This window comes from Papio anubis, chromosome 7 (genome assembly GCF_008728515.1).
Source record: "Papio anubis isolate 15944 chromosome 7, Panubis1.0, whole genome shotgun sequence".
Lineage (NCBI taxonomy): Eukaryota > Metazoa > Chordata > Mammalia > Primates > Cercopithecidae > Papio > Papio anubis.
Window position 1 is genome coordinate 61,658,828 of NC_044982.1, and position 208,262 is coordinate 61,867,089.

The 208,262-nt window shown below is 37.3% G+C and overlaps 1 protein-coding gene, 2 long non-coding RNA genes and 2 other non-coding genes across 10 annotated transcripts; 3 read left to right on the top strand and 2 right to left on the bottom strand.

Moving 5' to 3' along the window:
• The first annotated feature begins 46,474 nt into the window (after window positions 1-46,474).
• LOC110743777 lies at window positions 46,475-155,522 on the top strand. 2 transcript variants are annotated; one of them, XR_002523351.1, is made up of 9 exons: window positions 46,475-46,665; window positions 47,383-47,478; window positions 52,067-52,161; window positions 52,465-52,505; window positions 53,520-53,646; window positions 93,386-93,461; window positions 100,177-100,281; window positions 154,536-154,678; window positions 154,811-155,522. It is a non-coding gene; the product is annotated as an uncharacterized LOC110743777 (long non-coding RNA). The 2 variants fall into 2 exon arrangements; XR_002523352.1 differs by lacking the exon at window positions 47,383-47,478.
• Window positions 108,608-108,714, bottom strand: LOC116275975. The gene has a single exon (XR_004185441.1). It is a non-coding gene; the product is annotated as a U6 spliceosomal RNA (small nuclear RNA).
• On the top strand, window positions 129,521-129,620 carry LOC116276274. Its single transcript, XR_004185696.1, has one exon. It is a non-coding gene; the product is annotated as a small nucleolar RNA U13 (small nucleolar RNA).
• On the bottom strand, window positions 141,839-182,405 carry LOC116275728. 5 transcript variants are annotated; one of them, XR_004184927.1, is made up of 4 exons: window positions 182,317-182,405; window positions 181,059-181,135; window positions 153,265-153,331; window positions 151,513-151,618 (listed from the first exon to the last, which is right to left on the bottom strand). It is a non-coding gene; the product is annotated as an uncharacterized LOC116275728 (long non-coding RNA). The 5 variants fall into 5 exon arrangements; XR_004184929.1 differs by lacking the exons at window positions 151,513-151,618; window positions 153,265-153,331 and adding an exon at window positions 141,839-141,928; XR_004184928.1 differs by lacking the exon at window positions 151,513-151,618 and having other exon boundaries at window positions 153,197-153,331.
• A 66-nt stretch (window positions 182,406-182,471) lies between these two features.
• Window positions 182,472-185,336, top strand: FSCB (fibrous sheath CABYR binding protein). Its single transcript, XM_031668146.1, has one exon. It carries the CDS (start codon window positions 182,723-182,725, stop codon window positions 185,162-185,164), a length of 2,442 nt encoding a protein of 813 aa, XP_031524006.1. The 5' UTR covers window positions 182,472-182,722; the 3' UTR covers window positions 185,165-185,336.
• The last annotated feature ends 22,926 nt before the right edge of the window (window positions 185,337-208,262 follow it).

Sequence of the window (208,262 nt, forward strand, 5' to 3'; positions counted from 1 at the left end):
AGCCTGAATGAAACTGGGATACATTATAGGAACTATATATTGGTGAAGAGGAACTAAAACAGCTCAAAATTCCAGCTTCTTTCTCCATCTTTTTCAGGGTCTCTCCCATAGCATCTCTGAATTGGTTCTGTGTTTGAGCCATTCTTTCTCTGCCAATTTCCCTTGCTTATTCAGATCTTTAATTCCTTTATAGTTCTGGCTAGCATAGAGCTCATTGATGTCGTCCTGCCTGACTGCTTTTAGCTTCAGCTCTTACAAATTGCTCCTTGTGTTTCTGCATTCTTCAGATTCCTGAGAGTAAGAATCTTATTGTCTTAGCCCACCTTTGTGTTCCACATCATGCCATAAGTCACTGACGTTCCAGTTCATGGTATGGTAGATTGCAAAGAGTCACAATTCCCCATCCCTCCCTGTAGCCACACCTTTGCAGTGTAACTTTGCAGCTCCTCTCACCAAGAGATGGAGTCTATTTCTCTATCCTTGAATCTGGGCCAGCTTAATGACTCGTTTTGGCCAATCTAATGGAGCAGAGGTGATGTGCAGTTGTTGCTTGGTCCTCTGGGGGCTTTGAGCACTTGGAAACAGGCTGTGTGAATATGCCTGGGCTAGGCTTCTTGGCGAGACCGGATGGACAGAGATAAGCAGTCCCTGCTGAGTCATCTTAGACTAGGCAGCCCCCAGACACCTGGCAGCTGACTGCAAAATGCATGAGTGGGTCCAACCAAGATCAACTAACCCTGGTCCCTATCAGTTAGGTCAACCTGTTAGTCGAGCACAAATAATTGCTGCCCCATATAATCATGAGCTAAATTAATGGCTGTTGTTTTAAACCACTAAGTTTTAAGGTGCTAATCTACTACTTTTGGTCAAATCAGCCACGCTAAGTATTTTGCTGGCATTATGGTACAAAATATGGTTGCCTGCCTCTTTCTCAGTGGTTTTGGGCAAGGCCATTTTATTTAGAAGTCCATGTTTGCTTTTGTTTATTTAACAAATACTGAGTGCCTAAAAAGTGCCAGGAACTAGGCAACAGAAATCAAGGGTGATCAAAACTATACATCGCCCTTGCTGTCAAGGAGTTAATAGTGTCAAATAAATGGAACTTTTGCTTAGCACAGGAGGTAGACATTAATCACACAACCACTCCAAAAAGTATTTAATTATAAACTGAGTTGGGCTTTTAAGTGAAGATACATATTTTTATTAGCGCAACAACAGACCTAGACTGTCTTGAAGGCTTACTGAGTATGTGGTGCTTAAGCCAAGATCTCAAAATGAGAAGGATTAATTAGGGAAATAAGTTCGGAGAGGGGACTGTGGATGAAAGACTCCAGATCTGTGAGAAAATAATGTCTATTGTTTAAGCCAACCAGACTGTGATATTTTGTTACAATAGCCTCCGCAAACAAATATAGCCCCCAAACAGCCATAGTAGATGAACATAAACATGGATGGGAGGAAGTCATGGTGAGCGATAGAGACATTTGATTTGATTATAGAAGTAGTGCAGTTTCTGTGATGACAAGATATAAGGTGTGACTTTGGGGAGGATTGGTTTTATTAATATCCTTAATTTTAGTAGAATAAAATATCTGGCTATTTTTTTTTTTTTTTTTTTTTGAGACGGAGTCTCGCTCTGTCACCCAGGCTGGAGTGCAGTGGCCGGATCTCAGCTCACTGCAAGCTCCGCCTCCCGGGTTCACGCCATTCTCCTGCCTCAGCCTCCAGAGTAGCTGGGACTACAGGCGCCTGCCACCTCGCCTGGCTAAGTTTTTGTATTTTTAGTAGAGACGGGGTTTCACTGTGTTAGCCAGGATGGTCTCGATCTCCTGACCTCGTGATCCGCCCATCTCGGCCTCCCAAAGTGCTGGGATTACAGGCTTGAGCCACCGCGCCCGGCCGCTCTGGCTATTATTAAAGGCTTTCCCCCTCTGGTTCTTCATTTTCATGTCTTGGCTACATTTTTCTTGGACTTTGTGGTCTGAGGCAGTAGTTCCCAAACCTGGCTATCCATTATAATCATTTAAACAAAGGTAAATTTCTCATGTCCCAGCTCTGAAGAAATCTGATTTATTAAATCTCTGAGTACAGGAACTTGTATGTTTAATTGCTATATATGAGACCATGATTCCACAGTGGTTGTTTATTTACATTGTGGAATTAGAGTTTATGTGAGTATAGATTTATTGAGGGTGACTTTGCTCAGAAATTCCAGGCATGCTTCGATCTTTAGATCATCTGCAATATGCCTCTTAACCATGTCTCCAATCTTAGCTCACACTTCCCTCATGAGACAATCGTAGTTAATACTTATTGAGAACGCATTTTATTCAAGGCATTTTGCTAAGTGATCTGGTTTAATATTCATTATACTTTGATGAAAGCACAGATAAGAATTCTGAGGCTCAGTAAGGTTAGAAATCGCCTAAGATGGCAGAGATTGAGCTGAACTCAAACCAGTGAAATCATGCCCTGAAACATCATTGTATGAAATCTCAGCTGTAAATGCACTGGTATAACTGTTGCTATTTCTGGACATGCCACATGAAATTTTTCCTTTGCTCATACTATTCATGCAGTTTGGAATTCATTCCCCAATTTTTTCCATTTATTTAAGACTTAACCACCAAAGACCACCTCTTCCACAAAGTACTTCAATCATCACAGATAAGAATGATCTTTATTTATTTATTTACTTATTTATTCATTTTTAATGAAGAAAAGAGGTTTATTTAGCTCATAATTCTGCTGGTTGAGAAGTTCAAGGCCATGGGCCTGGCTTCTGGTGAGGGCTTTTGTGCCATGTCACAACATGGCGGAGAAGGTCAAAGGGAAGCGGACATGAGGAAGAGGGGGAAAGCTGAGGAGTCTCCTGGCTTTATAGCAACCCACTCTGATGGGAACTATCCATTCCCATGGGAACTAATTCAGTCTCAGAGAGCCGGAACTCACTACCCTGAGAGCAACACCAAGCCATTCCTGAGGGATCTGGAGCCCGAACACCTCCCACAAGGCCCCCCACCTCCCAAAAGCTACCACACTGGGGATCCAATTTCAACATGAGCTTTGGTTGGGACAAAGAAACCAAATCCAGACTGTGGCACCAGCCACCCCTGCCCAACCCAGCTCGTAGGTGGCATAAGGACAGGGGATCTTTGGAGTCTGTGGTCTTTCTCCCTGTGAGTTTCCAGATAAACACTATTCTTCATGTATACCTCATGGCCTCAGTAATGGGTGAATCTATGACCCTTTTCCACGAAGGACTCACAGAGAGAGGTTCATGAACTTACCCAAGGTCTCACAGTTAGCAAATGGGATTTGAATGTGGGTTCCAAATGTCAAATTTCCTCATTCTTTTTTTTTTTTTTCTTTTTTAAGACAGAATCTCGTTCTGTTGCCAGGCTGGAGTGCAGTGGCGTGATCTCAGCTCACTGCAACCTCAGCTCACTGCAACCTCTGCTTCCCGGGTTCAAGTGATTCTCTTGCCTCAGCCTCCCGAGTGGCTGGGACTGCAGGTGTGCACCACCACGCCCAGCTAATTTTTTTTTATGATACTTTAAATTCTGGGTTACATATGCAGAACGTGCAGGTTTGTTACATAGTGCCCTGGTGGTTTGTTGCACCCATCAACCCGTCACCTACATAGGTATTTCTGGTAATGTTATCCCTCCCCTAGTCCCCCAGCCCTCAACAGGCCCTGGTATGTGATGTTCTCCTCCCTGTGTCCATGTGTTTTCATTGTTCAACTCCCACTTATGAGTGAGAACTTGCAGTGTTTGGTTTTCTGATCTTGTGACAGTTTGCTGAGAATGATGGTTTCCAGCTTCATCCATGTCCCTGTAAAGGACATGAACTCATCGTTTTTTATGGTTGCATAGTATTCCATGGTGTATATGTGCCACATTTTCTTAATCCAGTCTATCATTGGTGGGCATTTCAGTTGGTTCCAAGTCTTTGCTATTGTGAGTAGTGCCACAAGAAACATACATGTCCATATGTTTTTATCATAGAACAATTTATAATCCTTTGGGTATATGCCCAATAATGGGATTGCTGGGTCAAATGGTATTTTCAGTTCTAGATCCTTGAGGAATGGCTACACTGTTGTGTTCAACAATGGTTGAACTAATTTACACTGCTGCTACAGTGTAAAAGCGTTCTTATTTTTCCACAACCTCTGCAGCATCTGTTGTTTCCTGACTTTTTAATGATTGCCATTGTAACTGGTGTGAGATGGTATCTCACTGAGGTTTTGATTTGCATTTCTCTGATGACCAGTGATGATGAGCTTTTTTTTTTCATATGTCTGTTTGCTGCATAAATGTCTTCTTTTGAGAAGTGTCTGTTCATATCCTTTGCCCATTTTTTGATGGAGTTGTTTTTTTTTTCTTGTAAATTTTTTTAAGTTCTTTGTAGATTCTGGATATTAGCCCTTTGTCAGATGGATAGATTGCAAAAATTTTCTCCTGTTCTGTAGGTTGCCTGTTCAGTCTGATGATTTTTGTAAAAGGTGTAAGGAAGGGGTCCAGTTTCAGTTTTCTGCATATGGCTAGTCAGTTTTCCCAACACCATTTATTAAATAGATAATCTTTTCCCCATTGCTTGTGTGTGTCAGGTTTGTCAAAGATCAGATGGTTGTAGCTGTCTGGTGTTATTTCTGAGGCATCCTTTCTGCTCCATTGGTCTATAAATCTGTTCTGGTACCAGTAACATGCTGTTTTGGTTACTGTAGCCTTGTAGTCTAGTTTGAAGTCAGGTAGCATGATGCCTCCAGCTTTGTTCTTCTTGCCTAGAATTGTCTTGAATATGCAGGCTGTTTTTTTTTTTCTGGTTCCATATGAAATTTAAAATAGTTTTTTTTCCAATTCTGTGAAGAAAGTCAGTGGCAGCTTGATGGGTATAGCATTGAATCTATAAATTACTTTGGGCAGTATGGCCATTTTCATGATATTGATTCTTCCTATCCATGAGCATGGGATGTTTTTACATTTGTTTGTGTCCTCTCTTATTTCCTTGAGCAGTGGTTTGTAGTTCTCCTTGAAGAGGTCCTTCATATCCCTTGTAAGTTGGATTTCTAGGTATTTTATTCTCTTAGTAGCAATTGTGAATGGGAGTTCACTCATGATATGGCTCTCTGTTTGTCTGTTATGGGTATATAGGAATGCTTGCGATTTTTGCACGCTGATTTTATATCCTGAGACTTTGCTGAAGTTGCTTATCAGTTTAAGGAGGTTTCAGGCTGAGACGATGGGGTTTTCTAAATATACAGTCATGTCACCTGCAAACAGACAATTTGACTTCCTCACTTCCTATTTGAATACCCTTTATTTCTTTCTCTTGCCTGTTTGTCCTGGCCAGAACTTCCAATACTATGTTGACTAGGAGTGGTGAGAGAGGGCATCCTTGTCTTGTGCTGGTTTTCAAAAGGAATGCTTCTAGTTTTTGCCCTATCAGAATGATATTGGCTGTGGGTTTGTCACAAACAGCTCTTATTATTTTGAGATGTGTTCCATTGATACCTAGTTTATGAGAGTTTTTAGCATGAAGGGGTGTTGAATTTTATCGAAGGCCTTTTCTGCATCTATTGAGATAATCATGTGTTTTTTGTCGTTAGTTCTGTTTATGTGATGGATTACATTTATTGATTTGCATATGTTGAACCAGCCTTGCATCCCAGGGACGAAGCCAACTTGATGGTGGTGGATGAGCTTTTTGATGTGCTACTGCAGTCGGTTAGCCAGTATTTTATTGAGGATTTTTGCATCAATGTTCATCAGGGATATTGGCCTGAAATTTTGTTTTTTTGTTGTGTCTCTACCATCAGTATGATGCGGTCCTCGTAAAATGAGTTAGGGAGGATTTCCTCTTTTTCTATCGATTCAGATAGTTTCAGAAGGAGTGGTGCCAGCTCCCCTTTGTACCTCTGGTAGAATACAGCTGTGAATCTGTCTGGTCCTGGACTTTTTTTGGTTGGTAGGCTGTTAATTACTGCCTCAATTTCAGGACCTGTTATTGGTCTCTTCAGGGATTCAACTTCTTCCTGGCTTAGACTTGGGAGGGTGTATGTATCCAGGAATTTATCCATTTCTTCTAGATTTTCAGTTTATTTGCATAGAGATGTTCGTAGTATTCTCTGATGGTAGTTTGTATTTCTGTGGGGTCGGTGGTGATATCCCCTATATCATTTTTTATTGCATCTATTTGTTTCTTCTCTCTTTTCTTCTTTATTAGTCTGGCTAGTGGTCTATGTATTTTGTTAATCTTTTCAAAAAACCAGCTCCTGGATTCATTGATTTTTTTGAAGAATTTTTCATATCTCTATCTCCTTCAGTTCTGCTTTGATCTTAGTTATTTCTTGTTTTCTGCTAGCATTTGAATTTGTTTGCTGATGCTTCTCTAGTTCTTCTAATCGTGATGTTAGGGTGTCAATTTTAGATATTTCCAGCTTTCTCTTGTGGGCATTTAGTGCTATAAATTTCCCTCTACACATTGCTTTAAATGTGTGCCAGAGATTCTGGTACGTTGTGTCTTCGTTCTCATTGATTTCAAAGAACATCTTTATTTCTGCCTTCATTCCGTTATTTACCCAGTAGTCATTGAGAAGCAAGTTGTTCAGTTTCCATGTGGTTATGTGGCTTTGAGTGAGTTTCTGAATCCTGAGTTCTAGTTTGATTGCACTGTGGTCTGAGAGACTGTTTGTTATGATTTCTATTCTTTTGCATTTGCTGAGGATTGTGCTGAGAAGAATGTATATTCTGTTGATTTGGGGTGGAGGGTTCTGTAGAGGTCTATTAGGTCCTCTTGATCCAGAGCTGAGTTCAAGTCCTAAATATCCTTGTCAATTTTCTGCCTTGTTGATTTATCTAATATTGACATTGGGATGTTAAAGTCTCCCACTATTATTGTGTGGGAGTCTAAGTCTCTTTGTAGGTCTCTAAGGACTTGCTTTATGAATCTGGGTGTTCCTGTATTGGGTCCATATATATTTCGGATAGCTCTTCTTGTGGTGTTGTTCCCTTTACCGTTATGTAACACCCTTCTTTGTCTCTTTTGATATTTGTTGGTTTAAAGTCTGTTTTAATAGAGATTAGAATTGCAACTCCTGCTGCTTCTTCTTTTTTTTTTTTTTTTTTGCTTTCCATTTGCTTGGTAAATATTCCTCCATCCCTTTATTTTGAGCCTATTTGTGTCTTTGCATGTGAGATGGGTCTCCTGAATACAGCACACTGATGGGTGTTGCCTCTTTATCCAATTTGCCAGTCTGTGTCTTTTAATTGGGGCATTTAGCCCATTTATATTTAAGGTTAATATTGTTATGTGTAAATTTGATCCTGTCATTATGCTGCTAGCTGGTTGTTTTGGCCGTTAGTTAATGCAGTTTCATCATAGTGTCTATGTTCTTTACAATTTGGTATGTTTTGGCAGTGGCTGGTACTGGTTGTTCCTCTCCACTTTTAGTGCTTCTTTCAGGAGCTCTTGTAAGGCAGGTCTGGTGGTGACAAAATCCCTCAGCATTTGCTTGTCTGTAAAGGATTTTATTTCTCCTTCGCTTATGGAGCTTAGTTTGGCTGGATATGAAATTCTGGGTTGAAAATTCTTTTCTTTAAGAATGTTGAATATTGGCCCCCACTCCCTTCTGGCTTGTAGGGTTTCTACAGATAAAACCATTGTTAGTCTGATGGACTTCCCTTTGTGAGTAACCCAACCTTTCTCTCTGACTGCTCTTAATATTTTTTCCTTCCTTTCAACCTTGGTGAGTCTGACGATTATGTGTCTTGGGGTTGCTCTTCTTGAGGAATATCTTTGTGGTGTTCTCTGTATTTCCTGAATTTGAATGTTGGCCTGTCTTTCTAGGTTGGGGAAGTTCTCCTGGATAATATCCTGCAGAGTGTTTTCCAGCTTGGTTTAATTCTCCCCGTCACTTTCAGGTACACCAATCAAATGTAGATTTGGTCTTTTCACATAGTCCCATATTTCTTGGAGGTTTTGTTCATTCCTTGTTATTCTTTTTTCTCTAATCTTGTCTTGTGTCTTTATTTCATTAAGTTGATCTTCAATTACCTGTATCCTTTCTTCCGCTTGATCGATTTGGCTATTGAAACTTGTGTATGTTTCATGAAGTTCTTGTTCTGGTGTTTTTCAGCACCATCAGGTCATTTATGTTCTTTTCTACATTGGTTATTCTATTTAGCAATTCGACTAACTTTTTTTGAAGGTTCTTAGCTTCCTTGCATTGGGTTAGAACATGCTCCTTTAGCTCAGAGAAGTTTGTTATTACCCACCTTCTGAAGTCTACTTTTGTCAGTTCATCAATCTCATTCTCCATCCAGTTTTGTTCCCTTGCTTGCGAGGAGTTGTGATCTTTTGGAGGAGGAGAGGTATTCCAATTTTTGGAACTTTCAGCCTTTTTGCGCTGTTCTTTTCCCCCCGTATTTGTGGATTTATCTACCTTCGGTCTTTGATGTTGGTGATCTTCGGATGAGGTCTTTGAGTGGATATGCTAATCCTTTCTGCTTGTTTCTTTTCCTTCTAACAGTCAGGCCCCTCTGCTGCCAGTGTGCTAGAGTTTGCTGGAGGTCCACTCCTGACCCTGTTTGCCTGGGTGTCACCAGCAGGGGCTACAGAGCAGCAAAGATTGCTGCCTGTTCTTTCCTCTGGAAGCTTCGACCCAGTGGGGCACCTGCCAGATGCCAGCCAGAGCTCTCCTGCGTGAGGCTCTGTTGGCCCCAACTGGGAGGTGTCTCCCAGTCAGTATACAAGGGGGTCAGGGACCCATTTAAGGAAGCAGACTGTCCCTTAGCAGATCTCGAAGGCTGTGATGAGAGGTCCCCTGCTCTCCTCAGAGAATAATAATCTTTAATAATTATTGTGTATGCCATGAATTAGAGCTTTCTGGGAAGCAATATCATCCTCTCAGATTCAAAAGTAAGATTTTGAATTATTTTTTGAATCTGAAAACCTAGTCAGCTTTTTGAATAGTGTTTCTCTGGAAATGTTGAAATGTGAATAGTGAGTGATAAGGATTATAAGAATGAAAACTTATTAGAGAATGTAAAATCTGGGGTGTCTGGCCAGTTATTCATTTTCACTCTCTTATTTTCTTTTGCTTTTTTTTTTTGGTGTGTAAACATCACATAAATTCTACAGAATCAAGAACAATAGCATATGAAGATCTTAAATTATTAGGACATATTTAAATAAATGTTAAAAAATATTTTAGTTAACATTTCCCTCACATTACCTTCCAGTCTTTAAGAATATGCTTAGACTGTAAACAATAAAACTGGAGAAGTTCCACGTTTGTTTAATGAAAATATCAATACAGATGACGTGTTCATGATATTCCCCCCCAAAAATGAATTTAAAATCCATTGTGTATTAAGGAAAAGTAGTTCATGTCTTTTATTTTGTGTCAAAATGTCACTAAATTTGTGACCTCTGTTGTGGAAATCTCTTGAAATTTACTTAGCAAACTGCAGTTTTACTTCCAAGGTTATATTGATTTCATAGCATTTTGTAGTTGTCACATCTTGACATGAACCGTAAAGTGTATTTTGAATTCTCAGTGCGTTTTATTAGATCTTTAAATCAATTACTACTAATATGATGAGAAATTCAGAGTTTTCAACCACAAGTACTATACTCAGAACTTCAACTTGACAGTATATGAGATTGGAAAATAAATGAATTGAATTGAACCCAAGTTTTCTGACTCCTAAATCAGGTTTCATTCCAGCGAACAGTTCTGCTTAATAGGTGATAATTTACTTTGATCCCCATAAGTTAAGTGAAATGGAGATTATAACAGTAGCACTTGAGCTCATATTTACATGCTTATGTTAGAAGGAAATTTGAGATGAGAAAGAGGGTTGATGTGGTTAGTGTAAGAGTGTCTTAATGGGAGATAAGATTCAGAAAAAGTGGAGAGAATTTTGATTGTTTACACATTAATGCAAATTTGTATATGGGTCCAAGTCCATTTTTATTTTTTATTTTTTTGCCTATCAAATTGTTTTTCTTGTTCTTCCTCTCTGTTATTTCTTGCTCTGTTCTTCCTTCTCGATTTTCTCCTTACCTCTTTATCCTATTACTTACAAACGAAAGCATTTTTTGCTTGTTGGATTTAATGGATAAACTGCCTCACTTGAATTACAGTTAAACAGCAAATTCATGAAGACCTAGTTGCCTCTCTCAAAAGAGAAAGGTAATTTCTCTTTTTTTTTTTTTTTTTTTTTTAAATTTATTTATTATTATTATACTTTAAGTTGTAGGGTACATGTGCATAACATGCAGGTTTGTTACATATGTATACTTGTGCCATGTTGGTCTGCTGCACCCATCAACTCGTCATTTACATCAGGTATAACTCCCAATGCAATCCCTCCCCCCTCCCCCCTCCCCATGATAGGCCCCGGTGTGTGATGTTCCCCTTCCTGAGTCCAAGTGATCTCATTGTTCAGTTCCTACCTATGAGTGAGAACATGCGGTGTTTGGTTTTCTGTTCTTGTGATAGTTTGCTAAGAATGATGGTTTCCAGCTGCATCCATGTCCCTACAAAGGACGCAAACTCGTCCTTTTTGATGGCTGCATAGTATTCCATGGTGTATATGTGCCACATTTTCTTAATCCACTCTGTCACTGATGGACATTTGGGTTGATTCCAAGTCTTTGCTATTGTGAATAGTGCTGCGATAAACATACGTGTGCATGTGTCTTTATAGCAGCATAATTTATAATCCTTTGGGTATATACCCAGTAATGGGATGGCTGGGTCATATGGTACATCTAGTTCTAGATCCTTGAGGAATCGCCATACTGTTTTCCATAATGGTTGAACTAGTTTACAATCCCACCAACAGTGTAAAAGTGTTCCTATTTCTCCACATCCTCTCCAGCACCTGTTGTTTCCTGACTTTTTAATGATCGCCATTCTAACTGGTGTGAGATGGTATCTCATTGTGGTTTTGATTTGCATTTCTCTGATGGCCAGTGATGATGAGCATTTTTTCATATGTCTGTTGGCTGTATGAATGTCTTCTTTTGAGAAATGTCTGTTCATATCCTTTGCCCACTTTTTGATGGGGTTGTTTGTTTTTTTCTTGTAAATTTGTTTGAGTTCTTTGTAGGTTCTGGATATTAGCCCTTTGTCAGATGAGTAGATTGCAAAAATTTTCTCCCATTCTGTAGGTTGTCTGTTCACTCTGATGGCAGTTTCTTTTGCTGTGCAGAAGCTCTTTAGTTTAATGAGATCCCATTTGTCAATTTTAGCTTTTGCTGCCGTTGCTTTTGGTGTTTTAGACATGAAGTCTTTGCCCATGCCTATGTCCTGAATGGTACTACCTAGGTTTTCCTCTAGGATTTTTATGGTATTAGGTCTAACATTTAAGTCTCTAATCCATCTTGAATTAATTTTCGTATAAGGAGTAAGGAAAGGATCCAGTTTCAGCTTTCTACTTATGGCTAGCCAATTTTCCCAGCACCATTTATTAAATAGGGAATCCTTTCCCCATTTCTTGTTTCTCTCAGGTTTGTCAAAGATCAGATGGCTGTAGATGTGTGGTATTATTTCTGAGGACTCTGTTCTGTTCCATTGGTCTATATCTCTGTTTTGGTACCAGTACCATGCTGTTTTGGTTACTGTAGCCTTGTAGTATAGTTTGAAGTCAGGTAGCGTGATGCCTCCAGCTTTGTTCTTTTGACTTAGGATTGTCTTGGAGATGCGGGCTCTTTTTTGGTTCCATATGAACTTTAAAGCAGTTTTTTCCAATTCTGTGAAGAAACTCATTGGTAGCTTGATGGGGATGGCATTGAATCTATAAATTACCTTGGGCAGTATGGCCATTTTCACGATATTGATTCTTCCTATCCATGAGCATGGTATGTTCTTCCATTTGTTTGTGTCGTCTTTTATTTCACTGAGCAGTGGTTTGTAGTTCTCCTTGAAGAGGTCCTTTACATCCCTTGTAAGTTGGATTCCTAGGTATTTTATTCTCTTTGAAGCAATTGTGAATGGAAGTTCATTCCTGATTTGGCTCTGTGTTTGTCTGTTATTGGTGTATAAGAATGCTTGTGATTTTTGCACATTAATTTTGTATCCTGAGACTTTGCTGAAGTTGCTTATCAGCTTAAGGAGATTTTGGGCTGAGACAATGGGGTTTTCTAAATATACAATCATGTCATCTGCAAACAGGGACAATTTGACTTCTTCTTTTCCTAACTGAATACCCCTGATTTCTTTCTCTTGCCTAATTGCCCTAGCCAGAACTTCCAACACTATGTTGAATAGGAGTGGTGAGAGAGGGCATCCCTGTCTTGTGCCAGTTTTCAAAGGGAATTTTTCCAGTTTTTGCCCATTCAGTATGATATTGGCTGTGGGTTTGTCATAAATAGCTCTTATGATTTTGAGGTACGTTCCATCAATACCGAATTTATTGAGCGTTTTTAGCATGAAGGGCTGTTGAATTTTGTCAAAAGCCTTTTCTGCATCTATTGAGATAATCATGTGGTTCTTGTCTTTGGTTCTGTTTATATGCTGGATTATGTTTATTGATTTGCGAATGTTGAACCAGCCTTGCATCCCAGGGATGAAGCCCACTTGATCATGGTGGATAAGCTTTTTGATGTGTTGTTGAATCCGGTTTGCCAGTATTTTATTGAGGATTTTTGCATCGATGTTCATCAGGGATATTGGTCTAAAATTCTCTTTTTTTGTTATGTCTCTGCCAGGCTTTGGTATCAGGATGATGTTGGCCTCATAAAATGAGTTAGGGAGGATTCCCTCTTTTTCTATTGATTGGAATAGTTTCAGAAGGAATGGTACCAACTCCTCCTTATACCTCTGGTAGAATTCAGCTGTGAATCCATCTGGTCCTGGACTTTTTTTGGTTGGTAGGCTATTAATTATTGCCTCAATTTCAGAGCCTACTATTGGTCTATTCAGGGATTCAACTTCTTCCTGGTTTAGTCTTGGAAGAGTGTAAGTGTCCAGGAAATTATCCATTTCTTCTAGATTTTCCAGTTTATTTGCGTAGAGGTGTTTATAGTATTCTCTGATGGTAGTTTGTATTTCTGTGGGGTCGGTGGTGATATTCCCTTTATCATTTTTAATTGCGTCGATTTGATTCTTCTCTCTTTTCTTCTTTATTAGTCTTGCTAGTGGTCTGTCAATTTTGTTGATCTTTTCAAAAAACCAACTCCTGGATTCATTGATTTTTTGGAGGGTTTTTTGTGTCTCTATCTCCTTCAGTTCTGCTCTGATCTTAGTTATCTCTTGCCTTCTGCTAGCTTTGGAATGTGTTTGCTCTTGCTTCTCTAGTTCTTTTAATTGCGATGTTAGAGTGTCAATTTTTGATCTTTCCTGCTTTCTCTTGTGGCCATTTAGTGCTATAAATTTCCCTCTACACACTGCTTTAAATGTGTCCCAGAGATTCTGGTATGTTGTATCTTTGTTCTCATTGGTTTCAAAGAACATCTTTATTTCTGCCTTCATTTCGTTATGTACCCAGTAGTCATTCAGGAGCAAGTGTCCATGTAGTTGAGTGGTTTTCATTGCGTTTCTTAGTCCTGAGTTCTAGTTTGATTGCACTGTGGTCTGAGAGACAGTTTGTTATAATTTCTGTTCTTGTACATTTGCTGAGGAGTGCTTTACTTCCAATTATATGGTCAATTTTGGAGTAAGTACGATGTGGTGCTGAGAAGAATGTATATTCTGTTGATTTGGGGTGGAGAGTTCTATAGATGTCTATTAGGTCTGCTTGCTGCAGAGATGAGTTCAATTCCTGGATATCCTTGTTAACTTTCTGTCTTGTTGATCTGTCTAAAGTTGACAGTGGAGAGTTGAAGTCTCCCATTATTATTGTATGGGAGTCTAAGTCTCTTTGTAAGTCTCTAAGGACTTGCTTGATGAATCTGGGTGCTCCTGTATTGGGTGCATATATATTTAGGATAGTTAGCTCTTCCTGTTGAATTGATCCCTTTACCATTATGTAATGGCCTTCTTTGTCTCTTTTGATCTTTGATGGTTTAAAGTCTGTTTCATCAGAGACTAGTATTGCAACCCCTGCTTTTTTTTGTTCTCCATTTGCTTGGTAAATCTTCCTCCATCCCTTTATTTTGAGCCTATGTATGTCTCTGCGTGTGAGATGGGTCTCCTGAATACAGCAGACTGATGGGTCTTGACTCTTTATCCAGTTTGCCAGTCTGTGTCTTTTAATTGGAGCATTTAGTCCATTTACATTTAAGGTTAAGATTGTTATGTGTGAACTTGATCCTGCCATTATGATATTAACTGGTTATTTTGCTCGTTAGTTGATGCAGTTTCTTCCTAGCCTCGATGGTCTTTACATTTTGGCATGTTTTTGCAATGGCTGGTACCGGTTGTTCCTTTCCATGTTGAGTGCTTCCTTCAGGGTCTCTTGTAAGGCAGGCCTGGTGGTGACAAAATCTCTAAGCATTTGCTTATCTGTAAAGGATTTTATTTCTCCTTCACTTATGAAACTTAGTTTGGCTGGATATGAAATTCTGGGTTTAAAATTCTTTTCTTTAAGAATGTTGAATATTGGCCCCCACTCTCTTCTGGCTTGTAGAGTTTCTGCCGAGAGATCTGCTGTTAGTCTGATGGGCTTCCCTTTGTGGGTAACCCGACCTTTCTCTCTGGCTGCCCTTAAGATTTTTTCCTTCATTTCAACTTTGGTGAATCTGGCAATTATGTGTCTTGGAGTTGCTCTTCTCGAGGAGTATCTTTGTGGCGTTCTCTGTATTTCCTGGATTTGAATGTTGGCCTGCCCTACTAGGTTGGGGAAGTTCTCCTGGATGATATCCTGAAGAGTGTTTTCCAACTTGGTTCCATTTTCCCCCTCACTTTCAGGCACCCCAATCAGTCGTAGATTTGGTCTTTTTACATAATCCCATACTTCTTGCAGGCTTTGTTCATTTCTTTTTCTTCTTTTTTCTTTTGGTTTCTCTTCTCGCTTCATTTCATTCATTTGATCCTCAATCGCTGATACTCTTTCTTCCAGTTGATCGAGTCGGTTACTGAAGCTTGTGCATTTGTCACGTATTTCTCGTGTCATGGTTTTCATCTCTTTCATTTCGTTTATGACCTTCTCTGCATTAATTAGTCTAGCCGTCAATTCTTCCACTTTTTTTTCAAGATTTTTAGTTTCTTTGCGCTGGGTACGTAATTCCTCCTTTAGCTCTGAGAAATTTGATGGACTGAAGCCTTCTTCTCTCATCTCGTCAAAGTCATTCTCCGTCCAGCTTTGATCCGTTGCTGGCGATGAGCTGCGCTCCTTTGCCGGGGGAGATGTGCTCTTATTTTTTGAATTTTCAGCTTTTCTGCCCTGCTTTTTCCCCATCTTTGTGGTTTTATCTGCCTCTGGTCTTTGATGATGATGATGTACTGATGGTGTTTTGGTGTAGGTGTCCTTCCTGTTTGATAGTTTTCCTTCTAACAGTCAGGACCCTCAGCTGTAGGTCTGTTGGAGATTGCTTGAGGTCCACTCCAGACCCTGTTTGCCTGGGTATCAGCAGCAGAGGCTGCAGAAGATAGAATATTTCTGAACAGCGAGTGTACCTGTCTGATTCTTGCTTTGGAAGCCTCCTCTCAGGGGTGTACTCCACCCTGTGAGGTGTGGGGTGTCAGACTGCCCCTAGTGGGGGATGTCTCCCAGTTAGGCTACTCAGGGGTCAGGGACCCACTTGAGCAGGCAGTCTGTCCCTTCTCAGATCTCAACCTCCGTGTTGGGAGATCCACTGCTCTCTTCAAAGCTTTCAAACAGAGTCGTTTGCGTCTGCAGAGGTTTCTGCTGCTTTTTTGTTGTTGTTGTTGTTGTTGTTGTGTAGCTGTGCCCTGTCCCCAGAGGTGGAGTCTACAGAGACAGGCAGGTTTCCTTGAGCTGCTGTGAGCTCCACCCAGTTGGAGCTTCCCAGCAGCTTTGTTTACCTACTTAAGCCTCAGCAATGGCGGGCGCCCCTCCCCCAGCCTGGCTGCTGCCTTGCCGGTAGATCACAGACTGCTGTGCTAGCAATGAGGGAGGCTCCGTGGGCGTGGGACCCTCCCGGCCAGGTGTGGGATATGATCTCCTGGTGTGCCTGTTTGCTTAAAGCGCAATATTGGGGTGGGAGTTACCCGATTTTCCAGGTGTTGTGTGTCTCAGTTCCCCTGGCTAGGAAAAGGGATTCCCTTCCCCCTTGCGCTTCCCAGGTGAGGCGATGCCTCGCCCTGCTTCAGCTCTCGCTGGTCGGGCTGCAGCAGCTGACCAGCACCGATCGTCCGGCACTCCCCAGTGAGATGAACCCAGTACCTCAGTTGAAAATGCAGAAATCACCGGTCTTCTGTGTCGCTGGCGCTGGGAGTTGGAGACTGGAGCTGCTCCTATTCGGCCATCTTGCTCCGCCCTGGTAATTTCTCTTTTTAAAAGAGTGTGTAGTTCAGTGGATTTTTGTGTTTTCACAGAATTGTGCAACCATTAGCATTATTTGATTCCTGAACATTTTCATCACCTTAAAAAGAATTTCCATCTGATATTATCCAGCAGTTCCACTTCAGGTCATATCCAAATGAACTGAAAGCAGGGTCTTGAAGAAATATTTGTGTACCCATATTCACAGTAGCATTATTCACAAGAGTCAAAAGGTAGAAGCAACTCAAGTGTTCATCGTTAGATGAATGGATAAACTAAATGTGGTATATAATACAATACCTATTATTCCACCTTAGAAAGGAAGGAATTTCTGACATATGCTAAAACACAGATGAACTTTGAGGAAATTATGCTAAATGAAATAAGCCATCTCACAAAAATACACTATGATCTCACTTATATGAGATAGCTAGAGTAGTTAAATTCATGGGGACAAAAAGTTGAATGGTGGTTGCCAGGGGCTGGGCTGGTGAGAGGTGTAAGTTGGAAGTTAGCATTAAATGGGTACAGAGTTTTAGTTTTTCAAGACCAAATGAGTTCTGGAGGTGGATGTTGGTGATGGTTGCACAATAATGTGAATATATTTAATACCATTTAACTGTAGACTTAAAAATGGTTAAGATGGTACATTTTATATACTCATATTTTATTACAGTGAAAAAAAAGAATCTTTGTCTATTCACATTAGCATCACTCTCCATTGTCTCTTTCTCCAGCCTCCGGCAACTACTAATCTACTTTCTATTTCTGTATGTTTGCCTATCTGTACACTTCATATAAATGGAATCATTCACTATGTGGCCATTTATGCTTGGCTTCTTTCACTGAGCATGTTTTCAAGATTCATTCGTGTTGTACCATGAATCAATACTTCATTCCTCTTTTTTTGTTTTTTTGAGGAAGGGCATTTGGCCCTACCCTCCAGCCCCAGTACTTCATTCCTTTTTATGACTAAATAATTTATTTTATATGAATGTGCCATATTTTGTTTTTTCATTTATCAGTTGATGAATGCTTAAGTTGTTTCCAATTTTTCTTGATTGTGAATAATGCTGATATGAACATCTTTGTACAAGTCTTTGTGTGAGTGTTTTCATTTCTACTGTGTGTGAAGTAGTATCTTATGGTTTTTATTTGCATTTCTGTAATTACTAATGATCTTGAACATGTAATTTGCTTCTTGGTTAGTTGTATAACTTCTTTGGGGAAATGTTATTCAAATTGTTTGCCCATTTTTTTTTTCTTATTGAGTTGTTAGAGTTCTTTATGTATTCTCACATTCTAGGTGTAAGACTTTAATTGGATACATGTATGACTTTCAATATTTCTCCAATTTTTTGGGTTGTCTTCTCATTTTCTTAATGATTTTGTCATTCGTCATATCTAAGAAAACATTGTCTAACACAAGGTCACAAATATTTACTCCAATGTTTTCATCTAAGACTTATAAAGTATTAGCACTTACATTTAGGTCTACAATTCATTTTGAGTTAATTTTTGTGTATGGTGTGAATTAGGAGTCCAAATTATTACCATTATAGTTTTGCATATGCATATTCAATTTTCCAAGCACCATATATTGAAATGACTATCCTTTTTTCATTGAATTTTTTAGTACCTTTGTTAAAAAACAATTGACCATAGAAATAAGGGTTTATTTCTGGATTTTCAATTATATTACATTGATGTACATGTCTGTCCTTATGCCAGTACCACACTTTCTTGGCTACTTTATAGTAAGTTTTGAAATCAGAAGTATGAGCCTTCCAACTTTATTCTTCTTTTCCAATATTGTTTATTTTGGGTTCTTTGTATTTCCACATGAACTTTTGGAAGAGTTTGTCAATATCTGCATGTAAGCTAACAGGGATTTTGATAAATTGTGTTGACCCTGTAGATTAATTTGGAGAGTATTGAACTTTGAACAATATGTGTTTGCTGAGTCATGAACATAAATTGTCTTTCCATTTGTTTAAGATTTTGAAAATTTTGTTCAGTGATGGTTTGTGTTTTTTGACATGCAAGTCTTAACATATTTTGTATAAATTTAATATTAAGCATTATGTTCTTTTTTATGCTATTGAGAATGGAATTATTTCCTTAGTTTCATTTTCAGACTCTTCACTGGCAGTGTATAGAAATGCAATTGATTTTTGTGTGGTTATGTACTGTGACCTTGATGAAGTCATTTACTAATTCTAGTGAATTCATTAGGATGATTCTTCTTCTTCTTCTTCCTCCTCCTCCTCCTCCTTTCCTCTCTCTTTTTAGAGACAGGATCTTGCTCTGCCATCCAGGCTAGAGTGCAGTGGTGCAATCATAGCTCACTGCAGGACTGAACTCCTGGCTCAAGTGATTTTCCCATCTGAGTCTCCCAAGTAGCTGGAACTATAGGTGTGTGCCATCATTACTGTTACTTTTTTTTTTTTAATTTTTAAAAGGAGATGTGGGTCTCACTAAGTTGCCCAGGCTAGTCTTGAACCCCTGGCCTCAAGCTATTCTTGAGGGATTACGAGTAGCTGGAATTACAAGTGCGTGTACCCCACTTGGGCAGGATTTTCTATAACCAAACCATATTGTATTTGAATAAAGAGGTTTACTTCTTTCTTTCAAATCTGGATGTCTTTTATTTCTTTTATTTGCTCAATTGCCCTGACTTCAACTTCTAGTACAATATTGAATAGAAGTGGTGATAGTGGACTTAGCCTGTTTTGTTCAACGAGGAAAACTGAATCTAACAATCAGGAAGTATTTAATACAGACATACTGGGTGTTATAATGCAGTGGTTAAGAGAAGGTACTTATTGTTATAATCCTTAGTTATATCATGTATAATATGGGAGTTATAATAATATCTAACTCACAGGTTTCAGTGAACTAATATATATAAAGTGTTTAGCAGAGTGTCTAATGTTACTCCAGTAACATTAAAGAAATGGAACACACTATTATTATTATCTTACTATATAACTTCTTAAAACAATCAAGCTATTACAACATCATATCTTTCTATATTTTCTAGAATTATCTCCTCTTCAACCCTGTCCTGGGGACTTTTGGTTACTTATTTATATTATTATTAATATTCTTCTTCTTTTGGTACCTTACTCTCCACTACCTACCTCAACAATAAATGAATCAAATAGTAAAGTGGTGAATGTCAGTAGCACTGCATACATTTTCACTTAATTTTATCATTGCTTTATATAGGTGAGGGTATTAAATATTGGATATTTTGCTGTTTGATTCACATCTTTCACATGGTGAGGATCACAGATATTTTAAGAGAAGCTAAAAGATTATTTAATATTTTATTTATCGTTTAAATGCTCTTCCTAGACAATGCTGTTCAGTTATGTGACTGCAATTGCCATGTATTTGTCAAGGTCTCCACGATCTCTATTTCTAGCCATACTACCTCCATTTCTTCAGTTCTCCACATCTGTCCCCTGAATTTACAATTCCTTCATTGAATATCCTAATGTTTTGTCAACTAATGTCCCTAGAAATCTTCTCTTTCAAAATACACTTTTTTTTCCCCCAATTTTGCTTCTGGCATCCCCATCTCAAAGGTAGTTAATTCATGTAGCTGTTTAAGTCAGAAAGCATGGGATCACTCTCTCCCTCATTATCTATGCTTAGTTACTCACTAACTCATTATTACTTTGAAATCTATACTGTAAATATCTTTTGAATTTGTCCCAACTTTTCCTCCTACACTGCCGTGGCAACAACTACTATTTTTATGTAAGCCTTTATTAGGGCTAGTTCAATAGTTTCCCTAGCTCCAGTATCTTTTCATACAGTCCATTTTCCACACTGGTCACAATGCTCATCTTTCTAAATATGTGACTTATCATGTGCCTTCACTGCTTAGACACTTTAGTGTCTTCTCATCACCTAGATAAAGCCCAAATCTCTTCCAGACTCCTTAGTGGAGCTACAAGGCCCTACATGATCTGTGCCAGATCCGCTTTTCTAACATCTTTTCTGCCAACCTCTTGAACAAAGTCTCACCTTTGCCATTACTTTATAAGAAAGGATGAAATGTTAGATAGTGTTTCACATGTTTTACCTGAATTGCTCATAATTCTTAGAACATGCCATAATTTTTTATGCCTCTGTGTGGGGCACGTTATATCCTATTGAAGTCTTCCTTGTTTTCTGTGTGTCCTTGTGGTGTTCCTCATGCTATGCTTTAAGACTCCTAATGCTATTCATGTCTCTTATAGCCTATCAGAGTAACTTTTATTTATTTTTTAAAAAATAAGTCTATCTTACCCTCTAGATTGTCAGTGCCTTCAGAATCAGAAATTAACCTTATTTCTGTGTTTTTTTTTTAGCCCTGTCACTGTAATGCCTGGAAAACTGACATATTAATAAATATTTGTTGAATGAATGAATAAAGGAATGAACACAAAACACAGGGGCCACCTAGCAATTTATATTCTACTGATTACATCGTGATAATGCTTTTTATGGTTTTAAGTGAAATGTGAACAGGGAGTTTTAAGCTTCAAAAGACTGTTACATGTATTCTTGTGATATTTGACATGTTAATCTTATGAAAATAGAATAATTACAAATGCTATTTCTAAATGGCTTAATTTCTTATCGAGGGTCACTGCTAAAGGATAAAGTTGATGAGATTGTGCTGAATAATAATGTGCAAGTAACATTTCTCTGGATGATTAAGCTGCGAATTACAACAAAAAGAAGAAATACTTGATATTACGGGTTTGAGACTCTGCTGATTGGTAGTGCCAGCACGTAAATGTGCCTGTTCAATGCTGCAGATTACATTTCTCGAGGATTTCATGGCTCTAGCTTGTTCATGCTTATCATTAATAAAAGAAAGTAAATTTTGGGTGTACTTCAAATGCTTGATATACACCCACATTAAGACCTATATGCACATAAACCATGTATCTCTTTAATATTATTGAATAATGTTGCATAAATAAAGGATGATTCACAAATGTAATAGCTACTTTGTGTGAAACATGAAAGACAACATTATATCCAGGTTTAGCTCATGATGCAAGTTCACAATCATGAGATAAGTGATAAGATAAATAAAACTGGGTGATGGTGTGTTAGGAATGGCCAGTTTGGAATGAAGAACACAACATAACTACTCAAATACTATTAACCCAAATGTTTTAAATGGTATCTGAACAGAAAATAAAAATAATTTTGCACAAATTTAAGTAATAACAGTGAAAGTAGATTGACTTCTCTTGCATATGCAAATTATTCTAACATAACTAATTTTAGATACTTACAGAAAGTGGACATAGATATGGGCAAAAACTTAATGACTAAAACACCAAATCGATGGCAACAGAAGCCAAAATTGATAAGTGGGTCATTTTTAGTTTAATCTAATTAAACTAAAGAGCTTCTGTACAGCAAAAGAAACTGTCATCAGAGGGAACAGGCAACGTAGAGAATGGGAGAAAATTTTTGCAATCTATCCATCTGACAAAGAGTTAATATCCAGAATCTACAAGGAGCTTAAACAAATTTACAAGAAAAAACAAACAACCCTATCAAAAAGTGGACAAAGGATATGAACAGACACTTCTCAAAAGAAGACACACTTCAAAAGAAGACATTTATGCGGCCACCAAACATGAAGAAAAGCTCGTCATCACTGGCCATTAGAGAAATGCAAATCAAAACCACAATGAGATACCATCTCACGCCAGTTGGAATGGCGATTATTAAAAAGTCAGGAAATAACAGATACTGGAGAGGATGTGGAGAAATAGGAACACTTTTTATACTGTTGGTGGGAGTGTAAATTATTTCAACCATTGTGGAAGATATCGTGGTGATTCCTCAAGGATCTAGAACCAGAAATACCATATGACCCAGCAATCCCATTACTAGGTATATGCCCAAAGGATTATAAATCATTCTACTATAAAGACACATGCACATGTATATTTATTGCAGCACTATTTACAATAGCAAAGACTTGTAACCAACTGAAATGCCCATCAGTGATAGACTGGATAAAGAAAATGTGACACATATACACCATGGAATACTATGCAGCCATAAAAAAGGATGAGTTCATGTCCTTTTCAGGAACATTGATGAAGCTGGAAACCATCATTCTCAGCAAACTGTCACAAGATCAGAAAACCAAATGCCGCATGTTCTCACTCATGAGTGGGAGTTGAACAATGAGAACACATGGACACAGGGAGGGGAACATCAGACACTTGGGCCTGTCACGGGGTTGGGGGTTAGGGGAGGGATAGCATTAGAAATACCTAATGTAGATGACGGGTTGATGGGTGCAGCAAACCACCATGGCATGTGTATATGTATGTAACAAACCTGCATGTTCTGCACATGTATCCCAGAACTTAAAATATAATAATAAAAACAAGAAGAAAAAGAAAGTGTGTGCCCTCAAATTTTAGGAAATATATCAATTTCCGCATATATTGATTCAAACAATATTTTTCCCTTCCTTTGTGGTGAGAAGGAGGATAAGAAATATAATAATGGACACTAAATATCTGGAGATTTATAGACAAGATCCACAGTGATGGGGAAAGAGTAAGAACTAGAGCTCAGAAAATACTGACTCTAGTCTTGGCTCTCACAGAAACTTTCCAGCTCTGGGCAAGTCTCTTGATCTCTGAGCTTCCCTCTTCATGTGAAAAGGATGTGATCATAATGCTGTCCTTCTTTCCCTTCTTCCCTCAGAGTTCTGATGTTGAGATCAAATGAGATAATATAAATTTGTTTTCTCCTTTCTCTACAATGTTCAATAGGCAGAGCAAAGAGGGTATTGTGATAACCACTGTCTTCAGGGCTTGAAGAAATAAAGTGAACTTGAATAAATAAATCAATGTCACATCATAAAGAAAAATACAGGAAGAAATCTAAGAGAAGAAGTGTGGGGTCTTCCTAACAAAATTTAATGTTATGAGATTAAAAATTGCTTTTTTTCCAAGGCTTTATGAAGCAGTGTGTCTTTTAAGTACCATTGCTGAAATAGTCTCTGTTTTCTTCAGTTATACTCTTAAGAAGACTTACTTTAAAAAAATAATAAGAGGATTTCTTACAGAACAATCACAGAATTATAAATGGGAATTGATTATATTAGAATTTCATTGATTTGGGAATTATGAGTGAACAGCACAAGCAGAAGATGAGAAATGCAGAGAATAAATTGAGAGTACCCTTTGAGGTTCAATGATGTAAATCTTTCTTCATTCCTGACCACAATATTTTGCCTTTTAAAGCATTGTATCATAGAATATTAATGTCCAAATTAAGCATTTGCATCTCTTAAGCTATCAGCTGGGGAACAGGCTTGGAATAGTATAAATACTAAAAATTGTCAAAAAATTATTACTTAAATGGATAAAAATCAAACTCTATTTTTTATAAAATGTGTTGGAGACATGTCAAGTTTCATTCTGCAATAAATATGCTGATTTAGTCTCTTCACATCTATTAATTGGAAGAATCAGGCATGCTTTCTGAGGAAAGTATATCGTAACCCTACTGCTATGGTTTGAATGTGTCACCCACAAGTTCATGTGTTGGAAACTAATCTCCAATGCAGCAGTGTTGGGAGGTGGGTCCTAATAAGAGGTGATTAGATGAGGACTCTGCTCTCATGAATGAATTAATATTGTTATTACAAGAGTGGATCAGTTTAGTTATTGTTAGTAGATTTGTTATAAAAGTTAGTTCAGGCCAGGCATGGTGGCTCACACCTGTAATCCTAGCATTTTGGGAGGCTGAGGCAGGAGGATCACTTGAGGCCAGGGGTTCCAGGCCAGCCTGGCCAATATGGCAAAACCCTGTTTCTACTAAAAATACAAAAATTTGCTGGGGATGGTGGCGTACACATATAGTCCCAGCTACCTGGGAGGCTGAGGTGGGAGGATCGCTTGAACCCAGGAGGCGGAGGTTGCAGTGAGCCAAGATTACACCACAGCACTCCAACCAGAGCAAAAGAGTGAGACTCTATCTCAAAAAAGAAAAAAAAAAGATAGTTCAGTCCCGTTGAAACAGGCCCAGTATTCCCATAGACTGTTCTTTTGGATAAACATAGACATTGACCATTCTGCTGTCAAAGATTGAAACTTGTATTTGTTTTAGAGTTCCTTTCTCAGGGAAGAACTTTCATGCCTCTCAAAAAAGTACCAAAGATCTGAAACTCATCAGATCATGGTACTAGATGTCTTCTCACCCCTCCCTAGTTCCTGTCTTCTTACACATTGTGAAATGTTTTCCCTGCTATATAAACCACTAGTTTTAGTCAGTCAGGGAGATGGACTTGAGACTGAGCTCCCATCTCCTTTCCTGCAGCACCCGATTAAAGCCTTCTTCCTTGGCAATACTTGTTGTCTCGGTGATTGGCTTTCTGTGAGGTGAGCGGCAGGAACTAGACCAAACTCCTGGTGCTTCAGTAACACCCTCTTGCTCTCTTGTTCTTGCACTCTCTTGACGTTCTGCTTTCTGCCATAGGATGATGCAACATGAAGGCCCACTTCAGATGCCAGTGTCGTGCTCTTGGACTTCCCAGCCTTCAAAACTGTAAGCCAAAAAATTTCTGTACATTATAAATGATTGAATTTGTGGTATTCTGTTATAGCAATACAAAATGGATTAATATAACTGCCTTTAGTCTTGAAAAACTGGGAAACTGGGAAGTTGGGTGACTTCAAATTGGACAGACACTAATACCCATTCATTATCAGAGAATAAGATAATTTAATTTGTTTTTTACTAAGTGCTTCTGTTTATCAGTGTCTAGTTGAGTATTAAGAAAGAGAATTTTATGTTAAAAGAGAGAACCATAGATCTCTGATTGCTTTGTTAATGTCAAGGATCGTAGATACTTAGATTTGGCTCTGCTCCTTGACACTTTAAATAGTTTTCAATTTTCTCCATGGTAGCATTCAAATTGATTCCTGTTCTACTTCTTTTATAATATTCTTATTTCATATTCCAGAGAAAATTAAATACAGGTACTATAAACCTCAGTAACTCACCAAGAGAAAGATAAAGGGAAGGAGTACATGAGTCAGAGGATGATCTTTAATCCTGCAATCCCTACATTGTATGCTTAAAGGGTGAAGGGTATAGACCTTCTTGAACCATAGACACCTGACAATCAGGTTGCCCTGCTTTGCTCAGGACCAAAAGCCAGAGACAGAGGATGAATAAAGGCCCTCATGTACATTTTGAAGTATTTTTAATGATCATTCTCTTTACTATTTTTTTCCTTGTATAAAATGTGCTATTAGAAAATGTAATTGAAAAGATATAAGTAAATTCAATTTCTTGGATTTGTTGTTGGGATGGTGTATATAACTAAACACCATGGCTTTTTGTGAGTAAAATTTACAGTAGTGGTTATATTAACATTTTTCTTCAAACAAGAGAAGTTCATTTTGGATTCAAACAATACCCATTCTGTATGGGAACAGATACTTAAAAATATAGAGTTTAATAATAGTTTAGCTATTCTCTATCCACTAAGAAGTTGATCTCAATTCAGAAAAAACTTTAAATAAATTATTTGCCCTTTTCTTTTAAAAATATTTGGCACTAAATGACTCCTACTAACATTTTTAGAAAATACAGAACAAAATAGAACCTTTGATAATTCACTTTAAAAATAATTCAATAACTGTTTTTTGTACAAATAAGGATCTTTTCACATTGCATGTTTTAGTCACTAAAAATATCCTCTTATAGATGAAGACTTAATAATTTTGGTTTTCAGCACTTGGCGTTTAAAAGCTATTTTATAAAATGTACATTGGATCTCTATTATTTACTAATGTCATTTTTTTCCTCTTCACTTGATACCAATTTTCTTCCATTGCATAAGCAGTCTCAGAGATGAGAATCTGCACGTAATCAATTTCTTCAGCGTTTCTTTATACACAGGATAAGTGAGACTATACAGCTTGGAGAGGCAGGGTACCATGTTAGCTGCCAACAAATATTCAGTGTGTTATCACGTGGAAAACAGTGAAACTTACTAATGTAATTCCAGAGACCAGGGATAGAACTAATGGGTGGGATTTTAAAAATGGGGAGCATACATTGATTCAATATAAGAGATAAAAGTTTAATAAATAAAATTGTCAAAAAGTGGAATGGACTGCCTTGGAAAATAATACATTTCCCAGAACAAAATGTTGATTAACCACTTGTTCAAATATGTAACAAATAGGGGGTAGAACTAGAGGGCCTCTATGATGGAAAAATTATGATATATAATTTTTTATTGTGAAAAGCGTATCAAGAAGATAAGTGGGAGGATGTATTAAAGTTTCTTTAGAACTACCGTATGATTTCTAATAAGGCAACCCTTATTACTTTCCAAGCAACATAATTTACTACTTCTTTTCATAGTTATTCTTACCCTCTGTGCCTTTCCTCTGTGGAAATTAGTTATTTACTTAAATTTTGGTTATTTTTGAAAGTATTTACTGTATGGCTTTTAATAAACATCAAGAATGTATCTTTTCTTAACTTTTATTTATATGTGGTGAAAATAGTGGTATATTTAACAGATTTTTAATTTACTGCCTGTACCCCTACTTCCCTTCCTCCTTCTCTCACAGAGTACCACCTGCTGGACCACATGACTCCTGCTCCCACATCTCTGTCTGGGAACCACTACACAGATATGCTTTCTACCACAAAAATTAACCTGTCTATCTGGGCCTAGGGTTCCTAGTTTGTGCTGTGGAATAGAGCTATCTTTATGTTAGCATGGAGAGTGGTATCTGGTTGGCATGCTTAATCTTCATTATTCATCCTAAAATGAACTTGCCAGAGGACATATCCTGACACAATCACAGAAGTTGCAGTCAGCTCTTCCATGCAGGGGAAATACTTGACCTATATTATATAATGGCAAAGAAATTTCCTTTCAGCCACTGAGAGCAATTAATTTAGTCATCACTGACAAATATTAACGAAAAGCCATTAAGAATCTTTCCAATGTGTCCAGCAAGCCAACAACAAAACCAGAGATCAAACAAATGTAACTGTCAGGATACTTCAGGAAGCAAGATAATGTAGAAAGTTGTAATTCAGTTCACAGAAGGATTTGAATCATAGCTCAGATGCTGCTATTAAAAAGGAATAATCAGAAAAACAAAGAGTATTGAAATGAAAAAAATGCTTTCTGAAATAAAAATAATTATCCAAAAGTAGGGTTGGAGAAAAACCAGTCAAGGAAATAAACATCCCAAAATATGAGCTAAAAGCCAAAAAGTAGTAAAATATGAGATAAAAAGTAGTGAGGCATTGATGATCAATGTGAGTGATTCATTATATCTGTCTAATAGAATTTTCAGTGAAAAAGAACAGAAAAAACTAAGTAAAAAAAAAAGTTTTGCTGCACCTTAAAGATGACACAAACATTCATATTAAAAAGGTGGGGCCGATTGAGACCCGACTAGTTGTATCTCTGTGAAATTCTAAGATACCAAAGAAAACAAGAAGATTCTAAAGAATAGGTTACCTACAAAGGAACAGGAATCCGAATGGCATCACTCTGTCCCTCAAGTACACTGGCTGCATGACAACAGAGTGGTCCCGCAGGGTTCTGAGAGGCAATGATCATCGGAAGCTTTAATACTATCAAGTGTGAGGCAGTTTAGAGATATTTCCAGGGATATATGGGCTTAGAAAGTTTACTTTTTATGCACATTTTATTTAAAAGTTATGCAAGAATGAGTTTTAGCTAAAGAAAAACAAAGTACAAGAAAGAGAAAATTATGAAATCTAAGAAATAGTGAACGTAATCCAGGAGGTCAGTGGAAAGAAATCTTAGGGAATCACTTGTCTGGTAGGCTTGGAAAGCAATTGCTCCAAGCTGGAGCTAGAGGTATTGTTTTCAAAAGTTTTTTTTTTTGAGGTCTCCTCTGTCGCCCAGGCTGGAGTGCAGTGGCGATCTGCGGCTCTGCAAGCTCGCCTGTGAGGTTCCATGTTCTCCCCCTCCAGCCTCCGAGTAGCTGGGACTACAGGCCCGCCACCACACGGCCGGCTAGTTTTATATTTTTGTAGAGGCGGGGTTTCACCATGTTAGCCAGGATGGTCTCGATCTCCTGACCTCGTGATCCACCCGCCTCGGCCTCCCAAAGTGCTGGGATTACAGGCTTGAGCCACCGCGCCCGGCCCTGTTTTCAAAAGTTTTGTCTTCAAAAAAGAGGTAGATGTTTTATTTCTTTTAAGAAAGGAAATGATAAAAGCCAAGTGGTATTTAACTGCTTCACCCAAAAGTAATGGCACTGGTGATGTCTAAAGCCTCTTCTCAGTCTCAAAGTCTATAATCATTTGGTGGTGGTTACCCCACCTCTAGTTCTGGCTTATTCCCATTTTTGTGTTATTTTTTCTATTCTTCTACCTATGAAGAAAATGGTAAATGTAACTCCCACTATTACATTTCTTATTTAGTAGTACAGGCTTATATTATAATTGCAGAATAATTATATTATTCAAAAAATCTATTCTTCCAAGACATAAATATATTTACTTCTCTTTGAGATTGTGTGTTACAGAAAGCAAAATGTCTTTTGGGTAAATTGTTTCAGCTGTTAGGAGTAACGTCTATATATCTCTTATAAAACTACAAAGGTAATATTCTTTCTATTATTATCATATTTAAATTATTACCATACTCAAAGTGGTTTTGTGATTGTTCCATTAAATCTAGGAGATTTCCAGAGTAGCAACTTCTTTCTGTTCTAGTTTTCCACTTTCTTTCGATTACTGTCTTTTTTTTCTTATCATAAAATGTCAAAATTGTTTTTAAGTGTGAAAGTAATATGATTGAAATGTTAGAAAATGAGAAATGTTTTAAACAGAGATTACTGGCTTCTGTAGTGAATATATATTTCTCTTTGTTCAGTTATGTTTTTGTATTTCTTCCTATTGGCCTAGGGTACTTTGACTCCTCAGTTACCTGATAATTGCTTATAACTTTTTTTCTGTTTATTTGAGACATTAGTAGATTCGGCAATTACCTTTTCTTATTTCATGAAAAGTGTTCATTAAAGGTATTAAATGATCCCTACTTTAATCTTTTCTTTATATATCCCTAAAATAACCATATTACTCATTTCCCTGTAATTGCTAGAAAGATAATTTAGCATTTGCTCCAAATACTGTCTAGCTTTTGTGGCTTTGGGCACTAATACAGTTGGTTGTGTCCCCACCAAAATCTCATCTTGAATTGTAGTTTCCATAAACCCCAGGTGTTGTGGAAGGAACCAGTGAGAGGTAATTGTATTATGGTGTTGGTTACTCCCATGCTGCTGTTCTCATGTTAGTGAGTGAGGTCTCAGGAGATCATGGATGTATAAGGGGCTTTTCCCCCTTTGCTCAGCACTTCCTCTTCCTGCCACCATATGAAGAAGGACATGTTTGCTTCCTGAGGCCTTCCCAGTCCTGCAGGACTATGAGTCAGTTAAACCTCTTTCCTTTATAACTTACCTAGTCTCAGGCAGTTCTTGGAGCAGCATCAGAATGGATGGGCTAATACAGTAAATTGGTACTGGGAGTGGGGCACTACTGTAAAGATACCCCAAACTGTGGAAGTGACTTTGGAACTGGGTAACAGGCAGAGGTTGGAACAGTTTGGAAAGCTCTGAAGACAATAGGAAGATGTGGGAAAGTTTGGAACTTCCTAGAGACTTATTGAGTGGCTTTGACCAAAATGCTGATAATGATATGGATGATGAAGTCCAGGGTGAGGTGGTCTCAGATGGAGATAAGGAACTTGTTGGGAACTGAAAAAAAGGTGGTTCTTGCTATGTTTTAGTAAAGACACTGGCAATGTTTTGCCCCTGCCCTACAGATTACTGAAGAGACATAATTTAAGATATCTGACAGAAGAAATTTCTAAGCAGCAAATCATTCAAGATGTGAGTTGGGTGCTATTAAAAGCACTCAATTTCATGTATTCACAAAAATATGGTTTGGAATTAGAACTTATATTTAAAAGGGAAACTAAGCATAAAAGTTTGGAAAATATGCAACCTAACAATGCAGTAGAAAAGAAAAACACATTTTCTGAGGAGAAATTCAAGCCTACTGTAGAAATTTGCATAAGTAATGAGGAGCCAAATGTTCATCTCCAAGACAATGGGGAAAATGTCTCTAGGGCATGTCAGAGACCTTTGTGGGCAGCTCCTCCCATCACTGGCCTGGAGGCCTAGGAGAATAAAAATCATTTCATGGGCCAGGCCCATGTGTGCAATCTAGGGACTTGGTACCTTGTGTCCCAGCGGCTCTAGCCATGGCTAAAAGCAGCCAAGATATAGCTCAGGTCATGGCTTAAGAGGGTGCAAGCCCCAAGCCTTGGCAGCTTCTATGTGGTGTTGACCCTGCAGGTGCACAGAAGTCAAGAATTGAGGTTTGGGAGTCTCTGTCTAGATTTCAGAGGATGTATGGAAAATCTTGGATGTCCAGGCAGAATTTTGCTGCAAGGGTGTGGCCCTAATCGAGAACCTCTGCTAGGGCAGTGCAGAGGGGAAATGTGGGGTTGGAGCCCCAACATAGAGTCCCCACTGGGGCACTGCCTAGTAGAGCTATGAGACGAGGGCCACTGTCCTCCAGACCCCAGAATGGTAGATCACTGATAGCTTGCACTGTGCACCTGGAAAAGTTGCAGACGCTCAGTGCCAGCCCATGAAAGCAGGTGGGAAGGGGGATGTACCCTGCAAAGCCACAGGGACACAGCTGACCAAGGCCATGGGAGCTCACTTCTTGCCTCAGCATGACCTGGATGTGACCAGCATGACCTGGATCTCAGCATGACCCGGAGATCATTTCAGGGCTTTAAAATTTGACTGTCCTGCTGGATTTTGGACTTGCATGGGCCTGTAGCCCCTTTGTTCTGGCCAATTTCTCCCATTTGGAACAGGTGTATTTACCCAATGCCTGTACCTCCATTGTATCTAGGAAGTAACTAACTTGCTTTTGACTTTACAGGTTCATACGTGGGAGAGACTTGCCTTGTCTCAGATGAAACTTTGGATTTGGACTTCTGGGTTAATGCTGGAATGAATTAAGACTTTCGGGGACTGTTGGAAAGGCATGATTGTGTTTTGAAATGTGAGGACATGAGATTTGGGAGGGGCCAAAAGTGGAATAATATGGTTTGGCTGTGTCCCCACCCAAATCTCATCTTGAATTGTAGTTCTCATAATCCCCATGTGTCATGGGAGGGACCTGGGAGGAGGTAATTGAATCATGGGGGTGATTACCCACATGCTGCTGTTCTTGTGATAGTTAGTGAGTTCTCATGAGATATGACAGTTTTATAAGGGGATTTTTCCCCTTTAGCTCAGCACTTCTCCTTCCTGCCACCATGTGAAGAAGAATGTGTTTGCTTCCCTGTATTAGTCAGGGTTGTCTAGAGGGACAGAAACCATAGGATATATATGTGTGTGTGTGCGTGTGTGTATACATATATATGTACATATATACATATATGTACGCATATATATGTACACCTCTACATATATGCATACATACATATATGTACATACATGCACACACATCTATACACACATACATACACGTATGTGTGTATATGTACATATATGTATAGATGTACATATACACATGCATGTGTATGCATATATACATATATACACACACATATATATACATAAATGTGTGTGTATATAAATATGTGTGTGTATATATGTACATATACATATATACACACAGTACATATATACACACATATATACACACATATATACATGTGTATATATACATATATACATGTGTATATATAAACATACATATATATGGAGTTAAGTAGTATTAACTCACAATCACAAGGTCCCACAATATATGTGTGTGTATATATATGTTGCATATATATACATAAATATATGTATATGTATATATATGTGTCTATATATACATATATACACACATACACATATATACGTGTGTGTATATATACATATATATACACATACACACACATATATAAACATACATATATATACATGGAGTTTATTAAGTAGTATTAACGCACACAATCACAAGGTCCCACAATAGGCTGCCTGGAAGCTGAGGAACAAAGAAGCCAGTCCAAGTCCCAAGGCTGAAGAACTTGGAGTCTGATGCTCAAGGGCAGGAAGCGTCCTGCATGGGAGAAAGCTGTATATTGGGAGGCTAAGCCAGTCTAGCTTTTTCACATTTTTCTGCCTGCTTTATATTCTGGCTGCACTGTCAGCTGATTAGATGGTGCCCACCCAGATTAAGGGTGGGTCTGCCTTCCCCAGTCCACTGACTCAAATGTTAATCTCTTTTGGCAGCACTCTCACAGACACACCCAGGATCAATAGATTGCATCCTTCAGTCCAATCAAGTTGATATTCAGTATTAACCATCATGAATCAACCCCTTGTCAACTTGAACCCATACACATCTCCTGAGAGTGTACATAATCTTCAAATAAAGACAATAATAAGGTCATGATTATGCCTAACATAATACAACTATCCTTCATACAACTGGAAATGCACCAGTCCCCAACCCAAATGCTGTTACATAAAGTTAACAATACTTAAATGCTGATAGGAAGTCAATAAATATTATGTCATATGATTAAAAAAAGGAAATAAAATGAAGATTTTTCTTAGTACAAGTGTTTGCTTGCACAAAGATGTTTTTAAGAAAAGAAGTAGGAAATACTCATGACAATTACAGTCCTCATTTCTGCAACTGGTCACGTGGTCATAGCTGGTATTAATGACTACCTTCTTCTACTACTTGTTCTGTATTCCCTTTTCCTTCAGCAAGCACCACAGCAGGTCATGATTTTTTTCCTGGTGCAGTGACCCGAACTTTCATTCCTAAAGGGTCTGGGCCATTTGTAGTCCTGCCTGGATTAGGCTGTTGTAGTTTCCCATTGACCTTAATCACAGCGCATGATAATACTAAGAGACACCCTAATGGATCTCCTGTGTTCCACACATACTCTTCCTTACCTCCATTGTGGAATAGTAGACTGATTATATCTTGATTGTTTGGGTCAGTCACCCCAGCCAACACTGTAACTCCGTTCTTAGCCTGCTAACTTAAGGGTAGGAGGAGCCCAAAGTGTCCAGGTGGCAATCTTAGCTTTCAGTTTAATAGAATCATTGTTGTCTCTCCTGGTGGCAGTGTTCTTCCCTCTGGAACTAATACCTTTAGGCCAGGAGAACATAATGTTGTGGGAACAGAAAGCAAAAATTTTGCTAGTGGATCACTAGGGGTGATGGTGAGTAATGCCACTTTCACTTCCACCCCTAGTTCCTGGACCCATGAATCCTGGCTATGGGAGGAACAGTACCATATATTGGATGCTGATTCAGAGCATACACGGCCTTCTGGAGAACTTTGTCCCAGCCCTGCAAAGTATTGTCCCCTAGTTGGCATTGTAATTGTGACTTCAAAAGGCCATTCCACTGTTCTATCAATCCAGATGCTTTGGGATGATGGGGAACATGGTGAGAACAGTGAATCCCATGACCATGAACCCACTGCTGCACTTCTTTAGCTGTACAGTGAGTGCCTTGGTCAGGGGCAATGCTGTGTGGAATACCATGACGGTGATAAGGCATTCCATGAGTCCATGTGTGGTAGTCTTGGCAGAGTCATTGCATGCAGGATAGACATACTCATATCTGGAGTAAGTATTTATTCCGGTGAGAACAAACCTTTGCCCTTTCCATGAAGAGGTCCAATATAATCAACCAGCCACCAGGTAGCTGGCTGGTCACCCCGAGGAATGGTGCCATATTGAGGCCTCAGTGTTGGTCTCTGCTGATGGGAAATTGGGCACTCAGCAGTGGCTGTAGCCAGGTCAGCCGTGGTGAGTGAAAGTCCATATTGATGAGCCCAAGCAAAACCTTCATCCCTGTCACCATGGCCACTTTGTTCATGGGCCCATTGGGTGAATGCAGAGGTGACTGGTAAAAGAGGCTGAGTGGTGTCCACAGAGTGGGTCATCCTATCCACTTGATTATTAAAATCCTCCTCTGCTGAGGTGGTCACCCATTGGTGAACACTCACATGGGATACAAATATCTTCACAATTTTTGACCACTCAGAGAAATTTATCCACATACTTATTCCCCAAATTTCTTTGTCACCAATTTTCCAATCATGCTTCTTCCAAGTCCCTAACCATCCAACCAAACCATTGGCTACAGCCCATGAATCAGTATATAATCGCACATCTGGGCATTTTTCCTTCTATGCAAAGTGCACAACCAGGTGCATTGCTCAAAGTTCTGCCCACTGGGAAGATTTCCTTTCATGGCTGTTCTTCAGGGATGTCCTAGAAAGGGGCTGTTGTGTTGCAGCTGTCCACTTTTGGGTGGTGCCTTCATATCACGTAGAACCATCTGTGAACCAGTCCCTAGCCTTCTCTACCTCTGTCAACTGATTGTAAAGAACTCCCCATGAGGCCGTCAGTGCAGGCTGGAAGAGAGAAGGCAGGGTGGCCGGAGTGGCGACCATGGGCATTTGAGCCACTTCCTTATGTAACTTACTTGTGCCTTCAGGACCTACTCAAGTCTGATCATGTATATACCACTTCCATTTGATGATGGAATGATGCTGTGCATGACCCACTTTATGGCTTGATGGGCCATAAAGCACCCAGTTCATGAGAGGCAGTTCAGGTCACATGGTGACTTGATGGCCCATAGTCAAACATTCGGTCTCCAGCAAAGCCCAGCAGCAGGCCAAGAGTTGTCTCTCAAAAGGAGAGTAGTTATTTGCAGAAGATGGCAGAGCCTTGCTCCAAAATCCTAGAAGTCTTTACTGGGATTCACCTATGGGGGCCTGCCAAAGGCTCCAAACAGCAGCCCTATCTGCCACTGACACCTCAAGCACCATTGAATCTGCTGGGTCATATGGCCCAAATGGCAGAGTAGCTTGCAAAGCAGCCTGGACCTGTTGCAGAGCCTTCTCCTGTTCTGGACCCTACTCAAAACTGGCATCTTTTCGGGTCACTTGATAAATGGGCTGGAGTAACACATCCAAATGAGGAATGTGTTGCCTCCAAAATCCAAACAGGCCCACTAGGCATTGTGCCTCTCTCTTGGCTGTAGGAGGGGCCAAATGCAGCAACTTATCCTTCACCTTAGAAGGAATATTTTGACAGGCCCCATACCTCTGAACCCCTGGAAATTTTAGTGAGGTAGAAAGTCCCTGAATTTTAATCGAATTTATTTCTCATCCTCTGGCATGCAAATGTCTCACCAATAAGTCCCGTTTGTTTGCTACTTCTTACTCACTGGATTCAATCAGCATAATATCATCAATGTAATGGACCACTGTGATATCTTGCAGAAGTGAAAAGCGATCAAGTTTTCTCCAAATAAGATTATTACACAAAGCCGGAGAGTTGATGCATCCCAAAGGTAGGACAGTCAAGGTATATTGCAGGCCTTGCCAGCTGAAGGCAAATTGCTTCTGGTGGGCCTTATGTACAGGAATGGAGAAAAAGGCATTTTCCAAGTCAATGGCTGCATACTAGGTACCAAGAGATGTGTTAATTTGCTCAAGCAATGAAACCACATATGGTACAGCAGCTGCAATTGGAGTCACCACTTGGTTAAGCTTATAATAATCCACTGTCGTTCTCCAAGATCCATCTGTCTTCTGCAAAGGCAAAATGGGAGAGTTGAATGGGGAAGTGGTAGAAATCTTTCAAGTCCTTGATGGTGACACTAATCTCTGCAATCCCTCCAGGGGTGCGATATTGTTTTTAATTTGCTATTTTTCTAGGTAGAAAATAATGGAAGCAGCTCTAATGGCTTCCATTTGGCTTTTGCTACCATAGTAGCCCTCACCCTACCAGTGAGGGAGCTAATGTGGGGGTTCTGCCAGCTGCTAAGTATGTCTGTGCCAATTATGTATTCTGGCACTGGAAAAATGACCACAGGATGAGTCTGGGGACCCACTGGACTCACTGTAAGCCAGACCTGAGCTAAAACTCCATTAATTACCTGATCTCCATAAGCCCCTACTTTAACTGGAGGACCACAATGACATTTTGGGTCCTCTGGAATTAATGTCAGCTCAGAGCCAGTGTTCAGTAGTCCCCGAAATGTCTGATCATTTCTGTTTCCCCAATGCACAATTACCTGGGTAAAAGGCTGGAGGTCTGCTTGGGGAAGGTTGGGAGAAAGATTAATGGCATAAGTTGTCGGTAGTGTAATGGGGTCCTTCTTTAAGGGGACCCGACCTCCCCTTTGTTCAAGAGGTTCTGGGTCTGTAAACTGGCTCAAGTCTAGAAATTGATTGAGGGGACATAATTCTCTGTTTTTATGATTCTAATTAGTCTTTTGTCCATTTGACCAGGAAGATTTCTCCTTATATAAATTCAGTAGGAATGCAGTAGGCTTCCTATCAATTTCACTTCTAGGAACACCGTGATTAATTAGTCAATGCCAGCGCTCTACATGAGTCAGACTATTCTGATTGCTGCTTTGCCTCTGATGTCCATTATGGTAGCCATGCCCACCTTATCTTTGATGGCTGAGTGCCGCCACTTAGTCCCTGCCAGACTTGGGATCCAATCATTCCCATTGTATTTAAATTTAGTTGTGAATGACTGCAGTTGCCACTGTTAGATCTGACATGTAGAGAAGAGCAAGTACAGAGTTCTTCATAGATGCGGGTGCTGCCTTCACAAACCTATTTTGCAAAGCACTGGTCAAGGGTATATCTTCCGAACCCTCCCAGCTGGGACAAATAGGTCTAAAATGAATAATCCACTCCACCATTTCCAACCTCCTTAAGCCTTTGGATTCCTTTCTCTACATTAAACCAAGGGAGATGAGGCATTTCCAGCTTGCTCACAGTGGGCCATCTTTTAATCCATATTTCAGCTAAGCAAGCAAATAAACTATTAGAACATTTTTTAACTCTCTGAGCTGCAACATTAAAAGCAGAGTCCTTACTTAGTGGGCCCAAATCAGTAAATTCAGTCTGATCTAACTCTATGTTTTTCCACTATTAGCCCACATCCTTAATATCCATTCTCATGCCTGTTCTCCAGATTTCTGATTATATTAATTAGAAAACTCAAGCAGTTCTTTTCAACTGTAGAGTGTGACCCTCATGGGTCACACTCTGAACTTGACCTCTAGGGGCCTGCTGGGACTTTAGTTATAGATCTAGAAGCAAACAGGTGTGTTGAGGGTGGTTCCTTAGGAGAATAAACATTATCTTGCCTGGCAACTGCCTCAGGGGAGGCCGTCACTGTTGCCTCACGCAGGACAGGGTTTATCTTCTCAGACAAAGGTGGAAAGGCTGATGGCAGCATGGGTTGGGGAGAGGATGTTGCCACTACTGGGGATGGGGAAGCTGCTTCTTCTGGGAAAAAAGGGCTTATCAGAGTTTACAAGCTCAGTGTCCCCAGTTTTATCAGGGTGCTCCTGCGTCATCCCCATTCCAAGTTGCAGGGTCCAATTCTTTTCCAGTCAACACCCTCACTTAAAACAGTAGATACCTGGTGAGGCTGTGCATGCACCTTTCATTGCAGGTCAGCCACTTGCATAATAAGAGCTTGTGTCTGTTCTTCCACAATTTCAGCTCTTTCTCTACAGGAGATAAGACTCTCCCTCAGGGCAATCTTAGCAGATTTGAAGCTCAGTATCTGCCTCTGAAGCTGGGAGTTAGAATCCGAGTTAATCATTTTCTTTCATCACTTTGGTCCCAGTGAATTTAGGAGCAATCAACCAACTTCATTATATTCCTTGGTTCTCCACATAAGTCAAAGTTATTGTGTGTAGAGTCACTGATACCCTTGCCTCTCATGAGAAGTGAATCAGGAGTGTCAAATTCATTTATTTTGCATAACTCTCTAAACAGTTCATGCCAAGGACTATCAGTGTTCTCTGTACTATTAGAAGTAGAGTCCTTAGCATATTTTGATCTAATCATATTAAGCAGCCAACTCCAGAAACCCCAAAACCAATGAAAGAACTCCATCCTTAATATTCTGTTCCTCTAGAACCACTCCCAATACCAAAAGCTGTATTAATCAGGGTTCTCTAGAGGAAAAGTACTAATAGGATATATATGTATATATGAGAGTTTATTAAGTAGTATTAACTCACACGATCACAAGCTCCCACAATAGTCCATTTGCAAACTGAGAAGCAAGGAAGCCAGTTTGAGTCCTGAAGTCGAAGAACTTGGAGTCCGATGCTTGAGGTCAGGAAGCATCCAGCATGGGAGAAAGATGTAGGCTGGGAGGCTAAACCAGTCTAGCCTTTTCACATTTTTTTTTTTTCTGTCTGCTTTATATTTTGGCAGCACTGGTAGCTGATTAGATGGTGCCCACCCAGATTAAGGGTGGGTCTGCCTTCCCCAGCCCACTGACTCAAATGTTAATCTCCTTTGGGCACACCCTCACAGACACACACAGGATCAATACATTGCATTCTTCAATCAAGTTGACATTCAGTATTAACCATCACATTCCCCTTCTACAGTCTTAAGTTGAAGGGGACTTAAGACATTCCCCTTCTACAGTCTTAAGTTGAATTCCACAGTCTTAAGTTTCCTGAGGCCTCCCCAGCCTCGTGGAGCTGTGAGTCAATTAAACCTCTTTCCTTCATAATTTACTCAGTCTTGGGTAGTTCTTTATAGCAGCATGAGAATGGACTAATACCTCACTTCTGGTACCAAAATCAGTATTAGGGTTCTCTCTCTCTATATATATCTCTCCTATTAGTTCATATATATATATCCTATTAGTTCATATATATATATCCTATTAGTGTGTGTGTGTGTGTGTGTGTGTGTATATATAGGAATTTATTAAGGAGTATTGACTCACACAATCACAAGGTGAAGTCCCACAATAGGCCATTTGCATACTGAGAAGCAAGGAAGCCAGTCCAAGTCCCAAAACCTCAAAAGTAGGGAAGCCAACAGTGCAGGCTTCAGTCTGTGGCCAAAGGCCTGAGAGCCCCTGGCAAACCACTGCTGTAAGTCCAAGAGTGCAAAGGCTGAAGAACTTGGAGTCTGATGTTTGAGGGCAGAAAGCATGCAGTATGGGAGAAAGACGGAGGCTGGAAGACTCAGCCAGTCTAGTCTTTCAAGTTCCTCTGCCTGCTTTTTTCTAGCTGCACTGGCAGCTGATTAGATGGTGCCCACCCAGATTGCAGGTGGGTCTGCCTCTCCTACTCCACTGACTCAAATGTTTATCTCCTTTGGCAGCACCCTCACAGACATACCCAGGAACAATACTTTGCATCCTTTGATTCAATCAAGTTGACACTCAATATTATCCATCATAGGCACCCTGGGCTATAATTGTTGAACCTATTGTTTCTATATTAAATAGAATAAGAAAACTATTACATTAAAGGTAAGTTATTATATTGAAAGAACTTGGAATTAGAATCAGTTTAATTGCCTACTACCTAATTTTCTAACTACATAACAATGGAAAATATCTCTAAGCTTTTTTTCTTCTTTTTAAAAAAATTTCCAATGAAGTAGGGCTAATGCCATCTCTCTTACATTGTTGAGAGGAATAATGTAATTAATGTACTTAAAAAGTTAACATGTAGCTTCTGAAGTTCAGCAATGTAATCTATTTGTCTCCCTTTCTATTACAGTTTTCTGTCTTCTCAGTTGATACTTCCTATGAAAGAGTATCTATTACTGCCAGGTTTTCCCATGGTTCTGTCTCATCTCTAGTGCCAACTTTCCTTTTCTGCCACCTTTGAGATCAAAGAAGCATGCTGGTCTGCCAAAATACCTTTGTGGGCCAGGAAACTACTCAGCTTGGAAAACAGGCAAGTTCTTTTCAGTACTCACCATTTCTTTACTAGTTCCCTCTTTTACAACTGTCTCTCCTGTTTCAGGCCATGGTGTCTGAAGTCTCAACTTAAAAGTTTAGTTCTGATAAATAATTATCTCTTTAGTATGGGATAATAAAATATGTGCATTTGGGGAAAATATTTTCCAACCCTCTAAAATGTTCTAGAGGGTGGGTTCCCAGAGATTGAGGTTTTTAAGTCAGAAAGACAGTTTTGATATTAAGGATTTCCTGGAGACCTCAAATCTCAAAACAGAGGTGGCTGCCACTCTTTACCCAAAAGGCTAGCTCATCATTCAGCAGTTACCAGCCGGTATATCATAGGTTTATAAGCATATCAGCTAAATGTGGCCACTAGTCTTTCACTGGAATATGTCCCAGATATTGGGACTGCAGAATATATTTTACAATAATAGAAATGCAACAGTGGGAGTATGATGGAGACTCTCCTCCACTGCACCATATTTCTTGGGCACTTGGTATATATCCCATGTAATTTAAAGTCGCTTTTATGTAACAGTGAATCGTTGACAATCACTGAATGTGAATGCTTTGAGTTTGGGTTTCATATTCTTTATCTCTGTGGAATGGGTGGAACTGTATACCACCAGTCCTGTGTGGCAGTGTCAGATTACATCAAATAAAGAAATTTTCACAAAATTCTCAAAATTGATGATAAATTGGTAATTAAAATATTTCATATAGTAAAACTGGCATTTCACTTGGAACATTTTGGTGATTTTATTTTGTGATTATAATTGGTGATTATACTTCCTTTCCAGAACAAAGGTGCATGAGAATTTTTAGAGCAGCAGAGAAGTGCCCTGGTACAATGATACAGCAGTCTGTGGCCGGTAGACTTTCCCACATAATACCAAATGGTAGCCAACTATAATAGATAGGGTAGGAGAGCTACAATGACAGGCCTCACAGACTCATCAAAACTCACTTCAAGCAGCCTGCTGTCGTCAGGATCTGTTGGCCAAGTATATCACCATGGGACTCAAGAGACTCTGAGGAGTCATTGCTGATGTTACATATAGTGTCCATATGAACACCACCAAATGTTTGTTTCTTTGTGCTTTTTTTGGTGGAATGCAATTCTTAACCTTTGCAAGTGTCAGCTCTAAGGCACTAGTGAAAAGAACCACATTTTTATATAAAAAAGAAGTTTTATATCTTTAAGAACTTAGACAAGTTTTTGGTTGTGAGCACAGAATTTTTACACCTTAAAGCATCAAACATATTATCTCAGCCTGAAAATATTCAAGGCCAAGAATCACCTTGCTGTAACAGAACTTTAATACAATCTCTGTAGATTGAATTTTTATAAAAATCTATATTATTGGCACTGCCAGAATGAATTAACTGTGAAATTAGTTCTTGTAAGAGTAGCTTTATTGGATGGAATTATTTTGGTTGTGTTTATTTAATTAGAGGATAATGTCTGACAAATGTAATACATTTAGGTTTAATATTATTTATTTTTATGACAATAATTAGCCAAGATATTGCCTACTACTCCGTTCCCCAGCTAGCAACTTCTTGTGGGAATTTCTCATTTGGGATAATAAGAATACATCAGGACTGAGGAGAAGTCATATCGTTATTTCCAAGACATGCAATATCTGGACAGGTGGGAGGTGGGGAAGCGAACATTTTGGGGATAGAGCCGGCTAATTTCCATCACTAGCATGTGAAACCTAGGAGGTGGTCAATAGCTATTCCTTCTGTGATTTCAGCGCCTTTATCCCCTGATACAATGGATCCTAAGTTATTTATTGGAAACTTCTAGAAGTATTTTGTGTGTACTCCTTAGCATATACTTCTTCCAATGACAGCATAGACAACATAACCCCCAGTATCTTTCTTTCTTTCTTTCTTTTTCTTTTCTTTCTTTCTCTCTCTTTCTTTCTTTCTTTCTTTTCTTTCTTTCTTTCTTTCCTTCCTTCTTTCTTTCTTTCTTTCTTTTCCTTTCTTTTTCTTTCTTTCTTTCTCTCTCTCTTTCTTTCTTTTCTTTTTCTTTCTTTCCTTCTTTCTTTCTTTTCTTTCTTCCTTCCTTCCTTCTTTTCTTCTTTCTCTCTCTCTCTTTTTTTCTTTCTTCTTTTTTTGTTGATTTGACCTCTTTCTTGTGATCTGCCCTCTGGCATTTGGGTAACCATATTCATTGGATTTCCCTGTCTTTCATTGATATTCTGAAGTCCTTTAAGGGTCAAAATCATATTTGTTTTCTCCAGTGTCCTCAGAATTCCCAATTCCATTCTGTATTGTTAACAAGCAGGAAGAAAACATGCTCTCGTTTTTAGCTTTACACTTTCCCACGTGGGTACTAAAGCAGTCTTGCTTGTGCCCCTATGCTGCTCCAACTACTGATGCTTTGTAGCTGAAAGAAACTTGTTTGCCTGACCACTTTATTACTTTGGGCTAACTACTCCCAGAAGGTGTACTATTTCTTCATCTCAACAGGTTTCTAGTGGGTGTCTTGTCATGTATAGAGCTATAACTCTCTGTCTTGGACTCAAGTTACTTCCACCACCAACCTCTGTCTTGCTAGCTTCTCTTCCCCCTCACCCCTGAAAAGTCAGTGTGAATTGAATTTCCAAAATTAGGAAGCCCTATTGGGTGAAATCAGCTTTTTATTGTCAAGGTCAAAGCCATTTCAATCAGGTAGGAGTGCAATACCCATTTAATGTCAAAGATTCTTGAGTGCTCACTAAGAGAGCGGGTTAAAGACACTACTAAGCAAAAAGGCAGATGGATCAGGGTTTGACTTGCAGCAAAATTACTGCTGGGTGAGCTAGGGCTATGTTTGGATGAGTCAGGGGCTAGTAGAGTTGGGAAGGTCCAAGAAGTAGGAGAAACATGAAGCATTAATTTGCTTTCTTGGGTAGTGATGCTGGGTAGACCTTTTTCATAAGGCACTAGAAGTAATCTAAAATGATTCTTCCAGAGACGGTGGTAAGAAAATTAGAAAACTGTAGAAAAAAATATCAGCATACTGTATGTTAAATTGTTTCCTTCTACATACTATGAACAAGTCGAATAAATAAAAAACTTCAAATATATATTAATTTTTCTTAAAACATTCCATATTTGGGCTGTCTATGTTAAAGGAAAATATCAGGGTCATGGGAATTAACAAATTAGGTCATATTTGGCTCACAGTAAATATATTTTCAGTACTCATAAGGCTCAAGAGGGCAAAAATTTCAAGCTAAATGGGACAGATATGAAATGAAAATAAAGTGAAGTTATTTTTCTTATTGTCTTCCAAAGGCTGTGGTTTTTTTTTTTGACCGTTAAAGCATTTTTATCCTGCTTATGTTGAATTGTTCAAGAGAACAAAGGAATATGGCAAAGATCAACATGCTAGGATGTGCTTCCTTTTGGATAAGCCTCCTTAGTGAAGCCAGGCATCACACTCTCCAAACCCAACGTTCTAGGCCTCCTCAAGGTTTTCCTTAAGGGTGTGTGCATACATTTTTGTTGATTGTTTTTACTCTTCTGAACCTGTTCCCCCATTTAGGAAATGAGAGAATAGGCCTAAGCTAGAGCTCTTCAACTCTGGCTGTATTTCAGGATTTCCTGTGGACTAAAAAAATACACTGTTGCCCAAATTCCCTTTTGAGAGGCGCTAACTGGGAGTTCTGAGGAGGGGCCTTGAAGTTTGTATTTTACTAGGTGATTCTAATGTGTTGGAAAGGTCTAAGACAAACTGACTAAATAGTCTCTTACCCCTTTAAAAGATCAAAGTGGATTTGGCTTGGGAACAAGAAATTAGGGCCACCTGTGAAGACTACTTTGAATTTTTTTGCAAGAATTCGCCAGTGAGAATGAGATTAGAGGAGTTTGCTTTTCTGACCTGGTAACCATTATTGATTCAAAGACTTCCACTTAGTCCAGCTCAACGGCCAGGTCAACATTACCATTTCATGACCTGCCACTCCTGGCACAAAGTCTTTGATTTATGCTTGTTCGTACGAATAAAACAGGTGCCCTTTGCTTACAAATAAAGGAGGAGTTTTCTATTAACACAAGGTGGTTTAGAGTTGCAAAGGGAGGGCTGCCATTGCTAATGTCAAGATATGACTTCTCAGCCCTCTTTCAATGCTCACATGGTATTACTGATTAAAAATGGAGTTATGACTAGGGTTTGGGATATGGGCAAAGAGAATATGTGTCTTCCCTTCATCTGCTTTTTCAGCACTAATTTGTGAAAAAAAAAACCCAACCAAAAAACAAAACCTACTTGCATTGGGTGAATGTGTTCAGTTGGTGGCAGCAGAGTTCTGTTACAGAAAATTCTTTGAGGCCCTGGTCTTAGATATTTTGAAGACAGCCAGAGGGAACAAAACAGTATGTATAATAACATCCATGTTTTCTGTTAACCTGCAGAGGTATAAATTTATTGCGTGTGCTTGGAAAGGAGAAAAATGCATAAAAGGAAGATTTCTTGCTGCCTCTGTCTAAATGCAATCTCCTAAATATGTTCTTTGTTTCCAAATCTAGAAGTAGTGTAGGTATCAGCTTCAGGTAGAGGATTTAGACAGGTCATGAGCCAGAAAGATGGGCCTCTGAAGATTTATTGTTGGCTGTCATGTAAATTTATTAAAATGGGAGCTTTGGTCTTGAAATACATCCAGACAAGATTAATGATTTAGCACCTGGGGAAATCAAGTATTTGATGCAATAAATGGATAAGGAAGGTTTCACAATTTCATATTGGCAGAGATACAAATTCAGTATTTAAAAAGCTATTTTAGGATTTTAGCTTAATGGGAAATGTAATAAGTGCCAAAGAACATTAGGTGGTATCTGACTAATATATACACTAGCAGAGTTTGTCAGCAATAAACACGGAAAAAAAATGAACAAAGATGAAATGAATTGGAAAGCTAGCACTGTGGATAGAGACATTTCATGGTTTGTACTCACAGTTTTCTACCTATACCCTGACGGTGAATTAATCTGTAAAATTTGGTGTTAATTTAGGGGCACATGGATAATTGAACCCTAAACTGGCCCATAGATTGGTTTGCAGTTGTACTACTAACTTTAAGTGATTATCATGCAAAATGATTCATGCTTTTGGGAACACTGTTACCAATACTGACACTACTATTGTGAGGTGTGGAGGAGAAGACAAATGTAAATGGAAAAAATACAGACTCAGGGAGGGGTTTTGGCAAAACTGCTTATATGTTATGAGAATGCTGACCTCCAAAGAGAGTGTCATCTAGGAAAATGGTTAAAATGTGACCACATTCGAAGTTAACGATTTAGGCAGTGAAAATAAATGGCCTGATATGATGCTTTTGTTCTAATGTTAAGCATTAGAACATAAGGTGATTACTAATATTTCTAAATTCACTTTCAGAATTGCAATCCTTTTAAATATTGTTTTTACACTGTTTTGATTATATAAACATTTTTTGGAAATAGTTTTGAATTTTGCTTTTAAAATAATTTTTACCTAGTTTGCTAATTATTTTTTGTTAAAGTTGATTAGAACCTTCCAAATGTTAGATGGTTATTTCAAAATTTTGAAATACTTGAGTGTGGAAATGGCAACTTTTAAGTTATCCAGCATGAGCTTAAATCAAATAGACATCATCAAAAGTGAACATTCTAGGTTAACATTTCAAAGTAGTTTGGAATGTAACCATGTAAATCCCATTTAAAGTAATATGATTTCCCAAACTTGAAATGTCATTTCATGTGCACAGTTTTGAAAATATGTCCTAAAAATGTCTCTCTCTGTTCCTGTCATCATAATGTCAGTCAGATCAAAGTTTGTTTCTTCTTCATCTTTCAATTTTGAAAATACAGAAAGGCAACATAATACTGTGAACATAAACTTTTCACTCATGGGGAATTTATGGCTGGTTATTAGAAGAAAACATTGTTAAGAAATTTTATAAATGAAATGTCTCATTTTATTATAGCTGATTCTAAAAAGATCACACTGCATATAATTTCCCATTTAAACACAGAAATTAATTATTTTATATACTTGTTGAAATTGATGTGAGTAGTGACCTAGTTTCAGGGTGAACTTTTAGAAATTGACTCTCACTAATATGAACTTAAGCCAAAGTAGATGCCATTAACAGTGAACATTCTGGGTTAAAATTTCAAAGTAGATTGGAAAGTGGACTTACCTTAGGAAATTCTGGTTTAGGTGACCCTGATGCCTGCATTAAAAACAACAGCAGCAGCAACAACAACAACAACAACAGCAACAACATAGGTGATTCTGATGATCACCAGGATTGAAAATCACTGGACCATTGCTTTGAGAGATGGTGCCATGGCCAGAGACAGAGGTCCACTATCCATTGGTTGATATCCATTCTTCTGTGGAGAATCCTGCTGGTGAGTTCCTATTACAACATTGAAATGGTAATCTCTGGGAGTTAAGGTTGCAAACAGGTAAGAACATTTTTTTCTACATTTTTATTCCACATACTCCTGCTCTCCTAACCTCCACCCATAGCATTGGCTAACTTATCTATTTTGCCTTGCCTCTTCCCATCTGAATATTTGCAAGCAAATGTGTAACAGTGGCTTTAAGTGGTGCTAACTGGCTTGAGAGAGTCAACTGTAAAATTTTCAGAAATTTTGTGAAGTAGTTGTTAAACACAATCATTATATATATATATATATATTTATTTATTTTTTGAAATGGAGTTTCCCTCTTGTTGCCCAGGCTGGAGTGCAACGGTGTGATCTCAGTTCATAGTAACCTCCGCCTCCTGGTTCAAGCGATTCTCCTGCCTCAGCCTCCCGAGTAGCTGGGATTACAGGCACACGCCACCACGCCCGGCTAATTTTATATTTTTAGTAGAGACGGTGTTTCTCCATGTTGGTCAGACTGATCTTGAATTCCTGACCTCTGGTGATCTGCCTGCCTCAGCCTCCCAAAGTGCTGGGATTACAGGCATGAGCCACCACCCTTGGCCAACACAATCATTATTAAAAATTAAATTATATAAACACAATTAATTTATATTAATATAAAATAACTCAATATTCAAAATTTATTACTTCCTAATTCTTTTATCACTTTTAACTATTATCTCTGCTCTTCAGGTTATATATCAATTATCTGGTGAAAGAGACACTTCTTTGCATCTCTTCCAAACTTGGCCCTCAGAGACTTCATGTTGGTAACTTAAAATCGGCCAGGTGGGAGTCTTTATACTACAGCAATCAGCAAATGGTGCAAATCAGGGCTTGATTTAACGTTTTGTTGATTGCCTACATTTTAGAAGTGATGGAGAAAATGTTAAATACTGAATAAACTTAAAGTGTGTCCTGTCTGTGGCTATGATATTGTGAATAGCATAAAAAACATGAAGACATTTCTGCCAGTATTTACAAACTGTTATCTAATTTAGCAAAGAAGTCACTCACTTTATTGACGAATGAGTGAATTTCCAGCACATGGTTTATTTCACTTTCATCTTATTCCTTAATGTAAACAAAATTATCAACCAACATTTTGTCATAACTACACTCATTTCTTAATGATGTGAGTGATTTCTGTGCTGAATTGGATAGTAATCAAGCATATATTCATAGTCTGATTTTGTGACACTATTGTTGGCATATAATTATAAAAACTGATAGTGGATTTTTAAGAAATAGCAAGTCACACTGAAGTTAAATGTATATGAAGTTTACAATAAAGAATATTATATATTTATTATTTTGTGAATTGTAGGTTACATGTTTTGCATCAGCAGAATTTCTAATAAACATATGTGTGCATGTGTATATATATATGTATACGAGAGATATATATGCATACATCTTTTCCTGAAGATGTGGTTAATTTACCAGCTCATCACTGCATACAGTTCTTGAAGTGAAGTTGGGAGCCATTTAGTCTAAACTTTCTGTATTCAGATATTGACTAGATGAAAACTTAAAACCGCTCAACCCAGTTAAATTTATGCAAAGGTTAATAGGCAGCTGCTAGTGTATGATTTCCCTTCCAAAATGTTTATTTCCATTGCTCATGCATTAAATTCTACTTTAGCGATTTATTAGTCTGAGTTCTAATACTTTTTGATCTTGTAAGTAGTGATTACCAAATGGGAGTCTGTTTATTGGGAATACTGGAGAAAATACAGTTTTCCAACAACACCTCCTCCCATCCAAACTTGCTAAATTATATAAAAGAATCTGTCTTTTTAATGTTTCCCAGACTGGGGTTTGGAGACCATTTCTTGAATCTTGTGTTAAATATAAATAGCCCCAGAGAAGAAATCATGTAACTCAGCGACTGCCCTAGTTAGATAGGATTAACAGACAGTAGAGATCAAGACCATGTGGACACAACCTTTCTTCCCCACCTCCCCCAGGCTTCTAAAGCTGAGTGGAATAATGAATTCTGGTAAAAGGCATGCCAAGCTAACTGCAAATGGAAATTCTCTAGACAATCACTTTTAACTATCTGGAAAAATATTAGAAAGGAGTCTTTCCTATTCCCTTGGCTTCTTTGCTCAGGCAGGAAATATGCTGTGTCTTCAAGTGAAGTGTTATGAAAATCAGGGATTGTTCATCCGTTTTGTGTGGGCCAGCTATATGGCTTCCCAGCATGCATGCCCATCTGTCCTGCAATAAAACCTTTAATTTTTTATGCCTGTAGTTTTTACAAAACTCTTGGCAGAAAATGGAATGAACATGATTCTGTCTATCTGGTTGGTCATTTTGGGCCTATATTGCTCTTTTCTGAGACAGGTACAGAGTCTTCTAAAGGGCTTACCAGGTGTCCAATCTAAATCAATGAGAACATTCTTTTTTCTAACCCAACACATCCAGTTTGCCTGGAAATCAGCAGGTTTTCCTGTCAACCTTCCAGTTAACATATATTTGCTTTTCTTCCAAGGAGAAGGTGAAGTTTGCTAAAACTAACAGGTAGAAAGTTTTTCCAACTTTTACTTTTTAGGCATGGGCTTGGAGTTTGTAAAGAAAGGTTTTGTATGATTTATTGTATTGAAAAATGCTAAGGGAGTAGGTTTTATGTATTCTCACCCCAAATATGATAACTGTGTGAGATAATGCATATGTTCATTAGCTCAATTTAGCCAATCCACCATATATACATATTTCAAAATACGTTGTACACAATAAATGCATATATAGTTATTTGTCAATTAAAAATTGAAAAGAAAACAAAAAGGCTTTGTTCAAAAATCTACTCAGTGGTGGCTAAATAATTCAAATGTATATTTCTAATTTCTTGATTGGTTGGGTGTGTAAGTGTAAAGTAACAATTTTAAGGATAGAAACCGAGACAAAATTGTGTGTCATGACAATATCCCCTTTCTTACCAGTTAAAGAAAAACTGGACATATTTGCTGACACATACATTTTTCTTTTGAATTTTTAGCTATGAGTTTGACATAGTTATTTTGGCTAAATTTTCTTGCCAATTTTGTGCTTTTCTCTGCAACAATTTTTTATTTTAGTTTATTGGCTCTCAGAGCATAGGGACTATAATTGTTCATACTGTTTTATGTACAGGGTGACCATAGCATTTGGAAATACAGATATTATTATTTTAATGTATATTATAATGAGTTGCCAATAAACCATTTATTCTGTATTTGTGTTTCCTGATTCAGTGGTCACCCTTTATAACCTAGAGTAAGTCACGTGGGGACTAGATATGGCTAAAAGCAAGAACAAGGTGTCTGCCCCCATCTCCCGTCAGCTATCATTCAGCTGGGGCAGGTAGTGGTCTTATATAAATGCTCTGGAGTCACATCATCTGTGGACTTAATTTAGGCAAAATTTGTAGAATATATCACCTCAAGCATTTATAATTTTTCTGTGTTATAAACAATCCAATTATACTTTTAATTATTTTAAAATGTACAATACATTATTGTTGACTGTAGTCACCCTGATGTGCTATAAATGCTAGATCTTAGTCATTCTATCTAACTATATTTTTGTCCCTATTAGCCATCCCCACCTTCCCCTACCCCATCCTTCCCAGCCTCTGGTAACCATCCTTCTACTGTCTATCTCCATTAGTTCAATTGTCTTAATTTTTAGCTTCCACAAATAAGTGAGAATGTGCGATGTTTGTCTTTCTGTGCCTGGCTTATTTCACTTAATATAATGACTCCAGTTCCATCCATGTTGCTGCAGATGACAGGATCTCATTCTTTTATATGGCTGAATAGTACTCCGTGGTTTGCATGTACCACATTTTCTTTATCCATTCATCTGTTGATGGACACTTAGGTTGCTTCCAAATCTTGGCTATCATGACTAGTGCTACAGTAAACATAGGAGTTCAGATATTGCTTTGACATACTGATGTCCTTTCTTTTGGGAATATACCTAGCAGTGGATTGCTGGATTGTATGGTAGTTCTATTTTTAATTTTTTGAGGAACCTCCATGCTGTTCTCCATAGTGGTTGTACCAATTTACATTCCCTTCAACAGTGCATGAGGGTTCTCTTTCCTCTACCTCCTCACCAGCATTTATTATTGCCCGCTTTTTTTGTATATAAGCCATTTTTTACTAAGGTGAGATGATATCTCATTGTAGTCTTGATTTGCATTTCTCTGATCATCGATGATGATGAGCACCTTTTTATATGTCTGTTATTTGTATATCTTCTTTTGAGAAATGTCTATTCAAATCTTTTGCCCATTTTAATATCAGATTATTAGATTTTTTCCTATTTAATTGTTTAAGCTCCTTATATATTCTGGTTATTAATTCCTTGTCAGATGGATAGTTTGCAAATATTTTCTCCCCATTTGTGGGGTTTCTCTTCACATTGTTGATTGTTTCCTTTGCTGTGCAGAAGCTTTTTGACTTAATGTGATCCCATTTGTGCATTTTTGGTTTGGTTGCCTGTGCCTTTGGGGTATTACTTGATAAATCTTTGCCCAGACCAATGTCCCAGAGAGTTTCCTCAATGTTTTTGTTTAGTAGTTTCATAGTTTGAGGTCTTAGATTTAATCTTTAATCCATTTTGATTTGATTTTTGTATATGGTGAGAGAGAGGGATCTAGCTTCATTCTTCTGCCTATGGAAATCCAGTTTTCCTGGCACCATTTATTGAAGAGACTGTTCTTTCCCCAATGTTCTTGGCACTTTTGTTGAAAATGAGTTCACTGTTGATGTACAGATTTATCTCTGGGTTCCTTATTCTGTTCCATTCTTCTATATGTCTGTTTTTATGCCAGGACTATGCTGTTTTGGTTACTAGAGCTCTGTAATATAATTTGAGGTCAGATAATATGATTCTTTCAGTTTTGTTCTTTTTGCTCAGCATAGATTTGCTTATTCTGTGTCTTTTGTGGTTTCATTGAGCTTTTGCAAAACAGCTACTTTGAATTTTCTATCTGAAAGGTCACCTATCTCTGTAACTTTGAGATTGGTAATTGTACTTTATTTAGTTTGTTTGGCGAAGTCATGTTTTCTTGGATGGTCTTAATGCTTGTGATGTTTGTTGACGTCTGGGCATTAAAAGTTAAGTATTGTAGGTCTTTCCAGTGTGAGTTTGTTTGTATTTTTACTTCTTGGGAAGGCTTTCTGAGTTTTCAAAAGGAATTGAGTGTTGTGATCTAAATTATTGGTCACTGAGGCCATATATTCATTAGTGGGCACCGCGAGCCCAGTAACATTATAGCTCTTTCAGACTTGTAGAGGTACTACTTTGGTGGACCTGGGTAAGATCCAAGAAAATTTCTCAGATTACCAGGCAGAGACTGTTGTTCTCTTCCCTTATTTTCCTCCAGAATACTGGAGTCTCTCTCTTTGTGCTGAGCTGCCTGGAACTTGGGGAAGGATTACACAGGCACTCCTCTGGCCACCACCACCAGGACTATACCAGGTAAGACCTGAAATCAGTACAATGCTGGGTCTCGCCTGAGTCCCACAGTGACCACTGCCTGGCCCATTTTCCAAGAGCTCTTCAGAGAGCAGGTGATGAATTCAATCAGGCTTATGATGCCCTTCCCTTCAAGGCAGTGAGCCACACCCCGGCCCAGGGCAGGTCCACGAATGTCATCCAGGAGCCAGGGCCTGGAGTTGGAAACCTTAGGAATTTGCTTGCTACTCTAAAACTGCAGCTGACCTGGCACCCAAGCCCCAAGAGAAAGTCCTTCTCACTCTTATCTTTCCTTTCCTCATGCAGAAGAATTCTCTCCCTGTGGCCACCACCACGTGACACCTATGGTGAGTACTGTTTGGGCTCCACTGATGTTCACTCAAGGTCCAAGGGCTTTTCAGTCAGCTTGTGGTGAATTCTTCCAGGCATGAGTCTTTCTCTTCAGGGCAGCAAGCTCTCCTCTGGCCCAGGCTGGGTCCATAAATGCCATACAGGAGCTAAGGTATGGAATTAAGGACCCCAGAACCATGCTTAATTTTCTAACCCTCTCTGGCCAAGCTGGTGCCTAAGCTGCAAGATAAAGTCCCCTTTATTCTTCCCTCTCCTTTCCTCAAGCAGAAGGAACCTCTCCTTGTGGCCATTACAGCCGGGAATACACTGGGTCACCTGTGAAGCCAGCACGGGCCTGGGTCTCATCCAAGGCCGGTGTGACCATTCCCTGGGTACCACTGGTGTTTATGCAAGGCCCAAGGGCTCTTCAGTCAGCAGGTGATAAATCCTGCCAAAACTGGGTCTTTCCCTTCAAGGCAGCAGGTTCCTCTTGCCCCAGGCTGTGTCTAGAAATGTTTCCTGGCTGGTAGGGCCTAGAAAGGGGGCCTCAGGACTCTGCCTAGTGCTCCATTCTACCATGACTGAACTGGTATCCAAGTTGCAAGATAAAGTCCTTTGTACTTTCCTCAAGGAGAATGAAGTCTCTCCCAGAGCTGCTACCTGGGATTAAAGGAGGAGTGATGCAAGCACTCCCTTGCTGTCCTGGCTGGTGTCTCACTAGGTTGTGCACCCAAGTCTACTGGCTCTGAGCCCAGCACAGCACCAAGACTTGCCCAGGAATTGCAGTCCTTGTGGCATGGGATGCCTTTCAAATTTATTTAGGACCCCAGAGCACTTTAGCCTATGTGAGGGCACTTGCCAAAACTCAGGTTCCAACCACTGGAGTGGATGATTCCTCTCAGTCTATGGCTGGTCCAAATGCTCCCTCTGTGGGCACTGGCTGAATTCTGCCCCATGTTGATTTCTGCTGACAGGGCAGTACTGAGTTCCAATGCAAAGTCCCGTAATCACTGCACTCTCCCTTCCTCAAGCACACAGATTCTGTCTCCACACCATGGGGTCACCGTTGCAGGACTGGGGAGAAGTGATGTCGGCAATTCAAGACTGCCTTTCCTACCCTCTTCAGTGTCTCTTTCCTTGATACGATGTTTAAACCAGGTACTCTGATTGCTCATCTGATTTTTGGTTCTTATGAAGGCTGCTTTCTTGTATGGATAGTTGTTTAATTTGGTGTTCTTTTTGGGAGGATGATTGCTGGAGAGTTTTCCATTTATCTCTGCTTCTGCCTGTTACTATTGTCTCAATTTAAGCAACCTTAACATGAGGGGGTTAAGAAGAGAGAGGGAGAAGAGACAGAGAAATAACAGAGGTGATTTCATCATTCTATTCAGTGTGTCTATGACCTCAAAGTAAGTGTGAGAGGGAAGGTGTGAGCTGTTGTTCTTCCTCAGGTGCTCTCAGTTCTTTCATGCTTCTCATAGAATGAGATCATAATGTGAAATTGTGATTCAAACGTTCATCATTTATTGGATGTTAAACCAGAAGGTTTAATCTATGTCTGGAAGGAAAGATATGATTGACTTATTGAGAAATGGTATATTGGTTTTGTATGTGGGTCTTTTAAGAGACTTTCAATAGCAATTTTGACCATATTTGACTTTTTGTCTTATGAAATATAAAAACCTAAAGCCTAACTAAGGAGGTAAGTCTACTATAGTTATTTTCATTTGTACTGCATAGATATACAGAACAGAGAACAGAGAGGCAAATTCACTTATTGACCTAGGTACTGGTGGTTATTGTAATTTGGCTAGAGAATCAGGAATGCAAATAAACTCCGATTTGTTTAGGTTACTTATAAATATAGATTTTTCTATCTTTATAATAAGTGTGAAATATTTTATTTAAGTGTTCAATAAGTTTTATTTATATTCTTACCTGTGGTCTAAAATGTTCAGTATCCTGTCTTTATTTCTTAGTGTTTATACTCTTTTAGCTAGTCAATTACTTTTTAAACTTATGAGCTCATCTTTTATTCCATTGAGCTCATCTTCTTTCTTGGTTGTAAGTTGCAAAGATCCTGAGCCCAGATTGAGGATTGAATGGGTTCATGGGACAGAAAAAAGACCAGTGTGGGGAAATGAAAGGAAATGAAAGAAGAAACATCATGCATATGTATTACATTGTAGTTGCAATGAATTGCCATCAATTAAGTGACCACATGATTAGTACCATTCACTGTCATTTAGATATATTAAGTGTAACCAGCAAAAAGAATCACATGAAGTCATGGAAAGGTTTTAAGTAGCAGATTATCATAGTTTGATTTACATCTTTAAAATTCACTCCTCCTGCTATGGGGAAGAAAACTATAAAAGCAAGGAACTAGTTAGGCCACTGAGGTCATCCAGGCTACAGATGATGTGGCATATAGATCTGGGTAGTCATAGTGGAGATGGAGAGAAGTAGATTGATTGGAACATTCTTGGGAGGTACAACCAATTTCATAATGTCAAAGTAATTTATTTTATTTAAAAATTATTTTTAATTACAAAAATATATTTTGTGTGTAGTATTATAAAACATTATCTCAAAGTTGTTATAAGGATTAACTGAGCTAGTATGTGTGAACTCTCACAGTAAATGAATGGGCTTTTAAATACTTACTGTTTAAGTTGCTATTTGGGGGGAGAATTTGGCAGCAATAGATAGTAAGTGGTAAAACAGGAATTAGAAGCCAGATTTTTCTAACTGTTGAAGTGTATATGCTCTTTCCACTACCCACACTGCTTCTCCAATATTTATTTAAAAGCCAATATCTTACTCTAAGTATTGTCTCACATTGTAAGATATTTAGATACTGGCCGGGCGCGGTGGCTCAAGCCTGTAATCCCAGCACTTTGGGAGGCCGAGACGGGTGGATCACGAGGTCAGGAGATCAAGACCATCCTGGCTAACACGGTGAAACCCCGTCTCTATTAAAAAATACAAAAAACTAGCTGGGCTTGGTGGCGGCGCCTGTAGTCCCAGCTACTCGGGAGGCTGAGACAGGAGAATGGCATGAACCCGGGAGGCGGAGCTTGCAGTGAGCTGAGATCCGGCCACTGCACTCCAACCTGGGCGACAGAGCGAGACTCCGTCTCAAAAAAAAAAAAAAAAAAAAAAAAAGATATTTAGATACTTAGAGTAAGATATATAGGATCAGCTTAGCTGGGTGACTCTGCCTCAGGATTTCTTATGAGGTTGCATTCGAGATAGTGACCAGGGGTACAGTAATCTGAAGGCTTGACTGGAGCTAGAAGAACTGCCTGCAAGCTGGTTCACTCACGTAGCTCTTGGCAGGGGGCCTTAGTTTCTTACCACACTAACCTTTCCACAGGGCTGTGTTATAGACTGCATCTTTGTGTCCCCTTTAAATTTATATGTTGAAATACTAGCCCCAAATGTGACTCTGTTTAGAGACAGGGCCTGTGAGGAGGTGACAAAGGTTAAATGAAGTCTTAAGGATGGGTCCCTAATATGATCAGGCCGATGCTCTTATAAAAAGATGAAGAGACACCAGAGCTCTGTCTTTTTGCCATGAGGGGACCTAGCAAGAAGGTGGCTGTCTGTAAGCCAGGAAAAGACCTCTCACCAGGAACTGATAGGTTAGCACCTTGCTCTTGAACTTCCCAGTCTCCAGAACTGTGAAAAACCAATTTCTCTTATTTAAGTCACACAGCCTGTGGTGTGAGAGACCGAGCTGATTAATACAGGCTGCTTGAGTATTTTCATGACATGGCAGTTAGTGTTCCTCAGAATGAGCCATCCAAGAAAGACAGAGTACAAGTAGGAAGGCTGTCTTTTATGATCCAGTTTCAGGAGACACAAACTGATACTTCTGCCATATTCTAAGTCACTAAATCTACCCACACTTAAGGAGAAGAGAATTAAACCTCACCTTTGCAATGGATTTCACGATATTTTAAAACCATCACAAGGCCTTTATATAAACTTCTTTTTCCTTTATGAAATGTTATTTCCAGTAATATTGGTTCCATTTCATAAAAGAAAAAGAAGTTGTACTCTGAAAAGTAAGTTAGGTAAAGTGTGCATTAATATATAACTGACTAGGTGCCTGCTCAATAAATAATAATTTCCTTCCTTCATAATTCAGAGATAATCTCAAAGCTAAGAGATGAATGCTAGGACAGTGTGGTTCTTTTGGGTGGCCTCTAAGTATGTCTTTTATCCTTCTTATATTCATTATAACAATACTTGTATCACACAAACATATTTTAAACCTCATTTATCTAATTTAATTAAGTTCATACATTCATTTGTGACTTTATTATTATTTTTTCTCTTTGACCTGAAAATAAAAACTCTGCTTAGTAATTTTATGGATATATGTCAGTGATTTTTTAAAAAAAATTTCTACATATAGGAGTTGTAAGGAACAAAAATTTAAATAAAAATAATGTATCTCTAATACAAGTGAAGATCAGTACTATCTAAAAATAGAAAAGAAATTCATAATTAAAGCAGCATTTCTGACTGTAGCCTTATTATTTTAGCATGTTTCCAGCTGTGGGTGGCTCTACATGTCTTCAGGCATAATCACATATCAGTATGCATGCAGTGATTTTCTTAATGTCCATTAATTCTTGTATAAACTCTTTGCATAAATCTGTACCAATCAGGGTGTGATTAGAACCTTATTGTGCTGCAAAATCTAACTATACTGAAGTGAGATTCAGGAATAATTTTTAACTTTTACTAAATTATTTTTTGTTCTTGCTTTTAAAAGAAATTCATTGAACTGCAGAATTTGAATGAGATGATAATGAATACCTTATGAAGTAGGAAGCTGTCCATATCAGGAAGCCATTGTACTGATTTTTTTTAGAGGTCAGCATTTATTGTTCGAAGGAAATATTTAGAATACTTTAAAAGTTCCAATAACTATAAAGTTTCAATAGTGTTTCTTTCAATGCTTGACATAATTATTTCATTTCTAGTAAGCAATTTTTAAAAATCTGGAGTAGAAAAACACACATTACACTGAAAAGAGGTACCCCAGATCTGTGGAAGGTCTCTCTTGTCCAGAATCTCAAGAGTAAAGTCAGGAATAAACACATAAGGCCATTGATATTTGGGTTACATTTACTGGGAAATACACAATAAGTGTAATGCACAAATGTCTAAAACCCAAGAGAAGAGAGAGTTTGGTTTTGATAAATGGCAAGGTTAAGAAAGCTATCATAGTTTTTCTTGAAAAAATTATATTGGTTTGTCTTAGAAGATAGAGCCAACTGCCTGAGTGACTAAATGATTGTTAATGTTAGTCTCCATTTGGGCAGGGTTTCTGCATATTAATTTCTAAGTCTGATCCTTTTGGATTTGCTTTGTGTTTCACCCTATATAATTAGCTTGATTGTAGTAACCACTTTACTATATATATGTATATCTATATGTTCACATATAGTAAATATATATATAAACATTCTGCTAAACACCTTAAATTTATACAATAAAAAGTAAAACAAACAAAAAACTACTACCTATATGTTTTATCTGTCTAGCCCTGATGTCTTATCTGTCTCGCCTTTCTCCTGATATCCTGACTCATGTATAACAACCACCTGTTTATCTCTATTAGGCTATCTCATAGACTATTCGAATTCAACATTTCCAGAACAACTCTTCATCTTGAGCTCCAGATTTTCCTGCACATAAATTGTTTAGCTCAATGAAGTCAAAGCCATCATCCAGCTTTTCATGTTGGAAATCTGGACATTATGCTTGAGGCTTTCCTGTTTTGTTACTGTCCCTCTGCCCTTCCTCCTCCTTCACGTACAAATTAATCACCTGATTCTATTTAGCTTATCTCCTAAATGTCTCTCTACTCTGTCTCCTTGGCAGTCACCCTCAGGCCACTACTAGGATTAGGTTCATATTATTTCTTTTAGTTGGTCATCTGGTTTCTCATAGTATCTTTTTCCAATTTTTCCTCTATTGTGATCAAAGTGATTTTGTTAAGTGCAAATCTGATCATGCTACTCTCATGCATAAGAATCATTGAAGCGGCTGGGCGCGGTGGCTCAAGCCTGTAATCCCAGCACTTTGAGAGCCGAGACGGGTGGATCACGAGGTCAGGAGATGGAGACCATCCTGGCTAACACGGTGAAACCCCGTCTCTACTAAAAAATACAAAAAACTAGCTGGGCGAGGTGGCGGGCGCCTGTAGTCCCAGCTACTCGGGAGGCTGAGGCAGGAGAATGGCGTGAACCCGGGAGGCGGAGCTTGCAGTGAGCTGAGATCCGGCCACTGCACTCCAGCCTGGGCGACAGAGCGAGACTCTGTCTCAAAAAAAAAAAAAAAGAATCATTGAAGCATGCATGCTCTCATGCTTCAGTGATTTCCATTTATTCCTCAGGTTAAAGGCCAATCTCTAGTACGGTATACAAGATCATTATGAACTGCATCCTTGCATTTCTTCTGAACCTTATTTCCTTCACCTAATTATGTGCACCTTGTTCTCTAGATATATTGTTAAGCTGTTCTTCCATGCCATGGTACACATAGTTTCTTTTCTCTCCAGTTCATAGATTTTGAGCTTGGCAAATTTGTATTCTTTCTTCAGTATGTGGCTCAGATGTCACACTTCTTCTGAGAACTTTCCAGGCCCCACCAAGGAGAGTTAGATCTGCCTTCCTCTGAGTTTCAATTGCACTTTGTGTTTGTTTCTGCTATAGAATTTGTTGAATCATATGAAAATTACTTGTGTACTTGTACATTTCCTCTGTAGACTGTGGGTTTCCTTAGGAGACAAAACTATAACTTACTTATCTTTATATTTCCTATCATCCAAAGATAATAGGAACTTGGCAAATGCTTATTAAATAAATGAGCAAATCAAAGTGTCTTATTAGCAACACGAATAGCAACAGTGTCTAGACAAATGATTCTGCAGAAGCAGGACATGTTCACCAAACACCATTTCTTATATCTACTCTTAATAAAAGCAGAGACTTACAAATTCATCAGTGTTGGAACTATGATAAACAAACTTGGAATTATTACATTCATTTACAAACAACTTTGGTTATCTTGTACTCTCAAGCGTCTGAGTGACACTGAGCCCAGGAGTAAGAAAAATAAAAGATGAATGTATCTTTGTTTGGAAAAATATCCTAAACCCATTTATGCAATGAGTAAGGAAACTGAAACCTTGCAACTCTAATGATTAGTCCATTCTCTGCCTGAACAGGAGGCAAGGGGGACTATAGAGCACAGAGATGTTAGTAGAAAGCAGACTTTCCCATGTGAAATCTGAGAGTCACAGGAGAAATGACAGGTGATAGAAGAAAAGAAAGAGGTGAGAAAAGAAGGGAATAAATTAGAAGGAAGAGTGGTGATAACAATGACAGTGGCAAGGATTTTATGTCTTGTACTCCAGTTGTCTCCTTATAAATCCAGAAATGCTAAGTTTGAAGTTTGAACATGTTTTCTGTATGTGGGTGTGTGTGCACGTCTGTATGTGTGTGTTTACATCCACTTAGGGAAACTCCAGTCCCTAAAGTGAATCCAGAAAACAAGCTTTCCCAGAATTATGCATTCATATTTAGTGTTAGATAATGGAGGACAATGGAGAGTTTAACATGGGAGTTCTTTATGGGCAAAGATTGTGTTTTTAAGAGAGATCTAATTTTGTACTCTTTGCTATTTATAATTAAGTCCTTGGTAAGTATTTTCCTGATTAAGTGATGGAATGTTGTGGCCCCTAAGAAATGTCTGGGTTCAGATGCTATTTTTTGTAATGTGTCTCTTAGATCAGTAGTTCTCAAGTTAGACAGTTTGGCCTGGCTGTAGGAGAAATTATAAAGAGGTAAAGTTTATTTTCCGTATTTCAGCCTTCCTGGTGTTCCTGTCACTGAAGCCAAATCTTCCTGGTATTTTCATTAAAACCCATCCACCAATTTGAGCCCGCTGCAGGGATTTCCACTTGCCACTGTTTTCAGAATTATTTTTGAGTGAATCTGTATTATGGCAGCAATGTCTTCAGCAAAAACTAATGAATTGGGTTGATTAAATTTGTGAATCAGGCTCAGGTTTTTCCCTTCTTTACACTCTCATCTAAATAACCCCTACAAAGCCACAGGAATGAGTTGAGAGGTTGTAATCACTGCAGTGGAGCTAGGTGACATGAAGGTCTGGGCCTATCTGTATAACTTACTTGTGCCTATGTATAACTTACTGCTCAGGCCTGATCTTGAGATATGGGTTTTTATCATATGACTTGCTGCTGTGTCTTTTCGACCTGATCACTTGGTGACTGACAATATCCAGTTTATTATGAACATCTCCAATTGCATAGTGGCTTGATGTATGCTACTCAGGCACTCATAGTATATTGGGATTCAGTATCATGCCAGGAACTACCTTTCAAATACAGAATGGTTTTCTGCTGCAGACAACATAACCTTGCTGTAGAACCACAGGTGTCTGCACTGTGTTTGACCAGAAATAGAAGTTGAAGTTGACCAGAAACCCACAGATCATCTTTATAGATCATGGGCACGTCTAGCACCTTTGGAGCTTCTGTCACATAGCCCAAGTGGCAGGGCTGCTTGTACCATAATTTGGTACATATAATTTGGTACATATATAATCTGAATCTATTGCAGAGTCATCTATTGTTCTGGGACTACTCAAAACTGGCAGCCTCCTAGATAAGTATTTGGAAGAATTTTGTTAAGTGTGTGATGCAGTCTCTAGAAGCTAAAGATACAAGCCAGGTGCAATGGCATGTACCTGTAATCCCAGCTACTCAGGAGGCTGAGCTGGGAGGATCCCTGGAGTCCAGGAGTTAAAGTCCAGCCTGAGTAACATAGTGAGACTCCCAATATCTAAAAAAAAAATCTTAAGATGTATGATATATACTAATTACTGTGCTTGTTTCTTAGTGACAGGGAAGAAAGATGCTATAACTAATTACTTTTTTTTTTGGTTACTTACCCTTTACCATTTTATGTATTTCTTATATACTTGTTTAGGGTTCTTCCTCAAATGGACTTGGTCTCCCTTTATACCTTATTCCTTTCAATTCACCACAAGTCAGAGTCCTAGTAAAGGTGATGTTACAGCCTGATCACTTGGTGGCTGACAATACCCAGTTTATTATGAGCATCTCCAATTGCATAGTGACTTGATATATGCTACTCAGGCACCCAGAGTATATTAGGGTTCTTTATTATGCTGGGAACTACCTTTCAAATACAGAACCATTTTCTGTTGCAGACAATATAGCCTTGCTCTAGATCCACAGATGTGGTTATGTCAGAGGTTATTGCCACCTTACTTACGCCTGGAAATGCAATTGTTGTTGCCATTTGGCAGGCAAGCAATTGGATTCCAGAATGTCATCCTTAAGATTGCTTCCTAGGACTATTTTCTTGATTGGGTTCTATCAGAAGCACATGCTAAGACAGAAATCCTTGTGTAGGTGATTTATTTGGAAGATGAAGGAAATACTGAGACAGGGAAGGGACAGCTGCCAATAAGTGCACATCAGCAAGCCAGTTACCATTGGGGTAATTGAACTTAACTCCCTTGGGGAAACTCTGGAGCCAGTGTAGGCACATGCCTCAGGGTTATCTCACCGGAGGAGCCACACCAACTGCTTTCAGTCATTGATTGAGAGTTTCTGGAGCCAGTGGATAATTAATTCTCCAGCATTTGTGGCCTGCTGCGTGGGTTGGCAGAGCAGATATCCATGTCCAGAGAAGATCTTTATGTCTTCAGTTGGGAATTGAATTGATGTGTGCTTAGGTAGGAAGGACAAGGAGATATGGGCAGTGCACTGACAATATCTGCTACAATGTCCACTTTATATCTTTAGCAAAAAGATTTAGGGCCTGTATATTAAAATTTGGAGTGTAAAAGATATCACATTCATCAAAATATGATATTCTAATAGGTAAGATCCAATCAGTAAGGCAGTAGCTCTTTTTTAGCTAATGTAAAAATGTTGTCTACAATATTACTGAATTTTTCATAGGCTCTTAGGCCACTGTGGTTTCTTTTTGTTTTTAAATAGATAAAAAACATTCAGCACTTACCATAGTGAGTGACTAGATCAAAGAACTATGCAGTATAGATAGTTAACAAAAAGGGGCAGTATTGTAATAGCATGCTGGATAAATGAATAGCTAAGATGGATTAAACTGATACGATCATAGAGACCCTTGAATTCTTCACTATTTCCACTAAAATAAAAATTCTAGCAAAAGTTTATGTCAAGTCTTTAAAACTTTCCATATATTAGGCTATTCCTTCATATAGTGGTTCATTCCATTTAAAAATTTCTAAATTTCCTTTCACTTTGCTGTTTGTTAGCCAATCTGTCAAAAGTATAACTTTAAATTTACTATTGTAATGTACAAACTGCTATAATTACCTCTAAGTATTTCTAATATTATAGTGTTTATCTCACAAATATTGTTTTTATGGTCTATGTTTAGAGCTGCCAGGAACTATTTTGAGGATCAGAATTTATATTTTCCCCCAAAAAGAAGGCATGTGAAAAAACTTAGATATATTTAGATATAATTTTTGACTTAAATCCAACATTCTTTCCTAAATGGTCTTATAAACACTAATTGTTTCTCTCAATAAAAAATATGAAAGTAGGCCGGGCGCGGTGGCTCACGCCTGTAATCCCAGCACTTTGGGAGGCCGAGGCGGGCGGATCACAAGGTCAGGAGATCGAGACCATGGTGAAACCCCGTCTCTACTAAAAATAGAAAAAATTAGCCGGGCGCAGTGGCGGGCGCCTGTAGTCCCAGCTACTCGGGAGGCTGAGGCAGGAGAATGGCGTGAACCCGGGAGGCGGAGCTTGCAGTGAGCCGAGATTGCGCCACTGCACTCCAGCCTGGGCGACAGAGCAAGACTCCGTCTCAAAAAAAAAAAAAAAAAAAAAAAAAAAAAAAAAAAAAAAAATGAAAGTATTACATGGATTTTACATTAGAAGACAAAGAAAATCATCAATAGTTTCTCTTTGAAGCTCTCTAGAAAGATTTCTTTGAACAATTAGTATGTAATAAAGGACTTTTAAATAAGAGATAAATTCAAATTCCTGAAACAATTAGTATATAATAAAGATGTTTTAAACAAAAGATAAATTCAAATTCGGAAAACAAGGTTAGCAAGCCTCTTTATTCTTTTGCTACCTGAATATATTTAGGTAAAATATGCTAAAGTATGTAATGTTTTCTTACTCTTATAACCTGTAAAATCACAGCTAATAATGCACAAGATGTAGTTCAAAATCTATAAATTCAACGTATGTAACTTCATGCGTAGAGTGACTTTGCTCCTGTTCAGAAGATTTAAAAAATTTGCCTGTGATGATATTACCTTGAGAACAAGGAAAGGACAATATATATAAGAATATTGCTATGATTGTCTGTCTTTTAATATGAGAACTACATTCAAGATGTTTATGTGTAGAAACTGAGTATTCCCTTGTCTAGATTGAATAGTAAATTAGAGGTAATTTGGTACAGGTTAGTGTGACCTAGTCTTAATTCTACCATTATTAAATTTTGTCTTCCTAAAAGAGAAAGCAGTGAATTAATCATGATTCTCTGAATTGGTCTGAAAAGTAAACATGCTGAAGAGAACAAATCCTGTCTTGAAATGCAATAGTCTTCAAGTTGCTTGGAAAAACTTGGAGTTGCTGGAGAGAGGCCAGAAGGGAGAGCATTATGAGAACTGAGCCTGGGTCCTCACTGATGGGACCCACTTTGAGTTCCTTTTTAATTCCTTCAAATAATGGTTTGAGATTGATATTGGACTCTACTCTTAGTCTTTCCTTCTTTTTTTTTTTTTTAATTTTCTTTGGCTGTCCTGAAATTTCACAAACACATATCTTTGAAGTCTTTACTATTTGAAATGTGGCTGGTGGACCAACAGAAATGGCATCACTCGGGAGCTTGTTAGAAATGCAGCATCTCACTTCTATGAAATCAGAATTTGCATTTAACATGATCTCTAGGTAACTTGTATTCACATTAATATTTGAGAAGCACTGGTCTGTCTCTCGTTTGTTTTTCTTTCACATTTTCATTCTCATTTTTTTCAACTTTACCTTTTAGTTCTTCCGTTTTTTATCTTCTATATTTCAGCAAACACATTTTAGCTTTCCAAGACAATATTACAATTTCTCTAATTGTTCCATTGGCATAGAATCCTATTCTAATCTTATGGTTACAGTATATTTTCCATCCTGAGAATCCTCATTAGGACAAAAATTAAGTTATTCTCTGTTTTTCTGAATTATCAGTGTTTTTGGGGAAATTCAGTTTGTTTGCCTCAGTTTTTCACTTGTGTGTGTCTTTCTCTGAAATATTAATGAGTTTTGATTTTCTATTCGTATTCATGGAGAAGGTGTTGCATCTGGAAGTGCTGACTACGAATTTTTTTGTATTAGGCAGAGAGGAGCAGCCTGCAGGGAAGCTGCAGGAATCATTTCCGAAAGGATAAAGGGTTTACTCTGATGGGCCAGAGGTAGAAGATAAATTTCTTTAGAGCAGATGGCATGGCTTGTGAATGGAAGTAAACAGCACCTCTCAGTGGAGAGCCAGAATGGGGAGCAAAGAGAGAAAACAGGAAGGGTGTAATTCTACAGGCAGACTTTTATAAGTCTTACCGATTTCAGCTCCTCTTGCCATTACCATTCTTTATACCTCCTTCCTTGACTCTTGCGCTTCTTCTGGGTCATTTAGATGGACCAGCCACCACCTACACATTAGGCCTTGCTGGAAGCTTTATATGATAGTTTGCTGCTTCCTTTCCACCTTTCTGAAAAAATCATTAAGATTTCTGCTCAGTGAACATTCCTTTTCCCATAATTACTGCTCTTAGGGTTTTTTGTCGTAAATATATATATATTATGTATGTCATATATATTATATATGATATATAAATATATATTATGTATGTCATATATATTATATATGATATATAAATATATAATGACATATATATAATATATATATATTTGCTATCTCTTCACTGGGAATTTTAGATATTAGTTGCTATATTTGCTATCTCTTCACTGGGAATTTTAGATATTAGGAGGGAGATAAGTGCATTTGGGTTTTCATTGTTACCAGAAGATTAAGTTTTTCGATGGTGACAATATTCTTATGCAAATTTTATCCTTCTTAACTTACTGGATAGTCTCTCAAGAATTTTTCTAAAAGTGATAATAAGTTGTGTATTGACATAATTTTCAGATAATCACACACACCAAGAAAGAAACCACAGTTGTTTCTGACTGGAATCTCAAGCAACTGAAACAGAGTGAAATGATTTTGTTCACTCAGTACCCACACGCATGCACACATGCACAAACACACATTTCTGTGAGCAAATGAGCAGGCATAATACTAGCTGGATAGTGACTGGCACTTGAATGATAACAAAATGATCATGTTTTGAATTTTTATTCAAAGAAGTGTGCTTTTTATCATGTCTAAGGATAGACATATTACTTATTTTACAACTTACAGGGTTGGCTTTGTATACCTTTGACAGTGATTTTATATATATATTTTTTTGAGATGGAGTCTTGGCTCTGTCACCCAGGCTGGAGTGCAATGGCATGGTCTCGGATCACTGCAACCTCTGCCTCCCGGGTTCAAGCAATTCTCCTGCCTCAGCCTCCGGAGTAGCTGGGATTACAGGCGCGTGCCACCATGCCTGGCTAATTTTTTGTATTTTTTAGTAGAGACGGGGCTTCACCACTTTGGCTAGGCTGGTCTCCAACTCCTGACATCAGGATATCCTCCCACCTCGGCCTCCCAAGGTGCTGAGATTACAGGCGTGAATCACCGTGCCGGGCTTTTTTTTTGTGTTTTCTTTCTTCTTCAGACGAAGTCTCGCTCTATCACCCAGGCTGGAGGGCACGATCTCGGTTCACTGCAACCTCCGCCTCCCGAGTTCAAGTGATTCTCCCACCTCAGCCTCCTGGGTAGCTGGGATTACAGGCGTACCCACCACGCCCGGCTACTTTTATATTTTTGGTAGAGACTGGAGTTCTGCCATCTTGGCCAGGCTGGTCTCGAAACCCCCTGCGGCCTCCCAAAGTGGGGATTACGGGCGTGAGCCACCGCTCCTGGCCTGATTTTATATCTCTGACGTTACAATTTCTTTTTGAGAAGTTGTATGTAGTTGGGCTATTTTCTCTTTGTAAGATAAACCATTCCAATTCTACCTTTATGTAAGAGAATTTTTTTTTTTTTTTTCCATCTTGTAGTCAATTCCTTGAGGGTCTCCACCCTTTTCTCTACCATTCATGGGTTGGTGCTATTCCTGTGGATTTCTTATAAAATCCTCTAGTACATGTCAGAATGCTTTGACTAGCACTTCGTCAATTTCTCTCTTTACCTTTGTACTTTCCCTTTACGTTTCCCATAGCAAAAACACCCACATGTATTTTATCATTTACTTCACTTTTTCCTTTCTCATCCGAGATCTCAATTTTCTGTTGTTTTTGTTGTCAGTGTTTAACACAGTGTTTGGTTTTCAGGTGTCTTATAGGAAAATAATATAATTTTAAAAACATGAGGCAACTAAGCAAAATAAAGCAGGAACATCTGCCAACAACATCAGTTGTAACTGATTACAACTGATGTTTCTGAAGTCAGTTCTGAGCCCAGGCAAAACTAGTGGTCTGTAAGTAGCTACAGAATGATTTTATATTCATAAGTAGCTATAGACTTATTTTATATAATATGTATTAAGTGTTTTTGCATTATTTCCTGCTTGTTTACTATGTCAAGCATAACTAGGTTAGGGCTTGAGATTCAAAGTTAAATAAAACCTAGATACTGTTCTCCTAGAAGTCTGTAATAAATGTGTGGGATATGACAATGTGTATGTGTGTGTGTGTGTGTGTATATATATATGTATGTATGGAAGCTTACTTTTTTTAGAAACTTCACCACGGAAGCCCATACAAAACAATGTCATTACTCCTATCATGGAGTAATAATCCCTTTAATTTCCTATAATCTTTCTTTCCTTTCTCCCTCCTTGTCTCCCTTTTTCCTTCTTTCCTTCTTCATTTTTCTTTTTTCCTTCATAATAGACATAACAGCATTGAATGGGTGATCTCCTTCTCAAACTGTGAATTTGACCTTATTTGGAAAAAATGTGTCTGTAGATGTAATTAAGTTAAAGAGTTTTGAGATGAAATCATCTTAGATTACCTGAATGGGCCCTAATTCTATGACAAATGTCCTTATAAGAGATAGATGAGGAGAAGCCATAGACATACAAAGGAAAATACTGTGTAAAGATGAAGATTGGAGAGATATGGCTACAAACCAAAAGAGCCAAGAATTGCCACAGTCACTAGAACCTGGAAGAGGCAAGGTAGTTTTCTCCTCTGGATCTTCTGCAGGAAGTGTGGTTCTGCCAACACCTTGCTTTTGGACTTCTGGCCTCCAGAACTGTGAGAGAAGAAATTTCTGCAGTTTTAAGTCGCTAAGTTTGTAGTACTGTTTTAAGGCAGCCTCAGAACAGTAACACAACAGGTGAGAGCCTAATCTAAGGTTTTCAGTTGAGAGTAATTCCTCTGATATATTTTACTGATAAAAAAATTAACTGAATACCAAACATTTTTTATGAATTTTAGAGTTTAAAACTTCTTTTTAATGGCATTCTCAAAGTAGTATTTTAATTAGGAATATTCAACCTGGATGCAGAGAAAATAATGCTCGTATATGCAGAGACTAAAAATTAATTGATAACCTCATGGTTATATCTAGGTATTTAAATATTAACATACGGTTGGGCTGGATTGTTGAGAATTATTTGGATGGACATAGTGATAACAAAAATTTATATCTCTTGAAAGCTTGTCCCAGAGTAAAAGGAGCAGGATGTCATAACTGAAATGGTCGCAGGAAAGAAGTAGTCTATATAATAACTTATAGCAGGGTGGCAAATTTAACACACTATTACTTAAATATGCAAGGAAAATGGTAGCTCTTTTTTCTAGTGGTTTTAATTATAAACTGTAACATAAATATGGAAAAATGGATTAAATGTAGCTAAAGGCTTAACAGATTATTTTAGCATTGTCATGAACTTTAAGCAATACTCATATAGCAAACAGCAGAAAATCATACCTGAAGTAAATCTTATAAATATAGGAGTAACAACTACTTCAGATAATCCAAGCCTTATTCAACATCTTAGGATTCATAGTTAATAGAAAATTTTAAAATGGAATACATTTGGGAGGTCCCTTAGCAAATACTAAATTCTTAATTCTCATTAGAAAAATAAAACTAGAGAGAAACTTTATAAATATGACTGTGGAATAGCCTTTAAGTAATGGTTAAGACAAATAAATGTCAAAGAATTCTTGCTGCAAAGAAAACTTCCAAATCTAGTAAGTATGCAATAGCATTTTTAAAGCTTTATTGAGATACTGATTTACATAAAACTGCACATATTTAATGTATACATTTTGATGTGTTTAGACATACTCATGAACATGTGATGCCATTGCCACAATCAAGGCACTAAACATAGCTATCCATTCCAAAAATTTTCGTGTGGTGTGTGTATGTTTATGGTAAGAACATTTAACATAAGATCTATCCTTTTAATGTCTGTTAAAATTCTCAATACCATATATTTAACTTTAGGCATAATGTTTTACAGCTGTTCTCTAGAGCTTATTCATCTTATGTAACTAAATCTATACTTATTGAGCAAAGATTCCACATTTCTCCTTCCTCCAGTCCCTGGCAATCACCATCATATTTTCTTCCTCTAACTTTGACTATTTCTAAGACCTCCTACAAGTGGAATCATGCATATTTGTCCTTCTGTGACTGGATTGGCTTATCTCATTTAGCATAATGCCCTCCAGGTTTATCCATGTTGCTACAAATTGCAGAACTTTCTTTCTTAAATGTCAATAATATTCCCTTGTATATATATGCCACTTTTTAATTAATTAATTAATTTTTTAATCCATTCATCCAACAGACATTCAGGTTGTTTACCTATTTTGGCTATTGTGAATAATGCTGTAATGAACATGGGGGTGTAGGTAGCTCTTTGAGATCCTGATTTCAATTCTCTTAGTTATATACTCAGAAGTGAGATGCTGGATCATATTGTAGTTTCATTTTTAACATTCTGAGAAACTTCCATACTATTTTCCATCCTGACTACACCATTCTACATTCTTACCAACAGTGTATAAAGATCCCAATCTTTCAGATCCTTGTCAACACTTATCTTTTATTTTTATTTTTATTTTTAAATACAAGCCATCTAACAGGTGAGAGGTGTTATCTCACTGAGGTTTTGATCTGTATTTTCCTCAGTGTATACCTAGGTGAGGAAATTGCTTAGTGTTTTTCTTCAATTTTTGGTTGATGATGGCAAATTAATTTTCAAATTGGTTGGACCAATCTGAAAGTTGTATGAAGACTTCCTGTGATTTAATATCTTGGCCAAAATATGGCATTGGTCAAGTTTTTCCATTTTGTGCCTAGCTGGTAGATGTGTAGTCAGAACTCATTGTGGTTTAAATTTGTATTCTCATGATTATAATAAGGCTGAGTATTTTTTCATATGCTTATTGACCATTTAGAGTTCCTCCTTATAAATTTCTTATTATCTTGTCTATTAAAAATTGTGTTGTCTTTCTTTTTCTTATTGATTCGTAGCAGACTTTTAAAAAAAAGTTTTGTCTACTGACCCTTTGTTAGTTTTTTTGTGTTGCCAAAATATTTTCCTACTCTGTGGCTTACCTTTAATTTTCCTAACAGTGCATTTAGATGAATAGGAGTTTTAATTTTAGTGTAGTAAAATTTTTCATTCTTTTTCACTATGATTAGTGAATTTTCTGTCCCATTAAAATAATATTTTCCTAACTTGAGTTAAGAAGATATTCTCCAATAATACCTTATATCTTAGAGCTGTCCAAGAGAAATATAGTGAGAGCCACATATTTAGCTTACAATTTTCCATATTTAAGAAAGTAGAATCAAATGAATTTAAACAATATATTTTATTTTACCCAGTGTACCCCAAATATTAGCATTTCAACATTTATTCAATGTAAAAATTATCAGTATTTTACATTTTATAAATCATACTAAGACTTTGAAATCTGATGTGCATTTCACACTTATAGCTGCGGTAGAATTCATACTTGTCGATTTCAAGTGTTTAATAGCCACATGTGGCTAGTGGCTATCAAATTGAGCAACACAGTTCTAAAAGACATCCTGTTTCACCATCTAAAATTGATATGTGTGTATAGAACAATGTAGGGGTCAAGTTCTGTTTTTCCTCATAAGATAATTTAAATGTTTCAGCTATATAAATTGAAAAGAAGATCTTTTCCTGCCACTTTGCAGTGCCATCTTTGTCAAAATCAAATGTTTATATATGAGTAGGTATATTTTTGGGCTTAATAAATGTTTATTTTCTACAATAGAAACAGTTTTTCCCATAAACCCCGTTATCCTGGATGGTGGAGATAACAGGGAAGAAACCTAACTTTTGAATCAATTGAGTCTGAGTCTCTGCCAGTTTAAATAGTATCTTTTGGAAAATTGATTCTCTTTGTAAATGCTCAGAGATTCATATTCCCATTCCTCTTTTTTCTCCTCCTTTAAGTCTGAATAATATTCCATTGTACGTATATACCACATTTTCTTTATTCATTCATTCAACACACAGTTAGGTTGTTTCCACATCTTGGCTATTGTGAATAATGCTGTTATGAACATGGGGGTGTAGATACCTCTTTGAGATGGATGGTGCCTGGTACGTGGGGACAATGAAAGCACCTTGTGGGGCTGGGTAGGAAGAACCTTGAATCTACCAGGAGGTTCTTTGCTTTCCTTTGCATCTTTTTGTTTCCTACTGCAGTATATACATCATGATATAGGTTTTGGCCCTTTGGAGTGGGGTCTGCCAAAGTGTGGCAGACAAAATTGCACTTTATTTTCTTGCATCAGGCACAGGTTGGTCACTCTTGTAGATCTGGCACCACCATGGTTGTCAGGTCCAGGGTCGGGTGCCAGCTCACGCTGAGGTCTGAAGGAAATGGGTGGATGAATTACAGATAGCTGAAAGAACACTCGGGGGTCCAGAGGTAGGTGAAATATGGCTTTATTTAGTAGCCATCCTACACTGTCTATCCCTGTCTCTGTGACTACCTGCTCTGGCCACTGTCATGCACAACTGCACAGCCGGCTCTCCCTTGCCTTCAGGGTCAGCAGCTTAAATCTTTACCTCTGGGTACAAATAAGCCGAGTTGTGTCCTGGCTCCCCACTGTCCGTCTTCAAAGATGGACAGGTTTGGCCCTCTTTCTCTTTCTCTCTCCAGGTGTGAGTATGCCTGTACAGTGTCAGCAGGGCAATTATACCTTTTACAGACAATAGTGGCCTAGAGCCAAGTGATGGCCTTCCATATTATGGCTACATAGCTGTGTTTACATTATACATGTAACTGTGCGCCTATGTTACAAACTTGGTGAGTCATGCAGGATGTTTACCTGGGTCTCTTCTTTGACCAAAGCACATCCATGTACCTTACAATGATTGTCACTGAACTGTAGTGCTCTTTGAGTCTAAACCATGCTCTCCACCCAGACTGTGACTATCAAGTTTACAGCTGCTGGAACAGTCATTGCTCATCACCAGTATGGTTCCATGAGAGTTCCACAGGCCTTCATCTCAGCTCCTTTCCCTGGGCTTGCAGTGACTTTAAGATCCCTTCTTTATCACCTAACAGCGAACAGAGGCTAAGGAGTGCTTATTCTAGTACTCTCTCTACCTGTTTATGTCATATCACTGACATCGCTTTGATGTAGTATCTTGCATTTGTGTGGGGCTATCCTGTGTTCTATTTTCCAGAGTTCCAAATGGAGTATGTCATACAAGATTCCTCAATTTCTCTTATATACCTCCTCCCTGAAATTTTATACTAGGTGTATGTCTTTATGTTTTCCTTTATTTCTGTCTGCCTCTCCCTTCTGCAGTCTATGGGGCCTCAATGGGCAGGGTTTCCTGCTTTTAGTGTGGCAGGAACAGCTGTATATCACAGCCCGAGCTATCTCTCCTCATATCCAGAGACTGAGGCTTAGCTCTTGATATGTTAATTGGAGCTTTAAGAATTTATAAAACAGGCCAGGTGGGGTGGCTCATGCCTATAATCCCAGCACTATGGGAGGCCTAGGCAGGAGGATCACTTGAGGCTGGGAATTTGCGACCAGCCTGGGTAACATAGCAAGACCTCATCTCTAAAAGACTTTTAAAAATTAGCATGGCTATGTGGTGCACACCTTTAGTCCCAGCTGCTTAGGAGGGTAAAGTAGGAGGATCATTTGACCCCAGAAGTTTGAGGTTGTAGTGATTCATAATTGCACCACTGCACTTCTGGGTGACCGAGTGAGAGCTGATCCCATCTCTAAAAAAACTAAATAAATTTAAAAAGCCAGGTACAGTGGCTTATGCCTGTAATCCCAGCACTTGGGAGGCCTAGGTGGAAGGATTGCATGAGGCCAAGAGTTTGAGAACATCCTGGGCAACATATCATGACCCTGTCTCTACAGAAGAAAAATTTAAAAATTAGCCAGGTGTGGTGGCGCCTGCCCATAGTCCCAGCTACTGGGAAGGCTGAGCAGGAAGATTGCTTCAGTTCAGGAATTCTAGGCTACGGTGAGCCATGATGCACTTTAGCCTGGGCAACAGAACAAAACACTGTTTCAAAAAAAAAAAAAGGTTTCTTTTTCTGTCAAGGCTTGCTTTCTAGACCATTATCTTGTCGTTAGGGATTTTTTAAAAATCTAATTTCTCAGTTAGGGCTGAGCAGTAGCTATACTGTTCTAGTTGGTGTCAGTCCTTTCTAGGGCAAGGAGTGGGCAGTGAGTCACAGGACAATGTTATTTACATGATATCAAAATGCATCTGAAAATATTTTTAAAAATGATATCCCCATTACACTACTGAGAAAAGGGAAAAGGAGTGCTGAATAAATAAAAGTGAAAGCTAAAAGGGAAGCCTGGAAACAGAATTGTGAGTCTGTTATTAAAGTAAGGATACCTGTGTGGGAATTCATTTTCTACATGACAGCAGCTGCAGAGTTTTAAAGTCCTAAGGAAACAGGGAATTCACCTGTGCAAATAGAGCATGCTGATTTGATTTAGCACAAGTAAATATCAAATTATGCATAGGTAGGAAATAATAGCATATGCTCTGAGATCTGTTAAGCATTACAACATTAAAAAGGATTGTTTAAAAAAATCATGTTTGTTGTAGAAACTTTAGAAAATGCAGATAACAATAAAGATATAAAAACTACCCATATTCCCACCAGGCAGAGAATCTGCTTCTTGTCCTTGTTTTTTATGAAGATCGGAGTGACGGCTGAGAGGGCATACTCAAGGAAAAAGAGAGGCTAGCTTATTTAAAGAGAGAGTTGTTGGTAAGGAAAAATAAGAGACGTGAAAGAAGGGAAAACTAGCCTGTTTCCAGAAGAATTTGAAAATGTTTTGCTGAAAAGTTTACAGGGTGGATGGGAAAGAGACTTTGAGGGAAACTGCTATTTGTAGCCAGGAGAGCATAAGGGTTGGCGAAATGAAATTTTAAGAAATTTTTCTGTTGACTTCTAGTTCCAGTTATGGTAGACCTGGTTCTCTGGAACAGCTCTCCCACTGGGGAATAGTAATCAGCCCTGCTACCCCATTTTATATGTATACTTAAAAATCTAACAAGGATTGAAAAGAATTAATTACTAGACTAAGATCTGGCAGAAGATGGAAACCCAGATAGGCAAGTAAGTAATTTGGGATAACTTTTCCCCTAGGGGACCTTTGGTTATTCAGGAAGAGATGAATGAGGCAGCAGTTTTTATAGTTTCCCAGAGAAAGGAGGGCAAAAATAGATGTTTAGGGGTAGTCAAGAGGCAGCCCTGGTATTCTTGCATACCTTGAGTTGGCACCTTGAAATATTTGACCCATCATTTTTGTCTTATTGCCACAGCCACACCAGCCTTTATCGACCACCACTCTGATCAGTCAGCAGCCATCAACATTGAGACAGGATCCTCTACAAGCAAACAGATGACTTGCTGAAGGCTCAGATGATTGTTAGCATTTTTAAAGGAATAAAATATTTTTAAATTAAGATATGTGTATATTTTTTTAGACATTATGTGATTTCACACTACAGGATAGTGTAAATATAACTTTTATATATACTGGGAAGCCAGAAAATTCATACAAATTGTTTCATTGTGACAATCACTTAACTGCAGTGGTCTGAAACCCAACCTGCAGTATCTCCTAGGTAAGCTTGTGTTGCTAATTCTTGCTATCTTACATCATGAAGATGCCCATTTCTTGTATCCATTCTACTTTCCAGTTTTTTTCTTGTCTTTTTTTTTCTTTTGTTTCAGCCATGTTTTATCTTAAATTTTTGGATTTAATTCATTTTGGTCTTATTCTATATCTACTGATACACATTCCATTCTGCAGGAGAGTAGCAGAAAGTGGATGTGATGTAAGCAGAATGACTCCTTAGCAACCCCTTCTTCTTTAATTTTGGAAGTCTCACAGATACCATTGCAACTTTTTTTTTTGAGTGTAATAAATATTACTTGATTTGAAATAGACAATTCTCTAAAATAAGTAATTCAAAAATATTTGTGGTGATCATAAACTTTATTTTCAGTTATCTACAACCAATTTAAATGTAACATTTTAGAAGAAATGCTTCATTAGGAGGCATAGAATTTGGATTCTAATATTATTTCCTCAATTTACTAACTGTGACCTTGAGAGAGTCACTTAATTTATTTTGTCCTCAGTTGCTCATCTCTAAATTGGGATAATATTTTATTTGCTGAAGTCACGAATCCGAGTAAATTAATTTCTTCCATTTTAGCTGCAAGAGCTACGATCATCTCAATGTCCTATGTCTTTGAATTTTATGAATAAAGTCAGTAAGTATAGTAGATGTCTGTATTTCCTAGATTTTTTTTCCAGAAATGCTAATGTTCTGTAAGATGTAGACCATCTGCACTTTTAATGAAAATTTCTTTCTGATGAAAAATGCATTTTCAGATTTTTATTGCATTTCAAAAGGAAGGGATTTTAAAAAGCTGGTTTATATTTCAAAGAGAATGTGATCATCAGATTTAACTGTGTTTTCAAAGATGTTTGAAACTTGAAGCAAAAGCTATTTTATTTCATAAATACTATGTTATATTTTCTTAAAAAGAAATGATGATGATCAACTAATTATTATGTTATTTACCTACTTGGGGCTACAGGGAAAGAGTTGGTTGTATTTAAAAGAGCAGAGAGTCATTTGGCTTGAATCTGTAGGAAAACCATAAAGTAGGCATACTCAACCTGAACTTTGAATTTTTTTCAGTCTTCTGAATCCACACCTAAGGCAACTTGGTTTTCATTGAAAGAGTTGAATACCATTGTCAAAATGACAAATTTTCCCTAAAGAATAAGTCTTTATTGTTACATATTTAATAAATTTTTCCCAAGACCTAACAGGAGGAAAGTGAACTTCATTAGAGGCTTCCTTATGAGACCATGAAAAGCACCTTTCTCTGCCAGAGGATGAGAGTGACCAATCTAAGTTTGTTTGTTTGTTTGTTTTTTAAGAGATTCGCACTAAAAACACCTATTTCTGAATTTGCAGATAGGAATTGGGATTCTAGTAACTGTTTCTAGGCCCTCTCTTCCTAGTCAAAAAGCCATCACATTCTGAAAATCCAAAATTCCAAATGCTCCAAAATCCAAAATTTTTGAGTGTTGATGTGGCACTCAAAGAAAATGTTCATTGGAGTATTTCAGATTTCAGATTTTTGGATTAGGGATGCTGAAGCAGTAAATATAATGCACATACTCCAAAATCCTAAAAAAATATCTGAAATTCAAAACATTTCTGGCCCCAGGCATTTTAGATAATGGATACTCAACCTGTAATCTAAGCAGAACCTCCTGTGAGCTTCTCATGTACATGTGAGGCAGTTCGCCACTCTAAATAGGCCCTCCCTATCCACTGCCAGCAGTCTCAGGTGTTCTTAAAAGAGCATCTTGGAATTTCAATGAGGTTTAGGGGACCATTCCATTTCAAATTATCTTCATCTCTGCCATATATTATTGTCTAACATTTCCAGCTCACACATGGCCTCTGTCTCTGTGCCTGGTCCCCATGTCGTAATGCCTCCACCAGACTGCCTAGATGTAGTGTCTTGAAAAACCTTGTGTCTACACTCTGGTCTTCTGATCAGTACACTCTACTTTCAGACTCGCCCAGGCCTCCAGTCTCCAACTCAGATCAACCAAATTACTTGAAATATCAGCCGTTATTTATGGTAATTGAAAAATATCTTCATTTCTCAAAGGAGGATGTTTACTAAAGTGCTAATGGTAATAGCAAATTAATAAAAATCACTATAATTGCCTCAATTGTCCTATGCTATCAGCTGCCTTTCGTAATTAGAAAACAAATGTACTCAAACTATGACTTTTCTTTGCACCATTTAGCAAAATTCATTTCTGGAAAGCATGTTTTCACTGAAAGTATAGGTTCTCATAAGAAATGAGAAAAAAGAGGTTTACTAGACAGATAATATACTAAGACTTCCAAGCTGTTTCCTCTTTTATCTGAGAGTTTTCTTTATCCTTTGCAAGGGAGACTATAGGGAAAAATATTTTGAGAGTGAAAACAATTTCTTCATAAGAGACAACATGTTTATTCGTAAAAATTTGTGAATGAAAGTAGACAAGATTCTATAATTCTACCCAGTAATAATGGCTATGTGAGAAATTTTCTAGCTTGGAGCACAAAACCATGATTCTTACATTATCCAGTGATTTTTTTAGTGTGCTAAATAACAAAAAAGCGAAGAGACTAGCATTCAACTGTTTCAGCAGGTTAGTAAATTATTTCATTGGATCAATAGTAGAGGTAATCAAGGTGGCATTTAAATTAATTAAGTTTTTTTGAGTTTAAATTAGAAAATGTATTTTGGTTACTACACAAACAAATCATTTTTAAATGAGATTTTAAAAGCTTTGCTTTTCTGGTTGATGAATTTTATGAAACTTTGCTACATATATCATTTCTAAATCAGGGTTCAGAATACAGAAGTCCATTTGAAAGTGATAATACGTGTTGTCAAATAAACAAAGATAAAAGGATATTTAGTTGAATGTCTGTCATGGTTATGTGTGTAGACGACTGCTTTTTTTGATGATGATTTTTCTCTTTTCAAAATAAATTGCTCAAACTGAACCATATTCTGTCCTTACATAGGCATTTTCTTTGTTTTCTTCCTTTATAGATCTGTTGTTTCCTGGGTAGGGTTTTTATGCAGTTTGTTTTAGTTGGCAAAATGTACATTAGACACATAGCAACTAAAATATATACTATTAATTTGCCTTCTTCCAGAAAATAATGTCTCCTTGAGGAATTGAGCCAAAGCATTTTTTGTATTAATATAATAATCATTAGTGTAACAGTCTTCCACTGAGCATGTATCTGGACAGGTTGGCACCACACAGATGAATATTACTATCAGTTTATGAAAAAGGTGGTATTATGCCCTGCTGCTCAGGTACCTGCCCCCAGGGAAACTGCCCACAGGGTCTGGACAGGCTGCTGCACTCAGAAATGTGGAGCCACTTATTTTTCCCTCTTTCACTATCTACGTATCCCTTTTGGAATACCAGTATTGTAGCATGTCAGTGTATGAGTCCAGATATCTATGTTTGATAAACCAGTATATGAAATACTTGGTTATAATTGGTGGTGCCTGTTCTTACTTCAACTTTGATTTACAGTTTGAAGCCTGCTTTCCCAGTCTGCTTACTCCATGAAATATGAGGAAGGAATACATGTCTACTTACGTTCATGGAACCTGAGGGAGTGGCTGTTGGGAAGATCCTAGAACATTTTGTGGATTAAAGGATGATGTAGACTTACAACAATTTGTTGAAATGTAGAAAAAGACTGGCCAGTTAGGATTGTATAGTGGATACTGTGGTTGTGTCTTTACTATCTCTTATTTCTTGTTGTCATTTTGTATTATCCATGCAGTTGGAGTGTAATGAGAGGGCTAGAGAATGACTGTATCCACAATTCCAAGGTGGGTTCTAATTTTTTAAACCCTAACATGTGAATCCCATCTTTTTGCCCCTGTATTCAGAGAATAAAAGTGTACGTCAATCAGTCAGTGCTTTCTATAGTGGCTTAGGAAATTTGGGGTATTTGATGGAAAGGGATGTTTGCTGGGATCTGAAGTCAGTACTTTCACTCCTTCTGGACAGTGTGATTTCAATATGTGGAAATGATGCAGGAAATTTTTTTTGTCACCACCAGAGAAGAAAAAATGTTGGGTGGTGCTGGTTGAAATAAAGGTAGAGGGGAAAGGGAAAGAAATCAGGGCCTTGATATTGTTGTTGAGTTGATAAATCAAACCACACTGAAGTCTTCCATTCCTCTGAACTTTCCAGTTACCAGAGTCAATAAATCCTCTTTATAGTTTTAAACCAGTTTTAACCGAGTTTTCCATTACTTATAAAATGAGGGGTCTAGGCTGATACAGAATGATAGTTTTGGAAGGATTGTAGAAAGAAATTGCTTTAATTATTTTGATTGCTGAATTTTAATATTTAGCAAAGAATAAAATACAAAACTTTCATTTTGTGTGATATCCTCAACAATACACTGAATGAAACCTAGAATATAGAATAAGGAAATAAAATCTTGCCCAATGGTCTTTTAGTTCAAATTAAAAGGCAAAAATGAATAGCTTGCCATATGGAAGAGTATAATAGTCAACATTAAAGGGCTAATTGTTTGTCATTTAACCAGTTGGAAATTTCTCTTTATTATTTATGAAGTCTTGTTTTGAAAGTTTTGCTTTAGAGTAAATCCTTTTGCATATTACAAGTCTTTGAGGAACTCATAACTATTTAATAAATCTTCATTTAGAGAGTTTTACATGGCTGATTTTCAAATGGATTCTTGATATGAACATGGCTCAGAGTGATGATAGCATCAATAGGAACTCAGAGTATCTGTCCCTATGTATGTCTAGGTTATGCAAACTAAATGTCAAGCAAGGCATGTAAATTAGAGAAGAAGAAAGTTTATTTCATCATGGAAAAGATAGAACAACGAACTTAGAAAGTAGACTTCTGAAATTAAATGCTCTGTATCAGGTCTAGGAAAGTTGCTTTTATTTTATTTTCTCAGAAGCATTTATTAAGTATCCATTCTGTGCATAGTCTACACTCAGTGCTGCATGGAATAATAATCAAACTAAAAGTTTACACTTCATATTCCAATTCGACATCACTGCTTCCATGTAGCCTTTCCTTCTTGATCCGGATCCTTTCTCTTATTGCAGTTCGTAAGATACCACATCATTTTGTTTTGTTATATACTATTCTTTATTGTGTTCAAACATATATGAGGGAGTAAATTACAGGGATTTTGGAGACCGTACAACTATGTGTGAATCTTGGGCTTTCTGTTTATTAGTTGTGTGACTTTAGCAGGTATTTGGCATTCTCTGAACCTTGGATGCCTGACTCATCTGTAGAATGAAGAGAATAAATATTTCTATCGCTTATGATTATGTTTCTTTTGAGAATTAAATGACATAGTACATGTGAAGCACTTATAGCAACTTAATGCTAATTAGCATACATAATATTAATACTATATACAGTTAATCATAATAGATTTAAAATAAAAAATAAAATTAAATAAAATAAAAATTTTTTATCTTAGGATAATCATGTTGAGTCAGATACATTATATTTGGTTAGTCAATAAATGCTTATTGATTTGAAATCAATTTTGACTTAGACTTTGCAATAATATAAGATTTTGAGCCCCTGTTATTCAAGCATATAGTATATAATTTGTCATCTCAATTTACTAATAATTAAGTGCATTGCACTTATAAAGTGCTTTGCTGCTTTTAAAATAACTTTAATGCATTTGGCATAATTTGATTCTGTGACCTTTGCTGGGTAGGTGATTACCTCCATTTTATAGATATGGTAATTGGGGATTAGGAAAGAGAAAAGATGGGACTGTCAGTAAGTGGAAGAATTGAACTAAAGCCTAAATTTTTGATGACCCGTAGTTTTCCTTTGTAAATATACATTGAAGTCACCTATTATTGATTGTTCTTACTGATTTATATTTATGAATATGGCAACTACTGAAAACTCTTTTGGAGTGGCCTTAACTCTCTGGAGGAAAGATGGCAGAGGATAGGAAAAAAAATAAGCAGAAAAAATGACCTTAAAAAGTGCTTTTTGGGAAATGAGTAGAAGTCTTTCAGAGACACAAACAAATTTTCAAGAATGTGTTTGTGTCATATAAGTCTAAACTTCTGAAGATTTTTGAAAGAATATTAATTGTTATATTTTAACTATTCTCTGCTTTGTAGCAACAACCATTTTTTGAGACAATTGTTTTTCTGCAGATATTTATCTTGTGAAGAACTAAAAGGGGAAAACAAAATATTCAATCACTTCAGGACAGAGCTGCAACAAAGGGAGAGGCAAAAAATGTTTTTCAGGACAAGCAATGATTTCAGATGACCATAAACAAACTGACTGCTGCCCGACCAGAAGCATATCAACTGTATATAAATATAGTATTTCTACATTAAGGCCTTTACATTCTGAGAAGTAAAGGCTGCTGAAATAATTTCTCAAGAAGCAATAATAGGAATGCTAAAAGTAGTGCCCTGATATAGTTCAACCTTTACTAGAGAACACATTTGAGCCCACCTGGACTTCTGAACTACAGAATTATCTGTCTGTCTATCTATCTATCTATCTATCTATCTATCTATCTATCTATCTATCTGTCATCTATCTATCTATGTAAGTGATGTTTGAAGCTGCTAAATTTGTGGTTATTTGTTACAAAGCAATAGAAAACAAGTATAACAGTATATAATTAGGGTCAAATTAGTTATAGTAATGAGAAAGCATATGAAAACTTGAAAGATTAATGTGGCTGAAATGGAAGTGGTGTGCTTTTTCCTACCTCCAGGGCCTTCATACATTCTATCCTTCTTGCCTCCAGCGGCCTTCACTTTCTCTATTAACAATGAATCTAAACAAGACCCACCTCTTCACGGAAGCTTTCTTGACATTTGTATTTTATAATGCTATCTCTTGTCAATGAACTACTGTTGACAAGAGATAGCATTACAGGAGTTATTTCTGAAAATTTTCTCAGTAATTTCATTGTTTTATGTATTCTCCTCTCTCAACCCCTAAGCCTGTAAGCTCAGTTCTCTTTTTGTGCTCCCAAATAGTTAAATTAATATTAAACATCTGACTGATTAAAATATGCCCTGAATACTCTATAGAGAAACTGTTGAATACAATTTGTGAATTTTTGCATTAACCTTACTTAAACCAAATGAAGGTTATTTTTTTTCCCCATCACACTAATTGCTAAACTTATCTCCTTCTGAATCAGATATGGGAGGTAATGGAAGTCATCTCAGAATTCTGCCTATCACAAATACATTATTGTTATTTAGCGATTTCATGAAAAGGCATGCTTTCTCCATACAATTTGATTGTAAGCCACTTGAAGATAGGACGCCATCTCCTACTTTGCTAAAGCTCCCCACAGCATTTATAACAGTATATTCTTGTTAAATACTTCTTGAATTAAATTGCTTTTTGCTGGAGGGAGAAGAATAAAATGTGCCTGTTGTCTTGAAAGCTTTTTATTTATTAAATTTGGATCTCCAGATATAAAGCTAAGTGAAATGTCACTCAACTGTCTGGAAGTATTCACACTGATCCAGCTAACCTGTCCAGTTATTTCAGGCAATTTGCTTTTGTGCTTCGACAGTGATTGCTGTGGGACATTGGGCTTTAGAATGCAAATTTCTGAAATACAGAGAAGAAAGTCATGCATGTTCTGTAAAATGTCGTCTACTGTTGAGGGCTCAATGAATAAAGGTGGATTGGGGTAAAATAACATGTTTATGTATTTTAGCATATTGGTGTCTCTGCCTTTCATCTTACTAGTTTAGATTATATGATTCAAAAAGTCGAGCCTATCTTCCCAATTTTTTGAATGGTATGTTTAGAAAAAACCTAAAAATCCTGCTACTTTAAGTACAGTAAAATATGTTTTAACACACTTTAAATATTGTATTAGTTCATTCTCACATTGCCATAAAGAACTACCTGAGACTGGGTAATTTATGAAGAAAAGAAGCTTAATCGACTCAAAGTTCTGCATGACTGGGGAGGCCTCGGGAAATTTACAATCATGACTGAAGGTGAAGGGGAAGCAAACCACATCTTTTCAAGGCCAGAGAAGGAGGAAGAGAGAGAGTAGGGGGAGGTGCTACACACTTCTAAACACCCAGCACTAGGGGAATGGTGCTAAAACAATAGAAACCGCCCCCATGATCTAATCACCTCCCACCAGGCCACTCCTCCAACACAGGGAATTACCATTTGGCATGAGATTTGGGTGGGGACCCAGAGCCAAACCATACCAAATCTATTAAATATGAATTAAGTATATTTTAAAGAAATGCAGTAGACATTTTTCTTCTGCAGGAAGGAACATTTGCATGCTGACCTGACCTCTGGTATCATCAAGACAGTTAGCTGCATGATAAAAATTTTGAATTCCAAGAAAGGAAAAAGAAATTTTCTTTAAGAAATATATTCTTCAAGGAGAAAAAGAGAAAAAACTTACATGGACAGAAGTATCAGAAGGGTTAATTCTTTTAGCTATTAGAAACAGCATTGAGAACTGACTTAGAATGATCAGAAAGAAAACAAGTTTCTGCTTCATCATTGGTATAGATTGTTCAGAACAGATTTCAATTTTTAAAAAATATCTCTGAGTGAGTCATCATTATTTTATATGATCTTTATCTGCAAGTCAGAAAATTCCCTGCCAAAAGGAATTTATGTCATCACATAAATGTATGTTTCCTATCTCAACCCCAAACCTAGGACTATCACTATTTTGTCCCTCCATAATTAACTCCACCTGAAGGTAGCATAATAATGTATCTTCAGTAATTCTCAAAGTATTGTGTAAGTATGATTTTTTTTTTTTTCGGTAGAGAAATTGATAGCTGGATGCATCTGAAATCTCTTAGCAAATTTATGCTGGAGTTTGCAGGTTTTGGAGTCTCTGTCACCTGACTGCCGTTCCTCTAGTCATTAACTTCCTTTATGATTAGCCCTAATAATTAGCTTCTTTGAGAAACAAAGAATTGAATAATCATCTTTCACATTCGAAGGTGATGCTGCCAACTTTTATTGTCTGTGCTATATTTATCATCACTGCAAGACTTGTGCTTGACTTTCTATAGAGATGAGAGTTTGAGTCATATCTTCCTCAGTTGCCTTTTTTGGCCAGTGGCAAGAAAAAAGAAAGCAGAGAAAAAAGGTTACAACTGTGACTATACAGCAGTAGCAGTTCTCTGATGCCTTCAAGTAAAAAAAATTAAGAAATGAATCTTGTAATTTCAAAGGCTATTACTATATACAAATGCAATATTTTGCAACATCATCTGCCTCTAAATAGCACTTAGGTATCTGTAAAGATCCCTTCACTGTTAGGAACACGCCAATAACATTGACTTGTTCACTTGTTACGTTTTATAGCTACCTTTCTCATATTTTTAATGAAACCTTTCAATAAAACTATCTCTTTGAAAAGGAGTGCATTTAAACTCAGTAGTGGCACTTAACAATGCAAGAGCAGTTCTTTTTCCTCTGTCTGGTGCCACTATCTAGACCAGAATCAGAACAAATTGTAATAGCAAGAAGTTAAGCTCTTAGAGGAGTTTTCATTAGAATTGTAGAAATGGGCAAGCTGGTGTTTTTGCTAAGCTGAATTTCAAATAGCTGACTAGAGATAACACGGTTAGACTGCTATTTTCTTGCAAACTTACTACAGAAAAGGCTATAGAAATGTCACTGATTACTTGTGGCATCATTAATATTTTAAAGTGTGACATTATAAAATATTTAAATGTAAATATTTTGATATGAGTGTCTTAATACAGTTACAGCACAGTAAGATTAGAAAGGTCTCATATGCAGCATTTTAATTAAATCCATAAAGAACACTCCTTTACCTTCGATGCAAGCTCTTGTTTAAATCCAATATAAAGCTTGCATTTTGTTGATTGCTTCTACAAATTATGTGCCTCATGTCATACTTTTTTCCCCCCACTTTTTCAGAGACAAATGATCGTTCTTTGGTTTGGAATTTTTTTCTAAACAATTTATTTAGAGAATTGAGTTTATAAGGCCTGATTACATGAACTTTAATGATCATATGTCTCTTTGGGCTCAGAAAGACAAGGTTCTTCTTATCAGCTTCCTATTTAATGGATAAGCCTTTGTATATTCATGGAACCAATAAATCTACCTGCTTTAACATTTATTAGTATTTTGATGTCAGCACTGTTATTTTCTGCAGAGAAATGTCTTGTAGAGACTTTTAGCATTATCACCATCAGTAACACTATTTACCAAATGCCTAAATTAGGAATAAAGAGGAGTAGAATATTTTCATTTCAGAATGCAGGTGTGTTCAGACTGTGCATAAATATTGATCTCATATCCTGATACAAGTGTGAACTGTGTTGATAGATAGCTGGCAAGTTAAAATTTCCTTCCTTCCCTCCTTTTTTTCCTTTATTACTCACTGAGTGCTGGCTGTGAGCTTGGCACTGTGCCAGACTCTGGGGGAATAAAATAGTGAAATAGATATAATCTCAAGAAGCTTACATTTAATTTAAGAAATAGAGAAACATAATAAGCCTTTTAGTTTTAAAGTCAATGTTTACTTTGCATTTCTTTCTTGCCCCATCGTGTGCCCAGTCCCAGATGGTGTATCATGGTGTATCATGATTAGTCTAAGGCTGAGACTCTAAGCTATTTATGGTCATTGCTGTCACCTACTTCTCCAGCCTTCCTTGAAGTGAGGACTGGCCACCTGGCTCAATTATGGCCAATGAGAAATAAGATGAAATAAATTTCTGGGAGAATTTCTGGAAACATTTTCTTACCTTGGTAAATGAAACAAGCACTGATAGCACCATCCATTCTCCTCTCCTTTACCCCTTTGTTTCTGTCTTAAATGGGGTCATAAATCATTGGGAGGCACCTAGTGACTATGAAGGAAATGCCCAGAGAATTGGAGACAGCACTGAGTCACTGAACTAATACTTGCAGTCTCTTATCTGCAAACTTACGTTTATGTGAGAAAAATAAACTCCTATTACTTGAATCACTATTGGTTAAAGTCTTCGTTACTTCAAGTTGAATGCATCCTAACTAATACAAAGAGTAAGTGGGCAATTATGTACAGGATAATGAATGCTGTGAGAAGGTATTTACAGGTGCTATTTTAACATCTCAGGATAATTTTGTCATTTGGGTTCAGAGCAGGCTTTTTGGAAGACTGATGCCTAAGATGACCCTCAATTTAATTTAGGCTCCCTGGCAAATTCATTGCACTCAGTCATGGATATTGGAATCCTGATATTCACTAAGGATTTTGTAACTTTGTATACATGTGTCAACTTCTTTTTTTGTAGATATGCAGCAGTGCTCCTTGGTATATATGTCTATATTTCTAAGAGGATTTTGTTTTCTTCCAACTTATAAATGAAGATGATAGTTTTTGTTGTAGGATAATTTAGTTATGATATCATCAGAGGCTCCAATACTCCTGGTTGAAACAAAGGTAAGTTCTAAGCAGTACTTAGAACTCAAGGGAGGGCGCTTAGTGCTCCAGGGAGGGCACTTAGCTACTCCTTTGGCCGCATCTAAGCACCTCAGTTCCATTAGAGGGTGGCAACTTACCTTGGCTTGGCTGGCCGTTAAAGCCAAAGGAGCTATGTTAGCCTGTAACATAGAATAATAACAATATAGGTACTTGAAAGCGGCATTATTTGAGCTCATCATTGCTCAATACTTACTGAAAACTTGGCTGAGAGAAAGAGTATATATGCAGGTTTGCCCAAAGGATTTAGTGTTCATTTGAAAAATCAGTCACTGGCTCATACCGAGAAAGCAGAGAGCTGGGAACCTCATTCCGTTCCTGGTCTCCCCAGTAGAAATGCTTTTGCTGCATTGCACTTTGACATTACATCACTGGATTACTTTGAAGGTGTTAAAGGAAACCGTCCTGTGAGACACATTGCCACATTTGTTAGCTGTTGTTAATGGTGCTGTTTACCATCTCACGCAATTTACTGTCTCTCAGATCTACATGAAAGTATCTTTTTTTGTTCTTCTATGGAATTGGTGGGTTTCATCTTCTGAACACTGAGAAGCATGTACAGCAATTGTTCATGTTTTCCTATTTGGTGTGATTTATGTAATTCCCAATGTTTGGTTTATTTTTGACGAATGAACAGGCTTTTGATATGCCTGTGTTTTGCTTTTAAGGCTAATCTCATTCATGGGTTCATCTTCTATTTCTTACTTTCATGTTTCTTTTTTTCCCCCAATTTATTCCTATTTTGAAATTTGGTTTTATTATATTTTGTGGACTTTTACTGAATAAATTTTTTTTGTGGAATGTCTTCACATCCTTGCTGGTATAAGGCAGGGTATGTGTGCACGCATACAAACAAGAAACACGAAGGGAAGCGCATTTTGCTGGTAGCACTTCAAAATCAAACATTATTTATTTTTTTTTCTGTTGGTTGAGACAAGTGAGTTTAGGTGGGAGTTGTTTTGAAAGTATGTTCTCAACATGACTCTTAATAGTAGAAGGAATGTTTTTAACCTTTCCCCTCTCGCTTGAGTTAACTTTACTTTGGCTTAAAAGTGTTTTTGGTTGAGAAAGAAAGACTGAAATTGATAGCTCTCACAGCAGTGTTTGCAATTAAAGTAGAAGCTTGGGGAGAGAAGGTTGGGGAATGTCTGAGGAAGATTTTCCTTTTTCTTTTTTGCCCTTTAAGTTTTCGCTCTAAATCATATTTTTTTCTGACTTTAAAGCACTAGTTTGAAATTATCTGGCAGTCTCAGTGCTATCACTTAGTCTTACTTTTCTTTTATAATCATAAAGATTAATAACAACTAAACATCTTAACTAACATATTTATGATTCTGACATCTAGCCCTTTTGAACTTAATAGTGGATTAATTTAATATTAATCATACGTTTAATTGCTTGGGACTTGTTATAAGAGACACTGGAGAAGATGGAGAATTTTTCTATGAAGGCAGGGATTTTTTTTCTTTGAAATTTTTAGTGATTGTTATAAGACTGAAGAAATGGATGTGTTTTGGACATTGAAGGAATCCTAAATAGTCAGGAATTTGCTCCTCTGGCACCCAGTGAGATTCCAAATGAACCAAAGGGGATTACTTCCTACAGGGACCTCTGGCATTTTTAGTAGGGTGGTGAGGTTAGGGGAGAATTTTCTTCATTCGTTTATTACCATCTACCTCATCAGAAAGGCAAAAGTAAAGCTGGGGGGAGATGGCCACAGTGGTAAAAAAGAGGCATGAATTGGAGAATCAGCTTTCCATCTCTGACCAATCTGAGCAGGGTTTTTGTGTTTTTTTTTTTTTCCAGAGACAGCTGGCCAGCACTTAATTTATCTAGGTCCATGAGAGGAATATGCAGTCAGGGTCTGGGCCTCCATTACCTGTGGCTGAACTCTCTGTTGTATGAAATCAGTGCTGACAGGGAGAAGAATCTCCCGAGTGGGAATCACATGGCCCCCTCTCTATCTCCAACACACGCACACACACATACACACATGCACACATGCATACACATTCTGGAAAGGAGAGAAATGTGCCACGTTAGGCTTACCTAACTGACCTTAGGGAGCCTGGAGCAGATATCCCCCTACCCCAGATGCTAAGGATGTAGGGAGCAGAGGCTGGGAGTACTGGAGCTGGCAGGAGTAACATTTAGGAAAAGTACATTTGATTTTGAAAGACATAAGATGTTTATTTAGGAAAGAATATGGCTGAGATAACATATGGAGATATTTATCTTTTATTCTTCTTGTATTTTCCATTTTTCTTTCCAAGGTGTCTAATGGATTATGTGCTCTTTTGTATTTGTAGTCTCAGGGGATGGATGTAGCAGAACAACCAGCAGAAAGCTGCATGCCTAGCCTTTCGTTTCACTCATTCCCTCAAGATTCAACCCCAGAGTGCAGAGAGGATTTGCAGATATAGACAAAGTGTCTCATTCAAGAGGAAGGAGAGCAGGAGTTCACCCCAAACTAGAGAGACAGAGAGAGTCCTCTAGTGTCTGCCATAGTTCCAGCCACATCACAGAGGGTAGAAAGGAGTGAGCCTCCGGGATCCACAGCCTTTTCTTACACTGCTTGTCAATGAGATATTTATCATCCTTGTTTATAGGGCTTGTCAGTCCAGAGGCTTATTGAGCCTCCAAAATCTTCAGCATGGCTCTCTGTGTTCCTGTCTGCCTTTCTACTGAACACAGTTCTTACCTTTCAGGGGCTTTGCTGCCTACCCTGATGGTTTTACTGGTTTGCTCTTCCATATTCTGTAGACCCATAGAATTCTCTTTCTCTCTTTGTCTCTCTTTCTCTGTCTCTGTCTTTTTCTCTCTCTTTTCTCCACCCAGAAGAAATCCCTTGCATTTTTTTCCCCGGTGGGAAATCTTTTTCTTTTCTTGTTTCTGACTAATACACTGTCAATGTTTGGGGATCCTCTACTTTTAATCCCCTCTATAAAAATCCAGGCTTTGGAAGATAATAGTAAAATTGTAAGCTACTGTCCTCTTTGTTCTATATTTATCTTGAGTAAAGAGCACAGTCTAGTTGCCTACTTGAATTAAAGAGAGAACAAAAAGAAAAGTACAGGGAGAAAAAGTAATAGCAGATTAGTATTTCAAAACATTATCCCAGCCAAATGGGCATTGTAGGGGTATGTGTATGAGATGAGTAAACAAATTAAAGTGAATTTGGTAAATATTTGCTTAGCCCCACTTGTCTAGGAACTATCGTAAATACAGACTACTTTCTCTTCCCACCAACACATTACATGGCTTTAATATTTTTTATGTTGGGTGGTGTTGGGATACTTCAAGCACTTAGTAAGTGAATGGAGAAGTTACCACCCTTTAAAAAATGTGGTGCTAGAACATGGTTGCAGGTGAAACATGGGGGACTTGTAGCTTAGAAACAATGTGTAGAATGAGGAGAGAAAAGAACAGGAGAGAAAATGGAGGTAGGGAAATGTCATTCTCTTCATGCTTTGAGAGGATGCAAAGTTTAATCTCTTCTTAAGAGGGAGCTACTGAGTCATGTCTTATATTGACAATCACTACTTATGAGTGGCTTATGGCCCCTCATTATTCCTTCCTCTACTCTCTGTGTTTAACTTTCGATTCTTTTCTAGTTTTTTTTTTTTTTTGTTCAATTTTGCACTTCTATTAAATGAAGGTTTCACATATTAGCTTTACTTGAAAGCCTTTGATTTAGCCCTCTACCTGAGGACTGAGCTTTGATGTAAAGCTGGGCACTTTGTGAAGTCTCTCCCTCCCTTATACTTCCATGCCTTTTGTTTATACCTGGGCATGAGATGTGTCTGATGACCCACTGAGCCATATAAAGGATCTCTGAAAAATAGAGTCATTTTGGCAAGGCCTCCTCCCAGAGCCAACCGATCAATAGGCATCTCTCGCCTTTTTCAAAGTACAGTGGGAGCTGAAGACACTGAAAAACAGTATCCTCCTCAACAAGACCATATTAACCCAAACCACAGCAGCACTGGTGCCAGCTCTAGGGAAGGCAGCCCTTCCCTGAAAAATGGAGACAATGACTGGGCCGGCAGGACTCTGAAGTGCTCCTGTAGATTGTGGCTAAAGCAATTCCAAACCTCTCCATCACATTGCTCATCGCTGATGTCCCCTCAGAAGGGCTGCCTTCCCTGGAGCTGGCACCAGTGCTGCTGTGGTTTGGGTTAGTGTGGTCTTGTTGAGGAGGATACTGTTTTTCACTGTCTTCAGTTCCCACTGTACTTTGAAAAAGGTGAGAGATGCCTATTGATCAGTTGGCTCTGGGAGGCGGCCTTGCCAAAATGACTCTATAGGCACTCCCAGCAGAGCTCTTATGTCCGCCATGCACGGTGACCAGATCCGCACCCATCCCAGGGCGCTTTTTAATTGGAATGGCTGTTCAAACAGTAGTGTGAGTTTTTTCATTTCCCCCTGACTATACTCTAGGCTTCAGCTCTTTAAGTAGGAAAGATAATGGTGTACTTGTCAGTATTCTCTTTTCTGTTTGAAAACAGCTCCTCAGATGTTTTAAAGGAGTTCAAGCAAATGAGAATGGTTGACTCAATTATCTGTACTAGAGTAAATTAGCAATTATTAAAAACAAAGAAAACTCTTTAGATCCCCATTACTATAGAGTTACCATCAACCTATCTTCTTCGCTGATACAAAAGTTTGCCAAGTAAACAGATTCTACTTGCTTCTCAAGCACCCAGGGATATTTTAAGAGAAGGGGCTAATTGAAAGGGCTCTGTGAAAAGAAAATACAGTGTTTCATTCCACTCACGATTACCTAAGACCTACCCCTTCTTGCTGTAGAAACAACTTCTTGCATGAGCTAGGAGCTCGCACTGCAGCAGTCTAATTCTTATTAGCTGGGTCATCCTGAGCAAGTAGCTTAAGTATTCTGTAGCGCATCTATAAAATGGGAAGAATGATAATGAACTAAATCAGGTAGTATTTGTAAAGAGCTTTAAAAATATCTGACACTAGGTTAACTCTGATGGTTGTCCATTAGGATTTCCCTTAAGCAGCCCCTCAGTGCCTGTGGCCCCTTCCTCTAGGATCTCCTCCCTGGGTCTTAGATCAAGTGTGAAAGGGGAGAAACCAGTATGTTCTAATAAACTGTCTTCCTGCTTCCTTGAATATCTGTGCTTATTATTACTGAATAACATTTGTAGAGACCTTACTGCTCACAACAGATTTCTCCTTCTGTGTAGGGTTTTATCCACACTACAATCCTGTGAAATTAAGAAATGGTGGGAGATGTCTTCATAATATATCATGCTTCCACACCCTTTCTGATAAAATTATACACTAATGCTAATCATATATTAAAGGACAATACCAGAAAGTCAAGGCCCAGGTCAAAAAAGAGATGGATATTTTTACAGTCCAGAGACAGAGTACATATACAACATGGGGAAAATGCCACAGGGCTGCTGAGCTATGGACCCAGTAGCAGGGAAGTGGCAGCAGAAACTTGGCCTCTGTGGAGAATAGTCTTACATGTTTTTATGTGAGACAGGCTCACAGCATAAAACTAGGGACTGGAGTACAGCACTCTGCTCATAGAAGCTAAAAAACCCAAATGGCCAAAATATCCAAATGTACAATTGCTGCTTGAAGCTATGGCTCATAACAAGCAGGGTGCCTCATGAGAAAACGATCAAAGTTACTGCTTTGCAGCCAGGAACTAAACCAAGTCCCATACAGCTTTCCTGACTGTATGGAAATATCTCCATATCACAATAGGTCATTAGAAGACCTGGTTTGGAACGGAGGCCTAGTGGGCAGAGTGGGTGAGGAAGCACTGGATGCAGAACCACTGGACAATAAGAAATATGTTTTCATTGGATTTAACAACAAGGGGGCTACTGATAACCTTAACCTTAATAGTTTCATGGAATTGCAGGTGCAAATACCAGAATAGAATGAAAGGGTAGTTGAGGGTAAAAGGAGGAGTTAGGCACACTGAGTGTAGATATCTTTCTCAAGAAATAGAGACTATGCTTCTACAGAGAGTCAGGTACAGGGAAAACTGAAGACGCTTTGGCATGCCTATATACAAACGGAAGGGTCCGGTATAGAGGGAGTGGTGGAAAGGTTCAGAAGGTGGGTTGAAGTGGCATAGAGTGAGGTGTGACATAGCAAGGTCCTGAGAAGAGGCCTGTGGTGCTTTGGACTAAAGGAACTTGGAAATGGAGTCTTTTATTAAGAATAATACAGAGTAACACAGGTTGCAAACCACCCTCCCCCTTTACAGGAAATTGCCAAAATGTTGGATACCATGGAGACTGGGGTAAATTGAGATTTAGACACAGAGATCTGTGAGGAATGAGAGCTCTGAGTGAACATGGGGTGGTGGGTGAAAACCAGAAGAAGAGGAACTGAAAGATCAGAACTTGTAGCACTTAAGGCCAACCCAGATGGAATAGCTAAGGGCAGCAGAGGCCTGTGGCAGGAAGAACCTCCATATATTCGAGAGTACATGAAGCAAACTCCCGGGTTTCAAAGACAAGTTTTGTTGCTGGTGAGGATGGAGGAAGGGGTTCTTAAGGGACTAGATTTTCTTTGTGAACAAGTAGGACTTGGAACTAGCAAGATTTGTATATTGATGCTAGTGTGACATTCAAGCTTTTAATCATGCTTGGGGTGCATTTGAAGTATGTTTACTTATATACCTGTCTCCCTCTATTAGGCTGTATGGTCCTGAATGCAGAGACTATATCTTACTTGACGTGGTTGGTAATACTTGTTGACTGAAAGACTGGTGTGAAGGATGTTAGCAAATACTTCTCATTAGGTTTGTCAAGCCTTGAAACAATTAATATAAAAGACAATGTGAAAATCTGCAAATAAACCTTAGCACTTGGAATTAAGTCTTTGAAAGCTTTGTTTAGACTTTTGAACAAAAGCTTATTCTTAAAATGTTTCTAGGATCACATTTTCAATGTAATAATGTCTGTTTTGTTAGCATTAAAATAATAGAATTTTTCTTACACTGCCCTTTTATTACGCTTAGGCCTCACCTGTATGACCCTACTGGATATGAATGAGAAAGAACATATTGAAATTGAGAAAAGAAGATTTACATGATGGTAATACCTTTTGGATATTTACTTTGGTACTAAGTGAATCATACCACAGGGAAAATGACAAAGCTGAATATATTAAATAAATAATAATAATTATTATATTACCTGTCATTTAAATGTGACTGAATTTTAAAATATGATCTCTCTATTTGATTTTACAGATGTCTTGAGAGATATCTTGATATTTGTAAAATCTGGAATTATGTTGGTCAGAATTTTATATGAGCTAAAGTTATAGACTTGAATTCAATAAATGATACAAGCCAGTGACCAGGATAGTCTATAAGTTGTGGGGAAAATATAAATATGGTAGCTACCCTCCAAGATGACTTCTAAGGATCCCTGCATCCTGATATTCACAGGTGGTGTCACCTATTCCATATCGAATGGGGCTGATCTGTGTAATTAACACAGTGTGTTAACTGTGTAATGAACACAGTAAGACAATGTGGAAATGACAGTATGTGAGTTTTGAGGCAAAATCATAAAAATGATGGATTGATATTTCTTGTATTACTTGTAAGTAAAGCCAGCTACTCAAGCCAGCTTGAGTAAGAACACTCAAGTGTCCCTGTGAAGAGAACCATGTGCCAAAAAACCAAGGGTCGAACAACTAGCACTAATTTTTCAGGCATGTGAGTGAGCCACCTTGAAAGTAGATCCTCCAGCCCACTCAATCCTTCACATGATGGTAACCTGGGCTGACAAGTTGACTGCAACTTCGTGAAAGATTCTGAGCCAAAACCACTCAGCTGAAATGGATTCTTGACCCAGAGAGACTGCGTGAGATAATACGTGTTTATCATTGTATGCTGTTAAGTTTTGGGGTAATTTGTTATATAGAAATAGATAACTAATGCAATGTTATCAGGGAAACTTTCTATTCCTCTTTACTTTTCCAATTAAATTGTCACTGCTTGCTGACACTATTAGAATGTGTGAAACCAAAAAAAGTTGATACTCCCATGAGAAGGTGAGGATTTGTAGACAGGGAGTCTCTGCTCTTGTTCCAGGGCCAAAACACAGACAAAAAAAAAGAATGAAATGAAATCTATAAACAAAATAAATACCTATAAAATATAAAATAAAACATATAAACAAACATCAAATAAAAACAGGTTTCCTGTTACTGACCCGATGATATTTGGGAGGTATGTGTTGGTGTTCTGGCTTTTAAGCTGTAATTTCTAGTTGATCTCAAGGAACAATGTTACAAGATGTGAAGGTTAATTTTATATGTTGAGTTGACAGAGCCATGGGGTGCCCAGACATTTGGTTAAACATTATTTCTGGGTTGTTTGTGAGCATATTTCTGAATGAGATTAACATTCGAATTGGTAGGCTGAGTAAAGCAGATAGCCCTCTCCAACGTGTGAGTGGGCTGAAACAATCTATTGAGGGCCTGACTGGAAAACAAGGCTGAGTAAGAAAGAATTCTTTCTCTCTGCCTGACTGTATTTGAGCTGGAACATAGATCTCTTGTGTTCAGACTTGAACTCAGACTTAGACTGGAACTTATACCATCAGCATTCCTAGGTTCCTAGCTTGCTGACTGTGGGCCTTAGACTTAACCAATTCCTTCATCTCTTTATTATATAAAAAAAGAGATTATTATTTAATAATAATAATATTATTATGTCATAATTTGGTTACACATGATATAAACCCTGTCTAATTACTATATAATAATAATTTCTTTCTTATATAATATATTATATAATAATCTATTATAAAGAAATTATTACTTATTTATTATAAATAATTTTTATTATTTATATAATAATCTATTTTTATTATTTATTATAATTATATAATGAGATGTAAGGAATTGGCTCACATGATTATGGAGGCTGAGTCTAAGACTTAGACTTATCTTTTTAATCTTAAAGCAACTAAAATAATACTAACTTTTAGAAACTAAGTAATAAAGGACTAGCATAGGATTTTAATTTCCGTTTATAACAGGTTCCTTTGTGAGAGGCATTCTGACCTAAAATTATCTTTTGGGACACAACTCGTTTTTATGTTGAGAGTTAACTTTAATTTAAATGGATAGCAGCTTTAGTTTTAGGAATCCTAGCTATTTAAGAACAAAGTGCATATCCCTCCATTCTTAATGACTCCATTCCCTGATGGTGCTGTCACCCATATGGCAGTAGAGTATTACAAACCTATAAACCAAGCATCTTCCCTTTGGCCTGCCACATTGCAGTCTGAGAAATGGCTCTACCAGTCAGGATGAGCTGGGTTATGCAGTAATCTCAAACAATCCTCCAAGTCTCAGCATCTTAAAGAAAAACAAAACACTTATCTTTTATTCATGTTGCATGTCAATCATTCGTTGGCCACAGCTCTGTTCCATGTCACCTTCACCCCAGGATCTAGACTAATGGAGAAACTTTTCGCTTGAAAATTGGCAATTGTTATGGAAGCAGAAGAGACAGAATGACAAAGCATGTTGCTCAATCTTCAGCTTGAATACCTTTCCCACGTTTCATTGTCCAAAGCAAGTCACATGCCGCCCGTGCATTTAACAGGGTGAGAATGTTTAATTCCCCACAGGAAGGGCAGTACATTTTTGTGAATAGTTACGCAATCTACCACAGCATCAAAACTGTTACATTTTTCATAAGCATTCTTGGGAGGAATATTTTAAAGCTGAGAGTCAGGCATTTTACTCACATAAAGTTACATCAAAACGAAGATGGAAAAGAAACTCATGCTCTGAGAAATATCTCTGTACTCTATTGTAAAGCAATTTCCCTCAAGTATGGTTACGGGAGCAATGTGATTCCTTGCTGCATGTCTGGGTCTGCTCCTCTCAGTGACCCCCTTTTTGCCCTGGTGTCAAGAGTTAACTTCTCAGCTTCCCTCCCTGAGTGCTGCGGGGTAGCAGTGCCAATAAATCTCTGCCTGTGAGGCCACTGGATCTTGGTCTCAGTTCCTTTGTCCTAACCTAGCCCTCACTATGAGCAATGAAGATAAATAACACTGGTTTAATATAAAAGAGTATATTTTTCATGCAGTTTTCTTTCTGTAAGAATTTTCTTTTTATAAATGGCAGTAACCTTTTTTTTGTATGCGTTTTTGGTAAGAGCAGTGAAAGAGTGCTAACGTTACTTAGCTGTGGTTCTCTCAGGACTTGGCGAGTTTCTTAGCTTTTTATTTGGTGTGATAGGTTCTGTACTAGCCCTGAGCTATTCACGCTACATATGAGAAGCAACAGCATGGAAAATCCAGAGCATAATTTGTATTTAATCTTCTAAATGACTTTTATTTTTAGTGCATTTACCTTCTTAACAAAATTTGATGTTACTAGAGTTAAAATTAGTTTGTCTTCCCAGAGGAGGCTGCGTGTTGTTGTAGGTGCAGGTCTGGTCTGTGACAAATTGTTGACTGAACAGTTTTTCCTCAGATTTCCCCTCTGTCATTTCTGATTTTACATCCAATCAGATATAACCTATCTAGAGCCACCCACTATGAATGTCCACCTGTGTTTCTTCTTTCTCTCTCTAAGCAGCAGTGTCTGCTTTGGTTTTTTCTGTGGCAACATATGCCCCATAAAAAGTTTTGTTTCAAACCCTTAGAATCCTGTTTTAAGACTTGCTGGTTGATTAAACAAATTCATGTAAGTATAGTAATAGTTTAGTACCTTTTCCCTCCAATTCAATGTGTTTACCTTTGAATGGAGGTTTTCTGGAGAATGTGTCTTAATCTGTGTCAGCTCAAAAGTGGAAAATTTGTTGGGCAATATCTTCTGTGTGTGGTTGTGGTCATCACAGATTTATTTGTTCATGTTCCCAATAGAATCCTATCCTTTCACTCATTCATTTTTCATTTGTTGAATATGTGAAATATGTGTCAGGTAGTAGGGAAACAAAGAAATCAATAACCTTTTGCCTACCAGTGAACCACAGTCAAGTGTGTGAGCAGACACTTGAAGAAATATAGCAACTAGACAGATACTATAATAGCCATATGAATTCAATGATATGGGAACACTGATATTTGCAGAAGTCCTGGAAGGCTTTCTAAGGTAGGGTCATTGAACTGAAGCTTGAGGGATGAATAAGACTTGTTCAAGTAGAAAAGAAAGAGGGCCAAGCAGGCAGTCTGATCAGGGGTGACACTGTGTCAGACTGGGGAGGAGAGAAAGATGAGGCTTTTTCAGGGAATTGCTTGTTGGTCTCAGTCCCAATCTGGCTTGATTGGAGCCTAATATATATGTAAGATTGTGAGCTGGGAAATGAGGTTAGAAAGGATGGAAACAGAAAACAACTAAAGAATTGAATGTGGTAATGATTCTGGTTTAGAAAGACCACCTTTGCAACTGTATAACATTTGCATGCTAGAGAAAACTTGACTTCAGATTAAGAAAAAAAAAACCTTACAAAATCCTAAAACACACCAACTATAGGCAATAATTAATGATCAATAAAATGGATTTAAGTTTGGATTAATAGCTAACATTAATTTGATATTTACTATGAAGAAATGTCATAACTTGCATGTTATAATTTAATTCTCACAAGAACCATGTGGGGTAGATAAAATTATTACCTCTATTTTATAGTTGAGAAATATTATGCCCAGTGTACTTAAGTAATTTGCTATATAAATCAGAAATGGATAGAGCCAAGTATTTGAATTAAATTTTGATCGACTACAAATCCAATGTCCCTGCCACAATATTTTCAATTTTTTGTTGTGAAATATACATAACATAAAATTTACTATATTAATTATTTTAAGTGTATAGTTCAGAGGTATTGAATATATTCATAATGTTGTGTAACCATCACCACTGTCTGTCTCCTCTTGCATTCCCTTTTTATCTCTCTGATTTCCAAATTCATAGTTAGGATACAGGTAGGAAAATGTATCTCCAGGCATATTTCCTTAAGGAAGGATTTTGCTGGTACAATGTTCTGTGCTGAGTCCTAGTTTAAAGATCGGACTGTGGGACTTAAATTGGGTGGGATAAATAATTTAAGAGGATGGAAAAGTACTGGTTGGGGGAGTAAGCCCAACTCTCATGGTTATAATAGTGTCTGTTGAGAATTTGTAAGTAGAACAGTAATGGTAATAGAGATATCAGAAGAGTGTAGTATGTGGGCAGACCCACAAAATACATAGGCATAGAGTGAATAATGGCACGAATTTCACCAAGAAGTTTAAAAATTCCCCATAGTGTTTAATTAACACGTACTGCTCTTAATGAAGTAAGATAGTGATATGGTTTAGCTCTATGTCCCCACCCAAATCACATCTTGAATTGTAATCCCCAGGTGTTGAGGGAGGAACCTGGTTGGAGGTGATTGAATCATGGGGGTGGTTTCCCCCATTCTGGTCTCATGATAGTGAGTTCTCAGGAGATCTGATGGTTTAAAAGTGACTGGCAGTTCCTTCCTCATTCTCTCTCTCTTGCCGCCGGGTAAGAGGTGCCTTGTTTCCCTTCGCCTTCCGCCATGATTGTTAAGTTTCCTGAGGCCTTCCTGGCCCTGTGGAACTGTGAGTCAATTAAGCCTCTTTTATTTGTAAATCACCCAGTCTCAGGTAGTTCTTTATAGCAGTGTGAAAATGGACTAATAAAGATAGCAAAGAATGAATGGAGAGGAAAAAGAATGTGACTTAAAAGGGACTCAGAATGCCAGAGTATTATCGGAAGACTTTGGTCATCCCCCAGTATCGTCTTCCATGATGACCTGCTTACAAATTGCTAGTTTTCAAGCATGGGAATTTCATTAAATTTTCTGTGGCCAACAACATATTTTTATGCCTGCTCAAACACATTCTTGATAGTGATATTTATCTAACATATTGAAATATTATTCTAATTTCAGAAAATCTTTCAGTTTTTCTTGTCAAACTGTCATTGCTTAAGATAGTAAAATAATGAATATTTATCATTTATTTCCTGCATTTCTAACCATTTTTCAGGGCATTGTGTAAAAATGTATTAGTATTTCTTTCATAATGCATCTTTGTGGTATATTTCAAAGGCAGTTAGGGCCAAGTTCCTGGAATATATCTCTAACTTTTAAGGCATACTTAAAAAAGATTTAATGTTTAAAAATTACTTTGTTTTATGAGTCCCCCAAAATACCAACAAAAATATTAACTCTGTGATAAGTATGAATGTAAAAATAGATTTTATTTGCTGTGTAGTTTGCATGTTAAAAACAGACACGAGATGTTACAATATATAACTTGTGTGCTCTTTATTATTCTTTAATTATGATCCTATTGATTCCCATTGGGGCACCAAGCTGAAGATGTTTACATATTGCTACTAAAGTTTTTCTCCTGTGTAGAAATTTCTTTCAAGGACCATTGCAAATAAAATTCCAGTTTAAATATTTTTAGGCATCGAGTTTTTGGTAAGATCCGCTTTACTTCATGGTGAATGATGTAAGGTATAGCCTATTAGTTCTTTACTATTTAAGTAAAGTAAAACTTGATTTATAATATGATGAAACATGGATATAAGAATTTTATTTTGTTTAGCTATGGTTTCATATAATCTTAATGTAACATGTAACTGTAATAATGTTCCATATAATTTATTTCCATATTCCAAAGACTATGAAAATAAAATCTGTACTTTGGAAAACCCCAAAACATAAAAAGGGCATCTTTCTTTAAAAGATGAGAAGAACATTTAAGTTTTCCTCTTTTACCTCCAGAATAATATAATGGAACCACTTATCTTTTTCAGAAATCAACTCTAAGGAAAGAAGTGGTCAGGAAACCTGTTGAAAGAAAATGAAAGCAATGTATTTCAGCAATTACTTAAATCCTGCAAGAAGATCATGTTTGATGGGTAAGTTTTCAGAATGAAAATCTCCATTGACTAAAGTGAAACTCAATGGCAATTTTAAATGTCTTATTTGCATGACATTGAGAGTTAATGATAGAAAACTTTCATAATTTCTTTTAGTGCAATGATTTAACTCAAACTATGCCCTAAAACATATCCTTACCTCCACCAGGAATCATTTATCATGCCTTGTCTGGTAGAAATATAATTTTTACCTTAAAGGAGATATTGGCAATTCAACTAATTTCATCTGCTTTGGATAAAATTCATCTGATGTTTTAAAAAAAGAATTTTTTAAAAAAGGAGATAAAGAAACTTTTTAAGATGATGGCTATGTGCATTAACTTGATCATGCTCCTTGTGCCCTGGTTGTATTTAACTCTTCTTTGAGCAGAAAGACTATCTTGTCAATCTGGTCATCAGGATACACACACACACACACACACACACATACTTAGCAAAATTTCTACCCTAAATATGTGCAGTTTCTTGCATGACAGTAAATACCTCAGTAAATGTGTTAAAAATAAAAATATTAGCATAACAATAACAAGCTTATGTAGAGATATACCTTTTAATACTACATCACTAATTGTTTACATAATTGAGAGACAATTCATGGGTCTTTCACATTTCTGCACGTCTTCTGAGCAGAGGCCCTGACTGCCTTTATTCCAGGCTATCTTATCAATGATGATTATATAGTGAAAAGCCTCGGAAGATAGAGATAATATCTCCTTCTTAAACAAAGGGCAGATTTATTTACTGTCTGGTATGAAAAAGATAATATCTCCTTTTGGGGCAGGCATGCTTATTGTCCATTTTAAAAGATCAGATTTCCTGGCTGGGCACGGTGACTCATGCCTATAATCCTAGCTCCTTGAGAGGCAGAGGCCAGTGGATCTTGAGGTCAGGAGATCGAGACCATCCTGGCTAACACAGTGAAAACCCGTCTCTACTAAAAACACAAAAAATTAGCTGGGCATGGTGGCAGGCGCCTGTAGTCCCAGCTAGGGTGGGGGGGTGGGGGGAGGCTGAGGCAGGAGAATCGCTTGAACCTGGGAGGTAGAGGTTGCAGTGAGCTGAGATTGTGCCACTACACTACAGCCTGGCAACGAAGTGAGACTCTGTCTCAATAAATAAATAAATAAATAAATAAGCAAAAGATCTGGGTTTCCTAAGCTTGGAGTTTCTCTCCTATAATGCAAAATGCAATTCACAGCATGTGCCTTCTTGACGATACCCTTAAGATGAGGTTTAGGAATGTGATGCAAACGCTCATACTCTAGATACTTCAATATCGGCAATAGCTTTGAGGAATATACTGAACTTTGTCTGTGAGGCAGGAGTCTCACCTTTCTCATCAGTCTCCATGAAACTATAGCTGCCTTTCCTGTTAGCTTTTGTATATGGTAAAATTTCAGACCCTTCTAAGTCCTTGATAGTTTTGATGATGAGCATGGGATGCAGAAAGAGACATGAATTTCTGGAATAGGAAGAATGAGATCCTTATGGTTGATTTAAGGCAATGCCACGTGCTGATAGCAGACGTTTGACCAAACTATATGGTCAACAGGACAATTAATAATATTGTACTTTAATGGGTATTAATTAGGACGAATTTGGGAGGGTGTTGCAGTCTGAGAACTCAGAAGTAAATTCAAAGGCAGCTGTCTGAATGGTGCCCTGGTTGTATCTAACTCTCCTCTGGGCAGGAAGACTATCTTGTCAATCTGGTGGTCAGGCTCAAGTCCACCCCACTGTAACAAGCATTATTAAAATTTGCCCTGGGGAGACCAGAGAGTTCTTACGTTTATGTGATTAATATTTATAGAAAAACACTACTACTGAGTGTCAAGGAGGAAAATTTGAAACCACATGGACAGAAACCAGGCAAATGGCTGGCATTTGCTTGATTTACTCAAGAGATGAGGGGTAGGGTATATAATGCTTGTTTAAAAAGAATGGCAACCAAAATGCCTTCATATGACTTTGTACCTCCTGCAGTCTGTCATCCGAATCTTAGACCCATTTAGAGATGAAAATAAAGTCTTCTGACTTTTCTTTCTTTCTTTTTTTTTTTTAAAAATTATTCATGGTTATTATAAGAGATTCTTGAGCTTCTTTGAGATTTTTTTGGAGACAAACTCCTGTGGGAAGTCATAGATGAGGGATTAACAAGTACTTGAGGTTTTACTGATCCAAATTGGATTTACGATGGTGATCAAGGTGACCCACTGAAGAATGAGAAACTAAACCAATTTCTTAGATAAATTCTATGGTTAGTCCTGCAGCTCTGGAACACTCCCCTAGTTTTTATATTGAAACTTAAAAGAATTTAAGAAAGTGTTATTTTGGTAGTGGTGCTTGCAGATGCTCCAGATTTAGGTGAATTCCTTAAAAAAGTTGTGTCAGGCTTGAGTTGGGCAAAGGGCATAACCCTTGCACCCCCAGCGAGAATGCGGTGTAGCTGTGGTTGTTATATCCAGGGGTCTTTAATACTGAAATTGATGCTGCTAGCCATAAGAATCTTGCCAATTGATACAGAATTTTAGTCAGAATGAAAACATTAGAAGTTCATTCTGTTGAGTCATGAACTATGAGCTGGGCTACCCCACTTTTTCCCTTTGCATCTTTTCATAAAGCCCTTACCTCACTTCTTGCCCCCTCCCGCCTCCTCTGTAGCTTCTTTATGCAGAAAGATTAATAGGGGTGAGGCTGAGGTCTCCCCATCCTTAAGAGGGATCAAAGGACATATTCACCTAGCTAAGTATGCTAGAGAACTTCAGGGAGAGAGATTTGAACTTGTATGACCCTCTTGGATGCAGGTGTCCATGTCATTATTCTACCTGGTCTTGAGTTGGGAAGGAAGCCCAGGTTCAACTTATCTGACTGGGCAAAGTTTACAGTGGGGTGAGAGACAGTAATGTAAGTTTACAGTTGGTAGGGTCCGTTGGAACAATTCAATGTACTGCTTTTGTTGCTTCTATATTTAAATATATAGTAGAAATTGATGTGAATATGCTTGTACCTTCCATTCCATAAGTACCAAAGGGAATTCTGATCAGGAAGAGCTATCCATAGGAAAGTAACAATACTTTTGGGATTCCACAAACTGGATGACCTCCTCGAGCTATAGTCTCAGTGACTAATGATTTTTCCATCTTGAGCCTCTGGCAAAGGGAGGCAGCTTCCACCTGAGGCACCTTTGGGACTTTACTTTAGATGCATCACTTCCCTTATATTGACACCATGCACACTCTTTTTTTTGTTTGTTTGTTTTATACTTTATGTTCTAGGGTACATGTGCATAACATGCAAGTTTGTTACATATGTATACATGTGCCATCTTGGTGTGCTGCACCCATTAACTCATCATTTACATTAGGTTTATCTCCTAATGCTATCCCTCTCTGCTCTCCCCACCCCACAACAGGCCCTGGTGTGTGATGTTCCCCTTCCTGTGTCCAAGTGTTCTCATCGTTCAATTCCCACCTATAAGTGAGAACATGCAGTGTTTGGTTTTCTGTTCTTGTGAGAGTTTGCTGAGAATGATGGTTTCCAGCTGCATCCATGTCCCTACAAAGGACATGAACTCATCCTTTTTTATGGCTGCATAGTATTCCATGGTATATATGTGCCACATTTTCTTAATCCAGTCTGTCATTGATGGACATTTGGGTTGGTTCCTAGTCTTTGCTATTGTGAATAGTGCCGCAATAAACATACGTGTGCATGTGTCTTTATAGCAGCATGATTTAAAATCCTTTGAGTATATACCCAGTAATGGGATGGCTGGGTCAAATGGTATTTCTAGTTCTAGATCCTTGAGGAATCGCCACACTGTCTTCCAGAATGGTTGAACTAGCTTACAGTCTCACCATCAGTGTAAAAGTGTTCCTATTTCTGCACATCCTCTCCAGCACCTGTTGTTTCCTGACTTTTTAATGATTGCCAGTCTAACTGGTGTGAGATGGTATCTCATTGTGGTTTTGATTTGCATTTCTCTGATGGCTAGTGATGACGAGCATTTTTTCATGTGTCTGTTGGCTGCATAAATGTCTTCTTTTGAGAAATGTCTGTTCATATCCTTCTCCCACTTTTTGATGGGGTTGTTTGTTTTTTTCTTGTAAATTTGTTTGAGTTCTTTGAAGGTTCTGGATATTAGCCCTTTGTCAGATGAGTAGATTGCAAAAATTTTCTCCCATTCTGTAGGTTGCCTGTTCACTCTGATGGTAGTTTCTTTTGCTATGCAGAAGCTCTTTAGTTTAATTAGATCCCATTTGTCAATTTTTGCTTTTGTTGCCATTGCTTTTGGTGTTTGAGACATGAAGTTCTTGCCCATACCTATGTCCTGAATGGTATTGCCTAGGTTTTCTTCTAGGGTTTTTATGGTTTTAGGTCTAACATTTAAGTCTGTAATTCATCTTGAATTAATTTTTGTATAAAGTTTAAGGAAGGGATCCAGTTTCAGCTTTCTACTTATGGCTAGCCAATTTTCCCAGCACCATTTATTAAATAGGGAATCCTTTCCCCATTTCTTGTTTCTCTCAGGTTTGTCAAAGATCAGATGGCTGTAGATGTGTGGTATTATTTCTGAGGACTCTGTTCTGTTCCATTGGTCTATATCTCTGTTTTGGTACCAGTACCTTGCTGTTTTGGTTACTGTAGCCTTGCAGTATAGTTTGAAGTCAGGTAGCGTGATGCCTCCAGCTTTGTTCTTTTTGCATTGGATCGTCTTGGAAATGTGGGCTCTTTTTTGGTTCCATATGAACTTTACAGTAGTTTTTTTCCAATTCTGTGAAGAAAGTCATTGGTAGCTTAATGGGGATGGCATTGAATCTATAAATTACTTTGGGCAGTATGGCCATTTTCACCATATTGATTCTTCCTATCCATGAGCATGGAATGTTCTTCCATTTGTTTGTGTCCTCTTTTATTTCATTGAGCAGTGGTTTGTAGTTCTCCTTGAAGAGGCCCTTCACATCCTTTGTAAGTTGAATTCCTAGGTATTTTATTCTCTTTGAAGCAATTGTGAATGGGAGTTCACTCATGATGTGTCTCTCTGTTTGTCTGTTATTGGTATATAAGGATGCTTGTGATTTTTGCACATTAATTTTGTATCCTGAGACTTTGCTGAAGTTGCTTATCACCTTAAGGAGATTTTGGGCTGAGACGATGGGGTTTTCTAAATATACAATCATGTCATCTGCAAACAGGAACAATTTGACTTCCTCTTTTCCTAATTGAATATCCTTTATTTCTTTCTCCTGCCTGATTGCCCTGGCCAGAACTTCCAACACTATGTTGAATAGGAGTGGTGAGGGAGGGCATCCCCGTCTTGTGCCAGTTTTCAAAGGGAATTTTTCCAGTTTTTGCTCATTCAGTATGATATTGGCTGTGGGTTTGTCATAAATAGCTCTTATTATTTTGAGATACGTTCCATCAATACTGAATTTATTGAGAGTTTTATCATGAAGGGCTGTTGAATTTTGTCAAAGGCCTTTTCTGCATCTATTGAGATAATCATGTGGTTTTTGTCTTTGGTTCTGTTTATATGCTGGATTACGTTTATTGATTTGTGTATATTGAAACAGCCTTGTATCCCAGAGATGAAGCCCACTTGATCATGGTGGATAAGTGTTTTGATGTGCTGCTGGATTCAGTTTGCCAGTATTTTATTGAGGATTTTTGCATCGATGTTCATCAGGGATATTGGTCTAAAATTCTCTTTTTTTGTTGTGTCTCTGCCAGGCTTTGGTATCAGGATGATGTTGGCCTCATAAAATGAGTTAGGGAGGATTCCCTCTTTTTCTATTGATTGGAATAGTTTCAGAAGGAATGGTACCAGCTCCTCCTTATACCTCTGGTAGAATTTGGCTGTGAATCTGTCTGGTCCTGGACTTTTTTTGGTTGTCCGGCTCTTAATTATTGCCTCAATTTCAGAACCTGTTATTGGTCTATTCAGGGATTCAACTTCTTCCTGGTTTACTCTTGGGAGAGTGTATGTGTCCAGGAATTTATCCATTTCTTCTAGGTTTTCTAGTTTATTTGCATAGAGGTGTTTGTAGTATTCTCTGATGGTAGTTTGTATTTCTGTGGGGTTGGTGGTGATATCCCCTTTATCACTTTTTATTGTGTCTATTTGATTCTTCTCTGTTTTCTTCTTTATTAGTCTTGCTAGCGGTCTGTCAATTTTGTTGATCGTTTCAGAAAATTAGCTCCTGGATTCATTGATTTTTTGAAGGTTTTTTTGTGTCACTATCTCCTTTAGTTCTGCTCTGATCTTAGTGATTTCTTGCCTTCTGCTAGCTTTTGAATGTGTTTACTCTTGCTTCTCTAGTTCTTTTAATTGTGATGTTAGGGTGTCAATTTTAGATTTTTCCTGCTTTCTCTTGTGGGCATTTAGTGCTATAAATTTCCCTCTACACACTGCTTTAAATGTGTCCCAGAGATTCTGGTATGTTGTGTCTTTGTTCTCTTTGTTTCAAAGAGCATCTTTATTTCTGCCTTCATTTCATTATGTACCCAGTAGTCATTCAGGAGCAGGTTGTTCAGTTTCCATGTAGTTGTGTGGTTTTGATTGAGTTTCTTAGTCCTGAATTCTAGTTTGATTGCACTGTGGTCTGAGAGATAGTTTGTTTTAATTTCTGTTCTTTTACATTTGCTGAGGAGCGCTTTACTTCCAACTATGTGGTCAATTTTGGAATAAGTATGATGTGGTGCTGAGTAGAATGTATATTCTGTTGATTTGGGGTGGAGAGTTCTACAGATGTCTATTAGTTCCACTTGGTGCAGAGCTGAGTTCAATTCCTGGATATCTTTGTTAACTTTGTGTCTCATTGATCTGTCTAATGTTGACAGTGGGGTGTTAAAGTCTCCCATTATGGCCGGGCGCGGTGGCTCAAGCGTGTAATCCCAGCACTTTGGGAGGCCGAGACGGGCGGATCATGAGGTCAGGAGATCAAGACCATCCTGACTAACCCGGTGAAACCCTGTCTCTACTAAAAAAAAAATACAAAACACTAGCCGGGCAAGGTGGCGCATGTCTGTAGTCACAGCTACTTGGGAGGCTGAGGCAGGAGAATGGTGTAAACCTGGGAGGCGGAGCTTGCAGTGAGCTGAGATCTGGCCACTGCACTCCAGCCTGGGTGACAGAGCGAGACTCCATCTCAAAAAAAAAAAAAAAAAAAAAGTCTCCCATTATTATTGTGTGGGAGTCTAAGTCTCTTTGTAAGTCTCTAAGGACTTGCTTTATGAATCTGGGTGCTCCTGTATTGGGTGCATATATATTTAGGATAGTTAGCTCTTCTTGTTGAATTGATCCCTTTACCATTATGTAATATCCTTCTTTGTTTCTTTTGATCTTTGTTGATTTAAAGTCTGTTTCATCAGAGACTAGGATTGCAACCCCTACCTTTTTTTGTTTTCCATTTTCTTGATATATCTTCCTCCATCCCTTTATTTTGAGCCTATGTGTGTCTCTGCATGTGAGATGGGTCTCCTGAATACAGCAAACTGATGGGTCTTGACTCTTTATCCGATTTGCCAGTCTGTGTCTTTTATTTGGAGCATTTAGCCCATTTGCCTCTAAGGTTAATATTGTTATGTGTGAACTTGATCCTGTCATTATGATGTTAGTTGGTTATTTTGCTCATTAGTTGATGCAGTTTCTTCCTAGTATCCATGTTCTTTACATTTTGGCGTGTTTTTGCAGTGGCTGGTACTGGTTGTTCCTTTCCATGTTTAGTGCTTCCTTCAGGAGCTTGTAGAGCAGGCCTGGTGGTGACAAAATGTCTCAGTATTTCCTTGTTTGTAAAGAATTTTATTTCTCCTTCACTTATGAAACTTAGTTTGGCTGTATATGAAATTCTGGGTTGAAAATTCTTTTCTTTAAGAATGTTGAACATCGGCCCCCACTCTCTTATGGCTTGTAGAGTTTCTGCGGAGAGGTCCGCTGTTAGTCTGATGGACTTCCCTTTGTGGGTAACCCAACCTTTCTCTCTGGCTGCCCTTAACATTTTTTCCTTCATTTCAACTTTGGTGAATCTGACAATTATGTGTCTTGTAGTTGCTCTTTTCAAGGAGTATCTTTGTGGCATTCTCTGTGTTTCCTGAATTTGAATGTTGGCCCTCCTTGCTAGGTTGGGGAAGCTCTCCTGAATATTATCCTGCAGAGTGTTTTCCAATTTGGTTCCATTCTCCCCTTCACTTTCAGGTACATCAATCAGACATAGATTTGGTCTTTTTCACATAGTCCCATATTTCTTGGAGGCTTTGTTTGTTTCTTTTTACTCTTTTTTTCTCTAAACTTCTCTTCTTGCTTCATAAAAATATGGAACGCTTCACGAATTTGCATGTCATCCTTGTGCAACGGCCATGCTAATCTTCTCTGTATCGTTCCAATTTTAGTATGTGTGCTGCCAAAGTGAGCACTATGCACACTCTTTTTGAAAGCACCTATTGCCTTGCTACTGTGGTCTTATCAAAACTAATGGCCTGAACCTTAGAGGGCTTTTGACTCTCTATCCTGATATTCCTATTTTGGGGTGAGTGAACTCAGATTCAACAACTATTAAGGTGAGAAGGGTTTCACAAGTCTCATTTGTCTAAAGGAAATGGTATTTTCAGAACTGTAGTCAGTCTGGATAACATCTTGGTTTTATGTGAAAAAGTGGCAGCTATCCGTTTGTGGGATGGGCCCTTAGCTGTTCAGTCTGAGCACCAGCTATAATAGAACTGGAAATGGACATAAATATTCTGCACAGTGGGCAGAACTCAAGGCTTTTCTCTTGCCTCTGGCCAATACTCCCCTTGACTAACCTTATTATATATTTACCAACTGTAGGTTGTAACCAATGTCCTAGCTGCTGGTGTAGAAAAATTATGGCTGGCAAATTCAAGACACACCTCTTTGGACCTGGGAAGTTATGGAAACAAATTGTAGCTGCTGTTGAAACTGTCTGGGTCCCTCACTAGGTGCCCATGATAAGGGCTCATTCTCTGATATAAACAGCTGGAATTACACTTTTGATCAAGTTTGCTCTGCCCAGATTGCTGTCAGTGCTTCCTGGATCCATCATTACCCGGGGCATGGCAACACATTCACCATCATAGATTGGGCACAAAGTAAAGGACTCTATGTTTCTGATGCAGAGGATATTTCTACATAGAAGACTTGTAACTCCTGCCAAAAGTTCAGCCATTTGTCCTCCAGTAAGGGAAGACACAACACATGGGATTGGAGCCCCACCCATTTCTGGCAGACTGACTACATCTTCGAGGTATATAATGCTGCCTTCCTGCTTTTAACACTTTTTTAGATTATGAAAATGCTTTTCGTGTCTGATTAGCTGGCTCTGGCCAACTATTGTGGCCTTTGAAAATATTTTGTGTTATATATTAATATATGTTTTTCTAGACCATTTGAAGTCTGACAGTGATGTGCTTTTCATCATAAAAGGTACTCAGCGATAGGCTGATAGTCAAGGTATAGTGAACTCTGCCATTAAAGAATGAAAACAGTCAGAGACAATACATACATGAAGGCTGTGTTTTAATAAAACTTTTTAAAAAATTGACGGCAGGCAGGATTTGACCTCTATTGTTCAGATTAATCATCATAACTGATGGAGTGTTGTACTCATGTGAAAAATTTTCAGAGGCTAAGAAAATGCAACAATGAGAGGTGGTTATAGTTTCAAGACAATTCTCAAAAGGTCTCTTGTGCTTCTGCAAATCGAGGCTGGTTTTTTTCTGGACTATTTATTTAAGGATATTTGTATAAAAATAGCCTTGAATAATAGAGATAATATTTTTCTCTGGAGTAAAGGACATATTTGCTTACCATCCAGTAAAACAAAAATAGTCTCCCTTCTATGGAAAGATCAGGTAGCCTCACTGTCCGTAATAAAATATTTTTACTCTCTAAGTTTAGGGTTCTTGTTCTGTAACACCCCATTGCATATGCAAGCGTCACTGGCCATTTTTGCATTACTCTTGGGGACATGTTGCAAATGCGGATACTCTAGCTGCTGCTATTGCCGTGAGAAATAATCTATTTTTTGTCTCTAATGAGCTAATTTGTTAGCTTGCAACTAGGGTAAAATCTGACACTTCATGGTTCTTGACATTTATCATAAACAAACTTAAAAAAGACTACATCCTAACATTTTAGGTGTTTTTATACTACAATTTATATTTTTTGATTGGCACTATAAGCTTTTTAAAAACTAGCTATTAAGGAAAATAATAATGTATTCTGATCAGATCAGACTTCTCAAAGTAGTTGTGTTTTAATGATGACAAGTGGTAGAAATGGAATATTTGAAATGTAATTGTATAGAAAGAACACAGGACTAGAAGGCAACTGGCCTGGGGTTGAAACTGAGTTCTGTTACAAACTGAGTGTGTGATCTTGAAGAGTTCCGACCAATGGACTAAGCTTCAGGGATCTCATCTTCAAAACAAGAGGGTTAGGACGGATTATTTCTGTGGCTCTTTCTATTGTGAGATTGAATTATTCTTTGTGAAAAAGCTTTTTCCTGGGGAGGTTTTTCTTATGACATAGGTTTGAGAAGCCAGAATCTTTACAAATTAAAAGAGATTGCTTTTGTCCGTATCGTTTCCTGCATCTCTTTCTTTCCTCCCCAAATATGTGTCAACCAAGAGGTTTTCCTGTCAATATGCAAAATAGGGAAAGTATAAGCTCTTTCTCTTCTTTATGTTTTTTGAGTCATAAATTAGGCTTTGTGAAAGTGCTCAGTTACCATGGTGATACCCACTAAATAAATGTAAAGGAACAGAATTCTCCCTTTTACATTTAAATTGTGCATTCATAACATATCAAATATGCACTATAATCATTGGCTTCTTCAGCATCAGAAGTACCTGACAATAATGCCAAAATTTTCATAGTATCTTTCTTAAAGAGAACAAGAACTAATGATAAGGAATGGTTTGAGATATGTGGTGGAATACGGACAGATTTTTAAAAAAGATGTCTGTGAATTTAAGCAATTTAAGTGTATAGTGGTCAGAAAATGTATGGTGTATACTATCTGAAAGGTATTATTTCAATTCAAGTCCTATATTTCTTGCCCAAAACATATCTAAAAATATTTCCTTTAGTTATTCCTTTAGATAGTATGCGTTACGAGAAGAGATTCAATTACCTCTTTGAAAAGACAAGTGAATTGAAATCAAAATAGTTCAAAAAGTATATATGAATTTAGGATGTTGTTCAATATTTTCTATTAAATGTGTTGCATCTGGTATAGCTTAAAATAGCATTAGAAGTAACCAATTATGGACCTCATAATAGCCTAAATAATTTTATATTTCATTGTATGCAAATGAATTACATGACTTAGTAAGCTATTAGAGGACTAGTACTGGTGTCCTGAACTGGTTTTTACATTTCAGTAAACAAGAGAAAAAATTAATTTCGCTTAAGCTATAACATTGGTAGAATACAAAAAGTATTATTTAGAAGTAAGAAAATCTAAAGTTTGTTCAAATTAGTTATAACCAGGTACAGTATAACAATATTTCAGTCAATGATGGAATGTATATATGATGATAGTCCTATAAAATTATAATGGAACTGAAAAATTCCTATTGCCTAGTGACACAGTAGCTGTAATGACATCATAGTACAAGACATTACTCACATGTTTGTGGTGATGCTCTTGTAAACAAACCTACTGTGCTGCCAGGCATACAAGATTATAGCATGTACAATTATTGTATAGGACATAATACTTGATAATGACCATAAAATACTATTAATATGTTACTGGTATATGTACTATACCATACTTTTAATTGTTAGTTTACAGCTTCAGGCAGATCCTTCAGGAGGTATTCCGGAAGAAGGCATAGGAGATGACAGCTTTACATATATTATTGTACCTGATGAGTTTCCAATGGAATAAGATGTGGAGTTGGCAGAGAGTGAAATTGATGATCACGACCCTGTGTAGGTGTAGGCTAATGTGTGTGTTTGTGTTTTAGGTTTTTTTTTTGAGTTGGGGTCTTGCTCTGTCACCCAGGCTGGAGTGCAGTGGCTGGCATGATCATGGCTGAATGCACATCAAACTCCTGTGCACAACTGATTTTCTTACCTTAGCCTCCTGAGCAGCTGGGACTTCAGAAATGTGCCACTATGACCAGTGAATTTTTTATTTTATTTTATTTTTTAGTAGAGATGGGGTCTTGCTATGTTGACCAGGCTGGTCTTGAATTCTTGCCTCAAATGATGTACCCTTCTTGGCCTTCCACAGTGCTGGGATTACAGGCATGAGCCACTGTACCTGGCCTGCGTTTTAGTTTTTAGCAATAAACTTTAAAAAGTCAAAAAAAAAAAAAAAAATAGAAAAAAGCTTATGGAATAGGGATATGAAGAAAGAAAATATTTTTGTACATTTTTAGGATGTGTTTGTGTTTTAAGCTAGGTGTTATTACAAAAGAGTCAAAAAGTTAAAAAAAAATCAAAAAGTTTATAAAGCGAAATAGTTACAGCAAGCTAAGGTTAATTCATTATTGAGAAAATAATTTTTTAAAAATAAATTCAGTAGAGTATGTGTACAGTGTTTGTAGTCTACAGTTGTATACAGTAGTATCCTAGGCCATCACATTCACTTACCACTTACTCACTGACTCACACAAAGCAGCTTCCAGTCGTGCAAGCCCCATTCATGGTAAGTGCCCTAAGCAGGTGTAACTTTTAAAAAATCTCCTATATTGTATTTTTACTGTACCCTTTCTATGTTTAGATATGCAAATACTTAACATTGTGTTACACTTGCCTACAGCACTCAGTACGGTAACATGCTGCACAGCTTTGTAGTCTCGGAGCAATAGGCTATATCATACGGTCTAAATGGTAGACCATTTAGGTTTGTGTGAGTACACTCACAGTGAGCCCACACAATGATGAAGTTACCTAATGACACATTTCTCAGACTATATCCCTGTTGCTAAACAATGCATGACTGTACTTAAGGGTCTTAATTCAATAGTGGTAGTATGATATTTTAAGCTGACCACAAATGTGGCAAAAGATTTATTTAAACTTTCACTGTACTTTTGTCAGTATTGAAGGTAGGATAGGAAACTTCTCTACTCCTAATGCTTCCTCCCATGTAAAGAGAGTTCTATTAGGTTAATATTCCTGTCCCCTCCCCACTCCCTTACTCCACTTCCATAAAGGGAAACAAGTAGCAATTTGGTGGATTTGGAAGGGCAAACTGAACATTTGAAGATTAAACCCTCTTTCTCTCCCCATTCTCTTTGGGGGCTAGCTGCCCACAGAAAGGAGGCACACAAGCCTATGCCTCTGCATTGTTTTGTAGTTGTAGTCTCCAATGCTAGCAAGCCTGATGAATTCAGTGCTATCAATGACTAAGCCTGTCCAATTCTGTGGTTCAGGTTTTAAAGAGCCTGAAAGCTTTCAGAGTTAAATCACATTCAAGAATATTGGCTTTGTAATAATAATACAAGTAATATTTTATCTTCAGAGTTTGTATCTTGCTACAGCAGAGCTTAGCCTAACATTTCTAATACGATAATACATTTGCTTGAATTATCTTTCTTAAATCCCAGTAGTTAAAATAGCCCTATGTAATGGCACTTACCATAATTCATCTGTGCAAGTCTACTCTTTTGTTTTTCTTTCTTTTAATTTTTGATTCATGTTTCCAATACCTTCCTCCCTGTAGGCACTCGTTCTGATGTGTTTTTTGTATGCCCTTGAATATGTATGTACCCTTACAAAATATGATTTACTGTGTTGTGCATATTTTTAAATTTACTTAAATGTTACATATGAAGAGCTATGTACCTGTTTCCAATTTTTATACTTTTTATTCAACGTAATGTTCCTATGTATATATGTCTAGAGAATTGCTTCCTTGCAGAAAATTTGAGCCTTTGATAGACTTGCTGAGGGAGAGCAGGTAAATGTCTGAGAATAGATATGTGAGAAGGCAGCAAATGCTGTGTGGCGTCTCATGTGAGCGTGTATCTCTGTAAGAGGGTATATTGTTTTGTTTATTATGTGTGCTTCATGTGGTGATTATAAAACAATTAACCTGCAGGTGAGCTGGTTAGGTGAGTCTAAACTCAGTTCCAGATTCGGGTATTTTCTTTTTTTGAAATTTGTTTGGTAAATTACAATGGGAAAAGGTGGTGGTTGAGGGAGATAGAAACACAGTGAGAGACAGGAAATAAATACAGTAAATAGGTTGTTGGGGCATTGGGAAAAAGCCAGGAACTGAACTTGAAAAACATTGTTTTTTTTCCCCACTTAAAATTAGTGATTGACACATGAAGGGAACTGCATACAATGTACATACATTCCAAAGTATCTATGGAACATAGACTTTGGGCTGTTAGACCAGAACTGGGAATAAAATCCCAGAAAGATAATGAAAAACCTTGAAAGATAATGTTTATATTTAAAAAATAGCCTTGTTTATCACATACATACTATGTTCTATGTATTTCACATATATTATCACATTTAATCCTTATAAGAATTCTATGAGGAGGGCACAATTCTTATTCTCATAGCTAAAGAAGTTGAACACACAACATTAGTAAGAGTCAAATTTAAGATTTAAAAATCAATCTTTTTTTGCCGAAAGTGTGTGTTCTTTCCAGTAGGCCGTGGTGCCTGTCTATTTCAAGGAGAAAACTTTCAGGGATTTCTCTTTGCATTTAGTTTATTAGATTGCTACTGGTGTGCAATTCAGAAAAGAACAAGGCTTGGAGACAAAGAGCAGTGAAAAATGGAGAGTTGGATCAACACCAAGTTGGAGATAGGAACTTTGTAACACCTGACACAGGGTGGAAATTCAATAACAATTGAATGAAGGCTAAATGAACCACATCTGTATGCAATTTGTAATTTGGTATGTTATTTATAGGGACTATCTGCTGTTTAAACAAAGGCAGTTCTTTCCATTCTATGCCTTTGGTTTTTCTCTGTTAATAGTTTTGTTGACCAGTTAAAGTACCAAGGTAAACAAAGAGACAATCAGACAATCTCCTTAGACATTACTAAAGAATAATACCCGAGCCAGGTGTATACAGCCAATAATTATAGCCAGCAAGCATGGCTTCAGCTAAGTATCTAGATAAGCAACCACTCTTGAAAAAAGACCCCAAATGGCTTATTTATTCTTTTTGATGGTCAGGCGTTCTAGTTTCTATGTGAACAGATACTGTATTGTTTCCAAAATATTTTAAAACCACATTTTTTTTTTCATTTGTTTCTTGTCTATTTCTCCTTCCCATCTTCCTCTCTTAATAATCTGATCACTGTTCCCTTAAATAAAAACCTCTCCCTGGCTGGGCCTGGTGGCTCATGCCTATAATCCCAGCACTTTGGAGGCTGAGTAGGGCAGATCACTTGAGGTCAGGAGTTCAAGACCAGCCTGGCCAACATGGTGAAACCCCGTCTCTATGAAAAATACAAAAATTAGCCAGGTGTGGTGGCGGGCATCTGTAATCCATGCTACTCAGGAGGCTGAGGCAGGAGAATCACTTAAACCCAGGTGGTGGAAGTTGCAGTGAGCCGATATGGTACCGCTGCACTCCAGTCTGGGTGACAGGGAGAGACTCTGTCTCAAACAAACGAACATCTCTCCCTTATTATTTCAGTAGTTAGTAGCAAGTTAATGATAAATTTTACTAAATGCATTAATCAGACTCCATGAAGGGGATTTAAAAAATATTCGCATTCTACGAACGGAGTATAATCATGCAGTGCAACCATTAGACATGTAAATAGAGCATTTAATCAAATTAAATGTTGAATACTAATATATTGAATAATATAATACTAATATATTGAATAATATAATACTAATATTATACTAATAATACACTAATGCACATGTGATACCAGAAGAGAGAATTTAGGTCAAGATATTCTGGATTTTGCCCTTAAGGTAAAAACATAGTGGTTTTTCTTATTGTAGTTATTTTTTTTCTCCCCTGGAAGGGAAAGAAGACCATTTTTGTATATCAAGAGAAGCAAAGATCTGTCTGAAAATGAATTGTTTGTCTCACTCTTTCCAAATGGAATAGGGAGCCTAGTGAGGCTAACTGAAATATTAAGCTTTATGTGAGTCAGAATAATGGCTCAAGATCTAGAAGAATTCTGTGAATTACCAGGCAGAGACTCTGGTTCTCTTCCTTTACTTTTTCCCAAAGAGACAGTTTCTCACTCTGTTCTGATCCACCTAAAGCTAGGGGTGGAGTGACACAAGCACTCCTGTGGCCACTACCACTTTGACTGTGCTGGGTCAGACATGAAGCCAGCACAGCACTGAATTTCACTCAACGCCTGCTCTAACCCCTCTGTGGCTACTGCCTGTGTTTACTCAAGGCCCTGGCAAAGCCAGCCAGGCCTTTGTCCTTTCTTTCAGGGCAGTGAGGTCCTCTAGGCCTCATGTGGGTTCAGAGGTACGATCCGGGAGTCAGGGACTAGAGTCAAAGACCCAGAAGTCAACTTGGTATTCTGTCGTTCTGTGGCTGAGCTGGCACTCAGTCCACAAGATCCAGTCCTTCCCACTCTTCCCTCTCCTTTTCAAAGGTAGAGGAGCCTCACTTTGAAGCCACCACCACTCCAGGCCACAAGGAGTACTGCCAGACTACCACAGATGTTCCCCTAAGGGTCAAGGGCTCTTAAGTCAGTTTGCAATGAAGGCTGCATGGCGTGGGACCCATCCTTCAGGAAAGTGAGCTCCACTCTGCCCCGGGGCAGGTCCAGAAGTGCCGTCCAGGACTCAAGTCCTGGAATCAGGGACCCCAAGAGTCTATTTGGTCCTCTGCCCACTCTGTGGCCTTGCTGGTACCTAAGGGGCAAAACAAAGTCCCCTTTACTTTTCTCTCTGCTTTTCTGAAGCAGAAGTTGTTTTTCCCAGTAGCCACCACATCTGGTAATGTCCTGAGTCTCACCTGAAGCAAGCAAGTTTTAGATGCTCACCCAGTACTCTCGTGTCATACCTGGGTATGACTGCTGGTTATTCAGGTCCTTCAGTTAGCAGGTGATGAATGCTGCCAGGACCGGGATCTTTCCTTCAGGGCAGTGGGTTCCCTTCTGTTTTAAGGTGTGTTTAGAAATGTTATCTGGAAGCTGGGACCTGGAACGGGGGCCTCATGGCTCTGACCAGTGACCTAGCCCGCTGTGTTTGAGCTGGTATCCAAAATGGGAGATGAAGTCCTCCCAACTATTCCCTCTTGTTCCCTCAAGCAGAAGGAAGAGGTCTTTTTTGGAGCTGGGAGCTGTGCAGCCTGGGGCTAGGGGGAGAGGTGATACCAGCACTCCCTTGGCTGCCCCAGTTGGTGTCTCAGTATGTCGCATGCCCCTCCAGTCCACTGTCTCAGCCCAGTTTAGCATTAGGATTTGCCTAAGAGTTGCAATCCTTATGTCCTAGACTGCCTTTCACATTTGCTTGGAGACACAGAGCACTGTAGCCTTCAGTGGTGAGGTTTGTGGGAACTCAAGTTCAGACCCACTGGGATCTGCAATTTTCCTCTGTTGAGGCCTGGTTTAATGCTCTCTCCATGGGTGGATGTCAGCTGAGTTTGGTTGTTTTCCTTTCTGCTTTAACAGGACAGCACTAAGTTCAATGCCTCACAATTTCTGTGTTCTCCCTCCCCCAGCACCCAGAGATGCTCTCTGCACCATGCCACCACTGTGGGGGTGGGGTGTGGGGGTGGGGGAGGAGGGGCGGTGTCAGCAATTCAAGATTGTTTTTTTTTCTATCTCTTCAGTGCCTTTTTCAGCAATACGAAGCTGAAACCAAGTACTCTGAGTGCTTGCCTGATTTTTGTTTCTTATGAAGGTGTTTTTTTTTTTTTTTTTCTGTGTAGATAGTTGTTAAATTGGTGTCCTTGCAGGAGGATGATCAGTGGAGTCTTCTATTCCACTATCTTGCTCCACCTCGAATCCCTTATTTTTCTTTTAATGAAACCAAAATTACTTACAGAGGAATTTATGATATATAGACCTGTATAAGGATGTATCAAAACGATGATGTTTAAAGGAAAAATACCACATACATAGGAACTAAATAGAGAGTCAGCAAATATCTGAAAAGTAATGAAAGGAAAATTAGTGACAAAACTGTATCAATCACATAGCTACATCAAACTTTCAATTGTTTTTTGAGCTGTACTAGTAAAATTTGGGTGTCTACTCGAAAAATTGGTGTCATATATGAGTGAGGCTTGAGTGGTTGAAGTTCATGGCCCTTTCCCATTTAATATGGTTTGATGAAATAAAATTCCATTCAATTCACAATTCTTTCATAGTGGTTGTGCTGGCATAAGAGTGCTGGCAAGAATGGTAATCTAATCCTCCTGGCAAGAAACAATCCTCTTGCCCAAATTAAGACAGCAGTGGAGTTAGAGAGGAAGTTACAAATACAAGAAGTTTTAGATCTGGAGTGGATAGAACTTGATAGATGGTTGAATGTGGGTATATCAGAGACTGTTGAGGTTTCTGATTTAGGCAACTGGATGGATAAATTGGACACAGAGTACATAGCAGGGACAAGGTTTGGGGTAAGGGGAGTTTCGTATTTAACAAGTTGATCCAGTCAGCCTGAACCACCCACACTTCTCTTGTTTTTCTTCACATATATTTGGGGATCATTCTGACTGAACTTTAATAATTTATGTTCACAAAAATGTTGCTTTGTCTGTTGCTCTTAAGAAATTTTCATTAATACAATTGTCTTTCACACCGGATTGTAAATGATGTGAGGGCAAACTCCTTTTATTTTTTCCCTTTTGGTATTCTTCTTAGGCCTCTAGTGAAATCTTGATACAGTATAAATAAGTACAGCCAAGTTAACATCAATTTCCCCGTGAATTATGTAAGCCTGTAATGGCAGACATGGTTCACCAAACATCCATTTCAACTCGCATTAAATAAAAAATGAAATTAAAACAAAAAACATGGAAAAATGAATGTGGCGGTAGAAGGGTTATTAGAAGACAAAATATAGTTAAGGAATGTTGATACATTTTAATATTATGTTCTATTGTTTATGTGCATTAAAAAATTATTGATATTGATAAAATACTTTTAAAAAATTGAGTTGATAAAGATTATAGATTACTCTCTGAAAAATATATTTTGATTTCATATCTCAATATCTCTTTTCTAATAATTAGTTCTTCCATTATTTTGCTATCAAACAGGGAAAAATTAAAAGTAATGATATTCAGTGCTAGTGAATGTGATGAGAATTCTCATATACTTTTAAAAATATGTATACTGTAATAGAAAGCAATTTGGATCTGTGTATTAAGACTCCTAAAATGTTTATTAACTTTGACCCAGAAACTCCATTTAGAAATCACTCTAAATAAAATAAAGTTTTTATTAGATGATTATTTTCAAAGATGTTCATAACTTTACATAATAATCATAATGAAAAATTTTGAGTAAGTTAAATGTGCAACCAAATAGGTTCATTAAATTATGAGACTGGCTCTACCTTCTCTTCCTAGTCTCACTGTATTCAGCTTATAGTCCATTTTTCATTTTAATCACTTTCCTGCAAACTCTTCTGTAGGTTTGCTTCTCTTCTTGCTTCACTTCCAGACAAAATTCCAGCTCTGGAAAAACTCAACTACTAGCTTTTCCCATGCTTATATTATTGCAGCTAAGAATTATTGGAGAAAATCACACATCTTTTAAGTTAGCTTTCATTTCATCTGGGCCTTCAGCACTGACAAATCCATTCTCTTGTGCTAAACAAAAATTATTTCATACTTGCACACCTTTTCTCCAGTCTTTTCAAATCTCTATTCTCTGTATTTCTCACACTCCTTTCTCCCTCCTGGAGTTTCAGATGATGACACTGCCACATAACTGTATAGAGAAAAGTGGAAACTGCTGCACAGTCACTCCAAATCTACTGGTTATATTTGCACAGCTGCCTTTCCTATTTTCTTTCTCTGGTAGTAGGTGAGGGACCCATCTCCTATGAAAGATGAAATCCTGCATGGGTGCTCTAGATTCCATCCTCTCTTGTCTTCCCTAAGACTTTGTTCAAGTAGTTATTTTGTGTCTTCTACCTTTAACCTCTGCTAGGTACTGGATCATGTTCAGCATTCAAACATGCTTTTGAATCTCTCCTTCTCTAAAACAAAAAACAAATAAGCAATTAAATGAACACACCTTTCCTTGAACTCACCTATTTTTTTCTGTAATGCTCTTTACAGTCAAGATTCTCGAAAAGGTGTACGTATACTGTCTTCAGCACTTCATCCCTTGTCACTCATACTATTCTCATTTAACTTTTGCTTCTCCCCCACTGCCACCTCTTACCTAAACTTCTCTCATTGAGATCATTGTGGATTCTACATTATTAATTCCAGGGGATCATTTTCCGTCATTATTATTAACTCTCATTCACATGGATAATTTTCTGTCTTTGAAACATTCTCCTTTTTTGGGTTTCCTTGACACTACACTATTCTGGTTTTGCTCTTACCAGTATGACCATTCCTTTTTAATAGTATTTTTTGCCTAGACTTTGTGTCTTTTTGATATCTGTTTGAGTTCCCACTGTACTTCTTTGCTTATTCTACATATGCTTCCTAAAATATATTGCTAATTATGAAAGACATTAGATGCCGTACATTTGTTAATGACTTCAAAATCTAATCTCCTACCCAGGTCCTTTTCTGAGGACCTAATTTTTCTGCATATCCAACTTTTTTTTTTTTTTTTTTTTTTTTTCAGATGGAGTCTCACTCTTGTTGTCCAGGCTGGAGTGCAGTGGCATGATCTCAGCTCACTGCAACCTCCGCCTCCTGGGTTCAAGCAATTCTCCTGCCTCAGCCTCCTGAGTAGCTGGGATTACAGGTGCCCACCACCACGCCCAGCTAATTTTTTTTGTGTGTTTTTAGTAAAGACAGGGTTTCACCATGTTGGCCAGGCTGGTCTGGAACTCCTGACCTCAGGTGATCCACCTGCATCGGCCTCCCAAAGTGCTGGGATTACAGGCGTGAGCCACCATGCCTGGACCATAAAACCAGAATAGCAAAACTACAACTTTTAATTTGACTTTTTTCACTCTGGTGTCTCATAATCAGCTCAAATTTGTTGTCTTTTCAGTTGAACTTTTGATTGTCCCTTTCACATTTTTTCCTCCACCAGTCTCTCCCAATTTAGTAAATGGGATCTTAATTGCTCAGTTTTTCATGTTAGAAACTTATGAATTATCCTGACATCAGCCTCTTATCTCTCACATTGAATGTACAGACAAGTCCCGTTGATTCTACTTCCAAAATATATTTTGATTATATTTCACTCTCTTTCCACAACTTTGTTTTGGTCCTAACCAATAACCTAGCCTAAATTATTACAATTGCTCTCTTATTGTCTCTTAGCTTCCACTTTGCTCTCCTATAATTCATCATCTGCCTAGCAGCCAAAGAGGTCTTTTTAAAATGCAAATCTGATTATATCACTCCCTGGCATAAATCCCTTTATTTGGTTTCTCATTTTAAATATGTCCTAAAAGACCTTGAGGGCTCTGTGCCTGACTACTCCGTCGGCCTAATCTCCTGCTGAACTCCCACCCCCTGTGCCAGTGTTACACACTCCTACCACACTGACCTTTCTGTTCCTCACACACTCTGAAGCTTTTTCTCAGTCCAGGGACTTCATACATCTTGTTTTCTTTTCTTACTTTCCCCTCTTCTCTTAATTTGACTTAACTCCTACTCCTCCATAGGCATGATCTTTAATTTTGCTTTTTCAGGGAAGCCTTTCCGATTTTTTCAGATTAGGCTGAATGCCTATATTATTTGCTCTTATAGTACCTTGTCTGTGTCTTTAAAAAATAGTTATCAGAGTAGTACACAAGTATGTAATTAATAGTTTAATGTTTGTATCTCCATAAGGGTCCATTCATTCAGGTCTCCTTACTGAGAGTTTAGCATAGTGCTTAGTAGACATTCGGCCCTCAATAAAAATATATATAATTTTAAATTTTATTTCAATAGTTTTGGAGGAACAGGTAGTGTTTCATTACATACATAAGTTCTTTAATGGTGATTTCTCAGATTTTGGTGCACCCATCACCTGAGCAGTGTATGCTGTACCCAATGTGTAGTCTTTTATCCATTACCTTCCTCCCAGCCTTCCCCCGGAGTCCCTAAAGTCCATTATATCATTCTTATGCCTTTGCATCTTCATAGTTTAGCTCCCACTTATAAGTGAGAACATACAATGTTTGGTTTTTCATTCCTGAGTTACGTCCCTTAGAATAATCGTCTCCAACTCCATCCAAGTTGCTGCTAATGCCATTATTCCATTTCTTTTTATGGCTGAATAGTATTCCATGGTATACTGGCTGCGTAATATTCCATGGTGTGTGTGTGTGTATATATATATATATATATATATATATAGAGAGAGAGAGAGAGAGAGAGAGAGAGAGAGAGAGAGATGCATGCCACATTTCCTTTATCCACTCATTGGTTGATGGGCATTTAGGCTGGTTCCACATTTTTGCCATTGTGAATTGTGCCACTATAAACATGTATACAAGTGTCTTTTTCATATAATGACTTCTTTTCCTCTGGGTAGATACCCAGTAGTGGGATTGCTGCATCAAACTGTAGTTCTACTTTTAGTTCTTTAAGGAAGGTCCATACTGTTTTCCATAGTGGTTGTACTAGTTTACATTTCCACCACTAGTGTAAAAGTGTTCCATTTTCACCACATCCATACCACCATCTGTTATTTTTCTGCTTTTTAATTATGGTCATTTTTGCAGGAGTTAGGTGGTATTTCACTGTGGTTTGGATTTGCATTTCCCTGATAATGATGTTTAGTGGTTCCTTATATGTTTGTTGCCCATTTGTACATCTTCTTTTGAGAATTGTCTATTGATGTCCTTTGCCCCCTTTTTGATAGGATTATTTGTTTTTTTTTCTTGCTGGCTTCTTTGAGTTCCTTGTCCATTCTGGATATTAGTGTTTTGTTGAATGCATAGTTTGCAAATATTTTCTTCAACTCTGTGGATTGTCTGTTTACTTTGCTGATTAGTTCTTTTGCTATGCAGAAACTTTTTAGTTTAGTTAGGTCCCATCTATTTATCTTTGTTTTTGTTGCATTTGCTTTTGGGTTCTTGGTCATGAAGTCTTTGCATAAGCCATATCTATAACAGTTTTTCTGATGTTATCCTCTAGAATTTTTTTTTTTTTTTGAGATAGAGTCTCACTCTGTTGCCCAGGCTGGAGTGCAGTGGTGCCATCTCAGCTCACTGCAAGCTCCGCCTCATGGGTTCACGCCATTCTCCTCCCTCAGCCTCCTGAGTAGCTGGGACTACAGGTGCCCGCCACCATGCCCGGCTAATTTTTTGTATTTTTAGTAGAGACGGGGTTTCACTGTGTTAGCCAGGATGGTCTCGGTCTCCTGACCTTGTGATCTACCCGCTTTGGCCTCCCAAAGTGCGGAGTTACAGGTGTGAGCCACTGCGCCCAGCCATCCTCTAGAATTTTTGTGATTTCAGGTCTTAGATTTAAGTCTTTGATCCATTTTGAGTTGATGAGAGATGAGGATCCAGCTTCATTCTTCTACACGTGGTTTGCTTGCCAATTTTCCCAGCACCATTTGCTGAGTAGTGTGTCCTTTCCCCAGTTTATGTTTTTGTTTGCTTTGTCAAAGATCAGTTGGCTGTATATATTTGGCTTTATTTGTGGGTTCTCTATGCTGTTCCATTGATCTATGTGCCTATTTTTTACACCAGTACCATGCTGTTTTGGTAACTATATTCTTGTAGTATAGTTTGAAGGCAGATAATGTGATGCCTTCAGATTTGTTATTTTTGCTTAGTCTTGCTTTATCTATGTGAGCTTGTTTTTGGTTCAATATGAATTTTAGGATTTTTTTTCTAGCTCTGTGAAAAATGATGGTGGTATTTTGATGGGAATTACATTGAATTTATAGATTGCTTTTGGCAGTATGATCATTTTCAAAATATTGATTCTACCCATCCATGAGTATGGGATATGTTTCTATTTGTTTGTGTCATCTATGATTTTTTTCATCAGTGTTTTGTAGTTTTCCTTGTAGAGATCTTTCACCTCCTTGGTTAGGTATATTCCTAATATACCTATATTGGTTAGGTATATTCCTAAATATCTTATTTTATTTTTTGCAGCTGTTGTAAGAGGGGCTGAGTTCTTGATTTGACTCTTAGCTTTGTCATTGTTGGTGTATAGCAATGCTACTGATTTGTGTACGTTGATTTTGTATCCTGAAACTTTACTAAATTCCTTTATCAGCTCTAGGAGCTTTTTGGATGAGCCTTTAGGGTTTTTTAGGTATGATAATCATATAATTGGTGAACAGTAACAGTTTTACTTTCTCTTTACGAATTTGGTTGCCCTTTATTTCTTTCTCTTGTCTGATTACTCTGGGTAGGACTTCCAGTACTATTTTGAATAGAAGTGGTGAAAGGGGGCATCCTTATCTTGTTCCAGTTCTCAGGTGGAGTGGAAATTTTCTCCATTCAGTATAATATTGCCTGTGGGTTTGTCATAGAAGTCTTTTATTACCTTGAGGTATATCTCTTCTATGCTGAATTTGCTGAGGGTTTTAATCATAAAGAGATGCTAGATTTTGTCAAATGCTTTTTCTGCATCTATTGAGATGATCATATGATTTTTGTTTTTAATTCTATTTATGGGATATGTCACATTTATTGACTTGTGGATGTTAAGTCATCTTTCTATCTCTGGTATGAAACCTACTTGATCATGGTGTATTATCTTTTTGATATGCTGCTGGATTTGGTCCACTAGTATTTTGTTGAGGATTTTCGCAGCTATGTTCAACAGGGATATTGCTCTGTAGTTTTCTTTCTTTCTTTTTTTTTTGCTGTGTTCTTTCCTGGTTTTGGTATTGGGGTGATATTGGCTTCATAGAATGATTTAGGAAGGATTCCTTCTTTCTTTATCTTTTGGAATAGTTTCAGTAAGATTGATATCAATTCTTTGAATGCTTAATGGAATTCAGCTGTGAATCCATCTGGCCCTGGACTTATTTTGTTAGCAATTTTTTTATTATCATTTGAATCTGCTACTTGTTATTGGTCTGTTCAGAGTTTCTATTCCTTCCTGATTTAATCTAGGAAGGTTGTATATATCCAGGAATTTATCTGTCTCCTCTAGATTTTCTAGTTTGTGTATGGAAAGGTGTTCATAGTAGCCTTGAATGATCTTTTGAATTTCTGTGGTATCAGTTGTAATATATCCTGTTTTGTTTTTAATTGAGCTTATTTGGATCTTCTCTCTTCTTTTCTTAGTTAATCTTGCTAATGGTCTGTCAATTTTGTTTGTCTTTTTGAAGGACCAACTTTTTGTTTCATTTGTCTTTTGTATTTTTTGTTTGTATGTTCAATTTCATTTAGTTCTGCTCTGATCTTTGTTATTTCTTTTCTTCTGCTGGGTCTGGGTTTGGTTTGTTCCTGTTTCTCTAGTTCCTTGAGGTGTGACCTTAGATTTTCTAATTGTTTTCTTTCAGAATTTTTCATGTAAACATTTAATGCTATGAACTTTTCTCTTAGCACTGCTTTTTCTGTGTCTCCAGGGTTTTGGTAAGTTGTGTCACTATTATGGTTCAGTTCAAATAATTTTTAAATTTCTATCTTAATTTTATTATTGAGTCAAAGATCATTCAGGAGCATATTATTTAACTTCCATGTATTTGTATAGTCTTGAGTTTCCTTTTGGAGTTAATTTTTAATTTTATTCCACTGTGTTCTGAGAGAGTACTTGAAATAATTTTGATTTACTTAAATTTATTGAGACTCATTTTGTGGCCTATCATGTTGTCTATTTTGGAGAATGTGCCATGTGCTGAGGAAAAGAATGTATATTCTGCAGTTGTTGGGTAGAATATTCTGTAAACACATGTTAAGTTCATTTGTTCTAGGGTATAGTTTAAGTCCGTTGTTTCCTTGTTGACTTTCTGTATTGATGACCTGTCTAGTGCTGTCAGTGGAGTATTGAAGTCCCCCCATTATTGTGTTGTCATCCTTCTCATTTCTCTCTTCTCATTAGTAATAATTGTTTTATAAATTTGGGAGCTCCCATGTTAAGTGCATATATATTTAGGATTGTGATATTTCCTGTGTGACTGATCCTTTTATCAATATATAATGTCTCTCTTTGTCTTTTCTAACTGTTATTGCTTTAAAGTCTGTTTTGTCTCATATAAGAAATAGTCACTCCTGCTCACTTTTGGCTTTTATTTTCATGGAATACCATTTGCTAATCTTTAACTTAAGTTTATGTGAGTCCTTATGTGTTAGGTGAGTCGCCTGAAAAGAGCAGATACTTGGTTGGTGGATTTTTATCCATTCTGTTATTCTGTGTCTTTGAAGTGGAGCATTTAGGCTGTTTACATTCAACATTAGAATTGAGAGGTGAGGTACTGTTTTATTCATCATGCTAGTTGTTGCCTGAATACCTTGGTTTTTTCATTGTGTTATTGTTTTATAGACCCTATGAGATTTATGCTTTAAGGATGTTCTATTTTGGTATATTTTGAGGTTCTATTTTAAGGTTTAGAACTCCTTTTAGCATTGCTAGTAGTGCTTTCTTGGTAGTGACAAATTGTCTCAGCATTTATTTATCTGAAAAAGACTATCTCTTCTTCATTTATGCAGTTTAGTTTTGCTGGATACAAAATTCTTGCCTGGCAATTATTTTGTTTGAGGTGGCTAAAGATAGGACTTTAGTCCCTTCTGGCTTGTAGGATTTCTGCTAAGAAATCTCCTGTTAGTCGCTATGTCTTCCCGTATAGGTTACCTGATGTTTTTGCCTCATAGCTCTTAAGATTCTTTCCTTTGTCTTGACTTTAGATAACCTGATGACTATGTGCTTGTGTGATGAACTTTTTGCAATAAATTTGCCAGATGTTCTTTGAGCTTCTATATTTGGATGCCTAGATCTCTAACAAGGCCAGGGAAGTTTAACTTGATTATTCCCTCGAATATGTTTTCCAAACTTTTAGATTTGTCTTCTTCCTCAGGAAAACCAATTCTTCTTAGAATTGGCCATTTAACATGTCCCAAATTTCTTGGAGGCTTTTTCATTTTTTAAAATTATTTTTTCATTGTCTTTGTCTGCAGGTTAATTCAAAAGCCTTATCTTCAAGCTCTGAAGTTCTTTCTTCTGCTTGTTCGATTTTATGGTTGAAACTTTCCAGTACATTTTGTATTTCTCCAAGTGTTTGTTTTATTTGCAGAAGTTGTGATTTTTTTCTTTATGATATCTATTTCTCTGAAACATTTTTAATCCATATCTTGTATTTAATTCTTTTTTTTTAGTTTTCACCTTTCTCTGGTATCTTCTTGAGAGGCTTAATAACTTTCTGAATTCTTTATCTGGCAGTTTAGAGATTTCTTCTTGGTGGGAATCCATTGCTGGAGAGCTAGTGTGGTTTTATGGGGGTGTTATATAGCCTTGTTTTGTCAGATCAGAATTATTTTTCTGATTCCCTCTTATTTGGGCAGGTATTTCAGTGGAATAACCTGGAACTCAAAGGCTGCTGTTCAGATTCTTTTGTGTTATGGAGTGATCTCTTGATATGGTACACTCCCGCTGAGGATGGGACTTCCTGCAAGCCAGACTGCAGTGATTGTTATTGTTCTTCTGGGTATAGCCATCCAGTGGGGCTACCAGGCTCTGGGCTGGTGCTGGGGAATGTCTGCAAAGAGTCCTATGATGTGATCTATCTTCAGGTCTTCCAGCCATGGATACCAGCACCTGCTCTGGTGGAGGTGGCAAGGGAACAAAGTAGACTCTGTGAGAGTCCTTGGTTGTGGATATGTGTGTAGATAGTGTGCTGGTTTTCTTGAATGCTCGTTATGCTATCAGTGAAGTTGTCTAGTGGACAAAGTAGGACCACTGGTTACCCAGGATGTTGCAGGCAGTGAAATTCGCTGTTGTTTTCTCCTTCCATGGAGCAGGGTGTTTTGTCATGAGTTGCAGTAATGTCCTGAGTTCCTGAGTTGGTTGACCTCCTGCCAGGAGGTGGAGCTTTTGAGAGAGCACAAGCTTGATAGTAGAAGGGGAATATAAGCTTGCCCTAAGTTTGCGAGGATAAGAATTTGGGTTTCTCAGGTGACAGGCAAGGTCATAACGCTCTCAGGATCCTGTTTATGTCTTTTGTGATCTACCAGGGCAAGTAGAGAAGTATCATCAGCTGGGGGCAGGGTTAGGCAGACTCTCCTTGGGCAGGGCTTGCCATGGCCACTACAAGGAATGGGGAGTGATTCTCAGGCCAACGGGGTTATTATGAAGAGAGATTATGGCTGCCTCTGTCACCAGGGAAGTGGGGGAAAGCTGGTAGCAAGAGGCCTCACCCAGCTCTCACACAGTTGGCATGGCTGGTCAGCCACAAGTTTATCTCCAAGCAGCCTGCAGAGTGGGACTCAGAGCTAGCCCCAGGCTGTAATTTCTCCACTGAGAAAGCAGCATGGCTTTCAGGCCATGCTCCTGCCCATCTGCCCACCTTATCTGCTAGACTTCTCTTCTTTCTGTAGCAGTTCCCCTCACCTCCGGATTCTGCTCAAAAGAGTTTGCACCCAGCCAAAATTATTACAAAGATCAGTTGGAAGCTTCTTTTACCCTGTGACCCCTCTCACATTCTGTTGGCTGCCTTCCCTGAGGGCTCCTGCGAGATATAGTCAGGGATGGCTTCCCTGGGCTCAAGCTGGAGAGTGGAAGTGCCTACCATACTCTTTCCACTGCTGCTTCTACTTTTATATTTCACACTAAATCCATTACAGCTCCAGGTGAGGTTAAATCCTTCTATAAACTGGATTTTCAGGTTCCCCAGTGGGGATGCGTTTAGAGGGAGATATTCCCCCTTCACACTTTGTGAACTCAGTTTTTTGCCTGTCTTGCAGGATTTGCCGTGGCCTGCTGTTTCTTTCAAAGGATCTGTTATTTCTTTCAGTCTTCCTAGTATGCTCCTGCTGGGGTTCCTGGAGTAAAAGTCCATAGTGTGAGTCTCCACACACTGTTCTTTCTGTCCAAGTGGAAGCTGCACATCCGCCTTGTCCCCTGGCAGCTTCCAATAAAATTATTTTTAAATGAAAAGGTCAGTAAGTTATTATAGATTGTTAGTGATCATATTTTATAATTAATGTTGTAAATAAATGTTCATGATACATGTACTATAAAAAACAAAGGATGCTAAGCATGATGATTGGATTTTCATGCTCATGTGTGAGATGTGCCTCCTTCAAACTCTGTTACCATGTCTGCACATTACCTATCTGACATGAAATAAAAAAAAAAAACCTCAAAGAATACAAAATAGTATTTAGCATATAATCTCAATTTTCAAAAAAGGGTCTTTATTTATTTCCATATTTTGCCTGTTGGAGGGTCAGGGCTGGAAGGAGAGAGAGCATCAGGAAAAAGAGCTAATGGATGCTGGGTTTAGTACCTAGGTGATGGGATGATCTGTGCAGCAAACCACCATGGCACACATTAACCTATGTACCAAACCTGCACATCCTGCACATGTACTTCTGAAGTTAAAATAAAATTTGGAAGAAAAAAAGGAACAATAAAAAAAGGCCTAGAAAGATTTATTCACCCTAGATTTAAAAAGTTTGGAAGAATTTAAAGTTTTTAGAGTTTTAATATTTTTGGAATTAATTCCAAAATTAATTCTCAAAATCACCTGTAGGAATTACAGGTGATTTTTAATCTGTATTTTTTCTGTGTTTTCTGCATTTTCCAAGTGAAACTTATTTACTATTCTCATCAGAAAAAGTAAAGCTATTTAAGAAGAAAAAAATCAGTTATTGGTACAGTATTCAAATACATATTTAATTCAGATCTTTTGTATTGTTGCCTCAGCTTCCTTAAGCCTTTGCAGATCTCAGTTTTAAAAAATAAGGTACATGTTATTCTAATATAAAACATCTTTGTGCTCAATGATCAGCTGCATGGAGAGGATATACCGGCTCAAAAATGTGAATGCTTATGAATCACAGGGTACTAAGGTTTGTAACACTGATCCAACTAGCAGGCGAATTAGTCAGGGTCATTGAACAAAGACAATTTGTTCAAATATATTCGGTAAACTGCTCGCTGGGATATGAACAACAATCCCTTATCTTTGGGAAGTGTATGGCCTATTTATTAGTGCAGGTTTTTTGAGAAAAAGATACAGGTAACAAGCTGTGAAAGTCTTCAGCTGTTTCATTCTTTACAGTGCAGTGCTTAAACATTCAAAAAGAAAACCCTAATTTGTGCAGTTATATTGACATTGTAATTTTTGCATATTTAATAAACCCTAGCTACTTTAACTGAAAAGTGGAATTTTTTCATGGAACGCTACCCTTTTCATTACTGCATACATCTTAGATTTAATTTGGCATGGGATGCATCAACCTTGGCTCTTGGAGACAAGGTTAGAATCTGTAGTGCATGAAAACGAGCTCTTCTAAACATTTTTTTTTTTTTCATTTCCTACATATTCTATGCCTGCTTTGGAGAGAACACAAAGAATGAGAACAGTCCTTTTTCTTAACCTGACAGAAAATTATTAGAGTAGATGCAAATATTTTCCTTTTTAGAATGGAGAGGATTGCTTTTCTCCACATCACCATTCACTTTGGAATGCCAACAAGGTAGCACTTGTCATACTATAAAGCAAAACAGCCCTTGTGGAGGTCTTACATGTTTTGAATAAAGCTGTTATTGTTTAATGTATAGTCTTCTGATTTTTTATGTTTTTCTACCAAAATTCAGACATGCCTTATTATTATCAGAAAGATATTCTATGGCTTGATATCAAAAATTTTAACACAATTTTGAAAATTTTCAGATCTGTTTCAAAGTAACCTTTTCAGTTGAATTTAAGATATTAAAAAATCCAATTCTCTAACTGATATTCATATTTATTACTCCATTTCTTTCTTGGGAAGAAAGATAAATTACCCACACTTAGGGTGTATGTCTGCGTGTACCCATTTGCAAGATACTCATTAATAAAGTTAGCTTTCTTCGAAAAGCTTGCACTACGATTCACCTGAAAATTAAGGCTTGAATGAAGCCAAAGGGGTTTAATAAAATTACGTAGTGAGGACTCTTCATTGCATGTAATATGAAGTGACTTAAAGGGTAAAAAAAAGAGTTTGCTGACTCTTATAATAGAAAATTCTAGGCATAGGTCAGTCTTCTGGCAGAGCTGTATTTTAAAGCTAAAACAAAGTCCTCAAAGTTTAATTTATCTTTACCTCTCGGCTTTTTGTTTTCCCTCTTCCTTCTGCATCAGCTTCATTTCAGGCAGGTCAACCAGCCACTTTCCTCCATTACCACTTTCCCTACTTTTAAAAGCAATTTTTTTCTTTTCGAAAATTATAATTAAATTTCCCTGGGATTGAGTTTCTTTGGCCCTGTAGCTTGGGTTGTATATTCATTACTAAATTAAATCCCTCTGGTCATCAGGGGTTATGCTCTAATGGACAAGACTTGAGGCATATGGAAGCTCAGAGCCAGGGGTAGATCCACTTATATGAACTGAGAATGGGGAAAGACAAGATATCCCCAACTGCTATTATGTGAATAAGAGGGATTTGATGTAGGGCAGGAAAATAGGATAAATATCTAATACAACTTCATAAATCTTACTATATATCTAAGTTATAATGAATATATATGTGCATGTGTATTTGTGCATATATAGTCGGTTATAGTCAGTGTGTGTATGTATAGTGAGTATAGTGTGTATATTGTCAGTATAGTATGTATATACAGTCAGTATATGTAGTCAGTATGTGTATGTATAGTCAGTCAGTCAGTCTCAGATTAGGAGATGAAGTCCCTGGAAGAAATCAAAATTTCGACACCATTGAGGGCTAGGAGACTTTTGCCTGATGCCCTTTAAACCTATTGCTATTATTATAGGATGAAGAAGGTTATGTCTCCTGGGTGACTGCTGCTGGATAGACTGTTGAGGAACCATTGTGAAGGCTATCTTTTGATCAGATGGAGGTTTCATAGAATTTGTTTGCTCTTGTCTAGCTGGTTTCTTTTAATTGCACACATTAATTGGAGTTCCTCCTAATGAGCCCCAACGACTTGGACATTCAAAGAACAGTCAATAATGAAAAAGCAGGCCATCTTGATGTCCCAAAGATGTGGGGTTTATATCATTTATTGTTAAAGTAGGGCAGCTTGTAGCACCAAAGTCGATGCTATATTGGAGGCACATGGGATTTGGAATATCTATAAGATTGTACTGGTCATGGAATTGGCTTGAGAAATCTAGAGAGCCTTCAGACCCACTGAGATCCTTTATGAAGTTAAGAATCTGAAGCTAAGTTATACCAGCAGTTCTACATTGTTCTGCCTCTTCCTTCATGTCTGTTTGAATGGGCCTAAACATTCTATCTGAGGATGGGAAGGGCAGTTTCTTTGAGCTTTCGTTGAAGTCATACTTCCTGAGATACCACAGAGTCTCTTAGCATCCTGCGAGGAGTCTAGAATAAGTTCTAGAAAGTATCTGAGTCTAAATTAAGCCTTCTCAAGTGAGTCTCACTAAAGGTGTTTTCTTGGGTCCTCTTTATCTAAATCCTTTTTCTTTGATTTCCCTTTTGTTCAAGTTTTTAGTAAATAAGAGGATATAGGTTTTTTATTTGGCTGGAATTTAGAGTTCTTTGCTTAGCATGTACCTTCATTTTTGAGCCACAACATGAAAGCCAGTTAAGGAGCCCTTAATCTAAACAAGATGGTGCTATGGCACTCACATCTGGTGGTTAGCAGGTACCACAATATTAACATTACAAAGATAAGACTTTTATGAGAATTTGGTTCTCACTCTGGTCTATACTAATTTAACAATGAAAAAATGCATTATCTCTGTTAGCAAAAAAATTGCATGATTCTAAACTGTATATTTTGAAAACAAAACATTGCATTTACAGTTTTATTTCCTTGCTTATAGCATGGATAAAATGCAATGTGCATATTAGGCATTTCAGTTGCTCTGAAAAGCAGTCATAATGAAATGTGTAACGTTGCTTGTTTCAAAAACAACATTTAGAATGATGTCTACTTTAGTAAGGTTTTATATTTTACCCCTACTAGAAAACTATGTCTCTCAAATAAGAAAATGAGCATTTCCCCCCAGCAGATTGAAATGAGGAAAATCGTGAGAGCTTAGAATCTGGAAAAGAAAATAAAGTGTCAACTATAGATGTGAGAGGTCCTCCCCTCCATCTGGTTGTAGCATTGGTGTAAATAAGAAATTGTTGAGCTGGATAATTTAATTGAAAAGCAGATGATGCTGTCTTTCCTACTGACTAGGGTCTATTTCAAGTTCTCATTATCATAGGCACAAAATGTTTGAGGAAAGTAAATAGGTCAACGAACCTCAAGTGCAATTAAATCCTCATGTGTAGGACAATAACTTTAGCTCGTCTTCCAAACTTTTAAAATTACCCCAGCAAACCAGCAGCAACTTTTAATGAGACATGAGCAAGGAATACACAGATTCTGTAAGATGGAAAATCAGATAGCTATGGCAAAATCGCTGCTCTGCTACACATAGGTTTACTCCATTTGCTCTTAATGAAGCATGGCCACTTTCTGTGTTCCTGCATTTAATTCTACTTTCTGTATGTGCTAGTTTCACCTTCCCAGGGATACAGAGACACATACATTCCAAAGAGATGAATCGATAAAAGAGGAGAAACATCTTTCTGGTACATGATTAAAAAAGAGACAGAAAGAAGCAAGCACCATACATAGGTAAAAGACCAGTGAATTAGGAATTAGAAATCTGTGTTAATTTAACTTTAGTTCCACTATTTATTAGTCATATAACTTTAGGTAAGTTTTTCAACCTCCATTGCTCTCAATGACATTATCTATAAAATTAAAGAGGTGATTTAGATAACCTAACTTAGTTTTACACTATGCTATCGACGTGAAACTTTTTAAATGACTGAATAACTTTAAAAAGCTCATTTTCAGAATCAGGACCTTTGTATTAGAATTGCCATGTGGGATTCACAATTGCGTTTTCCTTGACGCATAGTGATAAGCAGGCAATTTTGAATATTGGAACAGGAAAATAGCTTGGATTTACTTAGAAGCAATGGGGGAAGAGGCTGAGATTTTAGAAATGCTGTCATTGTACTTCATTAATTACTGCTTATCCCATTCTCCTACATCCCTAGCTGTCTTTCTAAGTGTTAACTCCCTAGTTTAAGCAATTGCAAAGTTAGAAACTGTGTGGGTTTCAGTTTCAGTTTTTAAATTTTTATTTGCTTTAGTTTAGCCCTTCTTTCTCTTATACCCTGGGAAAACTTTTTAATACTAATTATTGCTAGCGGTTTTTTAAGGAGTGTATACTTTTTTTTTGTTTGTTTGTTTAATACTATTAAAATCTTATAAGGTGGGTGTCATCATATTCATAAGTAACCTGTTCGAGGCTGTTCAGCTAGGGAGAGGCAGAGTCAGGATTCAGACCCAAGTCTGTTTCTCTAGAGCCTATCTTCTCTACCTTAGGAGACGCCATCACACAGTGGTTGTCAGCAACAACAATATGGGCCAGCACTTATATCATGTTCTCTATGTGTCAGGCATTGTTTTAGGCACTTTAGGTATACCGAGACTCATAATTGTCATAAAAAGTCTATGATGCAGTCTCATTAATATCCCCATGTGATGGATGAAGAAACAGCCATAAGGCAGTTAGGTAATTTTCCCAAAGTCAAATAGCTAGTAAGTGCCAGAGCTGAAGTTTGAATCCATGAATGTGACTCCACAGTCCTTGCTGTTCACCATGATACTACACTGCTTCTCTAGCTACTACTCTTTCTGGAGGAGAACTTCAAAGATAATTCTTGATTTTTATGATAGTTGTGTTCCTGGAACATTTCCTGAATTATTCATTCTGACTCCCTTAAAAAAATGAAGCGTAGTTTCTGTTAATGCAAGAACTAAAGTGAATAAAGTGGGAAAAGGGAGACCTGAGAGGTATTAACAAAGAGAATGGTTATGGTGAGAGTGTTGTGTATGGACCAACTTGTAGTGATGGTATGACAAAAACAAAAACAAAAACAAAACAAACAAACAAACAAAAAAACCAGATAAACTTTCTCTACTTGCTTAAATGGAGTGGAGAGGTTTCTCCCTCTGTGGGTTATGTGTGTGTGTTTGAAACAATAGATGGGGAATTAGTAGAGTGAGATATATTAATAAACTGTAGTCAAAATTTTGGATGTGGACCAAGCTGACTTTGGAGACTGGCAGATGCTGTTCCAGCTATGATGACCAAAGGAGTTGTTTGTGGGCTCTGACATGTGCCCATGGTCCTTGCCCCCGGTTTATGTACAGGGTGTGGTGCTAATCTGAGTTTCGGAGAATGCCTTCATTAACTTAAGGATGTATTTTGGACCCAATTACTTTCCTATCGGTGAGGTACTGGAGCCATTTCTAGTGATGCAGGACATGCGGCATGGTATAATTTTCACACTCTATTATTCATTAGTCAAGAAGGTGAGTGTATAATGGTTTGAGATTGTCAAGTCTGGAAGGGAAAATCAATGAAAAGATTTGGGGCATGTGGCAGGCTTCGCATTTTATAAGTCTCCAGATTTTATGGATAAACATTTTGAGGACTAGGAATTATTGTTTTGGAGGATTGAATGGAATGGAGATATTTGTTTAATAATCAGATTTCCCTTGTTTATATTGAGAATTCCTTGAAAACCCTTGTTTTTCAGATCATATCTTGTGCTCTTTTGTCCTACTAAAGATGTGTTTCTTGAAGTTTCCCCAGCGTATTTGTTGCTGAGGAAGATGGAGGAGAGGAAAACCCCAAAGCACCTTGGTTAGAAACCTTAATTTGGGTGGAAGGAGGCATTACATTAAATCAAATATAGTAAACTTAGTAGGGAGGAGGAGTGTGTGACATAGGACCACAGGTAGCTTCCATGGTGCCATGAATCTGTTTGCCCTTGAAAAATTATAGTAATAAATGCACTTTTACCTGGAAAAAAGAAAAAAAAAAACCTTTCTAAAGCAGAAAACAAAGTAGCTCTCATGCCACAAAATCATCTAGGTATGCGGCTTGTAGAGGCAGCAGATATGCTCACAGCAAACCCACAGACAGCACAAGTTATCAGAGAGGTCCAATTCATGAGCCTCTTTTTAAGACTTTGCCAATGACCAGGGAGATCAAATTGTAGCCCTGTGTTGCAAGGAATTCCCAGATACCATTTATTATCTTAGAAACCTATAGTGGCCCCAAATTCAGCAGGCAGTAGAGAAACCCTTTATGTCTCCATGTCTGAGTTGAGGTTCAGTCCCATATCCCAGACATTTTAATGTGATGCTTTATGTTCTCCACAACTTGAGGTATCCAAAAGTTTTAAGTTCCAGAATTCAAAATTTTAAACAGGCCAAAAGAGATGCAGGTATGGAAGTTGTAGGGGTGGCTGCTCTTGGCCAGAATATAGAGAAAAAAATCCCCCAAACTAGGTAACTTTTTGGTAAGGAAAACATTTATTCAGCTTAGTGGGAGACTGTGCACCATGCCTAGGACATCTATACTGCTATTGTTGATTTCAGGTGAAGGAAGCTGATCCTGGGCTACGGTGTGTTGATATGACAACCCTTCAGGATGGACTCTAGATGGCAGTGTTGCTGCTGATTTTTAAACAGGGCCTTTCGGGTCCCCACCTCCTTTTCCAGTAACAGGAATGCGCAAACAACTCTCACTACCTGGGAGTGTTCTGTTTTACATTTTACATTTTAAATCATTTAACCCAGAAGACTGTGAGTCTCGTGGATTATTATATCTCCATTTTTAAAGATTAGGAAACTGAGACACAAAGAACATAAGGAATTTGCCTGAGTAGCAGTATTGGAATTTGAACCAGGTTGTCTGGCTCCAGAGTTAGTGTTTTTAATTAATATATTTTGGTGCTTCTTGTTGGATAATCTTAGAGCTCTGGCAAACTCAGACACCCAGGGGGTGATGTGATGCAAGTTTCCTGCACCCACCAAGCTGCGAACTGTGCTTGTATTTTGTTTTGTGCTCGTGAAAGTTGCAGGCAACTTTTCTGAAGGTGTCTGTCTTGTCAGGTGCTGTACTCTACATAATATTTTCCCTTATATCTACTTCAACCACAGGAAGGATGTTTTCTACTTCCAAGTGGGACTCGGACTAATAAGTTCCTCTGAACAGATTAAAAAAAGAAATACAGCTGGGCTATGGCAGTGTCACAGACCAGGCACTGGTCCAGCAGGCCCAGCTGTTTATCAAACTCATTTTCCCATTCAACTCCACACAGTGACCATCACCCACAGGTAATTCCATTGAGGGTGTGGCCATATTTTTAATTCAAATGGCAGTGATTACACTTGCAGCACAAGTTCATTATAGAAAACAAGAGAAAGAGAGAAGTTTATTGATGACAGTGGATAGCATGAAAATCAGCACCCTTTTCTAATACAAATGGGAGAAAATAATGAGTGGCTGTTTAATCATCTTATATAGTGATCCTTGATTTCTATTACTCTTTCTGGAGTAATAGAAATCAAGCTTCCATGGAGCTTCCATGGCATAACATTTTCATGCCTCCCTTTTATGTCTCAATTCCGTTGTGTGTGCTTTTGGGTTCTACTCCACCTGTCATACTAGATTTTGAGTCCCCACATGGAGAGGTATTTTCGGATGCAGAAGGCAAAGTCTCTCATATTGTGACAGTGACTGTACAATTAATGTTCTTCCTGGAGGCTGGTGCCTCTGTTTTTGCCATTAATGAATAGCCCTTTCATTTTAAGCACGAGATCCTCCAACCTGTGGAAGAAGGGGTACATGAGGTCTTTTTTCTGCATTTTCAGGGCACTGGTTCTCTTTGCAAAGAAGGGAAATTTGCTCTATTCCAGTGTCAGATGCATCAGCTTTGTTGTGGTAACTAACCAAGATTTCTACTCAATCCCTTAAAATTGCATTTTTCTATCTATTCTCTATCTCGGTGAATGGCACCACCACCTGGTCCGCTAGATATATGTGCTGAGACATCTTGGCTCAGGTGATTCACCTGCCTCAGACTCCCAAAGTGCTGGGATTACAGGTGTGAGCCACTGTGCCTGGGCTTAATTATAATTATTTTTTATATCTGACCTCTTTCTCACTGCCATTGACATGTTTAGTTTCAGGCATGTCTTGTTTTTCCACCGAAGTTAACATGGTAGCGTTTATTTATTGGTAACATGGTACCATTTATTTATACCATTTATGTAACATGATAACTGACATGATTTGGCCATATCACCACCCAAATCTCATCTTGAATTGTAGCTCCCACAATTCCCATGTGTTGTGGGAGAAACCTGGTGGTAGGTAACTGAATCATGGGGGCACGTCTTTTCCGTGCTGTTCTCATGATAGTGAATAAGTCTCATGAGATCTGATGGTTTTATAAAGGGGAGTTTCCCTGCGCAAGCTCTCTTGTCTGCTACCATTTGAGACGTGCCTTTTACCTTCCACCATGATTGTAAAGCCTCCCGAGGTATGTGGAACTGTGAGTCCATTAAACTTCTTTCTTTTGTAAATTGCCCAGTCTTGGATATGTCCTTATCAGCAGCGTGAAAATGGACTAATACAAAAACATTTATTTCCCTGCTTCCATTATGAATCCTATCAATGCCATCCTATTTTTAATTTTACTTTAAGCTTCTTGATGTCAATCTCCTAGTTAAAAAGAGCAAGACTTTAGGGCAAGTCCCAGATGTTGTGCATATCTCTTTAGCTCACATTCCTTTGGCAAGATCTTTCTAATCCAACTATCTGCAAGGGAGCCTAGGAAATGTAGCTTCTAGCTGGCAGGTCATGATGCCACCTAAAACATGGGTACTCTATTACCAATGGGGAGAAGGGGAGAAAGAATGATCTTTACCTTTCCCTGCTCACATATGTGGATATGCATTCATATATCCTCCTATGTCCTAGAACGTGGAGGTAAGATACCTTCTGTAGGTTCAGAGCAGTTCTCACAGGATATGAGATGCCCTGAGTACATGTAGGTTCCTGGAAGTCCTTAGACCCACAGACTTAGCTTGTTTGCCATGACAGTGTGGGCCCAAAACACTGATTTTCTTTATCCTCCTGCTCCTTCCTCTTCTTTTCCTCTCTCTGTCTCAGACTTCTCCATTAGGTGACCCAATTTCTTCACAGCCAATACTACAGTAAGTGTATTCTTATTTTACTGATGCTTCTTTCAGTTTTGACAGTGGTTGGCTGCTTGAGTAGGAGTAAAATTTTTCCTGTTCTTCTTCTGGGTAGTTGAGCTCTTAAACCTGTTACTCCCACCTCAAGCATGACCTTAAAAAATGTGAAATTGTTTTAACCAGCCAGATTGTCTGGCACAGAGAGTGAAGGAACTGCATTGTAACTCATAAAAAGATTTCTGATATGTAACAAAAGTGGTCCCTAATATGGATTTCACTGACCTATACCTAAAAGCTAGCTAATATATTTTCTTTTATTAAACTTCTCAGCAGCAGAGTCTACATTTTGTCAACAACAGCAACAACAACAAAACAGTGAATTGGAAGGTTTTACTATCTCTGGGTATTGTCAAAGCAGCATTTTCTCCACTTTATTCTCACTTGCTAAGTTTTCATTGCACTAAATTCTATTTCCATTGAAGTTCATTTAGCATCATTTTCTTTAAAAGAGGTTGTCTGAGAAAGATTAACTTGGTTTGTTTTTCTCTCCTGCTAACCCACATCTTCATAAGCCATAAAAGCCTAGTCTAGCATCACCACAACTGAACTTTTGTGTGTGTGTGTGTGTGTGTGTGTGTGTGTGTGTGTGTGTATGTCTGTGGCTAAAACACAATTTGAAGCAGAATAGTATTTTCCTGCAAAGGAAAATAGTTAAGAGCTTAGCCTCTGAAGTCACAGTGTCTGGCTTCCAATCCTGGCTATTATTGTGTGTACTTAAATGTTTTTATTTGAAATTTCTGTCTCTGTTTTATCTTAGTAGAAAGGAGATGCAAGCATTACTTGCCTCATAGAGTGGTTGTGTTAAAGAAAAATTATTCTGATGCTTGTTAAAACTGTAAGGAAGACTTTAGTCAAGACTATTGAAATAGGGGTCATGACTGTCACAATAGTGGGGAGTAACTGAGCTCCCTCTGACTACAACAAAAGCAGCTGGGAGTTTATAGCCAAAGAACAGAGTGTAGGGGACAGTGAATCGAAAATTACTAAGAGGAGAGATCAAGGGTAGGGGCATTCTTGCTAAACTGTTCTAAAATAATTCTCATTAAAGGTAGGCCAGGGATTTCCACATCAAAGGTGGGGGATAATGAATTTGATCAGACATTAATGGAGATCATGTATTAAGGGTTGGGAGATTCTTGCTAAATGGAGTTAACAAGATTCTTGCTTAACTGGACTAGGCTAAGATAGGCTGGGCCAAGGTCCCAGTTCAGAACAGGGCTCATGGTAACCTGACTGAAATTTGACCAAGGAGAAAATCTTTTTCAGTAATGAGGCTTAGAGAAGATATTCATATAACCACATTACGTCAGTCCTTAGCACATTATAAAGGCTGATTAAATGTGAGTCAATATTATTATTCTTACAATTAACAATGATTACTTCTCTCTCCATCTTGTAAGTGTGTACAAATTGGGGAATTAATTCATATCAAAATTCAGAGCAAATGCCATTAAAGTGTCCTCTGAGTTTGACAGGACTAGTACTTCCTTTAAGTTTTTCTTTGTCTAGTCTGGTTCCCCTGATAGGATGGTGTGGTAGAAGATGGAATCTGTGGCCACTTGGTGTTTGGAAGCTGTATCTGAAAACCTGGATGTGAAGGGGACCCTCATCTGCCAATGGAAGATGCTGAAAGTTAAGTCTTGAAGGAGAGTGTTGAAGGCAAGCCAAAAACATGTCCAAGTCTGGTCATGTAAGAGGAAATAAAAGGAGCTGATGTATGGGATTGACTCGGGGTTACAGGACTACCAGACCAGGGAAAGCGAAGTGGCCAACTTGGGCAAATATTTAAATTCCACAGCCAGCAGATCCTAGGATGTGGTTTATACATATTCAGAAAGAGCAGATGTGGTACAGTCTAGGTTTATTTAAATGGGAATATAAAAACACAAATATTACTAAATTACCTGGGAGCTGAAATAGAAACAAATTTTCAGGCTGGGGTACCCGAAGCCCAAAAGACATGGTGAGTTACTTTTTTTGTTATCATGTTTTTTTGTGGTTCTAACTCTTCTCACAATAAATCTGGGAAATACGCCTTCCAGAAGGCGTATCCTCAGTTACATCAGTACATCCTCAGTTACAAGCATTCCTTAACTATCAGAAAGTAAAATTTAATAACAAGCAGAAAGTATGATCCAATTTCATTAATGCAACTGTCCATGGCTTCCCTTTCAGGTGAGTTGATGTTTCTCTACTGTAAGGCATGCCTTCAGATGGCTCAGGTCCTCTGTTGCTGTTGCCCTCAACTTGCATGTCCTCTTTCTGCACTGTTGTCCTCTGCTTTAGGACACCTGTGTCTCAGTCCCTCTTCACTCAGATCCTCTGTCTATTAAAAGAAAGAGACCTATATATTTTGTTCTACATCCCTGTAGAATCATTTTTTAACATTCTATTGAGGTATAATGTACCTATAGAAAACAGCCCATACCGCATGGTGGCTCACACCTGTAATCCCAGCACTTTGGGAGGCTGAGGCCTGTGGATCAGGAGATCGAGATCATCCTAGCTAACATGGTGAAACCCCGTCTCTACTAAAAAAATACAAAAAATTAGCCAAGCATGGTGGCAGGTGCCTGTAGTCCCAGCTACTTGGGAGGCTGAGGCAGGAGAATGGCGTGAACCTGGGAGGCAGAGCTTGCAGTGAGCTGAGATCACACCACTGCACTCCAACTTGGGCAACAGAGCAGACTCCGTCTCAAAAAAAAAAAAAAAAAAAAAAAAAAAAAAAAAAAAGAAAGAAAACAGGCCATACCATAAGTATATAGTTTACTGAATTTTTACAAAGTCAACATGTGTGTTCAAGAAGTATCCCACTCACAAAACAGATATCACCAGAATCCCAGAAAACTTTCACACATTCCTTGCTAGTCACTAACCATGCCTCACCACTGATGCCTCCATCAAAAGTAACCACATCCTGACTTCTAACAGCACAATACAATTTTGTTGCTTTTTTGTACTTTATACTAGTGTAATCATACAGTAAATAGCTTTGAGGTCTTGCTTCTTTTGCTTAACCTGTTTGTGAGATTCATCTATATTGTTGAGTTGCAGGGTGTTTATTCTCATTGCTCTATGTGCTCCATTATGTGACTATACCAGCTTATTATTAAGTTGTCATAGGAACTTTGACATTTCCATAGTATCACAATTTTGAATAGTGCTGCTATTTTGTTTCAAAGAGAATTTAAAGTTTTTACTATTAAGGGTGGGCAGTGTATTTGGGAAGTGGCAGAGTTAATTTTATAAGTGATTTTATTGATAACCTTGGGAAGAAAATGTCCACTGCTCTATCTCTAAAGTATAATCAATCTACCTCTAATATTTCGATGCCAAGGAAAATGATTATTTGAATACACTGTGTACAAGATTTCATTTGGATTTCCTCCCATTCAATATTAATGAGGATTATTCAGCAGCATTCATCAGGAGTTGATTATTGACAGGACATCAATCATTTGTTATAAGAACAGGGTAGACCATGATTTCAAAAGGGAGTTAGAGATTTAACTGGTCACACAGATGTCCTGCCAAATTTCATTTGAGATATCATAAGAAAAAAAAAAAAGAACAAGGCAAATATTTGAAAATTTCAAAATCTGTTTTCTGAAAACACATAAAGCTTTACTATTTAATTAATCTCCATTCAAAGCTTTTTTTCCATGGGCTCTGCCAAGGGGACTGTGATAAATCACACATAAAAGTTGCATATACTGTAATGCTTATAAAGAGGATTCTACATTATTTAGCCAGATTAGCACTCTTGCATGTCTGCACACTAAACACTGGTTATCAATGATTAATGGACAACATGCTTGAACAGTGCTCTCCTACTTGAGCTAATGAACTAAATAGTTTACTTCATGCTCCATTTCCACAAATAAATGGCTGTAATACATAATGTGATAATAATTTCTGATTTCTTTGAAGTACATTTTCTTGTCTATAATGAAAAAAAATATTTTGAAAATCAAATTTAGTCAAGCATTGCATTAATGTGATTTTACATGTTGGATAGTTTATGAAATGTTGCTGAAGTCAAAATGTTTACACCGAAAGGAATATAGTTGTTAAAATTAAACAACTTAAAAGGACACCATGAAGAGGTTTAAAAAAGAGCTCATAATAGGGTTTTCTCTTACTTTCATTTCAACTACGTTCTTGGGTAAATTTACATAAATAAAAAGCTATTCTACATATTTATATAAGATTATAAATATTATTTCCTTAATCATTATGGTATGTTTCTTATGTAGCAGAATTATGATTTAGGTTTCCATATCTAATATTAACTTCAGTGAAGAAGCAGAAGTTGTGTATTTTGTATACAAAAATATCCAAAACCTTTATACTGAACAAGAACAATCTATGGGATGTAATACCAGGCCACCCTATTTTTGACTCCTCTCATCTTGACTGTCCTCTAAATCTGAACTATGGAGTTAGTTCTTCCCCTGCCCCTGAATGAAAACTTGGGCAGACCCCATAACATCTCTGGTCTCTTTTAGGTAACATACATGTTTCAATAGTCACTAGAGATCACAGATAGCATCTCAATATAGCAATTGATATGATCGGTTCTTTGTAATTATCAAATATCCAAGCTTGCTTTAAAATTGAGTCTTCTAATTAGCATTTCTAATTCCTTTTCTTTCTCATCTCTTTGGCCTTTCTGTGGCCCTTCAGGTAGAGAGGAGGTAGGAAAAGAGTTCTCTTTCAATTGCCATTGTCATCCTTGTGGCACCTGTGCTCTCTTCTGGGTTCAATAGGTGTTTAAAAACAAGTCTATTTCTTGTAAATGCTGGTGATGTTTCACCTAAAACAAGTTTCCTTATAGAGGACAGCATATCTAATTTATAGTAAGTCATTTACTTCTTTTCTTAGCACCATGTAACCCAGCAGTACCTTCAGATTCTTTTTGCTTACATCTATTTTGTACCTCTAGTTAGTTTTTTGGACAGGGCCTAAGATCAATAAAGCCAGCTTTTTCCTCCTGGTTTTTGAAGGGAAATTCATGCATTCTCTGAGGGTATAAGCCATGTGTAACTCAGGAAATTCTTCCTTGCTTTGCCATTAGAACAGCTAGTCAGAGTAAATCATGATGTAGATTGCACAGGTATGAATAGATAACAGACCACTAGGTCCTCCAACTGCAAATGACACGTTAAATACTCTGAGGTACCTCACTGAAATCCTTTTGCCTAAGATGAAAGCCCATTTTCTCCCTAGAGCAATAGAGCTTCAGTTCTCTTTAGAGAAATGCTTTCTTTCATATCCTTCAAATTCAAATCCTTTTGTAACCTCAATATGAGTGAGGGGTTTGAACTGTGAAATTCTTTGTAAATCGTGCATATATTCTAGCATACCCTTTGGGATGTACCTGTGGTCTTTTGTACAGTGAAAAATTCTTTTCTTTGCATCCTGTTACAATTATTTTTATAACATTCTTAATAAATCATAAAAGGCATTTAACACAAAGATGAAAACAACATATTCTATGACATAGGTTTTGTTGAAAGTTGGTGGGACTAAAACAAACTAAACAGTTTCTGTACAGAAAAAGAAACAATCAATAAAAAGAAAACAGAAGAGGGGGGAAATATTTGCACAACCATGTACTGAGTAAAAGGTTAATATCCAAATATATTAAGAACTCATACAACTCGGTAGCAATAAAACCAAATAATCCTATTAAAAATGAGCAAAGAACCTGAATAGGTATATTTTTTTCTAAAAAGTCTTACAAATGGCCAACAAGTATAGGAAGACATGTTCAAAATCATGAATCATCAGAGAAATATAAATCAGAGCCACAATGAGATCTCACCTCACATCCATTATGATGATTATTACAAAAAGACAAGAGATAACAAGTGATGGCGAGAATGTGGAGAAATGACCTTTAATACTGTTGGTGGGAAGGTAAATTGTTACAACTGTTTTGGAAAAAAGTATGGAAGTTCCTCCAAAAAAGTAAAAATAGAACTACCATATGATCCAGAAATCCTACTTCAGGGTATATATCCAAAGGAAATGAAATTAGTGTCCCTGAAGGATATCTGTACCCCCAAGTTCACAATAGCCAAGATATGAAAATAACCTATGTATTCATCAATAGATGAATGGATAAAGAATATAAACACACACACACATATACATACATATAATATATATTATATATACATATATAATATATGTATATATGTATATATAATATAAGTATATAATATATATTATATGTATGTTATAATATATATTGTATATACATTATATATGTATGTTATATATACATGTACATATAATATACACATATATAATGAAATAGTATTCATATATAAGAAGGAAATCCTGCCATTTTTGACAACATTGATGAAACTGGAGGCAATTATGCTAAGGGAAATACACCAGACATAGAAAGACAAATACTGTATGATCTCATTTATATGTGGAATCTAGGAGAGTTGAACTCATAGAAGCAGAGAGTAGAATGGTAGTTGCTAGGGTCAAAACGTGGTGACTATAGTTAATACTGCAGTACTGTTTACTTGAAATTTGTGAAAAGAGTAGGTCTGAAGTGTCTTCACACCCCGCCCTGCTGCCACACAAAAAAAGGATAACTGTGTGGTTAGGATGACTTAATCTGATTACAGTAATCATTATACAATATGTATGTCAAAATATGACATCATACATCTTTAATATATACAATTTTTTTTTTTTAAAAAAATACACCTCAATAAAGCTGGAAAAAAAGAGTCAGATCCAGTTTTTGTCTATGAAAGGGTAGGATTTCTGCTTCTAGCCATGATAGAGTAACAGGGACCAGATTTACCCTCCTGCCTTGAATAACAAAATCAACAAAAACAAAAACAGACAAAATACATCAAACAACTGTTTCCAGATCTTTAACGATAAGCAACATAGGACAGAAACTCCCGAGAAAGGGAAACAAATGGTGAGAAGAGAAAGCTGAACTCCATGCCTCAGTATATTATCTTGAGTTTCCAGGCTATAGCAAAAGCTGAAAAAATTAATCATGAACACATGAGCATTATAAGACATGTGGAAGGAAGTCTTCAGGCAGAAATACAATGATATCAGATGGAAATATAGATCTAAAGAGAGGAATAAAGAGCACCAGAAATTGTGAATATATGGGCAAGCATAGCAGAGTTGAAAGCTATCCTCAAACTCTTCACTTAAGCGCAGTACGTAGGGATACACTGATTAACAAAGAAGGAAGGAACCATGCTAAAAACTATTTTTTGTTGTTTTTGTTTTTTCCTTATCTTTCAACTTTTATTTTAAATTCAGGGAGTACATGTGCAGGTTTGTTACCTGGGCATATAGGGTGATGCTGAAGTTTGGGTCAGGAATAATTGCATAGTACCCAACAGTTAGTTTTTCAATACTTGCCCCCTTCCTTCTCTCACCTCTAGACCTCCCCAGTGTTTATTGTTGCCATCCTTATGTTCATGAGTACCCAATGTTTAACTGCCACTTATAAGTGAGAACATGTGATATTTGGTTTTCTGTTCATGCGTTAATTCACTTAGGATAATGGTTTCCAGCTGCATCCATGTTGCTGCAAATACTATGGATGCGTAGTATTCCATGGTGTATATACACCACATTTAAAAAAAAATTATACTTTAAGTTTTAGGGTATGTGTGCACAACGTGCAGGTTTGTTACATAGGTATACATGTGCCATGTTGGTTTGCTGCACCTATTAACTCGGCATTTACATTAGGTATTTCTGCTAATGTTATCCCTCCCCCTGCCCGCCTCCCTATGACAGGCCCCCATGTGTAATGTTCCCTGCCCTGTGTCCAAGCGTTCTCATTGTTCAGTTCCCACCTATGAGTGAGAACGTGTCGTGTTTGGTTTTCTGTCCTTGTGATAGTTTGCTCAAAATGATAGTTTCCAGCTTCATCCATGTTCCTGCAAAGGACACGAACTCATCCTTTTTATGGCTGCATAGTATTCCATGGTGTATATGTACCACATTTTCTTAATCCAGTCTATTAAGATGGACATTTGGGATGGTTCCAAGTTTTTGCTATTGTGAGTAGTGCCACAATAAACATATGTGTGCATGTGTCTTTATAGTAGCATGATTTATAATCCTTTGGGTATATACCCAGTAATGGAGTCGCTGGGTCAAATGGTATTTCTAGTTCTAGATCCTTGAGGAATCACCATACTGTCTTCCACAATGGTTGAACTAGTTTACAGTCCCACCGACAGTGTAAAAGCATTCCTATTTTTCCACATCCTGTCCAGCATCTGTTGTTTCCTGACTTTTTAATGATCGCTATTCTAACTGGTGTGAGATGGTATCTCATTGTAGTTTTGATTTGCATTTCTCTGATGACCAGTGATGATGAGCATTTTTTCATGTGTCTGTTGGCTGCATAAATGTCTTCTTTTGAGAAGTGTCTCTTCATATCCTTTGCCCACTTTTTGATGGGGTTGTTCGTTTTTTCTTGTCAATTTGTTTAAGTTCTTTGTCGATTCTGGATATTAGCCCTTTGTCAGATGGGTAGATTGCAAAAATTTTCTCCCATTCTGTAGGTGCCTGTTCACTCTGATGGTAGTTTCTTTTGCTGCGCAGAAGCTCTTTAGTTTAATTAGATCCCATTTGTCTATTTTGGCTTTTGTTGCCATTGCTTTTGGTGTTTTAGTCATGAAGTCCTTGCCCATGCCTATGTCCTGAATGGTATTGCCTAGGTTTTCATCTAGGGTTTTTATGGTTTTAGGTCTAACATTTAAGTCTTATTCCATCTGTACCACATTTTTTTTATCCAGTCCACCACTGATGGGCACCTAGGTTGATTCCATGTCTTTGCTATTGTGAATAGTACTGCAATGGATGTGAGAGTACATGTGTCTTTTTCGTTGAACGATTTGTTTTCTTTTGGGTGTATAAGTAATAATAGGATTGCTGGGTCAAATGGTAGTTCTGTGAGAAATCTCCAAACTTCTTTCCACAGTGGCTGAACTAATTTATCTTCCCACTAACAGTATATAAGTCTTCCTTTTTCTCTGCAGCCTCACCAACATCTATTGTTTTCGACTTTTTATTAATAGTTATTCTGAATGGTGTGAGATAGTATCTCATTATGGTTTTGATTCATGTTTCTCTGATAATTAGTTATGTTGAAAATTTTTTCTTTTATGTTTGTTTGCTGCTTGTATTTCTTATTTTGAGAAGTGTCTATTCGTGTCTTTTGCCCACTTTTATGGGCAAAAATACGGTTGTTTTGTGCTTGTTCAATTATTTAGGTTTCTTATGCATTCTGGATATTAGATCTTTGTCAGATGCATAGTTTGTGAATATTTTCTCCCATTCTGTAAGTCGTCTGTTCAGTCTGTTGATAATTTCTTTTTCTGTGCAGAAGCTCTTTAGTTTAATTAGGTCCCATTTGTCAATTTTTATTTCTGTTGTAATTGCTTTTGAGGACCTCGTCATAAATTCTTTCCCACGGCCAATGTCCAGAATGGTGTTTCTTAGGTTTTTCTTCTAGTATTCTTATGATTTGATGTCTTACATTTAAGTCTTTAATCCATCTTGAGTTAATTTTTGTATATGGTAAAATGTAGGGCTTTAGTTTCATTCTATATATGGCTAGCCAGCTATCCCAGCACCATTTATTGAATAGGGAATTCTTTCCCCATTACTTATTTTTTGTCAGCTTCATCAAAGATCAGATGACTGTAGGTGTATGGCTTTATTTCTGGGTTTTGTATTCTGTTCCATTGGTCTATGTGTCTCTTTTTGTACCAGTACCATGCTGTTTGGGTTATGGAGTAGTGTGAAGTCAAGTGTGATAACTTTGGGTTTGTTCTTTTTGATTAGGACTGCTTTGTCTATTCAAGTTCTTTTTTTTTTTTTTTTTGATTCCATATACATTTTAGCATAGTTTTTAGCAGTAGTGTGAAAAATGACATTGGTATTTCAATAGGAATAACATTGAATCTGTAGATTGCTTTGGGCAGTATGGGCATTTTAATGATATTGATTATTTTAATCCATGCACATGGGATGTTTTTCCATTTGTTTGTGTTATCTACAATTTCTTGTAGCAGTGTTCTGTAGTTCCCTTTATAAAGATCTTTTGCCTCCTAGGTTAGATGTATTCCTAGGTATTTTATTTTATTTTATTTTGTCTATTTTAAATGAAATTTCATTCTTGATTTGGCTCTCAGTTTGAACTATATTGGTGTATAGAAATGCTACTGCTTTTTGTACATTGATTTTGTATCTGAAATCTTCATAAAATCATTTATCAGTTATAATAGCCTTTTGTCAGAGTCCTTTGGGTTTTCTCTGTATAGAATTATATCATCAGTGAAGAGAGATAGTTTGACTTCTTTTTCTATTTGGATGCCTTTTATTTCTTCCTCTTACCTGATTGTCTGGCTAGCACTTCCAGTACTATGTTGATTAGGAGTGGTGAGAGTGGACACTCTTGTCTTTTCCAGTTCTCTAGGAGAATGCTTCTACTTTTGGTTCAGTCAGTAGGATGTTGCCTGTGAGTTTGTCATAGATGGCTCTTATTATTTTGAGGTACGTTTCTTCGATGCCTAGTTCTTTAGGGGTTAGTATCATTAAAGATGTTGGACATTTTTGGAAAGGGTTTTCTGTATCTATTGAGATAATCATATGGGTTTTGTTTTTATTTTTGTTCATGTGGTGAATTGTATTTATTGATTTGCGTATTTTGAACTAACTTTGTATCTCGGGAATGATGCCTGCTTTATCATGATGAATTAACTTTTTGATGTGCTATTGAATTCAGTTTGCTATTATTTTGTTGAGGATTTTTGTGTCTATGTTTATCAAGGATATTGGCCTGTAGTTTTCTTTTTTTGTTGTGTCTTTGGCAGCTTTTGTTATCCTAGTGATGCTGACTTTGTAGAATGAGTTAGGGAGGAGTCTCTCCTCCTCATTTTTTAAAAATAGTTTCAGTAGAATTGGTACCAGCTCTTGTTTGTATGTCTGGTAGAATTCAGCTGTGAATCCATCTGGTCCAGGGCTTGTTTTCATTGATAGGTTTTTAAATTACTGATTCAATGTTGGAACTTGATATTGGTCTGTTTAGCATTTCAATTTCTTTCTGATTCAATCTTGGGAGACTGTGTTTCCAGGTATTTTTTCATTTTCTCTAGATTTTTTAGTTTGTGTGAATAGAGGTATTCATAATAGTTTCTGCAAATCTTTTGTATTTTTGCGGAATCAGTTGCAATGTCACTTTTGTTATTTCTGATGGTGCTTATTTTGATCTAGTCTCTTTTTTTCTTTGTTAATCTAGCAAGTGGTCTATTCATCTTGTTTATCCTTTCAAAGAACCCACTTTTGATTTTGTTGATTCTTTGTATCAATTTTTGCATCTCCATTTCATTCAGTTCTGTTCTGATTTTAGTTATTTACTTTCTGCTGCTAGCTTTGGGATTAGTTTATTCTTGTTTCTCCAGTTCCTCTAGGTGTGATGTTAGATCATACCTAACAAGTCTTTAGGAAAACTGACAGATTTCATTGCACCAAAGTGGCCAAAATTTTCAAACCAATCTTCTTATCTACCAAGTATTTTAATACTATCCATGCCCACCCAGAAGGACAATATCAACAATAATGAAAACTGAAGTTGAAGAAGTTGGTAACATTGAAATATTCATTACTTTTCAGCCCTGTGTCCTACATGCTTAAGAAGAAAAAACACCACAAAAATTTTTTGTTGTATATTTTTAATATGTTGCACAAACATACTGGATATTGGAAAAGCACTTTAAGCATTTCATAATACTCAGTTTTGGACAAAGTGTCTTTACTATAGATGGCTGGGAGACAATGGGAGTCTATTGGTTTGCCTGGAATGCAGATTAGAGAGAAGGAGCTATTTTTTGGTCTGGGAGTATGTGTTATATGGAGGGAAAAACTCAATGCAGGTGAACTTCATGGTGCTCAGTGCGGACAGGGCTCCTGGTGCCTTCCAGAAACATCTTTGCTTTTCCTTAATATAACAAAATATGTAATGTCATCTTTGAAATACTAAAATTACAGATGATCATGTAAGGCAACAAATTTTCTTTACAGTAAAGTTAATGTATTTATTGAAGAAAAGGATACACTTTCTATATGTTAACATATATGAATAATTAGTGTTTATTTTTTATATAAAATTTTCAGTTGTATAAAATTTAATTATACTAACATTGTATAAAGTTCTTCAGAGACTAGAAAAAGGCTCATTCAAAATACTTCATGGAAAGCAATTCCACATATATTGCCTCACATATATTTGAAACTGTCCTATTAAATTAAATTTGGCTTAGAGTTGCCTCTGTAAGTAGCAGAAAGCAACCTATCTTAGTATGCAAACAAATTGCAGCCTAACTTAAGAATATATTCTTCTTACAAGTAGCTGAGTCTTAACCAATCATAGCAGCTGAGTTTCAGCCCATCACAGTCTGCCAACTGATCAGACCATGTCCATATAAGGCAAATGCCTCATCACACCAGGCCCAAATAAGGCCCAAATGTGGAGCTGTAATCAACCAAGCTCTTTATGTACATTACTTCCTTCTTCTGTCTACAAATACTGCCTGCCTACACTGATGGGTGGAGCTCCATGAGCTTCAACTTGTTCAGTGTGCTGCTTAAATAAACTCTGCTAAATTTAATTTGTCTGAAAGTTTTCTTTCTAAATATAGATCATATTAACCTTTCAGAGTATTAGTGATTACTTTCTCACAAATATCAATTTTGGAAAAATAGGAATTTCAAGTCTAGAAATATTTCAAAACAAAGTAGTAGGCATTATAACATAAATTTTGAAAACTTGTTTTAATTTGAGTTTTTCCTTTGAATTACTGAATTCTTATGCAACCACAATATTTTGATAGCCATGTGTTTGGTTTTATTTTCTTGCTAGCTTGTGATATCCTGGACAGCAGGGCATCTTACTCATTCTTACATTTCCAGCACCTCCTATAGTGTTTCTTAATAAATAATAGAAAATAAAAAAGATCTTTTGGCAAGATCAATCATTTTGACTTGATCTTATTAGTCTGCACATACTCTCTATCAGTAGCATCATTGTGGAATAAGATGAATATTAACAGTTAGATACTTAGAAAATCTGATTATATTATAACTGTGTAGGATGTCGGAAGAACCCTTTATAATATGAGGCTGAAGGAAGCAGCATTACCAGTTCATCAAGCTGGGTCAATATACAGACACCCAGCATTTAGATATAATTCCTTCTTTTTAAAGCATTGGAATAAACACTTGGAGGAAGATAACTGGCATGTTGAAAATTAAACTCAATATGCTTAGAGACACTGATTTCTAGACAACTCAATAATATTAATAAAACAAGTATTAAATGAAAGCATTTTGCATTGTACATTGTGAAATTTTTTCGTTTTCATGACAATTTTACATGAAATGTTGAAATAACGGTGCAGCTCTCTTCATCACTGTAACACTTATGTGATTACAGGAAGTTTCTTCTTCAGATAAGTGTCTTATTTTAGTCATTTACTTTAGGAGTAAAGTATATATGTTTAAATGGGTATAAATTGTGTAATCTTTGACCATCTTTATTATACTGAGTAGGCTAAGCATACACAACTGAGAAGAACGACATGGCACCTGGGCAATGGATTTTGCTCTGTCTCTGAAAATGACTTCACATAGTCCTCTCTCTTCATCTGAAAAACTGAAAACATACATTTAATACAGTTTTTACAACAAAGGAGATTTACTTGCTTAGCTAAAAGTAAATATACATATTTCTTCTTTTTTGTTTTATTATTAATATTTCAATTAATTTCGAAAAAGTTATCATGTTGTGTGTCCTGGTCTCTGGAGTCAATTTACCACACCCATTTGGGAGGAAGGGATTGTTAGACAATTATGTTCTCACTGGCTTCTCCACTAGAGTTTTAATCAACGATCCAGCAGGCAATAAAAAAGTCATTTCTAGTTATTGATAAATGCTTGTGTAGTAGACAAATACCCAGAAGGCAGAATAGCAAATTAAGAAAAAAATCCTTTGAACAGACTAGTTAGCAATAGGGCTTTAAAAAATTTTTCAGTTCCATTTAGAGGAAAACTGTGGATTTATACCATAGGATTGAATTGGGTCTTTGGTTTTTGTGTTTACAAATTTACGTCTCACTGACTTTGCTAGTACATTTTCCAAAACAGTATTCATTTATGTTGGTTACCATAGAAACTAAAAGTGCTCCATTCCTATGTAGTTCTTTGCACGTATTCCCTCCCATAACTTGCTTTTCAAGTCTGCTAAATTGCTTTATGTGGCATTTCATGTAGAATAACCCTTGTTTTCTTAAATCTTTCATGAAGCAAATCTTCATAACTTCAAATGTGTTACTTTATATTCATCTAAATCATAATTTTGATTTGCATATTTTGCTAAAAAATGACTAACTGAATAAAACAAATGTTTTCTAAATAAAACCTATATATCAGTAGATGGTTTTAGAATAATTCTAAATGTTGCTTTGCTAAACAAAGAAGAAAAAATTAAAAATAATTTTCATAACCAAAGGGTAAATGTTTTGGCAAGTATTATAATGAGCTACATACATAGGAAGCAGTTATTGATTAACTATTGTGGGCCCAGTTTGTGATGGGCTTGAGGGAATACCAAGACTTGGAAAATGGAGTTGTCTTCAAGGTCTTTACAAATCAGCTCAAATGTAGAAATATAATAAGCTGTAGAAATTAAATTTTTATGTCCTGTCACTTAAGAAATCTGCAGAATATGTGTGCATGTTACACAGTGATTAATTACACTGATGAGCCACTTTTTTCACTTCTGTAAGGTTAGTCACATGCAGCTGTAAGTCATGTCCTCCCCACCAATATTTCTTTTCCTGTATCGGTTTTGATTCCAGGTTGCTTCCCTTTCCTGTATCATTCTCCCAATAATATTAAGGCAGCGTGTAGAGCTGAATGAAAACACTGGGCTCAGTATCTAGGAAACCAGAAATTTAGCCCTACTGCTGTCACTATGAACTGTGAATCTCTGCGCCCTTGAGTAAGTCACTTTCTTTCACTCTACTTCATTGTTCAAATCAATAATGTGAGAGACTAGATGAGAGTTCTTTAAGATCTTGTGTCACACTAAGAAACTAATTTTGATTCTGTTATCCTAAAAATCTATTTTTAGATACTATTGTGGCATTTTGGACTTCTAAGTGATCTATATAAAGTACATGTTGGAAGTCCCTGGAGTCCCTTGAAATGATGCTGGGAATGACAGCTCGGTAAGAGAGCAGTAGACAGACCTTTTAGTCTGGGTCACCTTGAGGTTTCAGTGTGTTGACAAGTATGCAGAATGGCCACATTTTAAGGGCTGTTTTCCAATATGGTAGGACCTCTGAAAAGTGGCCTTGTGTTTGGGCCATTAGGGATCCATTGTCTAGGTACTTTGTGGTTTAACTAGTATATTGCGCTACCAAAAAGCCTTTTTTTATTTGGAAACACCAGAAGCTCAGAATCTATCTACTGTTTTACATATACAATGTGAAAACATCTTAGTGTCTACAACATATTTTCCCTAAAGCCTTATTTTAGTTTTCAGTAGATATATTCACCCTCCTAGCAATTGTCAAATATTTGAGAATTATTGGACTAATATTAGGTTTACCCATATCTTTACTCTCATTGTGAATGTATATTATCTCAGTTTCACAATTTTATTAAGAGCAATAACAGTAGATGTGAAAACGTTTTCTAAACTAGACAGTGTTATAGAAATTACATTATTGCTCATAATAAATGTTTTGGTGTTTTTACACTGTCAGAAAACTATTATCATTTTTTTTTTTTAAAGTTTTTTGAGACAGAGTTTTGCTCTTGTTGCCTAGGCTAGAGTGCAGTAGCGTAATCTCGGCTCACCGCACCCTCCACCTCCTGGGTTCAAGCAATTCTCCTGCCTCACGTCAGCCTACTGAGTAGCTGGGATTACAGGCATGTGCCAACACACCCAGTTAATTTTGTATTTTCAGTAGAGACGGGGTTTCTCCATGTTGGTCAGGCTGATCTCGAACTCCTGACCTCAGGTGATCTGCCCGCCTCGGCCCCCCAAAGTGCTGGGATTACAGGCGTGAGCCACCGTGCCTGGCCTTATCATTCTAATCATAGCGTTTTTACTTTTAGTAAATGTAAGGTAATAAGTGGCAAATACTTCTTTCATACCTCTGTGTCTTTCTCTAAATTGCATCCACTATTGTCTACAGCACTGTATTCTCAACCTATTTTCTGAATGTGGCTTAAACCTGATTCTCCTTTGAAGACTTTGCCTCCCTCTCAGACTTCTCATGGTTAGCTGTTTTCTCTTTTATATCCCTCCTATCACTGGCCTGGAGTTCAGGTCTTCTTTGTTCCTCTTTACCGTTTCCATACTTTTTATGTCTTCTTTTACCATAACCACACTCTCCCTCCTCCCAATCTAGGCTCATTGTAGTCTTTGTCATTATATGATACCACTCTTTAACAATATGGAACTTATACACCACATATTATTCTAAGCACTTTATAAATACCCATTTATTTAATCTTTACAGCAATTCCATGAAGTCAATATTTTTGTCACCATTATCTCCATCTGACACGTAAAGTAACTGAGGTACAGAGAGGTTAAGAAACTTACCTGATAGTTTGCTGAGAATAATGCACATGTACCCTAGAACTTAAAGTACAATAAAAAATAAATAACAAAATAAAGAAACTTATCTGAGATCATAGGTTTAGTAAGAAGCAGAGCTAGGATTCAAGTGCTGGCAGTGTGGCTCTGCTGCTCATGCTTTACCTACACTGCCTGCATCTCTACTGCTTCTTGCCCCATTTCTCTCCACCCCATTACTCTGATTTATTTTCCTTCAAAGCATTTTTTACCACCTCAAATATTAAATATTTGTTTTTTTATTTATTATTGGCCTTGCCCTACCAAAATGTCAACTTCAAAAGTAGAGGCTGTTATTTTGTTCATTGGTCACCAGTACCCAGAATATAGTAGGCCTTTAAAAATATTTGGTGAGTGAATGAATGAACTGAACAGTATACCATGTGTTTCTGTGCTTGAGCTCAGACACTGCAAACTCACCTTTCTGCTTTGCAGGCAGGTCGGTTCTCTGTTAGGGTTTGCCAATAGGGGCAACTGGAAATTTGCAAAGATAGAGGAGGTAGGGGTACACATGCCTGCTCCCTCCAGCGTTTCCCCAGAAAAGCTTCTTTACCTCAGAAGCAGTGTCAGTTCTTTCCATGGCTGCTGTGGATATCAGATTGCAGTTTTCTAACACTCATGTAATCAGCCTTATTATGACTACTCAGGGACACCAGAGCTAGCTGAACAGTGCACCTTCCTCAGATATTTGAGTTCAGTTCCATGGGTCCCTTCTCCAAGCATCTAAGTTTTATCATTACAACGTTTCCCCCTTTTTATTCCCAGTTGCTGGAAGTGGTAGCTGCTCTTTGTATGATTATCTCAATGATTTCTTAATATTCTTTTTGTCTTCTCAGTTTTCCAATACATGCTTAATAATTTTGTACGTCATATTATCTGTGTTAATAACCGGTATGGGTTTTCTCTCCCGTCTCCCAACCAATGCAAAACTGGTACTAGGAGTAGTCCCAGGAAACAGACCTTCAAAGATGAGATTTGGGGATTGCATTGGTTGTATATTTGAGCTTGAATACAGTACTGAGTTCTGTGCAAATGTGTAATGAGATATTAGTAATATATGGTATATAGTGTCATCAGGATTAATAAAATTTTCATCTGCTGTTAATTGTGTGGAAGTGTCTAATAATCAAGTGCATTGGTAGCACTGACCGTTATGGAAGTAATGATGACTACAAGCACTGTGGTATGGAATGCTTTTCTTTGAATGCACTGGAGCACTCACAGAAGAAATTCAAACCCAGGTCTTTAAGCTGCCAGCCAAAGTCATTATCAGAGAACCAGAGAGCTGCTTAAAAAAATCTCTTGTTTCTTATGGCTTACTGAAAATCAGGCACAAAATTTAGTTGTGCAGGTTGCAGAATTACATTAGTTGCAATCTTGCCAAATCTCTTATGTGATAGATAATTGATTGGAAAGGAGTGAAACCTTGAGACTTGGAGTAGGGACATCTGAGTGGATTCATACTGAGCATGAGGTTTAGTTAATGGCTATTTCTATGAAAACCAGTATAAATCAGAAGGAAAAACAATAGTGCTTTAAATGATTAATAGTAAAACGGCAATATACATTAATGGTCTTTAGTAGAGGGATCTCTATCCAGTAGCGGTCAGTCCATATGTCAAATTGTCTCTGCCCAATGAGTCACTGGAAGTGGGAATGTTTATTTGAGTCTGTCAACACTGAAAAATGGTGTCAGCGGGCTGAACTGGTGGGAACCATTACTGAAAGCTCTCTTGTGATTCATGGCATCTGATGTGCTATAGCAGCCACTCTGCTTGTCATCAGCAGCTGTCAGAATGCCTCCCTGCTTCATTGCTCACATCTATATGTGTAAAACTCCTAGTTTTACTCCTCCGATAAGTCACCATTTTACGTTTTATACAACGTTCTCATTCATTCTGAGTTGGAAGAGCCACAGTCTGCACCAGCTGCTTCATGTGCAGATACAGAATAAGGCCCCAGTGATGAAATCTTTTCCTGGAATAAATACATGGTGGGGAGTTGTAATGTTGAGTGTATGGTAATATCAACCCATGAGAGAAGAATTATAGTAATTAAATGGGTAGATCTTGGAATTAGAATAGTTTTGAAACCTGGTTTAGGTACCCACTAGCTGGGTAAATTTGGGCAAGTTAACTAAACTCTCTGACTCAGTTTCTTCATCTGTAAAATAGCAATAATAATACATTAATAGAATTTCATAAGAATTAAATGAAATAATGGAACAGTCAATGTAGTGGTTTCCTATTGCTGCTTTACCAAATTACCACAAATTTCATGGCTTAAAACAGCACAGCTGTGTTCTCTGACAGTTCTGAAGGTCAGAGGTCTGAAAAGGATCTTGGCTAAAATCAAGGTATCAGCAGGACTGCATTGCTTTTGGAGGTTCTATGGGAGAATTCATTTACTTTTCTAGCTTCTAGAGGCCACCTGTATTTTCCTTGGCTCATGGCTCCTTCATCCACCTTCAAGACCAACAGAGTAGTCAACACCATAGCATCTTCAAATCTCTCACTCTTGCATCTCCTTTTCCTACTTATAAGGACATTTGGCCCAGCCAGATAATTGAGGATAATCCCCTCATATCAGGGTCATCTGATTAGCAGCCCTAATTCTCCTTTGCCATGTACACTAACATATTCACAGATTCTGAGTATTAGGACATGAACATCTTTGGGAGGGCCATTATTCTGTCCATCACACTCAAATATTTGTTAAGTAATTTATATGATGTGCTTAGTACTGTTCCCGACACATAGTAGGTCATTAATAGAGATTCTTTTTTTTTAGTATTGCCCAAAGTTCCAAAATATTTCTTTAGATCATTGGAAAAAAGAACATGAGCAATCTGGGAGATTTATGCAGATGATGACTAGTGTATGGACAAATCCATTTATTATTGGATGAGGAGAGCATTGGTCACCTATGGATTTTCCCTGGGGCCCATCTTGGACTCTCTCCTCCTCTAAGCTTTATCTGAATTATCTCACATGGGACAGCCCCTATCCTTTGAACCTTCTTTTTAACAAAAAGAAGGCTTCTTTTTAACAAAATCAGTAAGTATGTTGTCATTTTTTAAAGTTCCACCAGGTATACATCATTTTGTTATATGTATACAACAAGTGATGTATGCATCATTTGATATTTGTCTGGTTGAATATAAATGTTAAGCATTTATTTGTTATTCTTAATCCTGCCTCTTAATATTCTTGTAGATATCTGATCTGCTTAAACTGAGAAATTGATCTCTAAAAAAAACTTAAGTTGGTCTGGTAAAAGTATGTTTTTCTTATTATCTATGTTTCTTATTATTACGTACTAGAAACTTGTATGTTGGTTAAATATATATAATGTGTATATATATGCACACACATATATAAAAGATTAGAGGTCTCAGTGTGTTAGTATGTTTTGGGTAATTTTCTATGGTATAATAAAACCTTAAAAAAATTGTGCAGTGGGCCATGAGGCTACGTTTATTTGCAGGATCTTCTATCCGTTTTTACCTTGTGTCACCTCTTTCTCTCTTTTAAGGATCTTTAGGGCCTACATGTTTTCTTCCTTCTTTTCACTATCAAAGTCTGCTCTGAAAAAAGGAAAACCCACAGAAATGTCATTTATAAGCTTATTATAAGTGTTTTTCTTCTCTGAAGGGTATTTGCATGTTAGACTGCATTTCTTATGTAATGCCTTTGCTTCTTTTTAGAGAAACTTTCAGCATCAGAATTAGGGGAAGACTTTTATGTTTACAATCACATAAATAGATGTGTAGAACTAATCCACCATACAGATCTGTGTACACTCTTTGATTTTCACAATCTGAATTCAATCCCATTTTTGGAAACTTAGAAATTTCTATTCTATCTTATTTGATGCAACATTAATATTCAGTATGCATCAAAATACTTGATTTCAAGTAATGCTTACTTGAAATCTCTGCGGGTTGAGCTTGTTGTGATTTGATCTCTGTTAATTGATTTGGCATTCATTCTGAAGCTGCCATTGGAAAAAATTGTTTTACATAACTCTTTTAAAATAACAGAGCACCAACCAGAAGGGTGGTGGTATAGTTGCTTGTTTGTATGATTGAAGCAAAAAGCTTATATGTAGAGTTGAGGTGAGGATGCTTTCCAGTTTTTCCAAATGCATCATCAAAATTTTCTCTCAAGTCCCATGGGCTTCACACTTAAAAAGATCTAGCCGTGCACTGAATGCAATATAGTGTAATGTCATGTTGAAATTCAGAGGAGTGGGGATCCTATTTCCTTAGTCTGCATTTTATTGCTGTCAGTGGTTTCTGGTGTGACTCCTGGTGCCAAGTAGTGAGGAACAATGTTATCATCAGAGAACAGTGCTTGGGTTTTAATGCTTTGTAATACTAGAGCTGACAAGTCATACTTTCAGAATGAGTCTCCAGAGTCATGTGCTATGCTCCATTTGTGTGTGCAGTAGCCTCTATTGTCCATGGAGAGCTTTGACCTTTCAGCAAGAGCTGAGCATGCCCAACATAAGGACTTATGTTGTTCAGCTGAGCTAGAACTTTAATCCATTGTGCATTCAATCCCTTAAACAAAGGATTATTTCAAATGTCTTTATTTGGTAGGAGTATATTTTTTTCTCAATTGCTGTAATGCTACCTTTGTTATGTATGTGTGAGGCTGTATATTTTCATGAAGAGTTGATGTGGATATTTTTTAACCTACTTAAAACCTTGGGGCTATTTAAAGCAAGCAAATGCTAGAAGTTAATTGAGGGGTGCTGTTTCTGTAGGCAAATAGTCAAAGGGTACTCAAGTTTTGGGCTCACATGTAATTTGCATAAAACACAGCTATACCTCAGATTTTACCATCGTATTGCAAAAATTCTAGTCCAAGACTGGCTCCTGTAGCTTTCTCTTCAGTGAAGACTTATGCAGGGCAGAGGAGTCAGAAGGTGGGTGTATTCTGGATGGGGCAGTGGATTTTTCATAAGTGTAATCTAACTCTAATATTGTTTTTATAGAAACTTCTGGCAGATATATTTATGAAAATGATCTGTAGTCATCCATTATCTAAAGTCAGAATTAATAGAAGGGATAACTGTATCCCTTTAAAGTTCTTTCTCAGCAAGTTCATAATTTGTCCCTGGGGGATTTTTTCTAAGCTTTTTTTTTTTTCCTGAGCATGTTTAAAAACTTTGGTCTTCTTTTTCTAATAAAGAATTTTTAATAGTCTTTCAAATTGCTGAATTTGCATTTTCAATAGTTTTCTGCTTGAGCATTTCTGCTTCTATATAATTAGAAAAATTCAAAGTAGAGCTTATACTTTTCAAATTTCTGTCAAAACGATGTTCTATTTAAAACTATATAATGTTAAATAAAAAGTTTTAAAAAGTAGTGTTGGACTAAACAGAAATTTCCATCCAAAGACTTCTTTCAAATTGCTATACATGGAACATTTGAGCCTGTCCATATATCATTTGTTTAAAGAGAAACTGAAGTTAGGAGGAGTTCAGTAAGTTACCCAAACAGGTATGAAAATTTTTATTAATAGGTTTGATTAACTCTGATATTCGCTCAACTGGGAGAAGTAATGCTTTAGATTTAGAGATAATCTGGAGGAATAATTTAATGTTTTATTACATATCCATTTTGTTGACAAAACCACTTGAGTGATTTTATATGTGTTAAGCTTTAAATCTACATGTGGGATTTTGTTAAATTCTCTTTTTCTCAGGAGAAATGGAAAAGAGAAAAAATGTTAAATCTGTATAGGGATTGTAAGTTTTTAGATAAAAATAGAAATGTTAAGACCTTATATTGATTATTAATTGCTGCATACAAGAATGTTTTAGTCCTTTGTGTTGGACTCTTTTTTTTTTTGGATTAGAAGTAGGTTCTGATTCTAATGTTGTAACTTGGTGGTTTGAACTAAGGAGGAACAAAACACACCTAGGTAAAAAAATTACTCTGTGGCCAGGTGTGGTGGCTCATGCCTGTAATTCCAGCAGTTTGGGAGGCTGAGGCGGGTGGATCACTTGAGGTCAGGAGTTCGTGACCGGCCTGGCCATCATGGTGAAACCCTGTCTCTACTAAAAATTAGCTGGGAGTGGTGGCTCACACTTGTAATCCCAGTTACTTGGGAGGCTGAGGCAGGAAAACCTCTTGAACCTGGGAAGCAGAGGTTGCAATGAGCTGAGATCATGCCACTGCAATCCAGCCTGGGCAACACAGAAAGACTGTTTCAAAAAAAAAAAAAAAAAAAAAAAAATTACTCTGTAAGCAATTGAGTTCTGGTCACAATTCAGGACTACTTGGTGTGCATCCTTCTTTGTTCACATAACTCATATTCTTTGTAAAAAAGACTAACCTGAGGGCCCGGTGGCAACTATGGCATGGCCCAAATGAATGTACTACTTCTGTCTCCATTGCTAAGCAGTATCCATCCTAAAAGAGACTTCCTGGATTGTTGAAGCAGGACTAGGTTAGGAAAGGGAGATGATTGACTGTTGTCACTAAGCTCCCATCGTCTGACTCCTGTAATGTAACCTAATAAAAGGCTACATCTATTACATTGATGTAATAGAACTAATACTCAATTTGATTTTCCCATATGGTGGATTAAAAAGAACTGATATAAACTTCCTTTTCACCTCCTTTATTTCTCCAGCTAAATTCTGATTTAATCCAAAACAAATACTATTAATCTAAAACAGTTAGACAAAGTGTATTGGTAACTGTATGTTCTTATCTGGGAGTTATAATTTAAATCATATATCAATGATGTCTAAGTTTATGATATAATATCCTCAGATCCCTAAATTTATATGATATGTGCATCATTCGCTGGCTTTGCAGGAAAATGCTCTATTTGTGTAATTTAAGAAGAGTTTAATATGAGAACTAGTTATAGACGTCTGAGCAGAGTATAGGGAAATCACAAAGGATACCTTGAGGCTAGTAACATCATTATCCCTAGGCTAAAAGGGGATAAAAGTGGGAGTGCTGTGTGAAGAAAGCTATGTGACAGGGATCTTATAAAAGCTGTGATGTTTGACTGAGAGACTCAGCCAGCTTGAAGCAACTCTTCAGTAAAGGAGCTGGGAGAACTTCACTATTCTGCTTCCATCAGATCTCTGCTAAGTTCACCTCATTTGCTGAATCCAACCAAAGTCAGAGAGCAATGCCACTCATTGTTGAGGTCCATTTGGCCTATACTCCTGGGGTAAAATGTAGGGAAAAGAGTGAAGAGAAGATCTATAATAATAAATAGAAGACAGAATAATATTTAATTTAAAACTTGAAGATTCAGAGGCACTCAAATATTTCTGAATGTTTGTGAATAATCATATGAATGTTGATTTGAATTGTATACTTTTTCAAAATTATTCTTAATATGTACTAACTTACTGATGTATTCTTGAACTAACTTTATTGAATTAATAAACACACACCCTGGCATCTTGTTATAGAGGTAAAGTGAAGAATTGTAAAATCATCCACACACAAAAAAACCAATATCCTTCTATCCCAGATGTATTTGCATTTTCTAGATGTTCTTTTAGTAAAAAGAAAATGACCAAAACAATATCTAAAAAAACAAACTTTGCTATATACATATATACCTTTTGCCATATATATATCTTTTGTATGTATATATATCTTTGTGTGTATATATATCTTATATATATAAAGATATATATGTAAAGATATATATATGTGTGTGTGTGTATATATATATCTCTTTTGCCATAAACACTAAATAGAAAGAAGAGTGGGCCAAAAATAGTTCAGTAGCCTGTGATTAAACAAGGGTTACCAGAATAAGACATTGCAGCCTACGCTTACAATTAAACACTTTTTAATCTGAGATATTTGGGAACATTGAGACCACACTATCTCAGGATGCTTCATATCTTAGTTCCTTTGGCTACTACACATGCTAAACTTTGCTGAACAAAATCTATTCTTTTATTCTGTCAAAGCAAAAAATTGCATCAAAGGAAGCTAAACCAGTAAAAGGAAGACTTTGTTCAATGCTATTGTAATAGAAGAGAGAAGAACACACTGTCTGAACTCAACTTCACTAAAACAAAAGACGGGAGGATTTTTGAGAGACAAAGACCTGGGGTGGGGCAAATCTTAGGTCATCTGTGCTTGCTAATTGGCCTTACCGAAAGGAAAAGTAAATTTTCTCATGTCTTCATGACAGAAGGTAGTTTTACAGCTTGGAGCTGAATGAAGTTACTCTTCTGTCCTCCCACAGAGACTGGAAAATAGGGGCACTATCTTCTTAGATGATTACTTTTTAAAAGGATGGCTCCCGGGTCCTTGAGAAAGCAGTCCTAGATTGTAAAACTGGCAAGACGCTTTTAGAAAAATTTGCTTTAGAAAGAAAGATTTATATCTTAAAGGAGCAGAGAAAGAATTTACAATTATAAGTTTTTTTTTTTTCTTTTTAATAAATGCTCTAAGAAAACAGGTCCCAGAGTAGAGTCAGGAAGAAGCCTAGCTGAAATTTAGTCAAGCTGAGGGGGACATAAGGCCATCCTGGTCAACTCTCATACTCATTTGATTCCTTTTCTAACCTTTCATTGATCCCATCCAATTCAATCCTTTTACATTGGGCATTTCCCTAACCCTCACAAAAGATTTCAGACATTGTCAATATATTGATGGCCTGCTACATCCATCTCTGCTTTAACTGAAGGTGCAGCTGACATTGATTCCAGCCTAGCGAGATCCAGATCAGAGGACCCATTTCACCAGTACTGTGATCCTTGACCCACAGAAACAGAATAAAAGTGGGTTGTTTTAAGATGCTCTATTTGTGGTCATTTGTTTTGCAGCATAGGCATTAACACACTTCCTCCTTGTTCCTACAATCATTATAAATACAGAGGACAGAGGAAACCTAAAACTCTTCAATGTTTTTATGTGGCATTTAAAACAAAATAACAATTCTGGGTAGAATCTGTAAGTCGCTGCATCATCAGCCTCCTGTCTACTTCTTCAAGCATATGTCATGCCTGCTTTCCTTACTTGGCCTTCCCTCCAGCCACAGCAGTTTTCTTACAGTTTCTAGAACATGCCTTTTGCCTCCTAGTGTGCCTCTGTTTTGCTTTCTTTATTAGAAGCTCTCTCTTACAAACCCCTTCAGCTTCTATTAACCTAGGTAAAGTATATGCTGTCTTCACTACTTAATATACTTTTTAAACTTGATTTTAAACTTGTTTATATATTCAGTTTCTCCCACTAAACTGTAAAGTACGTGAAGGCAAGAAGCAATATCTAATTTTTTCGTTTCCCTAATACCTAGCAGCAGTCATTGGAATATATAGGTGCCCAAAAATATTTCTTCAGGAAATAATTATTTCAAAAATTCAAGTTTCTTGAAAGTAGAATTGTTGGTAAGTTGTGTGCCTATTTTAGAAACTTTATATACTCAATGCATAAAAATTGTTACATGTAAGTTGCACAATGTGATGGGTTTTTTGTTTTTCGGGTTTTGTTTTTGAGACAGGGTCTCCTTCTGTCACCCAGGCTATTATGCAGTGGTGCAGTCTTGGCTCACTGTGATCTCTGCCTCCTGAGCTCAAGTGATCCTCCCATCTCAGCCTCCCAAGTAGCTGAGACTACAGGCATTAGCCACCATGCCTGGCTTATTTTTTAATTTTTTTGTAGAGACAAGGTTTCACCATGTTGCCCAGGCTGGTCTCAAACTCCTGAGCTCTAGCCATCCCCTTGCCTCAGTTTCCCAAAGTGCTGGGATTACAGGCACGAGCCACTGTGCCCAGCCCAATGTGATGTTTTGGTATATGTATTATGAAGTGATTACCACAATTAACATATTCATCACCTCATATAGTTACTATTTTTTTGTGGCAAAAGCATTTAAAATCTACTCCCTTAGCAATTTCAATTATATAATACATTATTAACTATAGTTACCTTGTATATTAAATCTCCAGAATTTAGAAACTTGATATGTATTTTCAAATTATCCAGAATAAAGATTATATCAATTCAAACTCTAGCCTGAAATGTGGGAGATTATCCACTTATTAGCACTCTATTTTTTGAGTATCTTTAAATCTTTGCTACTTTTACACTGGAATTATTTTAATTTTTGTTTCAGAAGTGAATCTGATCTCTTTCATGTATTTATTGGTCTTATTTTTCTTCTTTAAGTTTTCTATTTATGCCTTTTGTTAAATTTTCTATTATGTTATTTTTATATTGACTTTGGATATTAAGGATAAATATGTGAAATTTCACACTTATTTTTCTTAGTTTCTCATTGCATTTTATTTTTAATATACAGAGATTTTAAAATTTTATGACTTCTGTCCTCACCCTTCTACTGAAGTTGCTCTTACTGTTAATAAAATTACCAATAACTTCTTCATTGTTATATCAAATGGGCATTTTTTCAGGCTTCATCTTACTTGTTCTATTCGGTTACAAACAAGGTAATATAGGTCACAGTTTAGATATTTGCCCTATGTTAGTTCATAGCATCTCTGCCATCACTAAATCATAGCTTTCAAAGTCATCAGAATTATAAGTAAAATTAAATGCTACTCAGCGAACTTGTTTTGATAAAATTAAATCATCAGGAGGAAGTCTTTCAGCAAATCTCTCTGGTTTTATGATTATAGAAATGGGTTGAACATGGTAATGACAAGCCTGAATAAAAAATAAAGAAACAAATGCCAGAGAGTGAGAGAGTCAGAAGTACAGTGTGTCACGCAAGAGTCAGAAACATGGGGCTACAAAATGATGTAGTAATAGTTTCCTAGGGCTGCAACAAGCAAGTACCACAAATTGAGTTATGATAACAAATTTATTCCCTCAAAGTCTGAAGACTAGAAATTCCAAATTAAGGTGGCAGCGGGACCATGGTCCCTCTGAAACCTCTTATAGCCCCAGATATTCCTTACTCTGGGGCAGCATAACTCTAATGTCTCGATCTTTACATGTCCATCTTCCTACTGTGTCTGTGTCCAAATTTCTCTCTCTCTCTTTTAAGGAGACATACTCCATCAGCCAAGCTGGAGAGCAGTGGCACAATCTTGGCTCACTGCAACCTCCACCTCCCAGGTTCAAGCGATTCTTGTTCCTCAGTCTCCTGACTAGCTAGAATGACAGGCACACAATACCATGCCTGACTAAGTTTTATATTTTTAGTAGAGACAGGATTTTGCCGTGTTGTCCAGGCTGGTCTCAAACTCCTGACCTCAAGTGATCCATCTGCTTCGGTCTCCCAAAGTGCTGAGATTACAGGCGTGAGTCGCTGCACCCAGCCCCAATGTTTGTCTTCTTATAAGGATACCATCTTAACCTAATTACATCTGTAAAGACCCTATTTCCAAAGAAGGTCATATTCACAGGTACTGGCAGTAGGACTTCAACATATCTTTTGGGGAATTACAATTCAATCCATAACAGATGTGAACCAAGTGAGCGAGAGAGAGAGAGAGAGAGAGAGAGAGAGAGAGAGAGCTGAATCATCTGAGATTTCTAGAACAAAAGATAAAATGCCAAGTCCTAAATTGAAAGAGAGATTGTGTAATGATTAGTGGGGTCATGTAGATGAGCAGAGCAAAAGAAACATATGTATGTCTTAAGAATGGAATGAGAAACTGCTCCATGAAATCTCATTATTCTACTTGAAATCTTAGGTAATTTTTAAAATTATCTATGCATGATATTTTTATGAACAAGCTAATACTAGTAGCAAAAGGCAGTTTACTATGACAGTTTGATGCATGATTAAGAAAGATCACCTTCTGATTTCCAATTCCAAAATGGCAGTGTAGAGGCAAGCTGGCTTCCCTCCCTCTCCTCCCATACAGAAAACCAAAAACAAACATGGAACAGTAAGATTTTCACCACCAACAACCCAGAGCTTAAGTGTGAAGATGAGAGACACTTGCTCGGGCTTCAGAGAAGTGGAAAAACTCTGAGTAGATGGTAGGAGAATTGATCTTCCACATCTGTAATGCCCCTCCACCCCCATTCTGCCTGGCACCAAGCATATAAAAAAATCTCCCCACAACTCATGATTTATACAGTGGAAGAAGTGAAATTGAGGTTCTTGACCAGCTTCTCCACCTTCCTGAGTTTTCATGGGAAGCATCATGACTGCCTGAATAGAGAAATATCTTTGAGGATGGGCAGAGACAATGAGGGGAGCTAGTACTACCACTTCCTAATCCTAGAAACTCTGCTGTGTAACTTGGCCAAAGGAGATGCCAAATCAGAATGACTGTTCAGCAGCAGCACACTGTAGAAGGTATGTTCTTTGGATACACTGGACACAAACCCTAGTCACTCTTCCCACACTGCTGGGATAATCCCTTTGGAACATCCCCTACTTGGGACAGGCAGCACTCTGACCATTTATTATAACTGAAGTGAACCTGGGTCTAAGGTATCACTCAGCATCAACAAGGAGGCAGTGACCTACAGGATTTGCTAAGAAAATATATTCAGTAAAATCCAAAACAAGCCACACAGAGTAATTCTAGAATAAATAACTAATTATTCAATGGAAAGACCACAGATATATGATCACAAGAAACAAGAACAAACAGAAAACCATTACCTCCCCATGAGGACAAAGTAAAAATTAAATGACTGATTCTAACAAGATGGTGATATGTGAGCTCTCTGACCAGGAATCTGAAATACCAATATTAAGAAAACTCAGTGAGCTCCAAGGTAATACAGAGAAGAAATTCAGAAATCTAGCAGAGAAATTTAACAAAAAGATTAAAATAATAAGACATTGCTGAAGTGAATACATTTGCTGAATTGAAGCACTCTTTAGAGGCCCTCAACAGCAGAATGAACCAACTAATGAAAAAAAATCAGTGAGCTTGAAGGCCAGCTATTTGAAAATACACAGAGGGGAAAAAAGAAAATGAATAAAAGGAATGAAGACCACCTACAAGATATAGAAAATTATTTCAAGAGACCAAATCTAAGAATTGTTGGTGTTCAAGAGGGAGCTGAGCAAGAAGGGTGTAGAAAGTTTATTCAGGGAAATAAGAACAGAAAACTTTCCAAAACTTGAGAAAAAAAAAAAAAAAAACAACTATGTACAGAAAGGTCTTAGGGCACCAAACAGATTCAACCCAAATATGACTACTTATCATAAAGCATATAATAATTAAACTCTCAAAGGTCAAAGACTAACAGATGTCAAAAGCAGCAAAAGAAAAGAAACAACATAGGAAGAAGTTCCAAATTCATCTGGCAACAGACTCCTCAAACCTTATAGGCAGGAGGGACTAGAATGACATTTTCAATGGGCCCAAAGGGAAAAAAAAAAAAAAAACAACAACTGTCGTCAAAGAACTGCATCCAGCAAAATTAACATTTAACTATGAAGGAGAGACATATATATTTTTTTCTCAGACAAACAAAAACAGAGAATTCACCACCACCAGACTTGTCTTGCAAGAAATGCTAAAGGGAGTTCATCAGTCTGAAAGAAAAAAGCACTAATGTACAAAAGAAAACTTTAAGGTATAAAACCCATTGGTTAAATTAAGTAAATGGGAAAATCTAGAGTACTCTATATCTGTATCTGTAGTGTGAAATCTACTCATAAATCTAGTGTGAAGCCCACAAGATAAATATACAAAGAACAATAATGCTACAGCAACCTGCTAAGAGATAGGTAATATAAAAATGTGTACACTGAGACAAATAAAAGTCACAGTGTGGTTGGGGAGAAGGTAGAGTTAAAGTGTAGAATTTTTTACATGGGTTTTTTTTAACCTTTGTTTCTGTTATTTTGCTTGTGATGTAAGATAAGTTTTCGCCTCGTTAAAATAACTTGTTATGTAAATAAGATGTTCTTTGTAAGCCTCATGGTAACTACAGTGAAAAACCTACACTAGATTCACTAAAAATAAAGAAAATTAAAACATACTGCCAGATATAACCACTTAACCACAAAGGAAGACAGAAAGAAAGAAAGGAGAAAAGGAAGAGAGGAATCTTAAAACCAGAAAACAAGCCAAAAAATGGCAATAGTAAGTCTTACCAATAATAACACTGAATGTAAATAGTTACAATTCTTTAATTAAAAGGGCTAGAGTGGCTGCATGGATTAAGAAACAAGACCCACCTATGTGCTGCCTTCAAGAAACCCACTTGACCTGTAGAGATACATATAAACTGAAAGTAAAGTGCTGGAAAACATATTCCATGTAACTGGAAACCAAAAATGAACAGGGGTAGCTCCACTTATATTAGATAAAATGGTCTACAAATCTAAGACTGTAACAATGACAAAGAAAGTCACTATATTAAGATAAAGAGGTCAATTCAGCAAGACAATATACAAATCCTAAATATCTATGCATTTAACACTGGAGATCCCAAGTGTATAAAGCAAACATTAATAGATTTAAAGGGAGAGACAGATAGCAACACAATAGTGGAGGATATTAATACTCAACTTTCAGTATAGACTGATCATCCAGACAGAAAAGCAACAAAGAAACAGAGTTAAACAATACACTAGATTTAATAGGCCTAACTGATATTTAAAGAACCTTTAACTTAACTATTGCAGAATACACATTCTTTTCATCAGCACACGGAACATTCTTTAGAATAGACCGTATCAGGCTACAAAGCAAGTATGAATCAATTTTAAAAAATAAAAACCATATCAAGTACCTTTTCTGGCCACAGTGGAATAAAACTAGACATCAGTAACAAGAGGAACCTTAAAAATACGCAAACACATGGAAATTAAACAACGTGTTCTGGAACAACCAATGAATCAATGAAGAAATTAATAAATTAAAGATTTCTTGAAACAAATGTTAATGAAAATACAACATATCAGAATCTATGGGATATGGCAAAGCAGTACTAAGAAGGAAGTTTACAGCAATAATACCTGTATGATAAAAGTAGAAAGGCTTCAAATAAACAACCTAATGATGCACTGCAAGGAATAAGAAAGGAAAGAACAAAAGAAATCCAAAATTAGTACAAGGAAGGAAATAATAAAGATCAGTGCAGAAATAAATAAAATGGAGACTAAAAAACAACACAGAAGATCAGCAAAACCAAAAAGGGTTTTTTGAAAAATAAAATCAACAAAACCTTTGGCTAGACTTAGAAAAAGGAGATGATTCAAATAAATAAAATGAGCAAAAAGAAAGGAGATCTGACATCCAAAACATCAGAAATACAAATAATTCCTAGAGACTATTATGAAAATCTATATGCCAACCAATTTGAAGACCTGACAAAAATGGATAAATTACTGGACACATAAAACCTGCCAAGATTGAACCATGAAGAAACAGAGAACCTCAACAAACCAATAACAAGTAATGATAGTGAAGCTGTAGTAATAAAAAGTCTCCCATCAAATAAAAGCCCAGGACATGAGGGCTTCACTGTTGCATTTTACCAAACGTTTAAACAAGAATTAATATTAATTCTCTTTAAATAATTCCAGAAAATACAAGAGGAGGGAGGACTTCCAGGGTCATTTTACAAGGCCAGCATTACTCTAATTCCAAAACCAAAGAAGGACACAGCAAAAAAGAAAACTACAAACCAGTATCACTGATGAACAAGATACAAAAATCCTCAACAAAATACTAGCAAACTGAATTCAACAACACATTAAAAAGATCATTCAGCATTATCAAGTGGGATTCGTCCCAGGGACGTAAGGATGGTTCAACATATGTAAATCAATGAATGTGATACGTCACCTTAACTGAATCAGGAACAAAAATGATATGATCATTTCAATAGATGCCAAAAAAGCACTTGATAAAGTTTAATATTTCTTTATGATAAAAACCCTCATCAAAGTGGATATAGAGAGGACATACCTTAAAATAATGAAGACTGCATAAGACAAACCCACATCTAGCATTGTGTTGAATGAGGAAAAAATGGAACAGGACAAGCATGTCCACTTTTGCCACCATTATTCAACATAAAACTGGATGTCCTAGATAGATCAATTAGGCAAGAAAAAGAAATGAAAAGCGTCCACATTGGAAAGGAAGAAGTCAAATTAGCCTTGTTCACAGATAACATGATCTTATACATAAGAAAACCTAAAGACTCCACCAAAAAACTGTTTAAACTGATAAATTCAGTAAAGTTGTAGAAACAAAATAAATATATAAAAATCAGCGACATTTTTATATGCCAATAGTGAACAATCTGAAAAAGAAATCAAGAAAGCAATCCCATTTACAGTAGCTGCAAAAATATAAAATACCTTGGAATCAATCTAGACAATGAAGTGTAAGATCTAGACAAGGAAAACTATACAACTTTAATAAAATAAATAGAAAATTATACAAAAAATGGAAAGCTATTCCATGCTCATGGACTGGCATAATTAACATTATTAAAATTACAATTCTGCTCAGCAATTTATAGATTCAATGCTATCCCTAACAAAATACCAATGATATTCTTTACAGAAATAGAAAAAAAAACTTCTAAAATTTGTATGAAACCACAAAAAACCCTGAATAGCTAAAGCAGTCCTGAGCAAAAAGAACAAAACAGGAGGCATCATACTACCTGACTTCAAAATTTACCACAAAGTATAGTAACCAAATAACACAGTACTGACATAAAAATAGACACATAGATCAATAAAACAGAATAGATAACTTTGATATAAATCCAAGAATATACATACAATCAATTCGTTTTTGAGAAAGGCAACAGGAACACACAATGGGAAAAAGATAGTCTTTTCAATAAATGGTGTTGGGAAAACTGGATCACTATATGCCAAAGAATGAAACTAGACTCCTAGCTCTCACTATACACAAGAATCAAATTAAAATGGATTAAAGACTTAAATCTAAGATATAACACTATGAAACCTAGTAGAAATAATTCAGGACATTGGTCTGGGCAAGCACAGGCAACCAAACCAAAATCAGACAAATGGGATCACTTCAAGCTAAAAATCTTCTGCACAGCAAAGGAAAGAGCCAACAAAGTGAAAAGACAACCATAGCATTGGAGAAATCATTTGTAGACTAATTGTCTGACAAGAGATTGATAACCAGAACATACAAGGAGCTCAAACAGCTCACTAGAAAAAAAAAAAATCAAATAATCAAATTAAAGGATGAGCAATCATTATACCAAAAAGATACCTATACTAGTATGTTTACCACAGCAATATTCACAGTAACAAAGATAAGAAATCAGCTTAAGTGTCCATTAATGGATGACTAGATAAAGCCAATGTAGTGTATATACATGACGGAATGCTATTTAGCCATAAAAAATGAAATTGCTAGGTGTTTCAAAATGGCAGAACAGGAACAGCTCCAGTCTGTAGCTCCCTGAATGATCAATGCAGAAGATGAGTGATTTCTGCATTTCCAACTGAGGTACCTGGTTCATCTCACTGGGACTGGTTGGACAGTGGGTGCAGCCCATGGAGGGTCAGCTGAAGCAGGGCAGGGCATCACCTCATCTGGGAAGTGCAAGGGGTTGGAGGATTTCCCTTTCTAGGCCAAGGAAAGCCGTGACAGGCTGTACCTGGAAAAAAAACGGGACACTCTTGCCCAAATACTGTGCTTTTCCAATGGTCTCAGCAAATGGCACACCGGGAGATTATATCCTGTGCCTGACTCAGCAGGTCCCATGCCCATGGAGCCTTGCTCACTGCTAGTGCAGCAGTCTGAGATTGACCTGTGAGGCAGCAGCCTGGCAGGGGGAGGGGTATGTACCATTGCTGCGGCTTGAGTAGGTAAACAAAGCAGCCTGGGAAGCTCGAACTGGTTGGAGCCCACCGCAGCTCAGCAAGGCCTGCTGCCTCTGAATAAAAGGCAAAAGAAACTTCTGTAGACTTAAACATCCCTGTCTGACAGCTCTGAAGAGAGCAGCAGTTCTCCCAGCACAGTGTTTGAGCTCTGAGAATGGACAGACTACCTCCTCAAGTGGGTCCCTGACCCCTGTGTAACCTAACTGGGAGACACCTCCCAGAAGGGGCTGACTGACACCTCATATAGGCTGGTGCCCCTCTGGGATGAAGCTTCTAGATGAAGGATCAGGCAGCAATATTTGCTGTTCTGCAATATTTGTTGTTCTGCAGCCTCTACTGGTGATACCCAAGCAAAAAATGTCTGGAGTAGACCTCCAGCACACTCCAACAGATCTGCAGCTGAGAGACCTGACTGTTAGGAGGAAAACTAACAAACAAAAAGGAATATATCAACATCAACAAAAAGGACATCCACACCAAAATTCCATCTGTAGGTCACCAACATCAAAGACCAAAGGTAGATCAAACCACAAAGATGGGGAGAAACCAGAGCAGAAGAGCTGAAAATTCTAAAAACCAGAGCACCTCTACTCCTCCAAAGGCTCACAGCTCTTTGCCAGCAACAGAACAAAGCTGGACAGAGAATGACTTTGATGAGTTGACAGAAGTAGGCTTCAGAAGGTCGATAATAACAAACTTCTCTGAGCTAAAGGAAGATGTTTGAACCCATCGCATGGAAGCTAAAAATCTTGAAAAAAGATTAGATGAATGGCTAACTAGAATAAACAGTGTAGAGAAGACCTTAAATGACCTGATGGAGCTGAAAACCATGGGACAATAATTATGTGTCACATGCACAAGCTTCAATAGCTGATTCAATCAAGTGGAATAAGGGGTATCAGTGATTGAAGATCAAATAAATGAAATAAAGTGAGAAGAGAAGTTTAGAGATAAAAGAGTAAAAATAAACAAACAAAGCCTCCAAGAAATATGGGACTATGTGAAAAGACCAAATCTATGTTTAACTGGTGTACCTGAACGTGACAGGGAGAATGGAACCAAATTGGAAAACACTCTGCAGGATATTATCCAGGAGAACTTCCCCAACCTAGCAAGATAGGCCAACATTCAAATTCAGGAAATACAGAGAACACCACAAAGATACTCCTTGAGAAGAGCAACCCCCAAGACACATAATTGTCACATTCACCAAGGTTGAAATGAAGGAAAAAATGTTAATGGCAGCCAGAGAGAAAGGGCAGGTTACCCACAAAGGGAAGCCCATCAGACTAACAGTGGATCTCTCAGCAGAAACTCTACAAGCCAGAAGAGAGTGGGGGCCAATATTCAACATTCTTAAAGAAAAGAATTTTCAACCCAGAATTTCATATACAGCCAAACTAAGTTTCATAAGTGAAGGAGAAATAAAATCCTTTACAGACAAGCAAATGCTGAGAGATTTTGTCACCATCAGGCCTGCCTTACAAGAGCTCCTGAAGGAAGCACAGTGAAAGGAACAACCAGTACCAGCCACTGCAAAAACATGTCAAATTGTAAACACCATCAATGCTAGGAAGAAACTGCATCAACTAATGGGCAAAATAACCAGCTAACATCATAATGACAGGACCAAATTTACACATAACAGTATTAACTTTAAATGTAAATGGGCTATATACCCCAGTTAAAAGACACAGACTGTCAAATTGGATGAAGAGTCAAGACCCATCAGGGTGTTGTATTCAGGAGACCCATCTCATATGCAGAGACACTCATAGGCTCAAAATCAAGGGATGCAGGAAGATCTACCAAGAAAATGGAAAGCAAAAAAAGCAGGGGTTACAATCCTAGTCTCTGATAAAAAAGACTAAATGAGAATGAAGACACCATGTACCAGAATCTCTGGCAGACAATTAAAGCAGTTTGTAGAGGGAAGTTTATAGCACTAAATGCCCACAAGAGAAAGCAGGAAAGATCTAAAATTGACACCTTAACATCACTATTAAAAGAACTAGAGAAGCAAGAGTAAACAAATTCAAAAGCTAGCAGAAGGCAAGAAATAACTAAAGTCAGAGCAGAACTGAAGGAGATAGAGACACAAAAAACCCTTCAAAAAAATCAATGAATCCAGGAGCTGGTTTTCTGAAAAGATCAACAAAATTGATAGACCACTAGCAAGACTAATAAAGAAGAAAAGAGAGAAGAATCAAATAGTCACAATAAAAAATGATAAAGGGGATATAACCACTGATCCCACAGAAATACAAACTACCATCAGAGAATGCTATAAACACCCCTATGCAAATAAATTAGAAAACCTAGAAGAAATGGATAAATTCCTAGACACATACACCCTCCCAAGACTAAACCAGGAAGAAGTTGAATCCCTGAATAGACCAATACCAGGCTCTGAAATCGAGGCAATAATTAATAGCCTACCAACCAAAAAGTCCAGGACCAGATGGATTCACAGCCAAATTCTACCAGAGATACAAAGAGGAGCTGGTACCATTCCTTCTGAAACTATTCCAATCAATAGAAAAAGAGGGAATCCTCCCTAACTCATTTTATGAGGCCAGCATCATCCTGATACCAAAGCCTGGCAGAGACACAACAAAAAAAGAGAATTTTAGACCAATATCCCTGATGAACATCGATGCAAAAATCCTCAATAAAATACTGGCAAACCAAATCCAGCAGCATATCAAAAAGCTTATCCATCACAATCAAGTTGGCTTCATTCCTGGGATGCAAGGTTGGTTCAACACATGCAAATCAATAAATGTAATTTATTACATAAACAGAAACAATGACAAAAACCACATGATTATCTCAATAGATGCAGAAAAGGCCTTCGAGAAAATTCAACAGCCTTCATGCTAAAATCTCTCCATAAACTAGGTATTGATGGAATGTATCTCCAAATAGTAAGAGCTATTCATGACAAACCCACAGCCAATATCATACTGAATGGACAAAAACTGGAAGCATTCCCTTTGAAAACTGGCACAAGACAGGGATGCCCTCTCTCACCACTCCTATTCAACATAGTGTTGGAAGTTCTGGCAAGGCAGTCAGGTAAGAAAAAGTAATAAAGGGTATTCAATTAGGAAAAGAGGAAGTCAAATTGTTCCTGTTTGCAGATGACATGATTGTATATTAAGAAAATCCCATTGTCTGAGCCCCAAATGTCCTTAAGCTGATAAGCAACTTCAGCAAAGTCTCAGGATACAAAATCAATGTGCAAAAATCACAAGCATTCCTATACACCAATAACAGACAAACAGAGAGCCAAATCATGAGTGACCTCCCATTTACAATTGCTACAAATAGAATAAAATACCTAGGAATCCAACTTACAAGGGATGTGAAGAACCTCTTCAAGAAGAACTACAAACCACTGCTCAACAAAATAAAAGAGGACACACACAAATGGAAGAACATTCCATGCTCATGGATAGGAAGAATCAATATTGTGAAAATGCCCATACTGCCCAAGGTAATTTATAGATTCAATGCCATCCCCATCAAGCTACCAATGACTTTCTTCATAGAATTGGAAAAAACTCCTTTAAAGTTCATATGGAACCAAAAAAGAGCCCGAATTGCCATGGCAATCCTGAGCAAAGAGAACTAAGCTGGAGGCATCATGCTACCTGACTTCAAACTATATTATAAGGTTACAGCAACCAAAACAGCAAGGTACTGGTACCAAAACATATATATATATATATATATATACCAATGCAACAGAACAGAGGCCTCAGAAATAACACCACACATCTACAACCATCTGATCTTTGACAAACCTGACAAAAACAAGATATGGGGAAAGGATTTCCTATTTAATAAACGGTGCTGGGAAAACTGGCTAGCCATATGTAGAAAACAGAAACTGGATCCCTTCCTTACATCTTATACAAAATTAATTCAAGATGGATTAAACACTTAAATGTTAGACCTAAAACCATAAAAACCCTAGAAGAAAACCTAGGCAATACCATTCACGACAGAGGCATGGGCAAGGACTTCATGACTAAAGCACCAAAAACAATGGCAACAAAAGTCAAAATAGACAAAGGGGATCTAATTAAACAATGAGCTTCTGCAGCAAAAGAAACTACCATCTGAGTGAACAGGCACCTACAGAATGGGAGAAAATTTTTTCAATCTACTCATCTGACAAAGGTCTAATATCCAGAATCTACAAAGAACTTAAACAAATTTACGAGAAGAAAACAACCCTGTCAAATAGTGGGCAAAGGATATGAACAGACACTTCTCAATAGAAGACATTTATGAAGCCAATAGACACATGAAAAAAATGCTCATCATCACTGGTCATCAGAGAAATGCAAATCAAAACCACAGTGAGATACCATCTCACACCAGTTAGAATGGTGATCATTAAAAAGTCAGGAAACAACAGATGCTGGACAGGATATGGAGAAATAGCAATGCTTTTACACTGTTGGTAGTGTAAACTAGTTCAACCATTATGGAAGACAGTGTGGCAATTCCTCAAGGATCTAGAACTAGAAATATCATTTGACCCAGCAATCCCACTACTGGGTAGATACCAAAGGATCATAAATCATGCTACTATAAAGACACATGCACACATATGTTTATTTTGGCACTATTCACAATAGCAAAGACTTGGAACCAACCCAAATGTCCATCAGTGATAGACTGGATTAAGAAAATATGGCACATATACACCACAGAATACTATGCAGTCATAAAAAAGGATGAGTTCATGTCCTTTCAGGGATATGGATGAAGCTGGAAATCATCATTTTGAGCAAACTATTACAAGGACAGAAAAGCAAACACCGCATGTTCTCACTCATAGGTGGGCATTGAACAATGAGAACACTTGGACACAGTGCGGGGAACATCCCACCCCAGGGCCTGTCATGGGGTGTGGAGAAGGGGGAGGGATAACATTAGGAGAAATACCTAATGTAAATGATGAGTTAATGGGTGCAGCAAACCAACATGGCACATGTATGCCTATGTAGCAAACTTGCATGTTGTGCACATGTACCCTAGAACTTAAAGTATAATTAAAAATAAAAAATAAATAAAGCTTAACCTGGTAGAAAATTAAAAAAAATAAAATCATGTCTTTTGCTGCAACATGAATGGAACTGGAGGCCATTATTTTAAGAGAAACAACTCAGAAACAGAAAGGCAATGCATCTTCTCACTTATAAGTGGGAGCTAAATAAAGCATCCACATGGATGCAGAGTGTCAACTGATACAACAATGGAGACTCAGAAGTGTGAGAGATGGAAGTGGGGGATGATAAGAAATTACCTAATGGGTACAATTTATATTATTCAGGTAATAGTCACACTAAAATCTCTGACTCCACCACATGTAATATATCTATGTAACAAAATTATACTTGTACCACATAAATTTATACAAAAATAGGCAAAATATCTGAATAGACATTTCTTAAAAGATGGCATACAAATGATCAACAGTGATATGAAAAAATACTCAACATCACTAATCAGAGAAATGCAAATCAAAACCACAATGAGATGTCATCTCCCCGCTGTCAAAATGGCTTGTATGAAAAAGACAGACAAGAGAGGAAAACATAAAGATCTAAGGACTGGAAATTGATAATTCAATTTAGTTGAAATCGATAATTCAGTTTAAGGAAATTTGGAAAAGCCTTATTTAAGTTAAAGAAGCAAAACTAATCCAATACACATAATCTTATATTAACCCAATTAGTGCGATGTTGGCTTTGACATTTATTTCTTGTTGTGAATTGACCCAAAATAGACTTTGAAGATATTACATGAAATTTCAGAAACTTGACTACAAAACACACCTGCAATGTTTGTCAGATATAATTGAGACAAACACCAGGCTCTCTCTTTGCAACCACAAAGATGTTGATAAACAACCCAATAGAGATTACCCCATCAATTGACCCTTTTATGAAATGTTTCTCTGTAGCATGCAGTACTATTTTACAGCATCAAAACTTTTTTTCAAAATCGGAGTAAATCCTCTCAAACCCTACCATTGCTTTATCAATGAAGTTTATGGAATATTCTAAATCCTTTGTTGTTTTTGCAACAGTGTTCACAGCACCTCACTAGGAGTAGATTCCATCTCAAGAAACGACTTTCTTTGCTCATCCATAAGAAGCAACCCTTTGTCCATTAAAGTTTTACCATTAGATTGCAGCAATTCAGTCATGTCTTCAGGCTCTACATATAATTTACATTTTCTTGCTATTTCCACCACATCTGCAGTTACTTTCTCCACTGAAATCTTGAACCCCTCAAAGTCATCTATGAGGGTTGGAATCAACTTCTTCCAGACTCCTGTTAATGTTGATATTTAGACCTATTACCATTCTTCATAAAGATTCTTAATGGCATCTAAAATGGTAAATCCTTTCCAGAGGGTTTAAATTTACTTTCAATTTCACATCCATTAATGGAATCACTATCTATGGCAGCCATAGCATTATGAAATATATTTAAATAATAAAATTGAAAATCAAAATTACTCCTTGATCCACCGGCTACAGAATGGATGTTGTGTTAGCAGGCATGAAAACAACATGAATTTCAAATGAGAGGTCTGTGACTCTTCTTTTCACTTGAACACTTAGAGGCCATTGTAGGGCTATCAATTTTCCTAATTTCAATATTGTTGTGTCTCAACCAATAGAAAGGCCTGAGGACAGAGAGAGAGAGAGAGAGACGGGGGAACAGCTGGCTGGTGGATTAGTCAGAACACACACAATGTTTTTCTATTAAATTTGTTATATATAAGGTATGGTGCTGCAAATATTTACAGTAGTAACATCAAGATCACTGATCATAGATCACCACAGCAGATATTATAATAATGAAAAAGTTTGAAATGTTGCAGGGATTACCAAAATGTGAGACAAAGAAATGAAATGAGCACATACTGTTTGAAAAAATGGCATCAATGGATTTTCTTGATGCAGGCTTGCCACAGACTTTCAATTTGTAAAAAGTGCAGGATCTGTAAAACACAAAAAAGTGAAGTGTAATAAAATGAAGTATGCCTGTAACTCCCAAAGATCCCATCTTCAAATACCATAACTTTTGGGGTTCCAACATATGAATTTGTGGGTAAAGAGATAGGGCCACAAACATTCAGCTCATAATACCAATGCATGTGAAAAAAGGGGAATTATTCAATTCACCATGTTTTCTAGGGGCAATATGGCATAAATAAATTTAAAAATATTCCCAGATTAATGCAGTCATAATTATTATTTGGCATATGGTTATTACATTGTCTCCTATAACTGTATTTTAAAAGTCTGTTTTCTCTTCTTAATTTTCCTCAGACTAATGCACAATGTTTTTGCATACTGTTTGATCAATATTCATCTTTCTAGTAAAATTCTTGAGTGATATCAGTTAAAATTTTATCTGTATTCCAAATCTAATACAATGTCATCTACAATCTGCTTGACTGGAGTTCCTCCTTTTCATAGCTTCATTTTTTAATGTTTTTATCTTCAGCTGGTGCAGTGGCTCATGCCTGTAATCTCAGCTACTGGGGGGGCTGGGGTAGGAGTATTGCTTAAGCCCAGAAGATTGAGGCTGCAGTGAGGTATGATTGTACCACTGCACTCCAGCCTGGGGGACAGAGTGAGATCCTATCTCAAAAAACAAAACAAAAATAAAAATAAAGTTTTTATCTACATTGGGGCATTCATTCCCATGTGGGTACTCAGCAGAGTCTAATGTGACTACTTCAAAAGGTGCATTTTTTTCTCCCTTGGTGTGTATTTAGACTCATTCTTTTAGTTGGCAATTTTGGGTGGAACTACACTCTAAAATAGTTAAATAAAAATTAAAATATCACACGATGTTTTAGAAGATAAACCTGCCTTCTATATTTTGAGAATAGGCTGTTGTGTTACTGAAGGCTAAGGATGTAGAAAAGAAGCTTATATGAAGATGAACTTCAGAATTCAAGTTTTTCAAACAGTAGTAACTTCTTTTCAAGTCATATAAAATACGTTAATAGAACATCCTCACACATGTTATGGGTTGTTTTGTACAGTTGAAAATAGGCTGCAGCATTCTGAGTTCTGCATTACTGTCTTTGATAATAGGATGAAAAGAACAGAACTGAAAGTTCGAAAGCATCAATTTCAGCAATTAGAAAGTGGCATTACTGGAATTTACCTGATGTTCTTTTGTAGACAAATGCTTTTTTTTAACTTGACTTGTTTCAAAAAGTAGATTCTCACTTGCAGCCATTACCTATGAATGTATACTAAGTTTAAAAGCCCTAGGAATACCACTGACGGAATCCTGAAGGCAGAATTGGCTATGATGTCATAGACCCTTGAAGGAAACTTCTAAAAGTGATATTTAGTTATAACAGAGGCTAAACAAGAAAGATGCTTACTGAATAAGGTGGGATCCAACAAGAGTGTAGTATGGAATGTAATAACTTATGAATTACTTTTTTTCTGAGGGAGCTCAACAGAATGACACCTAAGAAAGGCAAAGTCTTCGACACTTGGTACGTTTGTGATTTTTGGCCATCACTTGAAAATTAATAAATCTGAAATCACTAGTCTTAGAAATGGAAGAAAGTGATGACTCTGATAAGCCTATCTCAGCGTGTAGGCAAGAAATTCGAAAGAGAAGACGACCCAGCCAACCAATGGTAGACAAATCCCAGCAAACTGATGTAATAGAGAAAAAGAAACACATGCCCATACCAAAATCATCTAGCCCCAAAGCTACCCATCGTATTGGTAATACTTCTGAAAGCAAAGGCAACTACTCTGCCAAAGCCTATGAGTCTATTAGAGTATCTTCTGAACTTCAGCAAACTTGGACAAAGAGAAAGCGTGGACAGGAAATGACTAGTAAGTCTCTCCAGACAGACACCATTGTAGAAGAGAAAAAAGAAGTCAAGTTAGTTGAGAAAACCGTGGTACCTGAAGAAAAGTCAGCTGACGTTAGAGAAGCAGCTATTGAATTGCCAGAGAGTGTTCAGGAAGTAGAAATTCCACCAAACATACCTTTAGTTCAACTAAAAATGGACAGATCTCAACAGACCAGCCGTACAGAATACTGGACCATGATGCACATCCCCCATGTGGAAAAAGTGGACAAGGAACAACAGACATACTTTAGTGAATCAGAAATAGTGGCTATTTCCAGGCCAGATAGTTCTTTTACAAAGTCAAAGGAAGGTGCCTGGAAACGTAAATCCTCAGGAATGATTTCTGCTAGTGAACACCCTGAATTTCAACCAGCAACAAGCAGCAATGAAGAAATTAAGCAGAAAAGCATCAGCAGAACTTCATTTACTCAGGAGACTAAAAATGGTCCACCGGTACTTTTAGAAGATGGGCTTAGGGAAGAAGTAACTACACCTGTTGTACAAGAAGGTTTTGCTGTTAAAAAAGTGGCTTCTGCTGAAATAAAGCCTCCACCAACAGGAAAATTCCCAGCTGAAATACAGCCTCCATTAGTTGAAGAGGCCACTGCTAAGGCAGAGCCCAGACCCGATGAAGAGACACATGTCCAAGTACAGCCATCAACTGAAGAGACTCCTGCTGCTGAGGCAGCCACTGCAGTTGCAGAGAATTCTGTTAAAGTTCAGCCTCCACCCGCTGAAGAGGCCCCATTAGTGGAGTTTCCTGCTGAAATTCTGCCTCCATCAGCTGAAGAGTCCTCTTCAGAAGAGCCTCCTGCTGAAATTCTGCCTCCATCAGCTGAAAAGTCTCCTTCAGTAGAGCTTCCTGGTGAAATTCAGTCTCCCTCAGCTGAAAAGGCTCCCATTGAAGTACAGCCTTTACCAGCTGAGGGCGCCCTTGAAGAGGCCCCAGCTAAAGTAGAGCCTACCACTGTTGAAGAGAACCTTGCTGAAGTTCAGCCTCTATTACCTGAAGAGGCTCCTAGAGAAGAGGCTGGAGAACTTCAGCTTTCAACAGCTATGGAGACCCCTGCAGAAGAGGCTCCTGCTGAAGTTCAGTCTCCATTAGCTGAAGAGACCCCTGCAGAAGAGGCTTCTGCTGAAATTCAGCTTCTAGCAGCTACAGAGGCTCCTGCATATGAAACTCCTGCTGAAACTCGATCTCCACTATCTGAGGAGACTTCTGCAGAAGAGGCGCCTACTGAAGTTCAATTTCCATCAGCTAAGGGAGTTTCTATAGAAGAGGCCCCTCTTGAGCTTCAGCCTCCATCAGGTGAAGAGACCACTGCAGAAGAGGCCTCTGCTGAAATTCAGCTTCTAGAAGCTACAGAGGCTTCTGCAGAAGAGGCTCCTGCTGAAGTTCAGCCTCCACCAGCTGACGAGGCCCCTGCTGAAGTTCAGCCTCCACCAGCTGAGGAGGCCCCTGCTGAAGTTCAGCCTCCCCCAGCTGACGAGGCCCCTGCTGAAGTTCAGCCTCCACCAGCTGAGGAGGCCCCTGCTGAAGTTCAGCCTCCACCAGCTGACGAGGCCCCTGCTGAAGTTCAGCCTCCACCAGCTGAGGAGGCCCCTGCTGAAGTTCAGCCTCCACCAGCTGACGAGGCCCCTGCTGAAGTTCAGCCTCCACCAGCTGAGGAGGCCCCTGCTGATGTTCAGTCTCCACCAGCTGAGGAGACTCCTATAGAAGAGACCCTTGTTGCAGTACACTCTCCCCCAGCTTATGAGGTCCCTGCGGAAGAGGCCCCTGTTGACAAACATTCCCCACCAGCTGATTTGCTTCTGACTGACGAGTTTGCTATACAAGAGGCCTCTGCTGAAGTTGCACCTCCACCATCTGAACAAACCCCTGAAGATGAGGCGCTGGTAGAGAATGTGTCTACTGAATTTCAGTCACCGCAGGCGGCAGGAATTCCAGCAATAAATTTAGGATCGGTTGTTTTGGAAGGTGAAGCAAAATTTGAAGATGTTTCAAAAAAAATTCTGTCTAATACCAATGATGGATCTAAAGATTTGTCTAATACTAATGATGGACAGACTCCCACTCTTGAAATAGAAGGTGTCTTTCATATACAATTAAAAAATCGTCCTCCTGAACTGTAGTCAGATTGTACCTAAGCTAGCAATCAGAAGCTACGTGGTTTTGGAAGAACATACTTTAGAAAAGGGTGGGCAGCTGGAAGTAGCTTTGTCAATAAGGCAAATTAAAGTGAACCCCAAGAGTTGGCGTACAGGTTGGAAAATGAACAATAAAAACTGTAGCAGTAAAAAATTACTTATGTTACTTTCATTCAAATTGATGGCACATAAAATACCTATTTTAAAAGTAAGTTTATAATTGAAAAAAATTACTTAAAATATCCTTCCTACGGTAAACTTATTGACACGGGTAAAATTTACTCTGCAGTCATCTTTTCTTGTCTTTGCCTTCCCATTATGAGTTAATATAGTTTCTAGTGGAAAAACCAGTGTCTTTTCTGCAGATCTGTCATCTACTTTAAATTCCTTGAGTCTTAGTCACACATCTAAAGTTATGTGATGTTCTCTTCCTCCTTATTATAATTAATCATATCTCTTATTTTCTTTTCATTCAATTCCTTCTGAGACAAGCATTATTTTCCTGATTTTAGCCTAAGTGTTCTTCTTTATCTTCTTACACATTTTACATTTCAATGTCTGGATAGAAAGACTGACTTCCTTTGTAAAAATCTTCAGTTCAATAAAATGAAGATGGTCATAAAGTACTGAAAAAGGTGTGCAAGTATAAAGAAAAATATACTTAGATGACCTTGAGAGCACATTCCTGTGTTTAGTTTTTAATTTGATTTCAACTGAGAATGTGATGAGTCCTTTGGAAGTTTGGCTTATGCTTTTTGCTCTATGAACTGGTAATGAAGAACAACTTAGAATAAAATCAAATTACTGTAGTAAAAGCTGTTGAAGTTTTTAAAGAGCATCAAGCCTTAACAATACATATTCTAAGATGTCTGTTATTAAAGGGCATCTAGTTTTCCATGGTTGTAACAATGTTGGGAAAATATTTTCTCTAGCTACAAATTAATCGCAATGTACTGAAATGTTGAGATAATTTTATCAGAACATTTTAAAATTTTGTCAGTGTATTTCTCTATTTAGTGAGAACTCTAGGTTAATGATTTCAAACCTCATTAAGCTTTGATGTCCTATCATTGTTGGATTTTTGTCACATTCTTCATTACCTCAGTAATCAAGAGTATATGATATTTTAAGTAAGTTTTTGAGAATTTCATAAAAATTATTGCAAGAACACTCTTTCTTGTATGTGCCAAATTTGAGGTTGAAAATGTTATTCTACACTATGTAGAATGAGGTTTTTTTTTGTTTTTTGTTTTTTGTTTTTTGTTTTTTTTTTTGCAATGTACAAGTCCTCCATTTTATGTTTTCTGAGATACTTAAATCCAGTTAAACTTGGTTTTCTAAATTAGGTCTTTTTGTTTCTATTGTGGATTTTCTATTGTTGTTTTCTTTTTAAATTCAGAAGCCACATCAGAGTACAGAGTTATACTAGAATGAAAATATGCTTAATAAAGATGGGATCTATCAACTGGCACATGGAAAAACTTTCAACACTTAAGAATTGGATGTTTCTGGAGCTGAGGTGGAGCTTATATTTATCTGAATATATATATATAAAAAAATATATAGTACACTGTATAAATAGTAAACAAGTATATTCATGAGATTCTGGAGGTCAAATTAAAAAGTGCTGCAAATATAAGTTCCAACAGGTGCACCTGTGAAAATTTAGGGCAAGAAACATTGATTTGATGCTTCTAGGAGACAGATATAAGTAAGAAAATCTAAATACATTGAACATTGGCAAAAATTCAGTGTGAATAGAAACGCATACAGGTGATAATCTCTACCAAATGTAAGAATGATGTCAGGCTGCTAACCATTAATTTTTTTTTTCTCAAATGTGAGATATTTTAAAGATAGCTTTCCTGAGATATAACCTACATAAAATAAATAACATTTACTTAAATTGTACAATTTGATGACTTTTGACATCATGTATACACCTATGAAACCATCACCACAAGGAAAACAATGAAGATGGCTATAAGTCAAAAGTTACCATTATGATCATTTGTAACTTCTCTTTCCCTGCTTCCACCCCTCTACCCCATACATACAAGCAATTTCTGATCTGTTTTCTGTCACTAGAAATTTTTATGCATTTTTATAGACTGTTATGTAAATAGTAAAAGTATATTTTATTGCAAAGTTGTATTCCATTATATGAATATTACAAAATTTTAAAATTCATTTGATACACATTTGGGTTGTTTCCAGTTTTTGCTATTCTACATATAGCTGCTATGAACATTCACATATGAGTCTTTGTGTGGACATATGCTTTTATTTCTCTAGAGGAAATACCTAGGTATAGAATGATCTGACTGTGTGATAGGTGTATGTCTGACTAAAAATACTGTCAAACTGTTTTCCAAAGTGATAAACCATTTATATTCTGACCAACAGCTGTTGGAGTTAAAGTTGTTCTACATCCTCATCAACACTTGGACTGGTTGGTCTTTTTCATTTTAGCCACTCTACTAGGAGGATAGTGCTATCTCCTTGTAATTTTAATGTGTATTTCTCTAATGACTAATAATTTGGGGCATCCTTTTATGTGCTTATTTGCCATCTGCATATCTTCTTTGGTGAAGCCCATGCTTTTTCTTTTTTATGTGTCAAATTTAAGAAATGTTTGCCAAACTGAGTATTACTAAGATTTCTTCCTAAGTTTTCTTCTAAAAATGCTATTGTTTTGTATCTTATGCTTAATTCTAAGATCTGTCATCAGTAATCTTTTTATGTGATGTGAGAAGAGATAAGAGGTTAACTTTTGTTTTTTCAGACATATAGGTAGCCCCTTCTCCCAACACTGTTTAAGTGATTATCTTGTCCTCATTGAACTGCCTTGGAGCCTTTGCTGAAAATTAATTGATCATATATGTAGGTGTATATTTTTGTGCACTATTTTGTTCCATTGATCTTCATGTCTGTCTCTACATCAATTCAACATTGTTTTGAAACCAGTAGATTTATAATCTTGAAATCAGGTAGTGTTAGTTTTCCAATATTTTTCTTCTTTTTAAAAGTTGTTTTAACAATTCTAGGTCTTTTGCACTTTCGTGCAAATTTTTGAATTAGTTTATTTCCACAAAACCACTTGCTGGGATTGCACTGAATCTAAAGACCAACTTGGAAAGAAATGATATCCTACTAATAACAAATTTTCTGATCCATGAAAACACTTACTAATATATATCTACATTTATTTAGGCTTTCTTTAATTTCTCTCAGATGACTTGTAGCTTTTGATTTTATAAAATTTATTAGGCATTCTATTTTTTTGATGCTATTAAATTTTCTTAAATTTTACCTTCCAATTTTTTGTTGCTATCGTATAGAAATACAGTTGACTTTTTGTATTGGCTTTGAATACTGAGATTTTCCCAATCTCATTTATTACCTCATGTGGCTTTTCTTGTAGATTACTCAGAATTTTCTTTTAAATTATTTTTTTTTAAAAAAGATGGAGTTTTGCTCTTGTTGCCCAGGCTGGAGTGCAATGGCATGATCTTGGCTCACTGCAACCTCCGCCTCCCGGGTTCAAGTGATTCCTCTGCCTCAGCCTCCCAAGTAGCTGGGATTACAGGTGTGTGACACCATGCCTGGCTAATTTTCGTATTTTTAGTAGAGACAGGGTTTCACTATCTTGGTCAGGCTGGTCTCGAACTCCTGACCTCGTGATCTGCCCATCTCGGTCTCCCAAAGTGCTGGGATTACAAGCGTGAGCCACCATGCCAGGCCAATTACTCAGAATTTTCTATACAGACAATCATATCATCTGCAAATACATGTTTTAATTTTTCCTTTCTTGTTTAAATACTTTCCCTTGTCTTATTGTACTGGCTAGAACTCTTAATACAAGTGGTGAGAGCAAACATTTTGCCTTGTTCCTGATCTTGGGGGAAATCATTAGGACTTTTTGAGTATGACGTTAGCTATAAGTTTTTCATAGATGCCTTTTTCCTCTCTGGTTGAGGAAATTTCCTTCTATTTCTACTTAGCTGAGAGTTTTTTCATCAGAAATGAATGTAGAATTTTGGCAAAAGCTTTTTATGGATCTATTAAGATCACCATATGGTTTCCATTTTTGGTCTGTTAATGCAGTGAATTTTGTTGATTGATTTTTTCAAATGTTAAAACAACCTTTCATTCCCTGGAAAATTCCTACTTGGTCATGGATATGGTTTGGCTGTGTCCCCACCCAAATCTCAACTTGAATTGTATCTCCCAGAATTCCTACGTGTTGTGGGAGGGATCCAGGGAGAGGTAATTGAATCATGGGGGCTGGTCTTTCCTGTGCTATTCTCATGATAGTGAATTAAGTCTCATGAAATCTGATGGGTTTATCAAGGGTTTCTGCTTTTACTTCTTCCTCATTTTCCTCTTGCCACTGCCATGTAAGAAGTTTCTTTCACCTCCCACCATGATTCTGAGACCTCCTCAGCCATGTGGAACTATGAGTCCAGTTAGATCTCTTTTTCTTCCCAGTCTTGGGTATGCTTAATCAGCAGTGTGAAAACAAACTAATACAGTCATAATGTGCTATTTGTTTTATATATTTGGGGATTTGTGCTAAAATTTTGTTAGTAATTTTTACAACTATGTTCATAAGAAATAGATCTATAGTTTTTTTTTTTTTTTGAATGTCTTTGTCTAGTTTGGACATCAATATAATGCTGGTCTCACATGATGAAGTGAGAGGTGATTCCTCCGCTTTATTTTTCTGATAGGTATTACGCAGAATTGGTGTCATCTGTTAAATGTTTTACAGAATTCAGCAGGGAAGTCATCTTGGCCTGGAGTTTTATTTCTGGGAGAATTTTTAACTAAAAATTTGATATCTTTAATAAAAATAGGGTTTTTGTGTTGTTTGTTATTTCTTTTTATCCTTCTTATGTCTATAGGATCTGTAATGATGTTTTATTTCTAGTTACGGTATAATTATTCATATCTTATATGGATAAATATTGGTAACTTCTATCTTCTCTGTCTCTGCCTCTCTGTCTCTCTTCCCAAATCAGTCTGGGTTGAGATTTACTAGTTTTATTGATCTTGTCAAAGAACTGACTTTTGGTGTTACTGGTTTTGCTGTTTATTTTTTCCCTTATTCATTGACTTCTACTCTTTATTATTTCTATTTTTCTACTTCTACTTATGTCTTCTTTTTCTAATTTCTTCAGATAAATCTGTGGTTAATAATTTAATATTTACTTCTTCTCTAATATAGGCCTTAATTTTTCTTTGAGCATGTTTTGTTTGTATTCTGCACAATCCAATTCTTTGTATTTTCATTTTCATTCAGTTAAGAGTTGGTGATTTTGTGTTTGATTTATTCTTTGACAGATGTGTTAAGAGGGTATATATTTTATTCCAAAATATTTTGGGGTTTTCCAGATTCCTTTTTGCTATTAGTTTTCTATTTAATTACTTCTTTGTCATAAAATACTTGTCTAATTTGTACCTTTTTAACTTATTGATACTTGTTTTATGGTTTAACTTGTGACCTCTCTTGGTAAGTGCTCTGTGTTCTAAAATATTCTGCTGGTTTTGGTTGAAGGGTTAATACAATTGGTTGATAGGTTGTTCAGTTCTTCTATATCATTACTGACTTTTATCCACCTGTTCCATAGATCATTGAGAGAGGTGTGTTGAAATCCTTGACTATAGGCCGGGCACAGTGGCTCACGCCTGTAATCCCAGCACTTTGGGAGGTTGAGGCAGGTGGATCACGAGGTCAGGAGATCGAGACCACCCTGGCTCACACAGTGAAACCACGTCTCTACTAAAAATACAAAAAAAAAAAAAAAAAAAAAATTAGCTGGGTGTGGTGGCGGGCGCCTGTAGTCGCAGCTGCTCGGGGGGCTAAGGTAGGAGAATGGCCTGAACCCGGGAGGCAGAGCTTGCGGTGAGCTGAGATCGTGCCACTGCACTCCAGCCTGGGCAACAGAGCGAGACTCCATCTCAAAAAAGAAAAGAAATCCTTGACTATAGTATGTATTCATCTATTTCACCTTGAAGTTCCATCAATTTTTGCTTCATGTGTCTTGAACCTTTGATATTAGGTGTATAAATTGTATAAATGTTTAGAGTTATTATGTCTTCCTGTTAAAATTTCCTTTTATCCCTGGTAATAGCCTCTCCTCAGTGATATTGTTACTTGTGTAGTTTAAATTCTTAACGTCCTTTCCTTTGCTTACTTACGGCCATTATCTGCTTTTTCTATTTTAGTCTTTCTTCTTGTAATTAATCCTTTTTGTTATTTCCAGAGTTGTTTTTTAACATACAGATTTGCTCATGTAGTCGTTTGCCTACGAAATACAATCTAAATCCCTTAAAAAGGCAGTCATGGCCATTCACAATCTACTGTATCCTACTTTATATCACTCTAAGTACAGAGTGGAAGCTGAGAGTGTGACTGAAAGTTTGTAAATCCTGACTCCATCACTTATGAGCTGTTTGACTGGTTCAAGTTAATTAACCTCCCTATGCCTTAGTTTATCCATGCAAAAACAGAAATAATAAGAACAATACCTAATCAATAGAATGGTTTTAACAAAATAGTTCATTCATTTTATGTTCCTAGAACAGTGTCTAGTAAACTATCAGCAACAAATGTGACTCCAGCTCTCATTATTATTACCTGGATACCTTCTTTCTGGTGATACCTTTTTCTATTCTTGCTACATCTGACAATGATTTTTATACTCCCAGACCTCTTCTTTGTTCATTGTCTTTTAGTCATTTGTATCCTGGGCATTTTGCTGTTAGTATGTTAGGACACACTGGGTCCTATTTAAATTTTTGATTTTAGCAGACATGCTTAGTTTTAGCATACAGGTCTTGGCCATCTTTTGTGGACAGTGGTTCCAATGAAAATTTAATTATCAGAGCCTTTGCGGTGTTATTTTAGTCTGCTTAATTTACCTGAGACTCCCACTGTTTCCTACCAGTGCCACTTGAGGGGGCAGACGGAGCATCTCTTGGCCAGGCTGCCTGGAACCTGTAAGTTGGGGAGGGAAGTTTCATTTTCACCAAAAAGAAGAAGCTTCCCACATGGGCACATCCGGCCTGTGTCTCTTATTGTGTGAGGAGGCCTCTGGGGACAAAGAGGCTTCTGGGCTAGCCAATTCTGTGGCAGGATTCCCCCTTGTCAGTTTCAGTAGTGTTTCTAGGTAAGGAAATGTGTGTGTGTAGAGTGAACAGAGAATGCTTCCTCTAGTTCCTCATTATCACTGGGGCTTCTGATTGATCTGCACTGCTGGGGCTGGGGTGGGGCCTGCAGGACTGGCCTGGTCTTGTGGGTAGAACTCTTTTTCCATCCAGGGGAGGAAGGACCCTACCTGGGCTGCCTTCTGTTGCTATGTGGGAAGTTGGGAAACATTGGGCTTGCATCACATCACCTTCTTCAGTTGGGTGGGTGTAAGAGATGCTCTGCCACTGTGTTTCTCCTTTAGTCCTGGGGTCGCTAACCAGTTTGCCTTTCACTCTCTACCTTTCCAAGTTCTCTTTTGGTTGTCTCATTTTATTTCCAGTGTTTATAGTTGTACTTAGCATGGGAGAAATCTTGTTAGAACTAAAAGTCTTGTTTTCCTTATTTTAAACACTTTTGTCAACATTATCTCCCACTTATGTGATCCCATTTATCCTTCAACTCCTAGTTCAGCCAGTATCTTCTCTATGAGAACTCCCTTGAATCTAGTGCCCACCTTCTTTGACATTTACTCCTTGTCAATAAAAATAATACAAATAAAAAAATAGAGTAGAACAACTATTACATAGCACTACATTGTGTTAGGTATAAGTAATTTAGAGATGATTTAAAGTATAGGGGAGGATGTGCATAGGTTATATGCAAATCCTACACCATTTTGTATAAGGGACTTGGGCATTCATGGATTTTTGTATCCATGGGGTTCCGGAACCAATCTCCCAAGGATACTGAGGGATGACTGTATTCAGTAGGCAGTTAAAAATGTCTTCTGTGGTTTAAGTAACACATAAATAAATGTTCCATATTAGGGATAACAGTCACATTTAGGTCTAAGCAAGTATCAACAATTGTAGTTATAATAGTAAAGACAGAGAGATGTTAGATGTCTCTGGAATAATAACCAATTAAGGAATCATTTTTAAGTGAGAGATCATTAATATATTTATATGGTAAGGAAAATATGCTTGTAGGTAGGAATACATTAAAGCTATATCAGAGGGTACAGTAAAAGAGAAAGACAACATAATAAAAATGAAAACAAAATTATATCGAAGGTATAATGAAGGAGAATAGCTGAGGGAATTGTATTCAGAGCACCTGATTAGTGTAAAGTGGGACTTCTTTCCTTATGACAATAATAAATATGGATAAGTATAGATTTGGGGGGAGGAAGGAGTTAAAGCTGTAGACCTATGATTCATTTCTGCCCTGATTACCAAGAGTGATGCTTTTGAGGGAAAGCAAAGAAGGCTCTTGAGCCAGTCAAATCTCCATGTAAACGTGGTAACTATATTTTGGGCAAATAGACTAATATTTGTTAGGAGAAGAGTTGTTACCTATGGAATGTCCTTTATAGGTGTCTCTGACTTCCGATTACTTATAATAAATGCATCTATAGTTTACGGATTTGTAAGGCATGAAAACTATCACATATGTTCTACAACTCTCTGAGGGCATAAAATAGAAATGGTCTGTAATCATACTCTCGCAAATCTGGAAATTGACCACCAAACCTCACTTAGAGACCTCGTCTATTCTTCTCGGCCATGTGGCTCCTGTCCAATGTGGAACGAAAGGACCTGAGAAATCAAGCAGGATGTTCTTGATTTCTGCCTTTGTCTGTGCCTCTTGATTGCTTATGTGCTTGACGTTGTTAATAAAACTTGCTACTAGGTAAGGTCTCTGATATGTGTGGTTCTGATTTGTTAATTTGGTACTCTTTGTGGTGCTTAGATGTTAATCGGGTGGATTAGGATAGGGTATTTTAATTTGATGCGTTGGGATACATGTATTTTCTCCACAGATTGTGAAAACTGTGCCCTCAGCTAAGAGAAAGGGATTGGAGGTGGGACTTAAATAGAATGTTAAAGATTTTGACTAGTGTGTGTTGTGAAATGGGAAAGAAGAATTTACTAGGAAAATGTAAAATGATTGCAAAGAGACATTCAGCTCTAGCTAAGGTAAGGTCAATGTGATAAGTAAATGGAACAGCTGGGTGGTACTAATAGAAGCAGGGTATCGAGAGTGTGAGGGAGGTGCCTATCCTGTCCCACTCTGTACTAGAATGTTCATTTCTTCTGGGTTATAATACTCTAACTAGAAAACATTCATAGGAGACCAAGAAGATGTTAAGAACTTGACTCAATGTTATGTCACATGTTGAACAGTGGAAAGATTGGCAACATTTGGCTGAGAGAAAGGAAAACAGAACAGGCCTCAGGTCATTGAACAGGAACCAATGATTGGAAATTGTGCAGAACCATTTTATGACTATATAATGAGGCATTTTAAAAAGCTGCCTAAAGATAGAAAGTACAGCCTTAAGCTAGATATTCTACCACCTCTGGAGGTTTTTAGTGCAGCAGAGCTGGTGAGGCTAGAGAACATGTATCAAAAGGTACAACATTTCAGTTAGACAGGAGAAATAGGTTCAGGTGATTACACATCATGGTGACTATAGTTAATAATAATGTATTCTATGTTTAAAAATGCTAAAAGCTAGATTTTAAATGTTCTCACTGGAAATAAATCATACATATTTGAGATAATGGATATGTAAATTAGTCTGATTTGATCTTTTCATAATGCATACATGTACCAAAATATTACCTTGTGCTCCACAAAGATGCAAAATTATTCATCAGTTAAAAATAAGGTATTATTTCTGAGGACTCTGTTCTGTTCCATTGGTCTAGATCTCTGTTTTGGTACCAGTACCATGCTGTTTTGGTTACTGTTGCCTTGTAGTATAGTTTGAAGTCAGGTAGCGTGATGCCTCCAGCTTTGTTCTTTTGACTTAGGATTGTCGTGGAGATGTGGGCTCTTTTTTGGTTCCATATGAACTTTAAAGCAGTTTTTTCCAATTCTGTGAAGAAACTCATTGGTAGCTTGATGGGGATGGCATTGAATCTATAAATTACCTTGGGCAGTATGGCCATTTTCACGATATTGATTCTTCCTATCCATGAGCATGGTATGTTCTTCCATTTGTTTGTGTCCTCTTTTATTTCACCGAGCAGTGGTTTGTAGTTCTCCTTGAAGAGGTCCTTTACATCCCTTGTAAGTTGGATTCCTAGGTATTTGATTCTCTTTGAAGCAATTGTGAATGGAAGTTCATTCATGATTTGGCTCTGTGTTTGTCTGTTATTGGTGTATAAGAATGCTTGTGATTTTTGCACATTAATTTTGTATCCTGAGACTTTGCTAAAGTTGCTTATCAGCTTAAGGAGATTTTGGGCTGAGACAATGGGGTTTTCTAAATATACAATCATGTCATCTGCAAACAGGGACAATTTGACTTCTTCTTTTCCTAACTGAATACCCCTGATTTCTTTCTCTTGCCTAATTGCCCTAGCCAGAACTTCCAACACTATGTTGAATAGGAGTGGTGAGAGAGGGCATCCCTGTCTTGTGCCAGTTTTCAAAGGGAATTTTTCCAGTTTTTGCCCATTCAGTATGATATTGGCTGTGGGTTTGTCATAAATAACTCTTATTATTTTGAGGTACGTTCCATCAATACCGAATTTATTGAGCGTTTTTAGCATGAAGGGCTGTTGAATTTTGTCAAAAGCCTTTTCTGCATCTATTGAGATAATCAATGGAACAGAACAGAGTCCTCAGAAATAATACCACACATCTACAGCCATCTGATCTTTGACAAACCTGAGAAAAACAAGAAATGGGGAAAGGATTCCCTATTTAATAAATGGTGCTGGGAAAATTGGCTAGCCATAAGTAGAAAGCTGAAACTGGGTCCTTTCCTTACTCCTTATACGAAAATTAATTCAAGATGGATTAGAGACTTAAATGTTAGACATAATACCATAAAAATCCTAGAGGAAAACCTAGGTAGTACCATTCAGGACATAGGCATGGGCAAAGACTTCATGTCTAAAACACCAAAAGCAACGGCAGCAAAAGCTAAAATTGACAAATGGGATCTAATTAAACTAAAGAGCTTCTGCACAGCAAAAGAAACGACCATCAGAGTGAACAGGCAACCTACAGAATGGGAGAAAATTTTTGCAATCTACTCATCTGACAAAGGGCTAATATCCAGAACCTACAAAGAACTCAAACAAATTTACAAGAAAAAAACAAACAACCCCATCAAAAAGTGGGCAAAGGATATGAACAGACATTTCTCAAAAGAAGACATTCATACAGCCAACAGACATATGAAAAAATGCTCATCATCACTGGCCATCAGAGAAATGCAAATCAAAACCACAATGAGATACCATCTCACACCAGTTAGAATGGCGATCATTCAAAAGTCAGGAAACAACAGGTGCTGGAGAGGATGTGGAGAAATAGGAACACTTTTACACTGTTGGTGGGATTGTAAACTAGTTCAACCATTATGGAAAACAGTATGGCGATTCCTCAAGGATCTAGAACTAGATGTACCATATGACCCAGCCATCCCATTACTGGGGATATACCCAAAGGATTATAAATTATGCTGCTATAAAGACACATGGACACATATGTTTATTGCAGCACTATTCACAATAGCAAAGACTTGGAATCAACCCAAATGTCCATCAGTGACAGATTGGATTATGAAAATGTGGCACATATACACCATGGAATACTATGCAGCCATAAAAAAGGATGAGTTTGTGTCCTTTGTAGGGACATGGATGCAGCTGGAAACCATCATTCTTAGCAAACTATCACAAGAACAGAAAACCAAACACTGCATGTTCACACTCATAGGTGGGAACTGAACAATGAGATCACTTGGACTCAGGAAGGGGAACATCACACACCGGGGCCTATCATGGGGAGGGGGGAGGGGGGAGGGATTGCATTGGGAGTTATACTGATGTAAATGATGAGTTGATGGGTGCAGCACAGCAACATGGCACAAGTATACATATGTAACAAACCTGCACGTTATGCACATGTACCCTACAGCTTAAAGTATAATAATAATAAATTTAAAAAAAAATAAAATAAAAAATAAAGTGCTGGGAAGGTTCCCCCCAAATTAAAAAAAAAAAAAAATAAGGTAAATCTTTAAAAAATAAAAACAAAACAAAAACAAAATCTGCCACATAGCCAGATTTGGGACCACTGAGCTGGTTCATGTAGTGAATATTTGAACATCTGGTGACTGAATTAGGTATAGCTCATATTCTTTTCAAGCTGATATTGTGTGTTTGCAGTTGACCACATACCGAAGATCAACAGCAGTTGTTTTCAATGAGTACTGTCTGCTTCTTACAGCTTTATGGAACAGCTGGCCTCTGGATGATTAGTTTCTTTTCTATGACTGCCCAGTACTGGATATGGCCACTGCTTATGAAATATGACTCATTTATAGGATCTTAATCAAATGGTAGGAAGCCTGACACAAGTGAACTGTCTAGATACTCATCAGTACTGAGCTGTGTCTGAAGTGCTTGAGTAAGAAATATTAGCAGAAGTGTACTTCAAGGTTGAGTTATTGCACCCATGTCTAATAAACTCACTTGGGATTTCTAAGTTTGAAGCGCTTCAAGACTGGCAGAGTTGAGCATGTCATGAGCCCTTGTCTGATTTTCTTAATTGTCTTTACTCACCGTTATGTTAATATTTACAATTCTAGATATAGAATCCAAAGTAGTGGCCAAATATTCTCCTTACAATATCCATAAGAAGGAAAAGTTACTGATGACACTTCTGTGTATAAAGTTCTTTTATAACAGAACCAGGGACAATACCTTCAGAAAGGAGAGGTCAAGCATTTTATCCTGTGGAGTCCTATCAGACTTCAGTTTATTTTTGTAACCAAAAAATTAATGGTCCCAGCTCCTCTAGGGTTTGATGGGCCAAATTTGGCTATGTATATGTGATCCACCTGTATTGGCCTCCCAAAGTGTTGGGGTTACAGGCATGAGCCACTGAGCCCAGGTCAAGAAATCTAGTTTCAGTTTCTCCAGCAGATACTGATGTGTAGACCCTGTGAAGCTTAAATACTTCAGAATTTTATTTCAGATAAGGAAGAATATTTGATTTGGATCTGTAGACAAAATTGCCACCTTTAAATAAGGGAAGAGTGATATATTCAGAAAGAACCATGATAAAATTCCTTTGTACTGATCTTGCAGATGAAAGTTCGGTTGAAACTAAAACTTCCCTTTAGAGCAGGGTTTCTCAAACCTAGCATTACTGACATTTGGGGCTGGAAAATTCTTTGTTGTGGAGGGGTGATCTGGTGCATTGGAAATGTTTAGTGGCATCTCAGGCCTCTATCCACTGGATGACAGTGGAACCCACCACCTACTTTTTACGACCAAAAATATCTCTAGATTTGCCAAATGTCCTCGGGGGAAAAATCACACTCAGTTGAGTGCCACTACTCTAGAGAAATGCTACAGCATTGATTGTAATTTAATAAAACTTTAAAAATCTTTGTACTGAAAATTAAAAAAAAAAAAAAAAAACTGTAATAATCAGCTTGCTACCTCTCCAGATGTTCCAGGACATATAGACTATGAAGCTTGACCTTGGTGGGATATAAATGCTTTCAAAATACAGGAAAGAAGTGGATAAGATGTTATTTCCTGAATACAAAAAATCTGCGAGGTGTCACAGGACTCTGGCCTGGATGTGGCAACTTTGACTAATTCATCATGATTTTATAGAAAGACAAAATTTTGCTGTTAGCTTAATTCTTTTTCAATCATGCAAAAACTTGAATATTTGGATTGATCCTATGGGAATGGCCTTTAGACAAAATTAGATAAACATATCTTCAGCCAACCGAAGATCATTATTAGAGGTTTATCTTTTTATTGGTTAACTTACAGTTGTAATAAAAATGTATAATTGGTAAAACAGTAATGTTTAAGAAATGCTCAGTAATTCGCTTATTTTATCTTTGTTTAAGGCTTTACAACAAATGGTAAAGTTTGTGTCAAGCGTTGTCATTTACATGAACTTAAATGATACAGTATAATTTTACTCAGAGTTAGCAAAATGCGAGCTTTAAGGATACAGTCCCAAAGACTGTCCTCATTTCTGACACCAATTGCATCTTTGGGGAGCTCCCAAAACCACCCTCAGTTTTGAATTCACCAGAATTACTCACAGAACTCACTGAAAGCTATTATACTCATGATTATTGGTTATTACAGATAAAGGACACAAATCAAATTCAGCCAAAGGAAGAGACAAATAGGGCAAATTCTGGGACAGTTATAGATGTGAAACCTCTGGTGTCTTCAGGATGTGTTACTCTCTTAGCATTGATGTGTGACCATATGCACAGAGTACTGTTAACCAGGGAAGCCCACCCAAGCCTTAGTGTTCAGAGTTTTTACTAGGGCTTCGTTACACAAGCATGACTGATTGATTCATTGTCCTTGTGTTTGATTTCAGTTGCCAGGTTGACAGATGCATGAACCAAATTTCACACTTCAAAGACAACCATATTTTAGGGTATAAATTTAAGGGTGTGTCCAGCCCCTACCCCAAGCAAAGATACTTCTCTTGGTGGTGACATCTATTACATCCCAAAAATTGAAGGCACAATCTAGGCCTTTCTTTGGACAAGGTCAAATTCTTTACTGCCAATTTGAGCAATACAAACTTATTTATAGAGCCTAAGTATGATACATATGTATGTAATTTGTAAGAATCCATTATGCTTCAGATGTTTCCACACATACTATTCTTGAAATCCTACATCTATTTATAAAATAAGCATAGTATTAGAGGCCGCAAGTATAATGATCTTATCTCATGTGTTGTACAAGTTGAATATCCTTTATCCGAAATGCTGAGGACCAGCAGTGTTTTGGGTTTCAGATTTTTTTTCACGATTTTTTCAGATTTTGCAATATTTGCATATACATAATGAGATATCTTGAAGATGAGACCCAAGTCTAAACAGTCAATTCATTTACATTTTATGTGTACCTTATATACATAGCCTGAAGGTAATCTGATATAATATATTTAATAATTTTGTGCATGAAAGAAGTTTTGACTGTGTTTTAAATGTGATCCCTCACATGAGGTCATGTGTAGAAATTTCCACTTGTGGTGCCATGTCATCACTCAAAAGGTTTCAGATTTTGAAGCATTTCAGATATTACATTTTCAGATTACACATGCTCAACTAGCATTATTATTACTATTTCTTTAACTTAAACTTAAATAAGTCTCTGTATTTAAATAGTGGTAGAATGTCTCCCATTATTATGATGAGTTGTCAGACCAGTTTTCCATTTTTCAAGACCAATGTTTCACATAAATTATATTCATCATAGTTTTAAAATATTTAAATTTAACATAAAATTTTAAATTATCATAAATACCCATTATCAAAATCACACAGCTAGTAACAGATGAGCCAGAATTTGAATGTAGCTTTTTAAGTTCCATGGATTCTTTTGATCTCAAAGCTGTACAAACATCATGAAAGGCGTTATTCACAAGACCCTGGAATCAGCTGAGAACACATGACCAGCCTTTGGAAAACATTGCCAGTGATTTGTTGGGACTCAGTAGATGCTTAGAAAGGCTTCTGTTAGCCTGACATGATAAAGGCAGTTGAGAAGCATTTTGTTTATGTGACTAAAATGAAAGTCCATATGGCGAATCAGAAAATTTGTTTTGGCTAGTGCCCAGGCCTACATAGTTTTGGTTTGTGATTGTATTTGTCATTGGACAGACTGGTTTTGTCTTCTCAGAGGCTGAATAAAATTTGGGTCATGATGGTACCTTTACAAAGCAGCACAATCTGACTGACTACTTAACTTCTAAAAATGTGTTTCTATGTCTCCACTGAATCTTGGACACAATAGCGTTAGGGTAATTATCCTACTTTACATCACTATTACAGCACGTTCCTTCTAAATCTAAAGTTACTGTGACTTAGAGAATCACTCATGAGTTTCTGTTTTAAAACTTGGTCTTGGCTGGGCACGGTGACTCACACCTGTAATCCCAGCAGTTTGGGCGGACGAGGTGGGTGGATCATGAGGTCAGGAGTTCAAGACCAGCCTGGCGAACATAATAAAACTCGTCTCTACAAAAATACAAAAATTAGCCAGGAATAGTGGCGCATGTGTGTAGTCCCAGCTACTTGGAAGGCTAAGGCAGGAGAATGGCTTGATTCTGGGAGGCGGAGGTTGCAGTAAGTAGAGATCATGACACTGCACTGCAGCTTAGGCAACAGAGTAAGACTTCGTCGGAAACAACGACAACAACAACAACAAAAAACTTGGTCTTAATGTTTACACAAAAATAAACTTTGTCTATTACTTGTCAGACCAAAATTCATGTCATTTTCCAAGACTATTGTCCTGCTCTGCTATCCCACTTAAACTGATTGCTATCTTCTTGTGCAGTTTGTAGTTAAAATTTAAAAAAAAATTTTGGGCTACCAGTTCTAGTAGCTATTGAGTGACTCAGGTAGTTTTAATATATTCACAAACAAAGTTTAATGGGCAGATATCTTTTCTGTATTAAGTTGGAAAAAAGAAATCTCATGCAGATTTTTAGCTGATTTTCTTTGATGCCTTTTTCAATGTCCTGCAGTTGTTTCAACACAGAAACATTTCAGAGAAAAATGTATTTGGGCTCCTGAAGACATATGTATTATAATTTTACAACCAGAAAATGTGGGCTTTGTAACTCAAATTGCAGAACTTATCTGAAGTTTACTTGTCTATCACCAGTAAGAAAAAAGAGCAGAAATAAATATATAGCCAATGATATTAGTGACAAAATGAAAAAGTAGTCAGAGTAGAATCTTTTCCTTAAAAGTGATTTTAAAATTCTAGTTCTAGGATCAGATCCATTGGAATTATCTTGAGTACATATTGAAAATATAGAATCTCCAGACATGGAACTCAAGAAATTTTATTTTTAACAAGCGGTTCTAGGTGATTCTCAGATTCACTCAGATTTTGGAACCACTATATCAGTGAAGCAGATAACCTGAGAGTTCTCTTTAGGGAGCAAGTATCTACAAATGGTGAAGAACTTAAATTAAGAGGGAGACAGTATAAGGATTGGGAATAATTGATATTACTATAAGGAGATGTAGAACACGGAGGTTACCAATGTTGAGATCAAGCATATCCTAAAAGAACTGTATACTTCCTGCACAACAGAGGGTCATGGCTAGAAGAAGAAATTGGCAGATCTACATTGGAATACATTTGACCAAGGAGGTGAAAGACCTCTACAAGAAGAACTACAAAACACAGTTGAAAGACATCGTACATGACAAAAATAATTGGAAAAACCTCCCATGTTCATGGATAGGGAAAATCAATAGCATTGAAATGAGCTATACTGCCCAAATCTACAGATTCCATACAATTCCTATCAAATTACCAATACCATTTTTGAAAAAAATAGAAAAAACAATTGTAAAATTCATATGGAACTGAAAAATAGCCTGAATGCCCAAAGCAATCCTAAGCAAAAATAATAAAGCTGGAGGCATCACATTATCTGACTTCAAACTATATATACTACAAGGCCATAATAACCAAAGCAATATGATATTGATACAAAAATGGACACATAGATCAATGTAACAGGATATGGAACCCAGAAATAATGCCATACAGTTACAAACAAATGATCTTTGACAAAATTGACAAAAAATAAACAATGGGGAATGGACACCCTATTCAATAAACAATGCTGGGAAAAGTGACTAGCCACAAGCAGAAGATCAAAGTGAGATCCTTACCTTTCACTATATACAAAAAATAATGCAACGTGGATTAAGGACTTAAATGTAACACTTGAAACTATAAAAATCCTAGAAGAAAACCTAGGAAAAATTCTACACAGTGTCCTGGGCAAATAATTTATGACTAAGACCTCAAAAGCAAATGCAACAAAAACAAAAATAACAAATGGAGCTTGATTAAACTAAAGAGCAAAATAAACAACAGAACAAACAGACAACCTGCAGAATGGGAGAAAATATTTGCAAATTATGCATCCAACAAAGAACTAATATCCAGAGGCTATAAAGAACATAAAAAAACAAGAACAAAACAAATAACCTCATTACAGAATGGGCAAAGTACTAAACAGATACTTCTCAAAAAAGACATACAAGTGGCCAACAAATGTATGAAAAAAAGCACTAATTATTAGATAAATGCAAATTAACATCATAATTTACCATCTCACATCAGTCAGAATGGCTATTAATAAAAAGTCAAAAAATAATCAGATACTAGCAACGATATGGAGAAAAGGGAGCACTTATACACTTTTGGAGGGAATGTAAGTTAGTTCAATCCCTGTGTAAAACAGTGTGAAAGTTTCTCAAAGAACTAAAAATAGAACTGCCACTTGACCCAGCAATCCACTATATATACCCAAAGGAATATAAATAATTTTACAAAAAGACACCTGCACTTGCATATTTATTACAGGGCTGTTCACGATAACAGAGTCATGCAATCAACTTAAGTATCCATCAATAATGACTAGTTAAGGAGAATGTGATATATATACACCATGGAATACTGCATGGACACAGAAAATAAAATAATATCTTTCATTAATATTCATGTATTTTTATTCAATTCATGTCCTTCACAGCAATATGGATGGAGTTAGAGCCTCTATATATATATATATATGTGTGTGTGTGTGTGTATATATATATATATTTTACTCAGAAACAAAATCAAATACCACATGTTCTCATTTATTAATGGGAGCTAAACAATGGGTACATGTGGACATAAAGATGGAAATAATAGACACTGGGGAATCCATAAAGGGGATAAGAGGGACATGAGGTGTTGAAAGCGTACCTATTGGTTACAATGTTCACTATTTGGGGGATGGGTTCACTAGAAGTTCAAACTCCAGCATTATGCAATATATCCGTGTAAAAAAACCTGCACGTGTACTCTTGGAATCTACAATAAAACAAAAATAAATTCAAATAAAATGGACTTGCATATCTTATTTCTTACCCCAGCCCAGTCCTCTTTACAAAATACAATTGACCTTTTGACCTCTCTGCAAGCACTTCATCTCTCTGAGTTTCTTATACTCCACAGGGAGAATATTCTGAATAAAATTGATATAATTTGGCTCTGTGTCTATACCCAAATCTCATCTCGAATTGTAATCCCCATGTGTTGAGGGAGGGAAGTGACTGGAACAGCGATTTCCCTCATGCTGTTTTAGTAATAGTGAGTGAATTCTCACAAGATCTGATGGTTTATAAATGGTATTTTTTCCTGCTCTCTCATACTCTCTTGTCTCTCTCCTGCTGCCATGTAAGATGTGCCTGCTTCCACTTCCACCATGATTGTAAGTTTCCTGAGGCCTCCCAGTCATGCAGAACTGTGAATCAATTAAACCTCCTTTATTTATAAATTACCCAGTCTCAAGTAGTATCTTTATAGCAGTGTGAGAATGGACTAATACACAAACCTTTAGTATTTAACATTAAATACCATATAATAAACATGAAAAAATATATATGAGCTTTAAAAAAGTGACTGTTACATTTTGCCTATTTTATTTTTTTCATTCATTTATTTGCTCACTGAGCAAATTTCCAATAATTAATTATACTAGGTACTATGTTAGGGCCTGGAAATAAAAAATGGTAAAGAACTATGAATATATAATACCTATTGACTCATGTTCCAAATGTGTTGTGTTTTGTATACATTAATTCATTATTCTGGAAAGCTCTAATAATAAAAATTACATGTATTAAGTGCTTCCAAAGCACTAGATATTGCATGACTGATTGTATAAAATAGAGTTATTTAGATAAACAACCAACTGAATGTGTGTGTGTATGTAGTTGGCCCTACACGGATGTGTGTGTGTGTGTGTGTGTGTATGTGTGTGTGTAGTTGGCCCTACATGGATTCTGCATCCATGCATTCAACCAACTTCACACTGAAAATACTTTTTTAAAAATTGTGTCTATACTGAACATGTGCAGATTTTTTTTTGTCATTTCCTAAACAATAAAGCATAACAATGATTTATATAGCACTTACATTTTTAAGGCATTATGAGTAATATAGAGATGATTTAAAGTATACAAGAAGATATGCATAGATTATATGAATGCTGTATCATTTTGTATCAGAGACTTGAGTACCTGTAGATTTTAGTACCTGTGAGAGGTCCTGAAATCAATTCCCCATGGATATTGAAGGATGACTGTGTGTGTGTGTGTGTGCACGCGCGCGTGTGTGCGCGTGTGTGTGTGTATTAAGATAGAGTTAGAGAAAGAGAGGGAGAGGGAAATTTATTTTTAAAAATTGACTTCTGAGATCATGGAAGTTGGCAAGTTTGAAATTTGCAGAGAAAGCAACAGGCTGGAGACCTAGAAAAGAGTTGACATTGCAGCTCAAGTCCAAAGGCAGAATTCTTTCTTCCTTAGTAGGGGAAGCAGGAGGATTAAATCTTTTGCTCTTATGGTCTTGAATTGACTGGATATGACCACTCATGCCAGGGAGTGTAATCTGGTTTCACTAAAAGGCTACTGATTAAAATGTTATTTTTTTCCAGAGATAGATTGCATAGTAATAGGTAGACTGGTATTTAACAAAATGTCTAGATACTATGGCCTAGCCAAGTTGACAAATATAAGGTTAATCACCACACTGCTTTAATATATTGTATCTTTGTAATTCACAGCAACTCTGAGGTGTTATCAACTATGTTTTACAGGTAAAGAAATTGAGGAAAAGTAGATAAGTGTTTTGCCTTGGAGGAGAGTAATTGTAAAGAGTGAAAGAGATTCAAACAGTTATTCTAATTCAAACCAATATTATAAACAATAGTGCTTTCACTTCCAGGGGAAGAAATTTAGGCAAAATAAGACTAAGTAACTTGCCTATGCCACTCAACCAGTATGTGATGGATTCAGAATTTGAATCCCGATCTGATTGTAGAGTCTGTGTTGTTACTTACCATACAATACATTTTCAGTCACTGTCACTAGGCAACTCTCAGTCTGTTAGAAAAGTAAGATATGAAAACAAATAATTGGCATTATTAGGAAATGATTATTTGGAGAGGCTGGAGTCTTCCTGAAAAATATGGCCTCTGAACTTGGCTTTGTAAATAGTCAGATTGAAGAGGACACCATGAAATGAAAAGATATTCCATGTTCATGAATTGGAAAAATTAACGTTGTTAAAATGTTCATACTACCCAAAGCAATCTACTGATTCCACCCAATTGCTATCTAAATACCAATGATATTCTTCTCAGAAATAGAAAACAAATTCTAAAATTTATATGGAACCACAGCAGATCTAGACTAGCCAAAACTATCTTAAGTGGAAAGAACAAAACCAGAGGATTCACATTACCTGACTTTAAATTATACTACAGAGCAGTAGTAACCAAAACAGCATGGTACTGGCATAAAAACAGACACATAGACCAATGAAACAGAAGAGAGAACCAAGAAACAAAAATCCACACCCCTACAGTGAACTTATTTTTAACAAAGCTGCCAAGAACATACACTGGAGAAAGGACAGTATCTTCAATAAATGGTGCTGGGAAAACTGGATATCCGTATACAAAAGAATTAAACTAGACCCCTATCTCTCACCATATGCAAAACTCAAATCAAAATGGTTTAAAGACTTAAATCTAAGACCTCAATCTATTAAACTACTACAAGAAAACTTTGGGGAAACTCTCTAGAACATTGGTCTGGGTAAAACTGTCTTGACTAATATCACACCAATGAAGACAACCAAAGCAAAATGGACAAAAGGGATCACCTCAAGTTAAAAACCTTCTGCATAGTAATGAAAACAATCAACGAAGTGAGAAGACAACCCACAGAATGGAAGAAAATATTTGCAAACTACCCATTTGACCCCATTTGACAAGGGACTAATAGTCAGAATACACAAAGGGCTCAAACAACTCCATAGGAAAAAAATTAATAATCCTATCAAAAATGGGCAAAAGATGTGAATAGTCATTTCTCAAAACACAAATGGCAAACAGGCATATGAAAAGGTGCCCAACATAATTGATCATCAGAGAAATGCAAATCGCAATTAAAATGAGATAGCTTCTCACCGAGTTAAAATGGCTTATAGCTAAAAGTCAGGCAATAACAAATGGTGGTGAGATGTGGAGAAAGGGGAACCTGTGTACACTTTTCGTGGAAATGCAAATTAGTACAACCACTATGGAAAATAGTTTGCAAAAAACTAAAAATTGAGCTACCAAATGATCCAGCAATCCCATTGCTAGGTATATACCCAAAAGAAAGGCAATGAGTATATTGAAGATTTATCTGTACCCGCATGTTTATTGCAGCACTGTTCACAATAGCCATGATTTGGAGACTACCTAACTGTTCATCAACAGGTGAATGGATAAAGAAAATATATTTATACACAATGGAGTACTATTCATCCATAAAAATGAATGAGGTCCTGTCATTTGCAACAACATAGATGGAACTGGAGATCATTATGTTAAGTGAAATAAGCCAGGCAAAAAAGACAAACATCATGTATTCTCACTTACTTGTGGAATCTAAAAGTCAAAACAATTGAACACATGAGTAAGGAGAGTAGAAGGATGGTTACTAGAAGCTGGGCAGGGGAATGAGGACTTGCAGAAGAGGTGGGGCTGGTTAATGGGTGCAAAAACAGTTAGAAAGAATGAGTAAGACCTACTATTTGATAGCGCAGTGTGACTATAGTCAATAATAATTTAATTGTATATTTTAAAATAAACTGAAAGAGTATAACTGGATTGTTTGTAACATGAAGGATAAATGCTTGAGGGGATGGATACCCCATTCTCCATGATGTGCTTATTTCACATTGCCTGCCTGTTTATTGTTCTCCCTCCCAAGTAGCTGGGATTACAGGC

Coding starts and splice junctions, on each gene's coding strand:
- FSCB (XM_031668146.1), top strand. CDS start 182,723: ATGGAAGAAAGTGATGACTCTGATAAGCCTATCTCAGCGTGTAGGCAA.